The following is a 217121-nucleotide window of genomic DNA, read 5'->3' as shown; positions in this document are numbered from 1 at the left end:
TCCATGGCCTCCTTCCTTTTAAAATATTGGGGGGGTGGGGTGTTCCCAGAGTTCCTCTATGCTGCAACTTCACAGGCTGTTGCACTCCCTCCTTCCATCCTCTGCCTTATGTCATCTCACAGTAGCAGTAGGAAGCTTCAGCAGAATCCGCACACGGTAGTGGTCCCCAACCTTTTTGTTTACAGGGACCAGCTGCACCCAAAACTTTTATTCATTGATTGTCTTCCCCTGGACCCACTCAGAACCGATGATGGCTGCTGGCCACATGTCCACATCACATGTCCTGCACCTGCCCGGTCAGGTCATTTGATCAATATATTTGTAGTTGGTTGCATGTCACTGATGGGGCAGGACCTTTCACAATTAGGGGCTGAGGTAATGTGCAGTGATGGCAGTTACACAGACATCATTACTGTGGTAGCAGAGCAGGACAGTCGGTTAGGCTGAGAGGGAGGAGCTGTTACTGAGGGCTCATGGGAGTTGTAGTAGCCTGTGCGGTCATCTTGGAGAGAACTCTGCCTACTTTAGATAACCCATTAAATTTTGTAAATCATAAAATCTAACTATTTAAGCGCCATTTTGTGATTAATGACATTGAGTTTTGTTGTATTCATATAATAGCATTATGGGGTTCATATTCCTGGAATTAGGATTGCACAATGAATTGAAATCATGGTACAGTTCAATACCAGGTTTCTGAAAAATGTGTTTCAAGCTGTATGTTAAAAGGTGCACCACCAAAAAAAAATAATGAACGATGCCGGGAACGCCAGATTCATGATTTCTGAATTAATGAATCGCCTCACCCAGCATTATACATGGAAATAGCACTTTTAGTGTAGTTTCTGACATTCTAAGCAAATGTGCGCCATTGTGAAAGCAGTTAGACACAGGACTTTTTCTTGACCCTGCTTTTTCACTGAGCTACATGGCTTTCAGGAAGGGGAATGGGAGGGAGGTGATCTCTAATACACACTAGAGGCATGGAGGTGAGTAAAACGCTCAGCACCTCCGTGTGATGTGGTAAAAGCCTCAGATAGTAATTAGCATAATTCTAAAGCAGATTTTTTTTTTTCGCAAAAAATCCCTGGGTTTTATGGCTAAAGATGCTAATATCCTTCTTTAGCATGTCTGCAGTTAGATTTTTGTGGTTTAAAAGGCTGTTTTCTAAGTGGTAGATTTCCTTTAAAAACTCTAAGACCTGTTACCCAAGACAAACTTGCTCAATGCACTACGTCACTCCAATATTTCTAGGTTCTGTCCAGGAAGTAGAGCATGGAGTGGGGGGTAAGGGAGAGGGATGATTAATCTGGTGCTGTATAAGAATGGAGAGTTGTACTTTGCACCTTTTATTAGTTGATCTAGTTTGCTGCACCACAATATTACATTTTCTAGCAAAGCCATGTCCCTTTTGCCCACTTTTTAGAAAAAAAATTTAAAACTGCCAAGAAATGGTCTAAAAGCCTCAAATGTTGTCGACTGCACTTTAGATCTAAATTACTCCTATTCATCCAGTCCCAGTATATATCAAGTAGGAAGCAAGAAAACTCAAAAGCTAGAAAAAGTCTTTAAATTTATTCTCCTACCATACTATAGTTTTACAGTATATAAAAAGGGTATGAAATACCTAGTATTTCCTTATGTACACTGTAGCATAATGTATACTCCATGTCTAAACAGAAACATATATACAAATACTTGGACAAGCAAATAACTTTATATACAAACAGTGGCACCAACAAAAAGTAAGTGGGCAATATCTGCAACCAAGTAGAAGAGTTTTACCCAGATCTATGCATTTCACTAAGAAATCTTCAGTTTATAAAAATGCATGAAAGAGTCCAGGCCCTAGTTATACAATGTAGGTATGTTAAAGGAATGGTAAATTTCCAGGTTCATCCTTTTTAACCAGACAAAAAAAAAGTCATTGTTTATGAATTTTTAGTCAGAGTCGCTGCTACTACTGGAAGAATCTGTCGACATCACTTCAACATCATCTTCATTCTCTTTGTTGGGTCCTAAAGATTCCATTAAGAAGTCATTGCTGTGGTTTGGAGGTAGCATATTCATTGAAATATCATTGGACTGCCATGGATATTGTGGCGCAAGGACATCTAAATTAAAAGAGAAATTTAAAAGATTACATAAATAAGATAACATGAATACATCTTAGAAGACTTAAAGTGGCCAAAAAGGAATAACATACAGACAGTGCTGCCTCCTTTTTGCTGGTATTGGGAGCCAAACCCAGGATCAGTCAATGTTTCTCAAATACCTTCTCAGTGTAATCTCCTTATCTAGTTTTGGCTCACAATAACAGATGTGAAATCGCCCTAACTTTGCCTTTCACAATAGATAGGTCATTAGTAACAGATTGGTAGTGATTTGCCACCTGGTGATTAGGAGTCAAGCAACAGCAAGTGGTCTAGCCAATACACCAAGCTGTTCTTCCCACTTGAATCACTTTTTTTTAGAACCCTTTATCCCCCTTATGGTTTTCCAGGTTAATGACCAGGTCATTTCTGGGTTTTTTTTTTTCAATGCCTTCCACAAGCTATAACTTTTTATATTTTTCTGTCACTATAGTGGTATGGGGTCTTGCTTTTACAGTACAAAATGTAGTTTTTAATTATGGGTTGCATACCCAAATAACAAAAAATGCTTTTATCTGGGTCGTTCTGCATTCAAAGTTACCAAATTGGGTTTTTAAAGAAATGCATATTGAAAGCCATGGGAGTTGGTCTTTTGCATAGTCACCTTCTAGGTGTGAGGAACACAAGGTTCTTGATTGCGTTTTAATTATTATTTTTTTTATTACAACTGTCAATTTGTGCATCGCTTTACCTTTTTTTCTTACAATATTTGTTGTACGGGATAAATACTATTATACTACTATAATATTTTAGCCTGGGTTGGCATGGGTGGGAATCTACAAATTGTGTGTGCTGGTGTTGCCGTAAAACACCTATGGGCACCCTGTGAACGCAGGGTGTCAAAGGGAGCTAACTCCCACTGCAGATCCTTAGACAGTACAGTCCACATTTGACCGGCATGTCCAAGGCTGGTGCCACACGTAGCACTTTGTCTGCACTTGCAAACGCAAACAAAGTCGCGCCCACCAGGACGGGCCTTGGCCCGATCGCATCGGCGTTTCTATGGACAGACAACACGCTACGTGTGTCATCACCCTAAGGGCGATTCCACACATGGCGTATTGAACCCATTTTTGGTCCGTTTTTTAAGCAGTCCGTCTTTTTTGAAAACACATTTGTTTTTGACCAGTTTTAATTAAGATAATTGATGCATGCGGTTTTTAACTGACTGCTTAAAAACTGACCAAAAATGTGTTAAAAACGCCATGTGTGGCATCACCCTAAGGCATTTAATCAGCATTAAAGCTTTTCCAAACCTTTGTCGGCTGCACCAAAACACATCTGAAACACATTACATAAAACCTACCTAAAGGAAACCCACCGCTTAAAATTGTGCTTATAAGCATCAAATACCGTGCACCAGCTCAGGGCAAGCTGGTGCCGGAGCATATCTTCATTATTTCCATAAAGCGCTGTAATCCTTTTTAATACTTTTTTCTTTATATTCTATGCAACTTCGGCACGCGGTGATACGCTCTCGGTGCACCATGCGCACGACCGTGCGTGTGTGACGTCACCAGCTCTCCCTATTCAGGGGCACTCACGGTCGTGCACATGGTGTTAAAAAGCATTACAACGCTTTATTGAAATAATGAAGATATGCTCACCCTGAGCTGGTGCACGGTATTTGATGCTTATAGGTACAATTTTAAAGTGGTAGGTTTCCTTTAATTTATTTACACAATAAAAAGCATTTGTAATGAAGTTGAATGAGTGTTTCCTTGACAAGGAAGACTACACATTTAAGGTTACCAGCGCACCACTTTAAGCTTGTTTTTTTTCTCGTCCTGCATAACATCCAGCAAAAGCCTACTGTGTGTACTGTAGTCAATAAGCTACTCCCAAAACAGAAATTATTTGCTCGGTAAATCATTTTTTGTTTTTCTAAAAATAAAAACATTTTAAATGTTTTTTAAGCAATTACAAAGTTACCTGGAAGTCTACCAGCTGCCAAAGCATCGCCCGGTAAATGACCATTGACACCATTTGTAGGAAGGTTACTCATCTGACCCAACAAACCACTCCTCATTTCAAGATCTGTAGGGTAAGGCCGACGAGGATCACCTTAAATAAACCAAGGGAAAAACTTATGTTATTCATGGACAGTTTTACAGAACTCAATGTCAAAAGTGTAAAAAAAATTATAAAGGAAACTGTCAGTTGAATTTTACTGCAATTAAACTCAGTTTAGTAGCATTAACTGTTTTAGACAAAGGTGGCCTTAGCTACAATTCATGGCTGAGGGCCTGATGTGGGGACCCCAAAGGTAAGCACAGTACTTTATGAAACTGGAATAATCCCCAAAAAGTAAACACTGCAAAGCATTCAGTGCCTTTCCAGTAAAACACATGCAATTGTTAACCAGAACTCAGTGCTTTGCGTTGTTCAAATGCAAACCTCCGGGTTCTAATTAACTCATCTCGGACCTTCCGCTAACTTAAGAGATCAACGGGCAGAACCCAGAGTCTGCAGTGACGTCTTTAAACTCCAACTAAAATGAAAAATAAAATATCTTTAAAACTATTATTACTTGTTAACTTGCCCTATGAAGTCAAGGCCCTTAAACCACCACGTTTGAAAACTTTCTTAAAATGCTCTGGTCATAGGTGACGCGGCCTGAAAATGCTCTAAGGGTTTAACGATTGCTTATACAAATGCGATCGGTAAACACCGTGTTTGTATGCACCTATACTGATTAAGTTACAAACAGTTTAACTGTGAAGACGCATTTAATCTAAATTTTATAAACCCACATTGACCGTTTTTCCTTGTGGAGACACAGTGCGCAACAAAAGAACAAAGAGGAGGAGAAGGACGATGCTCCTCCAAACAGGAACGGCTGCTGAAAAATCAAAAACATTACGCTAGGCTTGTTTTAAAATGCTGGGATTGCCTTTTGCCAGAAGCTTTGGATAGTACAGTTAAGTAACTTTTTTTGTATGTAAAACAATATCTGCCACACAAGAAGAATGTAATTACCTGGAACCCACGTCAATGGTGCACACACAGCATTACTAGCACTGATCCGATGGGCATACTTAATCAGTTCTTCTGAGGAGATGGAACCTTCACATGACAAATACAACATAATGTTAAAAACATATTCTCGCACAAATATAATATACCGCTGGTAATTAATAATAAGAAGTAATAAATACAAAGACCTTTTCTTGCTTTATCAATGGATTTCAGTTTTTCCTTTGCCTGGTAAACTGCTGTCGCCTAAAGAAGAAAAATATTTACATCACGATTGCAATAGAAAATACCATCATTACTTCCACTAATATGATATCACAGGTATTTACACCCATCTGTTGAGAGCATGTCTAGAACAGATAGTTAGACCATTGCTGCCCATGGCCATGAGACTGCTATACAGGCGGTCCCCTACTTAAGGACACCCGACTTACAGACAACCCATAGTTACAGACAGACCCCTCTGATGAAGCTTTCTGAATACTTTACTATAGTCCCAGACTGCACTGATCAGCTGTAATATGTCTGTTATGAAGCTTCATTGATAATCCTTGGTCCCATTACAGCAAAAAATGTTTCAACTCCAATTGTCACTGGGGCCAAATTTTTTTTTGTCTGGATCTACAATTATAAACTATACAGTTCCGACTTACATACAAATTCAACTTAAGAACAAACCTCCGGACCCTATCTTGTACGTAACCCGGGGACTGCCTGTAAAGCATATCACTAAATGCTGCTACTCATAAGCAGCCCTCATTATAATGGATAGAAAAGCAATCAGTAATAAATCTAGATGAGCGTAAGAATTCAATATAAAAACTGGCAATAATTTTCCATTACAGCAGATTCCCAGGACTCCTACCCATCAATGCAGGAACAAAAAAAACAAAACAAAAACAAAACAGGTTTTGGCAGTTTCCCACCAGCATTTAGAACAGAGAAAAGGAAAAAAGGGAAGATAGAGCCCTCTGTGTTAAATGCAGAGTAACATTTATCCTTGTGAACATCTAAAAGACCAGCACAACATAACTTAAAGGGGTTCTCAAGAGGTGGAAAAACATGGCTGGAGTCTTCCAAAAACAGCACCACACCTGACCATGGTTACTGCCAGTACTGCAGCTCAGCTGTATAGAAATTAATGCAGCTTAGTTGCAATACCACATACTCCCCATGGTCAGGTGAGGTGCTGTTTTTGGAAGACTGCAGCCATGTTTTTCAACCTCCAGAGAACCCCTTTAAGGATCTGTAGTAGTAACTGTCCATAGAAGTCAAGTTTATTATTAAAAGTTGTCCAAAGCTATTTTTAATTAAAGTTCTTGATGTAATACATGTTAAAAACTAACAGGCTTTTATTGCCATCCATACTGGCACATTTCGGGTGACTTATGTGCCCTTACTTAGCTATGACTAAGGGGGACACAATTTAAGTCTCCTGATATGCGTCAGACAGTATGGATAGCAATTAGAGATGAGCGAACATACTCGTCCGAGCTTGATGCTCGATCGAGCATTAGCGTACTCGTAACTGCTCGTTGCTCGGACGAGTATTTCGCCCGCTCGAGAAAATGGCAGCTCCCGCCGTTTTGCTTTTTGGCGGCCAGAAACAGAGCCAATCACAAGCCAGGAGACTCTGCACTCCACCCAGCATGACGTGGTACCCTTACACGTCGATAGCAGTGGTTGGCTGGCCAGATCAGGTGACCCTGGGATAGACTAGCCGCTGCCCGCGCTGCTCGGATCATTCTCTGTCTGGATGCCGCTAGGGAGAGAGCTGCTGCTGCTCAGGGAAAGCGTTAGGGTGTTCTATTAGCTTACTGTTAGGCAGGAGTGATTCTAAAAGAACCCAACAGCCCTTCTTAGGGCTACAATAACGTTATAATTTTTTTTTTTTTTTATTTGCAGCTAGTACCATATTGTGAGGAATTAGCAGGGGGACTTGCTACCGTTGTGTTTAGCTCTTAGTGACACACATATCCACCTCAAACACCAAAGTGGGAAAATTTATTAGGGGTTTGAGTAGAATTAGGCACAGTCTGCCAGTTTCTTTTTATTTTACGTTTATTTTTTTCATAACTCAGCGTCATCTCATCTGGCATAGTAGTGTGCTGTAATACTTGGCTAGAAAATAGCCATAGGAGAATACAAACGTCTTAATTACGCCTACAGTAGCGTTATATATATTTGATTTCTGGTTGATCTGCTGGTGGCTGTACTTGCTGCAGTGCATCTACTATCAAATTGGGAGCAATTTGGAGTCAGACTTGCGACCACTGTGTTTTAGTGACGCACATATCCATCGCAAAGACCGAAGTGGGAAAATTTATTAGGGCCCGGGGTTGTATTTCAATTAGACACAGTCTGCCATTTCCTTTTTTATTTTACGTTTATTTTTTTCATAACTCAGCGTCATCTCATCTGGCATAGTAGTGTGCTGTAATACTTGGCTAGAAAATAGCCATAGCAATAGGATAGCATCGTTTGGTTTTAAAAACTAAAAAACACAAAAAAAAAACAAAAAAAAAAAAAAAAAGTTAAAAAAAAAATACAAGTTATAACTCTCATTTTCAAAATGTTTAACCCGAGGGCTAGGGGTAGAGGACGAGGGCGGGGACGTGGGCGTCCAACTACTGCAGGGGTCAGAGGCCGTGGTCCTGGGCGGGGTGAGACACCACCTGCTTATGAGGGAGCAGGGGAACGCCGCAGAGCTACACTCCCTAGGTTCATGTCTGAAGTTACTGGGAATCGTGGTAGAGCACTGTTGAGGCCAGAACAGTGCGAACAGGTGATGTCGTCGATTGCCGACAATGCTTCGAGCAATTTGTCCACCAGTCAGTCTTCCACGCAGTCCACACATGTCACCGAAATCGGCACTCCTCCAGCTCCTGCACCTCAGCCTCCTCCCCCCCAGTCTGCCCCCTCCCAGCAAAATTTGCCATTTGAACCGGCATACTCTGAGGAACTGTTTTCTGGACCCTTCCCACAGTCACAAACCACTTGTCCGGTTGCTGATGAGCAATTTTCCGATGCCCAGGTTTTCCACCAGTCGCAGTCTGTGGGTGATGATGACCTTGTTGACGTAGTGGAAGAAGTGTGTAAAGAGGTGTCCGACGATGAGGAGACACGGTTGTCAGACAGTGGGGAAGTTGTTGTCAGGGCAGGAAGTCCGAGGGGGGAGCAGACTGAGGGATCGGAGGATGATGAGGTGACAGACCCAAGCTGGGTTGAGAGGCCGGGTGAACACAGTGCTTCTGAGACGGAGGAGAGTCCTCGACCAGAACAGGTTGGAAAAGGCAGTGGTGGGGCCAGATGGAGAGGCAGGGCCAGAGCTGGTGCATCAGCGCCAAATGTGTCAACTAGTGAAGCTCCCGTGGCGAGGGCTCCTGCGGCGAGGGCTAGATTTTCAGAAGTCTGGAGGTTCTTTAAGGAAACACCGGATGACCGACGGACTGTGGTGTGCCACATTTGCCAAACCAGGATCAGCAGGGGTTCCACCACTACTAGCTTAACTACCACCAGTATGCGCAGGCATATGAATGCTAAACACCCCACTCAGTGGCAACAAGCGCGTTCACCTCCGGCCGTGCACACCACTGCTCCTTCCCCTGTGTCAGCTGATAGTCAGCCCCCTGCCCAGGACCCTGCCACAAAAACCCCATCGTCACCTCCACGATCCTCCACAGCATCCACCAGCGTTCAGCTCTCCATACCCCAGACGCTGGAGCGGAAACGCAAATATAGTGCAACCCACCCGCACGCCCAAGCCCTTAATGTGCACATCTCCAGATTGCTAAGCCTGGAGATGCTGCCCTATAGGCTAGTAGAGACCGAGGCCTTTCGCAGCCTCATGGCGGCGGCCGCCCCTCGGTATTCGGTCCCCAGCCGCCACTACTTTTCCCGATGTGCCGTCCCAGCCCTGCACCAGCACGTGTCAGACAACATAATCCGTGCCCTGACCAATGCCGTTTCTGACAAGGTCCACCTGACCACGGACACGTGGACGAGTGCTGCCGGGCAGGGCCACTATATATCTCTGACGGCACATTGGGTTAACTTGGTGGAGGCTGGGACCGAGTGTGACCCTGCGGCTGGTCATATACTGCCGACGCCGAGGATTGCGGGGCCTACCTCGGTCCAGGTGTTTGAGGCCTACTATGCCTCCTCCTCCTCCCACCCCTCCTCCACCTCCTCCTCCGAACGACCATCCGTGGGCATGGCGCCATCAGTCGGTAGCTCTAGGCACAGCAGCAGTGCCGTCGCTAAGCGACAGCAGGCGGTGCTCAAACTGCTGAGCCTAGGCGATAAAAGGCACACCGCCCAAGAACTATTACAGGGCATCACGGCGCAGACTGATCTGTGGCTGGCACCGCTGAACCTGAAGCCAGGCATGGTTGTGTGTGACAACGGCCGTAACCTGGTGGCGGCTCTGCAACTCGGCAGACTGACACATGTGCCATGCCTGGCCCATGTGTTAAATCTCATAGTTCAGCGTTTCCTCAAGACATACCCCAATCTGTCTGATTTGCTCACGAAGGTGCGCCGCATCTGTGCGCATTTCAGGAAGTCCAGCACAGATGCTGCCACTCTCAGGGCAGCGCAGCGCCGCCTCCAACTGCCCGCTCACCGACTGTTGTGCGACGTGCCCACGAGGTGGAATTCAACACTGACCATGTTATCCAGAGTTTACCAGCAGCGCAGAGCGATTGTAGACTGCCAGATGTCAACTTCCACCAGAACTGGTAGTCAGGTCAGTCAGCTTCCTCAAGTCTACAATGAGGAGTGGACGTGGATGTCTGATATCTGTCAGGTGCTGAGTAACTTTGAGGAGTCAACACAGATGGTCAGTGGCGATGCCGCCATCATCAGCCTCACCATCCCGCTGCTTGGCCTGTTGAAAAACTCTCTGGTCAGCATGAAGTCGGAAGCTTTGCGCTCCTCACAAGAGACAGGGGAAGAAGATTCCCTTGTTGATAGCCAAAGCACCCTTAGGTCTGTTTCTCAGCGCATATCGGAGGAGGTGGAGGTGGAGGAGGATGAGGAGGAGAATGTTGGAGAGACACAAGAGGGGACCATTGTTGAGTCCTACACTGTTGAGCGTGTATGGGCAGAAGAAGAGGAGTTGGAGGAGTTGGAGGAGGAGGAAATGGACAGTCAGGCCAGTGAGGGGAGTGAATTCTTACGCGTTGGTACTCTGGCGCATATGGCAGATTTCATGCTAGGCTGCCTATCCCGTGACCCTCGCGTTCAAAGAATTTATTCCAGCACCGATTACTGGGTGTTCACTCTCCTGGACCCACGGTACAAGCAAAATCTTTCCACTCTCATCCCTGGAGAGGAAAGGAGTGTGAGAATGCATGAATACCAGCAGGCCCTGGTGCACAAGCTGAAACACTATTTCCCTTCTGACAGCGCTAGCGGCAGAGTGCGTAGTTCTGCGGGACAAGTAGTGAGGGAGAGTAGGCGAGCAGGCAGCTTGTCCAGCACTGGCAAGGGTACGCTTTACAAGGCTTTTGCCAGCTTTATGTCACCCCAGCAAGACACTGTCACCTGTCCCCAGTCTCGGCAGAGTAGGGCTGATCTTTACAGAAAGATGGTGAGGGAGTACGTAGCTGACCATACCATCGTCCTAAATGATCACACAGCTCCCTACAACTACTGGGTTTCAAAGCTGGACATGGGCACGAACTGGCGCTCTACGCCTTGGAGGTTCTTGCCTGCCCTGCCGCTAGCGTCTTGTCAGAGCGGGTTTTCAGTGCAGCTGGTGGCATCATCACCGATAAGCGTACACGCCTGTCGACTGACAGCGCTGACAGGCTGACGCTTATCAAGATGAATAAAGCATGGATTTCTCCTAATTTCAAATCTCCAGCAGGTGAAGGAAGCTCAACCTGAATAATTTATCCACTCCTCCTCCTCCTCCTCATTTTCCTCCTTCTCCTCCTCTTTCTACAGTAAAGCAGAGGAAACTGGCTGTTTTTTGACAGGGCCCACTGGCTCTAGGTATAGTACTTTATGCATTTAATTTTTCTGGAGGGCCACCTTTCCGGTCCTCTGTTTTAAACAATTTTTTGGGACTGCCACATACAGGCACTCAATCTATTCCATTTTTCTGGAGGGCCACCTACCTGCTCCTCTGGTTTGAAAATTTTTTTGGACTGCCACATACAGGCACTCAATCTATTCCATTTTTCTGGAGGGCCACCTACCTGCTCCTCTGGTTTGAAAAATTTTTTGGACTGCCACATACAGGCACTCAATCTATTCCATTTTTCTGGAGGGCCACCTACCTGCTCCTCTGGTTTGAAAAATTTTTTGGACTGCCACATACAGGCACTATCCAAATTGAATTGTCTCCATAGCAGCCTCCACACGTTGTCTCCATTGCTACCTCCAAAAGTCGTCCATATAGCTGCCTCCATACATCGTCCCTTTATCAAACGAGGTTTGTCAGGCCGAAATTTGGTTTGTTTTCATGGATTCCACATCAAAGTTGTTAACTTTGTCGCCACCCTGCTGTGTTATCCACAAAATACACTGGCAAACTTTTACCATTTACGGATATTATTTCAGCGCTTCTTGCGCATCTGTTTACATTCCCCTCACCCGCCATATCCTAAACTTATAAGAACGCTACTACACTTGATCTTATACAAAAGGTTCTTAGAAGTGCTGTTTGGGGAGTAGCCTAGAGACAGGGGCTTGGATTGGCGAAAGCTCGCCTAGCAGCGGAGCGCCAGCTCCATGCGCATCATGCGCTTCTTGCGCATCTGTTTACATTCCCCTCACCCGCCATATCCCAAACTTATAAGAACGCTACTACACTTAACTTGGTGCAGGCTGGGACCGAGTCTGACCCTGGGGCTGGTCATATACTGCCGACGCAGAGGATTGCGGGGCCTACCTCGGTCCAGGTCTCAAAGGCCTACTATACCTCCAAATCCTCCCACCCCTCCTCCACCTCCTCCTCCTCCGAATTACCATCCGTGGGCATGGCGCCATCAGTCGGTAGCTCTAGGCACAGCAGCAGTGCCGTTGCTAAGCGACAGCAGGCGGTGCTCAAACTGCTGAGCCTAGGTGATAAAAGGCACACCGCCCAAGAGCTATTGCAGGGCATTCCACATCAAACTTGTTAACTTTGTCGCCACCCTGCTGTGTAAGCCACAAAATATACTGGAAAACTTTTTTCATTTACGGATATTATTTCAGCGCTTCTTGCGCAGATGTTTACATTCCCCTCACCCGCCATATCCCAAACTTATAAGAACGCTACTACACTTGATCTTATCCGAAAGGTTCTTAGAAGTGCTGTTTGGGGAGTAGCCTAGAGACAGGGGCTTGGATTGGCGAAAGCTCGCCTGGCAGCGGAGCGCCAGCTCCATGCCAAGAACCAACTAACATAGTTTTAACTGCAGTACCTTTAATCTACTACTAGTTCACTGCCTCCATACATCGTCCCCTTATCAAACGAGCTGTGTCAGGCAGAATTTTGGATTGTTTTCATGGCTTCCATGTTAACTTTGTCGCCACCCTGCTGTGTAATCCACAAAATATACTGGCAAACTTTTATCATGTACCAATATTATTTGAGCGCTTCTTGCTCACCTTCTTTGGTTCCTCTCTGCTACCCATTGGTTTGAAGCCTGAGTCCATTTAGGGTATGTCGCCATGCCACTCTCTAGCCTTCCGCTGCCTCTGCATGCCGTCCCCTATAGTGTCAGGGTCAATTATTGGATGTTTTAGATGCTATCTAGCTTCATTCTGTCACTCTGTCATGGCCATGCTGTTGCCCATAATTTTGGCATAATGGTGCGATTAAGCAGCCTCAGAGGCATCCATGCATGCTGCCCCTGCTGTTTCCTGTCCATTTCCGTGGTGTTTCCATCCTTTTCTGAGGTTCCCAGGTGTTTGGCCAAGCTTCCCTGTGCAGAGCCTTGGTCCCCTTGAAAAATGCTCGAGTCTCCCATTGACTTCAATGGGGCTCGTTACTCGAAACGAGCACTCGAGCATCGGGAAAAGTTCGTCTCGAATAACGAGTACCCGAGCATTTTAGTGCTCGCTCATCTCTAATAGCAATACCAACCTGTTCGTTTTTAAATTTGATGTATTAAATCAAGAATTTTTAATTGTGGTGCTGGGATCTCTGTTTTTCAAGCAAGATTTTGTGGGCGCAGTCCAGGCAGCAATGAACCGATGCATCAGAAGATTTTTCAGTGAAGATCTGTAGTCCGGAGGCTGTTTGGTGCGCTGGACATTCAAGTCCATTCACTTCTAGGGGATCTCTACATATCCTATTTTTTATACTTTTTGCTTTATTATTGCTCAATATTTTAGTCAGGTTCATACACTATCTTTGGTAAAGAAACAGAACTGGAATAAGTATACAATACAAAATGTGCTCATTAGCCTCACACAAACATATTCACTTCATGGAAATACTGCAAACTAATAAAATCTGATTGCACTTTATCATTTTACATCCCATATTTGCAAAACATTCTATTTAAAAAAAAAATGGATCTCTGACACTTACCAGGATGTGTTCAGCCTCTTTTAGCTGTTTTTGGAGCTGCTGGATATCACTGTCCCTTTTTTCCACTTCTTTTTCCAGGAGTTGCATTTCTTGGTGAACCTTTCCCTGACTGAACGCCACCTTCATCAGCTCCTGAAACTCTCCATCCTTCTGAATTAATAATTCTAAGATCTGAAATGATAGCAAACACCATGGATATTATATCAGTCTTCACGGTATCGAGACAAGTACAAGATTAAGCTTTACATCTTTTGATCAATGGCACCGATGTGTGCTATGACACAAGAGATATATGCCACCTACATCGCCTGATCTCCGCATAGATATGCATGTTTTGCGCAGGTCTACAAGTATCTCCCCAAGAGCAAAAACGTCTAGACAGTCGATATATCCCCGGACATCTAACACTAGGTTAAGGTGTGGTTACGTGTGACATTTCCATGGGTTTTAAAACGCATGCATTTTTACATGTTACTACGTTTTTGGCTAGTTTGAAAGCATCTTCATTGCTGTATGTGTTTTTAAGAAAAAGAAGCTTTAAAAAGTATGCAAATGAGCCCGAGGGGCTCTATGCTCCATTAACTCCTATGTAGCCTGGAGCCCCTCAGGCTCATTTGCATACATTTAAAAGCCTTTTTTTTAATGTAAAAAGTATAAGAAGCTAAAAGAAGAGCAGATGATGTCATTATGTCAGTGTGCTTGGTTTACAATCCTTGATTTGGTGATAGATGTCCTACACTTCCTGCAATGAAGACAAACGCTTTCAAACCAGCCAAAAGCATGGCAACCTTCAGGCAGTCCATATAAAATAACAATCAACCAGTCTCATGAGTTTGGCCAATTCATACCAGCTTAAAAGGAGGTTGTCTCAAAAACCACCAGGACAACTTCTAAACTTTAACAATTTATATTACTTTAGAATTCAACAAAAGCACTATACAAAGTGTATACCAAGTTTATCTATGGAGTTACAGCTGATATCTACAAGATTGTTCAATGGATTTCTACAGGCTGCAGCCTTAACAATTTACAGTCGCCGAAAACTAGAGCACTAGGCTATAGTAATAGGTTCAACTAAACCATTGTTGTTCCATTAAAGCGACAATTCTATATCCATCCTGGTGCTCCATCATTACATCAGAAAAAGATGTCAAACAGGTATTTATGACATGAAGCCATAAACCATAGAAGGTGGTTACCCGGCTCAACCCACCTGTATGCGACAGAATATACAAGCAGCTCCCAGCCTATCTGGGACATCAATGCATTAACCCTTCAGATGAATGGCATTTGGTTAATCATGTAATTCCAACAATTCTCCTCCAAAGTAGAACCAGAACCAACCCCCTGAATCATATAAAAATCTAATATCGAGCTGTGTGGTGTAGTCAATACTTACTTGATTTTCTTCTCCGGGTTGACTTACTTTCTGACTCCTTGAAAGTGCCAACAATTCTATCAGTTCTCTAAAATACATTTAAAAAAAAAAAACTATTTAGAAAACATGGACTAAATAAGCAGCTAAAATTGTCCATATCCACACATACAACAGACACAGTTGTGCCACGATAGACAATTTGGAAGTGCAAGTAGAAAATAGTTAAAAAGCAAAGAAGAAGTGCTGTAGTAAGTGCTGCTCCAGTAGTGAGGGCAGGATTATACATATAAATGACACCTACCATCAGATTAGTGATATCATACTGTCCTTACAATCATGCTTGTTACCTTGCCTGCAGTTTTTTTTATTTCCTTCAGGGCTTCAGAATTCACCAGAAAAGAATAAAAATATGTAAACAAGCCTGAGACGCTAAAGCTGACGTCACCTGCGCAGCCCATATTCACCCCTCTACCTGCCCGCTCCTGCGGATGACGCCAGTGGGCTGTCTGCAAATCTCACGCAAGAACACCATTCCTTGCGCAGCAGCACTAGTAACGTGTGGGCTGCGCAAGGAACGATGTTGTAACGCATGTCCGGAAATTGTCAACGGCTGCCTGCTGACAAGCAAGGCAGAGGGATGAATATTGAGTGGCAGGGCTGGGGCATTTGCTCAGGTAAAGTTAGCTTGCGTGCCATCAGATCACTCAAATTATTATAGAATTCTTTTCTGATGAATTCTGAAGTCATTGAAGAAAGAAAACTGTGCCTAGAGCAGTGATGGTGAACCTTTTAAAGACCGAGACTACAACCAAAACCCATTTATTCCAAAGTCCCAACATTTAAGTGCAATTTAAGAAGTAATTTCTTCAAACGTATAAGAAACCTAAGAACACCAATACAGTAGAAAGAAAGGGTGACAAATTCAGATAACCCTGAATAGGAAGCATTTTCAGGCCTGGAGCAGAAGCTACAATGATTATCCAGATCAGCTGACCCCTTCCCATTTCTCCTGTAGTCTCAGGCAGCACTGTCACTTTAAGATAACACTGAACGCAGAAAGTCCGGGCTCTCTGGGAATCCATGAAGATACCTTGTGTCCTCTTTGGTGATGGCCTGGGTGCCCACAGAGAGGGCTCAGAGTGCCACCACTGGCACCCAGGCAATAGGTTCGCCACCACTGCCCTAGAGGTAACAAGCATGTAAGGACAGTCTGCCATCACTAATCTGCTGGTAGATGCCCTTTAATGCACATTACTGATGCTCCACATAAAAGCTGAAGGAACCCATCTTGGTCTTCTTTACACTGCTCCAACTATGAGGCTGGTACAGGATGTACATGTATTACATGCACAGGGCCCACCATCACCGAGAACCTGGATGAAACGTAATGCACCCATGAAAACATCTCCACAGACCTATGAAACAGAAGTACTGCTCAATAGAGAGTTGTATAACTAGGGAGATGAATATGAGACCCCACAAACGGAGAGCGATCATATAGGTTAAAGGGAGCTGATTAAAAATAACCACAATTAGGTCGATCCGCACATGTGTAAACAGTAACTAACAAATGCATAGGCTTTGTGCGGTGCACATATGGATACGTCTGCCCCTAGCTGGATGTATAGGACTATTACTGGGAGGGAAACCAATTGATACTGGGACAGTAACTTTGCACCAGCTATATATAGTTATATATGGATGTATCGGTCTATACATGAACAGCCAGCACCCCGGGTCACCCTGCGCTCATACCGGCCGTTTCATATTACCTGGACAGCACCTCCAAGTCATCCAGGACACACAGTAACTTCTCCTTCGTGCTCTTCTCCGTGGCGGCCATTACAGCTTTGTGCTCCCAGCATTCAGTGCGAGGAGCAACTCATTGCTCGGGGAAAGAGGTGATAACAGACGAGCAGACCGTCCATGACTCGCAGCAGCGCCACCTACCGGGAGCTGTGCAGTATTACACGCTAGGGAAGCAAAACAGTGATGGATTATATAGAGTGTACTTTACATTTCTTTACATTTCATATGGTAATACCTCCAAGAGCTACCAGGGATCGAAATGATTGTGTCCGTGAATATAGTACACAGTGACAAAGACTTATAGGAAATATATGAATAATGTAGTTTATATTGCTTGTCTATCAGTTTTTCTTTTTATGAAATTCTTAGTAAATAGGAAATCACAGAGTTGGTTCCATCTCATTTTGGCACTTTCCACTATGGACACTCTGTCATATAATAAAATGAGTGTTTATCACTGGCCAGGCAGTGGGAGATCACATGAAGCCCCAAGTCCTGCTGGTGGTGGTGGGTGACATGACTCGCCGCCCCAGGGACTCGTAACTTTGCCAGGGTATGTATGATATGGGTGCCCTTACATATATCCTGGTAAAGTTCTGTATTATTGGACAACCCATTTAACTTGTACAATTTTAGACTATTGTTCTATATAATAAATCGAGTTTAGGTTTTCTCAATTGAGGATTACTTTTATTTCTGTTTCCTGTTATTATTATTATTCTGGGCGCCTCCATCTTGGATGGTCGATCGCTACGTCCGTGACGTCATCAGAGGGTGGCAATCGGTTGCCATGGCAACCAACAGTCTCATAGAGACTTGTAGGCTTGCCATGTGTAATGATCTCCAAAAAAGTTTAAATCACTCCCCCTTTCCCTAGAAATCAGCCAACAATAAACTGTCTCTGATTGTACTGATTTCTTGTTTACACATAACATTTTGTAAATGTATATATATATATATATATATATATATATATATATACCTTGAATGAAGAGACCTACTATTATTGCTTTGTTTGGCAAATCAACGGTGCGCTGGCCCTTTAAATTTTCTGCAGCTGGCACACGCACCCTAGGAGGTGAGGATGCGCGCGGCAGTCTAGAGGATAGCAGGAGCTGGGACAGGTGAGTCTGGCGCGGGGGCACACGGAGGGCCACGAGTGCGCCCGTGATCCGAGACAGGGATTGCGGGAGCACCCGTGAAAGCGCACTGCAAAAAAAATTTGGTGCCATAGACCATGTCCTTGTCCAGCCTATTGATATCCCCTTGTGAAGTATTGCTGTATAATTTATGAAAATGCTTTTATTTTATATGCTTGCTAAATGCTGAAACTAAGAGGACGCTCAACTGTGGATGAAGACTGATAACAGTGTGATAACATACTCCTGTGCAGTGAAAGAATCTAAGGCTCCTTGGACTGATTAACGATACCACCAATTCCAGGGAAAGAGATGTCTTTTGTTTCTGCGATGCCCATGTGATGATTTAGTAACCAATGAACTATGGACATTACGTCTTTATCCTTAACTAACCAAGCCCAGGTCTTGCCCCACTGAAATTTATGTATAATCCTTTGTGAAGCAAATAAAGCATCTCACATCTGCCTAGCCTTCATGGCATCGCTTCTCCACAAAGATTGAGATATTATACCATACTTTATCTTGGTGTGATTTCTTTGAGCTCACTTTGTGTATTTTATTAGTAGTTAGAGAACCTTAGGTTGTGTAAACGGGGGCAGAACTTGACACCCTTATGTTGTGGTTGTAATGAACGGGACCAGGAGGCGGCGGTACAGTGAGGGGCAGCCTGGCACAATCTACCATCCACACGGGAAAGCAATGAAAATCCGGGACTGTCCTGCCAAATCTGGGATGGTTAGGAGCTATGGTTATTGAACTACAGATGAGAAAATATCATCTTCTTCTACCGTAGTAACTAAGTTGCACATTACTTTTTTCTGCATTCCCTTATTTTTATTGCATCTAGGAAAACCCAACAGAGCACGGATAAAAATGTAGCAATGTATAAGGTCAACTAAAGTATTTTGATAGTTACTTATATTTTGCCATAACTTTTTATTTTCTGTAACTGTGAAACATTTTCTTGTTGAGTAAATGCACAGGTGAGTACTGTTATTTAGGAATTATTTGTGTGGCACTGCCCTCCACCCCCCTTCCCGAACCTGCATCCTGCTCCTTTCAGCACAATGCTCTATGCAGCTGTTTTGTTTGCACCTTTTCCTAATTACTTATATGAATCACAACACTGCATGTGAAAGTTTTTGTATTGAAATGATGCCCCAGAATTGTAATGCATGCATTTTTTATAATTAATTCCCTACTGTTATATTATTAAGCTCTTGGTGTTTTGGTAGAACCTTAAGCCAACAGAGAGCACATGCAAGTAGTACAATAGACAGGATTTAACCCTTCTGGTGATTAGCATTGTCACAGCTTTCTCTGTTGTGGGTAGTCATCCTCCTGTGAACAGATGGTGTGAGGATCCACAGTGTCATTCTAATCAATGACTGAGAGATGAGGTATTTCAGGAAATTGCAGACTAAGGCCAGTTGACCACAAACCAAGTGTCATATCATATGATTTTGCTCTGTGAAAAACCATCCGTTTTTAAAGGGCACCTACCACCACAAATCTACCTATAAAGGTAGATCGGGTGGTAGGTGGATCAATAGGACGTGAGGATAGCACTTTTAAGGGCTAATCATCACGTCCCCGCAATGATTTGAAAACTTTTATTGCCCCATTATTAAAATTTTCTTATGCGGCTACTGGGGCGTGGAGTAGCCGCATCTGAGGTTACACGAGGCGGCTACTCCACGCCCCGGTAGCCTCTTTTCTCCTCCTACCAAAAATCTTCGGCGCGCAGCTACGAGGAGCTGCGCGCCCTCGTCCGGCACATCTGCTGTCTGCGCATGCGCAGAACAGCAGGCTTGCGCCTGTGCAGCTCCGACTCCGTAGCAGTGACCGCGCAGGCGCGGGCCTGCTGTTCTGCGCATGCGCGGACAGCAGATGTGCCGGACGAGGGCGCGCAGCTCCTCGTAGCTGCGCGCCGAAGATTTTTGGTAGGAGGAGAAAAGAGGCTACCAGGGCGTGGAGTAGCCGCCTCGTGTAACCTCAGATGCGGCTACTCCACGCCCCAGTAGCCGCATAAGAAAATTTTAATATTGGGGCAATAAAAGTTTTCAAAACATTGCGGGGACGTGAGGATTAGCCCTTAAAAGGGCTATCCTCACGTCCTATTGATCCACCTACCACCCGATCTACCTTTATAGGTAGTTTCGTGGTGGTAGGTTCCCTTTAATAACATGCCCAAATGTCATTGTTGTGTGAGGTCCACTTAAAGCCGGATGACAGAAGACAAGGAATGCTGAGCCACAAACCTGGGCAGTCGGCTCATACACAGGGCTGTGGAAATCATGGCTGTTAGTCCAGGGTAACACGTTTTGCTACCATTGCGTTTCCTAATGCATTGCTAGCGTACAGGGGTTGGGACTCAACCAATGAAATACATGGGATCGGTAACCGACAATACTTAAACAATACAAGACACCGGCTGCTAGTTACCGATCGCATGCGTTTAAAATTATACTAGTGAGACAGAAGGGTTACCAGATCCCCTCCGTGCTGAGGCTTCAAAAGCAGTTACACTGTCTTGCCCTCCCCCTGCCCCCTCAGCACTTCCCCGTCCCACTGTGTGCTGAAGCATTAATGCAGAAACACGTATCTGGCGCGCTTATACAAATATGGACATGTTTTAGTAATAAAGTTTACTGGAAATTGTACTTATTGCTCTCTTAAGAATGGTACATTTTCCCAGTTGTCCATTAAATAAAAATCTTCACCAAATAAAATAACTTTTTTTCTTCTAGTTTCTAGTGGTAAGTTAGAATCCCCTGGTGCAGATGAAGCTGTATCATGACTGTGTGTGGTGCTATGATATGGGGCTATTATAGAGCACCATTCTGGTCCTTACCCTGTGCCAATACAATAGTAGCACTGGTGCTGGCAGGGTGCGAAATACGACCTCCACCCTCAGGTAGATTTAGGGAAGACCTGCACAATACCGGGAAAATCCGCTACACTATTCATCTTGGTGTAAGTGATAGGCGCTGTATAGTGACTGCCCGTCACAAAAATGGCGGCCGCGGCCTCCGCAGTGCACTCTCCTTCCTCCCTCAGAAGATGCGTTGCCCTGGTTGCTTGGTAACATCGAGCGGAAGTGATTTTTTTTTTTACTCATTTTCCCGCGGTTACAGTGTAAACTGTGTCTGTGAGAAGGAAGCGCCGGAGAGCAGATACAGCGCCGTGTAAACAGTGGCCTACAGTGCTCGCGGCTGACATCCTCCGCAGGACGCAGTGTACCCGGCGCTGTCCCTTCTCCACAGCTGACATGCCACCCAAGAGCCCGCGGAGAGGAGCCTCCAGCCGCCCCCAGGACGGGCAGCCCAGCGGTGCGGGGTGAGTAACCCCTAATCATGGGCCAGAGACTTAAAGAAAAAAAAATAGCATACATTTAATTTGTTACAGAAATGAAATAAAATAACAAAAAGCTTTCTTCTTATTCTCCTAAGGAGTCCACAACCTCCCCTAGATATTCTGTATATACTATATATGTATATACTAGCATCACCCTGCCATGGGGGTCACCTAGTCCATCAGTGGCCTGCTGGGGTCATTTCCCCAGCCACCATCTATGGACATGAGTAGAGGGGCATCTGATGGCGCTTACCTCCAGGCTTGTCAATGTTCCCCTTGTGTCAAACCTTTCTGTGTCGTCGTTCTCTTCAGAAAGAAAGTTGTGCGGCAGCGTCTTGGCTTTCCGTTACAGACTCTGGTTTAGGAGAGAATAACGCAAACTTAAAATGGAAGGTCCTTCTAGTAGACCTTCTGTTACCAATAACAAGTAGACAGAAAGTCCTGTGCTGCTGTCCTCAGTAATGGAATACACAACCTGCCTGTACTAATCTGATGGGTCCTGTCACACGTTGTGCTTTGACGCCGTTTAGAAGAGGATTCAAAGCGCACAGGGGTGTTTCACGGGCCGATCGCCTACGCGGTTCCATTGGAAGCATGGGATTGGTAACTGGACCCCTGTGTCTTGTATTATCTAAATCCAAGACATCGGGTGCTGATTACTAACCGCATGCGTTTCCATAAAAACGCATATGCGGTCAGACCATGGCATGTCCCTGTGGGCTTTGAATCAGTTTCTAAATGGCGTCAAAGCTCTACGTGTCAACAACACCCGTACCATTCACTTACGTTCTCTAATCTGTTAATAGAATCCAAACTAAGGCCTCAATCACACGACCGGATGCATGTTTGTGGTCCTGTTTTTGCATATACGGTTTCTGGCCACAAAAAAAAAATTGCCACCCGTATGTAACCCATATGTCACTGTACTGGAAAAAAAAAAAGCTGGGTGCATGAGAACTGATAGTGTAAATATGTCCCCTAAATGACTTCCTTTTGTCATAGTAGTTGGATCCTACAGTAGTAGTGTGACATTTAACCCTTTGTCAAATAGATGATGTTTGCTCACCGCTGTGTTATTGGGAAGACTTGATCAGAATTTTCTTGGAGCTTGGTTGATTTCATTAACTCTTTCCTGCCGTCAGTTATCAGTGCAAGACCTGGTCTGATTTGTGCTGTTAGATAGTGAGCACAGTTCATGGTATCCAATGCATTTGTTTCCCGTGTCTTTGCATTCAGATGACAGTATTCTGGTCAGTATTTGAAAGCTGGAGTGGAAGAGCTGGAAATCTTTCCATTATAGTTTTTCTCATTTTGGCTTCCACTCCTGCTTTTGGGTAAGATATACTGATCAGAATACTGCCATTTAAACCAGAAGCTTAGTGAGACTAATACATACATAGAACTTTTGGGGGAAAGTTTATCATATGCCTGCGGTTCATGCATTGGCGTATAAACCCACGTTGTCGCTGACTGTTCCCACATCACACTCCTCCACTCCAACTCTGTGTGTAAGTGATGTAAATAGGGAAGTAATCTCAATACATGTCTGTTCACAATGAATTGTGATTATTGCAGGCCTTGTACATCAGTTTTCTGATAAGCCTCCCCTTGTCTCTGTACATGGAGCCAGTGTTGGTGAGTTTTCCTAGAGAGGAAGTACTTGGTGCAGATACAGTCCTAACAGCTGTCTCATTGTTATCTGAGTGACAAGTGACAGAATGGTGTTTACAGGAGACAGCTGTGCTGAATTTAATTAACCCTTTGAAGACCTGGCCAAAATTAACTCTGTGTATACATATATACATTTCCATTGGAAAGGGTTTTCATGATTCAGAAACGAACCCAAAGGGATCAGCACTTGTCAAAATATAGAAAACAATAATAATAACTAATAAAGGTAAACCATACATGATATGTACTCCAGAATGGTGCCATAAACCCCTTTCCTGCCTGGAAATTCTGCCGAGTTATTGGCCAGAGCAGTTTTTACAATTTTGACAAATGAAACCAAAATGATAGCGTAAAGAATTATACTAAACCCCAGCAAACCATATATTTTCTATAAGCAGACCCATTTTCAAAATTATGTTAGAGAAATTATACAGAGGCTCCTTCATGCAATTTTGATTCACAGTGTTAAATATTGCAAAGAAAATGCATAAAAATGTACTTTGATGGCAGAAAATCACTAAAACTAAAATAACCAAATATCTGCTTTTCGGATAAAAATTTGTGACAAACAGAAATGATGGGAAAAGAATGTGCAATAAAAACACACATTTTTACATAAAACTTACATCAGAGTCAAAGTGAGCATATTTATATATACCACAACATCAATAAGAATTTACACACCCAAAAACCATGCAATATTTTTTGCAATCCACAAATTTGTTTAAAAATATAAAACTCACATAGACGCAATCTTACAGACACTGCAGGCAGGCAGCCCTGGGGTCCTGATCGGACCTCAGGGCTGTGGGGGAAAGACCCCCAAAAGACAATTTAAATGCTGCGGTTGCGCTATCCATACATACCCCACATGTTTATATTTACCAAAATATTCTGCAAAGGAAATGTTAAATCCATGGGTTGTGGCAAACAATTTTTGCAGAAAATTGCACTGAGCTTCACACGGATAAATTATCTTACACAATGATAAACCAAATAAATACTATATATTCATAAACCAAGTCAATCAGATAACAAAGGTCGCTTTTAGGTGGGTGTAATATGTGTGCAATAATGGAACCTTCCGTGATTGATTAGAATTTGAGTGAGAACACCATAACATAGGTATAAACAATGGAGGGATGGTGTGAAATAGAAACTTTATTTAGGAATGTGTGTATTTTTCACATCAAATATAACTTTATATTCACAGAGAGGTCATCAATGTCAGATTATCTGACCTCAACCAGGCTGATGCCTACCAACTACCAATTAATAGTTTCTGCAATTTTTGGCTTGGTACTTTATGATTTTAATATTTACCTGTATTTTTTCCCCTAGGAATGCTATTGGTGACCAAGATTTTGCTGCATTATGTGAGAAATTAAACGTATCTTCCCCTGTGAGATTGCGGGCCTGGCAGTCGTATGAAAAGATGTTATCTTCAGACTGGACATTGGTACGTGTCAAATAATTATTTACTGGAATAATTCACATACTGCTGCCAACTATACAATGCATGTGATGTGTCGTGATTCCTTTCCCCCTCTGTCAGTGCTTGATATTCTAATAGATAAAAAAGATATTTCATACCCTATTTAAGGGTTATGTTAGTTTGTTAAAAGGTGGTTTCAGGTTTCCTGTAAAATTTACAGCTTTCACATCAGTTACACTGTTACCTCACCTTGTGGCGAAAAGTTTGTGAATTGCCCTCCAATTTACTACTTTTGTGTGGCAGGTTGATCACTTTTTGCTTCCTGCTGTTTTACTCACATATATTTTCTATAGATTTTGAACAAAGCTACAGGGCGCCTGTCAGATGCCATTGTAGGTAGCATATTGCATGTGACATGCTGATTAAGATTGCAACACAAAAAGCCTTCGGCTATATTCACACTGCCGTTGCCCGCCCGTACCGTACCGTAGCGGGCAACGGCAGTGTACGGGGAGAGGAGGAGGAGGTGAGCGCAGTTCACCCCCGCCCCTCTCCATAGGAATTAATGGCGCATGGCGCCGTATTACGGGAAAAGATAGGACAGGTCCTATCTTTTTCCCGGGTACGGAATGGTACGGTGCCGCACGTGTGCGGCACCGTACCGCTCCCGTAGGGTGCCGTGCGCCCATTGCTGCCTATGGGGGACGTATATCGGCCGTATATACGTCAGCCCTATATACGTCCCCCATACGTTAGTGTGAATGTAGCCTTACTCTTATACACATAGTATTGTATCATCTCTGTCCAATTCCATTTAGCTAAATGGTTAGAACTGGACTCTTAGGGGAAAAAATGCTGAAAACCATAAACAAGAATTAATGATTTTTTTTTAACCACCACCAAGAAAGAGTTAATAAAACCTGATTATTAGATATTGATCAACCCCCCGTAAATGATGTACCGTATTTTCCGGACTATAAGGCGCACTTAAAAGCCTTGGATTTCCGTGGAAATCCAAAGTGCGCCTTATAGTCCGGTGCGCCCTATCTATGGCACAGGGCACAGGGCAGCGGACCATACTTACATAGGTCCCCGCTACCGGAGACCGGAGATCTCCAGCGGGAACTGCAGACCACGCGGCATGAACAACTTCTGCCGCGTGGTCTGCAGTTCCCGCTGGAGATCTGCTGTCTCCGGTAGCGGGGACCTATGTAAGTATGGTCCGCTGCCCTCCTCCACCTCCCCCTCACCTTCCCCGCGTTCCCCGTCGCGTCTCGGCGTCGCGTCCCGTCGGGTCTCCGCCACGCCCCCGGACCCCGCGCCTTATAGTCCGATGCGCCTTACATATGTAATTATTACATATATAAGGCGCATCGGACTAATGCGCCTTATAGTCCGGTGCGGCTTATAAGCCGCAAAATACGGTACATGAAAGGTGGATCTCATCCACAAAAAAAAAAATATATATATATATATATATTGATTTTTTTTCTTTGTATGTGTATATAACATTTTATAGCCTGTAAAATGTGACATTGCAGATCTGCTCTGGATGGCGCCTCCATCCATCCTATGCCCGGGCATGTGCCCATACTGCAGTCACCACGACGGGGCATCCTCATAATTGGGAGAAATTGGGTATCAAACTTTTAGGAGTTTTTTGTCATTTAATACTTTGTGACGGTTTAATTTTTGGCCAAAATTAACCCCTAGGCGCACCAGGACGTTATAGTACGTCCCCGGGGCTAGATGCTTAGCGCACGGGGACGTTCTATAACGTCCTGCTTCTGGCACCGGCTCACGAACGGAGCCGGTACCAGAAGCAGCGGCTGTCAGCTGTCTAGTACAGCTGACAGCCTGCGCTAACACCCGCGATCGGAGCCGGCTCCGATCGCGGGTGTTAACCCCTTACACGCCGCGGTCAAACATGACCGCGGCGTGTAAGGGTGTTAGCGCTGTGGATCGGATCCCCCGCGCCGCTTACCGGGGGATCCGATCCTCTTCCGGGCAGCTCCGAGGACTGGCATGTGCCCCGGAGCTGCCCGGTCTCCATGGCAGCCAGACCCCTTCCGGGTCTGGCTGTAAACTGTCTGAGCATGCGCAAGCTTGCTCAGACAGTTTACACTGCTCTACAATAAAATAGTATTGTAGAGCAGTGTATTGAACTTAAACCAGTGATCAGAGCATCACTGGTTTAAGTTCAAGTATGTATAAGTAAAAATATGTAAAAACACTTAACACTACACATTATAATAAATAAAAAATTAATACATAAAAATATAAGCCCCTAAAATGTCACTTTCCCATAAAAAAACTTAATAAAGTATAAAAAACATAAAAACACAAAAAAAACCCGCATATTTGGTATTGCCGCGTCCGTAACAATCTGCATAATAAAACAGAATTGTTACTGGACCCGCACGGTAAACGCCGGAGGAAAAAAACGCAAAAAACATTCCGAAAAAAGATAATTTTTAATTAATACCCTATAAAAAATGCTCTAAAAAGTGATTTAAAAAATGTTATGCACTCCAAAATAAGCCCACTAAAAAGAACAACTGTTCTCGCAAAAAATAAGCCCCTAACAAGATTTATCTGCCAAAAAATAAAAAAGTTATGCATATAAAAAGATGGTGATGCTAAAATGAATAAGATTTTCTCCAAATTAGTTTTTATTCAGTACAATTGAATAAAATACACAAAACCCCCACATATTTGGTATCTCTGCGTCCGTAACAATCTGCATAATAAAACAGAATCGTTATTAGATCCGCAAAGTGAACCCCGTAAAAAACAACCTAAAAAAACTCTCTGAAAAAGATGATTTTTTATTAATGCCCTTTAAAAATGCTCTAAAAAAAGTGATTTTAAAAAGTTACGCAATCTAAAATAAGACCACTAAAAAGAGCTATCATTCTTGCAAAAAATAAGCCCTTAAACAGATTTTTGAGGTGAAAAATAAAAAAGTTATGCATATGAAAGACGGTGATGCTAAAATTATCAACAATTTTGCCAAATTACTTTTTATTCAGTAAAAATGGGAAAAAATAAAAAAATATATATAAATGAAGTATTTTCATAAACGTGGCGACCCAAAGAATAAAAATAATATACTATTTTCATGGTATGGTTAACGGCCAAAAAAAAAACACATAAAAATTTTCCTAAAAATTGATGATTTTCATTTCCTCCACCAACAAAGAGTTAATTAAATCTCACCAATTAGCTATAGATGCCCCAAAATTATGTATTAGAAAAGTGCATCTCATGTGGCAAAAGAAATAAGCCCCTATAGGTGCACAATAAAAAAAAGAAAAAAATTATAGCCTGTACAATGTGACATGGCAAATCTGATTTGAATGGCGCCTCCTTCCCTTCTATGCCCGGCCGTGCGCCCATACAGCAGGTTACCACCACATGTAGGGTATCGGTGTACTCGGGAGAGATTGGGTATCAAACTTTGTGGAGCCTTTTTTCATTTTATCCATTACAAATGTTTAATTTTCCACCCAAAATGAGTGTATTGCGAAAAAATATTACAATTTGCAGACTCCACCTCCATTTTGTTTTAACCCCTATAAAACACGTAAAGGGTTAACAAACTTCTTAAAAGTGGTTTTTCATACGTTGAGGGGTGTAGTTTCCACAATGGGGTAATTTACGAGTCTCGCTATTATTTAGGCCTCTCAGTGTCAATTAGAAACTGTGCAGGTCCATCTAAATACAGGTTTTGGCGATTTTACAAAAAATGTGAAAAATGGCACCCAAATTCTGAGCCTCATAACATTCTAGTAAAATATGTGGAATCTGAAAAAACCATGCCAACATAAAGCAGACATTTGGGAAATGTAAGTTATGAATTTATTTGGGTGCTATGACTTTCTGAATCAAAAGTAGAGAATTTAGAACGTTGAAAATAAAGAATTTTTCAAAATTTTTGCCAAATTTTGTTTTTTTTCATAACTAAACGCAAAAGATTTCATCCAAATTTTTAAACTAATTTGAAGTACAACGTGTCACGAGAAAACAATCTCAAAATCCCCTGGATATCTCACAGTGTTACCACGCTATAACCACTTATAGTGACACAGGCCAGATTTGAAAAATGGGGCCGCGTCCTTTAGGCCAAAAGATGCTGTGTCCCGTAGGGGTTAAAATATTGTCTAAAAAAAATTACAGCTTGTAAATTACACCTCCATTTTGTTTTAACCCCTGTTAAGCATCTAAAGGGTTAACACACTTCTTAAAGTTGATTTTTTTTTTTTTTGCACATTGAGGGGTGTAGTTTCTAAAATGGCATACTTTATGGGCTTTTACTGCTGTTTAGACCTCTCAAAGTCAGTTACAGCTGCGGAGGTGCCTCTAAATAAGGGTTTTGGCGATTTTTCATAAAAATGAGAAAAATTGCACCTAAAATTCTGAACCTCCTAACAACCCAGACTAGGGCTTCACAGGTATTGAGTATATCTGTCGGGTTCTATTTTATACCTGATTTTTCTGCCACTTCGTGCTATGCTTCAGAAGTTTGCAAAAGGGCAACAATTCCAAGCACAATTTAATATACTGTATATATTGAGTATAAGCCGAGTTTCTCTGCACAAAAATTGTGCTGAAAAAAAAACTAATTCGGCTTATGCTCGAGTTAAAAAAAAAAAAAAGGGGGGGGGGCTGGCAGGCTATATACTGGGGGCTGGGGCTGGCAGGATGTATACAGGCGGGTAAGGGAATGGCAGGCTAGCTGTATACTGGGGGGGCAGGGGAGCTGGCGGGCTGTATACGGGGGCAGGGGGGCTGGCGGGCTGTATATGGGGGCTGGCGGGCTGTATACGGGGGCTGTATACGGGGGCAGGGGGGCTGTATACAGGGACAGGGGTACCTCGGCTCATACTCTGATATATACAGTAGTAACTGGAAGGATTTTTAGACATCTATACAAGTGAAAGGTATAGTTTTGGTATTCAAAGAAGTCCTTATATAACTTGTATACATTTTATCAAGTACGTTTTTTTCTTTGATAATTTTTTTTTTCTACTTATTTATGGGTTTCTAAGTAACAAAGTTGGAATTGTGCAAAATATAACAAAGCCTTATTTGTACTGAACAGCGGGACACTCTTGGGAAGATTGAAGCTTTGGGACTTTGGTTATTTATTGCCTCTGTCAACTCTGATGATGCGACTTTCACATTTACTGAACTTCTACGGGCTTTAAATATCAGGTATGTCTGTGAAATTTCTGTTTTTGTATTATTGAATTAATGGTGGCCCTATACCTAAACAGCTGGTATCCAAACACACATCCTGCTGTGAACTCTATCCCCTCTCTATAAACTTGCGCGCTTGTGTTAAATTACCTAGCACGTGTTCTCAGCCATTTTAGCCATTAGAACAAATCTCTGGGAATCTTCAAACCAGCATGCCCAATTCTTCTTTTCCGCTGCTCACCCTTACCCCTCTCCGTAGGGATATATAACGCACGGCACCATATGCCGAGAAAAGATAGGACATGCTACATACGGCGCAGCACGACTATGGGGGACGTATATATAGCGCTGTATAGACGTCCCCCATACAGTCGTCTGAATGTAGCCTTAAATGCGTTTTATCGCCATTGCTTCATCAACTTAGCTCAGCCCCATCAGTGAAAAAAAACCCAGATATTTCATCAGGTTTTTTTGCGGACCCATAGACTTCTATTGCCTTCCATGATCCGCATCTGTGAAAAAAATAGTTTTTCGCACAAATCCATGGCTTTGTGAGGCATCCATGGAAATCATATAACCACGGAGGTGAAAAACAATGCCAATGTGAAAGAGCCCATTTCTTATCTATGTGAGTTGCAATGGATTCATAATTCAGGGAGCAGAGGTTTTAAATCCAAAAAATTTGTGATATGTACTTTTCACTCAAGAACTCTGCTTACATTTGTTTAAACTTTTAATTGATTCTGTCCTTGTCTGGTTAATCGAGAATGTATTCCCTAAGGCAGTGATGGTGAACCTTTTAGAGACAGAGTGCCCAAACTACAACCAAAATCCACTTATTTACCATGAAGTGCCAACGTGGCATTTTTAGCAGTAACTTATAGCTACCTGTTCTTCCACATCTTTCAATCGTATTGGACCTCCGGAAGCCACCTATACAGTTGAAAGAAGGAGGGCAAATTCAGACTCATTGTAGCTTCTCTCCAGGGTCTCTCTTTACAGGAAGAATGGTTGGTCCAGCAGGAGGACCTCCAAAGATATTGCAGTTCTATCCACACCTTCTAATTTTACCTGCAGTGCCAAACAGCCAATGAAGGGTTGCTTTAAAAAAGCGCGGAGAGCAGCATCTCTTAAGTTGCATGGGACAGCAGGGAGATTTGGTCCTGTTTGGTGAACTCTGTCCTGGGGTGATGGTCTGAGTGCCAACAGAAATGGCTCTGAGTGCCGCCTCTGGAACCCGTGCCATAGGTTCGCCACCACTGACCTAAGGTCTTGAACCATTTTTTAGACATGATCCTGAATTTTCTTTTCTTTTTTTTTTTTTTTGCAGTGTTAGCAAATGTTTTGGGCTTTTAAATCAAATTGACATCAACATGGATAATCTAAGCACTAAAGTTGACAATGCCGTTTCTAAACTTAAGAAAAAATATCAAACAACATGTCACCTGTACCAAAAATTTCACAGGTAAGTGATTTTTTTTTTTTAGGTTCATTTTTATGTACATTAAAGGACGTCTTCCACCAGGATCAAGGATTGTACACCAAGGACCCTGACATACTGGTTTGTGTTCCCCAGAGAATCACCTCTTCAAGCTACCTATGTCCTTTTTTATTTATTTATTTTTTTATTTTCAAAGGGCTTTAACCCCTTACTGTCATGTGACGTAATACTACGTCACATGACAGGTGCATGGAGAGGGCTCACGGGCCAAGCCCTCTTCACAGCTAGTAAGTCTTTTCTGCATATTGCAGCAAAGGCTTACCGGTAACACCCACGATCGGTTCCAGCACCGATCACGGGTGCCGCCATCTTTCTGAGGATCGTCGCTTCCCGTGATGTCATTGGGGATCCGTAGCCATGGAAGCCTCGGGTCTTCCCATTCGGGTTAACCCTATCGGCACATTAGAATGAATGAGGAGTAAAATCCCCATATACTGTAGTATGGCAGTTTATGATAGGATCGTACAGACGACCTATAGTTACCCCTTAAGGACCAGGCCCTTTTTCGTTTTTGCGTTTTTATTTTTCACTCCCCACCTTCAAAAATCTATTTTTCCATGTACAGAGCTGTGTGATGTCTTATTTTCTGCGTAACAAATTGCACTTCGTAGTGATGGTATTAAATATTCCATGTCGTGTACTGGGAAGCGGGAATAAAATTCTAAATGCAGTGAAACTGATGAAAAAACACATTTGCGCCATTTCTTGTGGACTTGGTTTTTACAGCTTTCACTGTGCGCCCCAAATGACAGATCTACTTCATTCATTGGGTCAATACGATCACAGGGATACCAAATTTGTATAGGTTTTATAATGTTTTCATAAATTTACAAAAATTAAAACTTTCTGTACAGAAAAAAAATTCTTCATTTTACAGTGTTCTTGCGCTAATAACTTTTTCATACTTTAGTGTACAGAGCTGTGGGTGGTGTCATTTTTTTCAACGCTTTTATTTTTAGGACTGTTCGACCTTTTGATCACTTTTTATTGAATTTTTTTCTATTTTTCAAAATGGCTAAAAAATGCAATTTGCGACTTCGGCGCTATTTTCCGCTACAGGGTAAAACGCAGTGAAAAACGGTTATTATATTTTGATAGATCGGGCATTTTCGGACGCGGCGATAACTAATGTGTGGATTTTTACTGTATATTTATATTTATATCAGTTCTAGGGAAAGGGGGGTGATTTGAATTTTTATGTTTTTTTTTTAATATAATTTTTTTTTTTTACTTTTATTTTTTTTTACTATTTTTCAGACTCCCTAGGGTACTTTAACCCTAGGTTGTCTTATTGATCCTACCATACACTGCCATACTACAGTATGGCAGTATATGGGGATTTTGCATACTATCTATTACAATGTGCAGATCGCACATTGTAATAGATGGCCTCGATCATAACAGCCTCGGATCTTTGTGTGATCCGAGGCTGTCATGACAACGGATTGCCGCTCCCCTGTGACTTCACGGGGAGTGACGATCGGAGCCAAGATGGCGATCGCGGGTGTTAGCGACGGGCGTTTGCTTCATTATGAAGCAAATGCCCGGTGAGTATGAAGAGGGCTCAGCCCGTGAGCCCTCTTCATACTCCCCCATGCGCAGCAAGACGTAAGGCTATGTCTTATTGCGCTATGGTGTTAAAGTACCCAATGGAGTCTGAAAAATTGTAAAAATTAAAAAAGAAAAATTATAATTAAAAAAATAAAAACTCAAATCACCCCCTCTTCCTAGAACTGATATAAATAAACAGTAAAAATCATAAACACATTAGGTATCGCTGTGTCCGAAAATGCCCGATCTAGCAAAATATAACAACTGTTTTTCACTGCGTTTAACCCCGTAACGGAAAATCGCACCCAAAGTCGAAAATGCCACTTTTTTGGCATCTAAAAAAGAATTAAAAATTCTATAAAAAGTGATCAAAAGGTCGTACAGTCCTAAAAATGATAACATTGTAAACGTCATCAAAAGCTGCAAAATAGTCACCTCCCAAAGCTCCGTACACCAAAGTATAAAAAAGTTATTAACGCCAGAAGATAGAGCCCCACAATTTTGGGGTCTCAACCAAAACAGCTTTATGGTAGAGGCAAAAATCTGTAAGGCGTCGTCACCAATTTTATGTGAAGATTTTTATTTTCCAATGAAATGTTGCCATATTTTTTAAACCACGTAAACGTTGTTTACTGTTTCTTTTAAGGACATTTGACAACATTTTCATGGAACAGTCAAATAATTGGTAAGTATATTTTCATTATAATCCTGATCTCTCTAAATAAGAGATCTTGTGAGCCAATTTGTAAAAACTTGTATTTATCATAACACAGGACCACTGCAGAATCTAATACATCTTATATTCTGAAAAGCTGTTGGCTGACCTTCATTCTGGCCAAAGGTAAGGATTGTTTGTCATTTAAAGGTAAATAATGTCTGCTCTTAGAAAAAGTAATCTATAGACCAATGCTGCAAACCTTTACTTTACTTTACTTTTGGATTCTAGTTGGGAAATTTAATATATTAATTAACATATATTTTTACAATATATAATGTACAAATACAAGTCTGTCATTCCTGGGCCTCATGCACATGAATATATAATTGCCCAGGCAAGCATACAGCCAGGTGCAGGAGAGGAGGGGCAGGTGCTCCTCATCGCTCCCCTCTCCATGAAAAGCTGAGCAGTCAGCGCTTTAATACGTCAAAATATAGAGCATGTCCTATAGTTTTCCACGCGTCTGCTCACTGCACAATGACTAAGTGCTATAGACGTCTATAAGGGCCTTAATGAGGCCGATTCAACGGCCCCCATACACTCGTCTCCATGGGGCCTTAAAGCAAAGCTGTTTTGCACAAAATTAACTGTGAGTAGGTCACCAGAAGTTAATTTAGTTTACATTTGTAGTTGTCTTGCTTTAATTTGATGCTTCTCTAATCTCTTGCTCTTTTTCTCAATATTTTAAGCCCCTTCTGTAGTTTTTACTTGAAGGATATTTTATATTTTAAAATATTGACTGAATATGGAATAGGTTTTTACACCTGAAATTAATAAGATTATTACTATATTCTCTTTCAACCAATAGTGGGACTCCATGGTGACATTTCTAGTAATCCATAAATAAAATCTCATGTTCTTGGCCTGGGAAGAGAAAGGGGAGTCTCTGTTCATTATTGTGTTGCATCTGTTTTGTGGTTTCTAAACTACCATATATACTTGAGTATAACCTGACCCGAGTATAATGCAAGGCCCTTAATTTTACCACCAAAAACTTCCTCCCAGTATACAGCCAGCTCCCAGTTTGCCCAACACCAAAATAAACTTACATACTTATATACCCTATGATCGACACGGCTCCTCTTCTGTGTTCTCCGCGATGCTCCGGTCCCCGCGGGTCCTCTTCTGTCTGTTGTAACAGCCGGCAGAGATGCGGCCATGTGCTCTGTCGGCCCGCGCAAACTATGATGTGGCCACTGATGACATCTAAGTATGCGTCGGCTGGCAGAGCACATGGCCACGTTTCTGCCTGCTGTTACCACAAACATAAGACCGAAGAAGAGCCGTGGGGACCGGAGCATCGCGATGAAGACAGAGGAGACACACTGATCATCGGGGGCGCCGGAAGGTGATTGTTTGTTTTTTTATTGACTTCTGTATAAGCCCAGGTGTTTTTTAGCATATTTTTTTGGGGGAAAAACTTGGCTTGTTCATGAGTATATACGGTAATCAGAAATCCTGATATAATGAACGTGTTGTGTTGCATCAGGTATAGTTCAGCTGCTTAACAAATGTGTTGCAGGAAGTTAATAAATACAAGCAGTTTGCACTGAAAAGACTCTGCAGGGGCTTTAAGAAATGTGGGCCAGTATGTATTATAAATTATTTTCTGTTCTTTCTAGGAAAAGTTTTACAGATGGATGATGATCTTGTAATCTCCTTCCAATTGCTGCTGTGTGTCCTTGAATACTTCATCAAGCGATCACCCTCAGATGTTCTAAAGGAACCATATAGTATGTTAAGTCTAGTAATGTTGCATAAGGAAATGCCACATTTTATTTCTACTGTGCGCTTGTTTTTTTTTTTTCTTTTTCATTTATGTTTATTTGCCTATGGGGGCTAGTAATTTCTTAGTTTCCAGTCCCTTTCGGAAATGCATTGTGTGATGTCAAACCCGAACTGAAGGGGGCGCACTTTCCATAGAATGGGCATGAAATTATACATGAACACATTAGGGATCCACATATCCGAAAAACATGATCTTCCCATATAGTGATTGCTTTAACTAAAATAAAAATGCTTTATGATGGCTGAATGCTTTCATGCTGTTTTGCCTAATGTAAAAAATCTAATAAAAAATGATGAAAAGGTCATAAATTTCCCAAACTTTCTTTAATTGTTCTGCAAAAATCTCAACATAACAAAATGTTACTGGTGTCCTAATATGTCAGGATAGGACTCCGGAGTTGGAGTGTGTGGTTTTTTTTTTTTTTTTTTTGTCTACATAGATATAAAGCCCATATTAAATCACTTTAAACGCCTTTATTATATACTTTTCTTGACAGCGTTAATATTTGTGACTAAGACCTTTGATTTTTTTAAAAATAATTTAACATAGAAAATCTGCATGTTTTTAATATTGCCGTCACTTGACTTTAGAAAGTGCAGTGAATGGGATATCTGTCAGTGGATCAACCCGTGCGTCCCGACGTGTTCAGAGCAGTAATACCTGGACATCACAGCTGTCTGCTACAGACACCAGAGTTATAGAAGCTCTTTGTAAGGCAAATGAATGTCCGGTGGATGAGGTAATAATTTCCCTGTGTTTAGTTTTCTTTTGGTTGACAAAGTATAAACTGTTTTCTCCTTGAATATGAATGGGTAAGACAGCGGTGTATTACATTGCTCCAATAGCTATTTCTCCATTAGTTCTCCTCTTCAAGAAGACATCCTGGGGATGTTTCTGTGTCACATTTGAGGTTTTTAAACCCCTTTGATGTTTGAATGTCCAGGTCCATTTTTGCAGTTCTGCTTTCGCTTTTTTTAAAATGACCATCTTTAAATGTCAAAACAATTTTTACTTATTTTTTTTTTTCCATAGCTGTATTTTAGTTGTGGGTGTTATTTTTATACTGGGTTATAGGTAAAAATCTGGAGAGCAATGCCTGTTGAAAAAAACATAATGTAAAGACGTTCATTAACCCTTTATCACTAATGCTTATTTTAAGCTAATTGATGGGACTCGATTTTTCGAATCTGACATGTTACGATAATTGGATAAACTGTATATACTCGAGTATAAGCCAGCTTGAATATAAGTAGAGACCCCTATTTTAACACAAAAAACATATTGACTCAAGCTGAGGGCGTGAAATGCATTGGTCCCAGCCCCCTGTAGTGTATAGCCTGCCCAGCCCTGGCCCCTTATATAATGCCTGTATAAAAAAAACAGTGTACCTTCCAACGCGTCGATTTCCCCCGCCCCCTCCCCCCCTGACCCCGGCAGTCATTTTCTATCCATCGCGGCTCCGGCATCAGCTCTGCGCCCCAGTCTGTCGCAGGCACCATCACGTCAGTTGCTCGATGATATCATAGTGTGTGCCAATGCCGGTGCACATAGTAGAATGTCAGCGAGCGGCTGACGTCACGATGCCTGCAACGGATCGGGACACGGAGCTGATGCCTGAGGCGCAATGTATGGAATTCGTCGGAAGGCGAATACACTTTTTTTTCCTCCTGACTCGAGTATAAGCCGAATTAGGGTTTTTCAGCACATTTTTTGTGCTGAAAAACTCTGCTTATACTTAAGTATACATAGTATGTACTTGTTTGTGTGTTTTATATACTTTTGATTTTATATGTAACTGAGATGTTTAGGAGGCTTTTATTTTAATATTATGAAATTATTTTTCCTTTTTTAAAAATGTTTTCAGACTTGGGCATGAACAAGCGTTCATCTGATCGCTTGTTCAAGCCCTTAAACTGCATTACACCTGTATTGCTGTGTATAATGTAAGTAACTGAGCATGCTCAGTTAGTTACAGCCGGGTCCTATTAGGATGCAAGATGAGCCGGCAGCCTCGGGTCACACGCCAGACCCTGGGGCTGCAGCATGAAGATCGGATTCCCCGGTAAGCTCCTTGTGGAAGGGCAGGGGTCCAATCCAGGGGGGACACACTTATACTTCACGGTCAGGCTTGACTGTGGCGTGTAAGGGGTTAAACACCTACAATCTGAGTCTATTGGAACTTGTCACCATGTAAAAATGACATTCACTTATGACAGGTTCCCTTAAATAACCAGAAAATGACTACATTAATAACATTTCTAACACATTCTATGATGTTGCACCTGTAAAATTGATAGTTTTTATATTTTGTTTTGATGACTGTCTCAGTGTAGTCTTTCTTTTAATCCACAATTCCTTATTCCCTTAGGTAAAAAATGTCTATATTTCTAGCTTTGTTGATTTTCTGTCCTCTGCTGGGATTTCCTGTATTGACGGACTCCCAAAGGTATGTTAATAACTGTTTTGTTACTAGTAGCATGTTATTTCTTCATTGTTGCTGTTTATGATTTTTGAACTTGCTTGGATGGTGCCGACGACAGGCAGCTGTTTCAGTTCTCTTAATGTGTGTCATACACATTAATTGGAGATAAATTTATAGACTTCTTTTAGAGAGAGGACTGGATAGCAGTGGGATGGGCCAGAGCCTCCTGATGTATTGGGTGGGTTGAGGCCTTCCTCATACCCCAGAATATGAAAAATGTCTCCCTAAAGAGTCAGAAAAACTAGCTAAATCAATTAACCCACCACGGCCTGGTTGCTAGGCATTGAGGTGCCAGAGGAACGCAGACTTGCTGCTCTCTGCTTATTGCCCATGTCTGCAATACAAGACTCGCACAAGCGGAGTTTCCTTGTGCAGTGAGCCGACATCTTAAGTGGGTGGGTCATGACGGGGGGGGGGGAGATGTGGGAGGGAGTTTGTGTGTATCATGTAGAATTTGAAAAGCCCAACCCCCGGTACTTCACTGTGGGTGGTGTTGGGGAGCCAGGTAAGGTGTGATCCTGCATATTTAGCTATCAAAGTAAGCCACAAGTTCTGCACCCCCTCGTGCAGGGAAAAGCAATCATAAGACAGCCAGGACCCTGCTCTAGCAGTCCGGATCTAACCCGTTTGATCACGTGGTTAATGCTGTGACCGTGGGATCGATGTACCTGTAGAGGGAGGGACTCCTCCACAAAAAATTAAAAATGTCCCAAAAGCCCCTAAACACATATAAAACAATAAATAATAAAAAAGTGAAAAAAAGTAAAAAAAAAAAACCCAAAAATATATATATATTTTTTTTTTCCGGTGCACTTGCACAATACATTGCATGGAATGTTAAATGGTGTCTCTAAAAAGTACAGTTTGTCCTGCACATGACAAGCTCTAACACCTCTCTTTAAAAAGGAAAAATAAAGTTCTCTTTTGGAATGAGGAGAGTGAAAAACAAGTACAAAAACGAAAATGGACTTAGTGTTTTTGTTACTTTAGTCATTTGTGCCACTGCCCCTCTAGCTTCCTCTTTCTACTTGTCTTACAACATTGTACACCGAAATTAGCATTAGTAATGTTATCACCACCGTGCTAATTCTTACCCACCGGATTCATTATTTTATCATACAACAAAAGGGAAAGCTTGTTTCAAACTAATAATCATCCATTCTCTTATCGCCAAACGTTGTGTTTTTTTTTTTTTTTTTAAAGAAGCTGCCTCTTACATGGCTTCATGCACAATGCCATAAAAATGTCTTATAGAAACACTGATCTTTAGATAAGCATGTCTCCCATAAATGTCACCTACAAGTCACTTTGGTCATAACCCTACAAATGGTCCAGAAGAATGTGGACTGCTTGGTGTATTAAATACATAGAGGATAAGATATTATTTTCTTTGCAATATTTTTTTTTTTTTTTGATCCTGGAACTGACTTTTCATGTAGTCATGTCTGTGTATTGTCCCTTCACTTTGTTGCAGATATCTAGATCAACTAGTTCTTGTAAATCCTAAACGAGGACACTCCTTGCTAGTTGTCTGAGATCTGTTTTGAGGTCATAATTGGCTTTATCTGATACTGTGCACTGGGAGGAAACCAGGGTGGGGAAATTCGTGTTAGTAGTATGGTTACAACTTGTCAGAACGCAGTAGACTTGCCTACACTAGCTGCTAGACTCACGCCAGTCTTCGTGTACATGATATTGTGCTCATCCTTGATGAGGTCAGTAAGCTGAGTAAGGAGAACCCAGGTGTGAAAACGCTTTGCTTTTCCTGTAGCTAAACCTTTAGGGTGCACTCACACATGTCATTAACACTGCCTATTGAGTTGCAATACATGCTCTGCATCCGATATAACAGGTTAACAGTGTGTTAACAAAACAAATGTGTTAACGCGCTCCTAACACATCGGTTAACATTGTAATTTTAAAAATGTTTTATTAGGCAAATTGCAAGATGTGTTTTAATAAAGTTTGTCATATTACTAGAAGAACACTTTCACATATTGGGGCAGATTTATCAAGCTGTCTAAAAGTCAGAATATTTCTAGTTGCCCATGGCAGCCAATCACATTGCACCTGCACAGTATAACATCCTGTGAATGTGCAGCCCGGGACAGGTTTCTACATTCTGCACTTCAATTGCGTTTCTAGAATCAAACCATGCAGCCCAAAGCTAAATGAAATTGATACACATTGCCCAGCGAATGATTATAACTTTGTTTTTAGGTTGATGTGATTTCACAGCAATATGAGGAGCTTTATAAGAAGAACAAGGACATAGACGAAAGATTGTTTTTGGATAGTGACGGCACCCTGAAAGTGGATTATCAGGAAAGGTAAATTACTAAGTGATTTTCTTATCTGTTACATTATTATTCTTATTACTGTTGTGATAAGTTATTACAGTTTTTACATGTGTTGTGTTTTGTTTGGGTTCCTGAGGATCTAGTCAATAACATGTAAGATCCTATTTTGTAATAGTGTCATACACGTGAGGTCTTATCTTTGTGTTGACATCAGATTTTGTACAGAAAAGGCTGTGAATCGCTTTGCGGAGGCTGGATGAGCAGGACTCACCCGCTGAATGTATAGTTTAGCAAAAAAACAGTCATTAGTATTAGACAGTCGATTGCCGCAGCAACAATTGAGAAGGGAGAAACGCTAAAATACCACAGTTAATGTCCGTCCATCCCCCTGTATTGTCTCCCCAAATGCTTCCTGGATTTATCCACAGTGCGATAGGAAGATTGATTTAGGCCTAGTGTGTTACATGTGTCTTATGATTGCACTTTGTTAGTTTACACATTACTATTTTATTGTTAGACATTTAAGTGCCTTTTTTTGGTTCAGTTTGGAGCAGGAGAGAACCCCTCGAAAGAATCATTTAGAAGAAGCTCCTATGATTCCTCCACAGACACCAGTGAGGTGAGCTCATCCTCTATAACCAAGTCCCTTGTAGGGGCAGTGATAAGATTTGTAAGTGTGTTGTCGAGTGTTAATTTTGTAACTGTTTTCCCCCTGTCTTAAAATAGAGCTGCACTGAGTACTATCAACCAATTGATGAATATTTTACATTCCTCCAGTGATGAACCATCAGAAAACCTTAATTCTTACTTCCAGGTATTGTATACAATAAATGCATTTATGGCCCATGCTTTCTGCACTGGGGCACTACCAAATAGAAACTGTCCCTTAGCCTTTCTCGCATAGAACCCTAACCCCCTATAACGAACTCTCTTCCCCACCAAAATATACAATTTGTACAGTGCTTGAAGGTAGGTAGTTTTTTTTTTTTTTTTTTCTGGTTCGGTATTTATCAAACCTAGTCCATCATTTGGCATGATTTGTTACTTCACAAAACACTTCTCTAGCTCTCCAAAATCCTGGGACTAACGCACTTTATACGACTCTGAACCATTATTGGCAATTAGCTAGAAAAAGGCTTGCATGTATCTGCTGAACCTTGGATACCCCTTTAGCATTAAGCTCCTGGCTCACAGCTTACGTGCTGATGTTAATGCCAAAGGTGGATTGGAACTTCAGGTAAATAAACCAGATGGGGGAGATTTATGATATGCCGGTGCCCTTGCGCCGGCCACGCTTCCCTTGTTGCGCCAGATACATTAAGAGACTTGGGCTGCTTGATGTATCGGGCGCGGTCAGCAAGCAAAACTAGGCGACAGGTCAGGCGAAACTTCACTGGTTTTGTAAAAGAACGCCAAGAATGCCCCATGCCTGCCCCTTCCAGCAGCGATCGCGCCCCCTCGCGTATTTGTGATTTTTCTATGCAAGAATTTGAGATTATTCCACTGCTTCTATTCTGGAAAACAGGTGTAGAGGCAGTGAATAACCACCGCCCCCTCCCCCCGTATGTGTCTACCACCTGAGCACCCTGCTATGTAACCTTATGCGATCTGTCATAAATTGAAGTTTTGCCATAATCTAATTTTTACCAGAAATAATTTATTTGGTTTTTATTCATTACAGAAATGCACAATAAATCCAAGGACTATGATTACCGAGGGAGTAGAATGCTTGGGTCTGGTGTTTAGAGAAAGATTTGCTATTGCAGTTGGACCAGCCTTTGCACAAATTGGATACCAGGTAATACATTGATTTTAAAAGTACTAAGCAACCTAATTTTGACACTACTGGTCACTCTAGTAATAAATAATGGGGCTCATGCTATTGTCCACTGCATGCACTGTGCTGTGGGCGGGTCGACTGCCCACACCACAATAGATGGGGCAGGTTCTGTTTCTGCCTGTCTTTGTGACCTGGTTAGTTATTTTCTATTGTTATGGCAGTTTGAGCAGCGCTCATCCTCCAATGATAGATGGGCTGTTTGCGGCTCGCAAGTGCACACTTACAGCTAGCCTTAAGCTTGTCTTACATTAGTCTTATCCGTTTCTGTTCCCTTCTAGTGCTATTTCACCTGTTATGAGTAATGGATCCTTGCACGTATCTCATTAGTAACGAATATTAGATTAAATGTTTTCAGTATTTTTTTTCACTATCTTCCTCCCATTGCAGAACAATGGATGTGAATTACCTAGGTGTGTTCTCAGCCTTGTGCTTGTGTTTATACAGTGTACAAAAATAAACATATGGAGCACAAAGCCAGCATTTAAGAAGTTCAGAACATATAAGCTGGCTTATATGTTGGCATTATAGATTTAATCTATAATGGAACCATGAAGTTGTTTTAAATGGCACAATTTGCCTCTGAGTTATAATGGGGTTATAATAACGCTACATGCTAGGCCAGTGGTGGCGAACCTATGGCACTGGTGCCAGAGGCGGCACTTGGAGCCCGCTGTGTAGGCACCCAGGTCATCACCCCAGCATGAAGTTCACCAGACAGGACTCAAAGAATCTGCCTGCAGAATCTTCATACAATGATAGATGAATTTGACCTCCTCTTTTCAACTGGGTTGGTGTCCTTGGGAGGCTGAACGATTGAAAGTTGTCAATGAACAAGGCAAAATACATTACTGCTTAAATTGCTGCGCTGGCACTTTGCTTTAAATAAGTGGCTTCTGGTTGAAGTTGGGGCACTCAGGCTCTAAAAGGTTCGCCATCACTGTGCTAGGCTATATTCGCATTGATGTGTGCCCGCCGTACCTCAGCACAGCAGGGAGAGTAGAAGGACATGAGCGCAGCTCGCCCCCGCCCCTATCCATAGAGAGGAACATTGTGTATAGTGCCGCATTCCGGGAAAACATAGTACATGTCCTATCTTTTCACGGGGTACGGAACGGTACGGCTATGTATACGCCAACCGTATATACGTCTCCCATACGTGTGTTTGAATGCAGCCCTAGGCTGTATTCACATGACCATCAGGGCGAATGTACAGCCACAAGCTTGCAGCTGTACATACGTCCCCCATAGACGGCAGTGGCGGTTCGGAGCGCTGCGTTGCCGCTCACGTGCAGCACTGTAGCGCTCCGTAGGGGAAAAGATGGGACATGTCCCATTTCCCCATGTTACGGCCCGTGTACAATGGATCGCCTGGCGGGCATACGATTTTGTGAATGAAGCCTTAACAAAGTAACAAAACTTCTGTCAGTATCACAATGTCTGTTTGAACAAAGCCATTTTATTTAATAATGCATGGTCTTTATCATATTTATTTGCCTACATTGCATTCACAGCGGAAGAGGAATTTGCGATAGAGACCCTACTATCGAAACTCCTGCTCTTCCAACAGAAATTTTGTGTTTCTTACTACCACAATTAGCAGGCATAAGCGTTCACAATAACGTTCTAACCTCCCCCCCCCCCCCCCCCCTTACTTTCTGTAACAGAGATACAAGCTTGGGGTGCGGTTGCATTACCGGGTCATGGAATCTATGCTGAAATCGGTAAGTGCTAAATAAAAAGTTTCTAGGGATTCTTGTTTGAAGGAATTGCCCAATGTGGATTTTAAGTCAAATTCTTATGCTTGAATAATATTTGACTTCAGTTCTAAGTTATTATATGTATACATGTGATTTTTTTTTTTTTCCCCAAACCAAAATAAGTCGGTGGAAAATTCTTGAATATGGTAAATATAAAAACTTTTAAAGGCTTTGGGGTGAAGAATTCTGTGACCGCCCAGTACCTCAAACCAATATACCCTTAAAGGGGGTTATTATTTTTTTTGTAATTATTTTTGAGTATCGCCCCAAGAGGAAATGAGCATGACAAACGGGCTATGCTTGCCTCCCTCCAGCGTATTGGTGTAGCTTGGCGCTCCTGTCGCTGTTGCCCTCTGTTGGTTAACACTGGTTCAGCAATGACGTCATGTCGTGTGTAATATGTAGTGGGCATGCGCACTGTCAATGCCTCATTTCTTTTGAGCCTCTTTAATAAAACAGAGGCAGTGCTACACTGGAGAGGAGGTAAGGAGAGCCTGTTTGTTACGTTCGCATCTGCCTGGAGCCAATAGTCAAAACAATTAAAGGTAATCCAAGAGACCCCTTAAACTGCAGTCAATATTTTTTTAGCTGATCAATTAGACAAGGATGTTATCATCCTACAGCACTTTGGAGCCACAGGTAATGCGTGGGCCGTTTTGGTCATTCATTCTGTATAAAGTGCTGGAGATGGTATTATGTACCGTGGCAGGATTTTGGTCAGTATCATCAGTATTTGTAAGGGAAAATTACAGACAATGGGTGAGAGCTATCAGAAGTGTCTGGGGTGAAACTGTTCTAGTTGCTCATGGAAACCAATCAGAGCTTCTCTTTATTTTATAAACGGCTGTAAGAAAATGAGAGCTGAGCTCTGATTAGTTGCCATGAGCAAATAGAACAGTTCTGCTCTGACACTAATAAACCTCCCCCAATATGCAAAATGGAAGCATTTATGCATTTTCTTTGTTGGCCATCCATTCATGATTCTGCCTCCCAAATACTAACACAAAATTCTGAAACTGGTCTTATACTGAATCTTCTCCTACTAAACAATCTGTTGGTCTGTTCTCCCCCTGCTCTTTAACAAAGTACATTTTCTTGAAGACTGTTTCACTTAAAGAATAACTCCTCATTTCAATACATAGTTGTAGTTGGAAAGTATGTGAATACAGTACAGTAGTTCAACACAATAGCCCCCCTCCCCTCCCCTTTTTTTTTTTTTTTTTGGTGTTAACAGTTAATGATTTGTACTTTGCCTCCTATAACTAGAGAGAGTACTGCCTAATCCATTATTTCTCCTGTCTGCCCCTTTTCCTGTTATCTGCAAATGGCAAGTGTCTATGATATAATGGTAAAATTCCACAAAGGATGGCACGTGTGTTTTCATACGACTTCTTAGGAGGGTCATACATACAATGTTATGAATGACCTCACTAAGGAAATACCATTAAACAAATGATGGCTGACCTGTCTGCTGGCCAGAGCTTGTTTCCTGTTTTCTGCTTAATAATACCACAAGTTATGCTTTGAACAGTTTCAGTGCACAAGTAGTGAAATGATGAGAGATTTCTATAATTTGTGCTTCATTTTCAAACTGTTTGCAATAATTTGTCTCTTGTGTTTCAGGAAGAAGACCGTTTGTCCGTACAGAACTTCAGGTTTGTGTTCCAAGGCTTTGCTCAAGCAAAGTATTTTTAGATGGCAAGGAAATTGTAAAAGTGGTTGTTGGAATCTTAAAGGAATGTTCCCTGGGCTTGATAATGAGCCTTCTGCTTCCTGCCCCTTTATCTGTCAGCATTACTCTACCTGCTGTTTTCCTATTGTATTACAGTAGTAAACAGACTACTATGTACATGGTAATGTTTTTCCTGGTCTAAGGAACAATAGACCATTAACAATAGCTCCATATTGGTAGATTTTACAGAGAGACATCCTGATGGAGTTATACACACTGTAGTTTTGAGTGTGACACACAATTTGTGTTATTATGTGCTTTTGGCTTTATATGTTCAATCTCATTCTATTTAATTTTCAAGCTTAACAATATGTAAAACTGAAAGGTAAGAGCTGAAATGGGCATAAACCATGCAGTCGCCCACTACATGAATTGAAATGCTGTATAGAAAATAATGACTATCCAATGCAAGGAGTATTGCTTCATGTTCCATAAACATAAAGGGCATGATCATGGGTGTACTAAGTCATTACCAATAGGTTTGCACAGAGTGGGTCCCAATGGGTGTAAGGCCATTCAGCAGATTCCAAAACTGTTTTTTATATTCTGTCATCCATCATATGCTATTCCTATTAATTTAGAAAAATTTTAGTTCCAATCTATTTAGATTAATTCACTAGAATAGTTTTCCTGTTGACATCTCATCATATTTTATGTTAAAAAAAAGTTTAGTTAAAAAAGGAAGAATTGCAGAACAATGATAATTCAGCTCTGCCCACACTTCCTTGCTCCTCCTGCAGTGCCAGAAAGCCCAGGAAATGCTGCTTTAAAATTTCAGTGAATGCAGCACATCCAGGGCTACCCAGGACTGCCAGAGGATGCCTTGAGTCACTCAACATGTCTGGCAAACTATGTGCTGGGGAGATGTCCTTGGTACCTATAAAGAGGACTCTGAGTGCCACCTCTGACGCCCATGTCATAGGTTCGCTACCACTGCTCTAGAGAATAGAAATCTCTCCCTGGTCATAGGATGTCACACAACTATACGGCTTGTTATAACACACAGCTCTGATTAATCTCTGATACTAACGAGCACTTGTGTGACATCGCATGACCAGGGGCAGATCTCTATCCTCTAGAGGTAATACATAATCTTCCTATTGAATGACAGCAAATCGATATCTAGAAAACCTTGAGGAATGGATACAGAAAGTATACAGGCCGTCCCCGGGTTATGTACGATATGGTTTTCTTAAAAGAGATCGATCATCAGATTACCTCATGGTAGACGTGTATCACTCACTTCCCCGTCCCGTGCCCAACAAGCTTCTTTTATTATATCTTAGAATGGCTGATTTTCATCAAAATTATAGTTTAAAAAAATATGCAAATAAGCTTGAGGTACCGTGAGGCTCTGCCGCAAACTGAATTATGCACTCCTCGGTGCCTCCTGGTATCGTCTACGGACTGCTTTGAGCGACTCTGAGGTTACCAGCTCTCGCACATGCGCAATAACACCTGTCAACAGATGAGAACTGCGGTTGCGCAAGGAGACTAAGGTGAAAGAAAGCTAGTTGCAGTTCTCATCTGTCGGCAGCACATGGAGAGGTGTTATCAGCAGCAATCATAGCGGTGCGTAGGCTTGACTGTAAGCTTCACTGTGGACACCTTACAGTTGATCATTGCTGTACAGGGAATTGCCTGTATCTAGAGCAGTGGTTCTCAATATTTCTAGTGCTGTGACACCGCAACACACTTCCTCTTGTTGCGGTGATACCAAACCATGTACAAGAATATAACTACTATAAAACTGCCACCTATGTACAAGAATATTACTATAATATTGCCCCTATGTACAAGAATATAACTACTATAATACAGCCCCCTATGTATAAATATACAACTACTATAATACCGGGGATTACCGAGGAAACAAAGTTAGTTGAGACATTAGTGACATAGAGCATGGGGACAAGATGTCCGGCACTCTGGGATGCTAATTATGCACGCCCCCACACCTCCCTTTTCCATGCTATGAGGTGACATAACGTGAGGGGAAAGATTGGCGATGGTGAGTATTAACGTTTTTTTTTTTTTTAGGTGGTTGGTTTCCTTTAGGACGGGCACCACCTGTATTGGAAACGTCTATACGTTTCCATTATACCAACAATTATTATTTGCTGAAACTGGATAACCCTTTTAACGGTGACTTAGATTGAGTATCTCCGTTGGCATGTTTCGATTAGATATCTGCAAAACTCATCCTATCCGTGATATCTGAGATCTTCATTATATCCTTTAGACATAAATCCTTTATTTCTCCTAGCTAAAATACTTCAGGAAATATTTGATCCCTAAGAATAATTTTAAACTAGCTAACCAGTCATAATATTTTTTTCTTTCTTTGAATACAGCCGATTGTTAAATAATGAAACGTTTCATAGATGTCTCTTGGCCTGTGCTGTGGAAGTGGTAGTGGCTACCTATGGAAGTAAGTTAAAAGCCTCGTCATGTGTTCCATATTTTTTTTTTTCTTCTTTTTTTTACTTTGCGGCGTGGCCATCCGACTCGGTCCCAGTGTGTTAATGCATTATGTGCTCACCGCGCCATGACCAGGAGCCATAGAGGTCTGATCTGCTTGCAAATAATAATAATTCGTTATTTATATAGCGCCTACATATTCCATAGCGCTGTACAGAGGTTGCCAAATCATTCCTTGTCCCTTCACAATCTAATCAACCTACCAGTATTTTTTGGAGTGTAGGGAGGATCCACAGGAAACCCATGCAAACACGAAGAGAACATACAAACTCTTTGCAAATGGATGGGACTTGAACCAAATCAAGTGACCAAATCACAGCCCCCATAGCGGCAATCTGGATGAGCCTTTAGACTTGATACATACAGTGATTTCAGTTACCATTGAAGCAATCCCTCTGGCTTGTTTGCTTGGGGTGCTTAATGATCCCAACAATATCGCTATTAAGTGTTCTCTGTTGTATCAAGCTAGCAAGGTGATAGAGGTTGAAGCTGTATCCAATCAGCTGCTAAGTAAGCAGGATTATATAGAAGGATGAATACGGTAATCCATTTATAATACAGGGCATATTTGAAGTGTCCCGAAGTTTGAGAAAATATGGGGTAGATGGTTTGACATGCCTGTATTACTTTCAAGGGCTTTATGGCAAATTAGAGCCGGGGTGTTATACTGGTTTTCTCATGCGATGTTAAAGGAAATCTACCACTTGCATGGCAGTAATTTATAATAAATATATGTACCTGTCGGCATAGTCTTCCCAATCCCGGCACATATCCTTGTTTACCTTGAAACTATGGGTACCTGAAAAAAAAGACCATTAAAAATATGTTAATTAGCCTGGGGAGCTCGGTGTACATCACACAGGTGCTTCAGGATAATAATTATGAGCACCTCTAGCAGCGATGCCTCCTATTCTCTGCTAGAGCCTGGTGGTATAATGCAGGAGAGGTGCATAATTATGAGCTGAGAAAAACGGGCAGCCTGTATGCACACCTCCTGCGTGATGTCACCGGCCACTAGCAGGGGAGAAAAGGTGAGTATTGCTGCTGCAGGCGTTCATAATTATTAGCCTGGAGCGCTTGTGTGACTTAACCAGAGCGCCTTTCAGATACCCAGTGTATCAGGATGCACAAAGATATGTGCCAGGATTGGGAAGAAGACACCACTGGGTACGTATATTTAATATAAACTACTACCATGCATGTGGCAGATTTCCTTCAAATATGCTGCCTGATGCTTTACACTGAGGGGCCTTCTGAAGGTGCTGGCTCACGGTGAGAGTTGGGTGGAGATTTCTTTGTCAATTTTCTTTGTCTGCTGTAAGGTACTCTTCTGTGCATTACAGAATAAGGCTACATGCGCACTGCATGCCCGTCTAAGGGCGGGCGGGTATACAGCCGCGATGGAGAAGAGAAAGGGTGACCCCTCCCCTCTCCATAGCGGCTTGTAACACTGGGAAAGATAGGTTACCGAAGTAAAGCAATGTTTACATGCGGCATCGGACATGTCCTGAGTATGGTTACTGATGATGTATTTTGATTTGAGGGGATGAAACGCATTGCATTCTTCTCGGTGTTGTGTGTCCCTGAGATAAGGACGCAGTGCTGTATGGTAGCATCATGTGTGATGTGAAGGCTCTTTAAACACATGACAAATAATGACATGGTATCTAGGTCTTTAATACTTTTTCTGTAATTATGTGTTTTTGGGATACTTCTGTGCCATATTAGCTTGTAATTTACTATGAGTTCACTTTCTTTGTTTAAACTAGGAAACCTTTTTCAAGGCCTGGCAAATTCAGAAACCACCATATGTTTCCCATGGATTCTCGGTGTCTTTGAGCAGAAAGCATTTGACTTTTTCAAAGTGATTGAGAGCTTTATTAAAGCTGAACCAAGTCTTACAAAAGATATGATCAAACACCTAGAGCGCTGTGAGCACATGATCATGGAGTGCTTGGCCTGGCAAACCGTAAGTAACTGTTCAAAATCAAGTTTATGTATTATATATTTTATCTCTTTGCAATAGTCATTTGTTTCTGGACAATACACTTGAGCACTGAGCACTGCCCAATTATTTTTCATGGAAAATATTAACCGTATTTCGATTGGACGGATGCTTCTCAAAAAATAGGACATATCCTATATTTGGGCTGTTTGATGGGACAGCTACTCATCTTTCAGTGGAGATTGGAGGGGTGAGGAGCACTCTCACCCTCTCATTTCTCCACCCGGCCGTGTGGTGCGCCCAGGTTCCGTCCCCGGTAGGCACACATGTAGCCTGCACACGCGTTTTTTCCCCTACGTGTGCCAGATACGGCTGAGTTGGTCATTTTTGCGGCCCGTGGGTCTACCTTATTTACATTGTGTCTCCCCCAAATGCCTGAAAAAACAGGCTGTATGTCACCTTTATGTCATCAGTATTTGCAGATCCGCAAAGGGAGTTTGTTACATAGTAACCCACCGCAAATGCGGATGACACGCGTGTGTCAGACGTATTTTTCACAGCCCCATAGACTTCATGTTGGTTCGCATCCCACAGACTGCAGACATTACAGGAGTCCTTGCATCACACAGAAATATGATGCAAGGAGTCAATCTCTGTCGGCAGAACTGCAGCCCCGGCACTTTAACAGTTTACCCACAAATATGCTGCTTGTCACAACAATGTCATTGATTTCCATTCATTTGTGCTATACAAATGGCTCAATGAATTGGGTCGAAAGTCCACATTTATTTTCTAGATCTGCAACCCAATACCATTTATAAATGTGACACGTAAGTCTAATAAATGTGGGTAAAGAGTCCTTGTACACATTCCCGGCTGTATGTTATCAGTCTTGAGTCTGTGTGCATTATCTTGACTGCGGTGGCTTTTACTTTATCTTTTCAGACAGGCGCTGGCACCTGTAGGCGCTGTAAACACTGTAATATTTGTGTGTTTGTTGGATACTACTGTAGTGTGTTGGCCTTGTAAGCTATTTTATGTATTTGTGTGGTCTGTACACTGAAAACATGTTGCTTCACGTATCAGTTGATTTGTTCCTGCAGCCTGCATTGTGTGATAACTAACCTGAACTCCCTTGTAAAAGCTCCAGCTTCTCATTAAAACCTAAAGCCTTTGCCTCCCATTCCCAGTCCTCTTGTCTGAACTGATTTCCGTCTCATTTGAATGCGCACAAGAGCGCAGACATCAGAGGTGTGTGTGCATCTGATATTCTGCCTCTGCTTGTACAGTAATTTTATTGCAGAATCCTTGGTACAAAAACCCTGCTGTGATGTACGGATGCAGAGTTCTCTGCTTCCATATATGTATTGCATTTTGACATCAGCTGTTATTAAACATGATTTAATATCCTCACACCCTTTCCTGGAGCATGGCTGTAGAAAAGCATCAGTAAATAGCAATTACATGGGTGTAAATATTTATCTTGTTCTTGACTTTCATATAGACCTTACAGGAAGACGCTGAATACAGTGAAAAGTGCTTTGAATTTAGGAAGTACTGGTTGTTATTAGGCGGACTTTATGACTTTCAGGTTTGGAAGTTTTAGTCTTGTAATATGTAGACAACGTGGGAGATTTATTCATGTGACACAATTAGCACAAAAAACACTTTGTGCAACACATTTATAAAGGGTTGTAGAGAGTTTTCGGGCACGTCTACAACTAGTAATACAAAAAGGGGCGTGACCTATGAAAGAGGGCGTGACTTCACACCAAAAAGACCATGCACAAAAATAATGTAGCCTGACAAAATTTTGCCCCCTCTTTTCAACTAATATGTGGTGCAAAGTACAACTATACAGTCTTAAACAATACTTATCACCTTGCACCAAACTCTTGTATGAATCATGTGCCGTGTAAGACTGTCTTATCTCGCCACACTATTCATAAATCTGCCCCTATAAGTGTCTGGCGTGCAGTTTTCTGCAGTAATTGATATCTGCAACTTGTCTTTTCAGTATCTCGGTCACCAACTTAAAGGCGTATTCTCATCTGGCCACTGTCATTTAATTCATCGGCTATAATAGATACATTTCTTCAATTTGATGTTATTAATAATGTCTGCCTGTGTGAAGATAATTTCGCATAAATGTACTCCTACGCTGTCCTGCAATACCACCACCTCTGCTGAAGTGATTGCTCAAAGAAACAAATAGTTTTTGCGATGAAATGGCCAGGAATTACTGCATGTCCCTCAGCCGTCATGTGGTAATTAATGCTGAATCCAAGTGGTTGATCAGGCCTCAATAGCTCATGTGTGGCCAGGGGAGGCAGTATCCATGGGCAGCAATCTCATTTCTTAAGGAAACAAGGCTACATTTATGGGAAATTATCTTCACACAGGAAATGTTTTTTCCAATAACAAGTAATTGAATAAATGTAAATATTAAAGATCATTATAAGATTAATTAAATTAAAAGTGAATGCCCAAGATGAAGTATTGTAAACCAAGCACACTGCCATACTGTGTGAGCCCTCTCTGGCAGGATCTGCTCTTCTTTAAAGGGGTTATCCGGGTTTTAAAAATTACCTAGGACCAGGCTGGGGAGGGCTAGTTAAACATAATAAACATGTACTTACCTCGTCCGGCGCCACTGATGTCCCGCGCCGCGGTCCCTTCGCACAGGGAGCTTCCGGTCCGCGATGTGGCCGGCTCCTCCCATCCGTCCCTATCTCTCAGCGTTGTAAGCGCTGGGAGATGGTGTCACATGGGAGCTTCCGGCCGTTCGGAAGCTCTCTGTGCGCACTTGTGATGAAACCGGCGCACAGAGAAGACCGGCCGCGGCGGGAGACATCGGCAACATCGGAGGAGGCAAGTACATGTTTATTGTGTTTTAGAAAGCCCTCCCCAGCCCGGCCATAAGAAATTTTTTCAACCCGGATAACCCCTTTAAGCTTCCCCTGCCCTGTATTTTAAGAAAAGAAGCCTTTATAATTATGCACATTAGCCAGGGGCTTCTGGCTCCATTAATGCCTATGAAGCCCCTTGGGCTCATTTGTATAATTTTAAAATCCTTTAAAAAAAAAAAAAAAACCTAAACAAAACTGGGGCATAAGAAGTTGAAAGAACAGCGGATCCTGTCAGAGGAGACAAAAACCAGCCTGTAAGTTTGCTTGGTTTACAATCCTGGTGGTAAATCCTTCACAAAGGATTTAATATGTGTATATACTTCTATCCTATTCATAGAAGTAGGAGGATAGCAGACAGGGAACACAACAGCGCTCATAGGATAATACCGTTTGCTTCAGGGTATATGACGTGGTTGAAAAGTCGCTTACCTGGGTGAGTCGTGCTTCAACATAAGGCACAACTCTCGTATTGGCGTATAAGGTTTTGGTCGAGGTGCATCTGATGTCTTTGGGTATTCCAGGCACGAGATGCTAGATCAGCTGGAGTCAGAAAGTGGGTGCAACGAAGCAAAGAGCGGGAGGCGCACAACCAGAACAGATAATGGTTCCAAAAGATTTTCTTTTTATTTAAATTACGGAAACACAAGGCGTTTCGGGGATCTGTGGTCCCCTTTTTCAAGTGGATAAGTGATCAGACTCTGGAGGGGTGTGTGGATCGCTCCAGTGTGTGCTATTCATAGAAGCACTGCTGTTTTTTCTTGTGTGACTGCCTGGGATTCTAGGTTTGTGTTGCAAGTCAGTGTTATATTTTAAGACTTGAGGGAGAAAAAAATCCCCGTCTTGGTAAGGGCACATTCACATGGCCGTCTGCGGGAACGTACATTCGGCCGCAAATTTGCGGCCGCATGTACGTCCCCATAGACTGCAATAGCGGCGCAGCGCGGCGCAGATACGGTGCCACACATGTGACACCGATCCGGCCCGCACAACGCAAAAAGAAAGAGCATGCTCTATCTTTTGGCGTGTGTGCGGCCGTGCGCAGCTATTCTCTATGGAGGGAGGAGGGGCCGCCTCCTCCTCCTCTCCAGCACACGGCGGTATGCCCGCGTGTGAATGAACCCTAATAAATATGGCAACAAAATAGAATTTTCTGAACTGTTTTAAAGTTAAAGCAACAAGTTCTGCTAACAATTGCAAACTGAAACCTAATATATGAGGTTTTCTCTGTTGCTGATGAATTTATTGCTTGTGACATCTGTTTAGGAAAACGCCTATAATTTCCTGTCTGACCATGTTCACTTTGTTATCTATCACTGGGGAAAAAGAAACCAAAATCTGGTAAGTCTGCTTTTTAGCACAATCATCGCCAGAAAGTGTAAAGTACAGAGCTACAGTTCTGGCCAGTGAGTTAAATACAAAGGGCAAAAATAAACACAAAGTTTCACTTTCACTTTTTATCAATTATTACATTTCTTTGAACAGACTGGCAGTCCACAGCAGGTGCAATTATTTTTCATGGTAATAATGTCACATTAATTTAATCAGCTGAATAGTGGTACCATTTTTATTTTTCTTCCCCAATAGACATTTTGAGTGGATTTTACATTATGGTGGTACACATGTTTATTGAGTGATTTCTTGCCTCTTTACCTATGAATCCTAAAGCTTTTGATTTTAAAGAGGGCCGCTATGGCTCTAGTCACACCTGCGTTTGGCGAGTTCTATTCCCCTTTTCACTATCAAATAGTGGAAAAGTAATGGAAGGTAACTAGGGGTGATTGGCCCCTGAACAGGCAATGTTCAGTTAGAAGTTTGTGTTCGGGTTCAGCTTCCGCAACCCACACCCCTCCATTTAACACAAGAACTGTTCACGGGTGTTGACTCTTTAAATGCCAGTGGAAAAATCCTGGGGGCATTTAAATGCAGACGGCGCATTTTCCCTGAGGTCGTCATTCCCCAGTCTTGACCATTTAAATGCACCCATCAGCATGGATTTTAAGACTCCCTCATTGATCATGGGTGTTTGATTTGCGGGGATCAGTCCCTGGAGCCAACCCTGAACATAATTTTTAGGTTTGTGGTTGGCTGAGCTCATCCTAACCTCAGGGGGTCTGCTCATCACGAAAGGTAACCATCAGTACATTGAAGTCATTTGGAAACTGAAGGTGAATGGAGACTTTCTGTTCACTTTCTGTTCTTGGTTTCTGTCACAACCTACTAAAATGGAGAGTGTAATGGAAACCCTGACACCAGTGTGAACTGAGCCTCTCTGACCTCTTAAATCAACTCGTGTATAAGCCATATTATGTAGGGCATTTTATAATTATAACTTTCCTTGCACTCACTCATCATCCATCAGAAATTATTATTAGAATATATTATTTTTGTGCAAATAAACTATATGCAAAAAGTTCAAGGCCGGACATGCTGATGTACACCCCCCCCCCACCCCCCCATGGATCCTGATATCACATAATGTTGTCATATTTTAGCTTATCTGCTTTGTATTTGAAGGCCCCGATAAACTGCTGTTGCTGGGGCCTCTTGTTTGATGGATGTCCTCCAAAGTCTTCATTTTTCTATGTAATAGCCATCCATATGACTATTAGGGTACACTTAGCTTTGAATAAGAGTGTCTGCGGACACTAGAAACGCGTAGGCGAAGCCAGGTTACCACCATCTGTCATAGCTCGCTGATGACTCAAGATACAGGCGGTTCGTGCCTTTTAAGCTGTATTACCACAAGCATTATTTCAATAAAAGAAGAAGTTTTACTACTTACCTGTGTCAAGCGCTGGATTCATTTCCTGTTTTACAAGTGGTACACTTAGCTTTTGTTACATTTATGCATTTTTATTACCTTTATGCTAAAAGTGAAATCTCAAAAACCTATAACAATCGTGTGTACCCCATTGGCAATGATTTAAGGGGTTCCGTTATGATTCCCTTAAAGGGTCAGCAGGAGGTACTATTTCACTTTTATTTACAGCCGCATGTTGACATTTTATGAGCGTGTCATTTTTAATGGAAAGGTTAGGGTAGATTTTGGGTAGGCTCCACAGGTAAACGCGAGGTTTCTAAATTATGGAAATAATGAGACCACTTATTTTGTGCTTTTTTTTCTTGAGTATTTGCAGGAATTGCTTTAGATATGTCTGTGATGAAATCTACACCACAGCTTCCTGACTAGTCACATGAATGTTTTTCTATGGAGCAGAGAGCTTCAAATTCATGGGGTCCCTGACTAATAAGTATTTTTATACTCATAAGTATATTCTATACTATAGTTAGTTTAGAAATCTATGATCAGGGGTGCACCTAGCCTTAATGCTCCCTGAGGCGAACTTCAGAAAACGCAACTCCCATCCCCCCGTGACATATAATGTGGGATACATTGTGAATCCTCTCACCGTATCATTACAGACACTGCATTTAATAATCCATGCTATGTAGCGGAAAAGTGGAAATAAATTCCATTTGCAGTACAAAAAAAAATGCAACTGCGCCATTTTCTTGTAGGCTGTTTTACGGCTGTCACTGTGCACTCCAAATAATATCTTCCCTTTAGACTTTAGGTCCGGGAAATACCAAATATTCTTATAAACACATGCACATGAAGCTCCACACTCATACACACACACATGCATCTATGCACTGATAGACATTTATATACCTATACATACAGTATATACAATCTCATGCAGTATATACACACAGTGGTCCACATTTATTAACCCCTACGGGACACAGCATCTTTTGGCCTAAAGGACGCGGCCCCATTTTTCAAATCTGGCCTGTGTCACTATAAGTGGTTATAGCTTTGGAACGCTGTGAGATATCCAGGGGATTTTGAGATTGTTTTCTCGTGACACATTGTACTTCAAATTAGTTTAAAAATTTGGATGAAATCTTTTGCGTTTAGTTATGAAAAAAAACAAAATTTGGCAAAAATGTTGAAAAATTCTTTATTTTCAACGTTCTAAATTCTCTACTTTTGATTCAGAAAGTCATAGCACCCAAATAAATTCATAACTTACATTTCCCAAATGTCTGCTTTATGTTGGCATGGTTTTTTCAGATTCCACATATTTTACTAGAATGTTATGAAGCTCAGAATTTGGGTGCCATTTTTCACATTTTTTGTAAAATCGCCAAAACCTGTATTTAGATGGACCTGCACAGTTTCTAATTGACACTGAGAGGCCTAAATAATAGCGAGACTCGTAAATTACCCCATTGTGGAAACTACACCCCTCAACGTATGAAAAACCACTTTTAAGAAGTTTGTTAACCCTTTACGTGTTTTATAGGGGTTAAAACAAAATGGAGGTGGAGTCTGCAAATTGTAATATTTTTTCACAATACACTCATTTTGGGTGGAAAATTAAACATTTGTAATGGATAAAATGAAAAAAGGCTCCACAAAGTTTGATACGCAATTTCTCCCGAGTACACCGATACCCTACATGTGGTGGTAACCTGCTGTATGGGCGCACGGCTGGGCATAGAAGGGAAGGAGGCGCCATCCGGAGCAGATGTGCTGTCACATTGTACAGGCTATAATTTTTTTCTTTTTTTTAATGAGGACCTATAGGGGCTTATTTCTTTTGCCACATGAGATGCACTTTTCTAATACATAATTTTGGGGCATCTATAGCTAATTGGTGAGATTTAATTAACTCTTTGTTGGTGGAGGAAATGAAAATCATCAATTTTTAGGAAAATTTTTATGTGTTTTTTTTTTTGGCCGTTAACCATACCATGAAAATAGTATATTATTTTTATTCTTTGGGTCGCCACGTTTATGAAAATACTTCATTTATATATATTTTTTTATTTTTTCCCATTTTTACTGAATAAAAAGTAATTTGGCAAAATTGTTGTTAATTTTAGCATCACCGACTTACATATGCATAACTTTTTTATTTTTCACCTCAAAAATCTGTTTAAGGGCTTATTTTTTTGCAAGAATGATAGCTCTTTTTAGTGGTCTTATTTTAGATTGCGTAACTTTTTAAAATCACTTTTTTAGAGCATTTTTAAAGGGCATTAATAAAAAATCATCTTTATCAGAGAGAGTTTTTTTAGGTTGTTTTTTACGGGGTTCACTTTGCGGATCTAATAATGATTCTGTTTTATTATACAGATTGTTACGGACGCAGGGATACCAAATATGTGGGGGTTTTGTGTATTTTATTCAATTGTACTGAATAAAAACTAATTTGGAGAAAATCTTATTCATTTTAGCATCACCATCTTTTTATATGCATAACTTTTTTATTTTTTGGCAGATAAATCTTGTTAGGGGCTTATTTTTTGCGAGAACAGTTGTTCTTTTTAGTGGGCTTATTTTGGAGTGCATAACATTTTTTAAATCACTTTTTAGAGCATTTTTTATAGGGTATTAATTAAAAATTATCTTTTTTCGGAACGTTTTTTGCGTTTTTTTCCTCCGGCGTTTACCGTGCGGGTCCAGTAACAATTCTGTTTTATTATGCAGATTGTTACGGACGCGGCAATACCAAATATGCGGGGTTTTTTTGTGTTTTTATGTTTTTTATACTTTATTAAGTTTTTTTATGGGAAAGTGACATTTTAGGGGCTTATATTTTTATGTATTAATTTTTTATTTATTATAATGTGTAGTGTTAACTGTTTTTGCATATTTTTACTTATACATACTTGAACTTAAACCAGTGATGCTCTGATCACTGGTTTAAGTTCAATACACTGCTCTACAATACTATTTTATTGTAGAGCAGTGTAAACTGTCTGAGCAAGCTTGCGCATGCTCAGACAGTTTACAGCCAGACCCGGAAGGGGTCTGGCTGCCATGGAGACCGGGCAGCTCCGGGGCACATGCCAGTCCTCGGAGCTGCCCGGCAGAGGATCGGATCCCCCGGTAAGCGGCACGGGGGATCCGATCCACAGCGCTTACACCCTTACACGCCGCGGTCATGTTTGACCGCGGCGTGTAAGGGGTTAACACCCGCGATCGGAGCCGGCTCCGATCGCGGGTGTTAGCGCAGGCTGTCAGCTGTACTAGACAGCTGACAGCCGCTGCTTCTGGTACCGGCTCCGTTCGTGAGCCGGTGCCAGAAGCAGGACGTTATAGAACGTCCCCGTGCGCTAAGTCTCTAGCCCCGGGGACGTACTATAACGTCCTGGTGCGCCTAGGGGTTAAAGCGTTTGCACAAGTTTTCTGTCTGACTTTGCACTGAAAAGAACAGGAAAACTGCTTGTACATGTATGTATAAAGTGTCATGGCTGCACTGTGTCTGCTGCGCCACAAAATTGGACTTTCCGGTGTAGAGTCGGACCATGCTCTCACATTTATTACCATGACTCAACAGAATTGTGTCACACATGCCATGTTAAAGGTGCACCAAAAAAAGTGGTTGAGTTGCCGTAATAAATGTGGCACACGGCCCGACTGTGCACCGGAATGCCCCTTTATGGCCAGAATTTTGTGTCAAGTTGGACACAATACTGGTGCAAACACTTTATAAATAAATGTGCAAGCATATTGCACTGAAAAGAATGTGCAAAGTCAGACAAACTGGCGCACTGGCCACTGTATAGCAAGTACAAATTAGGAATTATTTATCATATGCTGGCCTCGTTTTTCTCTATGTACATTTGGCGAACAAATCACAGCCAGCCAATTTTCACATATTTTCACGCTTACCCTCCCCACGCTAAAGGCGTAAAAGCTGGGATGAATGTGCCCATACTGTGTACATATAAATACAGCGTATACATACAGCATACACAGAAATACAGCATATGCACACACACAAAGCAGGTACACATACAGTACAGACTGCATATACACATGCAGCATAACATATATAAACAAATGCATATAAAGATACATGTACGTATGTACATACTTATATACTTACATACACACACACATACACCTAAGGTAATTACATTTTCGGGTGAGCGAGGTTTGGTTGCAGATGAGTAGGGTGGCCGGCCACAGATTGGGCCTTGGATAAAGCAGGCGGCGGGGGCTTCAGTTGAACCTGGCAGCGGCCACAGATGAGGAACGGAGGGCCGATACACCGCTTATGATGGGAGGGACGGCGGTGCGCTGGTAGCTATGGAGGGCCGGCGCATGACCTCAGATGAGGTGGGCTGGAGGGAGGCCAGGTTGCCACAGAAGAGGTGGGTGGGTGCCTCTTGCTAAGCCAAGGTGAACACCACTCATCTCTGCAGGGAGGGACGTCACTGTGTCACAGACAGCCAGGACGTGCCCGCACATTTCACAGTGACACGTCCCAGCTGCCTAATGTTCAGTCCTAAAATGCTGCCTCCACAACCAGCAGGGGGCGCTCATGGTAGGTGCGAACATGATAGTGGCCAACATATGCTCAGACAGCATCACAGGCTGGTAGTGTGCAGGAGCACTCCCCCCCCCCCCGCCCCGCCTCATGCAGAAGTTTTTCTTTTCTGCAGAGAGATTACATCAGGTAGAGGGAGGGGTGAGTGGGAAGGAGCAGAGGGGGAGGCGGTCTAACAGCCTGTAAAGCTTCAACACTGAGGGGCTCTGGTAATGCCTTTCTGGCTCATTAGCATAATTATAAAAGTTGATATTAGAAGGAAGGAGGCCATGGTCACAAATATAAGATTACCACAGTAAGTGTCTGGATCTATAAGCAAGTGGCCCTGGTTTTTCATGCTTGATGTTGATGGTAAATTTATGTTAATGGTTACTTACAGTACTCTACTACAGCCATCTTGAGTTATCTATTGGCAGTCACCCACATTGTTGCCCTCCCCCAAGTTAAGGTCTGTGTGGGTAGATATGTCTAAACTGTATAGATGTTGGCCCAGTCCAAAAATCGAATATAACAGATTTATTTACAAGCTTTTAAAAATGTGTTGTGTGTGTTTTCAGTAACCTTTTCAGTTTTAAAGAGCACAAGGTTAATTCTGCACCTTGTTTGACATAAACAACAGACATCCTCTTTACGCGGTGGCCTATCCCCACCATTGTGGTAATTTCCTGCAGGGTCTTGTGATTTTTGAAAGGAAGGCTAGCTTAAGATGTTGTGTCTTGCTGTTTTGCATTTACTACTTTTTCTTTTTAATTTTTATTTCTAAGATTATTTGCCCGCATCAACCTATCACAGAGCATCTCTACTATTTTTTATTTATTTATTTATTTTACAAGAAAACTAAAGATTTAAATGAAATCTACTATAAAAATCAAGCAATATATATCAGGGACACTTACTAGTTACATAGATCCAGGGACTGTGACTGTGGTAATCCTATATTTGTTATCCATGGCCCCCTTCCTTCTAAAGTCAAACTATGCTAATAAGCTTAAAGGGTTACTCAAGCTCCTCCGTGCAGAAGCTTCACAGGCTGTTACACTCTCACCATCACCCTCAGTACTTCATCAGGAAGGAGGCCATGAATAGAAAATATAAGAAGGTTGCCACGGTCACACTGCCTTGATCTAGGACTAGGTGCCCTTGGATTATCATGATTGCCATTTTGATGGTAGATTTCCTTGGGAAACTGAGTTTTGATTTGCTGCTATCGGTAGCAAATTTTTTTTTTATTATTCCATTTGTTTAAATGGTGATATCCCTTTGTGGAACCATCAAAATTTGGTTGTTTTCGGAGTTGTTCAGATCTTAATGTACCGGTGTAAAATAATCAGAACCAGTAAACCTGTGATGGGGTGATGGGTCCCTCATGTAAAGGCGGGACACTGCTATACTACTTCTGTGGCATCAGAACAGCAAAGACTGGTTACGTTAATTCTAGCTGTGATAGAAAGGTATTGCATGCATCTCCGTTTCTTGGTGCTATGTCTCTGTAGCCTGCTCCAGCTTTCTCATGCTGACCTTTATGCACTGTAAAAAGCACATAGACGGATAACTCTGGGGAACACTCATTTTGGTCCCTTAAAAGTTGGAAGAACTGTTTTTACATTTGTTTGTGGGTCTGATTCTGGAAATGACACCCGTTTTCCCCTCTGAGCTCTACATTTTCAGATCTGGCATTGCCACCTTAGTTTGTGGTTCAAACTATAGGAGTCATATTTTTTGGCTGCAGACTAGAGATTTTTTTTTTTCAGGTCGCTGAAGACTTGTTCCCTTTATTGTCTTGCAATGAGGTGTTCTTGGACATTCGCACTGGATGCTCCAACAGTAACCAGCCATCATATGTGTATCATATCATATGTGTATCCCAAATGGAGGTATCAGCAGCTCAAAAATACCCAGAATCAGGTGAAAAAATGCAAACTTAAAAAAAAAAAAAAAAATTATTTCCCCCCCAGTATAATGTGATTAGTCCGATGAATCACATCTCCATCTTGGAGCATTTGTACGTGTGCCACATAGTAATGGTACTTTACTGTTATTTTATGTCAAAGTATTTTCTAATGGCGTTGGACACAGTAGAGTAATGCACCCTGCCAAGGTGAAGACGTGATCTCTAAATACCTCATGTACCAGTCTGATCTGACCTAGCATGTGCTAGCTAAATGATTGATTCCCAGAAAATATAATAAGTTTTCCAGGATGGGATAAGGAAAACCACACCTCTTTTAGTTATCTTGTAAGGCAGCCTCCTTGACATCAAGCATGACTTTCAGAAAGCCTAATGACATGATGTGAGATTAATGCCAAACCAGTATAATCTATTCCCAACTATAGACACCACCGTTCCCACGTGGCTGTATAACTATTCCAGAAATACTGAAGATATGCAGTTTCGGTTTAAAACCCACAAAATGTCATTAGGCTTCCTAAAAGTCTTACTTGATGGTAAGGGGGCTGCCTTACAAGGTAGCAAAAGAGTTTTGGTTTTCCTTATCCCATCCTGTAAAACTTATTTGCGTACTTTCCCAGAATCCCCTTGTGGAGTGTCAGTGGCTATAAGTCTCCAAATGCCTACAAGACGGCCTGAACTGGCAACATCCCCATAAGGAGAGCTCTTACTTCCCAGTCTCATTCACAGAGTCTGCAGTTTTTTCTGTCTGCTGTCAAGTTTAGGTGGAGTCCGAATTTGGTGGATATGGCAAAATAATAGATTATTATTAACTAACTATATATTAAAATTATTCAATACTGATCTAATGTATAGTGTGTTATTTTCCTATACACCATATATTAGATTAGTATTGAGTAATTTTAATATAAAGTGCATAGGATAATAATATTTAGCATTACAGTTACCATTTCCTTAGGCCTCATTCACACACTGACATTTGTTCAGGCAAGCACACGGTTGTGGGAATGAGCCCTTAGCCTGTAATGGGGCCTAATCTCATAATTTTTTTAAGATCCAATTCTAACATTTTGGTGCCATAGGAAACTTTCACAGGTCACGGAGTCTATATATTTGTAGGTACATGTAAAATTGGTTAAGGGCTTTGAATGCTTAGGTTTATATTTGTCTGCTCTTTGTTGTTCATGCATTAGTGAAATGAGATCCTTAGTTTTGTGCCGTATACTTTACCCTGAAAGTATATTGTGTTATATTCACTATTTGTATTTGTCTTGTGTTTCTGAGCAGCAGAGTAAAGGTTACTTGCACTGATCTTGTGGTTATGCTGCTATTGTTGCTACCTTTTCTTGGCCGATTATTTTATATAAAGTACAAAGTCTAGAAATTTGCAAGCAGTTTTACTTTTACTGTCACTACCCAATAAGTAAATGTGTTTTAACTTGCTTGAATGTGCAGTAATGATGGATTGATCATTTCCGGACTAAATACAGCAGTTTTGTAGAAAATGTGACATTCCTGAATCTATCGTATATAAGAAGATTAACACGAGAGAACAAGCCTTGTTTAAGGTATAGCGTAATGTCTTGTACCGCACCCTTATGGGTGTACAATATTGGTCATTATATGGAAATGCTGTGACCTCTGCACATTGCAGTGCAACGTGTGTTGTAGCATGTGAATCATTTGTATGCCAAATTTCTATTATAATGGGTTAGGTAATTCTAAAGTCTATTATGACATCAGTTATTTCCTATGTGTTTTTATTATACATTTCTGAATACTGTTTAAAGGACTATACAATCAGTTCTTCAGGTGGCAAAGGTTTTCTGACCCATTCTAAATCTATTTCCAAGGTGTAAAATGTAAGAAACTATCATCCACATTTTACCAAAATATGAACAGACCTTCAAATGGGATATGAAATATATTTTTGTCCTATGCAGAAGCACTCAAATTAGTTTTTTTTATGACCGAGATGAGTCACACAGAGAACCTGAAGGGGACAAGTTACAGATTCCCCCATAGTGAAATCCATAGCACTTAGAGCCATATTTTTTGGTTTCATTTTAAAGACAAGAATCTTGTCAGAATTACTGTAATCTCTGTAAAACCAGTTATGTTGGAAGTTAAACACCTGGTCTGAAATGTAATATGCAGGTAAATAGCCAACCTCTTTTACTGCCTATTTTTCTGGTTGTTTAACAATTATAACACCAATCCAACTTCAGTTTTTAAAAGCCAGGATGGCATGGCTATGGAGACCAAGGGAGCAGCATCTCGTGTCCTGCTTCTCCTGCAGCCTCTAAATGTGACTTATCATATTCATTTACATCATATACATTTACATCAAATTTGCGTATGACTTTTGGAGGTGAAAGTTTTTTCTTGTACACATGGACTTCCCGACGTTTTTGGGATTTGAGCCGCTGTAACATGTATTTAGCAGGGGATTGTGTCGCACGCGGTCAGATATTGGCACAGCCGCGTTGGCTTTCATGTGACAGAAATTGGGGGCATGCACACCCCAGCTCTATGTGCATTTTTGCCTCTCTGGATAAAATCCTGTAGGTCATAAATGTTTCAGATTATGAATGATTTACTGTAACCATAAGTGAGGAGAAGGCACAGTCTGGCCACTTGGGTAGGATGTCATTGATATACAGGTGAGCAAACAAGTTACACAAGTTAAATATTTTATTAATAAACTGGTGCTTCATTACTTATGTATTTATATCTGTACCCTTACCTATGAACTGACATTAACCAACCCCATGAGAAAGCAAGTCAGAACTTTAAGTTCTCTTACCTTCAGCCCCTTCATGTGTATATTTTATTCCAGTACTGAATCATCCAGGTTAAACCCAGATCGGGGTGTGATCCTCCCAATGTATCCCTTTTACAGGTACAAACAGGATCACTATGGCACAACCCCAGGGACACAGAATGAAAACACTTGGGCAGGTGTTTAGATTTTCCGCTCAAAATGTTATTGTAGTAACATTAATGAAGAGGATGTTTATTCCTCTTTCAGAAACTGGTATGTTGAGCACAACGTGTGGATAAGCTGGGAAATAGAAGCAGCAGTACACTATATTCTTCCTGTAATTTCCTATTGAAACAAACTTAATTTACCTGTTAAATCCCTTCAACTACAGCAGTGGCCATCCTAATCTTCGGCTCAATGCACACAAGCACGGACCACAAGCGGCAGATCCGTGGTTATTTGTTAGTGGCCCATGTGTCATCGGCTGGGAAAAGATCCTGCTCTGAATTTTTGCGGCTTGGGCGCACAATTCCTTGGAAACGACATGACCGTATGAGCCCATAGAACTGAATTTGTCTGTTGAATTAGTAGATAGAAGACGAGTAAAATCAATGTTATGTGTGCGTAAGGGCTTGGTTTAGAAGAGCTGAGGAAATAAACTTACTTTAGCATGGAAGGTGCCTGTGATGCAGTAAATTTTGAGTCCCTGACTGTAATGATGAGCACTGTTCATTATCCGGACAGTGAGACACTATCTAGTAGTTGTACTTTTCTTTTTTTATATATTGTGAGTTTATCTGTGGGCTGTAAATTCTCAGCTTACTAGCTCCCATATTCCCACTGTCTTTATCAGTGAAACTGTTTCTCTGACACCACTTAGGGATATCTCCTCAAGTTGTGTGCTGTATCTGGCAGCATGTTTGGCTAAGTGCACTGTAAATCGTCGCTCTGTTTCTCCTCAATAGAGCACAAAATATTTGAGGTTAAGATTCAGTATAGATAGGAGTAAATATTCTAAACAAGTCAACTTTGACTGCTTATGAGCCATAAAATGTGGCTGGACCACGTGACAAAAGTGTACATTTCTATTTGGCTCAATTTTGACGTTCTCAGCTGGTGTTCTTGGGGTTCTTTGAATCATGCAGAATATTAAGAAATCGCATAAAGTTTCAAGGTCAAATAATTACTTTTGAAATCATGTAGTACCATTTTATGTGACTACCATCATTTAATATAATTTTTTTAACCTATTTTGTTAATAAAGAAAGTTGCATCGCAACTTGTTGACAAGTAAAAGTAATGTAATCTTATTGGATAATTTTGGGTTTAGGACCCATGTTCTGTTGAATTCATTGTTGGTGGATTTGGTTCAAGTCTGCACAGAGAATCTACAGGAAATGCTGTACAATACATGTTGTTTTCTGGCCCCAGTCTCATGCAATGGGAAAACAAGGATGCTGCAGATTACATTACCATAGTAAAGAAGAGTTTTACTGTGGATATCAAAGCTTTGGTGTATAGAGGCCAAATCCAACTTGAGGTTACCTGTATATGACCATGTGCAATATCTGGTCACTAACAGTGGACCCATGGTCAATTTTTGCAGCCCTTTTGTCTTTGTTCTGTGAGGCCTACTCACACATTGATGACTGCAGAAAAGACTGACCGATTGGCGAACACGGACAGGAATAAGGCCACTCTATAACAATGCAGCCCAGGAAACTGCATCCATGTATCCAAATCCATAAAAAGTATTTTGTCCATGTTATCCGAATCACTTGCTAGCGCTGATGCATACAAACCTTTATGTCCGTGTGCTAAGTCTGCAGAAAAGTGCACAACTTTCTACCTACAGCAGATTTCTACTATTACATCTGGGTATAGACTAATATTGGCCTTTTTACCTTCTTTATATAATATGCAGGACTTTGGCCTTCTATGTTTGAAATGAAAAATACCAGTCTGAACAAGCCTAAAATCCTCACAGCTGAGTTGTTCATGCATGCAGCTTCTCCACACCACATAACTCCATTAAGTGGGCCCAAGTGACCATCAATCTTATCTAAGTGTTCAGATGATGTCCACAATAGTGATGCGAATTGGGCTCCGCTCACTAAAAAGAGCCACATCCTCTGGGTCCTGAACTGTTCCCCATTACATGTAAAATAGGGAGCCGCAGGCCAGTGTGTTACCCCACACCACTACTTTTAACCCGATTTCTATCAGGTTAAAGGGGGCACGTTAAGCAGGTTAGGGCCAGGGTTAAGTGAGCAATTGGCTCTCTTGCGAATGACACTTCACTAGTCCACAGCATAAGCTGTGCGCATATTTTACGTTCAGAACTTGGTACATATTAACCTGATAAAATGAGCCCTGATAATTTGCAGAGAACTCTCCATACCTGAGCCCTTCTGTTGTCATTAGTGTGTAAGTAGTGTGTGAATAATTGCTCATTTATCTGTACAGACCAGTGATACTACTATGTAAATCTAATGGGGCCCTTGTATGTACTTCATTTACATTGTAAATGTGTTTTCTGGCCAGTCCAATGAATTCCCCAGAGCTGGAGATATGCTGAGGCCCTTTGTGTGGAGCAGGGCTTACACCCTGAAGCAGAGCCTTTTGTTCTGGGTGCTCCAGAAGACCAGGACATTGAAGTGATTAGTGGAAGCACGTGGGTGGATGGGAAGGGAAGGGAATTCAGCTGGCAAAAAAAAAAACTGACCTGCATGTGCACATCATCTCTTCCCATTTGCCCTCAGGAAAAGGAGTTGCTTGAACTTAGTAATAATGCATCCTTGGCATGTCTTAACAGAACAGACTTTTCCTGACTGAACTCCTTCAAGACATGATTAATCATATTCCCTGATTTCAGTGTCTGTCTTTTCATGGACAACACATTAAACATGTAAACATTTTGTATACAAAACAAATTTTTTTCTGCCATGGATATATAATGGATATAATTGACGTATAGCTTTTAGAATGTGTGTGTAAAATCTTTGTGTTTATCAGCATTTTGTGTATAGATAAAAAAAAAAAAAGCAGAAATCTGCTCTCACAAACGCAAAAGTAAGAAAAAAATAGGAAAACAATACTCATTTTAAAAGTAAGATTTAGAGAAAGTTTAATGGAACCAAGTATGAGTTGAGCAGTTTGTCCTGGTTAAAGTGCCAACTTTAAATACATTCACAAATCTGTCACTACAGAGTAGAGTCGATTTACATATACAGTGTTCATAAAGAGCATGAGCCAAGTCAAATACTATATTCATGTTCAGTAATATACTAAATAGAATTGCCTTCTGTAAGAAGGATACATTCATAATTTAACCTCTTTCCTCCAAGATCTGATGCACAAGAACAAATCAAATGCAAAAACTTTCAGAACAAAGATGTTAAGAGTACATATACCAGAAGCCAGTAGCACAAATATTAAGACCTACTTGAAGTTAAACGTGTGTTAAGAGAACACTCTGGGCAGAGCTGATCTATACTGTGTTATTCCAAGTGCATGGCATAACTGAGGGGATCAAGGAACCCAAAATACTGAATCCCTTTGTCAAGTCCCAGCCATTCAGACCCTACCTTGGGCAATACACAGCGTATTCTTTATGATCAGAGTGTTCCTTTAAATTTCACATCTTTCAGATATTTTCAGGTCAAGCCAGCACACCCAATATCTACACAAGTATACAGGTATAAGCAATGTAAGGACATTTTCACTACCTCCTTGGAAGTGAAGAGTTGAGGCTGAATGAGGCGACACAAGTCACCAGCAGCATGTTCTTTGTACATAATACTTCCCCATTTTAAAGCTTGTGAAAGATACCAGACCAGATGTATCTTCATATTGCTTACTACAGATGGTGAGTAGTTGGGTGCAACTATTTTGCCACTAATTTAGCAGAAGCCTAAATAGGGAGCACAGCTTACAGGGTTTGGCTTGTTTTATACTATAACCATTTTCTATGCTGTGTAAATCCTGGTGTCTTTATATTGTGGACTCATTCTCAAATATCTTAGCTTTTAGAGTTTGTAAGCCATGCTGAATAAAATTTTCTGTAGCCAGCGATTCTGAGAAATGGGAGTCTTTCCTCATTGGTCGATTTCTCTTTTTTATGGAGTTTTGAATAGTCTCTGATGTGAAGTAATAGATGATGGGGTCAAAACAGCAGTTTGATACCGCAATACACAAAGTAATAGGGTAAATAGTCCTGACTGCAGCTTTCACAGAACAGTTGCTAAAAACCTGCGTCCTCATAAGGGAGTAAAGCACAAGGTTGACATTGTATGGTATAAAGCAGAAGCAGAAGATAGCCAGGTGGACAACAATCATTTTTAGCACCTTGGTTTTGTTAAGTTTGCTTCTACTTAAAGTGACTGGTTTCTTCAGTGTCTTCAATACCATTGTAGAACAGAAGACGTTAAGGATGAGGGGGATGAAGAAGCCCACGATTTCTATGAATATCACAATCTTTGACAGATATGTCTTCCATGTATCCTCTGAAAAGTTCTCAAAGCAGGCCTTTGTAGAGTTATTCTTGTTGTTCGCATTTGTTGATTGGAAGAAGGTTGAAGGCGCACTCCCCATCAGAACCGTGAACCACACAGCCAGGCAGACTATTTTGGCATTTCTTTTTGTCCTGATGGTTTTGGAGCGGAATGGGTATACAATAGCCAGAAAGCGATCCACGCTTATACATGTAAGGAACAGAATGCTGCCATACATATTGGTATAGAACAAGGTGACAGATATTTTGCACAGTATATCTCCAAAAGGCCAGTGGCGGGCTGCAAAGTAGAAAATCCGAAAAGGAAGCGTGAAGACAAACAAAAGGTCCGAAATGGCCAAATTGATCATGTATGTGGTGGTTTCATTCCGGACTTTTAGGGAGCAGCTGAAAATGTACAAGGCAACACAATTTGCGATGAGGCCAAGGACAAACACCATACTAAATACACATCCATACAAGGTGTATTTGAAGTTGTCATCAGCCGTACAGTTTGTGTCTGAGTAGTTACTGCTTACCGTCATGGTTGGAAGTCCAATAGTCCTAGGAATAGCTTTGATCTTTTAGGTGAAGTTGTAGTAATCACAAATCCTGGCAGAATACATGTGCCACAGGCGGATCTTCTCACTGCTGTGCAGAGGTGTGATACACCGCAGCTCTTGGAGAACCTTTTCCAAAGAAAATGGTATCACGCGCTTGCATGTATAGTGGTATAAACATCTCCCATATATCAGTTTATTACTTCCTCCGGATCCGGTTTCCCAGTACAATTGCTTGCTTTACTGCCTAGCACCTAGCAGTTTAAGGTGAGGCAGATGTAGCAGACTGGGTGTTTCACAAGCCGTGTGAGCGGAGATGTTAAGGGAGCACAAAACATTTTCAGTGTCCTGGCTGCCTCTGGAAAATCCAGATGTTGAAGGGAAATCCTCAGCTGCTTTCTGGTGGTGATTTCAGTGTAACTTCTTTCAATAGAAAAAAGAAAATGAAAAGTTTTCGATTTGTAACAGAATCCAGTGTGCTCCGATGTGTAATGCCTCCTGTACAGGCGTCTGCTCCTTTGAAACCTTACACGAAAAGCCTGAATAACACAGGAAGAGGCCGTCCCTAAACAAAGGCTAGACTCTGCCCAGTTTGTTTGCTCGCCTTTCAGTCTGATAAATCTTCTGGGAATATACCTGAGGGGATTGCAAATGACCAGCTAGAGATATACTGCTGAGTGATCTATTAACTCTTAATGCTCTGTGGTACATGCTGCTGGCTAAAGTGTAGCCTTACTCTTAGATCATGTATGGTGTATTGCTATATCAGGGTTTTGTGTAATTATTTAGTCTGCAGTAACTAGATTTAGGAATTTATCCACACTTGAGTTAAAAAAAAAGAAAATAATAATAATCATATTTTACAACATTATTGAATCTGGGGTTTTGTTCTAGTCTAATGCTAGATTTGTAGTACTGTTAGAATAATTGCCTGTGTATGCGAGATTTACTGGATTTTAGGATTCTAGATCCTTGCACTTTAACATTGCTTACTCTGTAGACATGAAGAGATTTTACCTTGACAAGATAAGATCCATGCTGACCTCACTGCCCTTCCTGAGCTGCCCTTCCACTTATCGCCAGGTCAGAAAGCAGCTGGGATAGAGAAAAGGGTAAACATGTGTTGAGCCATTATTTCGGATTCCAGCCTCATCATTTTACACACTATGTAAACAGTCCACAAGTCTTTTATAGAGGTTTCTTTATTCTTTGTGGTTTGCTTGTGTTTTAAAAGCATTAAACTCCTGTCATGGATGTCACTTGTAAGTATATGGTTAATGACAAATCTATGGCATGTTCATGCAGCGTATAAGCAGTTTTCCTTTTATGTATATAAAGCAAACCACATAGAGTAGTCAATGTACACTAATGTCTTATCATGTTGCTTTTCAACATTTTAGCAGGTAAATTAAATACTGACAAGCAATTTTGCAGTCAGTGGCTACTTCTGTTAAAGGAGTTTTCCAGGTTCCGATAGTGATGACTTAGTGATGTCCTACAATCTTCAAATGGTAAGTTCCCAGGGCGAATATAAAAACCTGTATACTGATGGAAGTGCTCGTTGGCCTTGATGGCTAGCAGGATGCAGGCCATGGGTTGTGAACCTCTCTTCTAGAGGGACCACAAAATAGAGCCCAATTGAGAAACAGACTACTTTGTTTACTCCCTGATTTAGTTCACAATACAGACAGTTCCCTACTCAAGAACACCCGACTTACAGACGACCCCTAGTTAAAGACGGACCACTCTGCCCACTGTGATCTCTGGTGAAGCTCTCTTTACTATAGTCCCAGACTGCAATGATCAGCTGTATGGCATCTGTAATCTGTAAGCTTTATTGGTAATCCTTGGTTCAATTGCAGCAAAAAATTTGTAAACTTCAATTGTCACTGGGGCAAAAAAATGTTTTGTCTGCATCTACAATTATAAAATATACAGTTTTGACTTGCATACAAATTCAACTTAAGAACAAACATATGTACCCTATCTTGTACATAACCCGGGGACTGCCTGTACCTGTGAAATAACCGAGATACCCTTCTCTTTCTTGACTAAGGGACTAGTATATTTTTAGGGTCAGTGAAGGGCCGCCCTAATTGTGGCAGAAGCAGAAAAGCATATCCTTTCAGATTCCCCAAGCTTATCTGTTTTTCCAAACAAAATGGTTAAATATGTGATTTTGACAATTTTAACTCTCAATATGTTGCTCAATTACAAAGTCATATGATTGAGGTGTAATAAAGTCTAGCAAATTCGGTGGTACCCTTGACAAGAAACGTGTTGAGACAAGTTAATTCAGTGGCTGTGCTTGGTAGCGCTTGGAGTTGTTAAAACTGTTATGACTTGTATTCTCTTGTTAATTGCCCTTTGAGTCCTGTTTGAGGAATACATATGGTGTATATAGATGTTGAAACATGAGCACAAGTGTACAATTTGTTTTTTTATCACACTTGCAAATTTAAGGTTAAAATCCACAAAAAATATGTTGAAAAAGGCAAAGATTTCCCAGTGAGTCACACTGCAAAGTGTGTTTGTTTCTCTCTCAATACATTTGTAGCAATTGTTAGCAGACACTTGGGCTTGTTCTAGATGGAAGAGGTTGTACTGGTTATGATTATTATCCTATGTCCACAGGACAGGGCATACCAATCTGATAAATGAGGGTCTAACTTCTGAGACCCATTGATCCCAATAACGAAGTGGCAGATTGTGTGTGTCCTCCTACTCGGTTGATATCTAAAAAATTTTTATTAAAGTTTTATTTAAACGACAGTCCTTCAAACCCGAAATTGATTTGTGGTCACGCAGGACCAAACACTAGGTTTCTGGTTAATACATTGCACCAGAACAAGAGGGTTTTAAGCATGAAGAATGAAAAAAGGAAGAGGGGAAGGAAAAGGGTACAGGGGAAATATTGTATCATTATATGGGCACCATAAAATGTCAGTGCAAGCTCTTCTTTATAGAGGAGATGGAGCTTGGCAGAATCAAAAGTAGAGCAACCTGAGACCAGGTAATTATTGTCTTGCCAGTGACGAGCTTGTATGTATTGAATACCATATTTCAGAAGAGCTGAAGCACTGGGCAACTCCACCAGATATTATGAGTAGGACCCACCTCTACACTGCTTCCTCCAACAGATGTCAGACACCTCTGGATATATCTTATGGAGTATGCGGGGTACTGGTACCAACAAGAGAGCAGCTTGTAGTTCTTCTTTTCGGCACTACATGTTGATAGAATTTTATGAGAGAAAAGATAGGCCCCATCCCATTCCTCATCCAAAACGGTGGTCATAAAGTTGAACTCCCAAGCTATTCTCCTCCAATAGTAAGCCATGCAGATGAGGACGGGCTAGATCTGAGGGAGAAGAGATCTGTAAAGTACTGTCCATGTTTTTAATGGAAGCTACAAAGGCCATGGAATTCAGATGGGCTGTAACAAATGAGCCTGACACTTATTTTTATATACGAGTACCACTCTCTGCAATTTTTGCCACTCCCATAATATTGAATGTTATTTCTTATGTTATGAAAAGGCCTTAAAAATTTGGAGAAACTTACTATAAGGCTGTGTTATGGCTGTTGGGCACATGCACAGTGTTTAATGTGCATGCGCGTTTGTCAGTAGCAGCAGGGAAAGAGTCCTGACCCTTCTTTGCTTGAGAAATCGTCTCTAAAAGGATGAACAGAGAAGTTTAAAAAATCAGTGTCTCCAAGTTAAGGGTTACTAAACTCCAGAAATAAGAGGATATGTTGAAGTACAGAGGCCCCAAACCTGGTGTCGGGTTCTTTTTTTAAGATGAGTGATGAGTGATTTACTGATCGTTCAACAAAAAGACAAATGCCTTTGTTAACAAATACTGATATATGTAATATGTAAATATAAGTAAAACGTTTTTTTTTTTTCTCCTCTATATGGTAGTTACAAATATGTTTGTTTATTTGTAAAGACGACAACCCAAGAGACAGGACTACACAGCAGGGAGACAGTGATTCAGTTGTCTACAGGGAATTCCGCGAACCTTGTGATTTACACAGGGTGTCTCTTGTAGCTGTCATTAATCCAGCAACAATTTTAGGCATGACAAATCTATGGTGATTATAGTTATGTCTCATATCTTGAGTAATCTGCTCAGATCACTCCTTATTGTGATATCAGAAATGCTGTATGCACATTACACTAATTTTAAGCAGTCACAAACCAAAAGTTCTTGAATAAGGATTCTGGAGGAATCATGTGTAGGACTTGAGAGGTTGTAGCTATTTCGTTTGGGGATGGCAACCTGATCAGTTCTGGGGCCCTCACCATTCTTGAGAATGAGGTCCCGTTCTCACAAATTTAATTAATCCATTTAGTTTGAGGTTGATATGGGGTGTCTTCAGAAAGAACGACATTGGGGTCTCTTGAAGTGCATATCGGTCACAATATTCTAGCGATGTGGTGGCGAACCTGTGGCACAGGTACCAAAGGTTGCACACGGAGCCCTCTTTTTAGGCACCCAGTCCCTTACTCTTGTATCGAGTTTGCCAGAAGCTCAAAGAACTCGAGGCCTTCAGTTTTCAGTCAGGCAACCCAGGAAGTGCCACATTCAGTGCTGTTTTAAAGCGACACATGCTTGGATTTTTGAGACCACAGGGCGCCGGATTATCTTTTGAACTTCTACTCCAGGCCCTGCAACTCTTGCAATGATAATCCAAATTTCTCCTTTTTTTTTTCTCCTGTATTGGTGTCCTAAGGACGCAGATCCCATTGAAAGTTGTGACCAGTGCCAGCAACCAGCAAGTTACTGCTTGAATTACTGTGTTGCCACCTTGTGATAAACAACTGGGTTTTGGTTGTAGATTGGGCAGTCTCTAGAAGGTACACCATCACTGCTATAGGACACTTGTTTTCTGGGGTCTGTACTCGCATCAGAATTGGTGTTAGTCCTTAATAGACTTGAGTAGACAGGTAGCGCTGCGGAAGAAAGGCAGAAGTGATGTAGTGTAACATTTTGTAAAGCCACATAAAATAGGGGCTAGGGTAGCCCCTGCAGACTCATTAGCATAATTTTATGCTTTGATCTAAGAGGTAATAGGGCCATTTATAAAAAATATAAGAAGATTACCACAGGTGCCTGGATCTATGAGTGATTGTCCCTAGTTTATCATGCCTGAATTTTTATTTCCTTTAAATGCCACAAATATTCTTCATGTAAAGGTGCAGTCTGCGAGTAACAATACTTATGAATTTGAGATCTGTTGAAAGGTCTTGATAATTATAACATTTACTACTACAAAACAAATATTTGAAGAACTTCTTGAAAATGACTGTTGTTTTGTTCTTTCTTTCTACATTGTTTCTTTTATAGTAGCTGTCTTGGAATGTGTAACTTGGGCTCCATGCACACATCCACATGATCAGACGTGTGCTGTGAGCCACAAGCCGGCTGAAGAAGGCGCTTCTCACCACTCTCCATAGGAAACGGAGTGGTCATGCCGCAAATCAGGGCAGGAATAGGACCTGCTCTATCGTATGAGGCCCGGCTGCCTCTTCACAATGCACCTCTATGGTGGCCATGATCTAGCTGCTGTTTTAGCAACTAGCTAAATGCGGACATGTGCATGGAGCCTTATTCTGTGACAAAACAGATGTTTTACAACAATCATTTACTTGAACGCATGTTTTGACTGCTTTCTTGCGCACAAAAAAATCCCCCAAAGTACAGATCTTTCCTTCGTACCTTAATGATGTAGATTCTGTTCCTGGTTTTGGTATAAGGGTACATTCACACAGCGGTATACCCACCGTGCGAGCATACCGCCATGTGCTGGAGTGGAGGAGGAGGTGACCCCTCCCCCCTCCATAGAGGATAGCGGCGCACGGCCGCACACACGCCGAAAGATAGAGCATGCTCTATCTTTTTGCGGTGTGCGGCCCGGAACACATGTGTGGCACCGTATCTGCGCCGCGCCGCCATTGCCGTCTATGGGGACGTACATGCGGCCGCATGTACGTCCCTGCAGACGGCCATGTGAATGTGCCCTAAAATTGTTGGGCAGACATTACAGCCTGATTAACCCAGAGCAGTAGTTTACCTTTGTTACCAATTCGACTATTGTCGATTGTTGACTGTGTATCTTCATTACAGAAGAACCTATGATATTGTAGTTAAAGTCAATGATGAGTAATTGGCCATTATAAATATCTTTCCCACTATTATAAAAAGGTATGGGCATCTGGGCAATGGGAACTGACCCTGGTTACCCCTTCCACCCTTCTCCAAAACCAGCAGAAGAGAAACAAGTATCCGCTCTGTATTGCAGTGGGATTATCGGTGTACCCACATTGGCTTGTGTTGCACGTCCGCTGCTCATGCATTATGTGTTGTCTCTGTTTTGCTTCTGAAGTTATAACATTGGTTAGAAAACGCAACACCTGCTTTCCCAGCCTTTCTTAAAAAAAAAAAAAAAAAAAAAACACAGAAAGTTCAGTAAAAAAGACAATGTGAAAACGCCTATAGAAAACAACAGTTCAGTAAGGTACCGTATCTTTGAAAATCACTGAACCACGGATGTGAAAAACAATTCCAGTGTGAAAGGGTCATTAATCTGGGAGATTTATTCAGGTGTTGCAAAGTTGGACTACATAGTCTTATTCTGCACCACATTTATCATTGGATGAAGAATCTGACATAGTATCAGAATGTGGAAAAGGAGCAGAGCAATAAGAAAATATGGCGATCACTTACCTTGGATTCCACTGGTTGTTTACAGCTGTAGTGGGCCGCATTGAAAGCCCAGTGGATCACAGGTCAGAAGACAACATTAAAATTAAAGAAATTCCAGCATCCTCTTTTTAGATAAAAAAAAAAAATCTTTTTAATTAAAAATCATTAAAAATAGCAGGTGTACATTGGGCAGGAAGGCTAAACAAATGAGTAAAGGAGTAGTGCTTTCTGCAACACGTTTCAAACTAAAATTATGAGAATTTTTTCACCATTGGCCCTGTAAGTTGTACTATGAAAGTGTTCCAGTATAAATAACATCATAACTTTATTCTTTATTATCCAAATTTGTATGGCATCGGAAGTTGAGTACACTTTTTTTTTTCTTCTTATAGAATGGGCATTCCTCTTGAGGGGCTGTATACTGGGAACAGGTTGGCACCAATGCATTTCCTACCCTCGCCTTATACTCAAGTAAAATAAGAAAAACAGTAGATCGGCACTCACCAAAATTCTTCTTGTTACAATTTTATTAGTGCATACTCACAAAAACAATTCACAAGAGTAGTTGCATGTGGGGAGGGGAAGATGCAGGGACTCAAGAAAACGCAAGGTGCCCGAGAGCTGTATTGCGCTTGTGGCGCTTCATCTGGTTTGCTTGCAACAAGAAGAACTTTGGTGAGTGCCAATCTGTTCTTCTTTGCCACTTGGACCGGAGTATGTTATAGAATCCGAGCACAACCATTCCACGTCAGAAGTGCATATCTAGACAACCCATGAAGATAGCACCACACCATCAATGATTAAAAATATTGAGTAGAGCCACACAGTATGAACTCTTCGTATTTGCACATTATACTCAAGTCAGTAGTTTTTTTTTTTTCCAGATCTTTTTGTTAAAATTAGGGGTCTTGGCTTATGCACAAGTATATACGGTAATAACTTTTATAGGTTTTTGACTTTTGCATGGTAAAAATTGTTTTCATAAATAAAACTCCATGTCACATTTCAAAGCTTCCAAGTAAGGGGAGTATGGAGATGGCTGACAGGCTGCATACACTCCATAAGCGTCACTCATGGCAGTTAATCTGTTAGGTGCCACTGTCAAAGCCAACATTGACACCTAGCAGGGCTTCTTGTGGGCGCTTATTGGATTACCGATTAACGTCACCAAGGTATATTGATCAGACACTCTAGGGTTAAAATAACCTAGGAAGTCTGAAATAATAGTAAATAAAAAAGTAAATCATAAACATGTTAGATATTGCTGCATCCCAAAGTGTACAATCTATCATAATATAAAAACAATTAAACAATTATTCTTGATGGTGAACACCTTAACAGAAAATGGCACCGAAATGCCTAAAACGCCACATTTTTTTTTGTCATTTTGCAACACATAAAAATTGAATTGGTTATCCCCTTCATGCCCCCTGAGGGATATATCCATCAGCAAACTATGAAGGGTGAATGAAGAGGGCTCATGGGCTGAGCCCTCTGTATACATACATGGGGTTTGCTGCATATTGCGGCTAACACCCGCGGTTGGTGCCTGTACCGATCACTGGTGTTACCTTCTTGTTTGTCACCAGCAAAGACGCCAGCACCATTTGAAAGACAGCTGATGTCACTAAGGGAGTACAATCAGTTGCCATGACAGCGTCGGGTATTCGTCAGACCGGAGGCTGCATGGCTTTTGAAGATTCGTTACAATTGTAATGTATCCTATGTAAAAACTCCATCTACTGCAATACAGTAGTTAAAAAAAAAGTAAGAAAATAAATAATAATAAAATATGAATTTAAATCACCCCCACCCCTTTTCCCTAGAACTGATATAAAGCTAAATAAACAGTAAAAATCACAAACACATCAGGTATCGCCGCATCCCAAAATGCTCGATCTATCAAAATATAAAACCAGTTATGGCTGGCCTTGAATCACATAATGGAAAATTGCGGCCAAGTCTCTAAAACGGGATTTTTACACCATTTTATATACCGTATATACTCGAGTATAAGACGAGACCCCTAATTTTACCACCAAAAACTGGGAAAACCTATTGATTCGAGTTTAAGCCGAGGGTCGGAAATGCATTGGTCACAGACCCAGCCCCAGTATATAGCCAGCCTGCCCCCTGCAGTATACAGCCAGCCCAGCTTGCCCCCAGTAGTATACAGCTTGCCCCCAGTAGTATACAGCCAGTCCCCAGTAGTATACAGCCTGCCCCCAGTAGTATACAGCCTGCCCCCAGTAGGTATACAGCCAGTCCCCAGTAGGTATACAGCCAGTCCCCAGTAGGTATACAGCCAGTCCCCAGTAGGTATACAGCCAGTCCCCAGTAGGTATACAGCCTGCCCAGAATTAAAAAAAAAAAAAAAAAAAAACACTTATATACTCACCCTCCGGTGGCCAAGCGGCTCGTCTTCTGGCTTCCTGGCTCCTCTTCTGCCACATTGTGCTGGGCATTGTTCTCTCCCGGGCGGAAGGTGCATAGTATGACGCACCGCTGCTGACGTCATACTAGGCGCCGCCCGGGAGAGAACAATGGCGGAAGACAAGCGACGCTGACATTGGGGGAGCAGCGCTGCGCATCGGGGCCACCGGAGGGTGAGTATATAAGTTTATTATTTTTTAAGCCCATTGACTTAAGTATTGACTCGTGTATAAGCCGCGGGGACGTTTTTCAGCACATTTTTTGTGCTGAAAAACTCGGCTTATACACGAGTATATAGGTTAACATAAACAATTTTATAAAAAGTGATCTGAAGGTTGCATACTCCTCAAAATGGTAGCAATGAAATAGTCAGCACATCTTGCAAAAAATGACACCTCAAAAAGCTCCGTACCCCATAGTAAGTTATTGGTAAAGTTATTGAAAAAGTTATTGGTGTCAGAAGATGGTGAAGCAATTTTTTTTTTCATACGCATTGTTTTAATTTGAAAATGTATTTAAACACAATAAAACCTATATTAACCCCTTAAGGACCAGGCCCTTTTTCGTTTTTGCGTTTTTATTTTTCACTCCCCACCTTCAAAAATCTATAACTTTTTTTATTTTTCCGTGTACAGAGCTATGTGATGGCTTATTTTCTGCGTAACAAATTGCACTTCGTAGTGATGGTATTAAATATTCCATGCCATGTACTGGGAAGCGGGAAAAAAATTCTAAATGCAGTGAAAATGATGAAAAAACACATTTGCGCCATTTCTTGTGGGCTTGGTTTTTACAGCTTTCACTGTGCGCCCCAAATGACAGGTCTATTTCATTCATTGGGTCAATACGATCACGAGGATACCAAATTTGGATAGGTTTTATAATGTTTTCATACATTTACAAAAATTAAAACCTCCTGTACAGAAAAAAAATTCTTCATTTTGCCGTGTTCTTGCGCTAATAACTTTTTCATACTTTGGTGTATGGAGCTGTGAGTGGTGTCATTTTTTGCGACTTCTGATGACATTTTCAATGCTTCTATTTTTAGGACTGTGCGACCTTTTGATCACTTTTTATAGAATTTTTTCTATTTTTCAAAATGGCAAAAAAATGCCATTTGCGACTTCGGGCGCTATTTTCCGCTACGGGGTTAAACGCAGTGAAAAATGGTTATTATATTTTGATAGACCGGGCATTTTCGGACGCGGCGATACCTAATGTGTTTAGGATTTTTACGTTTTTTTTATATTTATATCAGTTCTAGGGAAAGGGGGGTGATTTGAATTTTTATGTTTTTTTAATATAATTTTTTTTTTTTTACTTTTTTTTATTTTTTTTACTATTTTTCAGACTCCCTAGGGTACTTTAACCCTAGGTGGTCTGATTGATCCTACCATATACTGCCATACTACAGTATGGCAGTATATGGGGATTTTGCATACCATCTATTACAATGTGCAGATCGCACATTGTAATAGATAGCCTCGATCATGACAGCCTCGGATCTTTGTGTGATCCCAGGCTGTCATGGCAACGGATCGCCGCTCCCCGGTGACGTCACGGGGAGTGACGATCGGAGCCAAGATGGCGGCGCCCACGCACCGCCGGCTCTTTAATGCCGCCGGCGGCGATCAAAGGGTTAACACCCGCGATCGGTGCTTGCATTGGGTCAATACGATCGCGGGTGTTAACCCTTTGATCGCCGCCGGCAAAGCTGCCGGCGGTGCGTGGGCGCCGCCATCTTGGCTCCGATCGTCACTCCCCGTGACGTCACCGGGGAGCGGCGATCCGTTGCCATGTGTTAGCGACGGGCGTTTGCTTCGTTATGAAGCAAATGCCCGGTGAGTATGAAGAGGGCTCAGCCCGTGAGCCCTCTTCATACTCCCCCATGCGCAGTAAGACGTAAGGGTACGTCTTATTGCGCTATGGGGTTAATTTGGTATCACCATGATTGTACCAAACCAAAAAAAAAACAGACATATCACTTGGAGCTCACAGTGAAAGTCGTAAAAACTTAACCCACAAGAAAGTTATGCATATGTGTATTTTCATCAATTTCACCACATTTGGAATTTTTTTTTCCAGCTTCCCTGTACATTAAACAAATTAAATTATTTCACTGAAAAGTAAAATATGTTATACAGAAAATAAGGGGTTAAACAAATAGAAGCATTTGTCTCATTTTTTTTTAAAAAAAAGGTTTTATCACAGACTATTTTGCTGCACTTAGCACAATTTTTTTTTATATTTTTATGTATTTATTTTTTGAAAATTGTTATTTAACTTCTGGTAGTACAGTGTGTTATAAATTGCCCCGTTTACTAACATGCAGCCTATGAGAACCTATCTCTTGCAGGGCTGACCCAGGCTGTCTGTCTTTACAGCAGGTGATCAAACTGCAGGATGCCAGCCAAATAAGTGTAACACAAGCAATTTAGATGCCATAATCACTTTGGCATTGCATTGAAAAAGTTAGCCATGGGCTCTGCTCACCTTCCCGCTAGCTTAGTACTGGCAAGAGGTAGTGAGTGTCTTACACGATTCCACGCTGCTCATTCACTTCCAAATAACAGGGATGTTAATGTGCTGCCAGGCGGAGCCAAGTATATAATGGATGTGAATTTGTAAAAAGCGAGATAAGGGTGAAAAAGACCAAAATTACAAACTTTCAGCTTTCTTGTGGCATGATACGGAAGAGGTGGAAACTTTAGTATTTTAGTAACTTTCCAAGCAAAATCTCCCCCCTACTCTCTACACGCATCTTCTTATTCTGTATGATTCTTCTGGAGAATCCTGAAAATCCAGTGTCCATAAGCTTAGAACATTACTGTTAAAGTTAATGTTTTGTGTGCAAATAACAGGATGTTTATGGCAAGAGAACCTTAATGTATGTGAGATTCACACCTTTTCATTATATAATCGCCTTGACCCAACTAGAGGAAATAGCTGGAGAAATTCATTAGCATAAGAAACACAGAAAACAGTATGGTAATATGGTCAGCTTAAATGCTTTATTGAGATGCCTTTGTTATTTGTTGAACCACATACATATAGACTTCTACTAGAATATTCCCATGTAATCTTTCCCCATAGGTCAATGCCCCTACTATCTACCACTGTGCCTAGATGCCAATATATTCTAAACATAGAACTAAAAAAAACACATTCCCAAAAATGCTGTGTACATTTTAGCTTATGCTGTTGGAATAAAAAGACAAAACATTGCATTCAGGCACATTTTTCAGGGTTCTGCTTTACCTTTTAATTCCACGACATTCACAGGATCTTGGTGCAGTATGGTGGAGCCAGAAGGGAGGGATTTGTACTGTATTTTATATACCCTCTATTATAAGGTATTATAACCAATTATAACCACATATGTCTTTTGCTCCATTTACAGAATACAACTCTTATCCATTGCCATTAAACCAGGAACAATCCCCTTCCTAACACCCCCAAGAGAAGCATAAAAAAAAATTATATTTCTTCCCCCTCCCTGTCCTCTCTATCTTCCCACCCATAAGGCCCAACTATTATCCATCTTATTGCCCTTACTATGGGCAATTGCTTCATAACATTCTGCTACCATCAGTGTATTCATTTTGTGCCCCCTGCGTTCCAAGCATGCATGATTATTCCATGGGCCATCATTAGACCTTTCATGGCAAATAGCACATTAATATGAGTCCTAATAATCCCTGCAATCTTGCATCTTGATTTTACAGCAGATTGCTCCAGGAAAGAGGAATTTTATTTCACAAAGTATTGGGCAAATTTCTGGAAAAGTGACCTTATACACACTGTCCACCAAAAGTGGCAGCCATCTAATGTGTGTGCAGTACCCCAAGTCGTCACCGATAAAAAGAGCTGCTCTGTTGAATTTTTATATGCCCAATCAATTGTTCTTACTGTGGAGATCTAAAATAATCGTATGCCAAATCACAAAAGCAAATGGAAATCTCCTGTAAGAAAAAAAAATTGTTGAGTTAGTGGTAGAAAGACCTGACAAGCTTAATGACCAATAGCTATGTACTGTGTACGGCAAGCCTTAGTTATTCATTCATTCTTCTGGTATGCTACTCCCATATATGAACGGGTAAAAATGCACTTATTTTAATGTTCCAAAGATCATAATTTGTAATATTCTTCACCAGGATTTATAACATAAAGTGTAGTATTTATAACAAATCGCTCCTCCACAAGCTTAGTCTTGACTCAAATACTTGCAATTTTTCTGATAAGCTCCAGAAAGTTTACTCTTTAAATGTAACCTGTTCTTTTTATATAAACCTTCCTATTTCTTTGGCTTCATGATGTAATTCCTATGATAACGTTGATGGAAAGTATAAAGTTCCATTCCACTTTTACATCTCTGCAAGTTGTTGCAAACAGGCCACAGTTTATATGCTTCACAGAATAAGGCTAAAATCATGGGCATGTGGCTCTGTTTCTCCCCCCCCCCCCCCCCCCCCCATAGCTATATATGGTGCGTGGCTGGTTTTAATCACCTGGAAAGAATGGGACCTGTATCCAGTCATGATGCCTCTTCATCCAAGAAACTGTGTGGACCATGGAGATTGCTGTCTGTAACCGTATATATTGGAAGCATCTTTCAGTAGCATAAGTCCAGGCACTATGGAGGAAACAAAGGCTGTGGCAGCAGCAAATGTTTTCAATATAAGATGCAAACTATAGAAGCATAGTGGATGTAGTGCATGATGGAATTCACCTTATGTTCCCATTACCAGTTTCATAAATTGCACTACTTTTTCATTTTACATAACTGCATGGATGAAAAATGTTCAATTGTTTTTAAATTTACTTTGAGAAATTCTTTACATGTTTTTACTATGGCTTAAGTAAACATATTTAGGCGTCAAGTCATTTTTTTTTTCCTCTCAGCTGTCAGTGGATACAGGACAGAAAGACGATTTACACAAACTGCTTAAATAACGAAGAAAGGCAGAGGCAAAAGGACACAAACATTGTTAGCAAAGCAGATTATTAGCACATTTTTATTTTAGTTTTTTTCCCCTTTGTGGTTCTGGACTTGTGTTTTAAAGGAGTTGGCTATATAAATTTTCTATTAATGTGTGGGGCAGGATATTAGGTAAGTTATATACATATATATCTATTAAATGTTCTCTACTGTCTCCTTGATACGTAAATTGAAGCCCCTGATTCAGAAATGTATTTTACCTCATCAAATGACCTGAAATGGAGGGTCATGTGATCTCCAATTGTCCATGAATACAAAGAGCCCTCAAGACTCATTAGAATAATTTTAAACGTTGATATTAGAAGGAAGGAAGCCATGGATAACAGATATAAGACGATTACCACAGTCACGGTGTCTGGATCTATTGCAATTCTCCCTGGTTTATCATGATGGAGTTTGATGGTAGATTTCGATTACTTGCTCATAGAAATCCATCAGAGCTCAGCTTTCACTTTATAAAACCGCTGTAGGAAATTGAAAGCCTAGCTCTGATTGGTTGCTATGAATGCTACGGACACTTTTGATAAATCTCCCCATAGAGTAGCGTTACTCTAAATTACAACCCCACATTATAATTGAATAAGTTATTAAACAATATAGGAGTATAGTTATAATCTGCAGATTTGTTGCAGAAGATTCAGGGAAAAATAAAGACTATTAATACACTACTACATTTTTAGATTACTCTCCCCACAAAAATAATTTTAATTATGCTAAGTCATCTATATAATATATTTTTACGTAACCATATTATTTAGAAATGTATCTATACCATGTTCATAGTTTTCATGGTATAGATACATTTGAGTACAGATAGCTGTATCTATGCTTTATAGGTAAAGTGCATACACGTCATCTCAGGAATGTTTGCTCCCAATAGAATATTTAGAAACTAGGACACATGTGCTACTAAATCTAGCAGAAAGCTTTCTTCCAGCTGTGTGATAAAGCTGTGTCAACACATAGGTCTGCTCCCAAACCATCAATTTTTTTTGCTGGACATTACTGTGCGTTCATTTCACTGCATAATATGCATTTCCTCATCTTGGAGATATTTAATGCACACATGGTCTGACACATAAAGACCGCTTACATTACTTTTTTTTTTTAATTTCGCCCTCTACATGGTAGATACATGTAAAAGTTATGACTTTTATCCTTGGCTATGAGCTATCCTACGAAAGTAGATAGAAAAAGAGACATGCTGAAGCATAAACATGACCATAAAAACATTCCCTGAGGCCATATTTAAACAGATTGTGACATGTTTCAATCGGGACAATCCGCATGGTTGCACTTTTCCAAGGAAAGATATTTTGCAACGATGTTAGGGTCAATGTGTTCCTTTTCTAGTTAATAGTGGTAATGGAAGATCATACAGGGGACAAAATCACTATTGAACATGTCTTCAGTTTTCTAAGGAAGGATATTTCACCTAAAAATAACAACCCATGTATGCCACACTGCCCATAAATTATGAGTAATGACACGGGAAAAAGTTTTGAATGCATGAAGAAAGCGAAGTGCAAAAAGCCATGGAAAGTCATCATCCGCTTAAAGTTTTCATTGGTTAAACTGATTAGCAAGAAACCTTTCATGATGAGCAAAACCGTAGCTGTCTCAAGACCTTCACAAACTTGGTAAACATTGGTTAAGGGAGATTTTCTAAACTACTGATCATTTCTATGAGCAATGCTGAGAGCATTATGTAAAAGTGAACCCCTCCAAAAATGTAAATTCTCAAAACATCAATTATTTTAAAAATATATACTTCAATGGTTATCCGTAAATCAAACACAACAATTAAATTAAGCAGATGGCGAAGGAGGTATAAAATGTTTTCAGAAAATTCTAACAAGTATGTATCACTGTATCACTTTGTCCCCAATGGCTTTATAAAAATAACCTAATAGTACAGACTTCAGGAAGAGGTATACACAGAATCCCAATGCAAAGATAAACTGACTACATAAGGGTAAGAGAGATTACCGACTGTGTGCAACACTGCTAACCCCAGGCATGTGTTTCACAATGCATCATCTTCAGAGGGTGTGGAAAGAACATAATTTCACCATAAACCAAAGGACAGAATGATCAGAATAGATAGCCATCTCCCAATGACCACCTTTAGAGAGCTACAGAAAGACAAAAAAACCACCAGGTACTATTATTTCAAAGAAAACAGTAACTAATACACTCAACCTCCATGGCCTGTATGCACCCTCGCCACACAGGACTTCATTGAGTAGAAAAGGCATGCTCAAGCACGTTATAAAGTTTGCTCAACATGTAGACAAACTGTGAAATACTGGGAGAATGTAGTCTGGTCAGATGAGACTGAAAGTAAACATTTTGGATGCTATAACACACAGCACAGCATATCACCCCAAAATAAACATACCCTAACTATTTTGGAGGTGGGGACATCATGATGTGGGACTGTATTTCACTATATGATACTAAAAAATCCATACAATTGAAGGATTGCACCACATTTGTGATCTGCACCACAGACCACATTGGTCTGTCTGCGCCACATTTATAAAGGGTTTTAGACAGTTTTCCGGCTCTCCTACCATTAGCTCGCCCAGCACAGAGTTTACCAGACAGGAATCTTCTTGCAGTTCCAGGTGACTCAAGAGTTGCTGCACTCAGTGCTATTTTAAAGCGACACATTTTTGGGACTGTAAAAAGAGTGAGAACTTGTGGAAAGGGACGGATTATTTTCTGAGCTCTTGCTGGCTTGACATGTCTTCTTGTTTAGGGGGACCCTGGAATGAAGCTACAATGATGCTCTAAATTTGTCGATCCTTTTTCAATTGTATAGGTGTCCTTAAAAGGCTGATATGATTGATAATTGTGGCAGCACAGGTAGCATTAACTAACTGCTTAAAGGAAACCTGTCATCAGAAATTGGCCAAATAAACCATTGCTGTCAAGCAGCTGAACACTCTCCTTGATCATGTTTCCTTCATGGCCCAGTGTGGTGGCAACTTCCAGAAATTTTATCATGAAGAGAGATGTAATTTGGTTGTGTGAAATTGAAAGAGGCAGAGAGTTTAACACTGAAGTAAAGCTTTCCCTGCTTCAGAACACCCTCTTCTTTGTACCTGATGGTCCTGCATCCAGAAACCTCACTTACCAGCTCTTCTCAAGTCCAGCCCATGATGTTGGTCACAGAGGAGGTGTCCAGAGGTGAGGAGAGCTTGACTTCAGTGTTAAACTCTCTGCCTCCTTGACTTTATACAACCAAATCTCACTTCAAAGTAGATTTTCTGGATGATGCCACCATGCTGGACCATCAAAGAAACATGATCTGGAAGGTATTCAGTTGATTGACAACAAACTGGTATTGTGTTTAGGCCAGTTTCTGATGAGGGTTTCCCTATAATAATAATCATTATCTTTATGTATATAGCGCCATCAAATTCCGTAGCGCTTTACAACTCATAGGGAACATATACAAATATTACATTACAGAGTACAAACAGTCATATGGAATAATAGGAGTGAGGGCCCTACTCACAAAAGCTTACAGGCTATGGGGATGAGGGGGTGACATAAGAGGTAAAAGAGCTTGTGTAATGGTGTTGGCACTTTGCTCTAACTAAGTCGGTTAGGTCGTTGCTATGGGCTCTCGGTCTCTACAAGGTTTGCCTTCACTGCCCTATCCTTCCTATAACCTAATGCTACTAGAGCATTATTGTAAATGGATTATATGCAGTCCTGTATGATCATTGATGAAGCATTGGGTCTTGAAATTAGAAAGTAATGTTTGTCACATATACTTTGCTGGTCTGTTTTTATGATTTTTGTTGTTCGGCTCTTGCCATTCTTCTTGTAGTTGATGAAGTGTGTAGTTTTCAGTGTATCTTTGTATCATACATGATGGTTTAGCTTCATTCCTCTGTTAATGGTTCTATAGACCATAAAATTGCACATTAACTCATGTTGTCCCTTTCTGGCAATAACCGATTGTTCAAAGTGATGGCTTTTGACCTTGGAGTTTGTTTAACCAGCTATCACTGGTAAGTACTTGTTGAGTCTATTGATATGACATTAAATATTTGCTCTCAGCAATACTGGATCAAAACCTTTTATGGCTTGCAGTTCTTTAGAAATAACATCTTTGTAGTGACTTATTTTCGGTACTAAGATCGTTTAGTTTTCACTTTGGAACTCTAGCCTAAGGCCTGTTGCACACTAGTTTTCTGTAGTGTGTCCTGCACAATTTTTTGATGCGCAGAACTCGCATTACACTCTGTCCCATTGTATTCAACGGATTGTGTGATATTTGCATTTTTCAAATGTTTGCTAAACTCTCAGCATGCTAGTACAATTCAAGTCTTTTCCCTGATCAATTGCTATAGAAAAGAAAGACCACAGTGCAATGCACAGCTAATGAATCAGATCAAAAACTGATGAAAATCGCAGGCAATAATGTTAGTTTTTCAAGCGTTGTGATCTGCAACCCAAGTGTGAGAAAGGCCTAAATGTATTGATCTCGGGTCACTTCTTGTTTCACATACTGCTTCCTTTTTTTCTACTAGAAGGAAACAGATGGCAGTGAAATGACACTGACCTACAGAGAAATATATACTCAAATCTACACAAAACAGTGGTCTGTGTACATTCTAGAGCAAATATGTCTGCCGCTGCAAATAGCGATAGGAAGAACACAGCCAAAAACGAATGGTTTCGGTTGCAGCTGGACTTGTGATGCCAGCTTCTATTCCCCTGGGAATAGTTTATATTACTATGGGAAGCACCAAGCACAATAAAATTTGTATAAAGACAAATCTAAAGATGCCTCATTTTCACTAAAGACAGGTTTTAAAAGTCTGCTTTTCTGCTTTCTGTAGGCATTGCATTACAATATAATTGTGTGTAATAACTTACCTGCCTTCCTGGAAAAATCCTCTTTGTAGTAGCGGGGGTTGGCCTTTGGTTTGGATGCATTCCAAAAAACCATGTGACTTCTCTGTGCTGCTCTCAGCCCTCACCTTTGTGTTCCTTCACAGGAACAGAGTTCGCAGCCTGGTGAGCTGACATCACTGGGGGAGGGAGGAGCTGTACACGAGCACAAAGGTGGGTACCAAGTGCTGAGGAGTGAGCAGCACAAACAAGTCACGTTTTGATTTTTGAAATGCACCCAAACCAAAGCCCAACCCCTGGGAATACACAGAGGATTCTGTCAGGAAGCCAGATAAGTTATAACACACAATTATATTGTAATGCAAATGCATAAAAGGCAAATTTGCAATGCAGCAGTAATAGCCTTCTGCAACCTGTCTTTAGTGAAAGTGAGGTCAGGGGTGACAGGTTCCCTTTAAAAGAGTTTTACAGACTACCCAGGAAACCTCCCCCATTATTTACTCTAGTCCAATGCGCAAGTGTTTGCCTGGGCTCCCTCTGGACCTCCACAATACATTTGGTAACGCCCTGTCTTCAGCTCTGCATGCAGTTATCTGGGTCATTTGTTTTATCTGGGCAGATAGTGTGGCACACACACTCCCTATTGTTTGTTTGTTCCGTGAGGACTGCCGAATTCATTATTTGCCCTGGTGGCGTTTTGTGGAGTTGGTGCATACTTGGTCCTTTTTGCTTAGACCCCTACACTGTGTAGTTCATCTTTGCTGCAGCTAGAGTACATTTTGTGGTATTGACTTTGTAATTGTTTCTGTGGTGTGTTCTGGGGGGCCCTGCAGCAGGTTGTCACTATCATATGACATTACCTGCTATGTCTGGTCACGAATGCAGTTGATCTGCTTTTTCGTGTTTTAATTTTTTCTGTTCATTTGAGTCTCCTGTTTTGTATAAATTTCAATAAAGTATTGTTAATAGTTATGGCTTAAAAAAAAATCCCTGCTGTAGTTCAACAACTTTACAGAAGGTTCTTAAAGCAGCAAAAATAGATTGCGATGCGGTGTGATTTTAACCCAAAATTAAATGTCGTAAAATTGTTTGAATCGCACCTTTTTCAGTGACCACGGTCCAGTCATTGCTTATGTAGGTATTTTTGAACTGTAAGGCCCTCTTTACTAAATTCATGCAAAAAAACATTATTGAGCTTGGAGGTTTAGTGGTTGGTTGACTTTGCACCAAGTGTGTCCAAGATTTCAGTGTCTCAAAAAAAGAGCCTATTCATATAGTCCAGGGAAATGGGGTGGGGCATGTTTCAATCCAAGACTTCATTCATACTCGTTTACAGGCTTGGGCAAACTTTCTTGCTTGATTTTGGACTTTTTAGTAGCAAAGGCCAGATGTTTCAGAAGTTGTAAAAAAAACCCAGAACATGTTTTAACACATTTCCCTGCATTTCATTTCCAATAAATTTACAAGGCGGATATGAACACTCAGAAGACGTATTGTTGTTCAGCATTACGTAAGAGAAATGACTACATCTTGATGTCTAGAAATAAGGTCTTGTTCCTGATCACGGCTGAACAGAATACAGAGCTACTTAGGCTAAATTCCCACTGCCATCAGCATTTCCATTTTTTCTTTGTTAAAAAAAAAAGAAAAAAATTATATAAATTGAAATAATTGAACAGAACTCATCCCGTGAGCCCTCTTTATAGCTCTTTGACATTGATGTCAATGGAATTTTTAACTGATGAGTTAAACCTCCATTGTTTTACCTTTAGTGTGAATTGCTCCTTCACGTGGTTGTCTTTGGCGGCCCTTTCTTTTATATACTGATACATTTAAAATATATCATTAATATCAGATTGCTAGGGAAAGGTCATCAATATTGGCCAAACTTTGCAATATTGCACAGGTTCCTTGTATCTTTACAAGTTTAAAGTTTTAAAGGGTTACCGGTTCCGCTCTAATATTTGCTATCAGCAATTCACTTTCAAGCAAACACTGTCCACAACATATCCTGTTGCAGCAAGTGGATTGGGAGATCTACATTTTCTTTTGTGCCGAGACAGGATCAGTAGAATAGACTTTTTAATTACTTGTAATATTAATCCATTGTGAGCTTTGCTTTATATAGTTTTGTACACTGGACAGCCCCATAAAGTTCCACGTAAGGTGATATAAATTCTGCAAGGGAGATCCAGTTGAATGCCTCAATGAGAGATGCCTTATTGAATGCTTTGTGATGTGTCTAGAAAAAGGTCCTGAATGGACTGTAACATAGTAATATTGAAGCCTGCAACAGAAATACAGAAACCCTGAAATTGGTTGTGTGCCACTACCTCACATATTTTTACTTCCATAACTACTACCAATTGACAACTCTTATTTGGGCTGATCACCAAAGCTATTTTGCAGTCTCTGAAGTACTGGTTAGACAGAGGCAGCAGGACTTCACCTACAGAGACATATTCTTTTCAACTGTCAATCATCCTTAAAGCGAACCTGTCACCACACTAAACCCCCCCTCCCCCCCACCCCCCGCCCAACTAACATTACCTCCTTCTGTAATATGTATGTCCCCTGGATGTGTGTTTAGCATATTTCTAGGTTGCGGCATAAAAAAAATAAATCTCTTGTAGGGTGCAGTCAGAAAGTCAAGCAACCCCGCCTCCTGCAGTCACATAACCACACCCCCTTTTATCACATAAGCTATCACACCCTTTTATCACATAACCCCCAGCTCCTGCAGTCTGTCTGCTCTGCTCACTCCATGCATCTGGTCCAGTCACAAGTTCCTATCTAAGATTAGGAAAGTGTGGGGCATTAGCATGTGTGTACATTTCTATATGTATACACACACACATAAACTGTATAGAATTTTTTTAACAGTTTGTCTGAAATCTCCATTGTGGGTAGTAGATTATATTGTGTAATAGTTAGCAAGCAGACTGCTGAAATCACAAAGAGCGGACATAGATAACACACAGGATTGTTTAGTCTGTTGGACTCCACATATCCTCATGTATCTGAGTATGTATTTTTGTGCACAATTTATTCTGAGGTTTTTAGATTAGATGTTTGCTGTCCTCCTTAGAAATAGCTGTATGGTTGTTTTTACAGCTCAGCTATAATCTGTTTGTGTGGATATAGTTTTTCTTTACATCTTTCTTCTAGTTTCTGAGACAGCTAATGCAAGTCTACTGGACAGACTTGCAGAGATGCTTTAAGTGTAAACCAAATGCATGAATTATTCAGCAAGTGCTCTCCTAAGGCTCCCTTCACACTGACGTATTCTTGACGTATAGAGCTCCTCACCCCTCCCCTCTCCATAGAGAGCTCAGCAGATGCTCCACAAAGCCTGACAGAAATAGGACCTGCTATATCTTTTGTGGCGTGGCCTAACGGCTCAGACTTGTTGCGGCCGGACACTATGCCCTTGTATTTTAACCCTCTTTAGCGGCTGTATGCTAGCTGCCGTTTTGGCACCTAGCTCTAGGCCGCCGTATACAGATATTACCAAAAAGAGAAAGAAGAGCATATAATGCTAAAACAGTCAAAGTTTATTGAGTACACTTTAAAAATAGAACATGTAAACAGAGTAGGTGGTTACAAGGCATGAAACATATAGGTGCTGGGCAGCGAATACAGATATAAAGTTATAAATTAGATGACATTCATAAAGTGCATAGTGCATAGCCAGAAAATGTAATGCATAGTGACACAAACATTGTTGCATAAAGATGGCAATGCAGCAGACACACACAATGCGCGATAAAGTGACAAATGTTACCTGATAGCGGATTATAGTACGACACAAGGGATAAGAAACTGTCCAGCACCTATTTTATAACTTAATATCTGTATTCGCTGCCCAGCACCTATATGTTTCATGCCTTGTAACCACCTACTCTGTGTACATGTTCTATTTTTAAAGTGTACTCAATAAACTTTGACTGTTTTAGCATTATATGCTCTTCTTTCTCTTTTTGGTAATGCCTGCTATTTTGAGCGTATGAGCCCTTTACCTCCTGTGCCCTGTTGCACCCTTGAGCGCTGTTTTGCCTATGTGCACTTCTAATTTTCAGCCCAAATTGTCTTTTATAGGTTTTGTGCATCGTATATAGATGTGTGCATGCAGCCTAATACAGAAAGGGGGAAGTGCCTTACCTGCCATTCATAAATACGGGCACAGATAATGATTCTGTAAGTGTTCCTTCAAAAGAAGTGTAGCATTGTTTCTGGCAAAGATTATTACTTTATTATTTGTGTTCTGCAACCACTGTAACAATGTGCAATTTGTTTATGAAACAATTTTGTGATTTGTTCATGTTATTGTCTTTGGCATATACAATCCTGGCAAGCGGTGGTTACCCGCTGTAACTGCGTGTCTTGTCACAAATTCAATGAAATACAAGATTTCCTGTTAGACAATATGTGGGCATCTCCTTCATCATAAAAAACCCAATAAAAAGTCTCCATTTATGGGTTGGCAATAAAGTCCTTTTGGCGACTGACATGTGCATTAAAACTGAAAGTGCTGTGGTTAGGAGCTGTGGCACGATCACACCAGGAAACCTCAGATGACGTGGAGATTGTGCAAGTAGAAACAGCTCGGCGACACATGTGCATTATTGTATTAGGTTGTTTATGTGGTTTTGAACTTAAGTAAAATGTGAAATGCTGGGCCTGTTGTTTGCTGTGGTATAGAGAAAAAAAAGAACATGTTACTCATTTTACTTGTCATTGACGGTATTACATTACGTATATAAATGTCATCGGGTTCCTGGTGCTGTTAATAACATAACACATTCTAAGCGCTATGGAATATGATGGCGATGTATAATTAAAGATTATTCTAATAAAAGATGGGTCATATGCCTGGCATAGACAGAAGAATACACATGAACTGAAGGGCCTTGCTGTGCCCTGTTATAGCTAATATGCAAAACCATAAAAATGGTTTCTCTATAATCACAGATTCATGGGAAACCAGAAATTATATTTTGAGAGTTTATGTAGCATCTGGACAATTCCATTTTTACACGTGGGGGATTTTGGCAGATGGTATTTTAAATCCGAATTTATGACTCCTAAGGTGAAATCTGTGGTAGATCTTCAGATGTGCAGTACATGTCATGTCTGCATCAAAGCATCATGATTTAGTATGGTTTGTGCCGTTGAAGATTCGGGGCCAATACAGTTCATATCATCTTAAACTAAGATCTGCATTACCATATTTAACTTTTTAACTTTTAGACAGCTGAAATTTTAACACACATGTAAAAGTTGTCATCTAACCACCTAATCGGTGAGGGTATTATGCCAGGGCCAATTGTCAAAGGATATGACGGTAAACACAGGAACTTTCTATGGTCTGGAACATCAGGAACAGAGTTATGTGCTGGGTTATCTTCGTGTACAGGAACACAGAAATAGAAAAGGGCAGTGTATGCATGACGAGATAACCTGACCACAATAAGGAAATCCCAGCTACCAGACTATACTATCATGGGTGTAGACATAGGCAACTAATCAGGGAAAAAGTCTGTCGCAACTAAGAACTATTTTCAAATGAAATATTAACTTTTAATTGTTATGGTTTTTGGAAGACCCCTATCAACTCGCCCTATGAGCACAGATTTTACCAGAGATGAGTCACATTTAGAAGCTGCAGGGGGAGCCTCCTTTCCTATACACCTATCTTCAGTATTATAGTACCTAGAAACATTTTGGTGTCATATTAAAGGTATAAATCTCATCTTTGTATCAGACTTGTGGTTCTGTGAGCTACAGAACCAGGGATACAGGTAGTTAAAGATCCAGTTCCTTCCTTTTTCTTTATCTGCAGCTCACAATTCCTTCTATGTCTTTAACTGCCTGTACTGTATCTCGGGTTATGTAGCTCACACAACCATATAATGTGAGCTGAAAGAGGAGTTCATCTCTTCAATAAGACGCCATAAGCATGGGTACAGTATAGGCCAGTGATGGCGAACCTTTTAGAGACCAAGTGCCCAAACTACAACTAAGACCCACTAATTTATCGCAAAGTGTCAATACAGAAATGTAATTAGTGACTTATACTCTGTGCTCTGTCACAGCTTTCATTCATATCAGCACACTGATGGACACCAATAAAGCAGAAAATAGAAGAAATTTGGATGATCATTGTAGCTTCCCTCCAGGGTCCCATAAACGGGAAGAATTGTCAGGGCCGGAGCAGGAGCTACAATGATAATACAGATCCATCCACATCCTCCCACTCCTCCAGTAGTCCCAGGCAGCCCTGTCACTTTAACATAGCTCTGTGCACAGCAAGTCCTGGGATGTCTGGGACTGCAGGAAGATACCTGGAGTTATCTCTGGTGATGGCCTGAGTGCCCACAGAGAGGGCTCTGAGTGCCACCTCTGGCACCCGTGCCATAGGTTCGCCACCACTGGTATAGGCCCTTAAAAAATGAACATAAGGACATCTAAAGTGCGCTTCCCGCACAGCATCTAAAAGTGCCTCTTCTCAGGTAATTTTCAAATAACTTTGAAGTATAAGAAATGCCCATAGCTGGAACAGAAGGGTACCATAGTTTCAAGTGTTTAATTCCATTGATCCCTCTCTCATGGGGGTAAAAAAAATGGAAAACATCAATACTAACCCAACAATTATTAAATGGACCCGTGATTACTTGAGGAATAGGCTGCAATATGTCCAAATGGGGGGGGGGGGGGACATAATAGTCAGCAGTTGAGGTGCACTGCAAGGCACTGTACTTTTCCCATTTCTTTCCACCCTATATACCTCAGTCTTTAGACACCAGTCAGATCTTTGCCACCACCATAAATTCACAGATGACTCAGTGATTATGCAATGTATCAAAGATGGGGATAATCTAATCATAAATGCAGAGAAAACCAAAGAAATGGCCATTGAGCCCGCATTATTATTATTTTTCTCCCATGATGAAATGTCTCTTATTATTCTGATATTTTCTATTCTATTTTTTCTGTTTTTCGTATTTATTGTAATTTTCTTGCCTGGAAAATTGATACAAATCAATAAAGTCGTATCATATAATATTTCATACCTAGCTTAGGGAGCTGGTAGTTTTTTTTTTTTTAAGGTTTTGGAGGTAGAAAATCTCCACTTGGGACATTAGATCTCACAGCAAATAATCTTTGGACTGTCAGCTTGATCTGTACAAGCAGAAAGAGAATAGACATGTCTAATGTACACTGATGTCAACGAGGGGTAAAAATCCATCTGTTGTGCAATCAAGGATAACATACACCATAACACTGAAATATGAACAGAGACGTAATTCATGTAAAGGAAAAGTTTACTGCGGACAGTGAGCTGAGGCAGATATGCTGTGACATAGTACAGCTCGCCTCTAACCAGCAGGGACTTGGATCACTTCCTGATGACCCATGAACTGTGGATATTACGGATAACTGAGAGAGTTGTTTTCACTTAGCAACTCCCATAATTTGGCGGTAGTGAAATTTTACAGGAGCATGTATCCCAATAAATTTTGGTTCAACTGCCATAAAATACCATATACAATAGGTATATGACTACTGTGTATAACACACCCTGATTACACATGGGCTTCCCTGGTTTACTGCATACTTCTTGTGTTGTAGGTTATATATGTCAGTTTGCTGATATATATGTCTGTATTCACTGGATCTGCCCCTGTCCTAAATTCCTTCTTGGATTCTGCAATATGTGGCAATGGACTTGCTCTGACATGAATGTAGACAAAGACATATTCTGTGCTCATAAAAACACAATGTCCCTATGCACTGTACTGTGTTTGGGAATATTTACCCAGTGATTGAGAGCAGAACTATTCTAGTTGCCCAGGGCAACCAGTCAGATTTTGGCTTTCATTTTCCCACAGCTGTTTATAAAAAGCAACTGTGCTCTGATTGGTTTCCATGGGCAACTAGAACTGTTTTACCTCAGATACTTCTGATAAATCTTCCCCATTGCATGTATTTGATAATATGTTTATAAAGTATTTTGTTTTGCCAATTTTATATATGCTGTGCACCTCCAAATGTTAAGTTTTTTTTTCTGTAATTACGGTAGTCATATTTAAGTAACCAGGTGAGCAGACATCTTACTCGCTTCCTTTGTGTAGGTTCAACATCTGTGTGTGAGAAACCATGAAGATCAGCTTGTTAGTGTCTGTTCATTTACCATTGTAAGGCAGGTTAATCATAGAGGTACTGAAATCCAGTTCTTCACACCATAATTGCATCAAAACTTCCACAAATGTAACAATTTTTGCAAATTTCAGTGAAGCATCTGAAACAAATTAATATTATAAAGTAAAAATAAACTAAAAAAATGTAATTTTTATTTATATATGACAGTAGTGAGGGCCCTACTCACAGGAGCTTACAATCTGTGAGGATGAAGGGGTGACACAGTAGGTGACAGCGCCTGTATAATGATCCAGCCTTATTTAAAAGGGATAAAATAATTACATTAATGCCGAGTGAACCCATTACCAGTCTATATTTACAGAGTACAATTGGCATGTGCAAATAGGACATATGGCAGTCACATAGGGGTTAAAAGACATAAAGCAACATAACAATAAGGGGGTTTTTCCCCATAATTAGTATACCGTAGTTTACAATATTCTTTATTATCAGCTACACTGTTCACTTCTACAGTAAAAGAGAAACGCATCAAAGGTTTGGCTTTGCTGTAATTTGTCATGCTATGTGTGTGTAATCTGTAGGCGCTATATAAATAAAGAATTATTATACAGATTATCTTCTTTATTCTGCCGTGCTCTTCCTTCATGGGCCATACTGCTTAGGCACAGCTATCACTCAGGAGGACTTGTGACCGAGCACTGATATAGAGATGATGTCCCGCGGTTCCATTCTGTGCTGGTGTACAGAGGGACCACATGTATTTTCAGTCTGTTACATCATGACATATTCCGTGAGAGCTATTATACTACTTCTGTATAAAATAGAGAACCATAAGGTTACGCAACAGTGTGTGTTTCTTTTTTAGTAACATGCAATATATATCTTGCGCTTACATTTGGTCTGTAGACCAGCTTTTATAGAACGGATCCTCATAGTTTTTCTCTGTGCTATGGGAAGTTTTGAAGCCAATTTTATCTGGAGCTTCTCAACTATGTTTTTATCTACCTGTATCAGCGGTTCTGTGGAACACAGAACCCCAAGCCTTATGTGGTTTAAAAGAAGAGATTAATTTTTAATTTGATACCAGAACCATAGTTCTAGGTGCAATATTAAAGATCAAGATAAGGACGCCTGAAGTGAAAAATATTTTTTATAGGTAACGAAAAAGTGGGTTTTAACGTGAAAGACAAAATGCTATTGTAGAAGGAGATTTCATACCTGACCTGAGTTTAGTGGTGAAAGCGCTCAGTTCCTTTAAGTGTTTGGTTGTTTATGTGCAGACCCAGGGATAACCCCATATTGTATAGTTTGGGACACTAATAAACCTTGTGGGTGGTTTATTGTCCTGAATAGCTCTGACATGTTCCCTGTAATGCAGTAGCCTCCAGTCAATTCACCTGAAAGTGTTACATTTACAAGAATTCCTGTAAATGTAATTGACTTCTGTGGGACATCTTTGGCATGCGAGCGGTATGGGAATGAATCCTGTGATCACTTTGTTGGTGTGGTTAGGTTCATTTAGCAATAGCATAGTTCTATACAAGTGCTCAAGCTTCACAAATGGAGATGGGTTTCCTTGTGCTTCTAGCTGTTTACTTCAATGGATATTGAAACTTTCTAAATACCCAACCAAATTACCATGCAAATTGTAGTGAAGAGCTTGAAAACAAAGGTGCATTGCTGCAGGTATCCCTTACAGTTTCTGGTAACATAGGGTTTAATGATGGATACAAAAGGTTTGCACGGCCATGCAGTTGTCATGTGGAGCTGGGGCACCATTCCTCTTGAGAAATAAGTAACAGGTCATTTCAGTATTACTTATGGAGAATTCCTCAAACAACGTTGTTAATGTATTGTCTTATGTCTAATGTCATGTGTTTTACATGGTAATAAAGAGTTTTACACCTCAAAGCAGTTTCTTATTTTACCGTAACGATTTAAAACACATTCCCCATTTATATTTATATGGGATTGGAAAAAGCTTAAATAAACTCGGCCTGGACATACAACCTCCCCCATGCCTGGCCGTATAAGGCTCTGCTGTGCTAATGGAGTGCGTAAGGTATAAGGTGACACACAGTACATGATTTGAGGTTGTTACACTAAATTTGATATGTGTTTCATGTTGGAGGTTGTCTTTTATTTTGGCTATCTTCTTTCAGGCTGATGCGCCAGAGTTTCTTACATTTTGGCGTCCCCATAGAAGTGCCTGGGGTTGGCTCCAATCCCTTTCCCCTCTGAAATAAGTATTTGTGTTATGGAGAATGCTTAGCTGACAGATCTCATGTGTATGCCGGCTGCCAAGCCTCCCCGGGTGTTTCTCTTTTAGAGAAAGTGAACAAGTCAACCATAGATATTTGATTGTATTTACAATGAGCTCATCTATGGCAACTGAGTTACTGTAAATACAGATCAGTGTGAATAACATCATAAATGACCCAATCAGGACTTAATCTACCTCTGAGTAAACATGGAAAGGTCTTACTTATGTTCCTTTACAAGTGCCAACATCTTCCCACCTCTCAGCAGGTCAGGCTTAATGATTTTCTTGTTTCTATCTGGCTTACTCTACTTTGAACTCATCTGAAGGTTTCCATCATAAATTTAGTATAACACAAGGTTCCTTGTGTGACCTTTCATTGACTGGAAACATGTTCCCATTTAAGAGCCGCTGTTATCAGATTTCTTCTATGTACTTTATACCCAAATGAGAACCGGACATTAGTCAGCTGCCTTTTTTTTTCTTTATTTGATCAGTTTATGTTCATTAAATAATATCCCGTGGCTATAACTCTTATAAAATCTGATGACTTTATTTCTAAACCAAAAATACATATCACATTAAGAGATGTTATCTGAAATGTTTAAGGTTTTTTTGTGCTTTGTATTGTTATGCATGTAGATTTGAGCTTATCCAGTGTGGATTTAGTTTGTTGAATAGAAAACACATAAAGACTTTGGGGCATTGTGCAAATCAGTGACTACAGACCAGCATTTCCATTACCACAATATATTTTCATAATCCGGACTTTACCTAATCTACAACTATTATAAATTTGTATTATTATTTAAAAACATTTATTGGGATATTCTTATCGTAATGTTTCCTTCTTTTTATCTTCTAGAATTCTCCTCTCTATGATTTGATCCGACAAAGTAGAGAGCGGGAGGGAGCAGATCACCCGGAAACATCAAGCACATTACAGCAGCCGCCACAACACAATCCTACTGCCGCTGACTTGTAAGTAGAAAATATATATTATAGTAATTTTTTTTTTTAGTAAGATAAATAGGCCGTAAGGATGGCCACTGAAAGGAAAAATAGCTACTGTATTTTTCGGACTATAAGGCGCACAAAAAATCCTTTAGAAATCAGAGGTGTGCCTTATAATCCAGTGCGCCTTATAATTGAACTGTACTAACAGACAACAGCTGCCTTGAACTGTGCCGAAGTCTGCCACCTGCTGGTCATTCATCCTTATAATCAAGTGCGCCTTATAATCCGGTGCGCCTTATATATGAACCTAGACGTCTTAGCAGGCATTTATTGATGGTGTGCCTTATAATCCGGTGCGCCTTGTAGTCCAAAAAATACGGTACTTGCTTTTATCCCTTTGCTTTGATATCAACTTTATCAGTTCTTTCTGCAGTTGACCCTTCTATGTGTTTGCAAAGACCATAGAAAACACTACCAGAAGCCACTCGACCAATCAGTAATTGGACCCATGATACACCCTCAACCGCTGATTTGTTAATTGGCTTCTCCTAGTGTTTTGGGGGACACAAAGCAATTCCAGTGCAACAGGTAAGTGACTGCTGTACATTTTATTGGTCTCCTTCAAGGGCCCTTTACGAAGAATTAGTTTTTACTGGAAAACGACTGTAAATCATGTAAAATTTTACTTCCGTTCAGAACCAAGAAGTGCTTTTTTTCCCACGAAGACAAGTTGGGGCCTATCCACAGGAGCCGTCTGCGGGGTTCTCAGCACTGAGACCCCCACTGATCAGCAAGAAAATAGGCCCGTAAATAGGGCCTAACTTGTCTTTGTGGGAAAACCCCTTTAACCCTTTTTATCCCCATGCGATACAAGGCCTTAAGTCCCACATGCATGGTACCACTTTAGCCTATCAGTGACAGAGGTCAGATGCCATATACAGGCCGGGCTGCATACAGCTGTTAAGCCTTGATTGGCCGCAGCAGTCACATGCTGGCTGCAGCACATCTGTAAGTGCACATTAATCGGAAACAGTCACCACAATTTACTTACCCACAATTACTATCATGTTATGTGGAGCTCTGCCCACACATGCCACCCAGACTTTGGTTTTACATTCCAACTTCTCCATACATACCAAAACATTACTTTTAGAAATATGCAAATGAAACTAAAGTGCGTTGGGATGTTCCCAAATTTCCTCAGGGCTCCGGCTCCACAGCAATAACAATGCCCCTTGCTACAATATCGCTGCCTAGCACCTTCTCTCATTCAGCTCTCCTTCAGCTACATCACTCTTGGATTTAGCAATTTGTGGAATAATCTCTGTCTCAAATATTCCCCCTAAAAGCACTTCAGTCTCATTTGAATATTTCGAAGGTAAAGTTTTGGCATTGAAGATGCAGCTGGACAATAAAAACAAAGGCATAGGTGACATGAGTGGGCACAGCCCTACAACACATAGTTCTGGTAGATAAATCATGGTGATGGTTTCCATTAAATATTAATAAATATTTGGTGGCAATAATTCTGACCTGGTGTTAGGGATGTTATTTATTGGCAGATCTGGCCCTTTATAACATTATAGGATAAAATGTATTGTTGGAGTTACAGTAATGAAGGGAACCTGTCACCAGATTAAACTTCATCCCCTACCTGAGGGGACTAGTATTGTCCTTTCTAGAATTCCCTCTTTTTTATGGGAAATCTCATCCATTTACCTATAGAAAAAACGAACAAATATGACTCAACTAAACCAAGTTTAGTGGTTGTAGGTTGTACCTTTTGTTTATGGCACTAAAACATGTTTTTGTGTCATATTAAATATAAAAATCTCATCTTATCAGTTTCAGCTTACAGCTCTGTGATCAACAGAACTGGACATACAGGCAGTTAGAAATTTGTCTGGAACTGGATCTTTAACTGCAGCTCACATTTCCCACTATGTCTTTATCTGTCTGTATTTCCACTTCTGTAGCTCAAAAAGCCATAAGTCTTATGTTATCTGAAAGGTGAAATCTGTATCTTTAATATGACACAAAAAGCATGTTTGGTAATACAAAACAGAAGATACAGAAGGGTATTCTGCAGTGACACCCCCCCCCTGCAACAACTAAACTTGACTTATCTGATGTGAAAAGTGTGATGTGAAGAAACATATTTGCCTGACTTTGGGGATATTTTACTTAAAAGAGGGAATTTAGGAAGGACATTTCATACCCTACCTGAGGGGGCTGGTAGTTTAGTGAGCTAAAACCTGGTGTCAGATTCCTTTAAAGAGGAACTGTCACCTCTAAAAACTGCACTAGGAACTGCTTACTAAAGTAAGCAGCTCCTAGTGCTACAGTATATGCCGCAGTGTTACACTGCTAGCATTATCGGTAACCTCTGATAACGCTAACAAACAATGCAGCACTGTACAATTGAAAATGCCGGACTGCGCTGTAAGCGTTCGGACATATTCATTCGTAGGCGCTGCCTCTCCCCCGGACCACTCCTCCTACTCCGTAAGCCGGGGGTGACTACCGAACTTCACGTGGCAGTGACCACCCCCAATCACGCCCTCTCATGAATACACCCAACCGCAGTCCAGCATTTTCAATTGTTTCCAATAACGCTGGCAGTGTAACACTGCGGCATATACTGTAGCACTAGGAGCTGCTTACTCTAGAGGTGACAGGTCCTCTTTAGTCTATGATCAGTCCTTTATTCATCTGCCCATGTTAATCGACATTTTTGTTATGTTAATTGCTAGTATGTTTTCTTTGAAGGCTAAATACAATGATGTATTAATATTTGTTTTCATTCTCTCAGGTACCTCTCACCTTCCAGAAATCTGCACAAGTGTCCGGCACCTAGCGCACCCATTACAAATGGTCAGGGCCCACCTACCTCCCAACCCCAGCAAAGATCTACCTCACTTTCTGTTTTCTATAAAAAAGGTAACAAACTTATCAGAACAGAACGTGAAAGGTCTGTGCTTGTGCTCTAAAGAGAACTGGCACGGGTTATAATACGCTTCCAGCCTTGGCAGGACAAAGGCGGATATATTAGGAGGCTGGAGCCTCTAGATGTATCGGGAGGGGCGGGGTTAACATCACAACATTTGCCAGTGCAGGATAAATGCCCCTTTGATGCGTAAATACTGATACATCTTTTACAGACTGATTTGGCAAGCTCTGTGCAGCGCTGCTGAATATGTTGGCACTATATAAATAATAATTATTATTACCTGTACAGGCGGTCCCCTACTTAAGGACACCCGACTTAAAGACAACCCCTAGTTACAGACAGACCCCTCTGACCTCTGGTGAAGCTCTCTGGATGCTTTGCTATAGTCCCAGATTGCAATAATCAACTGTAAGGTGTCTGTAATGAAGATTTATTGATAATCCTTGGTCCCATTACAGCAAAAAATGTTTAAACTCCAATTGTCACTGGGGCCAAAGTTTTTTTTTGTCTGGATCTACAATTATAAAATATACAGTTTCGACTTACATATAAATTCAACTTAAGAACAAACCTCCGGACCCTATTTTGTACGTAACACGGGGATTGCCTGTATATGTAAAATGTATAAATACATTAACCAGCATATAACATGACAGAGCTCTGCCTTATTCATAAAAGTTGTGTGAAACAATGTATTGCCAGATATTAGCTTTGAGACCGATTCTTATGTTTTGGTTATTTCTCGCTTGGAGAATTGCTCAAGTTATAATCTTGAAATGTTGCCTTAATGATTGTTTATAACGGAAGTTTTGTGGATTAATGTCACATGACTTCAATTAAAATGATTTACCCTTTTCTTCTCATTTATATGCCTGCTAATTCTATGCATGCAGATGGTCCTAATAGTAATTGGGACCTATCTCTCCATACACACTAAAACATGGAGGGCTCTGGATCAACAATAAGACCACCCCCATGACATTGTAAGACATACAAAGATCAGAGGTTGAAGTGTATAAAATACAAGTTATATTGAATATTATCTCAGTTATGTACAATTATCACATTATGTACAATCTGCTCAGCTCCTCCTGCTCTATAACATGCTGCCTGCAGATAGCACATTATGTACAATCTGCTCAGCTCCTCCTGCTCTATAACATGCTGCCTGCAGATAGCACATTATGTACAATCTGCTCAGCTCCTCCTGCTCTATAACATGCTGCCTGCAGATAGGACATTATGTACAATCTGCTCAGCTCCTCCTGCTCTATAACATGCTGCCTGCAGATAGGACATTATGTACAATCTGCTCAGCTCCTCCTGCTCTATAACATGCTACCTGCAGATAGGACACTATGTACAATCTGCTCAGCTCCTCCTGCTCTATAACATGCTGCCTGCAGATAGGACATTATGTACAATCTGCTCAGCTCCTCCTGCTCTATAACATGCTGCCTGCAGATAGGACATTATGTACAATCTGCTCAGCTCCTCCTGCTCTATAACATGCTTCCTGCAGATAGGACACTATGTACAATCTGCTTAGCTCCTCCTGCTCTATAACATGCTGCCTGCAGATAGGACACTATGTACAATCTGCTCAGCTCCTCCTGCTCTATAACATGCTGCCTGCAGATAGGACATTATGTACAATCTGCTCAGCTCCTCCTGCTCTATAACATGCTGCCTGCAGATAGGACACTATGTACAATCTGCTCAGCTCCTCCTGCTCTATAACATGCTGCCTGCAGATAGGACACTATATATAATCTGCTTAGCTCCGTCTGATTTACATTTTATATTGTGTTGTTTAGTGTACCGCCTGGCATACCTCCGACTACAGAGCCTATGCAACAGTCTCCTATCTGACCATCCAGAGCTCGAGCAGATCATCTGGACACTTTTCCAGCACACATTACAACATGAATATGAACTGATGAAGGACCGTCACTTAGACCAGGTAATGACTACTCTTGTCCGTCTAGTCTTTTGAGGAGAATATACTATGTACCGTATATGCTTGAGTATAAGCCGACCCGAGTATAAGCCGAGACCCCTAATTTCAACACAAAAAAACTGGGAAAACCTATTGACTCGAGTATAAGCCGAGGGTGGAAAATGTATTGGTCACAGCCTCCCAGTATAAATTCTCCCTTCCAGCCTGGCCAGCCCCTGTAGCTTACAGCCTGGCCAGCCCCTGTAGCTTACAGCCTGGCCAGCCCCTGTAGCTTACAGCCTGGCCAGCCCCTGTAGCTTACAGCCTGGCCAGCCCCTGTAGCTTACAGCCTGGCCAGCCCCTGTAGCTTACAGCCTGGCCAGCCCCTGTAGCTTACAGCCTGGCCAGCCCCTGTAGCTTACAGCCTGGCCAGCCCCTGTAGCTTACAGCCTGGCCATCCCCTGTAGTAGGAAAAAAAAATAACACTGTACTCACCTTTTGATGTCCCCCGTGGGTCCTCTTCTGTCTCAGACAGAAGAGGACCTACGGGTGACGTCAGAAAGGCGAGTTTTGACTTTATTTTTTTTAGTTTACTCGAGTGTAAGCCGAGTTAGGGGTTTTGAGCATAAATTTTGTGTTGAAAAAGTAGGCTTATACGCGAGTATATATGGTAATAAACAAAACATTTATAGCTCAACAGTCTTTTTGTTCAGTTCAATGTAATATCTATTCAAGTTTATACAAACTACTATTTCAGAAAATTTCTGATACGTGTTAGCTATCCAGTGGTATATTTATGACTCTCATAGTGCGCGCCTGCTATAGCCGGCAACTGCTACTGTAGCAGACATCCTGCTGTCCACCCCACATCACCGCCACACTCTGTATACAAACAGAGGCCGATACCGCAGCTGAGTGGGAGCTGTTATTTTTATACCCCCAAAGGCTTATATGAAAATTTTTGGAACCCAGACAACGCCTTTAAGCATCATTCAAGCAGTAGGTATCAGGATAAATGCTAAAATAGAGAAGCCCTCGCCATGTGAGAGAAAATTACAACTTTTGTCTTCCCTCTACTCTCTTGCCTACAATAGAAATGTTTGTTTATGGATACTATGCAACTTAGTGGTGTTCAGTGGGCTGGAAATAAATGGAGACCTTTGGTGTTGGTTACACAAACATATTCAATTACAGAAGAAAAAAAATTGAAGATCTCATGTAGAGATAGACGGCAAAAGAAGAGCAGATGAGAGGCAGACCGACAAGCGACGTACCATGATATTGCACATAGGAAATTTTAATTTTTGCTGATGGTCCTTTTTCAGATATTTTCAGGATGCCATGTTACAAAATCTTTCACAAGTTATTTGCCATAATCCAATATCTTACTTTTTTCTTTCTTTTAAGATTATGATGTGCTCCATGTATGGAATTTGTAAAGCTAAAAACATTGATCTCAGGTTTAAGACTATCGTAACTGCATACAAGCAGCTAACAAACACTAACCAAGAGGTAAGTGACTCAATGCAGCTACAGCTGTAAATGAAATTGATGCTGTATTCTAAGGATAGACATCCTCACAGGATTGTTTTGGGTTCGACACCTAGCACATCCAGGGATGTGATGCACATAACCAGCAACAATGAGATTTGGACCCCAACAATCTGATAATAAGGATGTATTATATGGACTATTTTAGCTGTAAAACCCCTTTAATTTATTTCAATGAAGTTATTTGCGTGCATAGTCCACGTGAACATTGGTTCTGTCCATCTGCTGTTGCTGAATCTGTTGATTCAGAGGATGGAGCACAGAAAATTCTTTTCTATGAGCTCAAACACATGGCAACGATTTCCATATCATGTGTGGTCCGCCTGCCCAAAACTTAGAGCATGGCCTATTCCTGCCCATGCTTGTGTCTTGGGCATTATTTATTGCTCTCAATGTTATATTAATGGAAACTTCACACCTTGCAAGTGCTGTGTTCCTTGTTCTGATTACATTACATAAAGGAAATGCTTAGGGTGCGGCCACGTGTACCGCTACAAGTGCTGCACTAGGGTACGGGGACGGGTCTCGGCCCGATCACGTATGCATTTCTATGGAAACGTATGCAATCGGTAAACGGAACCCGGTGTCTTGCATTGTTTTAGTGGGTTCTGATTACTGATCGCTTGCGTTTCCATAGAAACACATACACGTTTCGGCTCAGGCCCACCCCATGTAAATGCAGCGCTAGCGGTTCATGTGACCACACCTTCAGTAAAAGACCCTATTTACAAAAAAAATAGATAACATAGAACAGAAGCACAACACTTCCTTTTACTTCCTTACTACCTGAAAAGTCCATTATTTGCAAAGAATGGGGGAATCACCACCATTATCTTATATCTTTGCTATTTCCTTTACAAAAATTCACTTAAATTAATTACCTTTTTCCTTTTTGCAGACCTTTAAGCATGTATTGATCCGTGAAGGGCAGCACGACTCTATCATAGTCTTCTATAACCTGGTCTTCATGCAGAAGCTGAAAAGCAATATTTTACAATATGCATCACCAAGGGTAAGATCACAATGGGGTATTGGATTGTGATAATATATTACAGTCTGATATTTGCTATTGTTCAGCTAACATTTTCTTTTTCTTCTACTTTTTATTTCAGCCTCCAACTTTATCGCCAATTCCTCAAATCCCAAAAAGTCCCTACAGATTTCCAAATTCCCCATTAAAAATTCCTGGGGGAAATAACATTTATGTTTCCCCTTTAAGAAGTCCATACAAGTCGTCTGATGGATTGCTTTCACCATCAAAACTCACTCCTAGAACAAGGTTCGATACATAGATATGAATATATAAGCTGTTCTTAGATATTTGTCATCTGGCTACTTTATATTTGTGAGAGCTTGAGCTGGAAGAATAAGTGCCCTTGTCTTATGTTGTTCAGTAGTATTAGTGACAGGAAATCCAGAGTCCCACCCCATGTTACATCATTGTCTCATACAGTTTATCTCTAGTCTATTGTTAATTTTATGCGCGGCTCTTTCACCTCCTTTTCACAAATGTTGCTTTTGTCCACGTGATATTCAATGGATAACACACAGGGAAATTCATTTCTATAAGCACCCAATGTGAATACTATTGCTTTTCTTATCGGGATGTTTTTTTTTTTTTTTAAAGAAAATCAAAATGACGTAATACAACATGTAGAAGTATCCACTGTCCAACATCCATCACCCCAAGGATTCTGGTGCAGTAGGAATTTGTTCTCCAGCACCTGTTTTAGGCTCTCTGGTGTCAGCTGGATAGTGCCAGGCTGTCCACTCCAGCCCAGGTCCGACCACCTGACAGTACATAGCCTAATTAGCTTAATTTGTTATGACCTTTCCTTTGGAAATAATTGGCACACATTAATTGGAAACATTGCGGAAAAAAATTCCAACTTTAGTTCGAATCAGTGTAGCGGCATATGTTAAAGGATTGAAAGGTGCGGAGATGGTGAAATGTCCTATCCATGATTCAGAGGATCTAAGACTTCACCTTTAATACAAAGCTTTGGTTGATTTGGATATTACCCTGAATGGGTTGTCCATGTTTAGAATCATCTGGCTTCTTTCTTATAGAAGCAGCACCATAAATGTCTTGTGTCTCGTTTCTCTTATGGCTATTGAGGTGAATCGCAAACAATGAACATAGACATTTTTCCCTCCAGTACAACTCCCGTCAATGTTTAGCATACAACATTGTTTAAAGGGGTAGGATAATGTCTGTAATGTCATCATCTACAAGCATCAGATAGACATAGTAGCAAATACGTGGCGTGGCCTGTAGATAATGAAATACTTTAGCAATACTTTACCTCTCCTTAGGCAATTGTCTCACGTACATCAGGTGTCCATAGGTTTTGGATGCTTAGAATAGTGTGGCATGTTATAATATTTTGTTCAGTAATAGAAGCAATGATGCTAATGTTAACAGTGTCTATCCTCCTCTTTATCTATACGTGTAAAGTATTAATATTTCTACCATTGCTCTTAGAATCTTGGTGTCCATTGGAGAATCATTTGGGGTAAGTGCTCAGTTTTCTATATTTCACTTTGATACAGTTTATGGACAGATAATATTCAGTCATGTGATTTTTGGAGGGTTTTTTTCGTATGCTTTGTAAACTTGAAGCACATTTGATTCAGTGATTTCTTTATTGTTATTAATATACTTCTCATTGCTTCATGTATTCCTGGTGCAGAACTCCAATAACATCCATGATGGCATAAAAGTATTACCTTCCTTTCATATTTAATGCACCCATTACACTTGTAGAGCACTAGATCAGTGTTTCACAGATTATTGCTCAAATTGGTGAATGATACAAAGTATTTTTGTTGTCTTTCAGGTATCGGAAAAGTTTCAGAAAATCAATCAGATGGTGAGCAGCACCGAGCGGCCCATAAAGAGACATGCAGATGGCGCTGCCCCCAAACCACTCAAGAAGCTTCGTTTTGATGGCCATGATGAAGCAGACGGAAGGTATGAGACAGGAGATTTATTTTATATTATGATGATCTGTATCATCAAATCCAGATTTACTTGCTGCCATGGGCAATTCATATTACCCTCCAAGTATAATGTAAAGAAGTTTTAGGGAAATGCTTCTGTAAATTGGAAATTTGATTATCTACATTAAGAACCTATTCTATGGGTAGGTCTTCAACCTACCCATAGAACCATTTGGTTCTATGTGATTCCATATAAGGGATTTTCATCTTCATCATTGTAACCTCTAATTCACTATATTACTTCCCAGAATAAGTGACATTGTATCCAATCACTGTATCTTAATGAAGTGTGACATGTTCTGTAAGGTTAATAATAAAGCTGCCATAGTAGTATCCAGTACACACACCCTTATATTAAAGGGATATGACTCTTAAGTAAGTAAACAGCACACCTCTGTCACTGTAGCTATAAATGTCTGTACCCACTGATAAGACGCAGGTGTATTTGTCATATTGTTACAGCTTTCCCTTATTGCTGCTGTATCTTAGACCTCTTCCCTAATATTTGACTTGTTCTTTTTTTCAGCAAAACTCTATCTTCAGAATCAAAATTCCAACAGAAGCTTGAGGAGATGAGTAAGTGTTTCCTATCGTGTCAATTATTCCTGCAGATTTGATGTGCGTTGCTTCCAAAAAAAATCTTTGGAGTTTTTAGCAAAACTTTTTCTCACTAAAAAGTATGCCTTACAGTCCAAAGTCATGAGGATGAGCACACCCCAGACCCTCCTGGCCACCGTGCTGGAGATTGGGTGAAATGCTACGTCAGCGATTCACCCAATCTCTGAGAGTATGGTCTCGGCACAGTTCTCTCCCTCCTTGACATGAGTAATAACTGCAAGACCTTAGAGAGATGTCATGTGACTGATAATATTCTTCATCGCTGTTAATTCCTTGAACCTTTTCATGCTACCGTTTGGGATGGAGCCACAGGATGGGAAGAAAAGTTATCTAAGGCTGCGACTAGATGTGTCTAGATAAATGGATGTAGCAGAGCCGTGGGTGAATGAATGGATGGATGGATGTAGCAGAGCTGTTTATGTATGAGTGTGCAGTAGTGCTGTGCCTGTGTGTAACTACCAGGAATTTTTAATTGGTGTCAAATATATTTTTCCTTTTATTTTGATGACTAAATTTGGAGTTGCTTGTAATTGCTTGTATTGCCATAGGTTGGATAAGCTCATAAGTCAGTGTCAGTGTCAATGTCATATCTCTGTACTTCTGGGCTCAGTATGAGTAATCCTCATTTTCTCAAGACTTGGACTTCTTGGTTGTCACGGCTGAGGCCTACATCCGATCACACATTATTACCACTGTAATGATCAGGGGATTTATTTCATAGTGTTTGCACTGTAAAAGCAATGAGCCGATGACCAGGAAGTTGGCTATGAGACATAAAATTATATAAAACAAGAACTGAAAGGAGACAGTAAAAGTAAAAAGAATTTCACAATTGGACTTCCTTTTTTTTAGTTTATTCATTTCCTGCATGTCATAGCTGCCTAAGCGGGACCATACTGCCGCTCACTAGCTTGTAATGTCAAGTGTCTCATCCCCAGACAAAAATATTACAATTAGAGAAGATCAGAGACATGTAAACTATACACTTCTACAGAACTTTCCAGATGATTTTATCTAAGTTGAATTTTGCATTTACAGTAAACTTCCATTTTTCCACGCTACACAGTATATAGTGTAATAATTCCTCATATTCTGTATACATATCCCCCATGGGGAACCTCACAAGTTACTGCCATCAATAACAGTCGTGTGTATTACCCTCCGACAGCAGCGCCAGATTGTAGATTGATCACATCTTGATCAAATATGTCACCAATGTAATCTGCAAATACAGCCTACCTAGACCCCTACTAGAGGGCGAGTCCAGTGAGCATGACAAAGTGATGGTATGACCACTGTCACTTTACACATTATATTCCTTGGACCATATTAAACCTCTTTTATTAAAATCCTAGAGCACTGCATTAATTTCTGGGTGTACAGTGGCTTGTGTAGTTTAGTTTCTCTCTCAATAATAGACATGTAACCTCCACGTGTCCTTTTTATTATTCCATTAATAAAGTCACTTTATCCAGTGTTAATAATATGACTGACTAGATGTATTTGTCTTTTTTTTTTTTTTTTATTAAAGAATCTGCAAGGTCAAGAATACAAAGGCAAAAGTCAGAGGAGTCATCAGACCTGAAGAGTGAAGACTCCATAAAGAAGGAGGACGAGTGAGAAGTCGTCTCGCACCCCCACTATACTTACTGTTATATATTCAGTCATTGGTATTCCCTGACTTACCATTACCACTTCTATAAACTGCTACTTGACTTACAGCAGTGGATTAGATAATGGTCTCATCCCAAAATCACATCTCTTACATACTATCATTTATATATAGAAAAGAAAATTAAACCTCTGCCATGTTTTTGTGAAATGTTATAACTTTTAAATGGTGGAGATCAGACACCTACAGATGATCACAATGATGGGGTAGAAGTGCTCTGCTTGGCCCTAGACACTGCCCTCTCACGGGAGAACCAAAGGGGCACGGTGCTCTGATAAGTTTTTCTGCCTCCATTTAACAGTTTGTGGTGGGCTCAGCATCCAGAACCCCACTGCTCATAAATGAATGGCTGTGCAGGACCTGGAGTGCACTATTTTATTTTTTTTATTGTATTTTACTTGAATTTTATTTAAATGTTGTGCACATTTTCACTTGAAGACAACTACTTGCCATCCCAGCTGTGCCCTCTGCAGCGCTGGATTGTGGGCTCTTCTCTACATTTAGGGGTCAGTTCTTTATGGGGATTTTCTCTTCAGTCTCTTTTATTTGCTAATATCTCAAGTTTAAACCTAAGAAAACTGAAACCAATATTACCATACCCAGGAATCCCAACTCTACCAGTGCCATGGCCAGACACGAAGAAGGGCACTGACATTTGCCAAGTGCCAAAGACCACTTTTGATGATGTTGCATTGAAAACTGGTTAGAGTATGTGTTAATAGTGAAATGATATGTACCAGGGAGAGGACATAAGCTCGATTAACCATATATATGTATGTGTGTGTGTGTGTGTGTGTGTGTGTGTGTGTGTGTGTGCCTTTAACAATATGTATGGAGTTTAATGTGGTCATGTTTCATCTTACCCTTTGGAGTGTGTACTAAATGTGTTTACTAGACCCTTTGATCTGAGTAGTAAGTGGCAGCCTGTAGATCCCAGGGATTTTCTGTACTAGATTACTGATGATCTGGCTGTTTTACATGCGTGTCAAGGTTTTTGACAATTCAAAACGGCAACTACACTACACTTTCATCATTTGTCATGATCATGGGGCTCCAAGTCACTGACCTCCTTCACCAAGAACATTGTCTAAGTGGACAGGATTGTGGGTTACTGGTTGTCCCCAAGTGGGAAAAAGAGACGTCTAGAGGGTGCTGATACTCAAAAATAGGGATTTCTTTATTTGGAAAGGATATTGACATCGCGTTTCACACTATGCAAAGTGCTTCATCAGGTCTATTACAATACAGAAGTAAAAAAAAAATAACATCAATGGATAAATAAATAGATAAATCGAGGGGGGATGATGATAATTAAAATTAAAGTATATATACACATATGTCTATCTGTGCCTTATATGCCATAAAAGAATGTGTTGTTCTATCTATATATGAATGAAATATTTGGGAAGTTTGTAGGGATAGGTGGTAAATAAATAATTAAAAATGATTTAGGAAGGATCAGCACATGAGATAGATTTATAAATAAACAAATAGTTAATTCATTAATTCATGTAATCATGTAATGAATTAACTATTTGTTTATTTATAAATCTATCTCATGTGCTGATCCTTCCTAAATCATTTTTAATTATTTATTTACCACCTATCCCTAAAAACTGTTCCCGAATAATTTGTTCATTTATAGATAGAACAACACGTATTCTTTATATCAGTTATGGCATATAAGGCATAGACGCACATATGTGTACATATAATGTATTTTTAATTACCATCATCCACCCCTCGATTTATCTATTGATTTTCTTTCTTTTATTTTACTTTTATTGTAATAGACCTGAGGAAGCACTTTGCATAGTGAGAAACGCAATGTCAATATCCTTTCTGAATAAAGAAATCCCTACTTTCGAGTACCAGCGCCCTCTAGACCTCTCTCTTTCCCACTTGGGGAGTTACAACCAGTGACCCACCCTCCTTGTACACACCCTCTATATCCAACCCCTGGGTAAGGGTGGGGACGCGGCACCGGTTACTCACTACATCTGCCCACACCAGTGTTGTGCCTGTATTCAGGCGAGTACATCTCTCACCTATATGAGCACCTCCGACCAACCAAGGATAATCTGGCACTAGGTAGCGCTATTTCTCTCTGTATTCCCCCTTCTTTCTTCAAACCTTTATAGTAAGAACATTGTCTGGCAGATGATCCTGTTAGACAACGATTTTATAATAATACAATGTGCGTGTTATTTTTAATGCATCCTTTATAGGGCAGCTGAGATTCCAGCACTGGTTTCAGATTCCTTTACCCTAACCACAAAAGCACGTGTAACATGCCCAGACCACATAGTTGGGGCTATTGCTTTCGGAACCATAGAGATTTGTTGACGTAAGAAGTAATATTGCACAGAGGTTTTTATAAAAATAGCAGAATGTGCCTTTTATTTGTCATAGTTCCGTGACAGATGGAGTCCTGTAATCTGTCCATATATGATCAGACATAGTGCTATCAGTTGATGGCTTTCCTCTCTGTGTGATCTGGAATAAAACCCTTGAGAATTTAGTCATTCCTTATATTGTTTATTTGCCTTTTTCTGCATGTTTGCCATTTCCATGTAAAATGAGGTATTTTATACAACGATAAAGATATAAGTATTCCCAACATACAAAACCTGGGTGTGTCATAGTTTATTTCATATGTAATACCACATATTGTGCTGCATTGGAGACCTCTTTAATTTGTAAATAACTCTTAAATCAGTAAACTTGAATTTTTCAAAGCATTCACCTTTTTTTTATTCAGCTGGGATGTTTAAAGGACATCTACCAACGGGATGAAGGGCTGTATGCAAATGAGCTCATCAGCCAGATATCCCTGTCTATGAAATGGCAGATTTCTGAACCAGGGGCTTTACATATTAAATGTGTTTGCCCATGAAAGAAATTTTGATCCCCTAGTGATGTTTACACAATAAAGGTGATTTTTGACCCCTTACAATTTTACTCAGTTTTATTAGTGTCTCTCTAAGTAGACACTTCATGATTCCTCTAGTTCTCTGTGCTGACAATGTGGTTAGATTATAAGGGTCCAGGGTTTATCTACACTTTAGCTTCTGAACAGTCTACTAGTATCTGACACATAGAAAAAAAGAGAGATGAGACAGACTAGAGTCATCAGATGGATATAAGACACAATAACTCGCTCAGCTTTGCTACCTTGCCTATTCATTATAACACAGTCGGTATTGCTACATCACCGCCTCCCCTGGGATCCAAGCTGCTAGAAACACTGAACCAGGAAGTGCCTGTGGCTGTAGTGCTGTCTGCAATGCAAGATAAGCTAGAGGGAATCTGCCACCATAGTCAGAAGATTTACGTTCATATCCAGGGAAAACAGATTGTGTACACCAGGACTGATAGGTTGGACTTATATCTGTAAAATGCTATATTTTTGTTAATAACAGTGAATTAGAGAAAGTGTTATTTTGTTATCCAAAATACTTACAAGAAACTTGTCTTCGTGGGAATACCCCTTTAAGAAAGTGGTGCAGAACATTTAATAGATTTCTATTGGCTATTATCTGTACATAAAAAACCAAGTTATAACACAACATCACACAGGAGCAACAGCACATTACAATTACAGTCATATGAAAAAGTTTGGGAACCCTATTAATCTTATTTATTTTTGGTATTTTGCAAGTTATTTGTTTAATTTATCTAATAACTGATGGACACGGTAATATTTCAGGATTGAAATTAGGTTCATTGTACAGAAAATGTGCAATATGTATTAAAACAAAAATTGACAGGTGTAAAAGTATGGGCACCTCAACAGAAAAGTGACATTAATATTTAGTAGATCCTCCTTTTGCTAAAATAACAGCCTCTAGTCGCTTCCTGTAGCTTCTAATGAGATCCTGGATGAAGGTATTTTGACCATTGCTCTTTACAAAACAATTCCAGTTCAGATATGTTTGATGGTCGCCGAGCATGGACAGCGGCTTCAAATCATCCCACAGATATTCAATGATATTCAGGTCTGAGGACTGGGATGGTCATTCCAGAACATTGTAATTGTTCCTCTGCATGAATGCCTGGGTAGATTTGGAGCGGTGTTTTGGATCATTGTCTTGCTGAAGTATCCATCCCTGGCGTAACTTCAACTTCGCCACTGATTCTTGAACGTTATTCTCAAGAATCTGCTGATACCGAGAAGAATCCATGCAACCCTCAACTTTAACAAGTTTCCCGGTGCCGGCATTGGCCACACAGCCACCAAATGTTACAGTGGGTAGCAAGTGTTTTTCTTGGAATGCTATGTTTTTTGGCCGCCATGCATAACGCCTTTACGTATGACCAAACAACTCAATCTTTGTTTCATCAGTCCACAGGACCTTTATCCAAAATGAAACTGGCTTGTCCATATGAGCTTTTGAAATACCTCAGACGACTCTGTTTGTGGCGTGTTGCAGAATCGGCTTCTTTCGCATCACTCTCCCATACAGCTTCTCCTTGTGCAAAGTGCGCTGTATTGTTGACCGATGCACAGTGACATAATGCTGCAGGTCTTTGGAGGTGGTCTGTGGATTGTCCTTCACTCACCATTCTTCTTCTGCCTTTCTGATAGTTTTCTTGGCCTGCTACTTCTGGGCTTAACAAGAACTGTCCCTGTGGTCTTCCATTTCCTTACTATGTTCCTCACAGTGGAAACTGACAGGTTAAATCTCTGAGACAACTGTTTGTATCTTTCCACTGAACAACCTTTGTTTTCAGATGATTTGGGAGTTGTTTTGAGGAGCCCATGAAGCCTCCTCAGAGGAGATTCACATAGGAGAACAACTTGCAAGTGGCCGCCTTAAGTACCTTTTCTCATGATTGGATATACTAGGCTATGAAGCTCAAAGCTTAATGAGGTTACCAAACCAATTTAGTGCTTCAGTAAAAAGTAGTTAGGAGTATTCAAATCTAGCGAATGACAAGGGTACCCATACTTTAGCACCTGTCAAATTTTGTTTTAATGCATATTGCACATTTTCTGTAAGTACAATAAACCTCATTTCAATCTTGAAATATTACTGTTATTAGATATATCAAACTGAAATACCTGTTGCAAACCCCCAAATTTTGTACGATTTTAACACACATGAAACCCACAGCATGCTCTACTTTTGTAAACTAAGGAATTGTTTAGGCTATGTAATTCATTATGTTTAAGACCCCCCAGAAGCTGTGTGCATGTGGATGATATGTGGCAAATATGGTTATAATTTCTTCATATTTTTCCTTTCCACAGAAACACGTAAAGCCCACTGTGTTATTCATGGTTATATTTGTGTCCTGTTGTGTCGGGAACAGGAATAGGAGAAGCCACACTATAACAATGGGACATTATCTTACATAGAAGGCCCCAGTATAATGTACAGGAAATACCCTCATGCACCCATCCATCAGGGTCTATTCATAACATACTCTTTGAAGAAACATGAATGTTCTAACTACATACAATAGATCCAGATACCTTATCTGATAAAGATATGAGCTTTAGTAACATGCTCTATATTCTGATGCTACATCTTTTGTAAAAGATAAAGATCAGTGAGAATTAGGTGTCAGTCGTTAGATAGGGATAGTTTATAGTGCTACGCACATGCAGAATGCTTGAAAAATATTACGGATAATTGCTGGTCAAATAAGGAAACATATTTCAGTCTAAAATATATATTTGTATATATATACATGGCGCAGAAACATTACTGGTAAGATGGTGTTACAGTGCAAAGTGGATAGTAATGACACTATATGGAGCATTGTCCCTTTAATGAATTGAGGGAAGCCTGCTTGACTCAGGGACTGATCTATATTGTGATTAAATGCTGTATAGTCCTGTACGGCACTTTCATTCCTATATGTATATAAAACTTACTTCACTCCTGGGGTCTTTACTCAAAAAAATTTACCCTCACACCGCCACATTGACCAAAAAAATTGCAAAAGTTTCTGTTAAGCAATGAAAAATGTAGGTCATTTAAAAAAAAAAAAAAACTATCAATTTGGTTTCGCTGTATGCGAATTAACCCAGAGAAAAGGATATTAAGGTTCCACAATAAATTGTAGAAGACATTGATGAAAAAAAAATTGAAGGTGGAAATCAAGTTCGGAGATAGGGGGTTAAAATTTAAATTGAAAATGTACTCTGTAATCCAATGTTATACTGTGGTGAATTTCATAAGGAAAACACATTTCACCAATTCTATTGTACTAGACTAAAACTAGGACAAATAAAACCACTAATTTATTTTTTTCAAATGATTACAAAAGTGTCTTATGACAAAGCTTTATTAACATAGAAAATAATAGTTATCTACAAGGGCCACAGAAGAGTCAAGTCCTACAACACATTTGTCCAACTCTAAAACATCTCCAAAGGGTCCCTTCTGCAGCCATAGAGCTGACATATCAATAAATAATTACAATTTCTACTGAATTTTTTTCCCCAACAACCTGGATAAATAGACAGGACACACACTGCAGAATCCCTGTGGACATTGAACAGAAATGACAGAAGTCACATGTTTTGGCGGGTTTAAGATTTAATATAAAATGCATTTTTTATTTCCTTTGCTCTATAACATAGACAGGTTTTCTTTAAGGATTTTTCACCTTTACATGAGTAAAGACACTAGTAGTTGGTGGGAGGGGATATGACGCCCGGCCAACCATGATTACAGTGTCAGTGCTGCCATTTGCAGGGAAGAAGGGACTCCTTGCATTATATCACTATGACGTCTGGAGTCAGATGGGACACTGCACGGCCTTACACATTCACACAATGCAGACTTACAGCATCTGATTTCCAGTTCTAAATAGGTTTCTCTTCAAAATGAGCATACACTGAGCTTTTATATTTAGTAGGATAAGAGGATTCTTGATAATAAGCAGGTCACAATTGGTGGGCATTTATATAAATATCGTGGACAGAACAGAACAAAGAAGTCGGATATATATATTTAAAAAAAGGATTATGCAAAGTCCAAGGAGAACTCGGGATTCTTCTAGTTCTGTACATAATACACTATTACAAAAATGAAGAACTTATATATTTTGTGTTTATGAGCCCCTCAGCATGGTAACTATTGCTGCATCCAATTCATGTAACCCTCTGAATGTTCCTCCTAAACTGACTATTCCTATAGTGAAGTGATGTGCGAGATGGAAAGGTACAAGAAAGGCTCCATGCACATGTCCTATGCAGGTACGTGAATAATGAAAGGCTGCACAAACAGGAATAGGACCTGCCCTGTGTTTTACATCTTGGGCCGTGGGCTCATGCACAGGGCCATGGAATCCACAGCCCATAGAAGGGAATGTAGACGTGTGCTAGATTAACAGACATTCCTGTGCAAGTAGGCCATGGCCCAGTTCACACCTGCGTTTGGACTTCCACCATTATCTTCCGTTACCAAAATGATAATTATGGAACTCTTAAGAGATCCATTAAAATGACCATTTATCAATGGACATCTAATGGCTTCTGTGAGGGTGTGTTCACATGTGGCGCTTTGGATGCGTCAGAACGTATGCATTTGGCAGCGTGTTTCTTCATTGCTGTAAGTGTAAGAAGATGCAAAAAACCTTTACACAACTGCTTACAATGTGTTTGGCTACTCTGGAAGCGGTTTTTCTTCATTGCTGTATGTGAGCGTTAGATTGCATCACTCCTGTTTTTGCTTCCATTATATGAAAGGAAAGTTGGACGTAATCTGTAGTGCTATTTTATCTCGGGTAATGGAAGTGGCACAATAGACATGTAACACATCTGTTAAACATCCATTATTAATCGCAGAAGTGGTTCCATGGTGGAAATCCAATGTAAAAAGTTAGGACTTCCCTTGGGGCTGGCAAAGAGGTTCTTTGAATTACTATCACTGGTATATAATATGATAGAAGTGCGTTTTGCATCTTCCTGGAGATCCTTTCAGGATTACCCGATGAAGTGCAAAACGTACAATAAAATAGAAGAAAAAAAACCTCTGCGGCAGTGGCAAGTGCGAGATGTTAGAAACGGCAGTTCCAGCAGCACAACTCAGAAAGGTGCGCAGTTACCCAATTCCATTACACCTGAAAGATTATCCTTCAGGATAGGTGAGCACTTGTCATTTTTTCCCCATAGCATTTCCCATTGTTGTCATTTTAGCAAGGGAAAATAATGGAAGTTCCATACGTGGGTGTGAACAGGTTAATTCTTGCATCTACGCGATTGGATCTCTGTTTGTTTGGTGTAAACGTCTGGAAGACAACACAAAGATGCTGGAGACAAGCAGAGATTCCTGGGGGTAGGCCAGAGCATAAAGGCATGAGTTTGGATGGTGTTCACCACTGCAGGTTTAATGAAGCCACACAGCATTGGTGGTAACTGCAAACATACAGAGCAGTGCATTACAGATGTGGTGACTTCTCATACCGCAAACTTTTCCTATGACAAAACTATGCAATGCATATATAGTGTGAGGGTTTTTTTCCTAGGAGTGTAAGAAAGCAAATATTTAAAGGAAATCTCTCACCATGCTTTGTTAGCATTCTGAATCATTTTGGTACTTTACATAAGTTTAATTCACATTACCTGGCTCCCTGCCAGCAGCATGTGGCAAGTCCCCGGGTGAGGGGCAGCTGCAGCCTGTGTCAGTCTCCTCTCATCCACACATCCAACTCCCTCACCCCTTCCCTCTTCCTGTCATGTGCATTAAGCTGGCAGGGGAGGGAGGGGGATGGTGTGGAGGAGAAGAAGAATGAGGAGACACAGCAGCTGCCCCACCCTGGGGCTCCTCACACTCTGCTGGCAGAGAACAAGGTAATGTGAATTAAACTTATATAACCCACTGAAATGATTCAGAATGCTGACAAAGGCATTTTAAAAATCAGTATAAGTTATGGGAACCTGTCACCAATTAAAAATCACATTCCTGGTGACCGGTTCAATTTACTTCTAAAAACCTGCAGTGCGGTATTACCAACCAAAACACACGCTTGTATAGAAGTGTGTCTTGACACTCTGCTCTACTGTCCTAACGTGCTGTACAATATACTGCCTACATATATTACTATTCCAGTAAACCAGCAGCACTGGTCCATAATAATCACATACACTCACCGGCCACTTTATTAGGTACACCATGCTAGTAATTGAGATCTGGTGACTGTGGAGGCCATTTGAGTACAGTGAACTCATTGTCAGGTTCAAGAAACCAGTCTGAGATGATTCCAGCTTTATGACATGGCGCATTATCCTGCTGAAAGTAGCCATCAGATGTTGGGTACATTGTGGTCATAAAGGGATGGACATGGTCAGCAACAATACTCAGGTAGGCTGTGGCGTTGCAACGATGCTCAATTGGTACCAAGGGGCCCAAAGAGTGCCAAGAAAATATTCCCCTAACCATGACACCACCACCACTAGCCTGAACCGTTGATACAAGGCAGGATGGATCCATGCTTTCATGTTGTTGACGCCAAATTCTGACCCTACCATCCGAATGTTGCAGCAGAAATCGAGACTCATCAGACCAGGCAACGTTTTTCCAATCTTCTACTGTCCAATTTCGATGAGCTTGTGCAAATTGTAGCCTCAGTTTCCTGTTCTTAGCTGAAAGGAGTGGCACCCGGTGTGGTCTTCTGCTGCTGTAGCCCATCTGCCTCTAACTTCTACGTACTGTGCGTTCAGAGATGCTCTTCTGCCTACCTTGGTTGTAACGGGTGGCGATTTGAGTCACTGTTGCCTTTCTATCAGCTCGAACCAGTCTGCCCATTCTCCTCTGACCTCTGGCATCAACAAGGCATTTCCGCCCACAGAACTGCCGCTCACTGGATGTTTTTTCTTTTCGGACCATTCTCTGTAAACCCTAGAGATGGTTGTGCGTGAAAATCCCAGTAGATCAGCAGTTTCTGAAATACTCAACCAGCCCTTCTGGCACCAACAACCATGCCACGTTCAAAGGCACTCAAATCACCTTTCTTCCCCATACTGATGCTCGGTTTGAACTGCAGGAGATTGTCTTGACCATGTCTACATGCCTAAATGCACTGAGTTGCCGCCATGTGATTGGCTGATTAGAAATTAAGTGTTAACTAGCAGTTGGACAGATGTACCTAATAAAGTGGCCGGTGAGTGTATATAATGGGGGGAAAACTCCAGTTATAGATTATGATAGACTTATGAACTGTCCGACGTACTAAATTGTTAAAGTGGCGAACACTAATATAAATACTAGTAATTTATTTTCTATTGTTCTAAAGTACAGGATTCACAGCTGTCCGGAGGTTAAAATATTTTCCAAAAATCACCAGAATATATTTAATTTACAAGAAATTCATCTATAAAAGGAAACCTACCTTCAGAAATCTAGAAATTAAGCTCTGATGGTAGGTGGCTAGTAACATGCTAAGCAGTAAGCTATTTTTACCTAACCCTAAACTACTTCTTAAACTAAACTACACTTTATCTTCGCTAATATGCAAATTATCGATAGAGGCTACTGGGGTGTGGAGTAGCCCCTCTGGGGAGTGGTAGCAGAGACCTCCGCTGATAATTAGCATATTAGCTAAGATAAAGTGTAGTTTAGTTTAAGAAGTAGTTTAGGGTTAGGTAAAATAGATGAGGGCTTAGCATGGTACTAGCCACCTACCACCTACTAGCTTAATAGGTCGGTTTCCTTTAAACACTGATATGATGAGATGCAAATCCACCAATCGCCTGGCATTCTCTGCAGGCTTTACAGTAGCCCCCATGGTCCTGCAGGATGGCGGTCAGTTCTTGAAGGCTCCAGCTTTGCTTGCCTTATTGATAAAGATCTTCATAAGGTCATTGTCCATATTAGCAAAGGCGTCTGTCTGGGTAACCACAGTCATATGGTTTATGCAGAATCTGAAGCAGAAGTCTTCTAGGTCCTAGAAAGAAAGGTAACTTGTCACAGTAAACACATTTTAGGTTAAAGGATAGAAAAGAACAGTTCATAGTCAATGCACATGGCAGAACCTGAGGTGTAGAGATAGCCGTACCCGGCGGCTTCTAGAATTAGTATCAGAAGTAAAGTAGTAAAGTTACGCGAGTTTTAAAAGTGTCACCATAATCTTACAGAACTGTGTAGGGGCTTTATACTTGGTACAATGAAAACCATCAAGACATCCAACATTTTTAATGGAGGAAAGCAGAATGGAAAAATAAACTATGAACTAGTGTTTTTGGACTATAAGCTGCTCTTGTTAGGGGGTCACATGGTTATGAGTTGATGATAGGTCATTTGTGTTCTTCATATCTTCGGGGTGAATGCAATGTATAAGTAGTGTTTGGCATTCTCTCTCCTCTGTCTGATCAATGCAGGCAAGGGAAAAAGCCAAACCTTATCTATACATTGTGGTCCTTATCCTGTCATGGGAAGACAGTGTGGGGAGAGGACAACATGAACGGCCTCTCGTGAGGTCATAAATAAGGGACCAGTCACGTGGAGTGAGGACTGAGAACAGCAGAGGAGAGGAATATATTGTGCATGGGTTACACAGAGTAAAAGGACATGATCTGTTTATCAATGTGTCCTGTAGGAAGGTCTAAGAAAAATGGATATGTTACAAATACAAGAATACATTTTTACATCAAATAACCTGTTTTTTTTTTGTAATAATGCAAGGTTGCACGTGAGGCCAGTGGCAGATCTCTGATTGGCTCTCTTAGGGAAAGTTCATGGTGCTGCTGCCAAATTGTTTTTTTTTATTATTTAATATTTATTAAGATTACCCGGTGGTAAACGACCTTTAAAACTATTTCTGCAATAGCTCCCACACAAACAGCTCTCTAACATGCAGATCATCTCTCAACCCCCTACATTTAATACCTCCGCTCAACTCCATCTGCTCTTTATCCCCTCTTTCACTGCTCTCCCCTTCTCCTGCAGCTCAACAGCTACTCACAAAGAGCCCTGCTTCCCATGTGACTTGAAAATGTCACATGACCCCATGATGTCAGGCAAGGTCCTTGTACCTTACAGTCGGGATGCTAGGGGAGCAGTGCACAGGTTCTGCTCTCATGAAGACTGGGTGAAATGCTTTGTGTCAGGAGGGTCTGGCAGTGCTGGATCCTCCTGACCCGCAGAATATAAGGCACAGTCACTTTTTAGAAGATTTTTTTCTTATAGTCCAAAAATAAATACAAAAATACATATTACATTTTTAAATGTATAAGATACATTCATTAGAGAAGGAAGGGGGGCAGTGATCTGAATAAACCTGAGAGCAAAAGTGACAACTCAAATCCTATGATCACATTGACCAGGCAATCCAAGAGGTATTGAGTGACCTCACTATGTAAATGTGCAGACATTTCCACTGAATGTATAAAATAGCCATGTACTGCTAAATCTCACAGCAAGTTTGGTAATTCTGTTTTATTTACTTAGAGATATTATTACCAAACATCTTGTGGTGGCCATTTGGTTAATAGTAGTATTGAGATATGCAGACACATTTCTCTTGTATAAGGATGGTTTAACCCGTTAAGGACGAAGGGTATTTTCACTCATTTCTCGCTCTCCATCTTCAAAAATCCATAACTTTTTAATTTTTCCGTGTACCGAGCTGTGTGAAGGCTTATTTTGTGTGAAACTAATTTTACTTTCCCGTGATGTTATTTACCATTCCCTGCCATGTAGTGGGAAGCCGGAAAAAAATTCTAAATGTGGAAAAATTTAACATTCTTTGGGCTCAGTTTTTACGACTTTCACTCTGCGCTCCAAATAACACCTCTACTTTGTTCTTTGGTTCGGTGTGATTGCGGTGATACCAAATTTATATAGGTTTTATTGTGTTTTAATACATTTTAAAAAAATTAAACAAATGTGTACAAAAAAGAAAAAATTTTTTTTGCCATCTTCTGACGCTAATAACTTTTTCATACTTTTTCATACTTTCATACAGAGCTGTGTGAGGTGTCATTTTTTGCAAAATGAGCCAACGTTTTCATTGCTACCATTTTGAGGACTGTGCAACATCTTGATCACTTTTCATTACATATTTTATGTCAGGTAAAAAGGTGCATTTCGGACATTTTGGCGCCATTTCCCGCCTCGGAGGTCACCGCCGGCAATAACCGGTTTTATATTTTGATAGATTGGGCATTTTGGGACGCGGCGATACCTAATGTGTCTGTGATTTTTATTGTTTATTATGTTTTATATCAGTTCTAGGGAAAGGGAAACTTTTAATATTTTATTAATTTTTTAAACTTTTTTTTTTTCACCATTTCTTAGACCATCTAGGGTACATTAACCCTAGATGGTCCAATCGTTCCTACCATATACAGCAATTCTACTGTATTGCAGTATATGGCATTTTTGCACAGGATTCATTACAATGAGCCATGGGTCTGACAAAGATCGCAGGTAAGATGGCGGTGGCAAACACCGACCGCGAGTGTTGGCGATGGATCTTTGCTGCGATATGCAGCAAAGCCCATCTCTGTATGAAGAGGGCTCAGCCCGTGAGCCCTCTTCATACACCCTTCATAGCTCCGTGGCGGATATATCCGTCACGGAGCGTGAAGGGGTTCACTAAATGAGTGAAAAAGAATACCTTAAAGAGCCATCAAAACACAATTTTTATTCTCTTATGTTCTTGAGACAGATGCGGTGGATGTTCTATTCCTGAGATTTCACTATAGCCATATGACCTTACACATGTTACCGGTGACCTTGTTTTTTTGTTTTTTTTTTAAGTTGCACCAAATTGAAAAAACTGAAAATGCAGCCTGTGAAGCCATGAGTTGCGGTCCGCACCCTGCTGACTTTCAGAGTCCAATGTGCGCTTCCATAACTTATGTTACTTAACTAATGGCAGCTTTTGTTGGTGCAGGAGGCATTTTGTGCTTTGGTGGTTGTTGGTAGATCTGGGGCGCTGGTTACTGATGCTGCCCCTTAAAGTTGAGTAGTATAGCAGTATGGGCCCTTGGACCAATAAATGTTCACTCTTGGCCTAAATCCTTAGATCAGGAATAGAACAGACATTTAAAGGAAATTTCAACATTTTTACAATGTATAATGTTTATGGAAGTTTATATGTTTTTGGAGTTGTAGTCGGTCCATTTTATCACAACTCCGACACCAAAATTGTAAGCGGTTCTGACTCTGACTCAACAGCCCTGTGTACAATCACACTATGAAGACTCTGCTCGGGGCCTCTCTACACTTATGTGCAAGGTCTACTCTCCTCTGCTTCAGTTGTGCACTGCACATACACTAGGAGATGCCAGAGAAGAGTCATTTTCTGAAAGAATAAGAGTTCATGCTTATAAAAAGTGTATCTATAGATGGTATAAGGGGCACAATGGTTGGGGGTCATTGACATCAGTGGCATAAGGACAAGCTGCAGCTCTTGGGGCACACATCTTGGTCATAAATTTGCTTTAAAGCATCAAAAAGCAGGATAAACCGGGGACACTTACTCATAGATCCAGACACTGTGACTGCGGGAATCTTCTTATATTTGTTATTCATGGTCTCCTCTTTCCTTTTTAAAAATATATTTTTTAAATTGTGCTAATTAGCCAGAAGGGCTCTGGTGGACATTACCATGCTGTAGATTCACAGTCACTTACAGTGTACAGAAGCACTTCCCCCTCCCACTGTGTGCTGAAACTTCCTCAGCGTGATGTACCATTAACCCCTTAGGGATGTGGCCCTTTTTCTTTTTAGCATTTTCATTTTTCACTCCCCACCTTCAAAAATCTATGACTTTTTTATTTTTCCATGTAAAGAGCTATGTTTGGGCTTGTTTTCTGCGTAACAAATTGCACTTTATAGTGACTGTATTTATTATTCCATGCCGTGTACTGGGAAGCGGAAAAGAATTCTGAATGCACTAAAAATGCATTTGCGCCATTTTCTTGTGGGCTTGGATTTTACAGCTTTCACTGTGCGCCACAAATGACATGTCTACTTTATTTGTTGGGTCGGTACGATCACGAGGATACCAAATTTGTACACGTTTTATAATGTTTTCATGCATTTACAAAAATTAAAACTTTCTGTACAAAAAAAAAAAATTCTTAATTTTGCCATGTTCTGGCACTAATAACTTTTTCAAATTTCAGTGTACAGAGCTGTGGGTGGTGTCATTTTTGCGACTTTTGATGACATTTTTAATGTTTTCATTTTGACCACTGTACGGCCTTTTGATCACTTTTTATAGAATTTTTTATATTTTTCAAAATGGCAAAAAAGTGTCACTTTTGACTTTGGGCGCTTTTTTCCGTTACGTGGTTAAACGCCAGGAAAAAAACCTTATTATATTTTGATAGATCGGACATTTTGATGATACCAAACATGTTTATGATTCTTACTGTTTATTTGCTATTATATGTGATCTAGGGAAAGGGGGGTGATTTAAACTTCCTTTTTTTTACTATTTTTTCATATTTTTAAAAAATGTTTTTACATTTTTTTATACCATTATTTCAGACCCTCCAGGGTAATTTAACTCTGCAGGGTCCGATTGCTAATACTCAGGGCCGATTCTAGCATATTTGCTGCCTGAGGCGAATATTAAAATGCTGCCCCCCCCCCCCCCCCGCTCCCTGTTACGTAAATCCTTAAACTTTATTAACAAGTAACATCCCTACAGGCAGCTCCCTGACACTGTGTGACTGACTACAGGTTCTGGGAGTCATTAGTGTCCTCTAGTACCTTATAGATGACAATCTCTTCCATCAGGAGGACTTTATTCCGGGTTCTCCAATCCATGACGTATCACGGGCAGATGTCTTCACCTCCGTGCAGTATCTCCACACTGCGTCCCTAAAAATACCACAGTCACTTACAGTATAAAGTCTCCTGGATAACAACACTGTGCTCCTAAATAATATATACCCCTCACAACACAACTGACCGCACGCTACCCCAGATATAAGACATCCCTTCATTATAAAGGGATAAAATCTTGCCCCACATGTACAGTCCCCTCCCAGCTTAGTAATATACTGTACCCGATATACAGCCCCCCCCAGCTTAGTAATATACTGTATCCCATATACATCCCCCCAGCTTAGTAATATACTGTATCCCATATACATCCCCCAGCTTAGTAATATACTGTATCCCATATACAGCCCCAGCTTAGTAATATACTGTATCCCATATACAGCCCCCCCAGCTTAGTAATATACTGTATCCCATATACAGCCCTCCAGCTTAGTGATATAGTGATATATAATATATACAGCACCCACCAGTATAAAATGATTCTGGCCCCATATAATATATACTGAATCCCCCCCCAGTATAAAATAATTATAGCCCCAAATAATATCTATAGCATCCCCCCAGTATAAAATAATTATAGCCCCAAATAATATCTATAGCATCCCCCCCCCCAGTATAAAATAATTATAGCCCCAAATAATATCTATAGCATCCTCCCCCCCAGTATAAAATAAGTATAGCCCCAAATAATATCTATAGCATCCTCCCCCCCAGTATAAAATAAGTATAGCCCCAAATAATATATATAGCATCCCCCCAGTATAAAATAATTATAGCCCCAAATAATATATATAGCATCCCCCCAGTATAAAATAAGTATAGCCCCAAATAATATATATAGCATCCCCCCAGTATAAAATAATTATAGCCCCAAATCCCCAAATAAAATATACAGAACCCCCCGCCCCTAGTATAAAATAATTCTGGCCCCATATAATATCTATAGCATCCCCCCAGTATAAAACAATCATAGCCCCAAATAATATAAATATATATTGCATCCCCCCCCAGATAAAATAATTATAGCCCCAAATAAAATACATAGCATTCCATCCCCCACCCCCTCCCCCCAGTGTAAAATAATTCTGGCCCCATATGATATATATATAGCGCCCCCCCAGTATAAAATAATTATAGCCCCAAATAAAATACATAGCATTCCATCAAGCCCCCCCCCCCCCCCAGTATAAAATAATTCTGGCCCCATATGATATATATAGCGCCCCCCCTCCCCCACTATTATTATTACTATTACTACTAATTATTAGCCACATTTAATTAATTAAATACATGAAAAATAATAAAATCACAATCACCTGCAGGCAGCTGCTCCCTCGTTGCGGCTCCGGTCTTCACGCGGCTCCGCACAGTGACACAGGCGCATGACGTCATGAAGCCTGTGTCACTGCTTAGAACGGAGCGACGCAGCTGCCGGAAAGGCGCTGCGTCGCTCCGCATATAAATCGCGCCTGTGTCTTAAAGAGACAGCCGCGATTTATTTAGCTGGTGGGCGATTCGGGCGTTAATGGACGCCCGAATCGCCCACTTTACAGCGGCGAATTTCGCCGCCCTTTACAGGGACCCGCATTCTGCCGCCTGAAGCGAGATTTTCATCTCGCCTCATGGCAGATGCGGCCCTGCTAATACTATATAATGCAATACCACTGTATTGCAGTATATAGCAATTTTACTATGATTTCTTATAGCCTGCCATCTGCTGGCTATTAGATATCATTGCACACGGCAAGCCTGCGAGTATCGATGAGACTGTAGGCTGCCATGCCAACTGACTGCCGCCCTCCGATGACGTCACAAGGGGCGGCGATCGGCCATCCAAGATGGCACCCATGTAAAGGTAAGTTAGCTGGTGGGCATCAGCTGTATTATACAGCCGTCACCCACTGTGTATGGAGAGAGCTCAGCTCGTGAGCTCTCTCCATACACCCTTTTTACAGCACAAGGACGATAGACCTTCAGTCTCATTAGCATAATTTTATAAGTTGATTTTAGAAGGAAGCTATGGATACAAATATAAGAACATCACAGTGCCTGGATCTATGGGTAAGTGTCCCTGGTTTATGCTTGAAATTGGTGGTAGATTTCCTTTGAAGAGAACCCATCACTAAGATATACCATCAATGCCCAACCTTTGCGTGTATCCCACACAATACAGATAGAGATCCAGAAGGGACCATAGGTAGTAATGGCAATCTCAGCGATGGGCTGGTAAATTACAGATCAAATGTCTAGTGCTTCATAGTCCATAACCCTTATGAATTGACACAGATGATAATTTAGTCTTGCTTTCTATGCAACATATAAAAAGGTTTCCTTGTACCTGGGCATCATACTTAACGGCAGCTGATAGAAGTACCACCGCATTGTCTTCACAGATACCTTGTTTGATGGTGTGCTGGCATAGCTGCTTCAGTCGATCTTCTCTATACAGTGTAGCTAGCTCCAAGAGTCCTGCAAAAGATCCAGGCAAACACATCAATTATTAAAAGAAGTCAAGCAGCTCTAATCTCTCCTAGCCGAGAAGACAGAAATACAACAGCAAAAATGGGTATAAAGCAAAGATGTAATATTCCGGCCCCTGTTAATGGGCCGTGATCTGGTTGCACAGCCCCCATAGACTGCTCCACCTCCCGGTGACTGTGCGGTGAGATTTGTGGGAACTGGTCCAGGCGAACACACAGCCATCGGCATGAGGCTTTAGTGTGTATGTACACAGGAGAGTGTCGAAATTATTTTGCTACACACATTTTTCTACAGTTACTGCTTACTACATGCTATATAAAAAATTAAAACAAACACATTTATATTTTGGATCAAAGAATGAAATAAAACACAACAGTTCACCCTGTGACATTCCAAAAGCTGAAATTCTGTGCAATTTGTGGGAAAATACTTGATAAATAAGAATACTTACCAATGGCATCCTCTGGAGAAATGCTGATATTATCCGTATATAAATACTCCAGAAAGGCGCGAAATACTGGATAAGAAAACTGGTTCATTTCAATAACATCTTCATTACTATCATGTAGGAATGAACGAAAATGTTCACATCTGAAGGCAAGAATACAGAACAAGCTGAAAATTCTCCGTCCCATACATCACAGTATCGCCCTGTACATGCCCTGACAACACAACATACCGAATTTGGAGGATGACTTTGTGCACATGGATGTATTTTTCATCCACCAAGAACTTCAAATCTGAGGTTTCTGGATTGTCAAATTCCTTCTTCAAAGACTGTGCTACTGTCAAGTGCTCATCCGGCTCTTCAGAATAAAAAAAAAATAACAGTGTTTTGCAATTAATCTTTACAATGCGATGTTTAAAACGGGAGTGAACAACCTTTATTGGTCTGGGGGCCACATTGTCATACCCCTCAACTGCAACTGGGCGCACTAATAACTAGAAGCCCCAACTACCACAGTACAGAACTAAACCCCTACATATACTGCATTGAGATGATAACGAATACAGACCCCAGAGCAGACAGTAAATAATTATACAGACCTCAGACCAAATAATAAGTAGAGCCACATCAAATCAGTGGGAGAGGATCTGGAAGCAGTAAGTACTTGGCAGAAGTACTTACCGCTACCCGGTCTCTGCACCAATAAGTGCTCCAATTCGTTATATAAGTGCTCATTGGTTTCTGCCGGGCAGGAGGGTGCGTATCACATAGCCACACACACTCTTTGCAGCCCACAGGTTGTGCACCCCTGGTCTAGAGACCTGGAAGTCAATAGCATCTGTCCATATTACACTATGAATACAGGAGATGTTTCGAGGCTTCTCACCTACAGAAAGGAGGCGCCACATTATGGCAGGGGTGGAGAAGCAGGCAAACACATCATCAGTGCATGAGAAGTGGGTGAGATGAGGAGAGATGACCGCTTGTCCTCGACACTGGCCCCACATAAACACCTGCCCGCTCTGAGATTTGGCTGCAGACGTGTGGGATGAGTGGCAAGCCGCAATTTCCACTATTCTAATGAGAAATAAACATAGTTTTAATAAATACAGTAAAACTTTTATATCAACTTTTAAAACTGAGTGGAACCAACCAAAGGTTATGGGAACCTGTCATTAGGTGAAAATGTCTAACCTGGTGACAGGTTCCCTTTAAGGAACTGTGGAGGTCCTGGGCTCGAGTAGAAATCCTAGCTCTGCCCATCTGATTTACAGAGAGCTGTAAATATTGACAATGGTTACTTATGAACAGAGATGACAAGAGACAAAACTACACCAAAATAAAAAAAAATAGCGGCCAGTAAAGGACCCAATGAGTTGTAGATGGTAAAAGTAATGAAATGACCACTTGATCTTATATATTTGTACTAGGTCAATACAGAAGCCTCCTGACACCTGCCAATTACAGTACACACACACTGAAGTAGTAATAACATTTATTGACCATTGTCCTCTGATTTATTAGCGGATTTACTGGCCTTAAGTTCCCAGGTCAGATGGGAAAACATGAAATTTAAGGGAACCGGTCAGCGGAAATTGACCATATAAACCACTGCCAGTATGTTGTGAAGCAGCTTAACACATTCCAGGCCAAGTTTCTTCTATGATCATCCAGAAAATCTACTTTGAACTGAGATGTATTTGGTAGTATAAAGTCACAGAGATGGAGGGCTCAGCAGTGAATTCATATTCTCCTCACACCCCCCTCAGCTGTGATAGATCAGGCACCAGACCTCTGGAGAGCAGGTTAGTGATGTCCCTGGATGCAGGACCATCAACTACAGTGAATGACACATTGTTAGGCAAGAACAACTTGACTTTTATACAACCAATTTACATCTTGCGTCATAGTTTATTATCTGGATGAGGACACCGTACGGGCCCATGAAAAAGAAACAGGATCTGAAAGGGATTTAGCTGCTTGGCAACATACAGGTAGTGGTTTATTAGGTCACTTTCCCTTTAAATAGTAAGACTTTGAGGGATAAAGAGGTATAGAGTCTGGGCACACCTATTTCTTGTGGAGTGGTCATTGTGAAGATTACAATATAATACTAAAAATACTATGTATGGTCATAAAAGATGTCCTACATACTATATACTATAGGGTTAACATGACAGATTGTGGTGATGTATGGTAAGAAAAACATTGCGGTGTACATGTATTTTCCTCCTCCTGCATTCTCCACATTACACACAACACAATTTATTACTATCCAGAATGAGCACATGAACCTAAGACAGGCGGATGAAAGCCCACAGAAGCCATCAGGACTCCCTCAAATCTTACACTCCATCTGCCAAGTTCAAGAGGAAATTCCAGAGTGAAGACAATACTGCTATATTCCCTTATTTTTCTAAACGGATGATTTCTCAAAGGAGACCGCACTGTTAACCATTTATTGACTTGATTGTTTTCATAGGCTTGTTAGCACAGTCTGGTCTCACATATAACTATAGAAATAACTAGCTGTAGCTCCCGGCTTTCCCGGGATAGTAAATAACTGCTCTTAGCTGTAACAAAATAGAATGGGTTAACAAAAAATATTTTATATGTATTTATAGACTGTCTCAGACTGTGTCCGTCTCGGGCGCTCTCATTCCAGTGACTGTCCGTCTCGGGCGCTCTCATTCCAGTGATTGTCCGTCTCGGGCGCTCTCATTCCAGTGACTGTCCGTCTCGGGCGCTCTCATTCCAGTGACTGTCCGTCTCGGGCGCTCTCATTCCAGTGACTGTCCGTCTCGGGCGCTCTCATTCCAGTGACTGTCCGTCTCGGGCGCTCTCATTCCAGTGACTGTCCGTCTCGGGCGCTCTCATTCCAGTGACTGTCCGTCTCGGGCGCTCTCATTCCAGTGACTGTCCGTCTCGGGCGCTCTCATTCCAGTGACTGTCCGTCTCGGGCGCTTTCATTCCAGTGACTGTTCGTCTCGGGCGCTCTCATTCCAGTGACTGTCCGTCTCGGGCGCACTCATTCCAGTGACTGTCCGTCTCGGGCGCTCTCATTCCAGTGACTGTCCGTCTCGGGCGCTCTCATTCCAGTGACTGTCCGTCTCGGGCGCTCTCATTCCAGTGACTGTCCGTCTCGGGCGCTCTCATTCCAGTGACTGTCCGTCTCGGGCGCTCTCATTCCAGTGACTGTCCGTCTCGGGCGCTCTCATTCCAGTGACTGTCACTTTGTCTATGGAGAGATTTATCAGAAGTGTCTGAGAGCAAAAATGCTCTTGTTGGTCATGGCAACCAATCAGAGCTCAAGTTTCATTTTTGCACAGCTGTTTAAAAATTACAGCTGATCTCTTATTGGGTTTCCATGGGCATCTGGAACAGTTTTAATCCTCCCCCATCTCTGTATCCCTAATCATCTTACTTCACACATAAGCGTTTTATACTCATTGCCTATAGTAACCAATCACAGCTAAGAGCTCCTGTTAATGACCTGTGGCAGAACAGCAACCAATCACGGCTCAGCTTCCAACTGCCACAGCAGCAGCAGCAGACTGTGGTTCCTGTATATGGTGGGTAATAAGTGGATTTTGGAAAGCGCAGGGTGAAAAATTTCTGGTCAAAACCTATTCTATGATGCTCACTGAGTCACAGAGAGCGGCTGTGCAAAATTTGGTGACTGTAATCATGACAGTACAAATTCCTTTAGCGGACATGCATACACTCAGCTTTATATATTAGATGATTGTGCGCTCATTGCATCTGCCAGTGCAGCTGCTTTAGATAGTAGATTTCCTTTAACAGAGAGCATGCTCCAATCATGGAGGGGTTTTCTACACCATGCAAGGTCACTGTGATGGTGAGAGCTTGCAGAACCTTACAGGAAATCCATTATCAAAACCAAGCATGATAAACCAGGGGCATTTACTGATCACAACTGTGGTAATCTTCTTATATGTGTTACCCATAACCTCCTTCCTACTTAAATCAACTTTTAAAATTATGCTAATGAGCTTGAAGGGAATCGGGGGGGGGGGGTGCTAGAGTCCCTCCGTGTTGGAACTCCACAGGGTGTTTAATTGTGCAGGAGCACTGCCCCTATCCTCCCCCACTGTGTGAGCGTTCAGCAGTCAGAGGGAGGGAGAAGCAGGGGTGAGACAGTGTAACAGACTACAAAGTCACAGCATAGAGAGGCTTTGGTAAAGCCCCCAGAGCCTTTCTGACTCATTAGTATATTTTAAAAGTTGATTTTAGAAGGAAGGAGGCCATGGGTAACAAATATAAGAAGATTACCACAGTCACAGTGTCTGGATCTACGAGGAAGTGTCCTGGGATTATCCATGCTTGATTTTCATGGCAAATTACTTTTTAAAGAAATGTGTGGACCACATCACATTCTAATTTTTTGTTTGGTTGAAGTGTTATAGTTTTAAAGAAAAGCTTAAGGCAACTGAAGACATCATAAATAGGAGAACATTTTCACTAAGTGTATACAGGCGGTCCCCTAGTTAAAAGACAGACCCCTCTGCCCAGTGTGACCTCTGGTGAAGCTCTCTTTACTATACACCCAGGCTGCAGTGATCAGCTGTAAGGTTTCTGTAATGAAGCTTTATTGTTTCAAACTCCAATTGTCACTGGGGCAAAAAATGTTTTTGTCTGGATCTACAATTATAAAATATACAGCTTTGGCTTGCATACAAATTCAACTTAAGAACAAACCTATGAAACCTATCTTGTAAGTAACCCGGGGACTGCCTGTATATCAGACCTGTGATCTGTGAATCTACATCCCAGCAAGTCATTACAGCTTATTTACTTGGAAATAAATATGGTGAATTTCTATTCTTCCTGCAGCCCGTTCCTCTACAGTATTTTATGTTGAGACTATAAGCTTACAGGAACATACCTTTCCTTCTCCACACATACTTGGACAGGGTAGGACTGGTTACTTTTGTTTCCTGTGCCCAGCTGGCCGTACGAGTTGGCTCCCCAGGCATACATTACACCTTCATCTGTCAGTGCCAGCGTATGTGCATAGCCGCAGACAATCTGCAAGAGACCAGGCACATTAGCTGCGGCATATGTATAGCTTCTATTCTGCTTCACAAGGAATGGTAGTACGACACATGGTAAAAACCACACAGGCATATGTGGCTATTTAGCATGGCTTTTATGGACCAGAAACAGGGACTCTAGTTTGGAGACTGGCTTTGCTGCAAGTATGCCTCTGCCTCCTCCTCCAATTCAACCACTTTCTGTCCGTATAGGTGCAACAGACAAACTATAACTTTACAGCACTAATAATAATAATACTTCCTTTATTTATAAAGCACACACAGATCTAGGTTACTACATATGAGGCAGCACGGTGGCTCTGTGGTTAGCACTACAGTCTTGCAGCACTGGGGACCTGGGTTCAAGTGCCATCCTGTTCAACATCTGCAAACAGTTTATATGTTCTCTCCGTCTTTGTAAGGGTTTCCTCCAAGTCCTCCTATTTTCTCCAACACTCCAAAAAATACTTCTAGATTGATTAGATTGTGAGCACTATGGGGACAGGGACCGATTTGGCAAGCTCTGTGCAGCACTGCAGAATCTGTGTGCGCTATATAAAGGAATTATTAATATTATTATGAGTACTGGAAACACATCTTACTACATTCTACATAAATGGGAGAAAAGTTGTAGCGCATCAGTGGATATAGTCTTCTGCTACCAACTCTGTACACTATCTAGTTATGGAGCTGGATGCAGCAGAGAAGAACAGAGCAGATGGAGCACCGGAAGTCTGACCTGCAATGACCTAGCACTGCTGCCTTATCCCAAGGACAGGTTATCAATGTCAAATGCATAGAGCATCCATGTACAGAGAGAGTACAGTGATCTCGTCTTGTACACTGTAGATTTGTCTCCCTATGACGCCCTTGTATGATGTATTCACCAGTCCTAGACTATCAACATCTATTTAGACCACAGTAAATCTTTAAGCAAACACACCTGCTCCACACGGATACCTTGAAGAGCTGCTATTCTGCACGGCGTTGGCTGGTTTCCACTGCTACCCAACCCCAGCTGGCCATTTCCGTTGTAGCCCCACGCATAAACCTTATCAAAACAAGAAGACAGATAAATACAGAGAGCCATTACTGTAGCAGCCTGCACCATTACTGCAATACTTTATCAGTTACGAAACCCAGATGTGGAGGACGAAAGAATAGTGAAAGTGCAGGCACAAGAGAGTATATCATCAACGTAATCTGTAAATTGCTCTTATATGCCGTTTATTACACTGAATCATGGACCTCGCTATACAGGTTGTGCAAACAAAGGCATACATTTTCCCCATAGAACGCCCTTCCACGAATTAACACATCCTTACAAAACTTAAACATGGCAGCCAAAAATTAGCTAAGTTTTATTAAACTAAATTTAATATATCTTCAAATGTACGTATAACGTAATGTTATCATTTTTAGTATTTCCCACTGTTGGCCACCAGAGGGAACCATCACTGCACACAGAAGGCAGCAGATAGGAACCAGAATATACCCTACATCTCATGCTGAAGCAGTGAACAGGACCTGTGATGATACAATATGACCTGCTCTAGCTGATGTAATGACCCATACACAGGTCTGTCTGCACTGTTACAAGGTAAAGGTCAGCTCAGAAGTATGTAGTCTCCTGTGTTTTCTAAACTTAGTATATACAGATGTAAGACGATAAAGGGACATTAAACCATCACCCTTTAACTTTGTTATGAAGGCAGAATGTGTGGTTTCCCTGATTCTATGATAAATGTAACAGTACTGCTTTACAATAATTAGTCCATATGATTCATATCCTGTCCTTATGGGTCTTGTTTCTGATTTACTACAGCAATGCCACATGTATTTTCATGCTATTGCACTTTGACATGTGAATCTGAAGTCTGCTGAGAAGTGTATGTCACATTCCTGTGCCATGTACAGCAAGCGGTTGTGATACCGTGCCCTGTCTAGCACATCACTGACAATACTAGAGTGCAGTCCAATATAAGACAGAGCGGCAGGCCAATGATCAAATGTATAACCTACAGAAAAAAAGGAAATTTCATTTCAAGATTTCATTGAAAGCAAAAAGAAATAATGGGGCAAATTGCTAAAAATACTATGGGGAGCAGTTACCACTAGAGGATTGATGGAGGCTTGCGCTGGTGAACAATTCTACGCCAGGTCCTGTCTGACACAGAATGGCGCTATAACCTGCAAACCTTTCAGCATGGAAAATGTGTCCTAAAGGCCAAAACAGGTCTGCTCCATAAGGGGTTAATGAAATATTGAAATAAAGTGTGAACTTTTTAAACATGGTAGTACTGTATATAGGCCAAAAATAGTGCTGAAAAAAATTAACTCTGCTTATACTGGAGTCTATATAAAAAATATATAACAATGTACTATATACCTGGAGGGGGGGGGGTCATGAGCTGACAGGCTATATACTGGGGGGACAGCGTTTTCTGTTTAAAGGAACAGTTTTACCCATTTTGCTGTGTGACGGGGGAGGGAGGGCTTGGGGGAAATTGTCCTGCATGTAAATTTCTGGCTGAGTGAAGAACGCAAGGAAGGAACCAACTGTTGTTGAAGAAGGTTCTGATACCCACTTGTAATCACACTGCCATGTAGCCGTATGAGGTGTTCAACACCTGCAACAAAAAACATTCCGCAAACCATGACACTTTCTCCACTAACTTTTACTGACTTCTTTACACACTTTGGTTCAGTTTAATGGCGACCGTAATGTTTCACATCAGAAACAGATAAATTCAACTTGATCACTAAAATGAGCTGTCTTGTTTGTTGACAAACAGAGTTTAGTTTGTTTGGATCTGATGGGAAATATTATGTTTGTTGACAAACTGGGGAAAGACTGAACCCAAAGTGTGTAAAGAAGTCAGTGAAATATGGTGGAAGAAGTGTCACTGTTTGGAGAATGTTTTCTGCAGCAGGAGTCGTACCCCTTATACAGATACATGACAGAGTAAACGCAAGTGTGGATCAGAACCTTCTTCAACAACATGTGGTTACTTCATTCTCAATCAACCAGCTATTTACATGTAGAACAATGCGCCCTGTCACAGCAAAACAGGTAAAGCAGTTCCTTGAATTTAAAAACATTGACATGGCCAGCCCAGAGTCCTTATCTAAGCCCAATAGAAACCCTTTGAAAAATCCTTGGTGACAAAGTTACCCATAACAGTCACAGAACTGTGGAAGAGAATAGAAGAGTTTACAAAAATAACAACATAGCAGTGTGAGAGACTAGTGATGTCCTATGCCACACATGTGTTGAAGTCCTTCCTGAAGTCATTGCTGTTCTCTTATTATGATCATCCCATTATTTTGCACAAGAAAGGTTATATGTTGACTTTGGTCATTTTTGTAAAACACTGTTCTAGTGACGTGGTGTACCTCTTACAAAAATTCTTCAGATGTTGATCAATGTAGATATATTTCTCAAAAAATGTCTGTACCAGAGAGCAATGAATGTCCCCTTAGTGGAAGATTGATGAGAACTGGAAAAAAGCTGAAAGAAGGATATTTTTCTCCCCAAACCCTCCTTTGTATGTAGCTATATGCACTTCTAAAGGACAATAGGCTCAATATATACAGTCACAATGTGCATAATAAATGCACTCTACAGTAAGTTAAGTGGTCTATGTTGGTGTCAAGCTACAGTTTGTGGAAGACACCAAATTGTGAGTTCTAAACAAGGGCAAAAAGTATGGTTTTGACCTGTGCCATATTCTTTACTGTGAGTGTAGTATCACATTTGATTACTAAACTTAGCACGGAGGAAAACGTTATATTATTATTATAAGCCGTTATCTTGTCGTGGTGTAATGACAGACTGCAAAACTCTACAGCACTGTACCAGCAGTCACATGGTTGGGGATGGTGCTGGCCACTATTGACAGGCAATTACTTGCTGGCCGGTTGCCTTACAGACAACGGCTCAAGATTTGTACATTTGCACTGCAATTCATTCTGTGATACTCTAAAGGGAGTTCATAAAATTAACTTAGTTGGGCTAGGAAAAAGGATGGTATCATCACAATGCATACTACTCCATCACTCTAGTTCAGGTGCTGCCCGAGTGGTGGATAAATTGTTAGGCAGTGAGTAATACTTGGTTACTCCAGATATTGGCAGCAGATATAAATTGTTGCCAAAAATGTTATAGAAGCCAAAAGAAACAATTATCTACTTATCTTACCTCACCATTGTCCACTATTGCCATGGAGCTCATCTGACCACAAGCAATGGCAATAACAACCTTATTCTGTAGACAGCTTGTTACTCTTCTTGGAATTGGTTGGTTTGCAGTAGAGCCAGATCCAACTTGTCCAGAATTATTATATCCCCAAGCGTACACCTTTTCAAAATAGAAAGTAGCGTTTTATTAAATATTTTGGAGATAAGAATACTTATACCCTTCAAGACAAAGATTTTTAAGGTTTCCATTTTTCACTCTGCTCTTTCCACAAGCCATATCTTTTTGATTTTTTAGTTTACAAAAGTTATATGAGGGCTTGTTATCTGCAAGAAAAATAATAAGTTCTACTGGATGCATTTAATTTTCTCTGCTACATATTAGTAAGCTGGAAAAAAAAATTGAAAATGTGTCTGAATAAGCAAGTTAACAGAGTTGCGCCATATTCTGTTGGCCTTTATTTTTACAACTTTTTGTGGTCCTATATTCTTTAGATCAGTACGATCATAGAGATACCAAACGTATATGTTACTTAGTTATGTCTTAATACCTTTAAAAAATTATATGTGTTTGAGGAAAATGGGTGCGATTTCAGTGTTTTTTTAATGTTTTTTTTTTATTATTTCAGGTTCCCTAGGGTACTTAAACCCAGGGGGGCTGATCACTTATACAAGTTACTGCAATACAACTGTTTTGCAGTATACAGTGAATATATTGCTCCTGTATTACAGTCTGTCTCCATTAGACTGTAATACAGGATGCCAAATGGCAGCTAGACAAGTTGGTAAGCTGAAAACGCCTGGCTATATATTGACTAGCTACCAAGAGAAGTCAGATAAAAAATTTTGTGGACATGTTACTGCTAACTTTTTCACGTCCAATAAATTTACACGGATGTCCAGGAGAAGGAGAGGCAGTTCCTGCTCCTAGCTTGGCCCACACAAATCTCCCTCCTGTCATAGCACATAATCGACACCCTCCAATGACATCACAGGGGGTTGCTGATCGGCCATCCAAAATGGCTGCGCCCATATGCAGCACTGTTAGGTGCTTTCGTTGGGTTCGACCACAGCACCTAACAGGATAACTACCACAATCAGTGTCAACACCGCCGACTATGGAGAGGATTTTTTCCGTACCCTCTCCATACACCCCTCCACAACTGCCCGATTTATGTTTACTTAAAAATAAACATTTAGGAATGGCACAAAAAGAGGTAGGGCCACATAAAAATGTACATATCATGAAAACAGATACAAATTGATTTCTCCCACAGCATAAAATGAAGCTGAACTCCTCTTGGATACTTTTGATAAATCTCCCTTCTGCAGAACTACCGTATATACACTTGTATAAGCCTGCAGAGCATTTCATTTTAGGGAGGCTACAGAGCATTTTGTTATTAGGGGGGCTGCAGGGCATTACATTAATAGGCAATTATTAGGAGGGCTGCAGGAAGTTTTATTAATAGGGGGGCTGATGCAGGGCATTTCATTACTGGGGAGGCTGTAACCAATGCATCTTCCACATGAGGCTTATAATCGAGTCAATATGTTTCCCCAGTTTTTGTGGTAAAATTAGGTACCTCGGCTTATACTCGAGTATATATGGTACGTTTGAGGAGCATTGGTTTCATGAAGCATTCTTACCTCTCCATCTGATGTGGACACCATGGAATGATGCGACCCACAAGCCACACTCACTACTTTCTTATTTACCAAGTTGGTGGACACTTGACTTGGGATTAAAGCCTGATTGGTGGAGCCATTGCCCAACTGGCTGTAGGCATTGTGACCCCAACTATATACTTCTCCATCTGCAAATACAAGAATAACATGAGACAGGTCATATAAAGGTACAACTCGGCAACTGGTATTTAGTACTTATAGTAAATGCTCATGACCATGCCCATATATGTATACTGATCATGGACTAATGATGTATACATGTGAATAATGGGTATATCAATAGTGAGGGTAACACAGAGAAAGGCTTCCATTATAACTTCTGAGCAGCAGCAAGCAGAAATATAAAGACATGGATGTAGTTGACTTTTTACATATACAATTATTATTTTTTACCCTTACCTTCAGTGACAATTACAACATGGGGGCCACTTCCACAGCTCAGGCTAACTATCTCCTTCCCTGAGAGGACATTAAGACACCGAGGTTCAATTATACTCTGTGCATCCCCTGTTCCTAAACAGCCACTGCTATTTGTACCCATCACAAAAACCTGTAAAAAGTAACAAAAAAAATTGGAAGGAGTTTAAATAACGCTCTATAAGAAATGTATGTTAATCACTTAGCAGCATTTACAGCATCTTAAAGTGAGTTTGCTTTTTCCCCCCTTATAACATTTGGGATCCTAGGACTGTGAACAGCTGTAAATAAACTTAATACTTTCTACCAGAAGTACATATAGACTAGATTAGTTGTGGTTCTGGTAACCAATTTCAATTTTGCCCTTCTTAAGACTCTTGAAAGAAGACAGGAGCTACCTGTAGGTGATGCTACGGAGACACCTAGCATAAAACATCAAGAATTGTACAGACTAATGAATTGTGTTACTGACAGAGCAGCTCCGAAGCTTTACCAGGCCTTCTGCAATGGATCAGACCTGAACATCAAAAGAAGTTCTGTTCCATCTTCCATAAAGCATTTACTGTATAAAATGCACAGAAGGACACATACTTGTTCCACCTCACACTAAGACTGTCTCTTCCCCCCCACCAAGAATTCCACCAGCCATTAGCACTTTTTAGTAGCGACTGAAAAGAGATAAATTCTGTACTTTACCTCATCATTTTTTGTGATATACAACACTTCATTTCCAGAACCAAATACACAGGCCTTTCGAATAAACTTTAGATCTTCTTGAGGGCAAAGTGCAAATATCGGCCATTTTCCAACGTCCACCATTGTCAGTGTACAGAGATATTAGAACGGCACAATCTGGAAAAATAAAAGCCACATATGTCACTGTGTCTCTCTCTCCTCTGAGAAAAATTCTATTTGAAATGCTAAAAACTACATTATAATTTTTTTTTTCTTATAATGACCTACAGAAGCAACGTTTGTGAACATGAATAAAAGTGAGTTAACTAATTTAGTTAGCACAGAAAATGGGCGGTTCCCTGCATTTACTTACACTACAGACTATTATAACATATGGTTAAGCCAGTCATAGTAACCAGTGCTGCATTGGTATGGCTAAGACTAGTTCACACTGGGTGTTGATTTGCACATCAGATGTATGCATAATCCATAGGAAATCATATGAATACTGATAACACATTTTATTCAACAACAAAAAATAAAAACACCGTTATCTACCAGCCCAAAAGGTAGCTCTGTAGGCCCAAACACAATGTGAAAGTAGCCAAATGCACAAAGACACAAGATTAGACAGGCATATCCTACTGCCCCATGTGATGGATAAGTAAAGGAGTTATCTGATATGAATATTATAAAGGAAGAGGCATGAATAGGGAATCAAAGCAAATAATGCAGCAGCCCTTGTCTTTGTTCCACAGTTATTAAATTAATAGTAGTATAGTAGAAGTCAACCTTCTGTACATAAACGTCTACAATGAACAGAAAGTGAACAGAAGATTTAGCTTATTAGCTTATATTACACTCTCCTAAAAAGGAAAGTGTAAGAGCCAGTACACATTTCCATTAGGTCTTCAGTTAGGCTACATGCACACTGCCGTGGCCAGCCGCACCATAGCACGGCGGGCACACGGCAGCGTGCGGGGAGAGGAGGAGGAGGTGAGCGCTGCTCGCCCCCGCCCCTCTCCATAGGAACATATGGGCCACGGCGCCGTAATACGGGAAAAGATAGGACATGTCCTATCTTTTCCCGGGCTACGGAGCGGTACGGTGCTGCACATGTGCTGCACTGTACCACTCCGTACAATGCAGTCAGCCCATAGAAGTGTATGGGGGACGTATATCGGCCGTATATACGTCCCCCATACATGTGTGTGAATGCAGCCTTAGGGTGATGTCACACATGGCGTTTTTGGTCCGTTTTTAAACATCCGTTTTCAGTCCGTTTTTGGCAGTTTACCATGCATTTGGCTGCTTACAACCTGTTTATCTTTTAAGGTATTTGGGAAAAACTGACTAAAAAAGGGACCAAAAACGCCATGTGTGGCATCAGCCTTATTCTGTGCCAAAACCAGGAGTGGTCAAACACACAGAAGTTCTTACAGAGGTAGAACGGCAGGGGTAGAATGGCAGGTTTAAAGGAAACCTACCACTTGAAGTGGCAGGTTTCAGATGGAAATACCGAGCACCAGCTTACCTCCAGCGTACCTCCCTGCGCCGGCTATAAAGTTTAAAAAGTGTTTTAAACCGCGATACCGAGCTGGTGCTCGGTGTTTTCTTCTTAAACCTGCCATTTCAAGTGGTAGGTTTCCTTTAAATGCAACATTAGCGTAGGGGAATGGGCCTCGGCCCGATCACATGCCCTTTTCTATGGAAATTCATGTGATTGGTAACCAGATCCTAGTGTCCTGCATTATTTCTGATTACCTATCGCATGCGATTCCATAGAAAACCATATGCCTCTGGGCCTCTGCCCAGATTTATTTGGGATTATTAATACAGCACTAGGTATTAACAACTTCTAGGAAAATATCTGTATGCTAGCTGGTGGTCCAACCTAGACCCCAACCGATCACACAACCACCGCTCCATTCACTTTCTACATTCACTTACTCCCTTTGTGTTACAGGTCATCTTTTACATGTAAAGAGACAGTATCAGACATTTCATCTTGCATGCTCCCAGATATATTAGGAGTTATCTACCTTCATTGATGGTCATATGTACTGCACACACATTTAGAACAGAAGATCATTGATCCCAGCGACAGGCTCCTAGAAACAGGAAAAGGAAAATATTAATAACAATTTCACAAGTTTCTTATATTCTGCTGGTGCCAGCTCTCCCTTATAAGATATATAAGTGTAGTCTCTTTTATATCACAGTAACTGAGGCTAAAAATATGAAATAACTGAGAAGCAAAGTGATCCTGTAGCCTCCACCATTTAAATAATAAAAAAAAAAAGTAAAACAGGGGAATATGTATTTTTGTTGTTCCTGTCTATGAGCATTGTTATGGGCCTCAGGCCGCTTTCATTTACCCTATACTGTACATACCCCAAGTCTCCTCCAATCTAATGGACTATACCTCCTGCTTTACTTGCATGCTTTTCTCTTTCATTTGTGTTAGGATCTTAGGTGTTTTCTGCTGCAGATAAACAATTTTTAAGGACATTTCCGCTGACACAGGATTTCCTACATATAACTGGTCAGAGATTAGCATCTTCAGTGAGAGCACCTTCTAGTATGTTGTCTTCCTTCCTGAAATGACAAGTTAGTCTACACACAGGAAGACGTCCCAGATTTCTAAAGTTCAAAGATGTGCCCGCAAATAGCACCTGAAAATAGCAGCACATGACAGACATGCAATGTGCGGCTCTGTGTACACAGCTCTGAGCCTGCCCTGGAGTAGCAGCTCTGGACATCAGAAGCCCCAAAGTAACAAGTGTTATTTATCAACATCAATATAAGTTTGCTTGTGTTTGAAAGGGGTTGGCTAGGTGGGAGTGAAGAAACCAAAATAGAACGAGAGGGACAAAGAGAGGCACAGAGAGAGGCACATGTGAATGCAGCCTGAGGGTTCATATTTTGCAGCGGGAGTTGATGTTTTTATAGGTAACGTTTTGTACAATAATAATAATTGACAATTCTGCCTGATTAGAACACTTTCAAATATCAATTTTATTTTATTAGAAACCTTAAAAACAAGGGGGCCACTCTTCAGCCACTATAAATACACTAAATTCAGGCTTTCAGCATGTGTGTAGGAAGATTAGATCACAATATAGGATCTTATTCACTTTCATATCTCCCTATACTGCTGAACTAAGATACTGCTTAAACACTAGCAGCCGTGCTAAATCCTGTTTTGGGTAATAGCACTATGCCGATTAGCAGACCTAAGATCTCTACTGATCTGGGTATTGTGTTATCAGAGGCATATGGATGTTGTCAGAGTGTGTATCTAAATGCGGCTGCACGTGACATATATTTCATAAGTGCAGCCGCCGGCATCTACCCGGCACTGTTGCGGCCGTCAACGTTTTGTACAAGTTTCATTATTTTTTGGAAGGTGCACTGGTGAAATAACAGCAATTTGACTATTTAGATATTTTAATTGGTGGCAATGAATATGGTGCAGGGCCTCCGATTGTAGAGTGTGCTTGCTTTATAATATCCAGCACGGACATGTCTGTAGAGTGCCACATATACTGGACTGAGAAGAAATTCCCGGCACTCGTTACATTTTTATTCAGACTTACTGGATGATCATTTCTTACAAATATCTAGGACCCCTGTTTGTGTAGTATGTGCCAAAACATATCCATGGGGGGAGACACCATGGGGGGGAGATTTAGTATTCGGCAGGATTTTGAGCAGTTGTCTATGTGTTAGACTGGCAGGTATCCACCAGTCGGATTTATAGTCCGGTGTATGTGCAGTGTTACATGACTTCTGATGTGAGTATCAGCTGTGTGTGCTATGTGTATGTTTAAAGGGCACCTACCACCACAAATCTACCTATAAAGGTAGATTGGGTGGTAGGTGGATCAATGTGACGTGAGGATAGCCCTTTTAAGCCCTTTAAAATTATATGCCAAGAATCAGGCTTCCCTGCACTAGGGTGTAACCCCCTAATAATGCCCCTCCCTCCTGACGTCACTACCAGGGCATGGTGACTGCAGTGACATCACAGCTGATGACATCACTACGTCCCATGAACAGAGTTGTGTTTACACCAAGCAGGTAGCCAGCATGTGCCCGGCGCACCGGCCCACGTGATGCGGTGCCAGGGTCACGTGCTCCTCCCGGCGGTAACATGAAGTAACGCCTGCCCCGTATCACCCTCCGCACCTCGGAGAGGGCGGCGCCCAGCACACTCTCTGTCACACACACTTCCCACCTGGAGCTCCGTAGTCACCGCCGCCGGGGTCCTGCTGCAGCTGTTACTATGGCAATCCTCGCAGCTCCCCTCAGTAGCCGGCCCCTGGGACGTCACCAGAGGCGGAGAGCAGGAGGCGGCTGCTAGTGACGTCACACTTCTCCCTGTGAGGGGGCGGAGCTCCGGTCAGTGTGTGATCTGCTGATGCGCATGACACCGCTAGGGGCGCTAGATGCATGGAGTGTAATAGCTGCTGCTAGGACAATACAATACAACACAACTTTATTGATAGTACAAAGTGTCCAGCATAATGTTACGATTGGCAGACAAACAAAAAACATTTAGCAAACAGACTTCAGGAGTTCCTCAGCTTGGTTGCTATGATATGCTTTCTTGAGTTATTAGTTACGTGGTTAGATACAATAATACATTACAATATGATACAACGCAACATGATATGGAGGGACAGGCACATTACACAATTACAATTAACGTTCACAGTAGACACAACACTGATCAGGTAACTTGTATGTTACCTGCGTTTGGCAGGGTATGTGGATGGTGCTGTGATGCCAATTACTGCTGCCTAGCACTGATGGCGTCTTCTCCGTGCAGCTTTCGGCTGGCCAGACTTGAGCATCAGTATTGCTTGAGGTGGGTTTTTCCTTCATTTCGGTAGCCTGGTGACTCCTGGCACTAATGGCAGCCTGGAACAACCGGCGCTCTGTTGTGCTCAGCCAGGAGACCAAGTTGCATGGTGCAAGTGATCCCCCACAGGTACTGGCATGGCGGAGATGGGGGGATAAAAAAGAAGAGGCATGCGAGCCTACCAGGTTCTGAGGCAGCCTACCCAGTACCATAGTACAAACCGGTGTGGAGGCTGCCGTGTCGGTGGATTGGGCCTGGCAGCACCTCAGCCACAGTGCAATGAGGCCGCAGGGTGGATGGTTTGTGCCCAATGTGCCTCGACCAGACACAACAAGTCCATAAATGAGGATGGCCCAAAGTGTTCCACCTGATGTCAGAGAGATTGGACCAAGCGGACGCCATCTTGTCTTAGCCGGGGGTCATGTTGTCTACTGAGAGGCCATATTGTAAATTGTGTATACATCTCATGATTCAAACATAATTTGACTCTAGTCCTATATTTTTGCTTCTGCACCTGCTTATCTTATCTTTTGGATTCACTGAGGAGCCATAGGAGTCTTCTTCTCAGGACTTTTAGTAAAACCATTCTGTCTCCCTGGAGACAGTGCTCTGTGTGAGAAATAATATGTAAAGTTCATCTACATGTTTTGGGAAAGTGAATTTATGGAGAGATATTCAAGCTAGCCTATAGCATTGCAGTATTCTGTCACCTTTTCACGCCCCTATGCAGATGATTTTCTGTGTTTTATAAATGCGGTTGTGTGCTAATAAAGATTGAGTTTCTAAGAGACTGGTGTGTCTTAGTGTGTGCTCTCTTCCCAATACCGGAGAGCCATGAAAGGGTTAATACGAAAATCACCTTGCAATTGCAGGGGGGTTTAAGCCCCAGATAAAAATCTCTTATAGAGATGCTCCGTATTCCAACTTGGTGGCTGGTTATAGCCCTCATGCCTTGTCAGGGGAGGGGACAGCATAACCACTATGTCTCTGTGTTCCTCCACGTCGTCACATGGCTGTTGTATGTGATAGGGGTAAAGACAGTAGGCCACAAGCCTCCCTAAGATGTCCATTAGGGTCCTCCCTGTGATTATGAGGGAAGGAGGAAGGAGGCTACAGCAGCTGGTGGGCTTCATAGGTGCTTGCGTCAGGCCGCTGCTGGGACATTTTATTACTGAGTGGAGGCCACTGCTGGACATGTTAATGGCGAATGTAGTCCGCGGCTGGGACATGTTATTAGTGGAGGGAGGCCACTGCTGGACATGTTATTAGTGAGGGGAGGTCACTGCTGAACATGCTTTTAGTGAGTGGAGGCCGCTTCTGGGACATGTTCTAAGTGAATGGAGGCCGTTGCTGGGACATGTTAATAGGGAAGGGAGGCCGCTACTGGGACATGATATTAGTGGAGGGAAGCCACTGCTGAACATGTTATCAGTGAGGGGAGGCCGCTGTCGGGACATGTTATATGTGAATGGAGGCTGTTGCTGGGACATGTTATTAGTGAGGGGAGGCCACTGCTTGACATGTTATTAGTGAAGGGAGGCAGCTGCTGGGACATGTTATTAGTGAAGGGAGGCCGCTGCTGCTGGACATTTTATTAGTGAAGGGAGGCCGCTGCTGCTGGACATTTTATTAGTGAAGGAAGGCCACTGCTGGACATTTTATTAATGACAGGAGGCTGCTGCTCAAAAATGAAGGAAAGAAAAGGGGGATGCACATATATCAAACATGAAAAATATTTTATGATGGTATTACAGAAAATAGATAAAAACCATTATAGTTTGGGACTTCAAGAACTGTACAGAAATGTCTACACAATGGACTGGAAAGGAGTATCATATAGTATGCATGAATGGTTTTGGCATATACAGACAAATTGTAATAGGTTATATAACATGCACTGGGACACCATAAATGATAAATTACATGCTGTACAACCTAGTAAATAAATAAATATTATGCAATTTCAAACAACTATCGGTAATATCACCAGGGAATACATAATAAAGTGCCGCAGTGCTGTTGTTGGTGCTGTAAACAAAGTGAATTAAACAGATGCACACTTAAGAAATAGAGTCACATATTACTAGTTCTGGTCCATGTCCGTAAGTAGACACCTGACGCGTGTCATTTGTCAGGGTTCGGGATGCATGGATCCACTGGACCACCGCGGGAGGTTGTACTAGCCGACACCTGGGACCGGAGTCTAAGTGGCACTTCTTCACCAGAGCCCGCCACTAAGCGGGATGGTCTTGCTGCGGCAGGGTACCACCAGGTCGTTCCACAGGTGCGACTAACCCGCAATGGCAGCAGAGGTCGAGGTACCTTAGCAGGATTCAGGTCCAGGCACAGGGTCAGGGCAGGCGGCAGAGATGCAACGTCAAGTCCAATCCAGGGTCCGCAACGGGAGGTCAAGGCAGATGGGACGGGAACACAGGAACGCAGGACATGGGAACTCAGGAGCAGGAACGCAGGATACACGGGAACACAAAGGACCGCAGGAGACAAAGGAACACAGGAGACACAGGAATATCGCTGGGGAGCTTTTTCTAAGGCTGTGAGGCACAAAGATCTGGCAGGGAACATAGGAAGAGGCTGGGACTTTAACAGGAAGGGCAACTGGCTAGTGCCAATTATCAGCTTGCTGGCCCTCTAAATCTAACAGAGCCAGCGCACATGCCCTTGGCTGCGGGAACGTGTGCAAGGAGCTGCGGGAAATGCCTCTGGATCCTGGCGAGGTAAATTTCTCCATAGACAAAGTGACAGTCGGAGACAGAGACAGTCACTGGAACGAGAGTGCCCGAGACAGACAGTCACTGAAAGAGACTATCAGAGACAGACAGTCACTGAAAGAGACTGACAGAGACAGTCTGAGACAGTCTATAGATTATCTAGTTAGGATTTTGCAATGTCCATAATCATGTATTCTGTATAGTCTTCGGATGGCTCTGGTGGTAGAATGAGGTTGAAAAAAAATATTTTTCACATATAAAGCCTGATGTGTTTTTCTGTGTGTGGTTATGATCTTTCTATTAATGCTTTTTGTAACAATCAGAATTTTAGCCTGCATTGATTTTTCTTCTTTTAAGTGCGATAAAAGGTTAAAGTGCTAACATGGGACTTGTTTCTATGACAGACTTTTGTAATTTATTGTTGCCAGCAAAAATGAAAATCGCCACAAGATGGGGCTGTAGGTTATAGCCAAAGTATAATTGATTTACCAGTGATAGGATACCTATTGTGTGTTTTTAACTTTAGGAACCATTCACATTGTTGGTGAAGTGAATATGTTTATCCTATTGCCGCCTGTGGACTTTTTCCATGTTATGTTTCTGTTTTTTTTCCACCTTCAAAAATTCTAAACTTTTTATTTTTACATGTACAAACCTGAGTGAGGGCTTTTGTTCTGTGTAAGAACTTGTGCTTCCAAGTGACAGTGTTTATATTCCATGTTGTGAAATTTACAATAAAAAATGCATTTACGCCACTTTCTTGTGGGCTTAGTTTTTAAAAATTTCACCGTGCGTTATAAATGACACCTTTATTTTACACTCATGCAGTTTAATCTTGTTTAATCTCTGAGCTGAGTGGTTTTGCTGAAAAACAATTATAAAATTATGATAATTAAGTTATCATAGGACATGAGGATAGCTGCGCGCCGAAGATGTCTGGTAGGAGTATCAAAGAGGCTACTGGGGCGTGAAGTAGCCGCACCATGTAGCCTTAGATCCGGCTACTCCACGCCCCAGTAGCCTCTTTAGAAAATCTGTATATTATGGAAATAAAAGTTATTAAAAGATTGCGGGGACGTGAGGATTAGCCTTTAAAAGGGCTATCCTCACGTCCAATAGATGCACCTACCACCGGATCTACCTTTATAGGTAGATCCGTGGTGGTAGGTGTTCTTTAAACAAGATATGTTTCTGCATCAGTGTAGCTACTGCATTCTTAAGGTATGTTTGGTTCATAATGCATGAAATCAAATGGTAGAGTTCCTTTAACCCCTTCCCTGCTTGCGCTGTACTAGTACGGCGCAAGACGGGTCCCATTGCATGGAGAGGGCTCGCATATTGCAGCAAAGGCTTAGCGGTAAAAGCACCGATTGCGGGTGTTTTCGCAGTGGCTTCAAAAAGATGGCAGCGCATGGGCCATCTTGCCGCGGATCGACGCTCCCCGTGAGGCTGTCTCGTTTTAACCCATTCATTACAATGTGCTATCAGCAAATTGTAATGAATGAGGAGTAGAATCCCCATATACTGCCATACTGTAGTATGGCAGTATATGATAGGATCGATCAGACAACCTAGGGTTAAAGTACCCAAGGGACTCTGAAAAATAGTAAAAAGAAAAATAAAAAAAAAAAAGTTTAAAAAAAATTATAATAAAAAATAAAAATTCAAATCACCCCCCTTTCCCTAGAACTGATATAAATAAACAGTAAAAATTATAAACACATAAAGTATCACCGCATCCGAAAATGCCTGATATTTCAAAATATAATAACATTTTTTCACTGCATTTAACGGAAAATTGTCAAAAATGGCACTTTTTTTGAAAAATATAAAAAAATCTATTAAAAGTGATCAAAAGGTCCTAAAACTTATATAATTGAAAACATCATCAAAAGTCGCAAAAAATGACACCACCCACAGCTCCGTACAACGAAGTATGAAAACGTTATTAGCGCCAGAAGATGGAAAAAAAATTTTAAAAAATTTTGTACAGGAGGTTTTAATTTTTGTAAATGTATGAAAACATTATAGAACCTATACATATTTGGTATCCCTGTGATCGCACCAACCCAAAGAATAAAGTACCGCAAATGCGCTTTTTCATCATTTTCACTGCATTTGGAATTTTTTTCCCACTTCCCAGTACATGGCAGGGAATATTTAATACTATCACTATGAAGTGCAATTTGTTACGCAGAGAACAAGCCATCACACAGCTCTTTACGTGTAAAAATAAAAAGTTATAGATTTTTGAAGGTGGGGAGTGAAAAATGGAAATGAAAAAACAGGAAAGGGCCCAATCCTGGACCGGCTAAAAATGGAGTACACCTAAGGCCCCTTCCACACTAGCGAGTGTGATGCGATGAACTCGCATCACACTCGCAACGCAAGCTGCCGGGAACGCACGGCCCGAACGCAGCACCGCGGGAGTGAACTGACATGCTGAGTTCACTCCCGCGGTGCAGCGTTCGGGCCGTGCGTTCCCGGCAGCTTGCGTTGCGAGTGTGATGCGAGTTCATCGCATCACACTCGCTAGTGTGGAAGGGGCCTTACAGTTAATACCTTGCCACTTAGCATCGTTTTTACAGAAGAATCTGTAGATGTTTGGGATTTCCAGATGGCTACAGATAGTCCTCACAAAATGTAAAATCTGGCATAAGGCAGAAAGTTCAGATTGAGGCAAGTTCTACTCTTATCCGTATCCAGAAAATGCCGCTATCGGGTCAATTCTCTGGTTTTCTACCATAGGAATGAGCTGGGAGGAGCTGAGGGTTTGAAGTCCTTATGTAGAATAATGGTGAGTGAATAGCTGGAGCCAAAGTCTCAGGGAATAAAAAGAATATAGTGTGGAGGCTTGTAGATCCTTGTCCCAGAAGGCAGAAAGTAATGTAGAGGGATTAAAGGGGTATTGCCACGAAGACTGTACTCAGGATAACAAAGTAACACGTTCTCTAATTCACTGTTTCACAAAAATACAGCATTTCACAGATATAAGTCCAACCTGTCTCTATCAGTCCTGCTGTACACAATTCCAGTTGCATCTGGTTCCCGACCCTGTATCTTCTGATTTTAGGCCCGGCAGCAATCTTGGTTTTCTGTGTGACGGCCGTGGAGCTGAGATTTTGGAATACATACAAGAGCAGAAAAAATGCATTGTTTTTTTCCCCAGCTACGTAGAATTTTTCAGGTTGATACAATTAGGTTGACAACTACTGGATTCGTTTTCCAACAGTTTTACTTTCCAGTAGTATTGTTTATCTATAATAAACCAATACAATCAGTCTATGTTCAGTTTTGATTTGTTTCATAAATGTAGTTTAACTATTCTGACATACATTTAGTCCCTAAGGCCTTTTGTGACCTCTCTGCTACCTTTAAGCTTTCAGTAGGTCTAAAGATTCCCATGCACATAAACAATCTCAGATGAAACTCTCTGATCAAACTTTACCAATCTGCTTGTGGCTTATCTAATTATCAAGGCACATTAAGAGGCACATGGTTTCTAGAGCATATGGCCATACCCTTAACTTACCCCTTTCACAACTGCCATATGGCTTATTGAACATAACCTGTGAAGAAGTATGTGTATAGACGTAATGGCAGGGGCACACTTCAAATGGCTTTACCTTCTGAACCATGACACCTAGAAACAAAGTTCTGGTGTGTTAAAGAGGAGAAATGGATTCTGTAACTTTAACTGTGTATATCTACAGTTCTATGGGACAATCCTGGTGTGTTAAGAAGAATTTAGTTGAAGTTGTCCCCTCCCTTGAAGTTTGCTTTCCCACTTGTCACCTCAAAGAAGTAATACCTGCTGGTAACAATCCCCATATCACCTAAAATTATTTGCCATGGAGGCACTGTACTTTAATTACAGATGATTTTCTGATATGCAAATGAGCAGACAATGGGGTAGATTTATAAAAAGTGTCCTAAGGTTAGACTAGACAGTCTTATACTGCACCAGATTCATGTAAGTGTCTGGTGCTGGATGATAAATCTGTCCTAGTATAAGACTGTGCAACATCCCCCACCGGGGCCTAGCCTTTTCTTGGGGCCTGGAGGCAGCCGGGGCCCAGAATACCGGAGTGGCTGGCGGTTGCGGCCTAGGCACGCTAGTGTCGCGGTGCTTGGTATGGGGACCGGAGGGCTATCCTACATCCTGACAGGTCTCCAGCAGGTGGTCTTGGCAAGAAATGATGTAGAGGGAGAGGCTGTGATGCTGATTCTCCCTGGGGCAGCACTTAGAGTCTGTAGTGTGTGTCCCTGGTAGATGGATGGGGCGCCCTTGGTGGTGATACAGCCGTAGCAGGGACCAGACGTGGGCAACATTGTGCATAAAAGTAACTTACAGTTCTTTATTCAACCAATGGTAACAACACGCCAAACGATTCGGTACAAGTGCAGTACTGGAGTGATTTTGGAGAGGAACCTCAGGAGTTGGGTCACCAGCCTGGATGCAGGGGCAGGCTGGGATGTAGCTGTTTCCAATGCTGGAAGCTGCAGCTTTGTCCTGTTTGTCCTGTGTCACTCTGTGTCAGGTTAATGAGCTGAGGCCTAGTAGCTTCTCCTGTGGTGAGAGCTGGGCCTGAGAGATCTGCTTCCCCTCAAGTTTCTAGAACTCTCTCTCTCTGCTCTTTACTGACTTAACTCCTCCCCTGACTAAGGGTTTTTAGTTAGTTACTCCCTAGTCAGGTGGTCTCCTCCTCCAATCACACTCCAGTTACAATAGTGGAACATCATTGGATGATAACATAAAATTGCTTTAACCCTTGCCTATCCAGGCAGAATCTACCGCTGCACAATTACCTGAGTATATGTGTAGTGTCCTGCAGGGGAGCTGATCAGACTCACTACCAGGGGGACACGCATATAAGGGGCTTATTCGCAACAAATCCTCTGCCTTGCATTGGCAGGGATGTTGCAACTGTCTAGTCGTACTCTGCACCTCCAATTTGTTGGCTTACTTTACGCCAGAAAATTAGGACAAAATTCTGTCGGATCAGCAGTATTTTTGGCGCACTGTGGCACAGGGCCACACCCATTTTCACAGCACACGCCCCTTTTTGTGCTAGTCATAGGAGAGCCAGAAAACTGTCTAAAACCCTTTATAAGTGGTGCAGACAGTTTTTTAGGGCAAACTATGACAGAATTCTGTTGTAGACCGATTAATAAATCTTCCCAATGTCAAGAGTGACATTTTCTCCAGGCTGCCAGTGAACCACTCCTCCTTTTTTTGATTAGCAGCTCTGTCTTTTCAGATCTAGGCCTGAACAGACAGGAAGTCCTCTCCTTTTCTACTTCCTGTCCTTACCAGAATGCTTTCCTTTTCACTGAACCGTAAATTTAGCAGTGAGTAGTGTGTGGGAAAACGCAGATCATCTCACTATTTCATGTACCCTATGATAAGTGGAGCCAACATAAACAGAGGCAGAAACATTTTGGGGAGCTATTTTAGTGTTGGGAGGAGGCAGATTTAAGCTGGGACACCTGCACTGCACTTTTCAACAAAGGCACAGTGGGGATTTGAGTCAGGGTTATTGTGCCTGTTTTTGACGATGGGTTCCCTTTAGGGCAGCATAAAAGAGGAGAAGATAACTGCAGGGAAGAGTGAGCTGACAGCCTGATGAGTACATGTAAATTCTGTAACTGATACTAGGGAAGGACGACTAAATGGCATGTTTTTAAAATATTGTAGTAAAGGTTTATTCAATTTTACTTTTAGTATCTTTTCACATTTTTAATTATTTGTTAAGTCTATAAATAAAAAAAACATGCAATCACATCTATCACCAGATAAAAGATTGTAAACCAAGCACACTGACATACTGGTGTGTGTCCACTCTGGCAGGATCTGCTGTTTTTTTAGCTTCTTATGCCCTTGTTTTTAAGATAAAGGAGCTTTAAAAATGTGCAAATGAGTCTGATGGGGCTCCAGTATGTCAGTGTCCTTGGTTTACAATCCTTGATCTGGTGACAGATGTCCTATAAAGCTCTTCCAAAGATATTATCATTTAAAGAAGAGCATACATGAATTGCACTGGACATTCAGGTACCAATTACCTGTGGTGACAACATGCTTATGGTGAAGTTCTGGACCCTTTAGGGTGCAACCACACTTTCCGTTTTTCATAAGAAGTTTTTGATGTCCAAACCAGGAATGCAGTAAAAGTAGGAGGAGGACCTGGACCTTTCAACTATTTGTCTCAACCCACTATCATCCACACCTGCTTTTGGCTTCAAAAACAGCATCTGAAAAACTGAACATGTGGACTTTCTCTCAATGGTGAGAAAAGTCAATTATTTATTGTTTTTCATAGTCCAGTGGTGGCGAACCTATGGCACGTGTGCCAGAGGTGGCACCCAGAGCTCTATTTTTGGGCACCAAAGCCATCAACATAGCACTCGACATAAAACTGAAAGAATCATCCTGCAGTCCCAGGCGACTCAAGAAATGTTGCTCTCAGTGCTATTTTAAAGCCATACTTTCTTTAATGCTTGAGATTGCAGGAAGAGGTAAAACATTTGAAAAGGGGAGGATCTTTAGAGCTCCTCTAGGCCCCACATTTCTTCCTGTACAGGGGCACCATGGCGAGATGCTACAACATTAGTCCAAATTTGCCCTTCTGCTTTCAAATGTTTTATTGTCCTCAAGAGGCCTGTATAATTGAAAGTTGTGGTAGAACAGGTAGCAATAAATTACTATTTAAATTGCTGTGCTGGCACTTTGCAATAAATAAGTGTGTTTTGGTTGTAGTTTGGGCACCCGGTCTCTAAAAGGTTCGCCATCACTGTCATAGTCACTCCAAGAACGCACCAAGTGAGATATAGTTGTCCACACAACCTCTGGTGTGGCAAAATACTTGATAGCCCTGAACACCTAAAAGTCCCTTTTCACTAGCCTTTCAAGCACTAGCCTTCACAGAGCCCTGTCAAGCATGGTAGTTTCTGCCACCAGCATGGTTGTTGGTGCCAGAAGGGCTGGTCTGAGTATTTCAGAAACTGTTGATCTACTGGGATTTTCACGCACAACCATCTCTAGCGTTTACAGAGAATGGTCCGAAAAAGAAAAAACATCCAGTGAGCGGCAGTTCTGTGGGCGGAAATGCCTTGTTGAGGCCAGAGGTCAGAGGAGAATGGGCAGACTGGTTCGAGCTGATAGAAAGGCAACAGTGACTCAAATCTCCACCCGTTACAACCAAGGTAGGCAGAAGAGCATCTCTGAACGCACAGTACGTCGAACTTTGAGGCAGATGGGCTACAACAGCAGAAGACCACACCGGGTGCCACTCCTTTCAGCTAAGAACAGGAAACTGAGGCTACAATTTGCACAAGCTCATCGAAATTGGACAGTAGAAGATTGGAAATACGTTGCCTGGTCTGATGAGTCTCGATTTCTGCTGCGACATTCGGATGGTAGGGTCAGAATTTGGCGTCAACAACATGAAAGCATGGATCCATCCTGCCTTGTATCAACGGTTCAGGCTGGTGGTAGTGGTGTCATGGTGTGGGGAATATTTTCTTGGCACTCTTTGGGCCCCTTGGTACCAATTGAGCATCGTTGCAACCAGAGGTCGCACTAACATTTTTCCATAAGTGTAATAATACTCCTCTCACCATTTTTGAGGAGTAATCTCAGCCGAGGAGGAGTATGAAATTTTCAGTAATACTCCTAGTCGTATATAGTGTTAATAGACTTTTGTTCCATATGACTATGTTTTTACCGTGTACTGTCTTATTTTATTTGTATATGTCCCCTATGATTTGTAAAGCGCTACGGAATATGATGGCGCTATATAAATAAAGATGATTATTATTATAGATGTCTATTTATAGAAGAAAATTTGTTACATCCCCTGTTTTTGTAGCTTCTTGGGACAATTATAGTACTATTTGGGGCCGACGCCGACCCCAGACCACCAACCACCCACAGAGTTGCCCAAGGCTGACGCTGCGCCCCAGACCCCACCCACAGAGTTGCCCAAGGCTGACGCTGCGCCCCAGACCCCACCCACAGAGCGGGCCAGGGCTGACGCTGAGCCCCAGACCCCACCCACAGAGCGGGCCAGAGCTGACGCTGGCCGCAGACACTCCACCCCCAGGACCCCCTCCCCCATAGACCTGGCTGATGCCTGACACCGCTAAACTTATTTAATTTTTTTGGGGGGGGGTTGGGGGCATAACGCTTTTTTTAAACTGTTTAATTTTTACTTTTAATGTCATTTTTTGGGTTTTTTTAATTACATTTTTTTTACAAGGTCGCATGTGTTCCCTGCTAAACTTATATATAGATCACAGATAACAGTGACCTAATGGTAACAGTATATTGGATCACTGTTATCAGTGATCTGTATACAGAGTCATGCAGGGAGGATGCATATAGCACCTTCCCTGCAGCCTCCCACACTGTATACAGGGGCTGCTCTGGCTGCAAAAATTGTTCTGTCACATAAACGCACACAGCCATGGGGGGGATGGGCAGAGCTACTCACTGCTTCAGCCCGCGGCTGATGTAGAACGTCATGTGACCTGTGCTCCGGTCCCATGACTTTCCATCGGAGCCTCAAGATAGCTCAGCAGGAGAGGAGGGACGGCACTATATTGTGGGTGTTGCCGAGTGTTGCGGGCGTGAGCTGCAATCCTGGGCAGCAAGCGCCGGCAGCCAAGCACCCAGCCGGCAGATAACCACCAAGCGTATTTATACGCTTGGCGGTTTTTTGGAGGGTTAAATCAGCCTCTACAAGCATCATAGACGCTTGTAGAGGCGTTATCGCGATCTCTGGTTGCAACGCCACAGCCTACCTGAGTATTGTTGCTGACCATGTCCATCCCTTTATGACCACAATGTACCCAACATCTGATGGCTACTTTCAGCAGGATAATGCGCCATGTCATAAAGCTGGAATCATCTCAGACTGGTTTCTTGAACATGACAATGAGGTCACTGTACTCAAATGGCCTCCACAGTCACAAGATCTCAATCCAATAGAGCATCTTAGGATATGGTGGAACGGGAGATTCGCATCATGGATGTGCAGCTGACAAATCTGCGGCAACTGTGTGATGCCATCATGTCAATATGGACCAAAATCTCTGAGGAATGCTTCCAGCACCTTGTTGAATCTATGCCACGAAGAATTGAGGCAGTTCTGAAGGCAAAAGGGGGTCCAACCCGTTACTAGCATGGTGTACCTAATAAAGTGGCCGGTGAGTGTATATTCAGCTTCCCCCCTGTAATATATCTGTATACAGAACCCAAGTAAAACATCTATATATACAGCCTCCCCCGATCCTAGTTATACATCTTTATACACCCTCCCACTTCCCCAGTCATACACAAGACGGGAATCCACCCCATAATCCGGCACTGTATGGGGCGCACAAACAATGTTCAGGTGCATGAGGCGTTACATAATTGTGATGTGTCTGGTTGTAACTACAGGCAGTCCCCGGGTTACATACAAGATAGGGTCTGTAGGTTTGTTCTTAAAGGAAACCTACCACTTGTAGTGGCAGGTTTCCGATGGAAATACCGGGCACCAGCTCAGGGTGAGCTGGTGCCGGAGCTTATTTTAGTTAGTGTTTTAAACCGCGGTATCGCGGTTTAAAACACTTTTTAAACGCTATAGCCGGCGCAGGCAGGTACGCGCTCGGCGCTTACCGTGCGCGCGGCTACATAGGAAGTGAATGAGAGCCGCGTGCATGGTAAGCGCCGAGCGCGTACCTGCCTGCGCCGGCTATAGCGTTTTAAAAGCTCCGGCACCAGCTCACCCTGAGCTGGTGCCCGGTATTGCCATCGGAAACCTGCCACTACAAGTGGTAGGTTTCCTTTAAGTTGAATTTGTATGTAAGTCGGAACTGTATATTTTATCATTGTAATCCCAGCCAGAACTTTTTTTGGTCTCTGTGACAATTGGATTTTAAAAATGTTGGGTTGTCATAAGAATCAATATTAACACTAAAGCTTCATTACAGACACATTTGATAAAAGTTACAGCTGTTTATTGTAGCCTAGGACTAAAGGACAATAAATTACCAATATTCAGAGGTCCGTTTGTAACTAGGGGTCGTATGTAAGTCGAGTGTTCTTAAGTAGGGGACCGCCTGTATTGTCTATACAATATTCCTGGGGGTCGGGTATGTCATGGTGCTAAATTTTATTAAGAGTGTACACAATGGTCATGTCCGCCTAGGGCTCCAAAACACCCTGTACTGACCCTGCTTTGGAAAATTGCAAGCCATTCACTTTCATCCGACATCAGTGTCTGATCTCACAATTTTTTTTCTGGTTAAATGTTTTAAATGTATACTTTAAATGCACCAAGTATTGCACAAATGTGAAGTAAAATTTTGGGCCACAGGAACTTACAATAGATATGTACTTTAGGCAAATTAGGGAATGCTGATAATTGCCTCATGTAACTGGGATGCACTGCCAATATTCAGCAACTGAACACAGTAGGGAAAAATCATGGTAGTGATTGTTGCTTCCCTATTAACTTTGTATCGGCTTCTGTGAAAGCGAAATGTAAAAGAACATTAACTGATTTGTTCCCTGTGTATCGGAGCTTGAATTTGGCCTTCATCATCATGTGCATTAGGACCCTTAGCCTAGACTGAGATGCAGCAGATTTATCATCCAGCATCAGGAAGCTTTTTCACATCAAAGGTTTAGTGATTTTCACGGATGCCTTACTGAGCCATTGTTTTCACATTGTCTTTGAAAATTTTGAAAACTGCACTTTTTTTTTTTTCACTGAATGCTAAAACCCTTAAAGACAAAACGGCACAGATCCGCAACTGACATGCTATACACATGCCAATGTGAATCCACCCTCAGTCCGTGTTCTGAACCTACCTCACTTCTAGCCTATGTGGGTCATTACTGCCACGGGAGCCCCTGCGACCCATATCCGTGTACCCCCGTGTGCCCCAGCGTGCATCTCGCCTTACCCGGCTCCAGCGGCGGTCTACATGATGCCTGTACTCCAGCACGCATTTCCATCTGGTAGGGCGCGGGCGCACCGGCTCTGTAAAATTTAGAGGCCCAGCGTGCCAATATTTGTCGCTGGCCAGCTGCCTGCCCTGATAAATTCCAGCCCCTTCTTGTGTCCCCTGCCGGATCTTTGTGCCTCAAAGCCTTACAGAAAGCTTTCGATTATCCTGATTTCCCGTTGTGACCTCCTGTGCTGCCCGTCCTGACCTTTTGCGACATCCCTGATCCTGTACTGCCTGTTTCGACCTCCTGCCTGTCCCAGACCATGCTTCTGCTTCACGATTATGTACTTTGCCTTGGCCGCCACCGCGGACAAAGTCGTGCTGCAACAAGTTCAACCTGCTTTGCGGCAGGCTCTGGTGAAAACCGGGTGCCACTTAGACTCCGGTCCCAGGTGTCAGCTTACATCATTGTCCGCGGTGATCCAGGTGATCCACTACCTCTGAATGCTGACAATTACATTAGAAAGAGGGGCCCAGGTATTGCTTGAACTGATGACAGACTGAATTGTGGTGTCTGCCCCCATAATCACTATGTGATTTCTACACAGTGGTGGGATTTTCTTTACATTTTCTATGTGGTGAAACTGCTGACAGGCATCTGGTTTAAATTCACCCAGTTCCCTCTTAGGAGCAATTCTATTCACATTATATGACAGAATCATTTGTTGATATATGTGTGTAGGTTCTGTAAAGATCGGTATATGAGCATCCAGAACATAAAAATGGATGGAAAAATAAATCCACAATGTTGCCATTCATAAACACTTTGGGCAGTGAAGCTCCATGTATAGGAGCTCTAGGCATACACCCGCCACATACAATGCAGATGATATTATCATGAGGATAGATGGCAGCTCCAGGACCTCTTAGTCATTTCTCATTAATCCATTTAGTTTGAGCTTTCACATCGGTGGCTGGACGCTGAAAAGGGAACTGTGTCATGTGTTGCATCCTGTATTTAACAAAAAAAAGACCAACAGGAAGTGCTGGGATTGGTAGCCAGAGAAAAGGACTGTTTTTAGAGAGAGGAAACTAAAGACATTAAAAAGCCATGACGCGGGCGTGCATACTTATAATGAAAACCATGAGCAGGCACTGAAAGAAACTTCCAGCTGGAAGAAGGAATCACAGACGAAAGCTGCCGAACAAAATCTAAATGGACGGATAAGGCTTTTTAATGATCTGCCTCCCAGTTCCAGCTGCTCCTGCTGCTCCTCAAGCCCTGTGCAGGTAACGTACACTAAAGTGGTCTTCTACTTTGACTCCCTATCTCGAATGTCTCAACTCTGACTTGTAGACAGGGCAGCTGCCCACTGCCTACAATCTTTCCTTCATTCCAGTGTGACGTATGTGATAACACACTGCCTATGTCTATCCGCTGCCTGTCTCACAAATGGTATACAGACATCTCTATCATATTCTTTGTGTAGTACTCACTCTACACTAGAATGCCTATAGGATACACTATATACATATATTCTCTTCAGGCACATGACTGCACTTCACCATATATTTATTTAGGAAGAATGTCCCACTTGTACAGGAAGGGATATATTTTGTCCGTCACTCTATCCATATCACTTTTACATAGGGCCACGTGTGCGTTTACATAGTTTGTGTTAGATTTATTTTTGACCACAGGTCTAGATCACACACATAGAACAAACATTTTATATATTTTGGGAACATTTGTGATACATCAAAACCCGCCACTAGAATGATATTTGAGAGAATTCTTGGAGGCAAAAGATTGTGTATCATAAAAAAATATAGCATATAAAAATTTAAATAATTTTCCAACTTGGAAATCTACAGTGTTTCAGTTGTACACAGCTTTGACATAATTACCTATGGGGCCTACTCTACCTCTGCACAATTTCATAGACTATTATATGAATCCAACTGAGAGAAAAAAAATTGTACTGTTTTCCAGCACTCTGATTCAACAGACATGAGGTAAATGTACCAGATAACTTGTACACGTACCTATTATAGATATTTCCAATGATTTTGAAATACTTTATTTTTGAAGTACCGGTATATCTTAATTTGGATGTCATAAGTTTTATAGCTTTGTGCCATAACTAGCTTTTAGAGAAACAAACGTATAAAATTATGTATATTACATACACAATGCTATGTCCTGTGTTCCTGATATGCTAAGTGATTCAGGCCTTGTTAATCATGACATTGGCTTGGAATGATGATATAATGGGGCGCATTAACTAAGGGTCCGAATGCCGCATTTTTGTTGGGTTTTGCAATTTTTTCCATCTTGCGCTGAATTGCCACTAGTTTTTGGCACACACGATCAGATTCCACGGTTTGTCCGAATCATTCGGGTTGTCCGACGTCCACGCCGCCGATTTGTGTCACATGCAAGCAAATTGCAAATAGTGTCGCAAGATCAGCACTCACATACACCGGGAAGAAGAAGGTGAACTCTGGCGGACCTCAGCAGGGGAAGCAACACATGCAGGAAATTGGACGCACGACCTTAGTGAATCGCGGCAGCTCCGAATCCTCGTTGGACAACGCATGGCGGGGATCGTGACGGGGCGGGTAAGTAAATGTGCCCCAATGTGTATGGGATTCTCCTGAAGGCAGATGGTGAAAGGATTGGGCACGTTGGATGTCAACATATTCTATAATTTGCCTTACAGAAGCTTAGTCAAATGTATCTATTAAGGAAATTGACAATATTTTTACTTCCTTTGCTAATGACACAAAATAAACTACCTGCATACAACTATATAAATTGTGCATTATATATGTCCCTTGGCAAGAATTAATTAGGCCCTACTTACATTCTGTGTACTTTGTTACCTTTATAGAAAACATCAGGATCATATATCTGGCATCAATCTGGCCTTGCACATTCTAAAACTGCTATTTAATTCATATATATCACAAGTAAATGGCTTTCAGAAGCAGAAACATAAGATCAGACAGTTGAAATCCTAAGTACTTCTTTTAATCAATATATGCTTGTTGTGGGACAGTCTCCAGCCCCCTTTACAAAGGATCATCTAGTAGTATGAATATTGGCAGGTTGAGTCTACTATTCTTACGTGTGCATGGAAAGGGGCAGGGTCCGCACATAATGGCCCCGATTTATTTGCCTCACGAATGTGCATGGTGCACCAGGTTATTGAATACTAGTGTACGGTCTTCAATTACCCTGCACTGCTCTGGAAGTTGGCACCATTTTACTTTTGGTGCACCTTTAACATACAGCGTGCTACACAATTTTATCAAATGTGTTGCAAACTCCGATTAAACAGTTACACGCCCCTTTAGGTGCACATTTTTTCTGTCTTGCCGGACACAGTGCAGCCGCCACACAAAACTGGCACAGACACTTTATAAATACATGTTCAAGCCCCAAACACCTTCTTTTATGTGCAATGTTAGAAAACTTGCGCAGCCAATTTAATAGATCTGGGCCAATGTCACTGATTTACTAACCATTGCCTCTTTGAAATAGTGATGTAAATGTCAATAGGTATTACCTGCCATTACATCCCTAGCAGGTGTGCACAGTGTTGTAGAATACAGTATATGGTAGACCAGAAAGATTGCCATATTGCTTAGAAAAACATAAAGATGTCTCATTTTCTGCTTTCCTGTGAGAAATGGTTTGACCAATGTTATTCTGTTATTATTAAGAATAACCCTATTAATATAAATGTTCTGGTTAAATAGTAGGAAGATTTTAAGGAAATCCATAGAAAATCCAGTAATCTGCTTATATTTGTTATCCATGGCCTCCTTCCTTCTAAAATCAACTTTTAAAATTATGCTAATTCCTCAGAAGGGCTTCTGGAGGTGTTGTCAGAGACCCTCCGTGATGAAGATTCACAGGTTGTTACACTATGCAGGAGCACTTCCCCCTCCCACTGAACACTTATGGTTTATTAGCATAATTGAAAGTTGATTTTAAAAGGTAAGAAGCCATAGATAAAATATAAGAACATTATCACAATGACTGGATCTATAAGTAAGTGTTCCATCATGCTTGATTTTAAGAGTAGATTTCCTTTAAAACAATGACAATTCAAGATTATAGAATTATAAATTATGATACAAAGGGGGTAGTTGTAAGATTTAAGTTTGGATCTTCTATGCTCATATAAATGTGATAGGTTTTGTTTTATTTTTATTTATTTTATTTCCTTTTATTTTCTTTGCATTTTATTCTGCATTTAGAAACTAATAATAATTTAAGGAGACTTGCGCAAGACTGACACATGGGAATTGTAGTAGATTAGAGAGTAATTCAGCCCAGTGATACACCCCATGGCCAAAGCTGAAGACTGTTTCATGCTGCAAATATTTGAAGGAAAGTATTGTCTTTAGAATCTCTGCAGCCAACATATAACATTGCTGGCAGTGTAATAGCTATCACATGTTTTACATTTTAATTTTGGAGTGTAAGGCCGCTCTCTTGGGTAATGCTAGCAAAAATCTCAATGCAAATATATTTTGCTTCATTCCCAGTGACAAAAATAATAGCAACTAAATACTAAGTAGATTATTTTAAAGAAATGACACAAGTGGAAAACTTTAATAAATTTGGGTGCTAAGTTCTTTTATTTTCTTATAGTTTCAAAAACTGTCTCAGATAGTCCATATTATGTTTTGTAGGTCTAATGTATACGATAAATCTACCTTTAGGAAGTCTAGAATAAAATATTAAGGAACTGAAAAAAAGTAGACCTACAGTATAAAGTACAGAAATATGTCATGAGGCAGTTTTACATTGCTTTATATGCGTACACACCATTGTCCATTTATACTTGCATACCATATTTTTCGGCATATAAGGCGCACCAAAAATCCTTTAATTTTCTCAGAAATCAAAGGTGCGCCTTATAGGCCGATGCGCCTTATATATGAACTTATACAGAAATGTACTACAGACAAGATGTACTGTACATTTACCAGTGTTTAATAGCTCCATCCCCAGAAATTTCCTGCACCTTCCCACACAGTATACAGGGTCCCTAGCTCCTGAAGTGCCCTGGCACCACAACTAACATTGTGCCCATCCTGCCCTCCCCTAGCACGGAGAGACCGGAGCTGCCGACCACGAGGCAATCATCATCATCAGTAAGAAATCCCCCATACCTGACAGCCCTGTAACAGGGGAAAGAGAAGGAGCCACAGGGAACCCCACAGGAATAACACCCTGGTTGAGGAGGGAAGGAGAAGGGGCAGAGGGAGACCGCTTAACCCCTGCTGCATCACCCTGCATTAACCCCCAGCTGCATTTGATCCTGCGCCTTATACTCCAGTGCGCCTTATATATGAACCTAGATGTCTTAGCAGGCATTTATTAGAGGTGCGCCTTATAGTCCGGTGCGCCTTATAGGCCGAAAAATACGGTACTCTAAACTAACATGAGCAAGTCTGGGCCAACAGAGCCTCAGTGTTCCATATTTTTCAGGTTTTAGACTATAACCATTCTGTTGACACATAGGGGGATATTTATCAGGACCAGTGGCGCAGAGGCCCTGAAATAATCGCAAATGCTAGCTTATTGCTAGTTTTCACGATTATTTGCCCCGATCCGCCACCTTCACGCCAGTGGGGCGTGAAGGGGGGGCACGGCCGGGAGTGGGCCGGTGCGGGGCGTTACTGTCCCCGCGCCTGCGCACTTGGGAAACCTCTTGATGTATGCCGCTGAGAACATGCAGCAGCGGGGCTATCATACGCTGGCGTATGATAAAGATGCCCCATAGTGGCCATTGGCTGCACAAATAACTTTCTAATCACAGGAATGCAGGAATCTAGCAGTATATGGTTGCCACAATGGTGCGTCTTTACGACATGTAAATGGTTGCATCTCTGGTTTTGCTCTATAGAACTTCCATGTTGTACACTGTATGGTATCGCTATATATATATTTATATATATATATATACCCAGAATGTAGGAGATTACATGTGTGTTAAAACAGCTTGTATGCTTCTACAGGACTCCATGCTATCACCAATGTCAAGTGCATCTCCATACCTGAATAACAAGAATTCCATTTTCCTCATCTTAGCTTAGTAAATCTTATAAATCTCTCTTCAATAAATCCAGTGTCAGATTCAGTTTTATCAGAGAATACAGACATGAAATTCAAGTGGTCCCCTACTTAAGGACACCCGACTTAAAGACCACCCCTAAGCCCTGTGGCCACTGATCTTTGGTGAAGCTCTCTGGATGCTTAACTTTACTTCCAGACTGCAATGATAAGCTGTAAGGTGTCTGTAATGAAGCTTTATTGATAATCCTTGGTCTCATTACAGCAAAAAATTTAGAAAATCCAGTTGTCACTGGGACAAAAAATTTTTTATCTGGAGCTAGAATTATAGAATATACAGGTCTGATCTTGTATGTAACCCTAAAGGCAAGAGAACAACCACCAACAATAGAGGAGAACACTCAAATACAAAATATATAAAAAGATACTTTATTCATAAAATATAATTTACAAGACATAGTATATGGAGAGCAAGTCTAAACAGAATACATAGATCACTGACTAAAAAAAGAGGGATAACAAGAAGCTCCACCGTGTAAATCGATAGCTCACTTGTAATCCAAGTGTGTCCCCATCTAACAACCCTAAAATACAATCCTTCCAGAATAATAATAGGAAATAATATATATATATATGGGACTCTAAATAATAATTATTTATTTAATAATTATTTATTTATATAGCACACACACATTAAGCAGCGCAGCACCCAGCATGTCAAATTGGTCCCTGTCCCCATGGGGCTCACAATCTAAACAACCTAACCCACGCAAACACAGAGAGAACATACAAACTCTTTGCAGATGTTGACCTGGGTGGGATTTGAAACCAGGACCCCAGCGCTGCAAGGCAGAAGTGCTACTCACTCACCCACTGTGCCGCCCCTATCTAAAGTGCATGATCTAAAAAAAACGGCATACATCGGCGCTGCGGAAAGGAGCAGTGGATGAGCGCAGCTATAGGAATATATAGCACACTGCGCCGTATTCTGTAGAAAGATAGGATATGTCCTATCTTTCTACGGGCTACGGAGCGGTACAGTGCCGCATGTGTGTTGCATCGTACCGCTCCCGTACAGGGCCGTGAGCCCATAGAAGTGTATGGGGGACGTATATATGCCAGATGTACGTCGGCCGTATATACATCCCCCATACCTTCGTGTGAATGTAGCCTTATTCATACCAAGTGCTGCTTGTGTGAAAATAAATAATACCCTTTTTGAAGCAGGACATAATAGAGGGAGAGAAAGTGAAGCCAAACTCCGTGGTATATATTTTTATTTGTCATGTAAAAGATTTCACAACCACTTTTTCTAAATTAAAGAATATGTACATAGAGTATAAGTTATTTAGAATATTTCTGATGCAACAATGTACCTAAAGTATGGACTTTTCATTAATCTGTTTTTATCTTCCTTAACCCCTTCAATGCTCTAGACCAGGGGTCTCAAACTCAATTTACCTGGGGGCGGCTGGAGGTAGATTCTGGGTAAGGCTGGGCCGCATCAAGTTTTCCACACAAAATGCGCTTACAAAATATCATTATTCAGATTCAAATGTCATGGCGTCTCCCAGCGCAAGGAAAGCCCCGAGCGGGGAGACGTGTTTTCTCTATGAACGTGTCCTGTGCACCGAGGGGTCCCAAGCTCCTACCGCACTGAGCCCAGTCAGGGACACTCCATCCCCCCCTCCCCCCCGGTACTTGCCTCCCCGTGTCCCTCCCATCGAAGAAGATGAAGGTGCAGGTCAGAGCGGCGACTTCATCTTCTTCAAGTACCGGAGGGAAGGGGATTAACCGGTTACGGGCCCTTTCCTGTTTTTTCATGTCCATTTTTCACTCCCCACCTTCAAAAATCTATAACTTTTTTATTTTTACACGTAAAGAGCTGTGTGAGGGCTTGTTTTCTGCGTAACAAATTGCACTTCATAATGATGGTATTAAATATTACATGCCATGTACTCGGAAGCGGGAAAAAAATTCCAAATGCAATGAAAATGCATTCGTGCCATTTTCTTGTGGGCTTGGATATTACGTCTTTCACTGAGCGCCCCAAATGACATGTCTACTTTATTCTTTGGGTCGGTACGATTAAGGGGATACCAAATTTGTATAGGTTTTATAATGTTTTCATACATTTACAAAAATTAAAACCTCCTGTACAAAAATTATTTTTTTTGATTTTGCCAACTTCTGGCGCTAATAACTTTTTTATACTTTGGTGTACGGAGCTGTGGGTGGTGTCATTTTTTGCGAAATTTAATAATATGTTCAATGATATCATTTTTAGGACTGTACGACCTTTTGATCACTTTTTATAGATTTTCTTATATTTTTCAAAATGGCAAAAAAGTGCCATTTTCGACTTTGGTCGCTATTTTCCGTAACGGGGTTAAACGCATTGTAAAAAACGTTATCATATTTTGATAGATCGGGCATTTTCGGACGTGTCGATACCTGATGTGTTTATGATTTTTACTGTTTATTTATATTTATGTCAGTTCTAGGGAAAGGGGGTGATTTGAAATTTAATGTTTTTTTATTATAATTTTTTTTTTTTAACTTTTTTTTATTTTTATTTATACTATTTTTCAGACTCCCTAGGGTACTTTAACCCTAGGTTGTCTGATCGATCCTACAGTATGGCAGTATATGGGGATTTTCCTCCTCATTCATTACAATGTGCTATCAGCACATTGTAATGAAGGGGTTAAAACGAAATAGCCTCGGGTCTTCGGAAGACCCGAGGCTACCATGGAGACGGATCGCTGCCCCCGGGGGATCGGCGATCCCAGGTAAGATGGCGGCGCCCATGCAATATGCAGCAAAGACTTACCGGCTATAGAGAGGGCTCAGCCCGTGAGCCCTCTCCATGCAGCGCGACCCGACCGCCGCCGTGAATACACGGCGGGCGGTGCTTTTCCAGGTGGGGGCCGCAAAATGTTGTCCCGCGGGCCGCAGTTGGCCCGCGGGCCGCGAGTTTGAGACCCCTGCTCTAGACCATGAATATCCTGGTGGTGGGCTCCCACATGTATGCTTAGGACCCCCAGCTGTCTGGCCCTGTTGGTCAGGTATAATTTTCCCACCAGCAGCACTTTGTATAGACAAGTCCCCATATCTGTGGCATTTGAATGTTTTGTCAGATAAGGTACAAGGAAAGTCTGAATGTTTAAAAACTAAATATGGAACAGATGATGAAGAATACAATGTAAAATGAAAATTGATTTTGGAATTTTAAACTTAACGTCTTACAGATGTCCTATAAGCAAAGTAGAAATGACACAAAAGCGATTGAAGCTTAATCGCTCAGGAGCCTAAATATGGGGCCAGACTTGTTTAATGACCTATCTGCCTTTTTGGTATGTAAAAGCTCTGTGAGCCTTTCCATACGACAGACATGCCATATTTAATTCATTACATGGGAGATATAATGTGGATGGGACTAGAGCCAAAAGCTAGCAATAACACAGCTTGTTACAAGAACAATCTGAGCAGCAGTGATATTCTAAACACAGTCGGGATTGTGGGAATTATACAAATCTGACGGCTCTAAACTCATTTTTTTGTATCTCTGGTTTTAATCAGTTATTTTTGAAGGTTGCGATTACATTGCATGGGAAATAGCTGATCGGGGTTATGTGGATCAATACATCATGCTGTCAGCTACGTGTGTAAGATCTGCCTGGTCATATTATGTTACTGATGCCCTATTAGCTGCATTGTAGTGTCAGGAATTAGTGATAGTCACTCGCTTGTCATCAGCTCAGGCGATAACTGTGCTGTAAGTGTGCCTTTAAGTACTAGTGAGGCCTGAATCTACACAGTTAACCATATCTTCCTGCTTCTGCTCAAATTCAGAGCAGTTCAGAGTGCGTGACTGCATTCTCCATCACTGCCAAAATCTAAACAATCTTGATTCCTGAACTTGCTTCCCCAGAGACAGCCGGGTGCCTCAATTCAATGCCAGGAAGCCTTGCACATCTAGACTTTTTTCGTATGTTTAGAACAATACCTAGACATTTTGCATTTATGAATACTTTGGTACGGCCATTCTTTTATTCTAGCAAACTGTTTTGATCCGAATAGGGTGGGTCTGTCTGCATTTACATTCTTGCAATGAATAAATACTACACCAAATATTTTCTGCTTCCTTGAGGCAGACTGGAGCTGTTATGCTTGTCTGTAGATGGAGCTGATAAGAAGGACCAGCAGGCTGAGCATGTAAGCAACATGTCTGACAGACTGGGACGCCAGCTAATGACAACATTACATAGTTGTGACTACTTAGGTATATTTAGAAACTCCATTCTAAACTGAGGGACTGTGAATGCTAGATACACTACAATCCAATAAAGATAAGCATTCATCCCACTCAACACTGCATGCATTAAATAGGACCTTTCATCGCCACAACCAACCCCATTGTATCCACCATAGCCTACTAGTAGACACCTATTAAAGGATACAGTCAAGTAGGAGGTGCCAGGCTTTCTGCTACAGCCCAGGAACACCCACATAAAAGTAAATAGTTTATTTAGCATATTGGTCACCAAAACTGACACTTATGATTGCTCGGAAACCTGTGGAAGTAAATAAGAAAGTTAAAATACGTTGGACTCCTTGGAGTGGAACCTATTAAACAAAGTGAAAGGTTTGCTTTAACAGTTTCACTGAAAAATTACCAATCTATAGGGCAAACATAAGGGCTAATGCACATGGCTGTATAATGGCTCCGTTCCTGATTTCATACAGAAGCATAGGCTTATTCCTATTTGGTAAGGCATGTTATGGTACGCACCTCCCAACCTGTAGCAGAAAAAGAGGGACAGATGTTTTTTTTTTAACATCCTAAGCCATGCCCTTTGTTCCACCAATTACTCTACCCCCACCCAGTATAATTTCCCCCGTGCCTACCCCCTGTAGCTCCCCCTCTTATTTGGCCCACCCTAGAAGCTCTACCTCTTATTTCACCCCCCGCAGCAGCTCCCCCTCTTATAGTGCCCCGCTCAGCAGCTCCTCCTCTTATAGTGCCCGCTCAACAGCTCCCCCTCGTATAGTGCCCCAACCAGCAGCTCCCCCTCTTATACTGCCTTCCCAGCAGTTCCTGCTCTTGTAGTGCCCCCCAGCAGCTTCCCCTCTTATTGTGCCCCCAGAGTAAAATAATAAACACTATTCCCCATTCCTCCGCAGCAGCTCCGCTCCTTCTAGCAGGGATGACATCATCACATGCACTAAGACTGTAATCAGCTTTGTTTGCATCTATAGGATGCCGGCAGAATTGATGTCCCGGCACATACCTCCCACTGCGACAGTGCGACAGAGCCTGTAAACCGGGACTGTCCCGCTAGATCCGTGCCAGGAGGAGAGTAATTTTTTAAATTAAAAGCATTGCATACACATACAGCCCCTGTATGGAGAATGTATGGAATAATACTAAGGAGCTGTTCAGGCAACGTTAACCACCACATGGCCACCTAAGAGCTTATGGACCAGTTCTATGACTTAAGGGACCATAACTGACAATAAAGTCTATAAATGAACATTCATAAATAACTATATGAATCAACAACATCTTAGATTTGTACAGTTTTTTCTTATGACTTCTTACTTTTTGTCTTAATGTCTGTCGACATGGCTGGCTGGCTCCAGGAAAGGCTTTGTCCTTAGTTTTAGGACACGAACACTGGAAATGAAAGCAAATCCATGTATGTTTCAGGCAAGGCTCTGAAAAGGGAAGTTTGACTTCCTCAAAAACTGACCACATAGAGACTCTTTGTCTTCTACATAAATAGTTTAAGGAGAAAGGGAGAAGTATGTTTTCTATTGTTTGTATTATTATCAGCAGAGTTTCACAATCATCTTAATTATCTTTAAGGGACTTTATGTGACACAATAAGTACCATATTCTTACTCTGCAAGGCTATATATGGTACTAGTACAACAATCACAATAGGGTCCTCTGTTTTGCCCTGTTAAATCACAAACCTAATTTAAACCTTGGATCTCTGGGAAATTTTATTCCCATTTCTCTGAAACTAAACATCAATTCAGCTATATCTATGTGGCTGGTAAATTACAGTATTAGCTATATAAACCTGCTACTGGACACTTCATTAGTAAGGGGAGGCTGCTGGATACTTCATTAGTAAGGGGAAGCTGCTGGGCAATTCATTAGTGGGGTAGCCTGCTGGACACTTCATTTGTGGGGGGAGGCTACTGGACGCTTCATTAGTGGGGGGAGGCTGCTGGACACTTCATTAAAAAGTGTGACTATGTCTGTGTAGCATATATCTATTGCCAAATATAATGCACAGGACAGGGTGGCAGTGAAAGTTGAGACATATGTGGCCCCAGTCCAAAGTTTGCACCAGGGCTCACTGGTGTTTTGTTAGGCCACTGTCAGACCCATTGCTATTTGGAAGGGGTGGCCACTGAGCTTTTTTTATGGGTCTTTTGCACTCATTGTCCCAAATAGACTTAGTAGGAGAGTATGTTACAAAGACAGTGTCCTATGCAGTGCCAGATTTATCACTGTGGGCCACATTTACTAAAACACTGTTCTACGTGCAGTTTGCCTGTAAAGTGTGCATGGTGTGCCATATTCAGGAATTGTGGCGCACGTTCTGCATGAATCTGGCTCTCCCTGCACTGGTGTCCCTTTAACATAGGGCATGCGACACACTTCTGTTGGACTTTGCATGATAAATGTGGCGCACGGTCCAACTATGCAGCGGAACGCCCCATTCAGTGCCGAAATTTGTGTCACATTGGGAATAGTGCAGCCACAACACAAAAGAGTCACGTGCGACACGCAAAGAACACACAAAGTCCATCAGAAAACTGGCGCAAGGGCTTTAGTAAATGTGGCCCTGTGTCTGATGCTGAATGATAAATGAATACATAGATGACTAAGTAGTGGTACCGTACACTATCTATTAGTTGATCTACTTTACACCTTACATAATTTATACAGACTTTTCCCCACTATTTCTGTCCTTCTTCCAAGTTATGTCAGAATTGTATTGTGAAGCAACGGGACCCACGAGAACACCGCACAGAAGGAACACACAGAGACTTTATTCATTTATGTATTTTACCTTCACCTGATCCAAGGTACTGTTTACATTGAATACTGAACACATCTATGCATCTATATATATATCTCCCGTTTTCGAATGACGTAGATGCAGAGGAAAAATCTATAGACTTTATTTGATGGATAACGGAGGCTGCTGGACATTTGATGGATAACGGAAGCTGCTGGACATTTCATTGGTGTATGAGTATGATGCTGTGCCTATATGTCTGTATAGCATATCTATTCTCAAATGTAATGTGCAGACTGTTTCCAGCTGCATGTGCTCTTGTTGTGAGGCTGCATTCAAACTTAGCATTTTAATTGAATTTTGAAACTAATTTCAAACACAATGGAGAGGTGCTTGGCCAGATTGCATATGCTTCCACCGAAACACATGACACCACATGTTTTGCATGTAAACAATGGAAACAGTGCCCCAGATTGATCAAAAGTAGTACAGTTTGCTTTACTAACATTCCGGGTGCGGCAGATTAGTGAATACTGGTGCACGGTCTTCATGAGTAGTGCATGGTGCACCAGATTATTGAAGTGTGCACATTTAACATACAGCATGCAACACAATTCGCAGTGGCACAAACACTTTTGCCAGCAGTTTGCACTTTCTTTTCAATGCAAAGACCGAAAGAATACTAGCGCAAATTCTTTAATAAATGTAGGCCATTGTGTGCTCATTAACAATCACATGTGTTTCAATGGAAAAGCATATGTGATCAGGTCAGGCCCCACCCTGTTGCATTTGAATTGTGTTTTGAAATGACATATGAACCCAGCCTAAGGGTCCAATAAGGGCTGAGTTGATCACTTATTTTTCTACAAGATATAAAACGCACCTAAAGATGCTTGAAATATGTTTTTTTTTCATAACCAGTTAAAAAATGCTGCATTATTAGTGCATGTATAAGAACCATTAAATGAGGCACAGCAATAAAAAAAAGAACACCTAAAAACTGTTAATGGCCATCTATCACCAGATCAAGGATTGTAGACCAAACATACTGACATACTGGCATGTGCCCCCTCTGGCAGGATCGGCTCCTCTTTTAGTTTATTATGCCCTGTTTTTTTTTTTTTTATGCTTTTAAAATTATGCAAATCAGCCTCATAGGCTCCAGGCTCCATATGAGTTAATGGAGCCTGGACCCCTCTTATAGAGCCCCGCTCAGCAGCTCCCCCTCTTATAATGCCCCGCCCAGCAGCTCCCCCTTTTAAAATTATGCTTTTAAAATTATGCAAATCAGCCTCATAGGCATATGAGTTAATGGAGCCTGGACCCCGGACCCCCTAAGACTCATTTGCAGATTTTTTTAAAGCACTTTTTTTCTTAAAAGCCAGGACATAAGAAGCCAGTATGTCAGTATGTTTGGTTTACAATCCTTGATCTGGTGATAGATGTCCTTTAAATATGTCAATTGCACTAATCTTGTGTCCTTATAATTCGTATCTGAAAGACTTAAAGGGGTTATCCGGGTTTAAAAAATTTCTTATGGCCGGGCTGGGGCGGGCTATTTAAACACAATAAACATGGACTTACCTCCTCCGGTGCTGCTGATGTCCCGCGCCGCGGCCGGTCTTCTCCGTGCGCCGGTTTCAGTACAAGGCGAACTTGCAGAAAGAATGGGTCAAAGAAAATGACAACATCTGAAACAATGTATCAAAATTTGGACAAACAAAAAGACAGATGTTATGGACAAAAAGTAACAAGATTATTTAATGAAATTCAAACATGGAAATAAAAACAATTAAAATTCCTATGATAGGGAAAACAGTGGACTCCTAGTGTCCAGCCCCAATATGTAGTACATACAATATGTAATAGAAATGGAATGAAACACCAATACATAGGTACATAGTACTGAATAAAGAATGTATAGATCACGTTACCAACGGATAGGGTGCCGGGCTGGAGAGACCAGGGGGTCACACGTGCCCCACGCGTTACGCCCGTCAAGCGGGCTTCCTCAGAGGATGAGGAAGCCCGCTTGACGGGCGTAACGCGTGGGGCACGTGTGACCCCCTGGTCTCTCCAGCCCTGTTTTTTGTTTTTATTTCCATGTTTGAATTTCATTAAATAAACTTGTTACTTTTTGTCCATAACATCTGTCTTTTTGTTTGTCCAAATTTTGGTTTCAGTACAAGGGCGCACAGGGAGCTTCCGGCCGGCCGGAAGCTCCCATGCGCTCCATCTCCCTGCGCTTACAACGCTGAGAGATAGGGACGGAGGGGAGGAGCCACTTCGCGGACCGGAAGCTCCCTGTGCGCGGCTTCCGTGCCCCTGTAAACAAACAGGGGCACGGATCGAAGGGACCGCGGTGCGGAACATCGGCGGCGCCAGAGGAGGTAAGTACATGTTTATTATGTTTAACTAGCCCTCCCCAGCCCGGCCATAAAAAAATTTTTAAACCCGGATAACCCCTTTAAATTGGTGTCCACTTTCAGCAAATAATTGATTTTGTTTGTGCAATGAAGTTTTACAATTTTCCAATTACCGGTATACCTTCTGTATCAATTTCTCTTCCCTGCTTGCTGTCATTCTATAGGAAGCTGCATTGCTTACTTCCAGTGGATAGAAATCTGTTCACTGTTATGTGATAGACACGAGCTGTTAGTATTGCACATCTTTGATTACTCTCTCTGATAATAATGGCTCTTGCACCTGCATGTCCATCACAAGATCATAGACAGATTTTTATCCAATGTGGTAATTTTTGAAGGGAATTGATGGTTTCAGTGGCCAAAAGATTGTTTTTATGCTGTATGTAATATAAGGACAAGCAGATGTCTTACTACACGTAGGTGTTGGTGAGTGATCTGCCTGTAGAAAGCCACTGTTTGTTACTTATGACTCACATAAAGTAGTGTAAATGTATTATCCAATAAAGTCTCCTATTTGGTCAGCAGCACAGCGTCTAACTTTGTTAACGTCAGTGTGAGACTTGATTTAAGACGGATAATAGAGAAAATCAGGTTGGGAGTTATGTACTTGGAGGACTGGTTTTCTTCACAGAACAAAGCATCAGGGAGAAGATGCAGGATTATTGTAAAAGTAGATAAAGAACCCTCAATCCCAAACTGTTAAATTCTATATCTTCATTTCTCTGACATGTATATGACAGATCCTGCACACCTGCTATGTATTCCTTGTCAAGTGGACCAAACCCAAAACGAGTGGGATAAGGACTGTAGTGTGCCAGCAACCAGGGCAGCAGACAACAGTTGTTTAGCAGCAGGGAACAGAAGGCACAATTATGAAACAGTATTTTTTAATGACTTCCTTTCTGGTGAAAAACACAAATTAAAATTTTCATTAAGGGTGCAATTAAACAAATAAGTGTCTCTATGTGAATCTAATGATTTTACAAAATAATTAGGTAAATGAAACTTGGCAGGCTTTCTCATCCATCAGGACATCTTTATGTTTCAGTTTAGCTATCGATGACTTAGTCCTTAAGCAAAGTATTGGAGTATGTTAATAGCATTTAGGTCTTTAGGATTGCTAATGAGAAATGTATAATTTTTCCTGCAGGATAAGCTCTATTGACCACGGCTGAGCAAGTTCAATCAATGCCTGACAAAATGCTACATAGAAACGTTTTGGTGCTTTCACTTGCAATTGTTACATCTGCAACGGGTAAGTTTTGTTACTATTTCTTATCCTTAGGCTTACCCTGCATTATGTTTCAGATGTGGACATAGAGGTCGTCTAGTTGTCATGTCGGTATTATGGTGGTGGTAGTAGGTTTAGGGCTGAAAAAATAAAGACAATGGGGGCAGATTTATTAGTCCTTCTACATCAAGTATTCAAACAGTTTGTACACAATTTTACAACTTGTACAACAAAGGGGTATGGCCTAAGGTACAGTAAAATATGCGTTAAAATTGCTGGAGTAAATTGGGCCAATAGATCGCAGGTCCACGGTATGACTAGACAGCCTTAAACTTAAACTTTTAATTCAGCAATAGACATTTTGATACATCTGGCTTAGTTTAAGACTGTCTAACTGTATTCATTTTAGACACTTTTAATACATCTTGCTCATTGTATAGGTAGTGTAGTGTCAAAGATAAAATGTGTAGGCAGCAAACTGTTTAGTGTATGATAATAATACAATTAGATGAATGATATACATGATCATAATGTGGCAAATGATTTAAGGGACTTGACTAGTCACAAACAGTGACAAACAAATTTTCAGCATACCCTTAGCTTCCAAAAACTATTGCTGGGTCATGATTACATCCAGATGCAGGTCTCCATGATACTTAAATACTCCAAAGCATCCAGCAAACAAGATTTTTTTCTCGTCTCATCTTTATTATGAATGACAAATGTGCATCAACACGTACAGGGACAATGTCCAACGCATTTCAAATGCTGTAATGCGTCCTTAATAATGGCTGGTAACATAATGTTTGGCTCTTCATGGCATATTACATGTTGAAAAAAGTTCTGCATACTAAGATTTTCTTCCAGGTGAAAAGGTTTACGTCCGGGTGAAAACTTTGATGGCCCACCTTTAGGTTAGGCCCCCTACTCTGTCCTCAATGGAGGTCCAACCTCAGGGACAATTACTGAAGGCACAATGGAGATGTCGAACAAGACAGGCTGCCTATACAGACGACAATGCAATGCATAAAACTGCATATGCACAAGCACCATTGCCCCCTTTGTGCCGAATAGCATGGTCCCCACTGACCTATTTACCTTAACTCTCAAATTCCTGCAGTTTGATTAAAAAAATTGTATCACGATTGAATCTTTAAATGTAGCCTGAAGTATGGCAGTAATCTGGCAATGTAAAACTAGCCTAGTGCTGAAAATCGAATAGCTTTCTTCCAATATGACAAATATGATCATTTATGAAACTTTAGATTTCCTGGGAAGGTTCATTATTCCTTTCTTCTAATAACTACTTCAGAAACAAAATATTGCTTTCAGCAGAATCTTGGATCTTAGCCATAACACTGAGAATTTTATGCTATAATTGACAGCAGGATTGTATCTGTATTATCCCATGTGGTGACAGATACTGTTGGCATAGCAAGGTGACAAAGTCTATTCAACTTCTGAAGCTGGCAAACATGTCCCATGTCAAGTAACACTTGGATAAACACTAAGACAAAGCCAAAGGTCAAAGCCTGGGAGTCAAGAACAGATAGTTCATGATATTTCCAAAGGAGAGACTTCATTCCCCAGTTTATTGCATCTTTAAAGCTACCTTACAGTCAGCAATACTACTGAAGTTTGACATTTTTTTTGCATTCGTAACAATACAATCAAAGTTAACAAAGCCACTGAAACATTAGGTGGGAATATTATTTTAGGAACTGTTCTCTTTGGATAGCCTCTTCCATAACAGTATGAATTCCTTTGACAGATCACTGCAGTGGTTTTGCTGCCATTATCAGCTCATCACAGGGATTCCTAAAAGCTAGACCTTTTGCAATACTCTGGGGGACCAGCTCTCACAAAAAGATTAACTAATCTCACAAAATCAACTAATAACAAGGGATGAGTGTACCCGAACCCAGATTTCAGCCAGATGTTTGGGTTCAGTATTTGGGGCTCACCCCAACCGGTAACACTCCAGATTGGTGCTGGCAGGAGCTGAGTCACCGCAAGCATTTAAATTAGTGGTCAGTTCGTACCTGAACCAAAACTTCATTCAAGGTTCGGCCAAACTCCATTGGGTCTGTTCTACTAATATCCTAATACTTAATCTACACAGACCCTTATATTAATATCCTAAAGAGGACTATTCACCAGATCATTAATCATTTAACAGGCTCTGCTTCATTCTAGAATAGTTGAACTATAGTCAACACCCTTTCCAAGAAATCAGTGCTGTGCAGTTTTAGGACCAGATAAAATATTGGTAGTTTCAGGTAGAAATGAGCAAAGTATCAAGATTCAATTCACAGAAGCTATTTAACATTACCTGGACATTAGAATATAACCCCCCCCAGATCTCTAAAACAAAGATTTTTTCCTAAAAAGCATGTTTTGTAAACGTTATGAATCTTTTAATTTTTACCATTTTAAAAGATTTGTCTGAAGCAAATCAGAAAAGATTCAGAAGTGATTTGGTGCCTGAAAAATGCTATGAACCTGTATAAATATTAATTGGCAAGGATTTGAAAGTTAGTGGAACACACTGGACTCCCTGAATTGTCCAGGATCGTTGACACACAATAAGCAAAATGAACACTATAAACGGTTTCCTTTAAAAATATCTTCGCTTTATATATATTTCTTGTCAAAAAATCAGTTACATAAATACATCGTATAGAAAAAACAGTATTCTTGTTAATACCTTTTGAGGATATACCTCTAGATACAACGCTTTGTTAATTAAACGGGTTGTATAAGTACAATTCCCTCATTGAGTTTTCACTGTACCGTGGCTTGTAGAGACACTTCACAGGCAGTTTTTGGCAGAAAGCAGGTTCTGTATTGTCAGTCACTTCTTTAGCAGAGACGGTGCTAGCATGGTTTCTGTGACGTTTCGGAGGTCACGCCTCCTTCCTCAGACTTGAGGGAATTGTATTTACACAAACCGTTTAAATAACCAAGGACTGTATCTACAGGTATATCCTCAGAAGGTATTAACAAGAATAGTGTTTTTTCTATACGATGTAACTGATTTTTTGACAAGAAATATATATGAAGCGAAGATATTTTTAAAGGAAACCATTTATAGTGGTCATTTTGCTTATTGTGTTATTGAGTCTATGAAGCAACAAATAGATTTGCTTATCTCAATTCCTGGGCTGTCTGTTCCTGCTCAAGAATATCCACCTAATTAGCATAATTTGTGCCAAAATGAATAACCCTGATTGCGTGAAAGGGTGTCTACAGAAAAAATAGTCATTAAAGAATGCAAAGAGTCGGAATTGGTGAAAAATCCTTTAAAAAGCAAAGCAACTGATATATGTAGTAGGAGATATGATTAAATTGTATACTTACTCTTACGAATCAGAACTGTGGACGGTATTATTATGGGATGTAAAGCTTGTCAATGTTATATGCTGTGTTTATGGACTTAAGATTTCATAAGTAAAACATAGCTGCACAGGTAAAAATGCTAAATAATTGTGCATTTTGGTTAAAGTGATGAATGACACCTCAAGGATGACTCCTTTCTTTACAGATGTTAGCTATTACAGCTGTACCTGTCAAGGGCCTTTCTGTGTGCATAATGCCTGTGTTGGAAAGACATGCTTTGTGACGGAGCAAATAAAGGACTCTGGAGACATCTCTAGACACAGAGGCTGTTTCAATAACAGTATCAATGAGCAATGCAATGGCAAGACAGACTATTCAAGAGCGCTGTGTTGTTTTTCAGATTTTTGTAATGAAAATGTCACACTCTTCAAACTTGGTAAAGTATTTCTATCTCTGCATAACACTAAAACACACCTGCTATCACAAGGGCATTGTCTCAGGGTATAGGGGGTGCATATAGGTAGTAATAAAAAGCTATGAGCAACCTAGAAATCATGGGTTATGTTTTGAATTCATTCACCATGAATGGCACCATCATTTTCAGAAATAAGGGACCTTTATCTGCTGTATCCCATTAATGCAATCTATGTATACCACTAAAATTGTCAACCTTTCTTTAATAGCTCTAATCATGTGTTGGCACAGAACCTTCATAACTAACCATATACAGTATACCATACACAAAACAAAATTAATTACAATAAAAACAGGCAGATAACCCATACAGGTAAAGCAAGACTCAAATAATAAAAATCTAGTAAATAACATTTTGGTTTGAGGACAGTACAGGAAATATAGTACAGGCAGTCCCCAACTAAAGGACACCCAACTTACAGACGATCCCCTAGTTAGAGACGGACCTCTCTGCCCACTGTGACCTCTGCTGAAGCTCTCTGGATGCTTTACTTTACTTCCAGGCTGCAACGATCAGCTGTATGGTGTCTGTAATGAAGCTTTATTGATAATCATTGTTCCCATGACAGCACAAAACTTAGAAAATTCTATTGTCAAAGGGACAAAAAAAATATTTTACCTGGCGTTACTATTATAAATTATACATGTTCAGACTTACATACAAATTCAACTTAAGTACAAACCTAAGAGCATAACCTGGGTAGTGCCTGTACAGACAAAGATTAGCATTTAGTGCAGTTAGATAGAAGCATATATGTATAAAAACAAGGGAGGAGTATAGTAAATGGCACACGGGTAATGAGCCGTACATGCAGTAAAGGTGTGGGGCTGTTTAGTACATGTAGTTCAGATGGTAGTAAACAGTGCTGTATATGTAGAATAGGCAGAGCAGTACATTTAGTGCTTATAAGGAAAATAAAATTGCATGTAGTAAAGGCACAACATAACAAATAATAAGGTGGAGAGCAGCATAATACATAAAGCACTCAAATTTCATGTGTAGTAGATCATCACTGTCTATAATATTACATGCTGAGGCCTCTTTAATCCAAAAGCAACAATCTATATCTGTATTTCAGGTTCTGTGGGGGAAATAAGTATTTGATCCCAGGTTGATTTTGCAAGTTTTTCCACCTAAAAGAATGGAGGAGTTGGAAATTTTAATTGTAGTTACAATTCAACTGTGAGAGACAGAATCTAAAAAGAATCCTGAAAATCACTTTGTATGATTTATAAATAATCAAATAGCTTTTTTTTTTTGCATAAAATAAGTATTTGATACCATAAATAAACAGAACATAATATTTGGTACGGTAAAAAATTGTATTTCTGTATTTTGGCCCAGTCTTCCATTCAGATCATTTCCAGATCTTTCCGTTTTCAAGGCTGTTGCTGGGGAACATTGAGTTTCAGCTCCCTCGAAATATTTGTTCCCGGTGTCCTAAGACAGCTCTTTGGTCTTGCCCATGGTGGAGAGGTAGGAGTATGATTGAGTGAGTGTATGGACATATGTCTTTCATACAGATACAATGAATACACGTAATGAGTGCAGAGGAGGAGAAGCTTCTTAAAGAAAAACTTACATAACTGTTAGATTTGGTCTCTCACAGTTGAATTGTACCTACAATAAAAATTACTGACCTCTCCATTCTTTGTAGATGGGAAAACTTGCAAAATCAGCCTGGGATCAGGCTGTATATAAATATATAAAACTGTCTGAAGTGGCTATGTATACCAGAATGTTGAGCAGGCTCTATCTTTTCCCTGTATACGGTAACGTACCATATTATATAAGATAGTTATTGACAAATGGTTTAAGAATAGTTCATATAAAACATAGGCAGTTTAACCCACTGGAAGTAAGCACAAGCTTCAATAGATGTTGCAAAAATTCTCCCTATGAGAAACAAGTAGGTTGACAAAAATAATAGATCCATAACAATGTATCCCTATTACAGAAATACAGACCTGTACTGTACTTATACAGACACACAATGGTTTGTATAAGTTGTATGGTTTGGTCTCTATGGGGAAGTTTGTGCTTATTTCCTGTGTGTTATACCGCCCATGTTTTATATGAACTACTGGCGGATCCTGGGTTATGTACAGGGTAGTGTGAGACACTGAAGGGGTTAACGGTGGATGGGCGGTATGTTTCCCCTAGGTTTTGCTATTATGCAAGGCCTTAGTGCTGAGGTTGGGTGTCCAGCACCTTGGACACAGGTGATGGGAGCAGCCCAATCAGCCTTTTTTTTAAACCGCTCAGCAGAGCTCAGTGTGTTGTCTCTCTCTGGAAGTTGGCTGGAGAGCACACAGCCCTGACCTCTGTGCCTGGAGCAGCCAAGTGATTTTGTTAGTGGTGAGTTAGTGAACACCTGTATAGTTAGCACCCTGACGGGTAGGATTTTGTTTGTTTAATGCCTGAATGTAAAGGCTGTTTTATTTTGCTGCTACAATAAACGCAGGCGAGACCTGTTTTGGACTGTACTTTGGTGTCACTGTCTTGAACTGCATCACAGCACCCCGCTACCACGGTCTCTACTGGGCCAAATCTCCCACATATGGTGGAGGATGCGGGCAGTTCAAAAAGACACACACCTGAAAGGCTCGCTACATCCTGCAACATTGCATGGCCTGGGTGAAAGCAGCAGGCAAATTGCAGGATAAAGCCAAGATGGAGGACTTTATTAAAGCCATGCTCCAGCAGCAGGAGGAGAGATCCCGCCAGCAGCAGGAGGAGGCCAGAGCTTATCGGCAGCAGCAGCAGGAAGAGTCCCAGGCTAATCGACAGCTGCAGCAAGCCATGCTCCAGCAGCAGCAGGCAGAGTCCCGAGCCATGCTACAGCAACAGCAGGCAGAGTCCCGAGCCATGTTCCAGCTGATGATGGAAAAGTTTTCTGGCGTTATGGCAGCACCGCAAGCGACGACTACTGAGGGGTCCCATACTGGTTTGCAAGGGTACCCGGTTGTCCAGTGCTCCGCACGGGCTGCAGTGCAGAAGGCTTTACAAAAGATGACGGCGACCGACGACGTGGAGGCTTATCTCACTGTGTTCGAGCGAGTAGCTGAGCGAGAGGAGTTACCAGCTGAGCAGTGGGCAGATGTCCTGGCACCGTTCCTGACCGGCGAATCGCAGAAGGCCTACTACGACCTGAGTGAAACGGAGGCCCGTGAGTACCCCCAGCTAAAGGCGGAGATTCTGGCTCGTCTTGGGGTCACCGTTCAAGTTCGTTCCAGCCGGGTCCACCAGTGGGCATACTCTGAAAAACTACCCCCGCGCTCCCAAATGCATGACCTGATCCATCTTGTCCGGAAGTGGCTACAACCCGATGACTGCACCCCAGCACAGATGGTCGAGAGAGTGGTTCTTGACAAGTTCACCCGTTCTCTGCCCTCTCGGCTCCAGCGGTGGGTTGGACAGGCCGGTCCCACAAATGCTGAGGAACTCGTGTCCCTAGTAGAGAGATATCGGGCTACGGAGGATCTTCTACTTATCCCTCCCACACGAAGCAGTGCCAGTGACAAGGCCATTAAACCATCTGGTAGGACTGCTACTGCAGAAAAAGGGAAACAGGTCAGGTTGGGAGGGGGTACACTGGGGGGCTTGGATACACAGAAACCCAGTGAGGCTCGTGACCGAGGTCATAGCCGTATCCAGTGCTGGCGATGCCATGAAATGGGCCATATTGCTGCCAACTGTCCCCTGTCAGTGGAGCCAATGGACTGCAACCAGACCCGGCGAATGTCACTGTTTGCCCGGCCGGTTCTGGCTGCCGAGTCAGTCACGGATGCAGAACCCCAAGTGTGTATGGTCACAATCGGTGGTCACACGGTGGAAGCCTTGCTAGACTCAGGGAGTCTGGTTACCCTGGTGCGGGGAACTTTGGTTGATCCTGGACTGTACAGTGGGCGTAAAGTGGGAGTGTTGTGTATACATGGGGACACTCGCGAATATCCCACTGCTGTCATCAACCTACATACACCTTGTGGTACTATTACCCATGAAGTGGGGGTGGTGGGGACCCTGTTTCATGAGGCTATTATCGGCAGAGACTTACCGGTGTTTTGGGACCTCTGGAGACGAAGACCCACTTCAGGTGCTGTTGCAGATAATGGACGTCAGGTATGTCCGGCCTTGGCCCCTGAACCCTTTGAGGCCGATGTACCCACACCAGCAGTAGGGGTGACCCCATGTGATGAATTCTCTCCCCTAGAGGTCCTAGCTGGTGAGGTCGAGGGCCACGAGGAGGTGGCCGACATGCCGGACCTTGAGTTTTCCCGTGAGAATTTTGGGGCTGCACAGCTACAGGACCCTACCTTGTTTAAAGCACGGGAGAATGTTAAGGTGATAAATGGGGTACTCCAAATACCAGGGGCTGACAAAATATACCCCCGAATGGTGATTGTTGGGGAGCTGTTATACAGGGTCGACCAGATACGGGGTGAGGAGGTTGAGCAACTTGTAGTACCCCAATCTCACCGTAGGCTGGTGCTAGAGTTGGCACACAAACATGTGCTGGGAGGGCACTTAGGTGCTGAGAAGACCCGGGAGAGGATCCTGCAGAGATTTTTCTGGCCCGGGGTGTGGGAGGAGGTAAACCGGTATTGTAGCTCCTGCCCTGAGTGTCAACTTACTGCCCCGGTGTCCCACTTCAGGAGTCCTTTGGTCCCGCTACCAATCATAGAGGTGCCATTTGAGCGGATTGCAATGGATCTGGTTGGCCCGATAGTCAAATCCTCAAGGGGGCACCAATACATCCTGGTTATCCTGGACTACGCTACGCGGTATCCCGGGGCAATTCCATTAAGGAACACCTCCTCCAAAAATATTGCTAGGGAGCTGTTCCAGGTATTCTCACGCACAGGCCTCCCCAAGGAAATCTTGACTGACCAGGGTACCCCATTCATGTCTAGGGTAATGAAGGAGATGTGTAAGTTACTGCAGGTTAAACAGCTCCGCACCTCTGTGTATCATCCTCAGACAGATGGCCTAGTCGAGAGGTTTAACAAGACCTTGAAGGGGATGCTAAAGAGGGTGGTCAGCAAGGATGGGAAGGACTGGGATTGTTTGTTGCCCTATTTGATGTTTGCCATACGTGAAGTTCCCCAGTCCTCCACGGGTTTCTCACCCTTTGAGCTGTTATATGGCCGTTCCCCACGTGGGCTTTTGGATATAGCCAAGGAGACCTGGGAACAGGAGAGGACCCCCCACCGTAGTGTGATAGAACACGTCTCCCTTATGCAGGACCGCATAGCGGGGGTAATGCCCCTTGTAAAGGAGCACATGACAAGGGCACAAGAGGCCCAGTCTAGGGTCTACAATAGGTCAGCCAGACTCAGGACCTTTAACCCAGGCGACAGAGTGCTAGTTCTGGTGCCCACCGTTGAGAGCAAGTTCTTGGCAAAATGGCAAGGACCATATGAGGTCATGGAGAAAGTGGGGGAGGTTAACTACAAGGTATCTCAGCCGGGGAGGAGGAAACCCGAACAGATATACCACGTGAACCTCCTAAAGCCATGGAGGGAAAGAGAGTCCCTGATAGCCGTGGGAGTAGAAAAAGCGTCTGTCCCCAAGAAGGTGACACCGAAGGTAGGTGTACCCGATGCCAAGGTGCCTGAAGTACAGATCCCGGAGTCCCTCTCCAGGGCCCAGATTCAGGAAGCGAAGGAGTTTGTGCTCCGAAATGTGGATGTGTTCTCTAAGTTACCGGGACGTACTTCAGTCATCAAGCATGACATCGTAACCGAACCCCACATCCGGGTACACCAAAAACCCTACCGGGTCCCGGAAGCGCGCCGGAAAGCCATATCCGAAGAAGTCAGGCAGATGTTAGACCTGGGGGTTATCGAGGAGTCTAAAAGTGACTGGTCGAGTCCTATTGTGTTGATTCCCAAACCTGATGGTTCCCTACGGTTCTGCAATGACTTTAGGAAGTTGAACGAGGTGTCCAAATTTGATTCTTATCCCATGCCCAGGGTTGACGAGTTGATAGAACGACTTGGACATGCTAGGTTCTTCTCCACCCTTGACCTGACGAAAGGGTATTGGCAGGTACCCCTTACTGACAGGGCCAAAGAGAAGACCGCTTTTGTTACCCCTGATGGGCTTTTTCAGTACGTGGTACTCCCCTTTGGGCTACATGGGGCTCCCGCCACATTCCAGAGGTTAATGGATCTCGTGCTTAAACCTCACCGGAGATATGCCTCGGCCTATCTGGATGACATCATAGTCTATAGTAACGATTGGGAGAGTCACCTGGCCAAGGTGCAAGCAGTGGTAGACTCCCTGAGGGCAGCAGGGTTGACAGCGAACCCCCAAAAATGTGCTCTGGGTCTGGAAGAGGCCCGTTACCTGGGGTACCGTATTGGGCGAGGTGTCATCAAACCCCAAGTAAATAAAGTGGAGGCGATCCAGCAGTGGCCACGACCTATGAGCAAGAAGCAAGTGAGGGCTTTCCTAGGCATAGTGGGCTATTATCGCCGATTTATCCCCGATTTTGCTACCATAGCGGCACCCCTGACTGACCTGACCAAGGGTAGCAGGGCGGTGATGGTAAAGTGGAGTGAAGAGGCTGAGGGGGCGTTTCAGCGACTTAAGACGGTTTTGTGCGAGGGACCGGTACTGATCACCCCTGACTTCACCAAGACCTTTATTGTGCAGACTGACGCTTCTGACGTGGGCTTAGGGGCTGTACTGTCCCAAGTAGTGGAGGGTGAGGAACATCCCGTGACATTCCTGAGCCGCAAGCTCACACCCCCTGAGAAGAACTATAGCATAGTTGAGAGGGAGTGCTTGGCGATAAAATGGGCTCTGGAATCCCTGAGGTATTACTTGATAGGGCGACAGTTTACACTAGTGACCGATCACTCTCCCCTCACCTGGATGAGTCAGGCCAAAGAGAGGAACGCCAGGGTCACAAGGTGGTTCCTAATGCTGCAGAATTTCAAATTCACGGTAGAACATCGAGCAGGAAAGCTGCATGGGAATGCCGATGCCCTATCCCGTACCCACTGTCTGATGGCCAAAAGTGTTCGCCCCCACAGGGTCAAACAGAGGGGGAGGGTATGTGAGACACTGAAGGGGTTAACGGTGGATGGGCGGTATGTTTCCCCTAGGTTTTGCTATTATGCAAGGCCTTAGTGCTGAGGTTGGGTGTCCAGCACCTTGGACACAGGTGATGGGAGCAGCCCAATCAGCCTTTTTTTTAAACCGCTCAGCAGAGCTCAGTGTGTTGTCTCTCTCTGGAAGGAGGCTGGAGAGCACACAGCCCTGACCTCTGTGCCTGGAGCAGCCAAGTGATTTTGTTAGTGGTGAGTTAGTGAACACCTGTATAGTTAGCACCCTGACGGGTAGGATTTTGTTTGTTTAATGCCTGAATGTAAAGGCTGTTTTATTTTGCTGCTACAATAAACGCAGGCGAGACCTGTTTTGGACTGTACTTTGGTGTCACTGTCTTGAACTGCATCACAGCACCCCGCTACCATGGTCTCTACTGGGCCAAATCTCCCACAGTAGGTTCTTTAAGTTTGTTCTTTAGTTGAATTATTATGTAATTAGGAACTGGTATATTTTATAATTGTAGCTCCAGAAACTAATTTTTTTTTGTCCCAGAGATTGGATTTTCAAAATTTATTCCTGTTATGGGAACAAGGATTATCAATAAAGCTTCATTACAGACACATTACAGCTGATCATTGCAGCCTGGGACTATAGTAAAGCATCCAGAGAGCTTCAGCCAGAGGTCACAGTGGGCAGAGGTCCGTCTGTAACTAGGGGCCGTCTCTCAGTCAGGTGTCCTTAAGTCGGGGGCCGTCTGCATTTTTAAACTATTTGTCAATAAAGATTATATATATATCTTTCAATTGATACTGGAGTTTATTTATTATTATGGGTATTGACCCATTTAACTAAAGTCTATGGACAGCAGTGACAAGTAAAATTTCAAGCTGCAATCTGTTTATTCTGAGATCCCTGGTATATATGTTTCCTGAGCTGACATTCCTTACTTCTAAAAAAAAAAAAGCAGATCAGTTTCCTTGTTTGAATTTTTAAATTACACCTTTTAAACAACTTAAAATAATTTTTTCTGGATTGTTCACAGTCTTATAAGATACACATAAGTAACAATATGTTTCTTTTCTACATAAGCAGTGGAACCCCCAGAGACAAGCCTCCTCCTAGTGACTGTCCTCCCCATTGTTCTCTTTCTGATATGTCTGATGCTTTTCACATTCTTATTCTGGAAATTGAAGCAAAGCAACCGGAAGAAATCCTTGCCAAGACTCATTGATGCAGACATGGTTAATGCATCAATAGTTGGTGACAGCACTTTAGGGGTGAGTCATATGAAGGATGGTAAAGATAGTCCTATGTCTTATCTGACTTAATAATTCTTGAAGCAGTGGATACATTTCTTTTGGCCCCCTTCACACTTGTGTTTTTCACACGTGTGTATATGACAGAAATTGCATTGCACTCCGACTCATTGGGGCTCATTTACTTAGGGTCGCGCACAAAATTTAGTGGGACTGTGCACCGTTTTTGGGGCTAAACACAACCCTTTTTTTTTGGCTTAGCTGCATTGGCTTCCATGCGACACAAATTAGGGTGCCTGTCGTCACTCTATCCGGCTGATTCGGACTGAGTGCGGGATTTAACTTTCAGTATTGTGTCGCAAGCCCAAGTACTTACATGCACCACTAAAAAGATAGTGAACTCTGTCGGACCTGAGTGGGGAAGCGACACATTCATGATATCTGGCGCACTTAGTGAATCGCTGCACTATAGTCGGACAATGCATTTTCTGTGAACACCAGTGACCCTGTAAGTAAATGTGCACCAATGCTTTTTAGTGGTTGTTGTCACACTTGCATTTTATTTCACGCACACATGCACTTTTTTTTTTTTATCGTGTGGTAAAATCTCACACACATGAAATATGCACCATGGAACTCTATGGAGACGCATCAAAACCGCATTGCACTCTGAGACACTGGCAAGTGCAATGCGTTTTTCACCGATCAATTGCCAAAGAAAAGTCATGAGTCTTATTAACGCAGGTTGCTCTCTGATCAGACTCTGATGTGATCTGTAACGCAAGTGTGAAAGGAGCCTAAAAGACTTGTGTCAAATAAAATGTATTTTTACATTCAAACTGGTCTTATAGAGTCAAAGAAAATCCTTTTGTCGACAATGTATTCTTGATATTTTGTGTCTGTTCCTGATGTACAGTCATATGTTATATCTCAAAGTTGTCAACTGTTCTCAAACACAAGAAATGCTGCCAAAATCAGTCCTTCTACTTTAGACAAGATGCATGTATGTTTAAATAAGAGATATGTCATGAAAAGAACAAATATGGAACTATAGATTTTGAGAATATTGGAATAGGTTAGAGGTTGCAGTATTTCGGTACTTTTAAAGAAAAAATATGAACCAAGGAAGTGGCAGGATGTTTGTTTTTGTAATCCTTTAAAGGACATTACCACACCAGGATGAAACACTGTATGCAAATGATCCTTAGGAAAATCTGTTTTTATGCACTGGGAACCAAACATACCTTGAGAATGCTGTAGCCACACTGATACAGGCTAATATGTTGTTTAATCCCTGAACTGCATAGTTATTCTTAAATAAACAATTGTAAGATTCAGGACCTTGGGAAAGCTGGGTGCAGGCTGGCTGTCGTACACGAAAGAACTGCCTGAACTATTCAGATAGGACTAATCAACCTGAGCTGGATGACTCATACAAAGCAGCTGGGGGATGGTGCAGTGGTTGATTGCTTCTGCCTGTCAGGGACAACACAGTGAGCATAATTGGAGCAGTGCATAATTAGGGTCAGAGGAGAGCGCCGGGGCAGCCACAGGAACGCCAGATCTTCACTAACATAATATAATAATAGTTTTTTCAACAAAACCACTCAGTTCAGGGATTAAGCAAGATATGTTTCTGCATCAGTGTAACTACAGCATTCTGTTTGCTTCATAATGCATAAAAGCAAATGGTAGATTTCCTTTAACACCTATGGAGCCTGGATCCCCTTAGGCTCATTTGCATACAGACCTTAATTCTGATGGTAGATGCCCTTTAAACAGACATACAGTTAAACTTTCAGTAATATGGAGATTTTTACTAAATAGTTCATACTGACAGGAAGGTAATTTACCCAATAGCAATAGTGTCTCTTCCGCATATGATGACACAAGCCCTATAAATTATAGATTATAGTTAGGTGCCTGGTACAAATTTTCCATTAAAGCTCAAGTTCTGCTTCTGCATACGATGCATCTTAATGCCATTGAAAAGGCTGACTAGAAATGTCTTCATTTTGACAGGATCTTTTAGACTGTACTACGGGTAGTGGCTCTGGGCTTCCATTCCTTGTACAGAGAACAGTGGCTCGTCAAGTTACACTTGTGGAATGTGTGGGTAAGAGACAATGTCATGTGCTATAATATCATGTTGTAGTAGTATGTTGTAGAGAAATGTACTATAATTTCAAAGATGCCTTAAAGGGAACCTACCACCACGAATCTACCTATAAAGGTAGATCGGGTGGTAGGTGGATCAATAGGACGTGAGGATAGCCCTTTTAAGGGCTAATCCTCACGTCCCCGCAATTTTTTAAAAAGTTTTATTATCTCTGTATTCAAATTTTCTTATGCGGCTACTGGGGCGTGGAGTAGCCGCATCTGAGGTTACACGGGGCGGCTACTCCACGCCCCGGTAGCCTCTTTTCTCCTCCTACCGAAAATCTTCGTCCAATGAATCTGCTGTTTGCGCAGGCCCGTGCCTGTGCAGCTCCGGCTTCAGAGCAGTGACCGCGCAGGCGCGGGCCTGCTGTTCTGCGCATGCGCGGACAGCAGATTCTTCGGACGAGGGCGCGCAGCTAAGATTTTCGGTAGGAGGAGAAAAGAGGCTACCGGGGCGTGGAGTAGCCGCCTTGTGTAACCTCAGATGCGGCTACTCCACGCCCCAGTAGCCGCATAAGAAAATTTGAATACAGAGATAATAAAACTTTTCAAAAAAGTGCGCGGACGTGAGGATTAGCCCTTAAAAGGGCTATCCTCACGTCCTATTGATCCACCTTTAATTATATATGTCCATTATGTCATTTCTGAGAAATTCCCCTTTTAATCCTTATGTTTATGTGGCATATGGTGCACCATGGTCATTTAGGAACAATACTATTCCTAAATGAAGAAAGTTTCCACTGTAACAGTGAATAGAAGACAAAACCAAAAACTTTCAAACCAAATCCAGGACAGATATGTCATTCTGTGCAATCAAGTGCTTTGTGATATTTTTATTTTGATAATTATTCTGTTCCGAATTTAATTGTCTTATTTATGTCCGCTATAGTCACATATGCGGCCTGATATACCTCCAGGCCAGTCACCCTCCTGTGTGTTGGTTATACTTCCTCAAGAAAAAGAAGCAATAAAATATAGTACTAGGTCTGTGAGTTTGGGCAAAATATCGGAACAAAAATAAAAACAGATAAAATTTCATATACCTAAAGCTACATAAAAAAAAAAAAAAAACTTTCCCACATACAGCAATTTAGAAAAAAATTAAGAAAATAAATTGATACAGTAGATTAAATGATTAATTAAATTAATAAGCTAATAAAAATGAACGCTCTGGCTTTGAATCCCAAAATAGACCAGATAGGGATTTATATCCTGTATTCTTATGGTGATTGGGGAGCAGGTAACATCCAGCATATGACCCGATTATAAAAATGACTTTTTTTTTGCACATTTAGGTAAAGGGCGATATGGAGAAGTATGGAGAGGATTGTGGCAGGGGGAAAACGTGGCTGTTAAGATTTTTTCTTCTCGTGATGAACAATCATGGTTTAGAGAAACAGAGATATACAACACAGTTTTGCTACGTCACGAAAATATTTTGGGTAAGCCATAGTTTACATTCATGTGATTAGTTAAATCTACAGCTGACTTGTTCTTGCAATATACAGTATTCTGTTCCATTATATAATCTTGAAACATTTTCTATAATCCATTTTGGTGAGCTTCTCATTAATTATACACACAGTGATAATGGATGGATGAAATTACTTTGAGGGCTGCCATTGACTAGTATTGATAAAACCACATTCTTGAATCTAGACTGGAGTCTAGACTCGCCAAAGGACCAAGCATTACACCACTGGGAGTCTGAACATTTTAACATGCAGTACATCTATTTTGAAGGATGTCTGCATGAAAGGAGTCAGATGTATTATTTGTGTTTAAAGGGGTCTTCTTCAGCCATATATTTAGGTGGAACATACCAAGCCCTTTGGCTTGCTTGTGATTTTTGGATGTCTGGACCTCTGTATTCAGAGTTTTCATGTTTTTGACACGTAAAAATGAAACCTGCTGGCACATTGCCAAAGTGCAAATCAGAACTGAATACATACAGATTCCTATTAGTGGATTCATTTTCATTAGTGGAACATTTACTATTTTATTAATCAATATTGTTGTCTGTATAAAAATAATGGGTCACTTAAAAGCATTAAAATTAAACTAATGTTATAATGCTATGCTAGAAAAAGTTGTAAAACTTGACCATATATTACCTAATTTTCTAACAAATAAAATGTTTGTGACCAAAATGCATAAATGCAAATGCCATGGAGCTACTATATTAAGACCAGTGTTAAAGGGCTCTGCTGGCACCAGACACACCAGAATTATTAAATAGTTGCAACCTCCTAGTACTTCTGGTCCATCAGTTGCACTAGAATTGAAATCCATGCCACCAAGTACCAGAGAATGCGATATTCCATGCCTAGAACACAGAGGTGTAATTAGCAGAGGCAGGGCCCCATAGCAGACTTCTGAATTGGGTCCCATAACTACTCAAAAAATATTATACATATTTGTGTACTCACACATTTATACACTTATGCACAGAGATTTATGTACAGCTATACATAAACATTTATATACTTAAATAAATCTGTCCCATTAGCTGCTGACCACGTGGGGGAAATACCTAGCAGGAATTAGAGATGCCCTTCCTCTCCCTGACATTTCTTATCTGAGTTGAGGATTCATGCTGTGTACCGTGGAAGTAGTGTACTGTTATATACATATTATGCTGTACAATGAGTAACATTCTCTGCTTATAATGGTGCACATCCTGCATTCTTTATTGTGTTAGATCACATGCTGTTCACAGCTACTCCACGACCCAGTAGCCTCTTTTCTCCGCCTACCATGTCATCTTCGGTCCACAGCTCCTCGTCTGCGCGCCCTCGTCCGTGTACCCCGGTTGCGCGGCCACAGCTCCGAGGCCAGAGCTACTGTGCATACGCAGATGCCGGGTTTTTGGACGAGGGCAGTGGTAGGAACATGCAGTGGTAGGCGGAGAAAAGAGGCTACTGGGGCGTGGAGTAGCCGCGACGTGTAGCCTCATGTCCGGCTACTACAGGCCCCAGTAGGCGCTTAAAAAAATTTACATATCGTCGTATTAAAGTTTTCCAAAAGATAGCCGGGACGTGAGGATTAGCCCAAAAAAGGGCTATCCTCAAATCCCATTCATCCACCTACCACCCGATCTACCTTTATAGGTAAAAAAAAAAAAGAATGCCCCTTTGCCGTAATTGATGTCCCAGCATTCATGAATATTAGTAAGAGGCTCTCCTGCAATCTGGTATACAATGTCATCACAACAGCAAGGAGAAGTAAGGAGAGTTTGAGTTTACTACTAGATTCTCCATCTCCCTGACTTTATACAACCAGTTTACATCTCACATCAAAGTTGATTTTCTGGGTGATGCCACCACACAGGGTCATGAAAGAAACATGATCTGGAAGGTGTTACTTTGCTTTACAACATACTGTTACTGGTTAATAGCTCAATTCCTTCTGCCAGGTTCCCTTTAAGTCATTACAATATAAGCAATCCTCCCTTGTTGAATATATTATAAAATCCAGAGAATACCACTAATTAACACATTACCGCCCCCCTATTAACAAATCATGTTTTCATGTCTTTTAATGATGTCCAGTTTCTGGCAAACTCCTTACAGTTATTTTTTCTACTATACATTACATTAATTCTAAATCTATATAGTAAAAGTATTACCAGAGAAAACTACTAAACAAGGTAGGAGATAATCATGTCCAATAAATAATTATGAGAAGTGGTTCTTGTGAAGCTGGATAACACGTTTTACCATCTCCTGCTTTTCACAGGCTTTATTGCATCTGACATGACTTCTCGGAACTCCAGCACTCAGCTGTGGCTTATTACTCATTATCATGACAATGGATCTTTATACGACTATCTCCAGAGGACAACTGTTGATCCAGAAGGTTGCTTACAGCTAGCGCTATCTATTATCTGTGGACTGGTGCACCTGCACGTGGAGATATTTGGCACCCAAGGAAAACCTGCCATTGCGCACAGAGACCTGAAAAGTAGAAACATCCTAGTGAAATCCAATAAGCAATGCTGCATTGCAGATCTAGGTATGAACTAGCACTTATAAAGGTCTATAGGATCAGTAGGACTATTGGTAACTCAACACCTGTAAAACTTTTTTGTAATATTATTCTTTGTTTTAAAATTTAAAAAAATTACATTTATTTCTGCGATATTTTAATCTAAAGCACTTTATAAAGACTGACATGAAGTGATACAGTCCTGCCCAATGTATGCCATCATAAAGACAATTCTCTTTTACAATGGCATAGTAATAGTAGTAGTAATAGTAATGTTTCCCAATGGTACCAGCTGATTCCTATTAATAATGGAGCTCATCACACTTCCATGATGGGAAGCACTATTTTACCCATTGATTTGTCCAACCAGATCTGTAAGACTATACAAAAGAACATAGAACACCTTATAAGATGTAGGACAATATAATAAGTGTAACGTCTTGTTTTCAGGTCTTGCAGTGGTGCACTCTCAGACCGCTGACTACCTTGATATTGGGAACAATCCAAGAGTTGGCACCAAACGATACATGGCGCCAGAAGTCCTGGATGAAACAATCTGCACAGAATCATTTGAATCTTACAAACAGACAGACGTATGGGCATATGGACTGGTATTGTGGGAAATATGCAGGAGAACATTTATAAATGGTGAGTTAATTATTTGGTTTTGTATAATTGTCTCTTTCCTTGGATTGATATGTGTTCAGGTTCTTCTTCCAATCACAGAATGCACTTTAGGAATGTGCATGTTTTACCACATCCACAAAACAATTTTGGTTCCACTGACTTGAATGTAAGATACATAAATCTTTCAAGCTTAGATGTAATTTTTTTTACTTCAGATTAAACATGTTAGCAGATCTCTAGGTCCTTTTATATTTGATTTTCATGAAGGTACAAGGTTTGCAATTTTACTTTCAAAACAGAAATCAAATGTCAGGAATTTACAGTTTCTTCCACAAGGGGGCAAAGTGTTATGTGGAAAGGAAAATTGTTAAAATACTGTATTTGGACTACAGATTCTTAGTGAGCTCTATTTACCAGAGTCACCTCTGTGTAGCGCACAAAAGATATATTGTAACAAATCCTATAATCTTGATCACTTACAACATGGTGACATACGATGCAAACAAAGCTCTTGCACCGTACTAGCACGTCGCTGAGCAATAATCGTAGTGCAGCACGGAGTCTGAACACAATAATGCAGAAATGTATAGGGGTCTTTAGCAATCGTTTTGCGACAGTTTTTTGGCAGCTGCAAGTTTTTTCTTTTGTTGCTGCACCATATTCATAATGTGTCAACGTCAATTTAGTTTCTTTTCCAATGCGCACAACTTTTTTGATGCTCAATTTGGGCAAAGCTTTTGAATACTGACACTTTTTTTTTACAGCAAAAAGCAAGCCTACCGACTTTCACACCCGCCATATTTGTAGTTTGACATTTCTTCTTACAGTGCACCAAATCTATTAAAGCTGTGCACCACAATCTAAAATCACAGTCAAAGATGCCTCTAAAATTGGGCACCAAAAATCAACAACTAGTGCCAATAATAATAAATGTCCCCCTTGCCCTAAGTGTCATGTCTGTATTTCAATGATCAGAGCTGAGATGCTATACCAGATAAAGCCCATGACCAGATGAGGCACTCAATACCTCTGAGACACAGACCAGAGCCAGCCGAGGCATGAAATATGTCTGAGCTACAATACCAAAAGTACCATATAGGGCTGAGATGCAATGCCAGAGACACCATAGAGGGCTGAGATGCAATGCCAGAGACACTATATAGGACCGAGATGCAATGCCAGAGACACCATATAGGACTGAGATGTGACAACATCCCACACCGGGGCCTAGCCTTTTCTTGGGGCCTGAAGGCAGCCGGGGCCCAGAATACTGGAGTGGGTGGTGGTTGTGGGCGAGGCACGCTAGTGTGGGGACCGGAGGGCTGTCCTACAGCCTGGCAGGTCTTCAGCAGGTGGTGTTGGCAAGAAATTATATGAAGGGAGAGGCTGTGATGCTGGTTCTCCCTGGGGCAGCCCTTAGAGTCTGTAGTGTGTGTCTCTGGTAGATGGATGGGGCGCCCTTGCACCCTTGGTGGTGATACAGCCGTAGCAGTGACCAGACGTAGGCAATGTTGAGCATAAAAGTAACTTACAGTTCTTTATTAGAACCAAAAAAAGGAAATAAAATAAGGTTACATTTTGGAAATTTCTGGAAATTCATAAATTCCTAATTATTAAAGAAAATCTACCATCAAAATCCTTCATGATAAACCAGGGCCACTTGCTAATAGATCCAGGCACTGTGACTGCGGTAATCTTTTTACGGTATATTTGTTATCCATGCCCTCCTTCCATCTAAAATCAACTTTGAAATTATGCTAATGAATCCCCAAAAAATTGAAGGATGTTACCAAAGTACCCCCATACTGTACCTTCACAGGCTGTTTCCCTGCCTCAAGCTCCACCCTAATCCCTCATCACTTGACCCCTCTCACGACAGCAGTGAAAGTTTCAGCACGAAGTGAGAGGGTGAAATTAAGTACTCTTTGCACAGTGTAACAGTGCATCTGCAGCACGGAGGGGCACTGGTAACAAGTCCCAGGGTCAACATCTGCATAGAGTTTGTATGTCCTCTCTGTGTTTGCGTGTGTCGCCTCCGGGTCCTCCCACACTCCAAAACATACTGGAAGGTTGATTAGATTGTGAGCCCCAATGGGGACAGGGACCTATTTGGCAAGCTCTGTGTAGTGCTGCGTAATCTGTGTGCGCTATATAAATGAATTATTAGTAACATCCTGGAGCCTCATTAGACTCATTAGCATCATTTTAAAAGATGCCTTTAGAAGGAAAAAAGCCATGGATAACACATACAAGAAGATTACCACAGTCACAGTGCCTGGATCTATGAGTAAGTGCCCCTGGTTTATTCTGCTTGGTTTTTATGGTAGATTTCCTTTAAAGAGTAACTGTAAAGGTTTTCTTCACAAATCAATAGCTCTTGGGATGTAAAACAACTTTGCCTATTATCTTTGTTACCTGTATTCAGTAGTTTCTTTGCTATAGCCCTCAGATTACCTCATTACTGCAATGGCTGCCTCCTGTCCATGTGCTGATAAGTCTTATGAATCTGTATGTTGTTTACAATACGGTTTCATGGGAGGGGAGGAGCTGCTGCTCTCTGCTCACATAGGAGGAGGTCATGTGTCAGTGAATGCAGCAGAGCTGGATGTGTATGTAGGTGCCTCCTGCACAGAAAAGTGAGGTACAAGATCTCCCTGTCCCCTCCCTCCATCCCAGTCTGTGATTCTACAGAAGTTTCTGTTTGTCTCTGCCCTTCTCATTGCTCCCTTCTCCCACCTGGTCATGGGCAATAACAGATCTGTCCAGATAAGCTATTAACCCTTAGTGGTCACACAGCACAGGCTATAGATTGCATGTAACTGGGTTACTTATGATTTCTACCACTTATTACATGTCCCCTGCTCCTCCATGAGGTGGAAGCTACCACGCTGTTCACAATATACATCCTGTATGTGCTCTGTGCATGTTCCCTGCTCCTCCATGTGATGGAAGCTGCCAGGCTGTCACCATATACATCCTGTATGTGCACTGTACATGTCCCCTGCTCCTCTGTGTGATGGAAGCTGCCAGGCAGGTCACTATATATATCCTGTATATACACTGTGCTGTGTTAAGTGGATTTACTTGTGGGAAACTAAATAGATTTAATGCTACATTACTTTGAGGGAGAACACAAAGCATCATGGGATCTGTGGGCAAGCTAACTGGCCTGAGCTTGAGGGCATAGACTGACAGATATTAGTCTCCACCCACTTCACCTGTAGTGAAAGACAAGCAGCACAAAGTAGGCATCGTTCTGCTTGTTTTCAAAGGGGGAATCACATATAATAATTTGGTAAAATCACTATAGCTTTACAGTTACGCTTTAATTTTTCAATTCTGCTTGTGGTAAAATATTACATTCAGAAATAACTGAAGGATTCTCTGCTGGAGTGAGATTGTAACAATTTAAGTGACTTTTTCTAACATGCTTTCAATAAACTTTTTGTATAGTGTGACTTTATTTTTGCTCTTTTCTGACCCTGACATACTCTCATACAGGGTTGATAGACTTGTTAACTTTATATAGCTGATATATTAATATTACAATATTTTTTTGCTCCCCCACCTCGGTGCATTTATTAATTACACTGGAAATAATGGTACGGATGATTAGCCTTATTTGCCTAGCGGATCAGGCTGGATTGTGCAAATCAGCAAACGTTGCCCTAATCCAGATTCCGAATCAGTTCGCTCATCTGTAATTTTAATGTGTTAATAGGGTATTAGGCACAAATCTGTTACATCTTGCAACACATTCACAGCAGTGCCACTAATCCTCTATTTCAAATATGTGGCAGCTTGGACAGACCTATACATCAATTTTACACTTCCACATGAGTGAACTATTTCTCAGCGCACATGACGATTAATTGCTTAGCTAAAACAATCTGACGCGTCCATTGGAACAAAACCGGACACTGCGGGCCTGCTAATCAGCCCTTTGATTTCAACTGGTTGTGTTTTCCACAAAGGATTAGCTGTAAATTATAAACACTGTAATCTGGTGTCAGCACCCAGGTCCATGATTAAAGCAGCCATTACATTCAATCAGCACTCTGTTTATTCAACACTGATTAGGAAACTAGCAGCATCAGAGGAGCCTGGATCGCTGCCATGCTTCCTGCAGACTCTTGCCATAAATCTGAATGCAGGACAATTTCCACCAGAAAAGAGAGGCAACAGGGGCAGAGAATGCATGTTGTGATGTGGAAAATAGACCCTGCCAGGGGTTCACATTTGACACAGAGTCTGTTCCAGCTTTGCAGTTCAGTCACAACAGTGATACGGAGTCTGACATTCACCCACAGAATTCCTCCAACAGTAATGAAGCTAGAACGTCTGGTGGGTGTTAATAGCAGAAGGAAGAAATGTGCGCTAAATAATAAAAAAAATACTTGAAGGAAGAACACGAGTGGCAGATGTGTCACAACCTGCAAGCTAGGACTAATGTCGTGATATGTGTCATCACAACATGACTTGTTGCTTAACCTCTTACTGTCAAAGCCACATTTCTCCTTTCTGACACAGACCTATTTATAGACATTTGTTACTATAAGGGTGATGCCACACATGGCGTTTTTGGTCCGTTTTTAAGCATGTGTTTTCAGTCCATTTAAAAATGTTTTTGAAAATGTATCCATTTTTGACCGTTTACCATTCATTTGGCTGCTTACAACCTGTTTATCTATTAGGATAATTGGGAAAAACTGACAAAACCCTTTTTTAAAAAAAAAAACGGATGTGTTTTTAAACTGACTGAAAATGCATGCTTAAAAAAAGGACTAAAAACGCAATGTGTGGCATCATTCTTAGGAGTTAGGCCTCTTTCACACTTGCGTTGCAGATCACATCAGAGTCTGATCAGAGAGAAATCAGGGTTTGGTCAGTGAAAAACTGACACTTTTCATCAGAGTTCAATCAGTTTTCAGTCAGATTTTGTTCAGTGTCAGTTTTTGACATGCATTTTTTTTTGCTCTTTTCAATGCATATTTTATGCACAGATAACAAGCGTGAAAAAAAGTCTCAGGACTGAGGTCTATCTATCAGTGAAAAACGCATTTTACTTGCATTGCTTTTGCATGTGTTTCATAGTTCAATGCGTTATTGATGCATCTCCATAGACTTGTGTGGTGCATATTGCATATGCAAGGAATCTGTCCAATGGGTCAGAACTCAAGTTAAAACCCATCATGGGTTATAGATGATATGCAAAAATTGCACCATAGAAATATCAAGATATTATCAAATCAGTGCAATGCAATGGGTGTTCTAATTATATCAGCATATTAATGTTGTGCAAATATTGCTGCCAGGTTTGCATTAATCTAGTCATGTAGTGTATTTTTTCATATCCATTTCATTTTGAAAAAAACAAGCCCTTAACCCCTTCACGCTCCGCGGCGGATATATCCGCCACGGAGCGCAGTGACTTAGCGCTCAGTGGCGGATATATCCGCCACGGCGCTTATGCCGGCTCGGCTCTGGATCAGAGCCGAACCGGCATCGGGAAACACGGGGTGCCGGCTGTAACTAATAGCCGGCACCCCAGTGTAACACCCGCGATCGGAGTTGTCTCCGATCGCGGGTGCTTAACCCTTTAGATGCCGCGGTCAGCGCGACCGCGGCATCTAACAAGTATCTGGGGGGTCTTTCGTTGGACCCCAGAGTTACTAGCAAGAATTGCCAGTAAGATGGCGTCTGTGACGTCATCTTACTGGCAAAGTGCCAGCCTATGCAAGTGCATAGGCTGACACTGATAATACTCTGCAATACATGAGTATTGCAGAATATTATCATGAACAAGCAATCAGATGATTGCTTGTTCATGTCCCATGGTATAAAAGTGAAAAAGTAAAAAAAAAAGTTATTCAATAAAAAAATAAAGTCATAAATCACTAAAAATGCCCCAAACCCCCAAAACATATAAAGAGACATATAACTCAAAAAAAAAGTCTAAATCATAACACAAACCCCACATATATAGTATCACCGCGTCCGTAACAACCCGTAGAATAAAAGTAAATCATTATTGAACCCCCACGATAAACGCCGTAAAAAAAACTGTTATAAACCCTCCAAAAATTATGATTTTTACCTTTTCAATCCCACAAAAAATGCTATAAAATGCGACCAAAAAACCATATGTACTCAGACATGATACTGGTGCAAAGTACAACATGTCCCGCAAAAAACAAGCCATCAACCAGCTCCGTAGCCAAAAACGTAACAAAGTTATGCCACTTGGAAGATGGCAATACAAAAATTATAGATTTTTCCCCACATTAGGGTTTTGTTTGACAAATTTAGTAAAACGTAAGAAAATATATTCATGTCTGGTATCCCCGTAATCGTATCAACCCATAGAATAAAGCTAACATGATTATTAGTCTATACGGTGAACACCAAAAAAAAAAAGTCAAAAATCCAGTACAGAATTGATGCTTTTCTACTCCTGCCCTCAAAAAAAGTTCCTAAATTTTCAACAATAGGTGATACCAACCCCAAAATGGTAACAATGGAAAAAGCATCTCATCGCGCAAAAAAAATGCCGTCACATGGCCCCAATAACGAAAAAGCGAAAATTTTATAGCCTTCAAAAGGGGCCAATGAGGAAACTAAAATCCTGGCAGCTGCAGCGCCCTCCTTCCCTTCTGCGCCTTGCTGTGCGCCCATAAAACAAGTCACAGCCACATGTGGGGGGTCTCTGCACTCAGGAGAAATTGCAGAACAAATTGTATGGTGGGTTTTCTCTTTTTATATTTTGGAAATGTGTAAATTTTAGTGCTAAATGAACGTATAAGGGAACAGTATGACCATTCTAAATTTCACCTCCATTTTGATTCAATTACTATGAAGATCTCAAGGGGTTAACAATCTTCGTAAAAGCTGTTTCTGATAGCTTGATGGGTGCAGATTTGAAAATGGGTAGATTATATAGGGGGTTTTGATGCTAAATATGTAAAATTTCATTCAAAACTGTATTTATCCCCAAAATAGTCAATTCTGAAAATCCGGAAAAGCGCTATTCTATTTGTAAGCCGTGTGACGTCAAAATAAATTATCCAGACATTTCAGAAATTATGAAAATGTAAAGTAGACAAATGGGAAATGTTATTCAGCAACTTATTTAGGTGGTAAATCTATCTGCCTGAAAACGCAATGATTTAGAATTTCGAAAATGGCAAATTTTTCAAAAAATTTATCATATTTTCTTTTTTTTGTAAATAAACGCAAAACTTATCTGCCAGAATTTACCACTAAAATGAAGTACAACATGTGGGGAAAAAACAATCTCAGAATCGTTTTGATAAGTAACAGTGTTCAAAAGTTATAACCATATAAAGTGAAGCAAGTCAGAATCCAAAAAATCGGGCTGAGCCTTAAGCTGTAAAATGGCTGCGTCCTTAAGGGGTTAAATAGCTCTGTACAGAGAGAAAAACGGAAACACAAAACAAAACAAAAAAAATCTTTATGTATATGGCACCATCAAATTCCGTAGCGCTTTACAAATCATAGAGAACTTATACAGATATAATATTACATTACACAGAACATACAGTCATATGGAACAATAAGAGTGAGGGCCCTGCTCACAAGAGCTTACAGACTATGAGGGTGTTGACACAAGAGCTTACAGACTACGAGGATGAGGGTGTTGACACAAGAGGTCGTTAAATGGTCTAGCCATTTTTTTTTATAAGGGAACAATATAAAATAATTTAATAAATAAGTTAATAAATAAAAATTCTGCTGCTTGAAAAAAAAAATAAAAAGGCATTGGCGGCAAAGAGTTAAAGAGCACAGTTCATTGTATTGTATCAGACCCCAGCTATTTTGATAATGGAATATATCCGGAATATATTTGAATACATCTTATCCACCAACAATGGATGCCAGAAGTATTCTTTACAGGGCAACCAAGGGAGACGCATGGGCCTGCACGCATTCTCCTCCAACACGTCACATTGGCCACAGAGACAACACATATAGAGAAAAGAATCTCTGCTGCGCTAATCGCCAAAACAATTGGATCTGATTGTTAGAGACACAAGATACAATTCATGTACTAAGGAAAGCGTACCCTCTGCTTGGCCCTATTTTCTTAGCACTGTCTACAGGCCCCTTATGTTATGTCATGCTTAGGATTAGAGATGAGCAAGCACTAAAATGCTTGAGTGCTCGTTTCGAATAACGAACCCCATTGAAGTCAATGGGAGACTCGAGCATTTTTCAAGGGGACCAAGGCTCTGCACAGGGAAGCTTGGCCAAACACCTGGGAACCTCAGAAAAGGATGGAAACACCACGGAAATGGACAGGAAACAGCAGGGGCAGCATGCATGGATGCCTCTGAGGCTGCCTAATCGCACCATTTTGCCAAAATTATGGGCATGCCGATGACACTAATGTGAACAAAAAACCGTATTAGATTATGCCACATGTGATGTACAGTATGCTTCACCGGCAGAGAGAATGTGGATTGGGATTTCTGGAGACTAGCTTGCTAAACAGTAGCAGGCAGACTAAGCTAGATGAAATTGCAATTGCACCACTGACAGCACACAAAAGGATTTTGTGCTGTGACTTTCACTTTTGAAAAATCGGCAGACTGTGCCTAATTCAATCAAACCCCCAATAAATTGTCCCACTTAGGTGTTTGAAATTGATATGTGTGTCACTAAGAGCCAAAAATAACGTTCGTATATTTCAGGGTCACCTGATCAGGCCAGCCAACCACTGTACCACGTGATGCTGGGTGTAATGCAGAGTCTCCTGGCTTGCGATTGGCTCTGTTTCTGGCCACCAAAAATCAAAACGGCGGGAGATCCAATTTTCTCGAGCTGGCGAAATATTCGTCCGAGCAACGAGCAGTTGAGAGTACGCTAATGCTCGAACGAGCATCAAGCTCGGACGAGTATGTTCGCTCATCTCTACTTAGGACATACCTTCTTATATTATTACAATTAATTATGCCCCATTACCTTGGATTAGACTGAACTGTTCTAGACAGCAGATGGCAGCATCAACAGGACAGAGAACAGGTCGGGGACTCTTGGCTGTTAAACAAGGCTTCTGCATTTGTGTATAAGTGTCCTATGGCTTCACCATTAATTGGGGAAGCAAGATAAAAACATAAGCAGAATGTACACTGAATAGTATTCTATTGAATAAAGGTTACACAAGATTGTATTTTACATAGACATAATATAAGGTAAATCAAATGCTGGCACCGCAGGTACTGTCCAAAGCCGATTTATCCATGTATTGTATAGTTGTGGCTCTGCAATGGCTAGGTACAGATAAAAAGAATGTTTCTTTTATTTTGTGACTAATAAAATAAAGTGACAACAAATTTCAGTAATGTGTAGTAAAATAACAAAAAAAAAAAAAGACTCATGAAAGTACCAACGGGGGGTACTCTACTGAAAATTTCATCTCTTATCTTCCTCTTGGCAGCTGAAAATGAATGCTTTCAGCATTTCACAATGTAAGTGGCAACACTGCATCCCTAACAGCGTATAGACATTCAGCGGATACATGCTTAGTTTCTAAGCAGCAGGCAACTGAGCAAATGGCACAAACTAAAGGTCATATATTGGGAATGTTTACTAGTTTATTCAATAAATAGTGAGGAGCACATGGTGATACTTGCATATTAATGCTTTTACCTTATTTTGGATTCTGGCTTGTCTAGGCATGGTAGAAGACTACAGGCCTCCATTCTATGACATGGTTCCACATGATCCAAGTTTTGAAGACATGAAGAAAGTTGTTTGTGTTGACCAACAAAGACCACATGTTCCTAACACTTGGAGTTCAGATAAAGTAAGTTAACACAAGCAATAGCATTTCATGAATAGTTTGCCATCAACATCTTTGCTTCTTACCATAAATTGTGTTAATCTGAGGGGAAAAAAATGATGACAACTGATATATGTGAACGCACAGTTATTCCCATTGACTATGTGCCCCATACTGGGGTTTTAATGGAACTACACACATTGGTAAAGAAAAGTAAAGGCGGCAAAGGTTGGTATTGGGCAGTGTTGGCAAACCTATGACATGAGTGCCAGTGGTGGCATTTGGTGTCCTCTCAGTGGGGACCCACACCATTGTCCTCAGCAGAGTTTGCCATACAGGACTCAAGGCTTACTCCTGCAGTCCATGCAACACTCAGCACTGTTTTACATGAACACTCCAGTTTAACCCCTTACCGACATGTGACATAATACTAGGTCAGATGCCGGCTGAGCCCTCTCCATAGCCGGTCTTTGCTGCATATTGCAGCAAAGGCTTACCGGTAACACCCGCGATTGGTGCCTGGACCGATCGCGGGCATTTTCCCACTGATCGCCACCGGCGGCTTCAAAAAGATGGCGGTGCCCATGCGATGATCGTCGCTCCCTGTGACGTCATCAGGGAGCGGCGATCCGTTGCCATGGAAGTTTCGGGTCTTCTGAAGACCCGAGGCTTCTTCGGATTAACCCGTTCATTACAATGTGCTATCAGCACATTGTAATCAATGAGGAGTAAAATCCCCATATACTGCCATACTGTAGTATGGCACTATATGATAGGATCGTACAAAAAACCTAGGGTTAAAGTACCCTATGGAGTCTGAAAAATAGTAAAAATAAAAAAAAAAAAGTTTAAAAAAAAAATAATTAAAAAAAAAAAATCTAAAAACTCAAATCACCCCCCCCTTTCCCTAGTACTGATATAAATATAATTAAACAGTAAAAATGATAAACACATTAGGTATCGCCGCGCAGAAGATGCCCGATCTACGAAAATATAACAATGGTTTTTCACTGCGTTCAAATTCAAAAATGGCACTTTTTTGCCATTTAAAAAAAATTAAAAATTCTATAAAGTGATCAAAAGGTCGTAGAGTCCTAAAATATAATAACATTGTAAACGTCATCAAAAGCCGCAAAAAACAACACCACCCACAGCTCTGTACACCAAATTATTAAAAAAGTTATTAGCGCCAGAAGACGGGAAAAAAAAACCCAAATTTTTTGTACAGGAGGTTTTAATTCTTGTAAATGTATGGAAACATTATAAAACCTATACAAATTTGGTATCTACGACCCAAAGAATAAAGTAGACATGTAATTTGGGGCATACAGTGAAATCTGTAAAATCCAAGTCCACAAGAATACGGCACAATGTGTTTTTTTTTTTACCAATTTCACAGCATTTGAATTTTTTTTCCCGCTTCCCAGTACATGGCATGGAATATTAAATACCACCATTTTGAAGTGTAATTTGTTACGCAGGGTTAAACTAATTCATTGATTAATACATGGCACAGGACCTGTATTCCTAGAACCTTGTAGAACCTAGAGGTATGCTCCTCCCTGGCCCAGCACAAGGTATAATTTAACCCCTGAGTGCAGTGAAAATGATGAAAAAACACATTTGCACCATTTCTTGTGGGCTTGGATTTTATGGCTTTCACTGTGTGCCCAAAATGACAGGTCTACTTCATTCATTGGGTCAGTACGATCACGGGGATACCACATTTGTAGGTTTTATAATGTTTCCATACATTTACAAAAATTAAAACCTCCTGTACAACAAAGAAATTCTTCATTTTGCCGTCTTCTGACACTAATAACTTTTTTATACTTTAGTGTACAGAGCTGTGGGTGGTGTAATTTTTTTGCGACTTTTTTATATTTTTCAAAATGGCAAAAAAAATGCCATTTGCAACTTTGGGCACCATTTTCCGTTATGGGGTTAAACGCAAAACAGTTAACAGTTTTTTGATAAATCGGGCATTTTCGGATGCAGTGATACCTAATGCGTTTATGATTTTTACAGTTTATTTATATGATTTCTAGGGAAAGGGGGGGGGATTTGAATTTTTAGGTTTTTTAAATATATATATATTTTTTTTTTAACTATTTTTTCAGATTCCCTAGGGTACCTTAGCCCTAGGTTATCTGATCGATCCTATCACATACTGCCATACTACAGTAACAATATTGAATTTTCTGTTGTACGGGCTACTTACCAAGGACATTCCCAGAATAAAAATGGTCTAAAACTTTCAGTATAAGTGGAGCAGGTCATTTCAGGTGCAGATTACTCCAGTTTTCTGCTGCTTACAGATGGATACATGTCCCCCAATTTGTTTGTCTTTTGTTCGCTGTTTTGCAGTTAGAAAGTCATGTTATTTAAGCTTTGGTGTGGTGCAATATTAGGAAATGAGAACGAATTGAAAGGTGTGACTTCCAATTTTGGAAATAAACCATGTCCTCATAAAGGCACATTAGAATAATATATTCTGAAAATAACACGCAAGTTAATATGAGAACGTTGCTAAAAACAGAAACATGCTAATTTTGTATTCCCAATGGGATGCACCACCTTAATGGCATAGAGGTGGCCATACACATAGCGGTGTCAGGTAGCCATAAAAGAGGATTTATCACTATAAGAGCTGACCTTGTGTAGCAGGGAGCTGACCTAGTGTCAGGCATAAGCAAAATGTCAGATAATTAAAGGGGTTTTCAATATTACTGAGTATATATGTAATGCTTAGTCATATGCACAAGGGTCTAGCAGTGAAAGGGCCCACTCAGGCCATGGCACTACAGCTGCTAGAATTTTTTTATATTTTAGGCTAATTTATTGAACAAGCTCAGTTCACACAAATGGTTGTCCTTTATTGTCCTGAGGCTACCTGACAAACAATGCTAAAGGTCAAAAATGACCAAAGGTTCGATGTTTGTCTTATGCAGATCATTTTGTACATACTTCTTTGCCTGCCATGGCACTGCGTTATGGATATGATGTATTAATAATATAAGCACTGTGAAGTTACGCGAGTGCTGTGGAGCCTTTCTTACTTGGCTAACACACTACATTAAAGCAATAATCAAGCAGCAGATGATGGGGTATATCCCAGTCAGCATTATTAGATTTTATGGTGACCAGTAACCCTAAACAGAAACATTTGGTTACATGTATCAGGATCAACTTCTCTTTTTTTAGAGAAATTGAATTTTAGGAGGAATTGTAAATAGTATACATGTATATCACATTTTTAATTTGATGGAAAAAAAAATCTACCAGAAATCTTCCAAAACATAGGTCAGCCTTTTGTATGTCATAATATAATATGCCTTACCTATGCCCCAGCAATTTGTCAGATTGGAGAAAATGATATATATTTTTTAAATATCTTCATGCAAAAGAGATTAAAGGTACACAAAGGTAAGAGTTATGCTTGCTGGAGCACTCATGTTCTTCTTTCATCAATGCCAAGCATCGTTCAGCAATACTTATTTGCATATTGATTGACATCCACCATACAAATAAGGCAAACAAGTAAAAAAAAGCATCAGGATATGTACAACCTTGCTCCTGCTGGTCCTTGCTGCTGTAAAGAATAGAGATAACCGGACCTGGACATATTGCTTCATTGGCAGACGTGCACAGCCATGGCTAGTAGGTACGGCCGTCAATTTGCTGGATTGGCTGTATTGCGGCCAATTCTACAATATGTCAGGGTCGTGCAGGTTGCAATCCTAGTAAATATTACATTTGTACTTTGGTGTGGAAAACGGGAAGTGTATATAATAATAATCCTCATACAGTGCCATCAAATTAAATAGCAGTTTACCGATTCTGGAGAACATATACGAATAAAATAAGACATTACAGAGTAATAGGAGTCATATCTAACAATAGGAATGAGGGCCCTGCTCACTAGAGCTTACAGTCTATATCTGGACATGAAAAAAAGAAAGACAGATGTATATGGGTGAAAAAAGTAACAAATTTCTATATCTGGAAAGCTCTTTAAATGTATATGCAGTTTTTTGTGGGTTGATCTGTAAACTGGTAGATTCCCTTAAGAATTGACTAACAAACAACCATTAAAGTTATTGTAACAAAAAAATCTTCTGCTTTCAAAAGTTTCCATATGCCAAGTGAAACAGCATGTAAGAATGCTAAAAAGGAATTTTGAGAATTGGAAAGAGACATAAATGAAAGGAAACTGTCCTTATGGACCGGTGGTTTAGTGTCTTGAATTGCCCTGTTTGTCTTTTCAACGATCTTTATAGTCAGGGCCGGCTCCAGGTTTCAGTGGGCCCCTGGGCAATAGAGCCTCAGTGGGCCCCTTAACAGTGAACTCTACACATCCAATATATACACACAGCACATACGCACAGATATACACATGCATCCAGTATATACAACACATACGCACAGACATACAGCATATATACACACACGCATACAGTATATACAATACATACGCACAGATATACAGCATATATACACACGCATCCAGTATAAAGAACACACGCACAGATATACAGCATATATACACACCTAAGCACAAATATACAGCATATATACACAAAAAAACACATATACAGCACATTTACACACAAACACATATACATGCATTTACATATGTTGCAATTATACTCACCCCGGTGGGAACGTGGTGGGAAGCTCAGGAAGGAGACTGCACAGGAGAAGGTGGACAGCTCGCGGACATGCCAGGCCGGACATGAGGCACACAGGCCGGCCAGGCACGAGTTGTGCAGCCCGGACGCGGGGTGTGCAGGCCGGCAAGACTCGGAGCGCGAAGGCCGGGCCTGACGCGAGGCACGGGACGCGCCGCTTCACAGGAGAGGTGGGTAGCTTGGGGCAGGTCACATGTGAGGTGGGTAGGGCAGGGGGCCCGTCCCACTACCTCTCCGCTCATGCTATGCGGCCTACATTCAGGGGAGGTAGTGAGACCGGCCCCCGGGAAAGTAATAGACTGTGGTGGGTGGGCCCCCTTGAAGCTCTGCGGCCCCAGCACTTGCCTGGGTCAGCCGGGTGCTGACGCCGTGCCTGTTTATAGTTACCTCGTCCCTCAGCACCTGAGCGTTGCAGCAAGTGAAGCCGGCATAGTACACCTTGGCTTCACCGCACAAGCAGCGTAGGAACAGTGCATGCGCAGTGAAGCTGAGATATTATCCAGGCTTCGCTCACTTGCTGCAACACAAGAGAAGGCGGAGGTGTGGGATCTGAAGATGTGAGTCCAATGTGCCACATCAGACTCACATCCAGGTGAGTATAAAAGTTTATTTTTTTAAATTGTGCCCACATACTTCCCTCATACAGGTCAATTTGGGACCCTAAACCACAGGTCCATAAGGACCTGTAGTTGGTATAGGATCCCAAATCGACCTGACAGGTCTTTAAATGTTTAGAAAATTATTTTTCTAATAACATTTAACAAAAATTTCCTCTCTTTTTGTGTCTATAGAAGCAAAGCAGATTGGTGTGCCTACATGGTAGCATACAAAATAGGTGTATCTAGGAACTACAAATGTGACCATCGGGACCTATAGTGAGCCAACGCTAGTGTAATATATAAGTGTAATGGAACTTGATCATATTATATTCAGGCATGAATGCCTTACCTTTCTATTATCAGAGTTGTTTCTTAGCATCAGTTTAATTTCCTCTGTGACAGCTACATGAGAAGCAATAAACTCTTATGAACTACTTGTTTTGACTTTTTTCAAATCTGCCCAAAGCATTGAAAAGAGCTTATTCTCTACCAACTGTCAGAAACTGATATCTTTTGGTGTGTACTAAAGCTCTTATTTGGAAAACATATAGAAATGTAGTTTCCTGAAATGAAAGCATCTAACATATTTTCTCCTCTATTGCCTAGATACTAGCAGCACTTATGAAGACCATGAGGGAATGTTGGTTCCAGAATCCATCAGCGAGGCTCACGGCTCTGAGGATCAAGAAAACATTAAACAAGCTGAATAATTCCTTGGAACAGAGGAAACAGGACTGTTGAAAAAAAGTCACCAACTTTGTGATTTGCACATTCCTTAAACTCAAGACTGAAGTAAGACCAAAGGAGAGAATTCAAGTTATTTAAGACCATATAGTCTGTAGTATAATCCAGAATGTAGAGCACAGCACCATACAACATGGATTCTGATCAATGCACCAGCCTTTTACCAGCATTCATCCTGGCATACATAGCTATGCTGGAATTACAGAACAAGCATTGTTACCAGATGCTAGGAAGCCATGTATTGGAATAACAGCAATATTGAGAATCTATGACTTGTCCAACGTATCTATACTACTGAGCAATTGTATACAGTGGGAAAGACCAGAAGAATTCACTTTACTATTCATTCATAAAATGGCTGTTCTTGTGTTGCTCACTTACAGGCCACCACTAGTCTTCTAGAATAAGAATGGCTTCTATCTTGCTTGTTTGGTAAAACCTCAGAGCCGGGCAATGCTCAAAATGGACATACATTTGCACACATCCATCTGCTGAGAGAAGAGGATGCGTATCATGAAGATACACATGTAAACTACAAGTACACAACAGCGATCTCAACATGTACACAAAGTTTATTGTAGCTTTTTATATATCAACAACATATATTGAAGGATGTAGCATCTCGTCAGTTATTTCCAGTCATTTTGCCTCTTATAGCAGTTTCAAGGTTGTGGCTAGTAATTGCTGGCTTATTCACACATCCACTTATAATGGATATATGTGCGTTCTTCATTATCCCGCTGCTGTGTCACCATTGCTTGATCCATTTTTTAAGCCAATATTTTTGTATGGTATAACCATGAATACAAGGACAACGCAGATGGCATTCACGGACCCACTGACTTTATTGGAAGTCATTGGTTCACAAAATAGACAAATAGACACCCTAATGTCCTTGATTATCAAAGGCTTCTAAAATGGATGTATAAATAAACCCTTAGATGCGGTTTTAGTTTGCTATAAAATCATATACCTAAGAACGTGATTGAAAAAGTGCTATTTGCAGCAACTTATAAGTTTACTATTTTCATAACGCTATATGTAATGCTCTGTTCACAACAGTTTCATTCCATCAGGTTCACTTTGCTCTGCTGTTCTTCCCTTTTTCTTTAAAATTTTCCATTAAATGACATCATATTTTCTTAGAACTATGTGTTGTGCTTTCCCTTTGTTATTCCTTTAGTTAGTCAAATCGGTTAGGCTAAAGACACACAACTGTTGGGGGATGTATATATGTCCCCTATAGGCCGGAAAAGGGCACACGGAGTGGTACGGTGCAGCACATGTGCGGCCTGTACCACTCGGTACCCGGGAAAGGAATGTCCCATCTTTCCCCGTATGTATGCATGTCTATGGAGAGAAAAGGGGTCACCCCTCTCCTCTCCAGTGCTACGGCCCGGTGGGCATACGTTAATGTGAATGTAGCCTTAGTCAAATTGATGTTATGTCCCTGCTAGTGTGACATGGTTGACAAAGATTGGACAGTATCAAATGTTCTAAGTGGTTATACCCACTTGGAAAGCTATTTATTAATTACCCAAAGGAATAAAAAAAGGAACTGCACAACACAGACTTATAAGTATAGATGATGCTTTTTATGTACTCTCTTGCATTGTTCATAGGCCACTATGCTCTTTGGAGTGACTACTTCCCAATGGCCATGCACAAGCATAGAAGTTTGAAGCCCAGGGCACTAGTGTAGGAATTAAACTTCACTTCTTGTATTACGTCAGATTGAAATGCACAACACATGTAAGCAATGATGGTTTTGGTCGTTCAAAATGGGAAAATCCATGTATATTTTAGGGGTTTGAGAAAGGTCCTGCATGGCCAAAACAATTTTCACAGTGCTTTTTAATCTGATGTGATTGAAAAAGTGAAGTTCTATTCCTATGTAAGTAAAAGAATAGACAAAACTCTAAAAGGTGAGAAACTATTTATCCATGAAAAATCTGGTACATGTTTATAGGATCTATTATGATCTGTGAGTACAGTCAACAAATAAATGACAAAGATATCTGAATAAATGATTATCTAATCTATATAAAGGGGTATTCCCATGTTAAATGTATGGTTTATGAGCACAACAATGCATGACTTTATGATAAATGGGGTTATGACCTTTGAGGACTTTGCTAATCCTAAATACAAGGGCCAAGATCGCTGATTCAACTCTGTCTTTTTGGATCTTTTTCCTGCGTAACAGTACCCAGCCACCTGCTAAGTATTGGAACTGCAGTATGCTTGTAAATAAAGATGACGGTCATACCATGCACAGCCAGGTGGCTTGAAGTGTATAAGGCGTCGTATACTGGATTAATGGAAGTTACAGAGGTCTGTCCCCCATTAATCAGAAAGTGGTGGCATATCATTGTGATATCCCTTTAATATATGAAAATATCTAAAAGTGACAACAACAAAGATGAGATAATTTCTCATGTTCTATAGAAAATCAATACAAATACTTGTTTGTTTACTACAAGCATCTCACTCCCTACCACAGATGCTTTAATAGAATCTAAAACATCTAATAACTGTAATTTCTGTAACACGTTCATTAATACCCATTTAGGCAAATTATTTTTATTGCTGTTTGATCGAGGTAAATTTGGAGCAAAGTAATAGGAGGTGGGTTCACATCTAAGACAGACTGTTGTTTAATAAGATGATGCATCACCATCATTAATCCTGCCATCTAAGTACATAGAAGCGATTGTCTGTACTACAGCTGGCCTGTACATTGTTCATGTTAATCACATTTTACAATGAAGTTGACAGTGTGTCTGGGGGTACACATTAATAATGGAGGCACAATCGATCCCACTTCAAAAGTATATCAAATTTGATTTTAGCAACTTGAATGCAGACAGATAAATAAACTAGCTCCGGGCGAGCAAGAATAAAATGGATAGATAAATCAATTATAACTCAACATTTTTTACATTCACATTTTGTCCGTACGAAAGCTGCCACTAAAACAGATATCTAGTCGCTTGGCTTAAAGGACATCTACCACTAGGATTCAAGGCCTCTAAACCCTTCCAAAAAGGCTTTTTAAACTTATGCAAATAATGTTAATAGAGCCCTTTTTTCTTAAAAGCAAGGGCATAAGAAACTAAAAAAATAGCGGTTTACAGGCTTTGATCCTGTTGGTAGATGTCCTTTAAAATTCCTATTCACCTGAGCATCTATCATTGCCACTGAAACATAGTATTAGTTCTTTTTATCAGTATTGTGTATAGTTAGTCAGCAAAAATTTCTACTTGCCTTAATTTATACTCCGCATACAGTATATACATCTTAATTTATTAATGTAAAACAAATGTTCTTTTATATGAATTAAATATTCCAGCTCCTTAATAAAAATGATTCACTCTTTCATTGTCTCAGAATTTCTATCAAAGAGTAACTGAGAAAGCTACAGCTGTATCCTGATGTTGCACAGCTACAGATACCTAACATTACCTAAATATTGATAAAAGGGAAGGTGTTGAAAAACATATTGGAAGAAATAATGAGAATGTTGTTTACAGCACTTCCTGGAACAGGCACTGGTTATGCTTGCTTAGTATAATCGCTAGGCCAGTGTTATCGCTAGGCTCCTGCTACATCAGCAACACTGCACAATTTTTACTAAGGCTTGGTCACATGTTCACAATTTCTGATAATATGCATACAAATATAGAGTGTGTTTACTGCGCTTCTCCTTTTATCAAAATTCCAAATTACATTGGGGCAGATTTACTTACCCGGTCCATTCGCGATCCAGCGACGCGTTCTCTCCGGCCGGGATTCACTAAGGTAGTTCCTCCGACGTCCACCAGATGTCGCTGCTGCGGTGAAGACCATCGGAATGCACTGAAGTTCACCAAGCTATCGTGGGTGAAGGTAAGCGCGTGTCGAGTGACACTTTTTTTTAAATGCAGCGGTTTTTCCGAATCAGTCGGGTTTTTTTTTACGGCCACGACCACCCGATTTCTGTCGCCTGCGACAAAATCCCGGGGCAATTCAGGAAAAATCGGCAATATTTGGGTAACACGTTGGGAAAACGCGAATCAGGTTTTCTTTGTCAGGGATAAAGTTCCCTGTCGCCTTACATACTAATGGCAAATTCAGTATGTTTCAATGTGAGCTCATCCTGAAATGTAGGGGGAGGGGCTACGACAGGGGCAGAGAGCTGGCAGTTAACCTGTTAAGTGCCGCGGTCATATCCGACTGCGGCACCTAGCTTACCGTTAGATGTGCGTCGCCATCAGAGGGCGGCGATCAGTTGCTAAGGCAGCCTAGAGTCTCATTGAGACTCATAGGCTTGCCATGTGTAATGATTTCTAATAGCCAGTAGAGGGCAGGCTATTAAAAATCAATGTAAAGTAGCTACCGTATATACTCGTGTATAAGCCGAGTTTTTCAGCACAAAAAATGTGCTGAAAAACGTCCCCTCGGCTTATACACGAGTCAATACTGACTAAAATTG

General features: G+C 41.2%; 5 protein-coding genes across 9 annotated transcripts; 2 read left to right on the top strand and 3 right to left on the bottom strand.

Annotated features, from left to right (window-relative positions):
- Window positions 1-1556: 1556 nt before the first annotated feature.
- Window positions 1557-20965, bottom strand: MED4 (mediator complex subunit 4). The gene is made up of 8 exons (XM_072135212.1): window positions 20840-20965; window positions 16810-17010; window positions 15059-15125; window positions 13660-13830; window positions 5318-5375; window positions 5133-5219; window positions 4086-4217; window positions 1557-2114 (listed from the first exon to the last, which is right to left on the bottom strand). Exons 2-8 carry the CDS (start codon window positions 16878-16880, stop codon window positions 1942-1944), a joined length of 759 nt encoding a protein of 252 aa, XP_071991313.1. The 5' UTR covers window positions 16881-17010; window positions 20840-20965; the 3' UTR covers window positions 1557-1941.
- A 101-nt stretch (window positions 20966-21066) lies between these two features.
- RB1 (RB transcriptional corepressor 1) lies at window positions 21067-111910 on the top strand. Of its 2 annotated transcripts, XM_072135210.1 has the most exons (27): window positions 21067-21324; window positions 24355-24472; window positions 29553-29665; window positions 30981-31115; window positions 33349-33387; window positions 33476-33543; window positions 35043-35153; window positions 35800-35948; window positions 37578-37655; window positions 39912-40021; window positions 40536-40610; window positions 40718-40805; window positions 41673-41789; window positions 43496-43552; window positions 45212-45243; window positions 47675-47751; window positions 49571-49770; window positions 100037-100152; window positions 102941-103068; window positions 104896-105041; window positions 106425-106529; window positions 107467-107580; window positions 107681-107847; window positions 109054-109084; window positions 109409-109542; window positions 110098-110147; window positions 111721-111910. In XM_072135210.1, the coding sequence occupies exons 1-27, from the start codon at window positions 21257-21259 to the stop codon at window positions 111807-111809; spliced, it is 2715 nt and encodes a 904-aa protein (XP_071991311.1). In that variant the 5' UTR covers window positions 21067-21256; the 3' UTR covers window positions 111810-111910. The 2 variants fall into 2 exon arrangements, with proteins under 2 accessions (XP_071991311.1, XP_071991312.1); XM_072135211.1 differs by lacking the exon at window positions 37578-37655.
- On the bottom strand, window positions 67788-70279 carry LPAR6 (lysophosphatidic acid receptor 6). The gene has a single exon (XM_072135208.1). The coding sequence runs from the start codon at window positions 69712-69714 to the stop codon at window positions 68671-68673; it is 1044 nt and encodes a 347-aa protein (XP_071991309.1). The 5' UTR covers window positions 69715-70279; the 3' UTR covers window positions 67788-68670.
- Window positions 111911-122436: 10526 nt separating the features above from the next.
- Window positions 122437-147018, bottom strand: RCBTB2 (RCC1 and BTB domain containing protein 2). Of its 3 annotated transcripts, none has more exons than XM_072135206.1 (13): window positions 146821-147018; window positions 144623-144691; window positions 142602-142757; window positions 141888-142038; window positions 141450-141616; window positions 139804-139962; window positions 136546-136653; window positions 135455-135597; window positions 131435-131625; window positions 130780-130906; window positions 130552-130691; window positions 130017-130088; window positions 122437-122763 (listed from the first exon to the last, which is right to left on the bottom strand). In XM_072135206.1, the coding sequence occupies exons 3-13, from the start codon at window positions 142722-142724 to the stop codon at window positions 122690-122692; spliced, it is 1455 nt and encodes a 484-aa protein (XP_071991307.1). In that variant the 5' UTR covers window positions 142725-142757; window positions 144623-144691; window positions 146821-147018; the 3' UTR covers window positions 122437-122689. The 3 variants fall into 3 exon arrangements, with proteins under 3 accessions (XP_071991307.1, XP_071991306.1, XP_071991308.1); XM_072135205.1 differs by having other exon boundaries at window positions 122438-122763; window positions 129958-130088; window positions 146821-147017; XM_072135207.1 differs by lacking the exon at window positions 122437-122763 and adding an exon at window positions 125457-125842.
- Window positions 147019-162152: 15134 nt separating this feature from the next.
- ACVRL1 (activin A receptor like type 1) lies at window positions 162153-216026 on the top strand. Of its 2 annotated transcripts, none has more exons than XM_072135204.1 (10): window positions 162153-162404; window positions 177828-177932; window positions 181453-181683; window positions 189874-190058; window positions 192060-192153; window positions 193493-193639; window positions 195936-196211; window positions 196635-196832; window positions 206507-206637; window positions 212510-216026. In XM_072135204.1, exons 2-10 carry the CDS (start codon window positions 177866-177868, stop codon window positions 212642-212644), a joined length of 1464 nt encoding a protein of 487 aa, XP_071991305.1. In that variant the 5' UTR covers window positions 162153-162404; window positions 177828-177865; the 3' UTR covers window positions 212645-216026. The 2 variants fall into 2 exon arrangements, with proteins under 2 accessions (XP_071991305.1, XP_071991304.1); XM_072135203.1 differs by having other exon boundaries at window positions 189871-190058.
- The last annotated feature ends 1095 nt before the right edge of the window (window positions 216027-217121 follow it).

Source organism: Engystomops pustulosus, chromosome 2 (assembly GCF_040894005.1).
Source record: "Engystomops pustulosus chromosome 2, aEngPut4.maternal, whole genome shotgun sequence".
NCBI lineage: Eukaryota > Metazoa > Chordata > Amphibia > Anura > Leptodactylidae > Engystomops > Engystomops pustulosus.
This window is presented reverse-complemented; position numbering and strand designations above follow the sequence as displayed.

Bases quoted from the DNA above. Each gene is read 5' to 3' on its own strand.
- ACVRL1 (XM_072135203.1), top strand. From the start codon at position 177,866: ATGCCTGACAAAATGCTACATAGAAACGTTTTGGTGCTTTCACTTGCA. The intron at 192,154-193,492 runs GTAAGAGACAAT...TTGCACATTTAG, and splicing joins TACACTTGTGGAATGTGTGG to GTAAAGGGCGATATGGAGAA. The intron at 196,833-206,506 runs GTGAGTTAATTA...TGGCTTGTCTAG, and splicing joins CAGGAGAACATTTATAAATG to GCATGGTAGAAGACTACAGG.
- MED4 (XM_072135212.1), bottom strand. From the start codon at position 16,880: ATGGCCGCCACGGAGAAGAGCACGAAGGAGAAGTTACTGTGTGTCCTG. The intron at 15,126-16,809 runs GTAATATGAAAC...AATGTATTTTAG, and splicing joins GACTTGGAGGTGCTGTCCAG to AGAACTGATAGAATTGTTGG. The intron at 2,115-4,085 runs GTAACTTTGTAA...CTTTTAATTTAG, and splicing joins GGCAGCTGGTAGACTTCCAG to ATGTCCTTGCGCCACAATAT.
- RB1 (XM_072135210.1), top strand. From the start codon at position 21,257: ATGCCACCCAAGAGCCCGCGGAGAGGAGCCTCCAGCCGCCCCCAGGAC. The intron at 29,666-30,980 runs GTATGTCTGTGA...TTTTTTTTGCAG, and splicing joins CTACGGGCTTTAAATATCAG to TGTTAGCAAATGTTTTGGGC. The intron at 33,388-33,475 runs GTAAGTATATTT...ATCATAACACAG, and splicing joins ATGGAACAGTCAAATAATTG to GACCACTGCAGAATCTAATA.
- LPAR6 (XM_072135208.1), bottom strand. From the start codon at position 69,714: ATGACGGTAAGCAGTAACTACTCAGACACAAACTGTACGGCTGATGAC.
- RCBTB2 (XM_072135205.1), bottom strand. From the start codon at position 142,724: ATGGTGGACGTTGGAAAATGGCCGATATTTGCACTTTGCCCTCAAGAA. The intron at 136,654-139,803 runs GTAAGATAAGTA...TGTTTTGATAAG, and splicing joins CAATAGTGGACAATGGTGAG to GTTTATGCGTGGGGCTACAA. The intron at 135,598-136,545 runs GTGTGTTTGCTT...GGTCTCTTGCAG, and splicing joins AAGGTATCCGTGTGGAGCAG to ATTGTCTGCGGCTATGCACA.